Raw genomic sequence first — 224,005 nt, 5'->3', positions numbered from 1 at the left:
ACAAATCTTCCAAAAAAAAATTCAGACCAGATATGATTATCTGGAATACACTGCCTGAAAGGTGGCGGAAGCAGATTCAATTGTAACTTTTAAAAGGCAATTAGATAAATACCTTGAAAGGAAAAGCTTAAAGGTCTATGGGGAGCGGCGCTAATTGAATTGCTCTTTCAAAGAAGCATTTGCAAGATGGGCTGACTGGTGTATGCTGTATGATTCTATGCTGCCAATTGCTTAGCCAGATAAGCTTGTTTTGGGGGAGATTTTGCAGCTCACTTGTTACTTGCAATCTGACTTGAAAGTGAAGAAAAGCATTCACATTGCACCATTATAGCCATCTTTGCTAAACTTTAATAAGCCCCAACACGCTTTGATCACCATTACAGAAAACTTTCCTCACTGATAACTGGTTCTGCTTTATAATGATCCAAAGTGGTATTAGTTGAATTTGTCACTTTATTTATTTTATGTCCTGTGAATCTGATACCACTGAGGTGGTTCATTTTCTTTTATGGCGGTTCAGCTTCTTTAGTGTGTGCACCAGGCTGCTGCCTTTGAGACTTCTTTCTGACAAGACAAGAAGTAACTTCCATACCTGTCGGATCTTTGAAGTCACTTCAGATTCCTAAACCTTGAATCCAGCGCAATCGCTATCTTTAGCCATGTGCCTTCGATGTTTTCTTTATGTTTAGTTAATTCTCTAGTGAAAGAGTTCTTAAGCTGAACAACCTATCTTAGCTGGATCATCATCTGAGCCAGCCATAACTTTGCAATAAATGGCACAGTGTGAATAAAACACCGGGCTGAATTTTACATACCCCCCAAAGTCAGGGATCGTGGGGTGGGTGGCAGAAAATGCCTCCGGAAGAGGCCTGCCATGGATCTCGACATCGGGAAGGCCTGGCCCCATATTGCTGGCGGCGGCAAGGCCTCGCGGCGGTCCCCCTGCCACTCGATGATGGGAGCCCAATTTAAATATGTTAATTAATGTAAATAAATGAATTGATTACCATCACACTCCCGTCGTCTGTCCCAGAGCAATATTGGTGCCAGTGGCCGGTACTCCTGCGCCTTTGGATCCCTGCCCACAGATCCAAGGCGGAACACTGGTGAGGAGGGGAGAGCAGGTAAATTTTTCAGTGTGGGGGAGCAGTGTCAGAGTAATTTCATTGGTGGAGGGGATGGTGGGAAGGGGTAAAGTTTTGAAAGTTTATGAACTTTGTGGGGGGTGGGGAAGGTCAGGTGCACAAGATAAGTATTTTGGGGGGAGGGAGAGGGCAAGGAATTAAATCTATAGTTGTTGGGGGTGTATGGGAGATCAATTAATTAAATCTTTTAAAATCCATTCTTCAAATATTTAAACGTAACGATAGGGCTCAAAGCCCTTTTAAAATGGCATCAGTGTCTGCGCAAAGGCAGCTGATGCCATCGCCAGGGACAGGCTGCCCGCCCCCTCCAAGTCATCCGGGGGGCAGCCCGCCCCGGCCATTTAAATCAGCCGCCACTTTGAATATCATGGCAGCTCCACAATGTGCGGTCCGCGTGGGCGGTCCATCATTGTTTCTGTCTGCCGCTGATTTCGGCGGCAGGAATGTAAAATGCAGCCCACGGAGTGGGAAATTAACATTTTTTCCCCCAAGGAGCTCTGGGACGTACCTGCAGGGTTCTAATCGGACTTGCAACTTTTGGAATTTTTCAAATTCCGGAGGAGTAGGCTGCTTCCAAAGAGCTAATATGACTGTGAATCTATTTCTAAGCAGTCAGTGAATCATCTGCAACATGAACTTCATCTAATATAAATATCTTGTATGATATTTTGTTCATTTATGGATTGAAATATTTCTAGCTCTGGGCTATGTTTGAAATGGCCCACAAGTTTTCTACATTTTGCCAGTAAAATTTGGAATGGGGCTTCTTTGCTGGAGACTGTGTGAGCAAAGAATGTCTTCCGATGGCTAACAAATATGGTGGACAAGCAATGGCTAGCTATTAAAGAATTAGTACATAATTTGCAACAAATATGCATTCCTTTAAGGCACAAAAACCCCACAAAAACAGTGGTTTAACCCTGACTAACAAGGAGTTAAAGATAGTATTAGATCAAAGAAAGAGGCATATAATGTTGTCAAAAAGAGAAGTAAACCTGAGAATTGAGAGGATTTTAAAATTAAGAAAAGGACCTAGAAATTGAAAAGGAAAGAGAGGAGAGAATATAAAAGTAGACTAGCAAAAGACATTAAAACAGATTGTAAATGTTTCTATAGCTATGTAAATAGGAAGAAATTAGTGAAGGTAAATTGTATGTAACTAGTAAAATTGGTAAGGGGGAACCAGTGGATGTAGTGTATTGGTATTTTCAAAAAGTATTCGGTAAGATGCTACACAAGAGATTATTGTACAAAGGTAGGGTTCATGGGATTGGGAGTAATATATTAGCATGGATTGATTAATAGTCAGAAAACAGAGTGGGAACAAACTGGACATTTTTGGATTGACAGGCTGTAACTAGCAGGGCACCACAAGGTTCAGTACTTGGGCTTCAGTTAATTACAATTTATATTAATGGCTTAGATGAGGGCATTGAGTATAGTGTGACCAATTTTGTTGACGATACAAAGTTAGGTGGGTAAGTAAATGGTGAGGATGTAAATAGGTTACAGAAGGGTATAGACAGGTTGGGTGAATGGGCAATAACATGGCAGATGGAATACAATGTGGCGAAGTGTGAAATTATCCACTTTGGTAAGAAAAATAAAAAAGCTAAATATTTTTGAATGGTGAGAGACTTGGAGACTTTGGGGCGGCACAGTGGTGCAGTGGTTAGCACCGCAGCCTCACAGCTCCAGTGACCCGGGTTCAATTCTGGGTACTGCCTGTGTGGAGTTTGCAAGTTCTCCCTGTGTCTGCGTGGGTTTCCTCCGGGTACTCCGGTTTCCTCCCACAGCCAAACCACTTGCAGGTTGATAGGTAAACTGGCCATTATCAATTGCCCCTAGTATAGGTAGGTGGTAGGGGAATATAGGGACAGGTGAGGATGTGGTTGGGATCAGTGTAGGATTAGTATAAATGGGTGGTTAATGGTCGGCACAGACTCGGTGGGCCGAAGGGCCTGTTTCAGTGCTGTATCTCTAAATCAAAATAAATCAAATCAAATGTTTATATTCAGAGGGACATGTGTGTCCTGTACATGAATCTCAAAGTTGACATAGGTACAGGAAGCAATTAGGAAGGCAAATGGTATGTTAGCTTTTGTTACAAAGTATTTGCAGTAGAAGAGTAAAGAAGTCTTACTACAATTATTCAGGGCATTGTTGATGTACTGTGTGTAGTTTTGGACCTACCTAAGGAAGGACATACTTGCCTGAGAGGGAGTGCAACAAAGGTTTACTAGACTGGTTCCTGGGATAGAGAGATTGAGTGGGCTGGGCCTATATTCCCTGCAGTTTAGAAAAATGGAAGGTGATCTCATTGAAACAAATACATTTCTTAAAGGGCTTCACCGGTAGATGCTGAGAAAATGTCTCCCTTAGCTGGGAATCTAGAACACAGGTTCACAGTCTCAGAATAAGGGGTCAGCCATTTAGGACTGAAATGAGAAACTTCTTCACTCAGGGTTGTGAATCTTTGGAATGCTCTACCCTAGAGAACTGGATGCTCAGTCATTGAGTCTATTCAAGACGGAGGTTGTTGGATGTTTTTGGTACTAAGGGAATTAAGGGGTGTGGAGATAGTACGGGAATGTGGAATTCAGATAGAAGATCAGCCATGATCTTTTGAATGGAAGGGAAGTCTCGAAGGGCCAGATGGCCTACTCCAGCTCCTCTTTCTTATGCTCTTACAACTGAGAAAGATTGAGTCTCAGCCAGGAACTATGAATTTGAGGCTGCTGAACCATCACAAGGAAGGCAAATTCACGCAACCACCAACGCAGCACGAGCAAAGAACTGGCTGCAGCCACCAAGAAGAGAAATCCAGGTCAGGCAAGGAGCTGCCACAGTAAATGCAGGAAAGCTACCATATTGCAGAGTGATGCAGAGGCCTTTCCATGCATGCACAGAAAGAGAACAGCAAGACTAAGGTTAACTAGGGAAAATGTATTTGCACCCAAGGCCAGTTTAAAACATGCATGCTCTGGGAAAAGAGCAAAGACAAGACACCAAACTTGGAGGTGTAGCAGCCAGTGAGGATGATACGAATCAACTGTAACAAGACATAGGTGAGCAGAATGGGCAGACAAGTGGCATATGGAATGTAGTACAGAGAAATGTGAGGTGAAGTATTTCGGGATAGGGAGAAGCAACATAATCTAAATGGTACAGTTCTAAAGAGTGTACAGCGACAGTGGGACCTGGGGGGTTCATGTGCATAGATCTTTAAAGGTGGAAGGATGTATTGAGAAAGTAGTTAGCAAAGCATATGGTATCTTGGGCTTCATAAATAGAGGTATTGAGTACGAAAGCAGGGAAGTTATGTTGAACCTTTATAAAGTTCTAGTTAGGCCATAATTAGAGTGTTGCATCCAGTTCTGGTCACCATACTTTAGAAAGGATGTGAGGGTCCTTGAAAGGGTGCAGTGGAGAGTTACCAGAATAGTTCCAGGTATGAAGGATTTTAGCTACGAGGTTAGGTTGGAGAAGCTGGGGTTGTTCTCCTTGGAGCAAAGGAGATTGAGGGGAGTGTTGATAGTGGTGTACAAGAATCTGACAGGTTTGGATAGGGTAGACAAAAAAAAGCTGTTCCCATTAGCTGATGTACAAGGACTAGGGGACACAGATTTAAGGTTTTGGGCAAGAGATGCAGGGGAGATGTGAGGAAGAACTTTTTTTATGCAATGAGTGGTAATGACCTGGCACTCATTGTCTACAAGGGTGGTGGAAGCGGGGATGATGAATGATGTCATGAAGGTGATTTCATTATTAATTTTTTTTGAGGACTGGTGTTTAAAAGATTGTGAAAATTGGTTCATTTGAAAGACTGAGGAGATGCCTGAATTTGTTTTTTCTTTAAAAGGTTACTGGAAGGACACTTTTGATTTAAAAAGAACACTTACTGGAAGAGACAATGCAGTGCTAAAATCAACATAATGAAGCTTGCTGGCTATTGGTGTTTACTGAGATGTCACATGTCTAGGTTTATGGTTGTCAGAAGTTTTGGCTTTTTGATTTGGCTTGGACTGTTTGAAAGTTCAGTTGATGTGTAGCCTGCTAAGAGAGAAGCTACCCAACCCATCTTTTTTCCCCTGTTTTGGAAAATCTTCTGAGAATCCAGTGTGATAGCTGAAACCACTGATGCAGTAATTCTCCCAAAAAACCTGCAAGACTACTCCTCAATGTCTCCTGAACAGAACTGCTCCAGAGAGATCCTAGTGACAGCTGTCTACGTGTACCCAGACACCAGACCAAAGGCCATCTGGAACATTCCCTATCTTATCCCTTTTCTTCAAGAATTGACAATAACTTGGCCAAAGTATTTTTAAAAAGTTGATCTGTGCAGAGCCAGTTTTTTCATTTTTCTTTTTTTTCCTTGAACCGGTGTATGTGTGTGTTAGGTTATTTTAGAAGGGTATATGTTTATACTTTTCTATTTCAAACTGTGTGTTAATAAGTGGGATTCCCACAGGTGCAAGGGGTCATAGATTGCACCCATGTGGCCATTAAGGCTCTTGCCAGGCGACCAGCTGCATATGTAAACCGTAAGGGTTTCCACTCAATCAACGTACAGTTAGTATGTAATCACCGGAAATACTTAATGCAAATCTGTGCCCGCATTCCAGTCAGCTGCCATGACGCCTTCAGCCTGCGCCAGTCCCAGCTGGCACCGCTGTTCACTGGACTGGCTCAGATGGAGGGGTGGCTTCTTGGAGACAAGGGCTACCCCTTGTAGACATGGCTCCTGACACCAGTGAGAGACCACCACTGTGACCTTGGTCACAGACCTGAAAGTTAACTCTGCTTCTCTCTCCACAGATGCTGCCAGATATGCTGCCTATTTCCAGCACTTTCTGCTTTTCTGCCAAATTGCCAGCATCCACAATATTCTATGCTGAGGTAAGTATTTGCAGTTACTTCTGTCAAAGATTCACCAGTGGTTATTCTTGCTCCCAGTATGTGTGTCTCTGGTATTAGGAAGCATGGGCTGAATTCTATTTCTCCAAGCTTTAGCAGATTCTTTGGTTTGATAGCTATTAAATAATCCTTAATCCTAAACTTTGACTTCCACAATATAATCTAACGTACATATTTGGCAGCTGTCAGAAAGTAGGTGCTGCGGTGTTTTAAATAGCGCCCCAGCACCTGCTCCTCAGCTGAGCCAATGCCGATCATGGCGCCGAATGTCCCACGCCCCTGCCACGTAATTTGGTGGGGGGTGGTGGTGGCGGCACGTCCGTCAATGCTAATGAGCGGCCGCACTGAATATCACGGCGGCTCCGCAACAGGCAGTCCCCATCTTCAAAGCAGCTGCTCATAAAATTCAGCACATGGAGTCGTAACAGTACAGAAGGAGGCTATTTGTCCCATTGAGTCCATGCTGGCTCTCTAGAGCAATCCAATCAGTCCCATTCATGGCTCAATCCCTGTAGCCCTGTAAGTTTATTGCCCTCAAGTGCCTATCCCATTTCCTTTTGTATTCATTGTTATGACCGAGGTTGGAGGAATGCACTATCTTTCTCTAGTTCCAGTGCTCCACTGGTCACAACATATATTTAAATGTTTTACCCAGTTACCAATACAGCCAATTATATAATTTATCTATATTAGTTTCAGAATGAAAAAAAAATCTGCCAACCAGGTTTCTTTAAACAACAAAATTATTGATTTATTATAAAACAAGACTTATTCAACAACTGTTAAATACTGACTAGTTATGATCAAATTTAGTAAACTGAACAATAAATCTGTGTATCAACGTGTGCAGTATAATAGATATATGAATATAGTATTTGCATCTTCATTGTAGTAACACGTTAGATATTTTCATTTCAAAGCTGTGTAACCATTGCAAATATCTGTTTTGAAGCCTATTTATGAAGAAGCATATATGGTAGCAGAAGCAGTGAAGTTTATTATTGTATCTTCCTGTAGTTTTAAAAATATATATTGACTTTTATAGGAGAGGATTTGTGCTAAACTGAACAAAGTTCAACAGACATTCAATTTAAAGAAAGACTCATGCAGAGAAACTAATTAAACAGAGATACTATACAAGTCAATACCATTTTACAAAATATCAAAAGAGCAAAATAGGTCTTCGTGTAATGAAGATGATATTCAATCTTGTGGGAGATGCTGCATTTGATGTACTTCCCTAAATATTTTGTTACTGTAGAACTTTAGGATTTTTTGCTATATAGTTTAACTGCATAAACACATAAATGGTATAAGCAAAGTCACATTCTTCTAAGGACAAGACATGATCTTGTTGAAGGTACAATTGTTACTGTTCTCTAATTCACTCATGATCCAAGCAATCAAGGTGTGCACTATGTGAATGACTACAGTAATTTCAGATCTGAGAATATGTCCTCTGAGTCAATACAGGCCTGTTGACATTTGCAAGATGTGATCCACATCATCTTCCACACGATAATTTCTCCATCAGTACAGTTAAATTCTACTTTCACAGTTTTTTCTTTGTTCGGAACACAGCAACGGGAATCTGAGCATGTACCACAGAACGTTGGCCTATAATTTCTTCTACTTGTGCAGCCAGAGAGAGCAAATTTTTCAGGCTTGGTATGCTGGAATGTCTGTAGACACGTCTTGCCTTTCTAAAAGGAAAAAATGAAAAATGTAAAGCTTATTTGTGTGTTCGTTAATGAAAAAATAGTTTAGCCAGTTGTTACGAACAAGGTGGGAAGAATGCGCTATTCATTTTAGTTCCACTTCTCCTCAGGTCACAACATATATTTAAATTTTTTCCCACTTCCCAATACGGTCAATCATACACTCTATTTTTATCCCAGAATAAAACACAGCAACCAGGTTTCTTAACCAGTAATGTAGCAAAGCATTAACACAGATTGAAATATAAAAGTTCCCCTTTTGCCTTAGCCACACACACACACACACACACACACACACACACACACACACACACACACACACACACACACACACACACACACACACACACACACACACACACACACACACACGTTAACCGAAAAAATAAAGAGATTCCAGTACAAAAAAATGAAAAAAGAATACGTTGGTCAAAATACTTGCTAATTCTTGAAGAAAATAGAGAAGATATGAAAAGATGTTAGATGTCCTTTTTGGTTTGGCGCCCCAAATACATATAGACGGCTGTCAATGGGATCTTCCTAGAACAGTTCTTGTCAGGCGACGTTGAAGTTCAGCTTGGGCAGGATTTCCAGGAAAAATGCAGTAACAGGGGTTTCAGGCAGTTTCTTACACTTGCTTCTCAGCTTCTCAAGAGGTGGAAAACTGGCAGGCTTTTTCAAAGAGCTGGAACAGACTGAGCTGGGTGTTGCTCCCTTGGCAAGTCTTTCAAACCATTGTCCATATCCCAACTCACTGCCCAAAGCAAAACAAAAACCAATGTCACAAGAATCAAGTCTCCTGACTCCTATAAATCTTGACCTATCACTTATTTGTAAACATCTTTCCCCAAGTCAAAAAAAACCCCAGATGGGTAATTTATCTGAAAACAGGTGCCTTCCAGTACCTGTTTACAATCCAGACCTCTCAGTGCCCCTTGAAAAAAAAACGGACTCTTTTTCAGTTTTAAAAACAGATCATCAAAATTTACAAAAAAAATGGAAGCACTCATAACACAGTGAAGGATAGAAGACTCTAGTTATGCTATTTTACAAAATTACTCAAAATCAGACTTCCTTGCGTGTAATTTAGTTCCTTGCTCTAGTTTTACCATCCACACTTGCAGTATTGCCAATTTTGAAAGGGCAGCTGAAGGCAAGAAACTATTATGAAGAGGATTTTCTAATGTTTTGACAAGAATAGTCATCTAAACCTAGACCCCAAACATTCCACTCCTTGGCGTAGAATTCTGATGATGTTGAATTGGAGACACCAGATTTTGGAGAATTACTCAGTCTTTTCTTCTGCTCACTAGCCAATGTCCTGAATGCAGTTTAGAAATATGTATCATATTTAAGGATTTTAAAAAATCTTTTATTTTCTTCATTTATGGAAATTATTTGGGAATGAGCTGTGTTTAAATGTTTTTTTTTGAATAATGAATTTACAAAGGGTTTAAGAAAACTACAGCAGAAGACAATGAAGATGCATTAAAGCCAGATGAACCAGTTTGTGGAATGTCACAGCATACAGTCAACTTCAAACTGACACAATGTGAGACAATTATCTCATCCCCGGACCTTTAGCCAGGATGGCCCCCATTTGTTTTGAGAATAACAGGGATGTTCTCCTTAAACTGCAACCCAAAGAGATGGTAGAGGTAGCTGGTTTTATTGACCAGCCTATTGGTGCATCACTAGGGAAGAAACGAGGTGAGATTTGATTACATCTGTTATTTTGTATGGTCAGGTGCTGTCTCTAAATTAAAGCAACTTAATTATTTATATTTGGCACAGTATTCCAAAGATGTTTCAATTCCCACATTGAACAGAATGAAAAAGTGTATGGAAGGACACATGTAAAAAGAATGAACTTTTGTGCTGCATCATTCTATGGGATCTTTTTAAATATCTTATCTGAAGGTCAATACTTCTAACAATGCATCACTGAATTGTCAGCCCAAATTATGTGCTCTCGTCTCTGGAATGGAGCTTGACCTTCTAACTCGGAAGGTGGGAGGGTGGGGGGCGGGGGCGGGGGGGGGAAGCACTGCCAGTGAGCCGAGGCTGAAATCTTATCCAAATCAAATCACAAAGAGGTTCTATTGTTACATCCCTAGTATAAGTAGCTATTGGGTAGTGTGGGCACAATGGTGAGCATCAGGTGCTCGGGCAATTTACTGGAGTGAATATCAGCACTGTACTCTAAAGAATATCTAAGGCAGACTTGAAACTTGTAATAACTCATGGCAGCCATCTGGAATACAGATTTATACTGCTGATGGAGGCTATTCAAAATATGAAACAGCATATATGAATAGCAACAGTGACATTTAAAAGGTGCTCAAATCAAAAGAAATCGATCTTGAGTTAGCAGCGCTTTCAGCCAAAGAAAAACCAAAGGAGACAGAAGGCTGGATATTACCAGCCCTTTGGAGAAGGGCTGGGAGGTGGGAAGGGGGGTAAAATGGCAATGGAAGGCCTCGAGAGGGGAGCCTGACATATTCCTGGTGCCACAGCACATTACCAGTGGCGGGAACGTCAGCTGCGCTGCCGCCCACCAGGCAGGCAATTAAGTGTCCAATTAAGGGCCACCTCATGCCCCGTCAGCATTTTACCGCCACTGGGAAGGGCTGCTGTTGCATGGGGAGACCACCAGGTAAACACTGGCGGCCTCCCGTCGGGTTCCTAGGGGGCAGGGAGACCTTCCATTAAGGCCACTCCATGGCCTTCGGAGGGGCTTCCAGGCGGCAATGGCCACTCCCGCGCCTTTTTTAAAATTCTTTCTTGGGATGTGAGCATTGCTGGTAAGGCCAGCATTTGTTGCCCGTCCCTAATTGCCTTTGAGAAGATAGTGGTGAGCCACCTTCTTTAAGCGCTGTAGTCCATCTGGTGTAGGTGCACTCAGTGCCGTTAGGAAGGGAGTTCCAGGTTTTTGACCCAGCAACAGTAATGGAACGGAGATATAGTTCCAAGTCAAGATGGTGTGTCTTGGAGAGGAACATGCAGGTGGTGTTGTTCCCATGCGTCTGCTGCCCTTGTCCTAGGTGGTAGATGTCGTGGATTTGGAAGGTGCTGTTGAAGGAGGCTTGGCGAGTTTCTGCAGTGCTTCTTGTATATTGTACACACTGCTGCAACCATGCATTGGTGGTGGAGGGAGTGAATGTTTAAGGTGGTGGACTGCTTTGTTCTGGATGGTGTTGCGCTTCTTGAGTGTTGTTGGAGCTGCACTGATCCAGGCAAGTGGCAAGTGTTCCATCACACTCCTGACTTGTGCCTTGTAGATGGTGGACAGGCATTGGGGAGTCAGGAGGTGAGTTACTCGCTACAGAATTCCCAGCCTCTGACTTGCTCTTGCAACTATGGTATTTATATGGCTGGTCCAGTTAAGCTTTGGTCAATGGTAACCCCCTAGGATGTTGATGTTGACAGCGCCACCAATGAAAGGTTGCACACCCACGCCACCACCACCCCTCCCCCTCCCACCGCCAGTGCCGATCGCTGGGGCCTGCCTGCCACAGTGATTAAAACAACTTACTCTCTCTTCGAGGATTCCTCTGCATGGAGGTGCCCTGTCCTTCGTTCTGCAGCCTCAGCAGTGGCCACTTCTAATGGTGGCGCTACTGAGGCTACAGTTCTGCTTGCCCTCTGATTGGGCTGGCAGTTCTGGGCTGCAGTCCTCAATTGGCTAGCGGTTCTGTTGGCAGCCTCTTAATTAGCTGTTGCCAGTAAAATTCTGCCCAGTATCCTGCTGCCCTGCACTTTCAGTCCCGGCGGCAGGACCACTCACCTTCACAAAAAATTCAGCCGAGAGATTCAGCTAAGAGTGAGAGTTTCAATTTTAGCTTGAGTAATGTAGAAAGGCAAAACAGCAATGCAAATAGGAAGAACAAGAAAAATGCAACCTGCAGGGAGAGGGTATAATGCAAACCTGACGCGAATGTGTAACAGAAAGTGCCAACTTAAGGTTGACCAGAGGGGGAAAGAGCATTGCCATAATCTTGAAGAGGCAGAGAGAAACACTCATCTAGTTGCCTCATGCCACCCAACAAATGAACCACTCAGTTAACCAGCAACTCATCCCACCTGAAGCAAGATCAGAGATCTGAATATAGTGGAATCAGCGCCTGGAACTTCAGCAGGGATTCTCTCAATTATCCACTGTAACATTGACAGAAATTGGGAGAAATGGCTTAAGTAGCCATTTATGGGGAAGAACTTCTGTGGAAATTATACCCCAGGTTTTCTTAAATGGGGTGGATTAGCACACAAGGCGCACCACTACTTGATTCTTGTTATGCATTCTAGGAAGCCATGTAAGCTTGGAATGTATGCGACAGTCAGTAATGTGATGACCACCATCTCCTTTCTCAAGTGGGTGTTGAAAATCCCATCACTATTTGAAGAATAGCAGGGCGAGGGGATGTGGAGTAAGTTCTCCTAGTGTCCTTATCTTTGCTCAGTCATAGTAAATGGGCTGCAAGTAAAGGGGTTGCGAGACATTGTTTTCATGATAGTTATGGATGCCAGGTGAAGGAATACCATAATATAAAGTGCAATGTTGCTTGCATTAAGGGACTGCAGGCTGGAATATTTTGGCTATGCAGGTATCATCCAAGCCATTCAATGTTTTAATAGGGAATGATGTAGATAACAAGAGGGTGATAAACAAGAAGCTCAGGGTAGAGGAGATAGAATACAGTTCAGATTTGACCTCAGTGGTTCAGCATAAACATGAGCAGCTCGCTGAACGAGTTTAGGGTTCTATGGCTTCCTGGACCTAAAGAAAATCAATACTAAGTTGATTTCAGGTGGAGTGCCTGCTGGGTTGCTGTGTAGTTGCAGTTTGCTGAGAAAGTCACTCTGCTCAGAGTGCTGGAATGGACAATCCCCTAATAATTACAGCTATTTTGTTGTATTCTTTAGACTTCTTACTCCAGTTATTTTTGATTTCTCTGTTTCAGAATCCTCCTGTAGGTGAGTCCTAGGTCCTTGTGTCTTTGACAATGTGTATACCTGTCCTGATATCTTAATAAAGTAGTGCATCTTGGGTATCCTTTCCTGAACTTCCTCAACCGTTCTATGCCTCAGGAATCATCCATTTTCAAAAATTGTAGAATAATTACAGTCAACTTTGTTTTGACTTTAATTACAAAACAAATTTATTAACTGTGTCTATCCTGAGGCACAGTGTGGCTTTTGAGCAGAGAGATCCACCATGACATGCTGTTCTCCCTTCGCCAGCTACAGGAGAAATGCCGTGAACAACAGATGCCCCTCTACGTTGCTTTCATTGATCTCACCAAAGCCTTTGACTTCGTCGGCAGACGTGGTCTCTTCAGACTACTAGAAAAGATCGGATGTCCACCAAAGCTGCTAAGTATCATCACCTCATTCCATGACGATATGAAAGGCACAATTCAGCATAGCGGTGCCTCATCAGACCCCTTTCCTATCCTGAGTGGCGTGAAACAGGGCTGTGTTCTCGCACCTACACTGTTTGGGATCTTCTTCTCCCTGCTGCTCTCACATGTGTTCGAGTCTTCAGAAGAAGGAATTTTCCTCCACACAAGATCAGGTGGCAGGTTGTTCAACTTTGCCCGTCTAAGAGTGAAGACCAAAGTACGGAAAGTCCTCATCAGGGAACTCCTCTTTGCTGATGATGCTGCATTAACATCTCACACTGAAGAGTGTCTGCAGAGACTCACCAACAGGATTGCAGCTGCCTGCAACGAATTTGGCCTAACCATCAGCCTCAAGAAAACGAACATCATGGGACAGGACATCAGAAATGCTCCATCCATCAATATCAGTGACCACGCTCTGGAAGTGGTTCAAGAGTTCACCTACCTAGGCTCAACTATAACCAGTAACCTGTCTCTCGTTGCAGAAATCAACAAGCGCATGGGAAAGGCTTCCACTGCTATGTCCAGACTGGCCAAGAGAGTGTGGGAAAATGGCGCACTGACACAGAACACAAAAGTCCAAGTGTATCAAGCCTGTGTCCTCAGTACCTTGCTCTACGGCAGCGAGGCCTGGACAGCGTATGTCAGCCAAGAGCGACGCCTCAATTCATTCCATCTTCGCTGCCTCTGGAGAATCCTTGGCATCAGGTGGCAGGACCGTATCTCTAACTCAGAAGTCCTCGAGGTGGCCAACATCCTCAGCATATACACACTACTGAGCCAGTGGCGCTTGAGATGGCTTGGCCATGTGAGCCGCATGGAAGATGGCAGGATCCCCAGGACACATTGTACAGCGAGCTCGTCATTGGTATCAGACCCACGGGCCATCCATGTCTCCGCTTTAAAGACGTCTGCAAATGCGACATGAAGTCCTCTGACATTGATCACAAGTCGTGGGAGTCAGTTGCCAGCGATCGCCAGAGCTGGCAGGCAGCCATAAAGGCTGGGCTAAAGTGTGGCGAGTTGAAGAGACTTAGCAGTTGGCAGGAAAATAGACAGAAGCGCAAGGGGAGAGCCAACTGTGTAACAACCCCAACAACCAGTTTTATCTGTAGCACCTGTGGAAGAGTCTGTCACTCTAGAATTGACCTTTATAGCCACTCCAGGCGCTGCTTCACAAACCACTGACCGCCTCCAGACGCTTACCCATTGTCTCTCAAGACAAGGAGGCCAAAGAAGAAGAAGAAGAATAGCAATGAAAAAACTTTTTTACAGTAGTCGTTAAACTTTCCAATTCCTCATAGGGTAGGAAATAATAAATTGTTTGTAGCTCTGTGCCAAAACTATAAAGTATGTAAGAGCTAATGATTCTGTTTTTCTTTCACCAACTTCAGGAGTTATTAGATTAGATTAGAGATACAGCACTGAAACAGGCCCTTCGGCCCACCGAGTCTGTGCCGAACATCAACCACCCATTTATACTAATCCTACACTAATCCCATATTCCCAACAAACATCCCCACCTGTCCCTATATTTCCCTACCACCTACCTATACTGGTGACAATTTATAATGGCCAATTTACCTATCAACCTGCAAGTCTTTTGGCTTGTGGGAGGAAACCGGAGCACCCGGAGAAAACCCACGCAGACACAGGGAGAACTTGCAAACTCCACACAGGCAGTACCCGGAATCGAACCTGGGTCCCTGGAGCTGTGAGGCTGCGGTGCTAACCACTGCGCCACTGTGCCGCCCTTATGTTGATCCAAAGGAGAAAGATTGAGTGCCTTATTGAGTTAAAGATGTAATTGCCAGAAAACAAAACTCCCCACAGGGAGAAAAAAGAGCTGCACTTTGAAACAATTGAACTCCTTGGGATTGATTATCTTTAGTTTCTTCATACCTCTGGGACCATTGATAGGCCAGCAATGGACCCTACAACTGCCTAAAGGGGGAAAGCTGAGCAGAATTCCCAGGGTAACCGGGAACGTTCCAGAATTGCCCCCAAACCATTTCTGAGATGTGGGGTTGTGTGAGGAAGAAGAGCCTGCCTGTGTGGATAGGATTTCAACTGAGCTTCCAGGTTCTTTCACACATTTTGCACCCACCCCGTTTCTAAAAAATGCCCAATTTCTGCCCTCACTCAATCATCAATTTCAGGCCTATTATGTTTACCCTATTAACCCCATCTCTGACTACCAAATTGCCCAATGATATGTTCTTTACTGTGGTGCATCAATATATACCTCCATAGAATCAAACTAACTTTTTATCTCTCTCTTCCCACCCCCCCCCACCCCCTACCATCTCCCCCTCCCCAAAAAATAGTTGCTGATGTGGCTGGTAGATTCTGTTCATTGTGATTTACCTTCAAAGTTTTCAATAATCTTGTGTTGCAAGGTCGAATAAAGCACAGTCTACTTTCTCTCCCAAGTTCACATTTGCTGTTGTCATTTGTCACTCTGACTGAAATTCCTATGTCACAGGATTTTGAACATGAGCTCCATGGAGTTGTTTGAAGCATGCATTTCTTCCGCCATATTACTGGTCTTGCCTTATAAACTAGTAATATGAACAAACATAGGACTGAGACATGCCAATGCAGAAATTAATTTATCTTCAGATTCAAGTTTAAGGCCCATGGTATTAAAAGTGCAGTAATGGCATAGAAAGAGAGAGGGCTGAAGGATAGAAAGCAGTGAAGGATTACATGGATATTTCTCAGATTAGCAAGATGTAGCTGGTATTGCGCCTTTAGGATCTGCATATTTATAAAAGATTTAGGCATGAATATAGAGGAATTACTATCAAAAATTGCTGTTAACAGCAAATTACAGTGCATACAAACAGTGAGGAAGAAAAAGAAAAGATTACAGAATATAGTGAGACTAGGGTACAGGCAGATAGGTAGCAACTGCAGTGAAATAGTTTGGAAAATAAAGAATGGATACATATTAATCAATAGAATTTTCAATGGTTTTCAGGGACAGAAATCTAGGGGTGCAGATATAAAGATCTTTAAAAGCAAGATTGCTGAATAACTGAAAAAGGGTTAATGAGTTTTATATAAAAGAGAATTGAATACAAGAGTCATTTCGGTACAGCAGCAAGGCCAAAAATATTGCTAATATTTTCACATCATTTGGAAGTGTAAAAGCTTTGTGACACACAATGATCACATGGATGTAACCCAACCAACCAGTTATCAGAACCAGTGGGATAGCCCAGCATGCCATTTGCATAGCTTACAAAGTGTAATATGGAAATGTTTATACTGCCTCATACATACATATCTTTGCTTCTCTCAATTCTAAATAGAATAATATTACAGGTTTGTCAAGTTATAACGATGCTGTCCTTCTTATTTTTACTACATATATTACTACATACGAAACAGAACAGAAATTTGAACTATTGAAGTTTACAGCAGAGAAGGAAATCATTTGACCCAACATGTTTGGCCTTGCTGCTGTAGTGAATCATTAAAAAAAAATCAAAACTCCTTCCTGGACAGGGTAAATTCTCTTGATTATGTCATCCACATAATATTTAAACAAAGTTATTCAAAGAAAATAAATGTTGGTGTTCTAAACCCAGATTTCCAAAACCTCCGTTGCCTTACATAAATAAATGTAAGTTAAAAAAATAAGCAATCTGTGGTGTCACTGTTTAAAATTTATTTTTTCATACAGCCATCTCCTAACTCTCAATGTAAAAAATGGAAATGCTGAAAATTTCACATTCCTTAAATGTCAGAATCAACTATCTAAAGGCTGCATTATAAAATAATTCTATGCCAACATTACATGGTCTGTACTTGCTGCCAATTTTTATTTTTATTTATTTGGATTTTAATTCCTAGTTTGTCCATTTTGATTCTTTTCTTTCTTTCATATCCACAGATTTGCAGACTCGTTCACTATCAATGCTGCTCTGTGATTTTTTTGAGAGCACAACTGCCAAAAGCGGCCTACGAGTAATTCAGGCTGTTCTACCTTAAGTGGAGGCTTCTCCACCATTTTAGCTGGCTAACAACTGAACAAATCAATTACACATCGGTTGGATAAGTTGAAGTGTTATTCATTGACTTGGCTGAGTATGACCAATTGTGTTACTCCTTTGCAACTGCGGTAAACACATTATTTATATCTGCAATTATAAGACTGTGTGGATTTATTTAAATCACCTACCAGACATTACCCTATATGCTGCTGTCTGCTGATTCTTCCTTCCAGTCTTATCACAAGTGGACTTTTCACAGCAATATTCAGATCGCTTTATGGCCTTGGGATTTCTACATTGGCCAGTTGCCAATTTCTTTGTACAGGTGGGCGTACATCCAAATGCACCATTCACACATGTGCATTTATAGTGGCAGTGTGGCTGGAATGTCTGACCATGCCTATAATAGATACCATTTAACTCACACCCGACTCCAATAGTATCTAGAGAAAGCAAAGAGCAATTTCAGAAATTAAATATATGAAAGTAAATATATGAAATAGGTGTCAAAAGTAAAATTGTCACTCCTATTTTTTGTAAAACTAAACATAAGCATTTCACTACTGCCATAATTTATTGACTGTGCAAGGTTCTAAGCAACTGAATTTTAATTTCTGAGGTTTTGAAATTTATAGTAAATGGGTAGTGAACTACCATGTTGGGAGCGGGAGAGAGAATATTCTAGAAGTTGGCAAAATTTCTGCTCACTTTCTATCAGGCAAGAAATTGTAAATGTGGTAGAAAAAGTGTTTTGGCACAACTTTCACCAGTCTGATATATATTTGTGTGGAAACAATTTTTCACACACTGAAAATCCCCCAAATTGTTATTAATTGCAGCTGATTGGATATCTGGGAGTTCTCTCACTTGTCTGTTGTAATTCAACAGAAGAGTGTGGAGACTCGGACAAATGAAGTAAACATTTGCACTGTTTTATCAGGCTTTCCTTTGCCCTTCCACATAAATGGTCACCAGTAGGCAAAATTCATCCCCCTTCTTGGTTACATCTGGAAGTTGAAATTCTTGTGTTGTTACGGTGGATGATTAGGCAGGGAACTCGGGCAGAATTTCTCTTTTTAGATGCAATGGAAAATTTGCCATAAGTGCCCTTCCTGCCTGTGACTTGGAATAATGATCCCTAAAACTACAGGTTACTGATTTGTGGCTTTCATGGTAGATTAGCCAAAATTATCCTTTATAATAATTAAAACTGACAAATTCAGTCACTGCAAAATACTGGCCTGTGTATAACCAATCAATTATCAAGCTCTACTATTTGAAAGTATGGCACATTCACAGATCAATATCAAGTACAAAATAGCATAACAAATTGCGTTGAAACTAGTACTTTATATTTTTAAAGTACCCAATGCCTCGTGATTTTTCTTTGACCAGAATTATTAATAATCCAGAGTCATTCAGCATTCAAAATACGAGGCAGTAATCATGTTCAGGTGTTCAGATGATGTGAAAGACCTGAAAATGATGTCATTTGCACTTTGAGAAGAAATTACTCTCCTAAATTCACTGAAGTTATGTACAACCCAATGAGTTTTCTTTAGTGTTGTTTTGCTTGCTGTTAAAAATCTCACAAGTGTAGAATTAGAAGGGATTTTGATTTCATTAAGAAGTACAGAATGTATGATGTAGGCTGTGCAGTATAGCCCTCTTATTTTCAATAATTAGGCATAGAACTGTTCAGTTATTCAGTTGCTGTGACCACGATGAGCATAAAGACAATCACACATTTATGTTCTCCCAGCTGTCTGCCCGATATTCTTCCATTCAGCAATCCCAACATTTTAGGTTTTGCTATCCAGTTTTCCTTTACCCTGCCCCTTCCCCAGCTGATGATTACTCTGAGACCACTGATATTAGCTGATACTGACATGCCCTACCCATGTTATTTTGCTCACTATATTTCACACTTATTTGTACACAGGCTATTCTTTCTCACTATTTCAATTATTGGGTGGTTTGATCAAGTTAGTAAGACAAAGAGAGAAATTATGTTGAAAGAGGTGGAATACATAGTAAAGCAGAATGTGGTGTTGAAAAGCCTCAATGTTGGCAGAATTTCCCCTGATGTACCTAGAGTGGAGAACTTGAGGATGTTACAATGTAGAATGGGAAAGTACCTTACATTTCTGAGGATACCCTCCATTGTGTTGTGTGGGACTACCATTGTGCTAAAATTCAAAACAGGTCTGGCAGCTCAAAACTGGGCATGCATGAGGCGTTGTGGACCATCAGCAGCAGCAGAATTGTATTTAAACACAATCTGTAACCTCATGGCTTGGCATATGCGTCCACAAATAGCCCAATCCTCAATGATGGGGGAGCACAGCACATCAGTGCAAAAGAAAAGGCTGAAGCATTTGCAACCATCTTCAGCCAGACGTGCCAAGTGGATGATCCATCTCAGCCTCCTCCTGATGTTCCCAGCATCATAGATGCCAGTCTTCAGCCAATTCAATTCACTCCATGTGATATCATGGCTGAAGGCACTGGATACTGCAAAGACTATGGACCCTGACAACATTCCGGCAATAGTACCGAAGACTTGTGCTGCAGAACTAGCCGCCTCCCCTAGCCAAGCTGTTACAGTTCAGCTACAACGCTGGCATCTACCCGGTAATGTGAAAAATTGCCCAGGTATGTCCTGTACACAAAAAGCAGGACAAATCCAACCCGGCCAATTACCGCCCCATCAGTCTACTCTTGATCATCAGCAAAGCGATGGAAGGTGTCGTTGACAGTGCTGTCAAGTGCCACCTAAACAGTAATAACCTGCTCGCCGATGTTCATTTTGGGTTCCGCCAGGGCTACTTGGCTCCTGACCTCATTACAGCCTTAGTCCAAACATGGACAAAAGAGCTGAACTCAAGAGGTGAGATGAGAGACATTGCCCTGGATATCAAGACAGCATTTGACCGAGTATGACATCAAGGGCACTAGCCAAACTGAAGTCAATGGGAATCAAGGGGAAAACTCTCCACTGGTTGAAGTCATACCTAGCAGAAAGGAAAATGGTTTTGGTTGTTGGAGGCCAATCATCTCAGCCCCATGTTATTGCTGCAGGAGCTCCTCAGGGTAGTCTCCTAGGCCCAACCATCTTCAGCTGCTTCATCAATGACCTTCCCTCCATATAAGGTCAGAAGTGGGGATATTCTCTGATGATTGTATGATGTTCAGTATCATTTGAAACTCCTCAGATACTGAAGCAGTTCATGCCTGCTGGCAGCAAGACCTGGACAACAATCAGGCTTGGGCTGATAAGTGGCAAGTAGCATTTGTGCCACACAAGTGCCAGGCAATGACCATCTCTAATAAGGGAGAGTCGAACCAGCTCCCCTTGACATTCAATGGCATTACGATCGCTGGATTCCCCCCACTATCAACATCCTAGGGGTTACCATTGACCAGAAACTGAACTGCGGCAGCCATATAAATACCGTGGCTACAAGAACAGGTCAGAGGCTGGGAATTCTGTGGTAAGTAACCCACCTTCTGACTCCCCAAAGACTGTCCATCATCCATAAGGCACAGGTCAGGTTTGTGATGGAATACTCTCCCCTTGCTTGGATGAGTGCAGCTCCAACAACACTCAGGAAGCTTGATACCATCCAGGACAAAGCAGCCCGCTTGATTGGCATCCCATCCATCACCTTAAACATTCACTCCCACCACCACCGACACATAGTGGCAGCATATGTACCATATATAAGATGCATCCTTCGACAGCACCTCCCAAACCTGCAACCTCTTCCACCTAAAAGAACAAGGGCAGCAGAAGCATGGGAATACCACTGTGATGTCCTCAGGACTTGAGTGAGGTTTAGCCGAGTTTCGTATAAGGTATGAGGCAAAGACAGAGAGACAAGGTCTGCAGCAGCTGAACACAAATGCTCCTCCTTCTATTCTGTCTTAGTTTCACTTTCCTTTGTGTTCTACAGCAGCCTCTAGAGTACACAATGCACAATGCAATTGCTATTTCAAACACTACAACAATACATCTACCACCTGCAGGTTCCCCCCAAGTCACACACCATACTGACTTGAAAATATATTGCCGTTCCTTCACTGTCACTGGATCAAAATCCTGGAACTTTCTCCCCAACAGCACTATGGGTGTATCCACACCAGGTAGACTGCAGCAGTTCAAGAAGGCAGCTCACCACCACCTTCTGAACTTCTGATGAGTTCTTCTAACAAGTCACAGACCTGAAATGCTAATTCTGTTTTTCTCTCTCCACAGATGCTGCCAGACCTGCTGTGCATTTCCAGCACTTTCTGTTTTTATTTCAAATTTCCAGCATCTGCAGTATTTTGCTTTTATTACAAGGAATCAGGGCTTTGGCATTGTCTATCATGGATACATGTATTATGAGAGATGGTTTGGTCTTCGAACCACCCTCAAGAATGAAAGGGTGGAGATGGCAATGGCACTGTTTTTTTAACAGTACTTTTAGATGCTCAAAGTCTCAGGAACCTCCTGCCTCGTAATACTTGCAACATACAGGCAAACCATATTTTGGTCACCACTGTACCTTCGTTCTTATACTGGCTAACAGCAGCTCCTCACACCTGCTGAACTCTTAGATGCAGTAGTAGATTAGACATTAGGAGACACTTGTAAGGTGATCAAGTACATGACTGTGAATATCCGCTAATACATTTTCTTTGACGTGGATTGCTTCTGTCGGGAACAGTAGTTTCTATAATTCCCCCAATGGGTAATCCAGTACTTATGGACATAAACTTTCCTATCATGCTGCCAAGAGTGAGGCACATTAATTTTGTCATGAACATTGATTTTAAACTGTTACTGGAGTGAAGAAAGGACTTGTGAAACAGATCAGCCATGGTTGGAAAAGACATCTGCATCTTAACAGACTGTCATTGGAAGGACAAAGGACCATTCCCTGACACATTCAACCCACAATGGACCTTGATCACCAGTTATTGTGTGTAAGTAGAGCATTCCAGAGACTGCTAAAGTGATACAATCCAAGATGTCGTCAGACCAGTTAGGCACATGACTAACCTGCTTGGCAACCTGGGTTTTTCTGAATTGTACAAACAGTTTGAACTGAGAGTGTCTGTTTGCTCCTGGACTGAGAAGATCTCTCCTGTCTGTTCCCATCTTTTTCTCGCAAGCCTCTGAATCCACTGAACACACATGAACCCCAAAAGAGCAAAGTCTCCTGCAGCGAACAAGGTTTAGGAAGAATATTGGGCCCCAACGAAAAGCAAGATCTACCTGCAATCAAGGACTCTACATTGAGCTCTAAGAACTGTAACAAAAACTCTTCAGATATTGCCTCAAACCTTTCCACTTTATTTTTCTTCTGCTCTTTTCTGTCTATCTGCATGCGTGTATCACGCATGCATGCTAGCATGGGTGTGTCATGTATCTGTAGGCGTCAGCCAAATTAGAGCTTAAGTTCAAGTTTAATAAATTTCACTTTTCTTCTTTAAACCTAAGAAACCCTGTTTCTGCTGGTTTCTTTGCCTTATAATTGGAAAGCGGTGAACAAGGATTCACCAAGGGGGAGCAAAAAACACGGTGTGTTTAAAATTAAACCCTGTTATCGTAAGACCAGGTGAAGGCTGAGAAGGACCCCTAGACACCTTTCTTACCAGGTCGTAACATTCCCATTTCAAAAATTAAGGATAAATATTCTGTCTTTTTGCAGAATAGGCAAACACTTTAATGTACTACAGATGTGGCACCTTTGAAATACAGATATGCCATTCTTAAGGGTCTAACTATGTCTAAAGTAGACAGACTGTTTTTCTTTTTTAAACAGAAGTAACATTGACATAACCATTACATTCTGTTATAATGAGAGGGTGAATTAAAGGATTTTAATTCATTATGTTCATAAAACCATGAATAGAAAATTACTGTTAGGGTTTAACTTACATGCACATACTCCAAATTCATACTTAGGCCTATCACCAGAATAGTCACAGTACAAGTCCTTGTGAGGGTCACAGGTGTCAGCTTCAGTGCAAAGCTCCCCAAATTGTTTTGCACAGGTTTTGCAACATCCACAGCCATCAGTTACCAGACTTACTCCAGGTGGACATAAAGGTTTGCGTGAGCAGTTGCATGGCCATTGGCAAAATTGTCTGCGTTCAGGAGCTTCTTCAAATTCTGCTGTCTTTCTTCCAGTTTTCACAATGGCTTGTTGTACTTGACTCTGTTGTATCCTGCATAAGAACTTAGATACAGTTAAAAACCTTGAGGAACATGATCTTGTCTCAAAGATGTACTGTCACTATTGTGATGTCTTTTTAAGAATCGGATGGTAACAAAAATTTAACATTTACTTTAATGTCCACTTGTTTGCGCTAGTAATATCAATGCAAACTAGGTAGAATCAATCATACCATCACCTTCACAAATGCAATTAGGGATGGGCAACAAATGCTGGCCTCGCCAGCAATGCCCGCATCCCATGAAAGAATAAAAGAAATACAAGCGCATAAGATTGGGGAATTTAAAATGTAGGTGAGTTATGCCTAAAACCACTTACAGTCATGTTTTCTGCGATCTTTTATGCTGGTGTAAGATTCAATTTGCCCATATTAGGCCCTGCTCACAAACTGGCCTCGCTCTCCCTCCCGCCCCCAATCAAAATTTCGAGATTCCACCCCCAATTGCACTGGTCAGGGAAGGCTCTTCAAATTGCACTATGGTTGGAATTTTACGGTGGGCGGACAGGAGCCGGCCTCCTATGTAAATGTTGGTAGTGAATCCGCTTCCGCCTCGCCTGGGGATCCGTTCTGTATTTTACGGGTCGCCAGGCTTTAACTGTTCCAAAGCAGGACTTCCACCCATTTGAGGGAGGAAGTCCCGCCTCATTGAGCTGCCAGCCAATCAGCGGGCTGGCAGTTCTTAGTATCAGCAGCGCCACTGGGGTGGTGGCCACTGCTGGGACTGCAGCCCAGCTGAAGATCGAAGAAGCCATGGATCCGGGAGGAAAGCTAAGTTTTGGTTTCCTGGCCGGGGGTAATTGGTCGGGCCCCGGTGAGGCAAGGGTGGTCAGTTGGGGGGAAGGGAGGCGTGTTGGGTGCTGTGGGTGGTTGGGGTAGCGGGGGCGGCCCTCCATCGGGCACCCTGTGCCCGATGAGCAGGACCCCCACCCCCGGACGATCGGCAGCCGCCTGGTTTTCCCAGACGGCTTTTCCCAGCTCCAGGATGCCCGCTTGCCATGCGTAAAATCGGCGTGGAGGTGGGCAAAGGCCCTTAAGTGGCCGTTAAGTGGCGTAAAGGGCAGTGGAAGCGAAAGCGGGTTGGGGGAGCCTCCCGCTCCATTTTACGCCACCTCCCGCCACCATCCCGCTCATTGAGGTGGCGTAAAATTCTGGCCTATTTTTCTTTGGTGCACAGGCACTAATTGGCAAGTTTTAAAAATGTATTTTTCATTTGGGCGGCACAGTGGCGCAGTGGTTAGCACCGCAGCCTCACAGCTCCAGCGACCCGGGTTCAATTCTGGGTACTGCCTGTGTGGAGTTTGCAAGTTCTCCCTGTGTCTGCGTGGGTTTCCTCCGGGTGCTCTGGTTTCCTCCCACATGCCAAAAGACTTGCAGGTTGATAGGTAAATTGGCCATTAGCAATTGCCCCTAGTATAGGTAGGTGGTAGGGAAATATAGGGACAGGTGGGGATGTGGTAGGAATATGGAATTAGTGTAGGATTAGTATAAATGGGTGGTTGATGGTGGGCACAGACTCGGTGGGCCGAGTGCTGTATCTCTAAAACTAAATATGAAAAATATTTTATTTGCTAAGAAACTGATGTGCACCAATGAAGCTATTAAATGGTTCCGTAAAGTTTTAGTCCTATTCAGTGATTTGAAATCAGGTTACGCACAGGTGGAGGACTGCATACTCATTAAAAATGCTTTTTTTTGTGATAAACCCGTTTTCAGTTGTATTAATAAACCTGTATCAAGTTACCACTCATACTTTAATGGAAAAAAAACTATATTTTATGATCTTGTCCAATTGCACTGGTGCATTGAAGATTTTGTTTGTAAATATGAATTTTATCAAAAAAAATTAAAGGCAAAGGGCTGATGACATAGTCTATGGAACTTGGCCTATCTAGTGAATCCTTGTTTGGATGGTTTCCATTCATCTGAGAGAGGATTAATATTTCTTTTCAATTGTGAATGCCAATTGTGGTGCTGAAATAAATAAAGTTCAGTATTCTCCTTCCTGAGGCTTAATGGGGTAAACACACTCTGTTTTGTTGAGGATTTGTATAGAATCAAAAGCCCTGTGTTGAATTAACTAATGGTCAGTCAGGGTAGTGGTCAGAACACTCCAAGTGGCCAAAATATCCTTCTTATGGTGAGGAAACAAAAAAGATATGAAACCTACTGCTGCTTGTTCTTTTCGGGAGTCAGGACAATTTCCAAGTCCTGACCCTGCAGGGGTCTCCAGTGTGCCCTCCTGTATGATCGTCTAGCAGGCGGCCTCCAAATTGGCCATCTCCACATCTGTGTCCAATTAAGGATGGTGGGTGGGTTCCTGAGGCTGTAGGCCTAATCAGAGAGGCTGCAATTGGGGGATGGCTGGTAGCTCTACCAGGAGAGGAGGGCGCTGCATAAGCAGAAAGTAGCGAGTGAGGGTGCCTCAAAATGGAGGCACTCTCAGAAACGTGCATAAAATTTCAAAATGAAAGAAGGACGAAGCTAGTAGGCCCCTTGGAGTGAAGGGAAAACCCCTCCTGAGGAATCATTTGGGCCTTGGGTACAGCCTTTCCTACTTGTGGCCCCATCATCGGAGCACAGAGCCTCTGGTTCCAATGTCCATTCAGTCTGCTGCTGGGAGTCTGCTCCAACACCAGGAAGATCCCGGCAAAGTCCTCCCTGTTCACCTCATTAGGCCCTCAATTGATCATTATTGGCTACCCACCACATCTGGACGGGTAGCTGCTGCCATTATTCACCCGCCTCTGGCAAGATCGTCTACCTGACACCCTAATCTCCAAGTTTACACCTGGTCCCACCTTCAAACCTGCCTCCGCGGGACCAGCAAGATTCTACCAGTGATGTGCAGATGCATTCACTCAGCTTGGGGTCATTAAACATTTTCTGGCACTGCTTCCAGGTTCTGGGAGCCACATTCTGGGCATTGACCACTCTTACCACCTGTTCCCATTTCCTTTTGTTGGCTTCCTGCCCCCCGCTGGAAACATGGCCTCCTTTCTGGCCTCAACCTTTCTGCATAGTGTGTTCAGGGCAGTGTCACTAAAGTGGGGAGCCCTTTCCGTCCCCCGGTGTGCCATACCTTGTCCCTCAATGGTGAAATTCAATTATCCAGCAGCTTACAGTTCATTGCTGCAAATTGTCTTTTATAGAATCTGCGCCTTTAAAAAGGGAAGGCTGCCTGAAGCACGTGGTTTCTTCACAACGCTGCTTGATACCCTGCAGTGCAGAGGACATCAGCAGCAAAATGGAGTCTGGGGCTATGTAAGAGCCACTCATGACCACTTCACTATCAGGAGAATGAGGTGGATAGGCAAATTTTGTGTCCTACACATCTCATTTGCAACAGGTGTGGGAACATCATGAATTTTGGCCCTTATGCCCTCAAATCAGTGCAAATGAACTTCGTGCCCATAATGCATTAAGGGAAATATTTCAGGTTGAAAGTATTTTTGTGTTCCTTTTTAATGTTAAATTTTACCAGGCTTCAAAGTCACAAACTACCCATATATTATTTCAGTTTTCAATGTAATGTCCAATATTTCTATGGTTTTATTTCTATAAGCAAATTAATGAATGTTTTTAAGAAATTGGTACAGTTGGCTTCAGATAAGCAAATGCCCTATTCAAGCATAATTCTGATCCAACTAAAAATATTAAAATATACCAAGCCGCATTTTGTTCATTTCCAAATTTTGGAATCACTAAGTCAAAAATAACAGATAAATAGTAATTTCTTTTCCACGTATGTTACTCAGTTTCACTTCTTGCATTACCATATTGAATATAGTTATTGCACTGTCAAATTCCGCCTATGGATGTGTAATCAATTTGTGTAAACTATGTTTTCATAAAATTTTTCTGTCCTTTTACAATAAAATCCTGACTGACTGATAGGCTATGGTAAATTGGTTACTTTTAAATTTTGTTGTATGGAAATTATAATCAAAGCATAAAGTGTGTCAGTAAACCAGAATTAATCATCGACTTAATTTGGTTTTAGCTAAAAACAAAATGCTATCTTATCTAAAAATGCAAGGCATTCATACTTTTAATTTTTTTATATATTTGTTCATGGGATGTGAGTGTCACTGACAAAGCAAGCATTTATTGTCCATCCCTAATGGTACGGTGAGCCTTGAACTGCTGTAATCAATGTAAAATAGGTACATCCACAGTGCTGTTAGGAAGGGAGTTCAGGATTTTGACATGACGACAATGAAAGAGCTGCGATATTGTTCCATTTCCAAGTCAGGAATATGTGTGACTTAGAGGAGAACTTGCAGGTGGTGGTGTTCCCATGCATCTGCTGTCCTTGTCCTTCTAGGTGGTACAGACTGCAGATTTGGAAGGTGCTGTAGAAGGAGCCTTAGCGAGTTGCTGCAGTGCATCTTTTAGATGGTACACATGGGTGCCACTGTGCGTCGGTGGTGGAGGGAGCGAATGTTTAAGGTGGTGGATGGGGTGCCGATCAAGCAGGTTGCTTTGTCTTGGATGGTGTCGAGCTTCTTGAGTGTTGCTGGAGCTGCACCCATCTAGGCAAGTGGCAAGTATTCCATCATACTCCTGACTTGTGTGTTGTAGATGGAGACAGACTTTGGAAAATCAGGAGGTGAGTTACTCACCACAGAATTCCCAGACTCTCACCTGCTCTTGTAGCCACAGTATTTATGTGGCTGGCCTAGTTAAGTTTCTGGACTGGTAGGACGGGACGTACCCAGGGATGGTGATGGAGGAGTCTGGGTCATTGGCTGTGAGCTATGATTTGGTGGAATTGACAATGTCAGGCTGTTGCTTGACTAGTCTGTGGGACAGCTCTCCCAATTTTGGCACAAATCCCCAGATGTTATTGAGGAGGACTTTGCAATGTCCACTGGTCAGGGTGTGCCTTTGCCATTTCCAGTGCCTAAGTTGATGCCAGGTGGTTCATCCTGTTTTATTCTTATTTGAATTTTCTGTAGCAGTTTGATACAGCCATGTGGCTTGCTTGGCCATTTCGGAGTGCAATTAAGAATCAACCACATTGCTGTGAGTCTGGAGTCACATGTAGGCAGAGTGGGTAAGTATGGCCTTCCCTGAAGGACATCGGTGAACCGGATGTTTGTTTAATGACAGTCAGGTTTCATGATCATTGCTGAGAGTAACTTTTTATTCCAGATTGATTATTTAATTGAATTTAAATTCCCCCAGCTGCCATGGTGGGATTTGAACCCATGTCTCCAGAGCATTAGTGAAGGCCTCTAGATTACTAATCCAGTAACATAAACACTATGCTACAATTCCCTTTTATACTTAAATTAATTAAGAGTCATGTAATTCTGTTGATTTGCTATTATAAATATCCTTTCAGTATTGCTTGATGTTAAATTCACATGATAGTACTGAGTGAGAAATCCAAGAAATTATTTTCCATTTGCACAGTTAAAAGTAAGTGAATCTTTAGAAGCAACCAGCAAAATGAATTTGAGGTTAAAGATGAACGTCACCTGAGTTAACTTGCTCTACATTTGTAATTTTCTTATAAACACTCAAGGTGAAGTGTTCTGAACCATGTGCTATATTTTCACCACTAGGGGGACCATTTGATCTTACCATAACATTCTGTAAATTATTATGCCACATGGGGCTGTTGTGTGCCATATAGCTATCTTAAACGACTTTCCATTGAACTCTGGCTCATAAAAGCATAATAAATACTTGCTTTGTATGTGATCCAAAAGAACCTGGAAATTTTCTAACATAGCTATGGAGAACAAGTTGCCTATTATGATGGCACGGTTCCTGGAATATACTGCATAAAGGAAGTAATTACATCATCTCATCATGCTGGTGTAAAACATGGGCAAAGTCTTCTGAAACCCGACACCATCTGTGGGGCATCTCTGGTAGCTTATTGAAAAATTGCAAGCTCACCCATAATATTCCATTAAGTACCTTCTGTGTATGAGATAGCGTTGCCAATTCTGGTTGGAAGTATTCTTGGAAGTTTCATCATTTTGACCTCCTGCATTCAAATGCCACACCCAGTCAAATGGCCTTTTTACCCAGCTCCAATATTTTTATAACTAATAAACAAAAGTGTACAGAAGAAATGAAAAAAACACACCATTTTTAATGCTCCTGTGATTTCTCTCCTCAGTTACATCGCAGCACTGTCCAGGACAATTGACATCCTAGTGTGGGGTCCTATCAGTGGCTTTGGTCTCAGAACATTTCATCCACAATATTACAAATTTTGCGGTATATAGTTCAGAACAAATTGATGTGGTATTGTTTGGAAGTGAACAACAACATTTCTAAAGTATATAACCCCTTGATCATTGTCAACCAGAGAACTCAATTTGATATTGCTCAGCTGTTTGTGTCACCAATGAGTTACTTCAGGCCGATTCAAATTGCCAGCTTTCAATTTGATTTTATATCAGGAATTACAAAAGGTAATATGGATGAGGAAGGTTGTTTGGCCCGTCATAGTTCATTCATTCAGAAAGACAATACGTTGCCCCATTGCATCATCCAACTGTTTCTCAAATGATTCCAAAGTTTTCATCTCCACTACTCTGTCTGACAGTGCATTCTTTATGTGAACAGAATTTTCAGGTATCAGCCTGAAATTTGACTTTTATTAGCTCGAATCTATGTCCTCTTGATCCACTCTTGCAATTTATTTTGAAGTGTGTGGTTTGAAATGTGATGTGATTCAATTTAGTAGGAACAATATGCAGCGACAATATAGAATAAAGGGTACAATTCTAAAGGGGGTTCAGGAGCATAGGGACCTAGGTGTATATGTGCATAAGTCATTGAAGGTGGCAGGACAGGTTGAGAGAGAGGTTAATAAAGCATACAGTATCCTGGGCTTTATTAATAGGGGCATAGAGTACAAGAGCAAGGAGAAGTTATTTTGAACTTGTATAAAACACTAGGTTGGCCTCAGCTGGAGTAGTGCATCCAGTTCTGGGTGCTGCACTTGAGGAAAGATGTGAGGGCATTGGAGAGAGTACAGAAAAGATTCACGAGAATGGTTCCAGGGATGAGGAATTTCAGTTATGAAGATAGATTGGAGAAGTTAGGACTGTTTTCCTTGAAGAGAAGGCTGAGAAGTGATTTTATAGAGGTGTTCAAAATCATGAGGAGTCTGGACAGAGTAGATAGAGAGAAACTGTTCCCACTCGTGAAAGGATCGAGAATGAGAGGGCACAGATTTAAATTATTTGGTAAGAGAAGCAAAAGTGACATGAGGAAAAACTTTTTCACACAGTGAGTGATTAAAGTCTGGAATACGCTGCCTGAGAACGTGGTGGAGACAGGTTCAATTGAAGCATTCAAAACGGAATTAGACAGTTATATGAAAAGGAAGAATGTGCAGGATTATGGGGAGAAGGCAGGGGAATGGAACTGAGGGAGTTGCTCTTTCAGAGAGCCATTACAGATGCGATGAGTCAAATGGCCTCCTTCTGCACTGTAATAATTCTGTGATTTTAAGGTATGGTACTTGTTCCATACCATTTACTATCTCATATACTTCAATAAAATTGCTTCTCAGATGTTTCCTTCCAAGGTTGAAAATCCCAAGTTACTCCAGTCCTTTTTTTTTCATAAATCAGAGCTATCATATAAGGCATCAGCCTCCAGTGGTTAAATCAGTTGCTACATGTAGACTCAGGATTCAAGGTATGATCTGACCAGAGCATTATACAGTTTGATCATAATTTCTGCTGGCTTTATTGGTATGCAGTTTAACATCCTATTGGCTTTGCTGGTTGCTGCTCTGCATTGAGCCTACTAAAAGCCCTACAACACAATCAGGTCCAACACGCAAGAGTGTTTAGTCACCTTTTTCAAAACCAGATCCAAAGCAGAAGTATAAAACAGAAGGAGACAAAGAAAATCAAGTAAAAAAGTTATTTAAACTTAAAGTAAAGGTCAGAATAGGTATTCAAGCCATAATGTGAAAGACCAAACAAGAAAGAATAAAGAGAAGTGAAGACAAGCAAAGCAGAAACAAAGGCCTCCATTATAATTGGCAGCAAGGAGTGAGATTGGCTTGGTGGGATGAGCGCCATTGTCATGCTCGGCCCCCGCCTGCCAAGAATGAGGCACATTAATTTTGTCACTAATTTTAAACTGTTGTTGGAGCGAGGAAATGACTTGTTGAACAGATCAGCCGTGGCTGGAAAAGACATTTGCATATTAACCGACGGTGTCTGGAAGGACAAAGGACCATTCCCTGACACATTCAACCCACAATGGACCTTGTTCACCAGGTATTGTGTGTAAGAGGAGCATTTCAGAGACAGCTAAGGTGATACAATCCAAGACGTGGTCAGACCAGTTAGTCACATGACTAACCTTCTTGGCAACCTGGGGTTTTGTGAATTGTACAAACAGTTTGAACTGAGAGTGTCTGTTTGCTCCTGAACTGAGAAGATCTCTCCTGTCTGCTCCCTCACTAACATCTCTCTCTCACAAGCCTCTGAATCCACTGAAGACACATGAACCCCAAGAGAGAAAAGTCTCCTACAGCGAATAAGATTTAAGAAGAATACTGGGCCCCAACGAAAGCAAGATCTACCTACAATCAAGGACTCTACAGTGAGCTTGAAGAACCGTAAACAAAACTTCAGATATTGCCTCAAACTTTTCCACTTGATTATTTTTCTTCTGCTCTTTTCTGTCTCTAGTTGGATGTGTGTATCGCAGATGCATGCTAACATGGGCGTGTTGTGTATCCATAGGCGTCAACCGATTAGAGTTTAAATTTAAGTTTAATAAATTTCAACTTTTCTTCTTTAAACATGAGAAAACATGTTGTGCTGGTTTCTTTGCCTTATAATTGGAAAGCGGTGAACAAGGATTCACCAAGGGGGAGTTAAAAACATGGTGTGTTTAAAATTAAACCCTGTTACGGTAAAACCAGCTGAAAGCTGAGAGGGGCGCCTAGACACCTTTCCCACCTGGTTGTAACAGAAATTTGGGTGCTAGCATCCGGAATTGACCCGCAGACAAGCGAGAGAAATTAGAAGTGGGATGCCAAATTCTTCCCAAGCAAAAAGAGCAAGATTTCAATACAGGTTTTCTTGTAGTTGTGTGTACTTGAATACTAACATGCGTACAACTGAAGCTAGTAGCTCTCCAAGCCAGGATGAAGTAACTTGGGATAGGTTCAAAGCACTGTCTATGGAGGAGTTGAGAAAAATGGCTGAGCAGTGTGGAATCACTGTACATGGCAAGGCGAGGAAGTCTGAACTCCTCAGGCTAGTGGCCAACAACTTTTCCCTTGAATCTGAAGAAGTAGAAACAGGGTTAGAAGCAGACCCAGACAGGGTAGATTCAATGAGAAGGATGTAGAAGTATTTTTTGTGTCCTTTGAGAAACTGGCAAGGCAGCTAAAATGGCCAGCTGAGATCTGGCCTCTCTTGCTGCAAAGCAAGCTAACTGGAAAAGCCCATGATGTTTATTCCCTGTTGCCAGATGAGAGTTCATCAAATTATGAACTGACAAAAAGTGCTATCCTCGGGGCATATGAATTAGTACCCGAAGCCTATCAGCAAAAGTTTAGAACTCTCAAGAAGCAAGCTCATCAAACTTATCTGGAGTTTGAAGGAAGTAAGCAGCTGGCTTTTGACCAGTGGCTGAAGGCTCTTGAAGTACAGCTCAGCTGTGAGAATCTCAGAGAAGTTAGAGGAATTTAAACACTCTCTCCCACTGCCCATAAAGACAAATGTAGAGGAGCAGCGGATCCAGAGAGCCCGCCAAGCGGCCGTTCTGGCCAATGAGTTTGATTTAATTTATAAATCGGTTTCCCAGGGGAGAACCTTTCCAAATCACCCCCACAAATCCAAAAACGACAGAGGGTGGGAAAGTGATAGGAGCCTAAGCAGTCCTGGGAGAGAACAAAATGCAGGAGACACAGGGGATCTTCCTGCAGCCAAAAAAGGTGCAGTGAGCAAGAGTGAGAGCCGGAGACCTGTGTGCTTCCATTGTAATAAAGCAGGTCATCTAAAAACTGACTGCTGGAAACTAAAGGGAAAACCACTAGGATTAATCAGGGCACACCTGCTCAGTGAAGACAGGACCCTGATGGAAAGCACAGCGGAACAAACTGTGGCTTTAACTGCAGTAAGAGTGAGACCCAGGAAGCTTACGGCTGCAAGTGCAGGAGAACCTAATAGGATTCCTGAAGGTTATCAGGGTTTTGTGTTGGCAGGGAAAGTAACTCCATACCCTTCGAGTAGGGCAAGCAAGCCCATAGTGATTCTCAGAGACACAGGGGCCACTAGATCCCTTTTACTGGGAAAAGGCCCGACCTTTCCCCCAGAGAGTACAGTGAACACCAGAATGATGGTGAATAGTATTGGGGGGCAGTGTATGCCTGTACCTGGACACCGGGTGCACCTGGAGTGCGGCCTAGTTTCGGGACTAGTGACCGCAGGGATTGTCCCTAGTTTGCCTGTGGACAGGGTTGACCTGCTTCAGATATTGCCTCAAACTTTTCCACTTGATTATTTTTCTTCTGCTCTTTTCTGTCTCTATTTGCATGTGTATCGTGTATGCATGCTAGCCTAGGCGTGTCGTGTATCTGTAGGCGTCAACTGAATTAGAGTTTAAGTTTAGGATTAATAAATTTCAACTTTTCTTCTTTAAACTTAAGAAAGTTTGTTTGTGCTGATTTCTTTGTCTTGTAATTGGAAAATGGTGAACAAGGATTTACCAAGGTGGAGCTAAAAACAAGGTGTGTTTAAAATTAAACACTGTTACGGCATGACCAGGTGAAGGCTGAGAGGGACCCCTAGATACCTTTCTCACCTGGTCGTAACAGCTGTGCTCATGTGGATCATGCTTAAATTTGTAACTAGGCAGTTGTGGAATCATAGAGGAACAAATAAGCACTCTGTTCCATCAGTATGAACCAGTGGATAAATACATGTGCCAGAATGTAACGTGACCTGGCAGGACCGCAGTCTGGGAAGTGCAAGCGGGTGCCAAAGGCGTACCCGCTCTGGGCTCAACTGCTGCTGCAATCGAGTGCTAGGTACCAATTAGCGTCTCGCCAGCGGACTTCTGGAAAAAATAGGTGTGCACGGGCGGGAAACTCTGCATTGGCGGGGGCAGGGCAAGAGCCGGAAGAAGGTGCTGACAGCCATATAAGAGGACTATCAGCACCTTTAGTGGTTCTGAGAACACTGTATGCTTCTCAGAGGACGGTGGGAGGAGCAGGAGCTACATTGAGAACACATATAGCAGGCTGAGGGGAACAGGAGCATTCCTTTGACCATAAAGGGCGACCCACTGGACCTTCACAAATATAAACCTGAGACCTTGGGGGACCAGAACCCACTTGCAGCAATGGTACAGAGAATCAACCAGATGGCCCCATGGTTCACCGATGACTCCCAGCATGTCCTTCTCCAGGTGGCTGAGGCAAGGTATGAGGACTTCTTCCTACCAGACAGAAGGAGGAGACCTCCTCAGATCACCAGGAAGGTCTGGATGGAGGCTGCGGAGGAGGTCAGCAGCTGCGGGGTTGTGACGAGGACATGGATCCAGTGCAGCAAGCAGATCAACGACCTTCTCCATCTGCCAGGGTGAGTGGCATATCTCAGTCCTCGTTGCTTTGTACTCAGATGGCTTGGTATCCAGGTGTTGATGCTGCAAAGTAGAAGCCCTCCATCTGGAGTGAATGGCTGCAGCTCTGTCATGGGGCATATGTCGGGCACATCTGACCTGCACAAGGGTCCAGAAGTGTGCCAACCTTACACTTGAATGGCAATGGTCCCAGAGGCAGCATGCAGCAAGAGGGATGAGCATGTGGTCCTTCAAGTCAAGTAACTGAAATGACTGTCATGTGTCTCCACAGGAGGATGGCCCAGAATGCCCGTGAAAGGGCATGGACGGGTGGCAGTGTGCCAGTTGTTGCGATTCTCACTGCTATGGAGGAGGAGACAGTGCTAATTGCTGGTGAGGACAGAGGCTGGTCAGTTGCTGATGGTGAGGCCGGAGCACCTGGCCAGGAGGGTGAATTCCCCAGAGTGTGCGCATGTTGGGAGGGGGGCTTCAAACAGTGAAGGTTGTTTGTGCATTCAAACTCATGAACATGTGACTAGACTGCAGTCCTTCAGTCCAGAGTGTCGCATGGACCTGATCATTCTGGTTTCTACTGCAGGTAAATCACAGCTGCTGCCAGGCGACGTACCTGGGGGACATCCGACCACCTCTGAGGAGGAAGAGGGAACCTCAGAGGGTGCAGCGACACATCCTTTCCCCACACCAAGCACAAGCTGATGCAAACATATGAATATACAAATTAGGAGCAGGAGTAGGCCACTCGGCCCCTCGAGCCTGCTCCACCATTCAACAAGATCATGGTTGATCTGATTGTAACCTCAGCTCCACATCCCCGTCTACCCCTGATAACCTTTCACCTCCTTGCTTATCAAGAATCTATCTACCTCTGCCTTAAAAATATTTAAAGACTCTGCTTCCACTGCCTTTTGATGAAGAAAGTTCCAAAGACTCATAGCCCTCTGAGAGAAAAGAATTTCTCCTCATCTCTGTCTTAAATGGGTGACCCGTTATTTTTAAATAGTGACCCCTAGTTCTGGATTCTCCCACAAGGGGAAACATCCTTTCCACATCCACCCTGTCAAGACCCCTCAGGATCTTACATGTTTCAATCAAGTCGCCTCTAACTCTTCTAAACTCCAGCAAATACAAGCCTAGCCTATCCAACCTTTCCTCATAAGACAACCCTCCCATTCCAGGTATCAGTCTCATAAACCTTCTCTGAACTGCCTCCAATGCATTTACATCCTTCCTTAAATAAGGAGACCAATACTGTACACAGTACTCCAAATGTGGTCTCAACAATGCCCTGTATAACTGAAGCATAACCTCCCTACTTTTGTATTCAGTTCCCCTGACAATAAATGATAACATTCTATTAGCTTTCCTAATTGCGGGCTGTACCTGAATACTAATCTTTTGAGATTCATGCACTGGGACACCCTGGTCACTCTGCATCTCAGAACTTTGCAATCTCTCACCATTTAGATAATAAGCTTCTTTTTTATTCTTTCAGCCAAAGTGGACAATTTCACATTTTCCCACATTATACTCTATTTGCCAGATCTTTGCCTACTCACTTAACCTATCTATATCCCTTTGTAGCCTCTTTATGTCCTCTTCACAATTTACTTTCCTACCTATCTTTGTCTCATCAGCAAATTTAACAAACATACCTTCCGTCCCTTCATTCAAGTCATTTAAATAAATTGTAAAAAGTTGAGGCCCCAGCACTGATCCTTGTGGCACACCACTCGTTACATCTCGCCAACCAGAAAATGACCCATTTATGCCTACTCCCTGTTTCCTGTTAGCCAGCCAATCCTCTATCCATGCCAATATGTTACCCCCGACACCATGAGCTTTTAATTTCCGCAATAACCTTTGATGTGGTACCATATCAAATGCCTTTGGAAATCTAAGTACAATACATCCACTGGTTCCCATTTATCCACAACACATGTTACTTCTTCAAAGAACTCCAATAAATTGGTCAAACATGATTTCCCTTTCACAAAACTATGTTGACTCTGCCTGATTACCTTGAATTTTTCTAAGTGCCCTGCTATGACGTCTTTAATAATAGCTTCTAAGATTTTCCCTAAAACAGATGTTAAGCTAACTGGCCTGTAGTTTCCTGCTTTCTGTCTCCCTCCCTTTTTGAATAAAGGAGTGACATTTGCTATTTTCCAATCTAATGGAACCTTCCCTGAATCGAGGGAATTTTGAAAAATTAGAACCAATGCATCAACTATCTCACTAGCCACTAGCTCAGATACAGTCACCTCGGCTGGGCTAATAGCGCGTTCAGATTCGTGGTTACAACCTGGTTCTAGCATAGCACAAGTGCCAGACCAGCTGCTAGAGGCAGTATTGGCCAATGCCTCTGACATCTCGGGAGGACTGTGGGGGGCCAAACCAGTGCTGAGCCCCAGGCTGATGATGAGCCTCTGAGGACATCCATCCAGCGGGAGATGCTGCAGGTGCAGCCTGAGGTGTGTGGAGATCTGGCGGAGTTACCAGAGATTATGCATGCTCTGGCTCGGACTTCAGAAGAGTTCTTCAAAGCCATGAGTTCTGCACAGTCCCTGTCAGCTGAGCGACTGGCTTCCTCCATTGACAGATTGGTGACTGCAGTGGAGAGCCGGCTCCAGCAGGCTACCCAGTGCCTGCTGGAGATTCGCAGAGCCTTCCACACCATCGCAGTGTCAGTGAGCTCCATGCATTAGTGGCAACGCGAGAGAGGGACGAGGCATCTGGGGTCTCCTCCAGGTGATCATCGTTCCAAGGTCAGCAGGGAAGCGCAAATGTACCTCGTAATGGCAGAGGAGCAACAGCAGTCTGCATTTGGGGGCTCCTCTCAGGGCGCTCCTGATGCGGACAGCGGCTCCTTGGCCTCTCTACCAGTGACACCAGCACCTCAGAATGCCAGGATGACAGAGGGTGGTCCTGAGACTGCTCAGGGTCACCTCAACATGTCAGAGGACGCCTGCCACGGTCATCCTAAGCAATGGGGCAGCCTGATTAGCCACCTGCCTCTGCTATAGCTGGTGGTGAAGGTGAAGCGACACGTGTGAGCATTCTGAAATGATTTAAGAAATCACTGTAACTGAACTTAGGTTTCACTGGTGTGATTTTGATCTATGTTAATTATTGTGCAACTTTCCACAAACTTTATTAAAGTTCTCCTTTTGCTTATTTATGTCTCACGTAGCTGATGATGTATGAAGCAAGCTTTTTCTTCTACATGAGATGGAGACTTGGGGGAGGTGCACCAGTGGGCCATGGTGTGTTAGAGGGAAAGGTGGACCATAGCAGCTGTGATTGGAGCTTGCAGGTGAGTGCTTTTGGGATTCCAGCTGATGTAAATGCCTGAAGTTCAATTGACATGTCAGTCGCTGGCAGCCTGCATGGGTGATGAGCCTCTGTTCAGGAGAAACGCCTGAGTATTAGAGCCTCCCCAGCCTCCCTTGCACCAAACTGCTGCAAACCTTCAACTGCTTCCCCCGGACATCCAGCTGGCTGTGCCCCCTCCTCCTCCTCAAACCCTTCACCCTCCTCATCTGAGGATACCACATGCTGAACAATTTCCTCAGCATCCAGGGCCTCCCCTCTCTGCAATGCCAGGTTATGTAAGGCGCAGCAGACAACCACAATGCAAGATCCCCTTGCTGGCGAATACTGAAGGGCACCACCTTATTGATCCAGGCACCTAAATCTCATCTTCAGAAGACTGCTGGTCTGTTCAATGGAAGCTCTGGTCCTCGCATGGCTCACATTGTACTGTTCCTCTGCTTCATTCCGTGGGTTCCTCAGAGGTGGAATCAGCCATCTCTTCAGTGGGTAACCCCTGTCGCCAAGAATCCATCCTTGCAGGCACTCAAGGGAGTTGAAAAGCCTTGGGACCTGGGGGTTCCAGAAAATGAATGCGTCGTGACTGCTTCCTGGATAATGAGCACACACCTGCAATATACTTTTACAGTGGTCACAGACTAGTTGCACATTCATCGAGTGAAATTCCTTTTGATTAATGAAGGCCCCTGGCTGGCCTGCAGGAGCTCTGATGGCTACATGTGTACAGTCAATCACACCTTGGACCATGGGGAACCCAGCATTGGCACTGAAGCCTCTGGCTGTCTCGGCCTGACTGGCCGAATCAGTCTTGATGAACTGGTTGGCCCACCTGAATATGGCATCAGTTACGACCCTTATGCAGTGCTGTGCAGATGATTGTGAGATTTCACACATCTCCTGTAGAAGCCTGGAATGAGCCTGATGCATAGATGTTCAGAGCAACTGTGACCTTCAGAGCCACAGGCATTGGATGGCCACTCATGCAGTTGGAACTGACCTCTGCTGCCATTATCTCACACAGAGATGTGACAGGACAGGCACAGTCTTCTAAGGCACTGACATCTGCAGGAAGCTCAACCGCTGCCAGTACACCCTGCCTTTCCTTTCCTCACAGGTCTTTGCTGCCGGTGAACTCTGTGACCTTCTGCTCTTCCCTCATTACCAGGCTGCAGCTGACCAGCAGGTTGCTGATTTCCTTGGCCACTTGGCTGTCTGTCCCTCCTTGTGCCGTTCTCTTCGTCACTGGAGGACCTTCGTCCAGAGTGGACAATGCCCATGGCAGCAGCTTCCCAAAGATGTGTTGGGGACAGCTTTTTGCTGCCTGCTGTAGCACAGGCACTCACAACCCCCCTTCCCTACCCAGGATAAAGCACAGATGCTGTGGCCCTACCAGGAGTATTACTCACTCAAGTGAGCCCTGTGAGCCAGCAATATCAGCCCGGAGTTTGGAATTTACTGCTAAATGAAATACACAAAACAGAAAACTCCTGTACCTCTAACTCCTTCAGTGAGAGAGCGGTTGCCATTCATTTAAAGCTGCCTGGTCTGTAACCGCACCCACCACCCCCTCCCCCCCACCATGTGACCCTGAGAAAAGTGTCTAGGGATCTGTTACTATCTTCACCTGGTCTTATTGTAACGGTTTAATTTTCAACACACTATGTTTTGAACTCCCCCTTTGTGAATCCTTGTTCACAGTTCCCCAATTATAAGACAATGAAACCAATTCACACAGGTTTTCTGAGGTTTAAAGAAGAAAGATGAAATTTTATTAAAACTTAAACTTAAACTCTAATACAGTTAATGCCTATGGATATACGACGTGCCCAAGCTAGCATGCACCCGCGATATACACATGCAAATAGGGACAGAAAAGGGAAGAGGAAAATATAGTAGAGAGGGGTTTGAGGCAATATCAGAAGAGTTTCTTGTTTACTGTGATTCGAGCTCACTTGATTGTAGGTAGTCTTGCTGTTACATAGAAAATAGGAGCAGGAGTAGGCCATTCAGCCCTTCGAGCCTGCTCCACCATTCATTATGATCATGGCTGATCATCCTACTCTGTAACCTGTTCCCGCTTTCCCCCCATATTCTTTGATCCCTTTTGCCCCGAGTGCTATATCTAACTCCTTCTTGAAAACATACAATGTTTTGGCCTCAACTGCTTTCTGTGGTAGCGAATTCCACAGGCTCACCACTCTCTGGGTGAAGTAATTTCTCCTCATCTCAGTCCTGAAAGGTTTACCCTGTATCCTTAGAATATGACCCCTGGTTCTGGACTCCCCCACCATCGGGAACATCCTTCCTGCATCTACCCAGTCAAGTCCTGTTAGAATTTTATAGGTTTCTATGAGATCCCCCCTCACTCTTCAGAACTCCAGCAAATATAATCCTAACCGACTCAATCTCTCCTCATACGTCAGTCCTGCCATCCCAGGAATCAGTCTGGTAAACCTTTGCTGCAGTCCCTTTATAGCAAGAAGATCCTTCCTCAGATAAGGAGACCAAAACTGCACACAATATTCCAGGTGTGGCCTCACCAAGGCCCTATATAATTGCAGCAAGACATCTCTGCTCCTGTACTCAAATCCTCTCGCTATGAAGGCCAACATATCATTTGCCTTTTTTACCGCCTGTTGCACCTGCATGCTTACCTTCAGCGACTTCTGTATGAGAACACCCAGGTCTCGTTGCATATTCCCCTCTCTCAGTTTATAGCCATTCAGATAATAATCTGCCTTCCTGCTTTTGCTACTGAAGTGAATAACCTCACATTTATCCACATTATACTGCATCTGCCATGCATTTGCCCACTCACTCAACTTGTCCAAATCACCCTGAAGCCTCTCTGCATCCTCCTCACAACTCACCCTCCCACCAGTTTTGTGTCATCTGCAAATTTGGAGATATTACATTTAGTTCCCTCATCTAAATCATTAATGTATATTGTGAATAGCTGGGGTCCTAGCACCGATCCCTGCGGTACCCCACTAGTCACTGCCTGCCATTCGGAAAAGGACCCGTTTATTCCTACTCTTAGTTTCCTGTCTGCCAACCAATTTTCTATCCATCGCAATACACTAGCCCCCAATCCCATGTGCTTTAATTTTACATGCTAATCTCTTATGTGGGACTTTGTTGAAAGCCTTCTGAAAGTCCAAATAAACCACATCCACTGGCTCCCCCTCATCAACTCTACAAGTTGCATCCTCGAAGAATTCTAGTAGATTTGTCAAGCATTTCGTAAATTCATGCTGACTCTGTCCGATTCTACCACTGTTCTCCAAGTGCTCTGCTATAAAATCTTTGATAATGGACTCTAGAATTTTCCCCACTACTGACCTCAGGCTGACTGGTCTATAATTCCCTGTTTTCTCTCTACCTCCCTTTTTAAATAGTGGGATTACATTAGTTACCCTCCAATCTGTAGGAACTGTTCCAGAGTCTATAGAATCTTGGAAGATGACCACCAATGCATCCACTATTTCTAGGGCCACTTCCTTAAGTGCTCTGGGATGTAGATTATCAGGCCCTGGGGATTTATCGGCCTTCAATCTCATCAATTTCCCCAACACCATTTCTCTACGAATACTGATTTCCTTCAGTTCCTCCCTCTCACTAAACCTTGTGTTCCCCAACATTTCTGGTGTGATATTTGTGTCCTCCTTTGTAAAGACAGAACCAAAGTATGCATTTAGTTGGTCAGCCATTTCTTTGCTCCCCAAAATAAATTCCCCTGTTTCTGACTGTTCATCAGGGCCCAGTGTTCTTCTTAAACCTTGTTCACGTAGGAGACTTTTCTCTCTTTGAAGTTCACGTGTTTTCACAAGATTCAGTTCCATGGGAGAGAGATGGAGGCAGGCAGGACTGGAGAGGATGTTCTGTTCCAAACAGAAGCACATGGCTTTCTGAGTTCAAATCGTCTGTTGGAAGTTCAAATTCAAAACCTCCAACAGTCAGTCATGTGACTAAAACTGGACTGACCGCTTTTTCTGTGTATTGGGGAAGCAACGACAGGGCAATTTTAAGTTTTAATGTTCATGTGGCGAAATCATGTATGCCTCAGTCTTGGCAGGTGGGGGGGGGGGGGGGCTTGCCTGACACTCTTAAGTGGCCAATTAACTGCCACTTAAGGGCCTCCTCCCATCGCCGCAGGTATTTTACAGGAGAAGTGCCAGAGGATTGGAGGACAGCGAATGTGGTACCATTATTCAAGAAGGATAGCAGGGATAAGCCAGGTAATTACAGGCCAGTGAGTCTAACATCAGTGGTAGGGAAACTATTGGAAAAAATTCTGAGGGACAGGATTAATTTCCACTTGGAGAGGCAGGGATTAATCAGGGATAGTCAGCATGGCTTTGTCAGGGGGAGATCATGTCTAAAGGCACAGTGGCCCAGTGGTTAGCACAGCAGCCTTACAGCTTCAGGGACCCGGGTTCGATTTTGGGTACTGCCTGTGCGGAGTTTGCAAGTTCTCCCTGTGACCGCGTGGGTTTTCGCCGGGTGCTCCGGTCTCCTCCCACAGCCAAAGACTTGCAGGTGATAGGTAAATTGGCTGTTGTAAATTGCCCCTAGTGTAGGTAGGTGGTAGGGAATATGGGATTACTGTAGGGTTAGTATAAATGGGTGGTTGTTGGTCGGCACAGACTCAGTGGGCCGAAGGGCCTGTTTCAGTGCTGTATCTCTAAAATAAAATAAAACAAATTTGATTGAATTTTTCGAGGTGATGACTAGATGTGTAGATGAGGGTAAAGCAGTTGATGTAGTCTACATGGGCTTCAGTAAGGCTTTTGATAAGGTCCCACATGGGAGATTGGTGATCCAGGGCAATTTGGAAAATTGTGGCAGGAGGCAGAGGGTGATGGTCGAGGGTTTGTTTTTATGAGTGGAAGCCTGTGACCAGTGGTGTACTGCAGCGATCGGTGCTGGGACCCTTGCTCTTTGTAGTGTACACTAATGATTTAGACGTGAATATAGGAGGTATGATCAGTAAGCTCGCAGATGAGACGAAAATTGGTGGTTTCGTAAATAGTGAGGAGGAAAGCCTTAGATTACAGGACGATATAGATGGACTGGTAAGATGGGCAGAGCAGTGGCAAATGGAATTTAATCCTGAGAAGTGTGAGGTGATGCATTTTGGGAGGGCTAACAAGGCAAGGGAATATATAATGGATGGTAGGACCCTAGGAAGTACAGATGGACCTTGGTGCACTTGTCCATAGATCACTGAAGGCAGCAGTACAGGTAGATAAAGTGGTTAGTAAGGCATATGGAATACTTGCCTTTATTAGCCAAGGCATAGAATATAAGAGCAGGGAGGTTATGATGGAGCTGTATAAAACGCTAGTTATGCCACAGCTGGAGTACTGTGTACAGTTCTGGTCGTCACACTATCGGAAGGATGTGATTGCACTGGAGAGGGTGCAGAGGAGATTCACCAGGATGTTGCCTGGACTGGAGCATTTCAGCTATGAAGAGAGAATGGATAGGTTAGGGTTGTTTTCCTTAGAGCAGACAAGGCTAAGGGGGGACCTGATTGAGGTATACAAAATTATGAGGGGCTTGCTAGGATAGATAGGAAGAAACTTTTTCCCTTAGCAGAGGGGTCAATAACCAGGGGGCAGAGATTTAAGGTAGGAGGTTTAGAGGGGATTTGAGGAAAAAATGTTTTCACCCAGAGGGTGGTTGGAATCTGGAACACATTTCCAGGGTGGTAGAGGCAGGAACCCTCACAACATTTAAGAAGTATTTAGTTGAGCACTTGAAATGCCATAGCATACAAGGCTACAGGCCAAGTGCTCGAAAATGGGATTAGTATAGATAGGTGCTTGATGGTCAGCACAGATACGATGGGCTGAAGGGCCTGTTTCTGTGCTGTATAACTCTATTACTCTATGATTCTGTATAATTTGGATATCACACTAATCAAATACTCAAATATTTAATGTGAACTTAATTAAAAGGCAAATTGAGTATAATGTGGGAAAGTGTAAAGTTGTCCACTTGGCAGGAAGAATAAAAAAGAAGCATATAATCTGAATAGTAAGAGATTACAGAGCTGTGAGATGCAGAGGGATCTGGGTGTCCTAGTGCATGAATCGCAAAAGGTTAGTATGCGGGTACAGCAAGTAATTAGGAAAGCTAATAGAATGTCATCGTTTATCACGAGGGGAATTGAATACAAAAGTAGGGAGGTTATGCTTCAGCTCTACAGGGCATTGGTGAGACCACATGTGAAGTACTGTGTACAGTACTGTTCTCCTTATTTAAGCAACGATGTAAATACATTGGATGCAGTACAGAGAAGGTTTACGAGACTAATACCTGGAATGGGCGAGGTGCCTTATGAGGAAAGATTGGACAGGCTAGGCTTGTATCCATTGGAATTTAGAAGAGTAAGAGGTGGCTTGGTTGAAACATATAAGATCCTGAGAGGTCTTGACAGAGTGGATGTGGAAAGGATGTTTCCCCTTGTGGGAGAATCTAGAACTAGGGGTCACTGTTTAAAAATAGGGGGTCACCCATTTAAGACAGAGATGAGGAGAAATTTTTTCTCTCAGAGGGTCATGAGTCTTTAGAATTCTCTTCCTCAAAAGGCGGTGGAAGCAGAGTCTTTGAATATTTTTAAGGCAGAAGTAGACAAATTTGTGATAAGCAAGGGGGTGGAAGGTTATCAGGGGTAGGTGGAAATGTGGAATGATCAGTTTAGCCATGAACATAATGAATGGTGAGCAGACTCGAGGGGTCGAGTGGCCTACTCCTGCTCCTAATTTGTATGTTCGTATGAAACAAATTGTTATAATCTTTGTACATTTGCAATCCTGACTATTGTTTGGACATCTACCATCATATGTAAGAAATAACCTCAATAACAACAATTGGGACTCTGGGATGCTGTGCCAGTGAATAAAGTTCATAATATTATCCTCGCATCCCTATTTACATTCTAGTAAATAAGTATTTGTTAAATTTTGAATCTTGATTACTTACTGACACTACCAATATTATATATGTAATATATATAGATAGAGGACCCTAAATTTGATGATGCTGTAATGCCCTTCAGTGCCATTGGAATCAATGGGTATAGGTTATGCTTGTACTTCTTATTCTTACTGTCTCCAGAGATGGTGCTGTAACCTCCCTTGACCTGTTACAACAAATATGGCTAAAAGACATTGGGCAGCATTTTCCAGTCCACGTCTGTCAGTTGAAATGAATCGGTAGAAAATTATGAGCGACTGCACAGAGTGGAAAGGCCAAGTCATTATTTCCAGCAATTAACCATGACGAATGGCTCATCTCTGTTATCTGACATTAGCAAAAAGGTCAAATGTTAAAATGTATTCACAATTTTTGTATCTTTGTAGTAACAGTGAGATTTTGGGCTGAATTTTACGCTGCCCCAGCGGGTCGGATGGTGGCGTAAAATTGAGCGGGTGGCTCCGGGAGACCTTCCCACACCGCTCCCGCCTCTGGCCAACTTTATGGCGGTCAAGCGGGAGGGGAAAACGGCCCGCCCGTCCGAGGCCAATCAATGCCCTTAAGTGGCCACTTAACGGCCACTTAAGGGCCCTCGCCCATCTCCACGGGTATTTTACCCATGGCAAATGGGCATGCTGGGGACGTGAAAGGCCCCCCAGCGATAGCTGCCAGCATTTCCGTGTGCCGGGGGGTGGGGCCATGGCAGTCGGCACAGGGTGCCCGATTGAGGACACCCCCAACTTCCCAACCCATCCCTGGGATCCAAGACGCCCCCCCCCCCACCCTTGCCTCGCCGGCACGACCAATCCCTCCACCCACCCCGGCGAGGCAACCCCAACGTACCTTCTGTCCCGGTTCCATGGCATCCAACTCGGTCGGTTGGGCTGCAGTCCCAGCAGTGGCCACTGCTCCCGGTGGCGCTGCTGGGATTAAAAGCTGCTGGCCCGCTGATTGGCTGGCAGCTCACTGAGGCGGGACCACCTCCCTCAAACGGGTGGAAGTCCTGCCTTGAGACAAATAAAGCCTGGGGACCTATAGAATGGATCTCCGGGCTAGGCGGAAGCGGGTTTGCCACCAATTTTTATGTCGGTGGTGAAGTCCTGTCTGCCTACAGTAAAATCCAGCCCATTAACTTAGAAATTTATATCTGTTTCATTGCCATTTAAACAGTGCTTTCAAACCTCTGAAAATTACAAGAAACTTATCCAGTCTTATGCCTGATGAAATTGTGTAAATGCAAGATTGCTGAATAACAAAAACATGTTTTTGGTCTCTATCCCTCCATGTGTGACATAAATATCAGATAAATGGCTGGAGACTATTATCCTATCTTGTGATGCTAGAATTGATTCGAATTTAATCCCCACTCAATGTAATTTATTATTTAACTTAATCTTCCTGGATGTTGGAGTGTTTTGTGACTTGCATATGCATTTTTGCCAACTTTTTTGAGATAAAATTCAAGCATTTTTAAATGTTCAGCCTTGCTATTTAATTGGAGTGACACGTGTCTAAGTTAAGACTGATTTCCAAAAACAATTTACTTGTCCTTTTGCCCATTCTTGTCTAGTGTGAATCAATTATTCATATGTTCATATTATTCATATTACTCTTAATTAGAAATTATCATTAGAAATAAAATGTTACAAGTATTTCCCTTTGGCCAGTACTTGCATATATGTGAAAGGTTTTGAAAGTCCACAAAGGAATTTATCCCACATCTATCCATAGTTGATATGAGATGGATTTTCTATAACTTCTGCTTTTATTTGGCAGGGCAAATGATAATGTACCTCCCCAAAATAAATCCGTTTTTTTGTCAATAACTTGCTTTCAGGTATTTACAATTGTCAACCCACTTGCTCCTGCTTATTAATAATGCATCCCTCTATTCGCTCTGAGGACTTTGAAAACGTTTTCCTGCTGTGCCTGAAAACCACCAGATGCCATTCAATTTGAGGGATAGAGCTATCCCTAGATGGTTATTTTGGAGAGAACAGTGATTTCACCCAGGGCCTGATATTTGCAATTCTGAACCTTTCGTTCCAAAAATAAGCACCATCACCGAAAAAAAAAATGTTTTGAAGCTAAATGTTGAAAAAGCGTCAGTGTAATAGAGACTGTTGGGTTAGTGGGAAGATGTGAATAACTGCATGCGGAATCTGATCTCAAAAAATAATCTCTCTGCACTAATATGTCATTAAAAGGCTGACTTCGCAATACCAAGACACTAAAATGTGTTGAGATACTTTTTGTTTACAGGTACTTGGCCAGGCTGTTTTCTATACATACCCTGAAGCAAAATAAATGAACATTTGCTTTAAAAGTTCGTTTATAGAATAAGATTGGAAGACCAATATATGTGCAATTTTAAATTTATTTTTTTCAATTGGCTGATTTCCAAAACACAACTTCCTGGGAAATACAACATTTGCTTTCATTAGCTCAATGCCACTGTACATTCTACCTCACATATTGCTGCGAGGTGAAAGATTTTCATACTGAAAAGACCAGAAAATATCTGAAGCGTTTTGCACCGCTGGATCGATCTGGCTACTTTTTTCATCGTCCATTTGGTTGCAAGAAGAATATGAAAGTTACGTCTCTAAAAATTGTGCATATTTCTCGGTGGCATCCGTCAGCTTCATATCTGAATGCTTCTTATTATCACCAAAGCAGATTCTTTCGTGAACGAAACAATTGAGTTAGTGATATGTTTCAACCAATTAATTAAGCGCTTTTAACCACTGTAACCACATAGTAGATGGTTTTCAAAAACAAACTCCAATTTATGGGCAACATTTGAACAAAGGTATAAGGCAAAATATAAATGGAATTATTTCCAAAGTGTTCTTAATAATAGTCCAGTGTCGTAGTTTCAAAGCATGCAACTTTCAATATTCATTTTAGCAACCTTTGTAGTGACGGTGCAAACTAAAACACGAACTGTACGCTTATTTAAATAAACGTATAATTTACAATTATAGGATAAGACAACCGCCAACAGGAAACAAACGTTGAATAAAATGTTCAAAAGTCTTAACTTACCTGATAAGTACAAGTGAAAAGCAGGATGCAAAGGAAGAGAGTCTGCATGGTGTGAATTTAGAGCACGAGTTGGCAGGAGCTGAGGACAAGCTGTGCATAAGGCGTACCTCTGCCTTAAATCCACAAGCACCTCTGTTAGCTTTCATATTTCTTTTCAGCACTTCCCAATGACCTTCCTACAGTATTTCCCATTCAAAACATCTGTTCTGCCAACAGGCGTACTTTGGGCACACATTTTCCTTTTTGCGGTAACTTTAGGGATGCCATATAATTTAATTTAATACAGAATACTATGGATAAATGTTAATGTCATAACTTGATTATGCAAATATATATCTTAATCAAGACTAACTTATGTTTACATTCAACTCTTGTGAAGCGTTAAAGGTGCAATCAGACAAAAATTGGCACCAAGCCAAAGGAGAAGATATTAAGATGGGTGACTGAAAACTTAGTCAAAGAGGTAGGTTTTGAAGGATGGTCTTAAAGGAGAAGAGAGAGGCAGAGAGGTTGAGAGGGAATTCCAGAGATTAGGGCCTAGATGACTGAAGCCAATGATGAGGTGAAGGAAGTGGGGGATGGACAAAACTCCAAAGTTGGAGTAACACAGAGTTGTTGGAGGGCCGTTGGACTGGAGGAGTTTACAGAGATATGGAAATCTGAGGCTATGGAGGGATTTGAAGACGAGGCTGAGAGTTTTTAAATCAAGGCACTGGTGGACTGGGATCCAATGGTTTGGTTGAATGGAACTTGATGTGAGTTAGGGTATGGGCTACATAGTTTCAGCTGAGCTGAACTTTATGGAGCATGGAAGATGGGAATCTGACCAGGAGGGCATTGGTCTAGTCAATCCTGCTCTCAAGATCTCACCCTTTTACTACATGTAAGCATTGTAAAACTTGACATAATCTCTCAGACTCCCTCTAACTTGACATCATGTTTATTCTGTGCCTTATTTCCTAAGTTTTCCTACTTACCATACTACAAAGAAGGGTTCTAATAAAGTTAAATGTTAGTTTATAATAGCTAAATACAATCAATATCGACTCCTCATTAACTATTGTACTATTTTCAAGAAAAGCTGAGAGCCCTAAGCTTCGTGCCTTGTAACACACTTGTCACAAGTAGCAAATAGCAAAGCATAAAGAGTCCTACTGTTAATACTATGGCCTGTGTTTGTATCATAAACATGGAGTCCAGAGCCATGGGTGTTAGCTTACATTATATACAGTCTCTTGCCTAGCTGTTGTATTTCCAGCATTCTACAGCCATCTGCAACAGGTGGTGGTCCTTTCTATTCCAGTCTGCAGTACTGACTGCTGTACTGATACCCAACCATTCCCCTTCTTTAGTTCTAACCCACCTAATTATGATGGTGACATCCATGACCCAATCACACTGGTCACAAAAACAACATATTACATACAATAAGTTTCTCTACATCCTGTCCAAGTTGTGTCCTTCCATCATGCACGGACTTAAAAGATTCTCCAGCTCTCTTATTACCTGTATCCATCTTGTGGATAGTTGTTAAGTATTATTTTCCTAGCCTTTCAGCTGTCTCTCTGAACATTAATTTTACTCCCTTTAACCATTACCAGTATGTTTAATTTATCCTGATTGTTGCAAAGTCAGTTTCTCTGTGGAGTATGTGTCAATGCCTTGGTAATTTAAAATATTGTTTCACTCTTCCACTACTGGCCATAGTAACCATTTCATGTCATGCTGTTTGTCAAGTAGGTGAACGTGTCTAAGACCCATTCTTCAATGCATTTCACCATGCATTTTGCATGTTAGTTGCAACACATGTAACAAATCATAACTACATTCTTACACTAGTATCCCAGTATCATGTCACAATTCTCAGGTGATCTTATCAAAAGAGCAAAGGGGAGGGGGGTGGGGGGGAGGGGTGGCCGGGGGCAGTGGTGGTGTGGTGTCTGTCTGAGATCTTTGCGTATCTCCCCCTGCATGATCCTGATGTCTCGGGTAGTGGCCAGACTATCAAATGCAGCTCTCTTTAAAAACAAAACTCATAGGCAAGGATACAAATATCTCCAAGAGAAAGCTATTAAATTACCAGTCTTTTTTACACTTTCCTAACTTTCACGGGAAAGTTCTGGACTTCTTGGAAATTCCAGACGATATTAATCTTATGATTTGCATTCGAATTTCACCATTGTGCATCCTTAAAATTCCCTTATTAGCTCTTGTATCAGCCAGATTTAACTTTCAATTCCCATTAATTATAATGCTGTTTCATTTTAACCCTGGAGAAACTTTACTGTCCAATACTCATATCTTTAAAACAGAAATCAAGCATTCACATTTGATTCCAAGCATTACCATATTTTGTTTGTTCTTTATCTTAGCTTAAAAGTAAATTTATTTTAGATTCTTAAAAGTAACTTGCTAAATTACACTGGATGTTTTGCATCTCAAAATTAGCCTAAATTCAAATAAGTGTTGCTGGGGTGACAGGTGGACTGTTTTTTTTAGTTTTTCTAAATTTGATTATCCCCTTAAACTTCAAATAAATTCCCCTTTGAGTGCTTGAAATAACCACTCATATCAATTTAATTTTGTTAATCAATTACAATTTTTTATGCCCAAGCTTGGTGGTATTGCATGGTGCTTTACATTAAAGCCAGAAATGTTTGCACCTAGTTTAGATGTAACTTCTATCTCTCCCAATCTCAAGCACTTTGTCTCAGAAGATAACAAATAACAAAAGTTTTTGAAAAGGCAAAACCTTTGGTCCAAATTGTGACCATGCTGTGACATTGAAAATCTTGAATTCTTGAAGCTGCTGGACATCTTGTTGCACTTGCAGTTACCTGTGGCAAAAAACAAAAGACCCACTCTGCCCGGAGCTGGACGGGTTAATTCATCCAGACATATCTGACAATTAAGAAACTTAAAATTTCATAGTGCCCAATATATAAATTTTCAATCAGCAAACCAACAGTTGTGGTGAGCTAGGTTGCTGACAGAAAGGGTTAACTTCCCTGCTAGTTTTAAAAGGGGCAGAGCAAAGGTCTCAAATAGGCATGATATCATCCAAGTCTCTCTTTTTTAGACAAGACAACTCCGATTGTTTCCAAACCCTCCTTTTCTTCAAATTCCCTTTCCATCTTTTTTTTTTACAGTTTGGAGTTGAGAACACGGGACTGTTCTCGGCTCAAACTGTTTGTTTACATATTTCAATTAGCAGTTCATTCAACCTCAAAAATGTCCCCTTTTTTTTTGAAAATTGTATCCGGAGCAATATTCCCAGATGTTTATATTAACATGTTCGAGTTGTGACTCTGGCCAGCAATCGCAACTCGAGCTTTCATAACCTGAAACATTTATTAATTACACTTCCCTGTTAATCCTTGCTCATAACTCTCACTGTTGATGTTTTTTTTTTAAACTTAAAGTGCTGAAACCGCTACTGCAAAATCACAATTTCAAGAAGACAAATACATGAAAATTTGAAACACATAAAAAAATCATTCACACAAATCCTTTCATTCCACACACAAGCAGGAGCTCCCTTATGCTGCAGACTTTACATTCTCCATTCTCACAACGCACATTTTTGCTTTAAACACAACCTTAACAACTTGCAATATAAGTCAAACCAATACTTTATCAACTAAACACAAAGTAAAATAACACATGATTTTTTTTAAAAAGGCAGAAAGAGAAACAAATTACAAATTTGTTTTCCTTCTTCAGGTACCTTTCAAATTCCTGGCATCAAAAACTAAAGAAAAAGTACATTCTCACAAATAAACAAAAAGAAACACAAAAGAAAATCAACAGCAGTGTCAAGCATTCACAAATTACATGGCAGAGTTTTCACAGCCTGTAAACTTTTCACAGGCACAGGGAGATTAAAACAGAATTTTCTATTCTCCTTCATTTTGTCATAACTTAATTTATCCCTTTTCCCCACTTAAACCAACTTCCAATTCCTGATGAGTTCTGATGAAGGGTCACTGATCTGAAAATTAACTCTGCTTCTCTCTGCACAGATGCTACCAGACCTGTTGAGTATTTCCAGCATTTCTTGTTTTTATTCTAATTCCTAATGTTTAAGGCATTATCCATTCTGTACAGATTCAAAATCTCAAACTCATTCTCACCCAAATACATTATCACCGGCTTAAATTCTCTTCTCTTATCTGCGAGAGATGTGACAGCAGAATAAAATCCCAACACAAATTCCACATCTCTGTCGACTTACAATTCTCACATTTAACCTGCCATTTATCCTCATTTAAACTTTACATAATATTAAATTAACATAGGCACATTCAATAATTATACTTACTTAATTTCAAACAACTTAAAAATATTCCAGAGGATTCCAGGTTTGACTCCCAGCTGGATTCCTGTAATGGGGTCTCACAACTTCTATGAACATGAAACAATAGAAGGGGCTGAATTTTACCGGCCCCTTGATGCTGCTGGTTGTGGCGTGGGGGCCGGTAAAATGTTGCAGGGAGAGGCCTGCCACGACCGGCGACGTCAAGAAGGGCCCGCCGCATATTACCGGTGGCGAGGTGACCTCGATGCCCCGCCCCCCTGGCTGCCTGGCTGCGGGCCCTTCAGCTGCATATTTAAAGTGACAGTAATTATATTCAAGTGAACTTACCTGCTGTCCCACGCCAATGTTATGGCCTCCGTTCGGCCTTCATGTGCCTTCGGAGAGGGGAGAGTAATAAAAATTTGAGGGCGGGAGGGGTGGAGGAGTGGGGAAATCAATTTTTATTGGATGTGGGGATGGTGGGAAGGGGTTATAACCACATGTTATAAGTTTAGGGGATTAAGTTCAGGGAGGGAAAAATGAATGTTTTGGTCATTTCAGGCATTGAAATGACCATTGTGGTGGGATTGGGGAAGGGCCATCCACATATTTCTAATTGTTTTATAAAAATTTAACGTTGCTACCTGTTTAAAAATTTAAAGCGATTCTAAGGGCTCAAAGTCCTTTAAAAATGGCGCTGGCACCTATGCGATGGTGCTGGATGCTGTTGCCGGAGACTCTGAGGCCACCTCTGCACGTCATCGGGGGCTGGCACTCCACCCCCACTATTTAAATAAGCCCCCGCACAAAATATCAAAATGTGGGCACCCCGCCGAGTTCAAAGGGCACCACTGCAGAGCGCGGCACCTGAATAAAATTCAGCCCAAGAAGTAACAGACTCGCTTTCAACATTAAAGCTAGATTACAAAGTGTTAACAGAAAGTGCTGGAAATACTCAGCATGTCAGGCAGCATCTGTGGAGCGAGAAGCAGAGTTAATGTTTCAGGACTGTGATCTTACATCAGAACTGGCAAAGATTAGAAAAGAATTAGGTTTTAAGCAAGTGAGGGGGCGGGTGGGGTTGGGGTTTGTTGGTGGGGAAGAGAACAAAAGGGAAGGTGTGTGATAGGGCAGAGGGCAGGAAAGATTAAATAATCTTTGTCCTGGGACAAAGACAGAGTGTGTAAATGCTTGTGGTGAAAGACAAAGCATTAGTCCAGAGAGTGTTAATAGCAGAATAATGAGCAGCTCCAACTACATGAAAAACAGGCACACGGTTAAAAAAATTAAATTAAATTAAAAAAAGGTCAAGCATAGAGTCATCAAGTTTTACAACACAGAAACAAGCCCTTCGGCCCAACACGCCTGCGCCGACCATCAAACACCCGTCCTAACTAATCCCATTTCCCCACTCTTGGCCCATAGCATTGTATGTTATGGCATTTCAAGTGCTCATCTAAATACTTCTTGAATGTTGTGAGTGTTCCTGTCTCTACCACCTCTTCAGGCAGTGTGTTCCAGATTCCAACCACCCTCTGGGTGAAGAAATTCCTCCTCAACTCACCTCTAAACCTCCTGCCCCTTACCTTAAATCTATGCCCCTTAGTTATTGACCTCTCCGCTAAGGGCAAAAGTTTCTTCCTATCTATCCTATCAATGCCCCTCATAATTTTGTATACCTCAATCAGGTCCCCCCTCAGCCTTCTTCGCTCCAAGGAAAACAACTCCAGCCTATCCAGTCTCTCTTCATAACTGAAATGCTCCAGCCCAAGCAACATCCTGGTGAATCTGCTCTGCATGCTCTCCATTGCAATCACATCTTTCCTATAGTGTGGTGACCAGAACTGTACACAGTACTCCAGCTGTGGCCTAACCAGCATTTTATACAGCTCCATAACCTCTCTGTTCTTATATTTTATGCCTCGGCTAATAAAGGCAAGTATCCCACATGACATTCAATGGCATTACCATCACTGAATCCCCCACTATCAACATCTTAGGGGCTACCATTGACCAGAAACTGAACTGGAGTAGCCATATAAATACCATGGCTACAAGAGCAGGTCAGAGGCTAGGAATCCTGCGGCGAGTAACTCACCTCCTGGCTCCCCAAAGCCTGTCCACCATCTACAAGGCACAAGTCAGGAGTGTGATGGAATACTCTCCACTTGCTTGGATGGGTGTAGCTCCAACAACACTCAAGAAGCTCAACACCATCTAAAACAAAGCAGCCCGCTTGATTGGTACACCATGCAAAAACATTCACTCCCTCCACCACCGACGCACAGTGGCAGCAGTGTGTACCATCTACAAGATGCACTGCAGCAACGCACCAAGGCTCCTTAGACAGCACCTTCCAAATCTGTGACCTCTACCACCTCGAAGGACAAGAGCAGCAGATGCATGGGAACATCACCACCTGCAAGTTCCCGTCCAAGTCACACACCATCCTGACTTGGAACTATATCGCCGTTCCTTCACTGTCGCTGGGCAAAATCCTGGAACTCCCTTCCTAACAGCACTGTGGGTGTACCTACCTCACATGCACTGCAGCGGTTCAAGGCAGCTCACCACCACCTTCTCTAGGGCAATTAGGGATGGGTAATAAATGCTGGCATAGCCAGTGACGCCCACATCCCATGAATGAATACAAAAAAAATTCCTTCCTAACCACTTTATCAACCTGTGCTGCTGCCTTCAGTGATCTATGGACAAGCACCCCAAGGTCCCCCTGACCCTCTGTACTCCCTACGGTCCTACCATCCATTGTATATTTCATTGCCTTGTTAAACCTTCCAAAGTGCATCAGCTCACACTTCTCAGGATTAAACTCCATTTGCAATTGCTCTGCCCATCTTAGCAGCCCATCTATATCATCCTGCAATCTAAGGCTTTCCTCCTCACTATTTACGACACCACCAATTTTTGTGTTATCTGCGAACTTACTGATTATACCTCCTATATTCACGTCTAAATCATTAACGTACACTACAAACAGTACAGGTCCCAGCACCGATCCCTGCGGTACCCCACTGGTCACAGGCCTCCATTCACAAAAACAACCCTCGACCATCTCCCTCTGCCTCCTTCCCCTAAGCCAATTTTGAATCCAATTTGCCAAATTGCCCTGGATCCCATGGGCTTTTACTGTCTTAACCAATCTCCCATGCAGGACCTTATCAAAAGCCTTACTGAAGTCCATGTAGACTACATCAACTGCTTTACCCTCATCTACACCTCTAGTCACCTCCTCGAAAAATTCAATCAAATTTGTTAGACATGATCTCCCCCTGACAAAGCCATGCTGATGATCCCTGATTAATCCCTGCCTCTCCAAGTGGCGATTAATACTGTCTCTCAGAATTTTTTCCAATAATTTCCCTACCACTGATATTAGACTCACCGGCCTATAATTACCTGGTTTATCCCTGCTACCCTTCTTGAATAATGCTACCAATTCAGTCATGCTCTGATTTATTGAACTCAATGTTCAGTCTGCACCAGTGCAGAATTCCTATTCAAAAGATCAGCTGCTGCTCCTCGTGCTTTCTAGAATCATAGAATTATAGAACATTTAATGCTCAGAAAGAGGCCAGTTGGCCCATTGTATCTGTGCCGGCTGAAAAACGATCCACCAATTCTAATCCCACCTTCCAGCATTTGGTCCGTAGCCCTGCAGATTACAGCACTTGAGGTGTATATCCAGACTCCTTTGTAATGAGTTGTGGGTTTCTGCCTCAACTACCCTTTTAAGCAGTGAGTTCTAGAACCCCACCACCCTCTGGATGAAAAAGATTTTCCTGAATTTTCCTCTAACTTTTCTACCAATCACTTTAAATCTATGTCCCCTCGTCACTGACCTCTCCGCGAAGGTGAATAGACCCTTCACCTCCACTCTATCCAGACCCCTCAAACTTTTGTACATTTCAATCAGATCTCCTCTCAGCCTTCTCTGTTCCAAGAAGAACAGCCCCAGCCGATCCAATCTTTCCTCATAGCTGCATTTTCCCAGTCCCGGAAACATCCTCGTAAATCTCCTCTGTACCCTCTCTAGTGCAATTACATCCTTTCTGTAATGAGGTAAACAGAAATGCACACAGTACTCAAGCTGTGGCATAACCAATGAGTTATACAGTTCCAGCATAACCTCTCTGCTCTTATATTCTATACCTTGGCTAATAAAGGAAAGGATTCCATATGCCTTCCTAACCACATTATCGACCTGTCCTACTACCTTCAGGGATCTGTGGACATTCACTCCAAGGTCCCTCACTTCCTCTACACTTCTCAATATTTTCCCATTAATTGTGTATTCCTTTGCCTTGTTTGACCTGCCCAAATGCATCACCTCACACTTCTCCAGCTTGAATTCCATTTGCCACTTTTCTGCTCATCTGACCAAACCATCAATATCTTCCTACAGCCTACAACTATCCTTCTCACTATCTACCACATGGTCAATCTTTGTGTCGTCTGCAAACTTCTTGATCATGCCCCCTACATTTACATCTATATCGTTACTATATACCACAAAAAGCAGGGGACTCAGTACTGAGCCCTGCCAAACGCCACTGGAAACAGCCCTCCAGGCGCAAAAACACCTGTCAAGAGTTACCCTTTGTTTCCTGCCACTGAGCCAATTTTGTATCCACCTTGCTGCATTTCCCTGGATCCCATGGGATTTTTTTAAAACTAATCTGCCATGCGGGACATTGTCAAAAACCTTGCTAAAATCCATGTCGACCACATCAACTGCACTACCCTCATCTATCTTCCTTGTTACTTCTTCAAAAAATTCGATCAAGTTAGTCAAACAAGATCTTCCCTTAACAAATCCATGCTGATTATCCTTGATTAATCCATGCCTTTCTAAGTGACAGTTTATCCTATCTCTCAGAATAGATTCCAATAATTTGCCCACTACTGGGGTTAGACTGACTGGTCTGTAATTATTCGGTCTAAACCTCGCTCCCTTTTTAAACAGAGGTACAATGTTAGCAGTTCTCCAGTCCCCCGGCACCACACCTGTATCCAGTGAGGACTGGAAAATGATGTTGAGACCTTCTGCTATTTCCGCTCTTGCTTCTTTTAACAGCCCTAGGGTACATTTAATCTGGCCCTGGTGGTTTATCAACTTTCAGGGATGCTAATCCCATTAATACTTCCTCTCTCCCTATGTTTATCACATCCAATACTTCACACTTCTCCTCCTGAACTACAATATCCCTGGAGGAAGGGTGGGTTCAACTCATTGAAATGTTGGACAATCCAGTCTTTGAAGTGGAACTCTAGATGGAGGGATCCGTGTGTAAAGAAGGCCTTGATGGAAGCAGATAACCTTTGCCAGTTCTAATGAAAGGTCACAGACCTGAAACGTTAGCTCTGCTTCTCTCTCCACAGATGCTGCCTGACATGCTGAGTATTTCCAGCACTTTCTGTTTTTACTTCAGATCTCCAGCATCTGCAGTATTTTGCTTTTATTACAAAGCGTTAACGACTGCTAGCTCTACAGAACACAAGCTACATTGATAAGGACATTCAGTCGTGGAAGCCTCCAACATTTGTACAAACTCAAATAAAAGACACATTAACTTTCCTTTACTCACTTTAAAGTTCCTGCCTATGTATTATTTTCTCAGCCTCATCACTCCTGCACTGTCGTTGATATGCCATCAAACAAACTGCTTCCAACAAGGCCTGCTTTACACACGGATCCCTCCTTCCAGAGTTCCACCTCAAAGACTAGATTGTCCTACTTCTCAATGAGTTGAACCCACCCTTCTTCCAGGTGTAACTTATCCCTAAGATACCTCTCTATAGGCTCATCCATTTTCATCTTCAGGTTCCTGGCTGGCTCGCCAAAAATCTGCAGGGTGTGAGAGTCCCCTGTGGAGTCTCACTTAGTTCAGAGACATACTCTAGATGTAACAGGAATTTGTTAAAATAAATAATGTGTTAAAATAGTAATTTTATTGAGTAATTATTGAGTAATTATTAAACAATTATGAATTATAAAAAGGAAAGAAAGATAACTTTATTAAAAAGAAAGGAAGGAAAAGTATAGAAAGACAGAAAAACTGATAGTGCACTGCTATATCCCAAATTAGTCTGTTTACGACAGCTCTCTAAAATGGTACAGTGTTCCCCTTGAAACATGCACCACCAAGTTTCCAAAAAAATCTTGTAGCACACTGCTATAACACCAAATTAGTCTGTTCATGACAGTGCCCTAAAATGGTGCCATTCCCCCTTGGTGCATACATCACCAAGTCTCCGGAAAGCCTTGCACGGGTGTGGTCTCTCCGGTCAGTGACTCCGTCAACGCGTCCCTTCCTCCATAGTCTTCAGTGGTCGACTAGTCCACTCCAGCTGCAGCCCTGAATATTGGATGCTGTGCCCCTGTAAGTCCAACTTCTGGCTCCATTCCAGCTTCCCGAGGTTTCCATCCAGACTTTCTCAAAACAAAGGTCTGACGACCATAAGTCCTTATCAAATTCTTTTCACAGGCTCTATGAGGCCATTCAGGCTGTTGACACATCCTTTTATGATGCCTCTCACCAGCCATCAATTAGGTTATACTATTCATCAGTTAAACTCCATCTTCTGATACCACATCGTAGTGGACCACTCCATGTGCAAGGTCATTGTCCTGGCTTGCAGTTCAAGGGTCATCAAATACTGTAAGAACTGATTTCTGCTTCAAGAAGAGAATAGCAGTTGTTTAGACAAAACAACAGCTGTGCATGGCCTACCCTGACCAGCATGAAAAAAAGGAAAAGTTCTTGGGGCAAAACAAGTTCATACTATTGACTGCCATTGATTACATAATTGATTAATTACTTGACTTAACAAAGTACAATCACACTTAGTTTTAAATCAATGTTGACAAAGTAACCTTTAAAGTTCACAACAGGTTTAATGCAGGTTTTTTTAAAAATCAAAAGCAAAGCGAAAGCAATGCAGAAATAAAATGCAAAAACATACAAAAAGTAATGGCTGCAGGCCTCAGGTCTACAATTAACAAATTCATTATCGGAAAACAAAATCTGTACAAATTTAAAATCAAACTGCTTGAAAGTAACATTTCAAAATTGAACAATGTTGAAATAGTGCTTAAAAATAATCATATAAGATCTGCAAGGGGTGAAATTAGATAGTATTGCATCTGATTTCCAGGCCAAAAAAAAGATGCGAAGTGATCCAATTTAGGGGGCTGACCTCCCACTCTCGAATGGTGTTGGTAATATGTCCAACTCTATATTGATTTCAGTGATGTGCCATCCCTGGCAGCTGCCTAAAACAGGCGTCAGGCCCATTGAATGTGCTATTAAGGGACTCAATGCCTGATTTAGGACACAACCTGGAAATTGGTTTACGCTGAATGTTGCAAGTATTGCGTCTTCTGCTTTTAGATGTACCAGGTCTACATACAGCCTGTTCAACAGTGCTTAAAGAGACCACTGGAGGCTGCCAACAAGAAGGTACTTTAAACAAATACTTAATCTGAATGTAGAGTTGCAAGGAGCACGGATGTGTTCTTCACAGCTCTACGTTAAAACTGCGGACCTCTTCCAGCCGCCACTCACCAAATCCACCTCCCCCTGAGTTCTCAATTGCCTCCTCCCACCTCCCCCTGACTCATCTGAGACAGTTGGTCACCATTCCAGCCAGTTGAATTCACTCTTCCTGTGCCCGCCAATCTGGCTCTGGTACCACAACTGGTGCCTGCAGCTCCCCCATACAGTACTAATGAGATTGGCAGGCCAATTTGTCCTTGTCCTGCTGCTGGCATCATTAGGCATGGCAATGTGTGCTGAACCAAATTAGGCCCCAATTTGAGTATAATCCCATTTCTAGGCCTACATGTTCAAAAGACACTTTAAGAAGCTTACACCTGGACTTTCCTTGTGCATTCTCCTGACCTGTAACTTCAGTGAGAGATCATCAGAAACTGAGTTTACATTGTAGAGCAATTGTGCTGTTCAAAAACTCAAGGAAATTCCCACAGCTAGAGTTTTAGCAAGTATACAACAGAAGACATATAAGAGATAAAACTCTGATTTTGTGCTAGTATGCAGAGAGCATATATCGGAAATTCAACCACAAACTGCAGATGAAAATCATGTGTAGTGCTTGCTAGAATTTCTGATATGTGTTCTTGGCAAGTAAGGTTTCCTGCCAGGATCATGATGTTGGTCAAAACATTATGTGCAGTGCACGCTGGAATGTCAAATATGCCCTATTGGTGGGCAAGACTCCCTGCCAAAATGTGAACTCGGAAAATGAACCCTTTTAAGGTATACTACGGTAGTCAGAATGACTGTATTTGGAAATGAAAGGTTCTAGCCCATTTTATTTGGACTGTGGCTGGAATTTTACAGCCCCTAAATAAGCGGGCTGGAGGCAGGGGGGCATAAAATTGAGTGGGAGATGCTGTTCCTGACCCCCTCCCACCTCCACTGCAACTTCAAGTGGAGAGGCGGCAAGAAACGGCCCACCCACGCCAGGCCAATCATGGCCCTTAAGTGGCCCATGAACTGCCACTTAAGGGCCTCCTCCTGTATTTTACCCTCAGAAGCCAGACAGCAAAAACCTCAGGATCCCCGCCCGGTAAAACCTGGCAGCCTTATTTCCAGCTTGTTGTGGGGGCGGGTGGGGGGGGGGGGGTTCCTGATTGGGTACCCTGTGCCCCCCAGAGGGCTGTCCCCAAAGCCCCAACTGCCCTCAACGCACAAAACTCCCTTCACCCCCCTAACTGACCCCCCCACTGCCTCGCCAGAGCCCAGCTGATTGTCCCCGGTGAGGCCTAAAAACTTATTTGTCTTCCAGGGCCATCCTTCACCTTGTTTGCGATGGCTGGGTGTAGTCTCAGCAGTGGCCACCGCTCCTGGTGACGCTGCTGGGACTAAGTGCTGCCGGCCCGCTGATTGGCCAGCAGCTCCATTAGGCGGGATTCCGACCTCAAGGAGATGGAAGTCCTGTCCAAGACCAATTAAGGGCCTGGGGAGCGAAAAATCCTGGCCTGGCTTCCTAGGCCCAGTGGAGGCAGGCTCGCAACTGACTTTTTGGCCGGTGGGTGGGGCCTTCCACCCAATGAAAAATTCTGGCCTGTGAGTTTGTCAATTTGATAATGAAAAAAAACATAATCTGGTGATATAGCAGAGTGAAAGATGAATACACACAATCACTGGAATGGTAGAAACAAATTCAATCTCACAACTGTTACAATTGGATGAGGAAGGGGTCTCAGGCTCCCCTTTTGCCCCTTCTCTGGTTTGACCGCAATAGGGTTTATCCTTTTTTAATACAGTGATTTAACTTTCCACCTCAGTGAGTACTTTCTCCTGTTCCTCTAATTTAATTGCAAACAAACCAATCAGACAGATTTCTTGAGATTAACCAAGAAAGATGTAAATTTAGTAACCTTATCACTCTAAACCGGTAAAAATTACTAAAATATGCTCCGTATCCATGCCCACATTCACACAATAGCCACACACACATACAGATAGATTACAGAGGGAAAAACTGAGTTGGGAGGTTGGAGTAGAGTCTGTAATAAATGGAATTGAAATACAGTTCAGTAGTCTCAGTGTCTTTAGTTGAAATTGTAGTCCTGAAGTCCTCGTTGGGCCACATGCATGGTTGCAGACTTGCTTCTTTCCTAGTTGTTGGTGGTACGGATCTGTAGACTTGTCTTTACCAGCTGCTGCTCGAGGCTTCTCTGGATCCCTACTGGAGAGAGGGAGAAGGAGAGAGAGCTGTTGCCTTGCTCGCTTGCAGTTACAGTCTGCTTTCTCAGTCATAGCTCACAAACTCCCAGAGTCGCACAAGCAATCACATGATATAACCACCTTGTTGTGTTTAAGATTGTTCTGGAATTTTTTTGAAATTCAAGCTCTCCCCTCAGGCTGCCCAGTCATCCTTAGTGGTGGGGGGGGTTGTTGCTTTCAAAGTCAATGGGTGTCGATGGCCTATGACAACACCATTGATGAGGTTATCACAGGTAATTGAATCAGAGAGCACCCCATTGTTCTGGCTAGGCTGAGTCAATCATGTTTGTCTCCTGTCCTCTCTGTTGCTGATTCATGTGCAGATTGCTGTGGCCATATTGGTTGCTAGGTTTTTTGTTTAAAAAGTTATTTATATCAATTTCCAGTAAAAGTCTCAGGCAAAGTTCCACTCAAGGAAATTAATATTTTCCATTCGGCATGTGGGGTTTTCATAACACCTCTCTACCACACAGAATTAAACGCGGCAATGGGAGCATTTCATTATAGGAGTTAGAAAGAAAATATAGGAAAACACACATGCATTTTCCATTTGCCCTCATTCACTCGGAAACCTTAAAATTGTTGCAGCTTGTCTTTTTTTCTCTGCAGCAGCAGTGCTGATTTTATCTACCTTTTTCCCTTGAGGTTGGTCTGGGCTGGTTAGGTGTTGTCCAATGGTTTAAAGTTTCTTTAGTATCAGATTGTAGTAGGCTGGGGAGGGGCATCTTAATAAACATGTGGTTTTTGGGGAAGCTTGGTGTCTGCAAATTTCTATAATTGTCTAGTGTAAGTTCTCTTTCATGCACAAGCTTTAACCCCTCAGCTGCTGTTTCTGCAACACGTGGTTCTAACCCTTCAGGTTCCAGGACCTTGCTAATTTCTCTCCCTATGGTGTTATCGGGTGATAAATAGGTTTTAAGCCCCTGTGAGGTGTCTGAGATTTCCTCTGGGCCTTTGTCCTTGCTGGATTCTGAAGTGAGATTGCTGGATGCGATTAGCTTTGGGCTTGAACTCTGATCATGGGATTCTGCAGTGGGTAGATCCACCTAGACCTCATTTTTAGTGCTCTGGTGAGTCACACAAGTGCTGCTCACTTTAGAGCATTTTGATTTCCTTTTTCTCTTGACTGTGGGGAGGGTCTCTTTGCTAATTTTTCCCATGTCCTCTGGGACATTTCTACTCACAGGTATCTGTCTAGATTCCACTGCAGTCCCCTGTGGCACTTCGACTAGGTGACGCATCGCCCTCACTATTGTTTTACCCTTTTGGAGACTTTCTTTGGCCCTGCACGTTTCTATAAATGCTATTAGCAGCCTTGGTAAGGGGCTTCCTTGGCCGTCATTTATGCAGGAGGGTGTGGGGTCTAATATTCCCAAAATTTCGGGGTTGGCTGATCGGACAGTAGGAGGTTCCATTTGGGAATCCTCTTGGACTTCCTTTAATCTGTCCTCACGGTCCTTTTCGTCCACTTCCTCCCTAACTGCTTGCCAGACCTGTTCTTGTCTGCTCTCTTTTGTTCTCGGCAGAGGTTCCTCACAATTCACCAGCCCTCTGTTAGAGGGTTCCCCAAAAGCCGGTACAGGAATTAGGGGTGCAGATTTCACTACAGATTGAGGCTTCCTCACAACCTGGCACATGTGGCAAGCTTTACAGTACTCCACTACATCTTTGTGGAGTTTTGGCTAGTCAAACTGCTGTCTTATGTGGGCTTTGGTTTACCATGCACTGACATGTACAGCCATTGTAAACCCGTGGGCCATTCTTAATATTTCTCTACGGTACCTCAGGGGCACCACTAAATGATGAACCACTGTCCACTCTTTGTCCTCAGGTCTGTGAGGACAACTCCATTTCCTCATCAGCACCTCATTCTTTACCTAGTAGCAATCAGGGACACCTTCTGCTTCAATTTCAGTTTGGGCAATGTTAATACTGGGTCGGCTTGTTGAGGCTCAACTAGAGAAGATTGGTTTAACCCATCCCTTGGGTCCTCTAACTTCCCAAAGAAAGTTTCAGACAACCAGACAGTATTGGCCATGGCCCGAGTCACCACACAATCAGGGGAATTGCAGGGAACCGTCTCCTGCAACTGCCCCGTCTCTCTGACCTCCTTTGGTCTTTCTACCACTACTGGGGAAGCTACCATCCTCGCCTCCGCCAGATCATTACCTAGGAGCAGGTCAACCCCGTCTATAGGCAAACTAGGGACAATCCCCACGGTCATTGGTCCTGAAACTAGGTCACTCTCCAAGTCCACCCAGTGAAAAGGTACGGGTGTACACTGCCCTCCAATACCATTCACTGTCATTCTCGTATTTACTGCACTCTCTGGGGGAAAGGTCATGCCTTTTCCCAGCAGAAGGGATCTGGTGGCCGCTGTATCCCTGAGTGTGATGATGGGCTTGCCTGCCCCACTCGAGGGGTATGGAGTTACTCTCCCTTTGGACACAAAATCCCGATAACCTTCAGGGATCTTGTTAAATTTTCCTGCACCCATAGCAGTATGTTTCCTGGGTCTTACTGCTGTTGCAGTTAAAGCTACAGCCTGCTCTGCTGTGCTTTCCATCAGGGTCCCTTCCCCTGCACTGGTTGGGTGTGCCCTGATTTACCCTATCGGCTTTCCCCGTAGTTTCCAGGAGTCAGCTCTGAGGTGACCTGCCTTGTTACAGTGGAAACACACAGGTCTCTGGGTCTCTCTCCTGCTCTCAGCATCATCTTTTTTGGCTTGAGGATGGCCCCCTATGTGCCCCACTTTCCTTTCTTTCCCAGGACTGTTTAGGCTCCTATCACCCTCTCACCTCTTATCCTTTTCGGGGCTGTGGGGTGACTAGGGAAGGGTTTTCCTTGGGGTGCAGACTTATAAATGAGAGCAAACTCATCAGCCAAACTGCGGCTTGCCTCACCCTTTGAACTTTCTGTTCCTCCACATGGGTTTTTATGGAAAGGGGAAAAGAGTTTTTAAATTCCTCGAGAAGAATCACCTCTGTGAGGTTTTCATATGTGGGCTGTACTTTCAGGGCCCTTATCCACTGGTCAAAAGCCAGCTGCCTACTTCTTTCAAACTCCAAGTAAATTTGATCAGGCGGTTTCCGGAGGGTTTGGAATTTCTGGCGGTAAGCTTCGGCACTAGCTCATATGCCCCAAGGATAGCATTTTTATTCAATTCATAATTTAATGAACTTTTATCTGGAAACAGTGAATAAACCTTATGGGCTTTTCCTGGTAACTTGCTTTGTAGCAATAGTGTCCAGTTCTCGGCCGGCCATTTTAACTGTCTAGCAAGCTTTTCAAACATGACAAAAAATGCTTCCACATCTCCCTCATTGAACTTAGGGATCAATTGGGAGAACTTTAAGAGCTCAGCACATGATCCTCAGTTAAATGTAGTGTCCATACTGGCCATGCTTTCACCGGGGTTACCATGTCGCCCTCTAGCAAATTCAAGCTGCCTTAATTCCCTTTCCTCATGCTCCTTCTGGAAAGTTCTCTCTCTTTCCTTCTCTTCTTTCTGGAATTCCAATTTGAGTTTCCACTATTCCAATTGTAGTTTTGCTAACATTACCCTGTCTAAGTCTGTCTCCAACCCTGTCTCTGCATCTTAAGTTTCGATTAAAAATGGTTGGGCACAAGTCTTAGGATTTTGGATTTCTTAGCTTTTGCATGAAACGTAATCCCAGACTGTCCAGCTGCATTTCTCAACTCTTCCATTGATAGAGCCTTTAACTTATTCCAATTTACTTCATCCTGGCTTGGGAAGGTTCTGGCCTCGGATGCAGACGTGTTAGTATTCTAGCAACAAAAACTACAAAAAAAACTGTATTGAAGTTTTTTTTTGATAGGGATCAATTTGGTTTCCCACTTCTAATTTCTCGTTTGTCTGTGGGTACAATGCAGGACTAGAGCCCCCAAATTTCTGTTACAACCAGGTGAGGAAGGGGTCTCAGGTTCCCCTTTCATTCTTCCTCTGGTTTGACCACAACAGGGTGTATCCTTTTTTAAGTGAGCACTTGCTCCTGTTCCTCTAATTTAATTGCAAATAAACTAATCAGACAGATTTTCTTGAGTTTAATCAAGAAAGATGTAAGTTTATTAACCTTATCACTCTAAACCAGTTAAAATTACTAAAATATGCTTTGCATCCATGCCCACATTCGCACAAGAGCCACACAGACACAAATAGATTACAGAGGGAAAATCTGAATTGGGAGGTTGAGGTAGAGTCTGTAATAAATAGAATTGAAATATAGTTCAGTAGTCTCAGTGTTTTTAATTGAAATTGTAGTCCTGAAGTCCTTGCTGGGCCATGTGCACGGTTACAGACTTGCTTGTGTCCCCGTTGCTTGTTGCAAGGATCTGTAGACTTGGCTTCACCTGCTGCAGCGTGAGGCTTCTCTGGACCTCTACTGGACAGAGGGAGAAGGAGTGAGAGCTGTTCCCTTGTTCGCTTCCAGTTACAGTCTGCTTTCTCAGTCACAACTCATAAACCCCCAGAATTGCACAAGCAATCACATGATATGACCACCTCTTTGTGTTTAAGGTTCTTCTAGAATTTTCTTTGAAATTCAACGCACTCCCCTCAGGCTGCCCAGTCATCCTTGGTGGGGGTTTGGCTCTTTCAAAGTCAATGGGTGTTGATAGCTTATGATAACCCCATTGATGAGGTTATCTCAGGTAAGTGAGTCAGAGAGAACCCCAATGTTTTGGCTAGGCTGTCAATCATGTTTGTCTCTAGTTTGCTCTGTTGCTGATTCATGTGCAAATTTCCATGGCCATCTTGGTTGCTAGCTTTTCTGTTTAAAAAGTTATTTGTATCAATTTCCAGTAAAGGTCTCAGGCAAAGTTCCACTCGATGAAATTAATATTTTCCATTTGGCATATGGAGTTTTCATCACACGACACTGTTGCGTATCTCTGCCACACAGCTATGGGAAGTTACTGAACAGAGTCATGTTTCTGTTGCTGGTCACACTGTCAGCACATGCCCTGTTCTTTCTGCTGGCAGAACTTGGTGAATCCTTATCTTGTGGTTAGCTCTCTGTGATCATCCAGCATGTTGAAGCTAGCCAATAAAGCATTTTTAAAATTGGAGCCATCGGCTTCTATAGCAGTGGTGTGAGCATTCATGAGTGATATCCCACAATGCCCATGTTCTCCATTACTGATGCGATACAACAGATGCAATTTATGGGAAACTGGGATGCATACACCTGTTCATCTGAGACTGTGCGGTTCTGAATATTGGGCCCCACCTTACTCTTCAGCACAACTGATTTATTAAGATCAGGAGTTCCCAAACCACAGCCCATAGTCTGTACCTAAACCTTAGCCCAAGGATACCTGGCCCTTGAATGTCAGAAAATACATTTCCATTTGCACTTATATTTCTAATTAGTTTGGTATGGTTGAAGGTCAGGGGTCTTGATGGTTCCAAAGCACTGTTGCCTCATTGACATTTGAATCAAAATTCAAAACATCAATATCTGTTAGTATCCACAACTTGTGAGATCTACAAATTAATAGGAACATGGAATTAAATTTACATGAATCCTGAGGCTCCATGACATGTACTTGTATGGCTCACAAAGTCAAAATTGTTACCCTTCATGTTGATGATCCTGCTCAAACAGCAATGACCAATTATAAGCAGGCCCTGTGAGGTATAAATTCTTAGGAACTGCAGCAGAGGCAGGAACTGTGCTGGACTTCTGTGCAGCATATGCCTGGCCTTCAGAAACTACTACTATTTGCTCTTTTGCATTGTGTACTGTGACTCACATCCAGAATGTATGTAAACTATGCTGCTGTGTTTTTCAGAGATAGCAATAGTATTACAGGATGCTGTGATGTGCCAACTTGTTTGGGCACACTGTGTTTCCTCTCTCAATACTAAAAGCAGTAGAGAACAAAATGTCATTATTCCGTCATAAAGAACCACATTTAAGCAATGCTTTCATTATTGGCAGTCTACCGAGTCTATCTATTAAATGCCGCCTAGGTAATTTGATCTTATTACTTATCATCTTTCAGCATTAAAGAGTTACAATCTGGGAATTTTTTTTATTTGTATTTAGGCCAAATGCTTGTCACTGTATTGTTTTATGGGCTTATTGAAGCAGATTCCATAATGCCGTTCCAACTCCTGAAGGTCCTGAGCACACTCTTGCCACAAACTCCTCTCCTGGGATAGGGACTGGGCAGTGACCATTGTTATCTTTATGCTGGGTTGCTGGATATATTATATGTATCTGACTTATCTCAGAGCAATGCATATATCACACTTGTATTAAATCACCAACTGGTTTATTTACAGCACTTTAAAATATCTCTGCACTACAGGATCTCAGTACAATTTCTTCTCAGAACACTCTTTTGGTTTCAGTTTCAAATTCTTCAGCTCCACCCATAGGCTTAAGCAGTCTAGCACAGTGGACACAGATAAGTGCACAGACTAATACAATCAAACACTACACCCATCCATTCCTCAGGCTCTAACTTCTTCTGAGAAGGCCTCTAGTACTACTTTGTTGCATGTCATCCCTCAGTACCATTACTTGGTTAACATTTGCCCTGGCCTTCCAAATGCTATGCAATTGTTTAAATGCCTCTTGGCAGAATCACAGAATTGTTGCAGCGCAAAAGGAGGCTATTTGGCCCATCTTGTCTTCACTGGCTCTCCTACTGAGCATTTCACCTAGTGCCACTCCCCTGCCTTCTCCCCGTAACCCTGCACATTCTTCCTTTTCATATAACAGTCCAATTCCCTTTTGAATGCTTCAATTGAACCTGCCTCCACCACACTCTCAGGTAGTGCATTCCAGATTTTAACCACTTGCTATGTGAAAAAGTCTTTCCTCATGTCGCTTTTTCTTCTTTTGCCAATTACTTTAAATCTGTGCCCTCTCATTCTTGATCCTTTCACGAGTGAGAACAATTTCTCTCCATCTACTCTGTCCAGATCCGACATGATTTTGAATACTCCTATCAAAACACCTCTCAGCCTTCTCTTCTCCAAGGAAAACAGTCCCAAAGTCTCCAATCTATCTTCATAACTGAAGTTCCTCATCCCTGGAATCATTCTCGTGAATCTTTTCTGTGCCCTGTCTAATGCCTTCACATTCATCCAAAGCGTGGTGCCCAGAATTGGACGCAATACTCCAGCTGAAGCTGAACTAGTCTCTTATACAAGTTCAACATAAGCTCCTTGCTCTTGTACTCAATGCCCCTATTAATAAAGCCCAGGATACTGTATGCTTTATTGACCGCTCTCTCAACCTGTCCTGTCACCTTCAATGACTCAAGCACATATACACCCAGGTCCCTCTGCTCCTGCACCCCCCTTAGAATGTACCTTTTGTTTTATATTTTCTCTCCAAGTTCTTCCTAATTCTTAATTGGAGTTCACAGCTAAGTATTAGTCTTATTGTTTCTTATGCTTCATTGGCTTCACTGTATTTTTAAAGCGCATTATAGTGCACCCAATTAAATCAGTAATATTATGCTTCATCGCCTTCAAAAACCCAAATTGCCACAAAATTGAACTCTCAATACCAAACCATTGGCACTTTATAGTCTAAAATAGTTAAAATATTTTATCTGCTACACACAATATCTGAGAGAATTTTTAAGTCAATATAGTACTGAATAAGTTAAACTATCTTAAGACTAACAAATCTTCAAGGCTAAGTATCATATATGTTATGGGTCTAAAGGAGAGAAAAGGGACTGTCATATTTCATGCATTTCTGACCATTTTTGACAGAAAGGATTTGGGAAAAAGTTACTTTCAAACATGTTGTTTGAATGCATGATGCAATTACACAAGTTTAAACAAAGGCTCTGAGAAGGTAGGTGATTAAAATGCTAATGAGCTAAACATTGCTTGTTATTTCCCCATTAACAGTAAATAATAATTAATTAGCTCACCTCCGCAATTATGAAACACCTCACACCCTGTTGGGAAGCCTTTGGTCCCTTTTGGCTGTTAACAGAGGGGAATAAAAATTAAACTTTTTCTTCTTCAAATGAAATTCCCCAAAGACAGCCAGATCCAGCAACAATGGTGAGAAGGTTGGAATGCGTGGTTACAGAGGAATGAGTGCAGGATGCTTTGGCAGGTTACTTTGTAGGTTACATCAAGCAAGATGAGGCACTGATATGGGGGAACTAACTGAGGCTGAACCAGAGTGTTTGCAATCTTGGTGGCGTAGCTGACCCCGAGATCAGTTTCAGACCACATATCCATGCTATCACCAAGACTGCCTACTTGCATCTCGATAATATTGCCTGACTCTACCCCTGCCTTAGCTCATCTCTGCTGAAACTCTCACCATACCTTTGCTACCTCCAGACTTGAATAATTCAATGCTCTCCTGGCTGGCCTCCCATCTTCCATCCTTCATAAAATTAAGCTTATTTAAAACTCTGCTGCCCATATCCTAACTCATACTAAGTCCTGTTCATTCATCACCCTTGTGTTTGCTGACCTATATTGGCTTCCGGTCCAGCAACGCATCAATTTTAAAATTCTCATTCCCATTTTCAAATCAATCCATGCCCTCACCTCATCCTAGCTCTGTAATCTCTTACAGCCCTACAACCGTCTGAGATCTCTGTTCTCCTCCAATTCTGTATCTTGCATATCCCCTATTTTAAGCACTCCACTATTGATGGCTATGCTTTCAGCTGCGTAGGCCGTAAGCTCTGGAATTCCCTCCCTAAACCTCTCCGCTGCTCTATCTCTCTTTCCCATCTTTAAGACACTCCATAAAAGCAACCTCTTTGCCTGAGCTACTGATCATCTGTCCTGGTAGCCTGGATTTTCTAGTAGAAATGTTGGTGAAACTATCAGCATTTGCCATCATCTCTCCTCTGAAACTGACAGTGACTTCTGTAGTCCATACATGCATAGTTAAACATGGAAATCCAGAAGTTGCAGTCAGTGATTCTATGCTTCGCTATAGTGTGCACTGTTGAAGTACCCTCAGATTGCAATCAAGTAGAAATAAAAACAAAAAAAAACATAAGTAATAGGATCAGGAGTAGGCGATTCAGCCCCTCAATCCTGCTCCATCATTCAATACGATCATGGCTGATCTGATCGTGGACTCAGCTCCACTTTTGTGCCTGCCCCCCCATATCCCTTCACTCCCTTTTAGATCAAAAATATGTCTAACTCAGCCGTGAATTTCTTCAATGACCAGTATCTACTGATCTCTGGGGTAGAGAATTCCAAAGATTAACAACCCTCTGAGTGAACAAATTATTCCCCAACTCCATCTTAAATGGGAGACCCCTTATTCTGAAATCCTGCCCCCAGTTCTAGATTCCTCCACAAGGGGAAACACCCTCTCAACATCTACCCTGCCAAGCTCCCTCAGAATCTTGTGTTACAATAAGATCACTTCTAATTCTTCTAAACTCCAATGAGTATAGGCCCAACCTGCGCAATTTTTCCTCATAAGACAATCCCTTCATCCCAGGAATAAGCCTAGTGAATCTTCTCTCAACTGCCTCCAATGCAAGTATATCCCTCCTTAAATAAGACCAAAAATGTATGCAGTACTCTATTACCTCCAATACCATGAGTTCTTATCTTATGTAGTAGCTTTTTATGTGGCACCTTATCGAATGCCTATTGGAAATCCAAATACACTATCTCTACTGGTTCACCCTTATCCATCCTACTTGTTACATTCTCAAACAACACTAATAAATTAGTCAAACTGAATTTTCCTTTCATAAACCATGTTGACTCTGCTTGATTGTATTATGATTTTCTAAATGTCTGGCTACTATTCCATAAATGATGGATTCCAGAATTTTCCCTTGATAGATATTAGGCTAACTGGCCTATTGTTTCTGATTTTCTGTCTCCCTCCTTTCTTGAATAGGGGTGTTATATTTACGGTTTTCTAATCAGCTGGGAACTTTCCAGAATCTAGGGAAGTCTGGAAGATTACAACAAATGCATTCCCTATCTCTGCAGTCACTTCTTTTAAGACTCCAGGATGCAGGCCAACAGGTCCAGGGGACCAATTCTCATGAAAGGTCACTAATCTGAAATATTAACTCTGTTTCTCTCTCCACAGATGCTGCCAGACCTACTGAGTATTTCCAGCACTTTCTGTTTTTATTTCAGATTTCCAGCATCCACAATATTTTGCTTTTATTATATTGGTCCAGGAGAATTGTCTGCCTTTAGTCCCATTAGTTTTCCTACTATTCTTTCTTTACTGATAGTGATTGTTTAAGTTTCTCCCTCCTTATTCCCCCGATTTTCTACTATTATTGGGATGCTTTTAATGTCTTCTACTTTGAAGACAGATACAAAATATTTATTCAAAGTCTCTGCCATTTCCTTGTTTCCCAATATTAATTCCCCAGCCTCATTCTCTGAGGGTCAATGTTTACTTTAGCTACTCTCTTCTATTTTATATTCCTGTAGAAGCTCTTACTACCTGTTTTATTTAATATTTCTTGCTAGTTTACTTTTATATTCTAATTTCTCTCTCTTTATAATTTTTTTAGTCATCCTTTGCTTGTTTCTATGAATTTTCCCAATCTCTAGCCTACCACTAATCTTTGCAGCATTGTACAACTTTTCTTTCAATTTGATACCATTCTTAACTTCCTTAGTTAGCCACAGATGGTTCATCCTTCCCATAGAGTATTTCCTTCTCAACAGAAGGTATCTTTGTTGAGAGTTATGAAATATCTCCTTAATACCTGCCACTGCTTCTCTACCATCTTACGTTTTAACCTATTTTCCCAGTGACCTTTAGCTAACTCTGTCTCCATACCTTTGTAATTGCCTTTATTTAAGTTTAAGACACCAGTTTCAGACCCAAGTTTCTCACCTTCAAAATGAATGTGAAATTCTATCGTGTTACGATCACTCTTCCCAAGTGGATTCTTTAATATGAGATCATTAATTAATCCAGACTCAATACACATTACCAATTTATGTTATGACCAAATGAGGAAGGGGTCTCAGGCTCCCCTCTCACCCCTTTCCTCGTTTGGCCGTAATAGGGGTTAACTTTTAAACCCACAGTGCTTTAGTTTCACCTCAGTGAGTCCTTACTCACTGCTCTCTAATTGTAATCATAAAGGGACTAATCAGACAGGCTTTCTTAGGTTTAAAAAAGAAAGATGTAAGATTATTAACCTTCACACTCTAACTCAGTACAATTACTAGAAATACACAACGCAACAACACTAGCATGCATATGCGATAAACATACACACACACACAAATAGATACAGAAGGGAGTAAGAATAAAGTGGGGGGGGTGGAGTAGTAAATGGAATTCAGTTGCTGTCTTTGGTTTGGGTGTAAAGACCTTGATTGGAGTTAAGTCTTGCATTTCTCGTTGGGGCCCACTGCACACTTTCAAACTTGTTTTGCTGGTACTAGAAGGCTGAAGAAGTCCTCAAGCTGCTTCTGTGGGTCCCTGGAACTTTGCTGGAAAGAGAGACAGAGAGAGATGGGTGATTTCTTCCTGAAGTTCAATTGCAGTCTGCCCCAAACCTTTCTGTGAGGTACAATTTAATCAATTCCCAGGTTGGCCAGCAGGTTAATCATATGACCAGCTCTTTGTATGAAACAGCATCATCTGTGAGGGTTGTTGATTCTTCAAAGCTTACTAGACACACTCTGTGGGGGGTGGAGTGCTGGCTCTTACACAGACAATGGCTCTCAATGTCTTTTGATCATCACTGTTGCCCAGCCCAATCTTGCTAATTGATTCAGGGAACACTTCTATTGTCTCTCTATTCATCTGTCTCTCAGAATGCAAATGTGCAGCCATGTTTTCAGCCATTCAGCTCTGTGGTCTTTTTAAACAGGTTATGTTCAATGTCCAGTAAAAGTTCACATAGTGTTCCATATGATGAAATTGATATGTTTCCATTTGGCAGGTGTATTTTCATCACACAATCTATATAGCCTGTTTCCTGGTTGGTTCCACAACATATTGTTCTAAGAAACTGCCGCAAATGCACTCTAGGAACTCGTCCTCAAGGCTACCTTTTCCAATTTGATTTGTCCAATTTATATGAAGATTAAAATTGCCCACAATTATTGAAGTACTTTTCTTACAAGCCCCCATTATTTCTTGATTTATACTCTTTCCTACAGTGTAGCTACTATTAGGCAGTCGAGAAACTAATCCCACGAATGATTTCTTTCCCTTGCTATTTCTTATCTCCACCCAACTGATTCGACATCTTGATTTTCTGAGCCAAGATCATTTCTCACTACTGTACTGATCTCATCCTTTATTAACAAAGCTACACCACCTCCTTTTCCTTGCTTCCTATGCTTTCGAAATGTCAAATACCCTTGTATATTCAGTTCTCAGCTTTGATCATCTTGCAACCAAGTCTCTGTAATGGTTATCATATAACCATTTATTTCTACTTGTGCCATCAATTTACCTATGTTGTTATGAATGTAATGTGCATTCAGCTGAAGGGCCTTTAATTCTGTCTTTTTACCATTTTCCCCTACTTTGACCCTATTTACTGGTGCACTGTTACGTTTGTGTGCTCTGTCCCTTCCTGTCACACTCTGGTTATCATTACCCATATCGCTATCCTGCATTATTCCCTTCTCCTTTCTCTTAAACTTCCTTAATTTTCCTCACCTAAACCCTCTCACCCACTATTTAGTTTAAAGCCCTCTCACCAGCCCTAATTATTCGATTCACCAGGATGCTAGTCCCAGCTCAGTTCAAGTGAAGCCTGTCCCAATGGAACAGCTCCCTCTTTACCAGCTGGTGCCCCATGAATTGAAGCCCATTTCTCCCACACCAACCTTTGAGCCATGCATTCACCTTTGTGATTCTGCTTTTAATTTACCCCCTAGCTGCTCATACCCCCTGAGCAGAATCTTTCTCTTAGTCCTACTTATGTCGTTGGTACATACGTGGACCATGACAACTGGATCCTTCCCCTCCCACTCCAAGTTCCTCTCCTGTGAGGGGATGTCCTTAACCCTGGCACCAGGCAGGCAACACAACCTTCGGGACTCATGCTCTCAGCTACAGAGAACAGTATCTATCCCCCTAACTATACTGTCCCATAATAATACTACTACTTTCCTTTTCATTCCCCCCACTTGAATAGCCCCCTGCACCATGGTTCTGTGGTCAGTTTGCTGATCCTCCCTGCAGTCCCTACTCTCGTCCAAACAGGCTGCAAGATCCTTGTACCTGTTGGACAAGTGCAAGGGCTGAAGCTCCTCCAATGCTATTTTGTGGATCCTCATTTCTGCCTCACTCATCATCACACCCTCCTGTCCCTGACCATGGACCAAATCTGAAATACTTACCCGAAGGGTTCTGATTGCCTCCTGGAACAAAGTGTCCAGGGAACTTTCTCCCCTGCAACCCCAAGCATCACTGCTTCTGAAATTCAACACTGAGCTGAAGTTCCTCGAGCTGTAGGCACTTACTGCAGATGTGATTGCCGTGGATCACGCTGGTGACCACAATCTTTCACATGCTACAGCTACAACACATCACCTGCCCTGCCATCTCTATTGTATTTTATTTAAATAATTAGCATTTCCAGTTTTGAAATGTCACTCAACGATTATTTGTAGCTATATTAAGTAGTTGAACTCGTTAAGCTATAAATTTAATACAGTTCTTATATCTTCCCAGGTCAAGTTTAAACTACTGTCCTAATTTAGAGAAAATAAACCATAAAACTCACCAACAAATCACCTATCTGCTCACCTATATAATGCCTCTAGACCTCAGCTCTTAGGTCTCACTCCCTCTCTTAGACCACTTGTTTTTTAAAAGACCAGAACAGCGCCTCTTCCCTCCACTGTGCTGAATTCCCTCACTCACCAAATTCCAGAGTTAAGTCTTTTGTAGATGCACGCTCTGTCAAAGTGGACTCCGTGCTACTGAATCACTGAACTGATGAAAACTTTTCCTTTTGAATTAGTAGTCTCACTGTAAAAAACCCTTGAAAAACTTTCAGTTTGTTGAATGAGCTATGACTGGGTTTTTAGCAGCTTATTAAGTTCATAATTGTTGCTGAACAGCCTCCCTGAAAAACTAATTTTATATTTGTGGAATGTCAGATTTGTCAATTATGATTTTAAAAAAATCACATTTTTAAAATAAAAAATGTATAATTTTAAAGTTTGTTTAAAATATTTCATTTTCTATCTTAATCCAGTTGTGTGTCTCACGCATTTATTCCATTCTCTGTAAAGTTTTAATTAAAAGTGGAAAAGAATCAGTGCATTTTGCTTCCTGGTTTGCTGACTGAGAATACTTCAATGTGATTGGCTACTTACTCTGCTTGATGACATCACTGTCACTGGACACATGGACATCCCCGATAACTGGAACCAGAATTAAACTAACACAGGAAAGGGGAAATCCACAGCACAGAGATTGCCACTAACCATGAATTCCAGGCAAATATCTCCTTATATGGCTCAGTGTCAAATTTTGATAATGGCTTAGGATGTTTTACTACATTAAATACAAGTTGTTGTTATAGCATGCTCATTATTTTGTTATGCAGCACAAAGAAAAGTTGTACTGATTAAATTAAGTAATATTAAATTAAGATAAATTATTGGGTAGGCGGTAGCGTAGTGGTATTATCACTGGACTAGTAACCCAGAGACCCAGGGTATTTCTCTGGGGACATGGGTTCGAATCCCACCACAGCAGAAGGTGGAATTTGAATTTAATTAATAAATCTGGAATTAAAAGCTAGTCTAATGATGGCCATGAAACTATTGTCGATTGTTGTAAAAACCCATCTGGTTCACGAATGTCCTTTAGAGAAGGAAATCTGCTGTCCTTACCTGGTCTGGCCTACATGTAACTCCAGACCCACAGCAATGTGGTTAACTCTTACATGGCCTCTGAAAGGACGTAGCAAGCCACTCAGTTCTACCTAACCGCTATGAAGTCAATAAAAAGGAATGAAACCGGACGGATCACCCCGCATCGAACGGGGCACCGGAAACGACAATGGCAAACCCAGCCCTGTCGACTCTGCAAAGTCCTCCTTACTAACATCTGGGGGCTAGTGCCAAAATTGGGAGAGCTGTCCCACAGACGAGTCAAGCAACAGCCTGACATAGTCATACTCATGGAATCATACCTTACAGACAATGTCCCAGACACTGCAATCACTATCCCTGGGTATGTCCTGTCCCACCGGCAGGACAGACCCACCAGAGGTGGTGGCACAGTGGTATACAGTAGGGATGGAGTTGCTCTGGGAGTCCTCAACATCGACTCAGGACCCCATGAAGTCTCATGGCATCAGGTCAAACATGGGCAAGGTAACCTCCTATGGATTACCACCTACCGCCTTCCCTCAGCTGATGACTCAGTACTCCACTATGTTGAACACCACTTGGAGGAAGCACTGAGGGTGGCAAGGGCACAAAATGTAGTCTGGGTGGGGGACTTCAATGTCCATCACCAAGAATGGCTCGGTAGCACCACTACTGACCGAGCTGACCGGGTCCTAAAGGACATAGCTGCTAGACTGGGTCTGCGGCAGGTGGTGGGGGAACCAACACAAGGGAAAAACATACTTGACCTCGTCCTCACCAATCTGCCTGCCGCAGATGCTTCTGTCCATTGGTAGGAGTGACCACCGCACAGTCCTTGTGGAGACAAAGTCCCGCCTTCACATTGAGGATACCGTCCATCGTGTTGTGTGGCACTACCAGGATGTTGGAAGGCATTAGCTATGAGGAGAGGTTGGATAAACTCGGATTGTTTTCACTGGAACGACGGAGGTGGAGGCGTGACATGAAAGAGGTTTACAAAGTTATGAGCGGCATGGACAGAGTGGATAGTCAGAAGCTTTTTCCCAGGGTGGAAGAGTCAGTTACTAGGGAACATAGGTTTAAGGTGAGAGGGGCAAAGTTTAGAGGGGATGTGCGAGGTAAGTTCTTTACACAGAGGGTGGTGAGTGCCTGGAACTTGCTGCCGGGGGAGATGGTGGAAGCAGGTACGATAATGACATTTAAGAGGCATCTTGACAAATACATGAATAGGATGGGAATAGAGGGATACGGTCCCCAGAAGTGCAGAAGGTTTTAGTTTAGGCAGGCATCAAGATCGGCGCAGGCTTGGAGGGCCGAATGGCCTGTTCCTGTGCTGTACTGTTCTTTGTTCTTTGTTCTTTATCTCTGTGCCAAATGGGATAGATTTCGAACAGATCTAGCAATGCAAAACTGGGCATCCATGAGGCACTGTGGGCCATCAGCAGCAGCAGAATTGTACTCAACCACAATCTGTAACCTCATGGCCCGGCATATCCCTCACTCTACCATTACCATCAAGCCAGGAGACCAAACCTGGTTCAATGAAGAGCGCAGGAGGGCATGCCAGGAGCAGCACCAGGCAGACCTCAAAATGAGGTGTCAATCTGGTGAAGCTACAACACAGGACTACTTACATGCCAAACTGCGTAAGCAGCATACGATAGACAGAACTAAGCGATCCCATAACCAACGGATCAGAACTAAGCTCTGCAGTCCTGCCACATCCAGCCGTGAATGGTGGTGGACAATTAAACAATTAACTGGAGGAGATGGCTCCCCAAATATCCCCATCCTCAATGATGGGGGAGCCCAGCACATCAGTGCGAAAGATAAGGCTGAAGCATTTGCAACAATCTTTAGCCAGAAGTGCCCAGATGATGATCCATCTCGGTCTCCTCCTGAAGTCCCCAGCATCACAGATGCCAGACTTCAGTCAATTCGATTCACTCCGCGTGATATCAAGAAACGGCTGAAGGCACTGGATACTGCAAAAGCTATGGGCCCTGACAATATTCCGGCAGTAGTACTGAAGAACTGTGCTCCAGAACATGCCGCGCCCCTAGCCAAGCTGTTCCTTTCCAGCTACAACACTGGCACCTACCCTGCAACGTGGAAATTTGCCCAGATATGTCCTGTACACAAAAAGCAGGACAAATCCAACCCGGTCAAATTACCGCCCCATCAGCCTACTCTCAATCATCAGTAAAGTGATGGAAGGTGTCATCAACAGTGCCATCAAGCGGCACTTGCTTAGCAATAATCTGCTCAGTGACGCTCAGTTTGGGTTCCGCCAGGGACACTCAGCTCCTGACCTCATTACAGCCTTGGTTCAAACTTGGACAAAAGGGCTGAACTCAAGAGGTGAGGTGAGAGTGACTGCCCTTGACATCAAGACAGCATTTGTCGAGTATGGCATCAAGGAGCCCTAGCAAAACTGAGGTCAATGGGAATCAGGGGAAAAAATCTCCGCTGGCTGGAATCATACCTAGCGCAAAGGAAGATGGTTGTGTTTGTTGGAGGTCAATCATCTGAGCTCCAGGACATCGCTGCAGGAGTTCCTCAGGGTAGTGTCCTCGGTCCAACCATCTTCAGCTGCTTCATTCAATCATAAGGTCAGAAGTGGGGACGTTCGCAGATGATTGCACAATGTTCAGCACCATTTGTGACTCCTCAGATACTGAAGCAGTCCGTGTAGAAATGCAGCAAGACCTGGACAATATCCAGGCTTGGGCTGATAAGTGGCAAGTAACATTCGCGTCACACAAGTGCCAGGCAATGACCATCTCCACCAAGAGTTAATCTAACCATCTCCCCTTGACATTCAACAGCATTACCATCGCTGAATCCCCCACTATCAACATCCTAGGGGCTACCATTGACCAGAAACTGAACTGGAGTAGCCATATAAATACCGTGGCTACAAGTGCAGGTCAGAGGCTAGGAATCCTGCGGCGAGTAACTTACCTCCTGACTCCCCAAAGCCTGTCCACAAGGCACAAGTCAGGAGTCTGATGGGATACTCTCCACTTGCCTGGATGGGTGCAGCTCCAACAACACTCAAGAAGCTTGACACCATCCAGGACAAAGCTGCCCGCTTGACTGGCACCCCATCTACAAACATTCACTCCCTCCACCACCGATGCACAGTGGCAGCAGTGTGTACCATCTACAAGATGCACTGCAGCAATGCACCAAGGCTCCTTAGACAGCACCTACCAAACCCGCGACCTCTACCAACTAGAAGGACAAGGGCAGCAAATACATGGGAACACCACCACCTGCAAGTTGTCCTCCAAGTCACACACCATCCTGACTTGGAACTATATGTCTGTTCCTTCACTGTCGTTGGGTCAAAATCCTGGAACTCCCTTCCTAACAGCACTGTTGGTGTGCCTACCCCAAATGGACTGCAGCGGTTCAAAAAGGCAGCTCACCACCACCTTCTCAAGAGCAATTAGGGATGGGCAATAAATGCTGGCTTGGCCAGTGCCGCCCACATCCCATGAATGAATTTAAAAACAAAGTGAAGCTACTCTGTAAGTTCACGTGCCAGACTGAATTTTATTAGCGTGCTGCACTTTGCAGTGGTGCGCTTTGAAGTCGGCGACCTTCAGAAATGGATGTGCTGTCGCTGAGCACCCATGATATTTCGTGCAGGGGCTCATTAGCATCACGGCCATGTGCCCCCCTCCCCCAATATTATGTGACAGGAGGCGGGACATCTGGAACCATGATGGACGTTGGCCCAGCTGTGTAGCAGGTGCTGGGGCTTTATTTAAAGCACCTCAGCATCTGCTTGCTTACAGCTGCCAAATAAATACTTACCTCTCTATTGAAGAGTGGGGATGCTGGCAATCTGGCAGCAAAGCAGAAAGTGCTGGAGAAACTCAGCAGGCCTGACAGCATCTGTGGAAAGAGAAGCAGAGTTAACTTTCAGGTCTGTGACCACATACTCACTTTGCTTTGTCCCAGTGTCCTGTGCTGTTGAGAACCTCTTCTTCCACTCAAGTGTAACATTCTTTCTTGTAGGCTTGCTGCACCTGGGTGAAAAATCTTAGGTTTGCACATACCAGAACATGAGACTGAATTGTATCATAAAAAGCAAATACACTATCAAAAATAAAAGCATAATTTAAGAATATCTACATGCTATGGGATTTTAATTACCTGAATGTGAAAAGCCACAGACTAATATGCATTTGGAATCTGTATTTATTTCATTGCTGTTATGTGAAAAGACATGTAACTGGAATTCAAAGAACTTCTTAAAGAACCAGGAAAATATGTTTATATACTAGCTGCATTTCAAACCAGAAATATTACATCAATAATTATGACCAACTGTGCAGAAGCCAAGTGTACATGAACACGTGTTGATCTGTGATAGATGAGAAACCAGGACAACAGCACAGATTTCCTCACTAGTCCTGCATTAGTGTTCAAACACGTGCAACAAAAACCTTACAGCCAGAAGTTAGAGCAGTTACATTGTGGAATCACCTTTGCATTTAAAGGACCAGAGCAAAAGCCAAAGATGACAGAGGGGCACTCTAGGGTGGCCCCACTGTTCAGCGATCCCTCACTGCTCATTCACCTCCATCTGTGCGGGCAAGGTGGGAGGTCCTTTTCCCCAGCGATGGTAAGAAGAGGCCCTCCCACCTGACCATGGCAGGCTGGTGGAGGTGGCAGAGGAGGTAAGTAGCCATGGGGTCATCTGGCGTGAAAGGGTCCAATGCCGGAAGAGGATGAATGATCTGCTTTGCACAGCAAAACTAAGTTGCACTTTGTATCAAGGCCCCACTGAACCTGGATGTTCCCACACAGAGTGGCACATGTGCATCACTGCCATGTCAAAGACAGGGAGGTTGGGCAGGGATGAATGACATGACATGAATGGATGAAAGTATGACAGAACTCACCCTTATTTGCAGTTCACAACATGCACCTACATGAGTGGCTCACTCAGTAGTGCACACTGAGCCTTCCCCACCTTTGGACCCAGCACCCCTCTTGTTTCAAGTTTTGGGTTGTTGCCTTGCTTCCTTAATCTGTACCTCCTTGCTCCTCCTGGCAAAGAGAGCCCACAATGCATGTAAGGCAAGTCAGACTGTTGGAGGAGTGCCAGATATGCAGACAATAGCACAGGCTGAGGAGAAGGCCCTCGAACTGGCTGTGACACATGTGGATCATGCAGTCGGTGTCGTTGAGCTCAGTCTCAACAATGATCAGTGTGAAAATTATGCCGTTTAACACAATACTGTCAAAATCGTTACATGCTCACCATGAAGACGAACAATGTGCTCTTCTCATTGTATGTTGCAGGTTAATGCTTTGAATCGGCAATGGTGGCCCAGGACTCCTCCTGCACCTCAGAGGAAGAGAGATCCTCAGAAGACACAACGTCCCATGACACTCCCGCACCTTCCACCAATGCGGATACAGTCACCTCGGTGGGAATCCGGTCAGGCTTACAGTTGTCTTCACAAGCTGGTGAGAGCACTGCACACACGCCTGAGCAGCAGACTGAGGCTGAGACAGCCACGGCCCCTGACAGTCGGAGGGCTGTGAGTGTCCAGGCCCATGTTGAGCCCCAGGCTGCTGATGACCCTCTGTTGTTGACAGTACAGGGCATGCTGGAGCTGAAGCAGCAGTTGTGGCAACATCTGATGGGGATGCCAAAGGCCGTGCACAGCCTTGAGCAGATGATGGGGGGAGTCCAGGCCATGACAGCTGCCGTGTCCCAGGCATTTGAGCATATGGTCTCATATATGGACACGGCGGTGGCCCTCCTGGTGAGCCACATTCCATTAATACACGCTGACCTGAAATCCCTCACCGAGGCCATCAGATCCACCAATCAGTAGCAAATTGCAAGAGGGACCAGGGGCATGGAGACTGTCCCTGCCCCTGGTCCTTCCCGGGAGAGCAGAGAGGTTCAAACGAGCCTTGAGCTGGAGGAGGCAAGCCTGTCTGCCTGTCTGGGGTCCACCCTCACGGTGCATCCATTGTGGCTACTGGCCCCTCCGCCCCTCTGCCGGTGACTCAAGCTCCAGCAGCCACGAAGTCTGAAGAGAGTCCTGCACTGAAGCAGGATTCCTCCAGCCAGCCGCGGCCCTCCAGGCCTCATGCGCACAAAGGGCGACCGCCAAAGTCATCCACAGCCAAAGGGCAATCTGATCAGCAGCCTTCCTCCAGTCAGCCTGCTAGCGCAGAAGTGGCACCGCAAAGGAGCATCCGCAAGCATTTCCAAAAAAACCGTGACACAAATGGGTCTGCTCGGGTGACATAACAACGTAGAAAAGTCGAAATCAAATTCTTCTTCACTAACATGTGCATTGCTTTTACTGTGTAAATGAAGTGTGCCAGCTCGTACCGATCGTGTCTCCTCCCGTTACATCATTGGTCTTTCAGAACTGCCAATGTATGGAATAATGTCATTGCCATGCCGGCATTACTCATATTCGTCTCCATGGATGCAGTAACATGGAGAATGGCTCAGTCTGCTGCTGCCAGTAATGGTGGATGCAAAGATGTTGCAGATGCAGACTGCTGCACAACAGGTGAACAAAGGTGCTGTGTGGCTTACAGAGCACGTGGTGGTTGCTCTGGTGCGGAAAACCTTTCATCAATGAGGTGCTACCGTGCATCACTGGCTTACTGCTCGCCCTGCATATGGTGCTTGGATGCTCTCTGTCCTCCCATGCGTATTTCCTGCTGTAAGTCCTCATTGTCCAAGGATGAGTCCTACTCACATCTGTCCTCATCCTGCGAGGCCTCCCCACTATTGAGTGCATAGTTGTGCAGAGCACAGCAGACAGCAATAATACGAGCTACTCTTTCTGGCTCATACTGCAGGGCAACACCCGATCTATCCAGGCAGTGGAAGCGCATTTTCAGCATGCCGATCGCCTGCTCAGTGGTGGCTCTAGTAGCTCTGTGCCTGGCGTTGTATCTCTCCTCTGCAGCAGTGCTGGGGTGTCTCATTGGTATCAGGAGCCATGTCTGCAAGGGGTAGCCCTTGTCTCCAAGAAGCCACCCCTCCATCTGAGCCAGTTCATTGTGCAGCAGCACCAGCTGGGACTGGCGCAGGATAAAGGCGTCATGGCAGCTGCCTGGAAAACGGGCACAGAGTTGCATGAAGCATTTCCGGTGATCATATACAAGCTGCATGTTTATTGAGTGGAAGCCCTTATGGTTTACATATTCAGCTGGTCGCCCGGCGTGAGCCTTGATGGCCACATGGGTGTAATTTGTGGAAATCCCGCGATGGAGCCGAAACCGATGGCCTTCTGGGCCTGTCTTTCAGGATCCGTCCTGAAGCAGACATAGTCACTGGCCCTCCAATGCAGGTGACCTCCCTGATGCAGGGGTGCACTGCTGACTGTGTGACCGCACCTAGGTCTCCGGTGGGCCCCTGAAATGATGCAGAGGCATAAAAATTAAGAGCCACTGTCACTTTGAGGGCCACAGGCATCGAATGTCAGCCGAACCCCCCTGGGCTGCATGTCATCATTGAGCAGGGCACTAATATGTGTCACAGCCTCTCGCGACATCCGCAGTCGCCTCTGATACTGGCACTCTGACATCTGCAGGTATGTTATGCAGGACCTATAGATATGCAGCGATTTGTAGTGGCATGCTTTCCTTGGGGCCAGCTGCTGCTCACGACCAGAGGCCTCTGCGTGGGCTGCAACTGCCTGCTGGTTTTGCCTGCAGTGCACGAGAAACGGGAAAATGCATATAGGGTGAAACATTTCCATCACCAAGTTGCAATTAAACTCAGTTCCTTCATTTTTTCAAAGGTACCTAACAGTGCAGAGATTGATGTTGACTGGTACATCAGGTACTTACCTGGGAGTGGAGCAGCAGTCAGCAGACCTGGGAGGAGATGGCTCTGGAGAGGCAGCTATAAGTAAAGAGCGGGGCTTGAGGCCCTGACTTACCTGGGAGCGGAGCGGCAGTCAGCAGTCTCTCTCTCTCTCTTTGGCTGTGTCGGCGCACGCTGAGTTAAAAAAATTAATGACATCATGGGAAATCTGTAAGCTGATTGCCTGTAAATAGCTTTAAAAAAAATTAGAAAAAAAGTTATTTTCTTTTTGAACCCTCAAATAGATACCTTGTGAGTGGTAAGGCTGGTACCAGTAAGGTTTTAGTTAGTGTAATTTAATAATTAAGTAGAATTGTGCTATTTGGACAGAGAGTAAGGCTGTGGAGGTGTGTGTGGGATTTTACTGACTAAGGGAAGGAGGTGCTCTTTGGTCTCTTTCTTTTCTTTTTTGCTTTTTCAGCCTCCATGGTACAGGGGAAGAAGCTGATTGGCAAGTAATTGTCTATGTACCGAGAAGGGCAGCGGCAGCGGGAGATAAAAACTGGAGGCAGAGAGCCCCTTCTACCTGTCTCTACCTGTCAGAGCCGAGGTGTGACATCACAGGGAAGCAGGTAGGTGATTGGTGGGTCTTCCGTGTCTCTTTTTGGCCAAGTGGCTTAAATCAAGAGACGTTATTACAGCTGAAGAGCACAGTTAAGAAATTCACTTTTAAAATATTTAACATCCAAATGAATTAATTAAATAGAAGAGAGATGGCTGAGCAGGTGATGTGTTGTAGCTGTAGTATGTGGGAGCTGGTGGATGCTGGTGTGATCCACAGTGACCACATATGCAGCAAGTGTTGGCTGCTCGAGGACATTCAGCTCAGAGTTGATGAGCTGGAGTCCGAGCTGTGGACACTGTGATACATCAGGGAGGGGGAGAGTTACCTGGACACTGCGTTTCAGGAGAAAGTCACACCCCTAGATTAATTACATCAAATTTGGACCATGGTCAGGGACAGGAGGGTGTGACTGCGAGTGAGGCAGGTATGGGGATCCAGAATTTAGCTTTGGAGGAGCCTCAGTCACTGCCCTTATCCAATAGGTACGAGGTTCTTGCTCCTGGTGTGGGCGAGGGCACAGGCTGCAGGGTGGATGAGCGAACTGACCACAGCGCCGTGATTCAGAGCGCCATTCATGTGGGGAGAGAAAAGGGCAATGTAGTAGTAATAGGGGATAGCATAGTTAGGGGAATAGATACTGTTCTTTACAGCAAAGACAGGGAGTCCCGAAGGCTGTGTTGCCTAACTGGTGCCAAGGTTAAGGACATCTCTTCTGGACTGGAGAGGAACTTGGAGTGGGAGGGGAAGGATCCAGTTGTTGTGGTCCACGTAGGTACCAATGACATAGGTAGGACTAGGAAAGAGGTTCTGCTGAAGGACTATGAGCAGCTCAGGGCTAAATGAAAAAGCAGAACCACAAAGGTAATAATCTCCGTATCACTACCTGAACCACGTGCAAATTGGCATAGAGCAAACAAGATTAGAGAGGTAAACGCGTGGCTCAAAGATTGGTGTGGGAGAAATGGGTTCCGATTCATGGGTCACTGGCACCAGTACTGGGAAAGGAGAGAGCTGTTCCATTGGGACGGGCTCCATTTGAACCACGCTGGGACCAATGTCCTGGCGAGTCATATAACTAGGGTTGTAGATAGGGCTTTAAACTAATTCGTGGGGGGGAGGGTTCAATTGAAGGGAAGTTTAAAAAATCAAAAAGAAATGAGAGAGCAGAGGTGCAGGGTAGTGAAGAGGCAAACGGTAATCAAAGTGTGACAGGAAGGAGCAGAAAATATAAGCAGAAGAGTGCAGCAGAAATTAGAACCAGAATGAGTAATAATGGCAAAAAGTCAAAGCTTAAGACTCTATCTGAATGTACACAGCATTTGTAACAATATTGATGAGTTAACGGCTCAAATAGAAATGAATGAGTATGATTTGATAGCTGTTACAGAGACATGGTTGTAGGGTGACCAAGATTGGGAACTCAATATTCAACGGTATTCGGCATTCTGGAAAAATAAGCAAAAAGGAAAAGGAGGTGGGTAGCTTTGTTAATAAAGGAAGGGATCAGTGCGGTGCTGAGTAGTGATATAGGTGCAATAGATCGTGATGTGGAATCAGTTTGGGTGGAAATAAGGAACAGTAAGGAGAAGAAGTCACGGGTGGTGGGGCAGGCTTGAAGGGCCGACTGGCCTACTCCTGCTCCTATTTCTTGTGTTCTTTCATGCATTAACTATCTGGCATGGCTTGGCATCACATTGCCCATCTTAGCTCCCACTAAGAGTGGCACTGCATAACCACATAAAGATTGTACAAGCTGCATCTATTGACCCACCAGACATATAAGTTGTACAGGCCTACTGTTTCTGGCACTCTCCCCACATACAAGGTGAGTCGAGTGCCATTGCTCCTTCACTGAAAGAGGCAATCAATGGCACAGAGCTGCCAACTTTTACGGAGGGCGGAAGCGCAGTGGTTCCCAACAGGTCTGCAGACGTGCCCCCTGCAATACCATCCCCACTCCTACTTCCCTTTCAGTTTGCAGAGTTGAGACCCCGGTATATCCAGACTTACCTGCACTGTGAGCGAGTATTCCTACTTCTGATGTCCTGTCGGCTTTTAATATTTATCAATGGGACAGCACGTGACAGCCGTTCTATCTGCAAAGCATGCGTAAGTGTGGAGTGACAGGTGTGGGATGCATAATCAGGAAAGGTAAGTAGCGCTTTACATATGGTAGTTGGGATGCCACCGCCAAGCGGCGGGGGGGCCACTCCTAGGTATTGCCGCTGTCGAAAAATGCAGCGGGGCCTACTCAGCGAGCATCTCCTGGCAGAATTTTACAGGCCCCCCGCCATGGAGGGGCTGGTAAAATTCAGCCCGCTGTGTGTGAAATTAAGCAATGATTTGTATCTGGCTTCATCTTAACAAGTGCTTTTTTAGTCTGTCTTGGAAAAGTTTGGAGGAGCATGTGGAGTATGTGCAGGAAGATTACATTTTTTTACCTCCATTTTAGCATAGATATTTTTCATTATTGTTTCACATACAACACATAAGCTGCTTCCTAAACATATTTCAGTTATTGCCTAAGGATATTTTTTACCTACACTCACACTTCCCTTTAATAGTGCTAATGTTTAGTTCAGGTTGACAGCATAGGGGAAGACAAACAAAAAGCAATGCACTTAACAACTTAAAACAGATCTAGCTATTATGCAGGCTTAACAGCTGCATTGATCACATAGATGAAGGCTAGCTGACAAGAATAAATTTTTACGCAGGATCTGTGTTTTTGTTTATTCAAATCTATGTAGTTTACAGATTAGAAGTGTTACCTTCCCACATTTACTGTACTAAACTTGGATATATCAATAATTATAATGCTGTGGGATTTTGCCAGCACAGGCAGGATGAGTTGAATGACCTCCTTCTGTTATGTTAGATTCTATGACTCTATATTCATGGAAATTGAACAGTAAAATATCAATGCATTGTTCAAATATCTATTACAGCACTTTCAGAACAAAATGTGACAGGTGCTGTCTGGTTTTGCACCTGTATCTCTGGGTTAAATTAGAATTTATTCAGCATTGCAGTAAAACTGGTGCAAAAGCCTCATACAGTTGACCAGTTCTGTAGCTCCAATCTGACATTTTTGTCAGATTGACCTTGCTTATTGTGCACATTCCTTAACATGAGAAATATATTTTATTCTTTCTTTTGATGTGTGGCTGTGCTGTTCTCTTTTCATTTTTTACTTATTTCTCAAGGTGAAACTCATCCTGAGGTACAATATCACAGGTGCTTCCCAGGCTGAGATTAGATAACGCATCACAGGAATTGAACTGAGACCTTATTGGTCTGTGTAGTGCAGTACTGCATAGGGCATTGCAATTACCCACTAAGCTATCCATTCTCACTAGCTTCTGTTCTTTTGCCCATTTTCTGGCTCCTTATAACCAAGAAGGTAAGTCTGGGACTTCAAAGAGTCACAAAGCAGCTTATAACAGCTACCAAAAGAGATTATGAAAGGAAACTTGCAAGGGACATCAAAATCAATAAGAACAAATTTTATAGTTACATAAAGGGAAAATGGGTGGTCAAGAGCAATGTAGGCCCACTAAAAGCTGAAACTGGAGATATTGTCATTGATAATGGGGAAATGGCAGACATGTTGAACAATTATTTTGCCTCAGTATTTACAGTTGAAAAGGAGGATAAATTGCTAGGAAGTCCCGAAAAAATTAATAGCTGATAGGGGACAGGGACTAAATACAATTAACGTAAGTAAATCATCCGTAACAAGAAAATTGATGGAACTAAAGAGTGAGAAATCCCCAGGACCTGACGGTTTCCATCCGAGGGTGTTAAAGGAAGTAGGGGAGCACATTGTACATGCCCTAACTATAGTCTTTCAGAGTTCCCTAGATTCAGGAGTGGGCCCTCTGGATTGGAAAGTTGCACATGTCACTCCACTTTTTAAGAAGGGTGAAAGGGGGAACCAAGGAAATTACAGACCAGTTGGCCTGACATCTGTAGTGGGGAAGTTGCTGGAGTCTATAATCAAGGATAGGGTGACTGAACACCTAGAAACATTTCAGTTAATCAGGGACAGCCAGCATGGATTCATGACGGGAAGGTCATGCCTGACAAATCTCATTGAATCTTTTGAAGAGGTGACTAAGGTAGTGGACAGGGGAATGTCTATGGATGTTATTTATATGGACTTCCAGAAGGCATTTGATAAAGTCCCACATAAGAGACTGTTAACTAAGGTAGAAACTCATGGAGTTGAGGGCAAATTATTGACATGGTTAGAAAGTTGGTTGAGTGGTCGGCGACAGAGAGTGGGGATAATGGGTAAGTACTCCGATTGGCAGGATGTGGCTAGTGGTGTCCCGCAGGGATCTGTGTTGGGGCCTCAATTATTCACATTATTCATTAACGACTTGGATGATGGCATAGTAAGTCATATATCCAAATTTGCTGATGATACAAAGTTAGGCGGCATTGTAGACAGTCTAGATAATAGCATAAAATTGCATAGAGATATTGACAGACTAGGTGAGTGGGCAAAACTGTGGCAGATGGATTTCAATGCTGGCAAATGTGAGATTATCCATTTTGGACCAAAAAAGGATAGAGCGGGGTACTTTCTAAATGGGAAGAGGTTAAGTACAGTGGATGTCCAAAGAGACTTGGGGGTTCAGGTGCATAGATCTTTAAAATGCCACGAGCAAGTGCAGAAAATAATCAAAAAGGCTTATGGAATGCTAGCCTTTATATCTAGAGGACTGGAGTATAAAGACACAGAGGTTATGCTGCAGCTGTACAAAACCCTGGTTAGACCCCACGTGGAGTATTGTGAGCGGTTCTGGGCACCACACCTTAGGAAGGATATATAGGCCTTGGAGGGAGTGCAACGTAGGTTTACAAGAATGATACTTGGACTACAGGGGTTAAGTTACGAGGAGAGATTACACAAATTAGGCCTGTTTTCGCTAGAATTTAGAAGGTTGAGGGGTGATCTGATCGAAGTCTTCAAGATATTAACAGGAAAAGACAGGCTAGATAAAGATAAACTATTTCCACTGGTTGGAGATTGTAAAACTAGGGGGCATAGTCTAAAAACTAGGACCAGACCATTCAGGAGAGATGTTAGGAAGCACTTCCTCATGCAAAGGGTGGTCGAGGTTTGGAACTCGCTCCCACAAACAGCAGTTGAAGATAGAACAGTTGCTAATTTTAAATCTGAGATAGATTTTTGTTAAGATATTAAGGGATATGAGCCAAAGGCAGGTATATGGAGTTCGGCCGCGGATCAGCCATGATCTCATTGAATGGCGGGACAGGCTCGAGGGGCTGAAAGACCGACTCCTTTTCCTATCTTCCTATGTCCTATGTTCCTATGTTCCCTGAGGCCACTTCCAATGACAAATTGAAAGTGGGTTTACAAATGTGACCCAGAATGACTTAGCCATAATTTTCTCTTTCTGTGAGAAAATGCTTTACTTTTATATAAAATGTCACAGCAATAGGAAAGGTACAGCATGAATTTAGTAAGATGTTACCAGAGAGGAAAGATTCTATCTATAAAGAGAAACTTGAGAAGTTAGGAATTTTTTCAGTAAATCTGAAAACCTTAAGCAATGACCTGATAGCATTCTTCAAGATTAAGAAGATTTATGTCAAATTAAATCATGCTGGATTATTTCCACTGGTCAGCAAGATGGTAATAGAGAGGCACAAATTTAAGATAATTACGAAAGTATTCAAGGGAATTGGAAGGTTAGAATGTGGAGTTCTACACCACATATCTTCTTTCTTTATAATATCTTTCTTTAACAGGGAGTTAGGTAGATCTTTGTAAAGGGACATTAATGGGCATGGGGTAGGAGCAGGAAAGTGGGATTACATGAGGTTGGCTCATGTGGACTGAGTATAAAGCCATGAAATATTGTTGTTATTCAATCTCATCTTTTCTCCTCTTGAGTTCATTATTTGTGATTGAATTAAGTATGAAATCATCACAGTATTGTGACATAGCCTAAGTGTTCTATTTTAAGTACCCTGAAGCAACAACAACTTGCATTTATATATAGCACGTTTAATGAAGAAAAACCTCTCAAAACACTCACAGGAGCATAATCAGATAAAAAGTGACATTGAGCCAAAGAAGGAAATATTAGGACAAGTAACTAAAAGCTTGGTCAAAGAGGTAAGCTTTAAGGGGAGTCTTAAAGGAGGAGAACGAGGTAAACAAACAAAGGGAATTCCAAATTCCAAAGTTTGAAGCCGAGACAGCTGCCTAAGGTGAGGTAAAGGGAATGGGGGATGCACAGGAGTCCAGAGTTGGAGGAATGCAGACTCTTGGAAGGTTGTCGGGCTGGAGGAGGTTACAGAGCTAAGCAGAGATAAGGCCATGCAAGGATTTGAAAACGAGGTGAGAATTTTAAAATCAAGGTATTGATGGATCGAGAGGTGGTGCAGGTCAGAATATGGGTAACAGAATTTTGAATGATCTCAAGTTTTTGGAGCATGGAAGAAAGGAGGCTAGCCAGGAAAGTGTTGGAGTCCAGAAGTAATGGGTGAGGATTTCACCAGAAGATGGGCTGAGGTGGGATTGAAGGTGGGCAATGTTATGGAGGTGGCGGTAAGTGATCTTTTTGCTGGAGATGATATGGCTCACCTCAGGGTCAAATAGGACACCAAGGTTGCAAAAAGTCTGGTTCAGCCTGAGAGTCGTCAGTGAGGTGGATGGAATTAGAGATGTCGGAAAGAAGTTTCTGGTGGGGACTGAAGACAACGGCTTTGAACTTCCTAATATTTAATTGCAGGAAATCCAGGACTGGATGTCAGACAAGCAGTCTGCCAACAGAAACAGGAGAGTAGTTACGTCAGTTGGCAGTAGGTAAAATTGAGTGTCATCAGCGTAAATGTAGAACTGATGTTATGTCTTTGGATGATGTCACTCAAGAGCAGTGTGTAGATGAAGAAGAGGAGAGGGGTCAAAAATAGATCCTTGATTGACTTAATAGGTTCAGAGTGAGAAAAGAACACATTGCAGGGAATTATCTGGCTATGATTGGATAGGTGAACCAGGTGAGGGCAGTCCCACTCAGCTGGACAACAGAGGAGAGATTTTGGAGAAGAGTGGTATGGTCAACCATACCAAAGGCAGCAGAGGTCGAGAAGGCTGAGGAGGGTTGGTGCACTATTATGATGGTGCTTCAATATTTTTTGTTACGTTTTTTTTGAGGACATTGTTTTATGTGGGAAAACTGAAATGGATTCCATGGATGCTTTTTTCACTGGGGTCATCAGAAGGTCTTTTGGATTTGGTTTGTAAACAACCCTTTACTGGAAGTCACCTGTCTTCAGATATATACCCAACAAGGGTTTTTTGTAACATGGGGAAGATGTTTACAGAGAAGTCAGGTAAAGATTTATAGGGGTCATGAGGCATGACTCTTGAGATTGTTTTTGGTTTCCCTTTGGACAGTGGGGTTTGGACAGTGCTCTGAAAGAAGTTTAAGTACCAACCTGCCAAAGAAAAAAACCCAGATCAGCCTTTTTCCATCTCTTTGAAAAGCCTGCCAGCTTTTCCATCTCTTTGAGAAGCTCTTAGAAGTGAGTGTAAGAAATAGAGAAATTGATGCTGCATTCCTCCTGAAAAGCCTGCCAGAAATCCTTGTTGCTGCATTTCTTCTGGAAAGCTTGCCAAACTGATCCTCAACGTCCGGTATATCCAGACTTACCTGCACTGTGAGCGAGTACTCCTACTTCTGATGTCCTGTCAGCTTTTAATATTTATCAATGGGACAGCACGTGACAGCCGTTCTATCTGCAAAACATGCGTAAGTGTGGAGTGACAGGTGTGGGATGCATAATCAGGAAAGGTAAGTAGCGCTTTACATATGGTAGTTGGGATGCCACCGCCAAGCGGCGGGGGGGCCACTCCTAGGTATTGCCGCTGTCGAAAAATGCAGTGGGGCCTACTCAGCGAGCATCTCCTGGCAGAATTTTACAGGCCCCCGGTCATGGAGGGGCTGGTAAAATTCAGCCCGCTGTGTGTGAAATTAAGCAATGATTTGTATCTGGCATCATCTTAACAAGTGCTTTTTTAGTCTGTCTTGGAAAAGTTTGGAGGAGCATGTGGAGTATGTGCAGGAAGATTACATTTTTTTACCTCCATTTTAGCATAGATAGTTTTCATTATTGTTTCACATACAACACATAAGCTGCTTCCTAAACATATTTCAGTTATTGCCTAAGGATATTTTTTACCTACACTCACACTTCCCTTTAATAGTGCTAATGTTTAGTTCAGGTTGACAGCATAGGGGAAGACAAACAAAAAGCAATGCACTTAACAACTTAAAACAGATCTAGCTATTATGCAGGCTTAACAGCTGCATTGATCACATAGATGAAGGCTAGCTGACAAGAATAAATTTTTACGCAGGATCTGTGTTTTTGTTTATTCAAATCTATGTAGTTTACAGATTAGAAGTGTTACCTTCCCACATTTACTGTACTAAACTTGGATATATCAATAATTATAATGCTGTGGGATTTTGCCAGCACAGGCAGGATGAGTTGAATGACCTCCTTCTGTTATGTTAGATTCTATGACTCTATATTCATGGAAATTGAACAGTAAAATATCAATACATTGTTCAAATATCTATTACAGCACTTTCAGAACAAAATGTGACAGGTGCTGTCTGGTTTTGCACCTGTATCTCTGGGTTAAATTAGAATTTATTCAGCATTGCAGTAAAACTGGTGCAAAAGCCTCATACAGTTGACCAGTTCTGTAGCTCCAATCTGACATTTTTGTCAGATTGACCTTGCTTATTGTGCACATTCCTTAACATGAGAAATATATTTTATTCTTTCTTTTGATGTGTGGCTGTGCTGTTCTCTTTTCATTTTTTACTTATTTCTCAAGGTGAAACTCATCCTGAGGTACAATATCACAGGTGCTTCCCAGGCTGAGATTAGATAACGCATCACAGGAATTGAACTGAGACCTTATTGGTCTGTGGAGTGCAGTACTGCATAGGGCATTGCAATTACCCACTAAGCTATCCATTCTCACTAGCTTCTGTTCTTTTGCCCATTTTCTGGCTCCTTGTAACCAAGAAGGTAAGTCTGGGACTTCAAAGAGTCACAAAGCAGCTTATAACAGCTACCAAAAGAGATTATGAAAGGAAACTTGCAAGGGACATCAAAATCAATAAGAACAAATTTTATAGTTACATAAAGGGAAAATGGGTGGTCAAGAGCAATGTAGGCCCACTAAAAGCTGAAACTGGAGATATTGTCATTGATAATGGGGAAATGGCAGACATGTTGAACAATTATTTTGCCTCAGTATTTACAGTTGAAAAGGAGGATAAATTGCTAGGAAGTCCCGAAAAAATTAATAGCTGATAGGGGACAGGGACTAAATACAATTAACGTAAGTAAATCATCCGTAACAAGAAAATTGATGGAACTAAAGAGTGAGAAATCCCCAGGACCTGACGGTTTCCATCCGAGGGTGTTAAAGGAAGTAGGGGAGCACATTGTACATGCCCTAACTATAGTCTTTCAGAGTTCCCTAGATTCAGGAGTGGGCCCTCTGGATTGGAAAGTTGCACATGTCACTCCACTTTTTAAGAAGGGTGAAAGGGGGAACCAAGGAAATTACAGACCAGTTAGCCTGACATCTGTAGTGGGGAAGTTGCTGGAGTCTATAATTAAGGATAGGGTGACTGAACACCTAGAAACATTTCAGTTAATCAGGGACAGCCAGCATGGATTCATGACGGGAAGGTCATGCCTGACAAATCTCATTGAATCTTTTGAAGAGGTGACTAAGGTAGTGGACAGGGGAATGTCTATGGATGTTATTTATATGGACTTCCAGAAGGCATTTGATAAAGTCCCACATAAGAGACTGTTAACTAAGGTAGAAACTCATGGAGTTGAGGGCAAATTATTGACATGGTTAGAAAGTTGGTTGAGTGGTCGGCGACAGAGAGTGGGGATAATGGGTAAGTACTCCGATTGGCAGGATGTGACTAGTGGTGTCCTGCAGGGATCTGTGTTGGGGCCTCAATTATTCACATTATTCATTAACGACTTGGATGATGGCATAGTAAGTCATGTATCCAAATTTGCTGATGATACAAAGTTAGGCGGCATTGTAGACAGTCTAGATAATAACATAAAGTTACAAAGAGATATTGACAGACTAGGTGAGTGGGCAAAACTGTGGCAGATGGATTTCAATGCAGGCAAATGTGAGATTATCCATTTTGGACCAAAAAAGGATAGAGCGGGGTACTTTCTAAATGGGAAGAGGTTAAGTACAGTGGATGTCCAAAGAGACTTGGGGGTTCAGGTGCATAGATCTTTAAAATGCCACGAGCAAGTGCAGAAAATAATCAAAAAGGCTTATGGAATGCTAGCCTTTATATCTAGAGGACTGGAGTATAAAGACACAGAGGTTATGCTGCAGCTGTCCAAAACCCTGGTTAGACCCCACGTGGAGTACTGTGAGCGGTTCTGGGCACCACACCTTAGGAAGGATATATAGGCCTTGGAGGGAGTGCAACGTAGGTTTACAAGAATGATACTTGGACTACAGGGGTTAAGTTACGAGGAGAGATTACACAAATTAGGCCTGTTTTCGCTAGAATTTAGAAGGTTGAGGGGTGATCTGATCGAAGTCTTCAAGATATTAACAGGAAAAGACAGGCTAGATAAAGATAAACTATTTCCACTGGTTGGAGATTCTAAAAGTAGGGGGCATAGTCTAAAAATTAGGACCAGACCATTCAGGAGAGATGTTAGGAAGCACTTCCTCATGCAAAGGGTGGTCGAGGTTTGGAACTCGCTCCCACAAACAGCAGTTGAAGATAGAACAGTTGCTAATTTTAAATCTGAGATAGATTTTTGTTAAGATATTAAGGGATATGAGCCAAAGGCAGGTATATGGAGTTAGGCCGCGGATCAGCCATGATCTCATTGAATGGCGGGACAGACTCGAGGGGCTGAATGACCGACTCCTGTTCCTATCTTCCTATGTCCTATGTTCCTATGTTCCCTGAGGCCACTTCCAATGACAAATTGAAAGTGGGTTTACAAATGTGACCCAGAATGATTTAGCCATAATTTTCTCTTTCTGTGAGAAAATGCTTTACTTTTATATAAAATGTCACAGCAATAGGAAAGGTACAGCATGAATTTAGTAAGATGTTACCAGAGAGGAAAGATTCTATCTATAAAGAGAAACTTGAGAAGTTAGGGATTTTTTCAGTAAATCTGAAAACCTTAAGCAATGACCTGATAGCATTCTTCAAGATTAAGAAGATTTATGTCAAATTAAATCATGCTGGATTATTTCCACTGGTCAGCAAGATGGTAATAGAGAGGCACAAATTTAAGATAATTACGAAAGTATTCAAGGGAATTGGAAGGTTAGAATGTGGAGTTCTACACCACATATCTTCTTTCTTTATAATATCTTTCTTTAACAGGGAGTTAGGTAGATCTTTGTAAAGGGACATTAATGGGCATGGGGTAGGAGCAGGAAAGTGGGATTACATGAGGTTGGCTCATGTGGACTGAGTATAAAGCCATGAAATATTGTTGTTATTCAATCTCATCTTTTCTCCTCTTGAGTTCATTATTTGTGATTGAATTAAGTATGAAATCATCACAGTATTGTGACATAGCCTAAGTGTTCTATTTTAAGTACCCTGAAGCAACAACAACTTGCATTTATATATAGCACGTTTAATGAAGAAAAACCTCTCAAAACACTCACAGGAGCATAATCAGATAAAAAGTGACATTGAGCCAAAGAAGGAAATATTAGGACAAGTAACTAAAAGCTTGGTCAAAGAGGTAAGCTTTAAGGGGAGTCTTAAAGGAGGAGAACGAGGTAAACAAACAAAGGGAATTCCAAATTCCAAAGTTTGAAGCCGAGACAGCTGCCTAAGGTGAGGTAAAGGGAATGGGGGATGCACAGGAGTCCAGAGTTGGAGGAATGCAGACTCTTGGAAGGTTGTCGGGCTGGAGGAGGTTACAGAGCTAAGCAGAGATAAGGCCATGCAAGGATTTGAAAACGAGGTGAGAATTTTAAAATCAAGGTATTGATGGATCGAGAGGTGGTGCAGGTCAGAATATGGGTAAGAGAATTTTGAATGATCTCAAGTTTTTGGAGCATGGAAGAAAGGAGGCTAGCCAGGAAAGTGTTGGAGTCCAGAAGTAATGGGTGAGGATTTCACCAGAAGATGGGCTGAGGTGGGATTGAAGGTGGGCAATGTTATGGAGGTGGCGGTAAGTGATCTTTTTGCTGGAGATGATATGGCTCACCTCAGGGTCAAATAGGACACCAAGGTTGCAAAAAGTCTGGTTCAGCCTGAGAGTCGTCAGTGAGGTGGATGGAATTAGAGATGTCGGAAAGAAGTTTCTGGTGGGGACTGAAGACAACGGCTTTGAACTTCCTAATATTTAATTGCAGGAAATCCAGGACTGGATGTCAGACAAGCAGTCTGCCAACAGAAACAGGAGAGTAGTTACGTCAGTTGGCAGTAGGTAAAATTGAGTGTCATCAGCGTACATGTAGAACTGATGTTATGTCTTTGGATGATGTCACTCAAGAGCAGTGTGTAGATGAAGAAGAGGAGAGGGGTCAAGAATAGATCCTTGATTGACTTAATAGGTTCAGAGTGAGAAAAGAACACATTGCAGGGAATTATCTGGCTATGATTGGATAGGTGAACCAGGTGAGGGCAGTCCCACTCAGCTGGACATCAGAGGAGAGATTTTGGAGAAGAGTGGTGTGGTCAACCATACCAAAGGCAGCAGAGGTCGAGAAGGCTGAGGAGGGTTGGTGCACTATTATGATGGTGCTTCTATATTTTTTGTTACTTTTTTTTGAGGACATTGTTTTATGTGGGAAAACTGAAACGGATTCCATGGATGCTTTTTTCACTGGGGTCATCAGAAGGTCTTTTGGATTTGGTTTGTAAACAACCCTTTACTGGAAGTTACCTGTCTTCAGATATATACCCAACAAGGGTTTTTTTTAACATGGGGAAGATGTTTACAGAGAAGTGACAGGTCAAGATTTATAGGGGCCATGAGGCATGACTCTTGAGATTGTTTTTGGTTTCCCTTTGGACAGTGGGGTTTGGACAGTGCTCTGAAAGGAGTTTAAGTACCAACCTGCCAAAGAAAAAACCCCAGATCAGCCTTTTTTCATCTCTTTGAAAAGCCTGCCAGTTTTTCCATCTCTTTGAGAAGCTCTTAGAAGTGAGTGTAAGAAATAGAGAAATTGATGCTGCATTCCTCCTGAAAAGCCTGCCAGAAACCCCTGTTGCTGCATTTCTTCTGGAAAGCCTGCCAAACTGATCCTCAACGTCGCCAGCAAAGAACTGTTCTAGGAAGATCCCAGAAACATTCATTGGAGCGCCAAACCAAAAAAGTGACAACTGACGTTTTTCCATGTCTTCTGTTTTTTTCTTCAAGAATTAGAAAGTATTTGGCCAAAGTATTCTTTTTTGTCTTTTTTGTAACAGAGCTCTGAAAAGAAAATCTCTTTTTTTTGATTAACTGTGTGTGTGTGTGTGTGTGTGTGTGTGTGTGTGTGTGTGTGCGCGTGTGAGGGACTAAGGTAAAAGGGAACTTTCATATTTCACTCTGTGTGTTAATACTTTGCTTTGTTACCCGTTATGTCTTGTTTTAGAATAAACTGATATTTTTGTTGTTTATTAAAGAAACCTGGTTGGTGTATTTTATTTTGGGATAAAGAGTCGTCTATGATTGACTGTATCAGTAACTGGGTAAACATTTAAATATATGTTGTGACCTGTGGAGAAATGGAACTAGAAAAGACAGTGCACTCCTCCCGCCTTGGTCATAACAACACCTCGATCACAATCACAAAGGGTGCAAGTTCTCTTTGGACAGTTACATTTCAGTATTCAAGAAATATTAGAACTTTTAGTTTTGAAGAGCACTGTAGTGTTGGGGTAATAATTGTAAGTACTTATCTCCATATAAATCACACTTAGTTTTGCTATATACTATATATCCAAATTCATGTGTTTTTTTTTAAATGCATCTGGCACATGCCTGATAGGAAATGTTAGAGAGTGTTTGATGTGTTTGATTAATGTGGGAAAGTATATGCACACATACTGGGCATAAGTCACACTGTCTAACTCCAACTTCACATTCTTTAGAATACAACCAATCACAAAACACTAAAGCAGTCACAAACACAGGTGGCACACTGCATTGTCTCTCAAAATCGTCCATTCACAATATAGGAACAAATTCCATTCCTTAAAAATGTGGACACACTGTCCTTCATTGATAACTTTGCCCCTCATGTAGAGGAGTTTTGCCAGCCAAGTGGAGGCCGGTTTCAATGTGTGTGGTGTTATGACAAGGTGAGGAAGGTGTCTAGGGGTCTTTTGCTGTCTTCACCTGGTCTTATAGTAACAGGGTTTTATTTTTTAAACACACTGTGTTTTGAGCTCCCCCTTTGTGAAGCCTTGTTCACAGCTTTCCAATTATAAGGCAAAGAAATGAGCACACCAGGTTTTCGTTAGGTTTAAAGAAGAAAAGTGAAATTTACTAAACCTTAAACTTAAACTCTAATATGGTTAACACCTACGGATATACAATGCGCCCACACTAGCATGCACACGTGATACATACATGCAAATAGGGACAGAAAAGAGAAGAAAAATATAATGGAGAGATTTGAGGCAGTCTCTAAAAGGGGATTTCTTGTTACTGTTTCCGTGTTTCCAGCTCGCCGTAGAGTCCTTGATTGTAGACAGCTCTTACTTTTCCTTGGGACCCAGCATTCTTTTTAAACCTTGTTCACTGTAGGAAACTTTTCTCTCTTAGGGTTCATGTGTCTTCAATGGCTTCTGAAGCTGGTGAGAGCAAGATAAGAGCAGACCGGAGAGAGGTGTTCTCAGTCCAGGAGCTAACAGCCTTCTGATTTCAAATCTGTGGCAATTTCAAAAAAACAACAGGCAGCAAGCCATGTGGCTAAAACTGGTCTGACCACTTCTTCTGTGTATTGGGGAAGCAAAAGACTGGGTCCCTTTTGTTCCAACACTGTCTGTTACTATGCAAATGTCTTTCCAGTCAAGGGCTTGCAATTTTAAGTTTTAATGTTCATATGGCAAAATCATGTGTGCCTCAATCTTGGCAGGTGGGGAGTTTGCCTGACAGCAGAGAGTTAAATCCCTGAAATTGATGTTGGGTCGGGTTAGGAACATAGGAACAGTCCGCCATTCAGCCCGTTGAGCCTGCTTCGCCATTCAACTAGATCATGGCTGATCATCTACCTCAAAACCACATTCCCATGCTATCCCCATCTTGAACATGCTTGATGATTGAGCCTCCATAGCACCTCTGGGGTAGAGAATTCCACAGATTCACCACCCTCTGAGTAAAGAAATTGCTCCTCATCTCAGTCTTAAATGACCCACCCCTTATTCTGAGACTATGTCCCCTGGTTCCAGACTTACTAGCCAGGAAAAATATCCTATCCAAATCCACCCCGTCATGCCCTGTAAGAATTTTGTAAGTTTCAATGAGATCACCTCTCATTCTTCAAAATGCTAGAGAATACAGGCCCAGTTTCCTCAATCTCTCCTGATAAGACAATCCTGCCATCCCAGTGATTAGTCTGATGAACCTTCGTTGCACTCCCTCTATGGCAAGTATATCCTTCCTTAGATGAGGAGACCAAAACTGTACCCAATACTCTAGGTGAAGTATCACCAAGGCTCTATAAAATTGCAGCAGGACTTCTTCATTCCTGTACTCAAAACCCCTTGCAATGAAGACCAACATACCATTTGCTTTCTTAATTGCTTGCTGCACCTGCATGCTAGTTTTTAGTGACTCATGAACCAGGACACCCAGACCCCTTCGGACATCAACATTTCCCAACCTTTCACCATTTAACAAATACTTTGCATTTCTATTTTTTCTTTCTACCAAAGTGGATCACTTCACAGTTATTCAACTTATATTCTATCTGCCATGTTCTTGCTTATTCACTTAGCCTGCCCAAGTCCTCTTGAAGCTTCCGTGCATCCTTTTCAGAACTTACGTTCCTATCTAGTTTTGTGTCATCAGCAAATTTGGAAATATTACATTTGATCCCCACATTTTATATAGCTTGTGAACAGCTGTGGCCTCAGCACGAATCCTTGCAGTACCATACCTGTAACTGCCTGCCATCCTGACAATGACCCTTTTATTCCTACTCTGCTTTCTGTCTGTTAACCAATTCTCAATCCATAGCAATACATTACCCCCAATCCCATGTGCTCTAATTTTGTTTACTATTTTCCTGCATGGGACCTTATCAAAAGCCTTCTGAAAATCCAAATACACCATATCCACTAGTTTTCCTTTATGTATGCATCCTCTGAGTAAGATCCTCAGAAAATTCCAACAGGTTTGTCAAACATGATTTCGCTTTCATAAATCTGCCCAATCTTATCATTATTTTCGAAGTGTCTAGTTATCACATCAGCTGACATTAAACAACCCTCTTCTGGCTTTTCGCAGGGAGGGTTCCAAGGCCAGTGGGAAACCCAATTGGATTCTGTGGGAAACCAACTGAGCCAATTAAAAAGGCAATAGAGCCTTTTAAACCCTGGATTCATTTATTCCCAACCAGTGCATGGGTTCCATGCTGTGTCTGCACCTTGCCAAGTTGCAGAAGGCGTGTGCACAGGGCCATTATTGAGTGAAACTGACCTGATAACCACAATATAGACGCTGACAGGAGCAGTTCTTTCAGACTAAATTCACTGATTGCTTTGTAAGTATGTCCCAGGTATCCAGAGAGCTGCCATGACTCTTTCATTCTTTAGCAGTCTTAAGTTCCCAAGGCATTCTCTCCACCAGACAACCTTAGCGGTTGGCTCCTGGGAGACAAGGGATACCCACTCACTCAAGATCTGGCTCCTGTCCTCAGTGAGGAACACCAACACAGAGGCACAGGAAAGGTACAACAGGACTTTGGCTTGCTCGAAATACAGTTCTGCTGCCTTGACTGATCTGGAGGTTCCCTTCAATATGCCCAAGCAAGGGTCTGCAGGATTGTTGTGGTCTGCTGTGCCCTTCACAACATGGTGCTGTGGACAGGACAGGAGCTGGTGTAAGATGAAGGAGGAGAGTATCAGGTATTCTTGGAGGAGAAGGAGCATCATTATGTCCCGTTAGTGCCTGCAGGCACAGACCTGCTAGGCAGAGAAGCCTGTGATGCCCTCATCCAGGCATGCTTCACCTGTAAAGTGTGCTTGCAGAATTTGCTAGCTTTCTATCAATGCAAATGTCTGAGACATAATGGCATTCATGCTAGAGATGGAAGCCTCCATTTTTTGTGCAAGGGTGCACACTGCCTCTGGAAATTCAGACAGAAGCACACACATTTCCCTTTGCTGCTCCACAAGTACCCTTTTATTGGATGACCCCTGAGGCTCAGTGTCTGTATCCAGCTGAGCTAAGCTTGAAGTGTCCTGTGCCCTCTGACAGGAATTCTTCGCTGCTGTCCCTGTCTCCAGCACTTGCTCCTGCTCACATAGGAACATAGGAGCAGGAGTAGGCCATTCAGCCCATTGAACCTGCCCCACCATTCAGTACAATCATGGCTGATCTTCCACTTCAATGCCCTTTACCCACATTATCCTCCTATCCCCATATGTCGTTTGTACTTAGAAATCTGTCAATCTCTGCTTTAAACATACTCAATGACTGAGCTTCCACAGCTCTCTGGGGTAGAGAATTCCAAAGATTCACAACCGTCTGAGTAAAGAAATTTCCCCTCATCTCTGTCCGAAATGACTTCCCCCTTATTTTGAAATTGTGTCCCCTGGTTCCAGACTCCCCAACCAGGGGAAACATCTTAGCTGCATCTACCCTGTCTATCCCTTTAAGTATTTTGTAGGTTTCAAGGAGATCACCTCTCATTCTTCAAAACTCTAGAAAATACAGGCCCAGTTTCTCCAATCTCTCTTCATAGGACAGTCCCGCCATCCCAGGAACAAGTCTGGCGAACCTTTGTTGTACTCCCTCTATGGTATAATATCCTTCCTAAGATAAGGATACCAAAACTGCACACAGTACTCCAGGTGCGGTCTAACCAAGGTTCTATACAATTGAAGCAAGACTTCACTACTCCTGTACTCAAATCCCCTTGCGATAAAGGCTAAAATACCATTTGCCTTCTTAAGTGCTTGCTGCACCTGCATGTTAGCTTTAAGTGACTTATTGACAAAGACACCCAGGTCCCTTTGTACATCTACACTTTCTACTCTTATCACTTAAGAAATACTCTGCACATTTATTCCTCCTGCCAAAGTGGATAACCTCACATTTTTCCCCATTATATTCCATCTGTCACATTCTTGCCCACTCATTAAGTTTGTCCAATTCCCCTTGAAGCCTCTTTCCATCTTCCTTACAACACACATTTCCACCTAATTTTGTGTCATCCGCAAACTTGAAAATACTACATTTGATCCCCACATCCAAATCATTGATATATATTGTGAACAGTTGGGGCCCAAGCACTGATCCCTGTGGTACCCCACTAGTCACAACCTGCCAACGTGAGAATGACCCGTTTATTCCTTCATTCTGCTTTCTGCCCGTTATCCAATCCTTAATCCATGCCAGTGTATTACCTCCTATTGCATGTGCTTTAATTTTGCTAGCTAACCTCCTGTGGGAGAGTTTATCAAAAGCCTTCTGAAAATCCAAATATGCCACGTCCACCAATTCCCCTTTATCAATTCTGTTAGTAACATCCTCAAAAAACTCCAACAGGTTCATCAAATATGATTTCCCATTCATAAATCCATGTTGACTATCCCCAATCAGATCATTATTATCCGTGTCCATTTATCACATCCTTTAGAATAGATTCTAGTGATGTACTCCTCACCCTGTGCTACCCTTTCTATCTGAGATGCTGGATCAACTGAGGTGTGTGTATCTGCGCAGGTGGAGGGTGTGCAAGAGTCATGTGATGGTGCATCTTCAGAGTGCTAGTCCTCTGAGGACTCCTTGAACTCCTCCCTCATCTCCTCCATTGGCACTATCAATGCACCTGTGGAAGATGAAGACATGAGTTAGGGCCGAACGGAGGTGAAATAGGATTCCAAGTTACCATTGTGCTGACCATGACATTTAATGATTCAACATGAGTGACAGTTAAGTGCCAAGTGACAATTTTTCATCTAATGCTGTCACCAGGTCTCTAAGCCACCCCCATCCATCCATTGCTAACAGCCTGTACTACAGTCATCCTGTCAATCTTCAGGGCTTCTTCCTCCATCACAGTCAGGGTGGCCATGGCTGCAGCTCCACCCACAGTTTCCTGCCTCTCTCTGGAGCTGTGGGCTCTCCTCTCCAGCAATGAGAAAAGGCAGAGAGTTAGGAGTGTGAGAAGTGAACTTCTGGCTGAGGATGGACGGTGAACATTTGAGGAAGGTGACTGTGAGGAATAGGTGTGAGAGGGCAATAGAATGAGGGTGAGTGTGAATGTAGGTTGCTTATATGGAAATTTGAGGAGGAAGCTGGAAAGATAGGAATGTGTGTGACAGTACAGTATGTCGGTCAGGGGAGTGCTGTACAGGAGAATGCTGGGGAGGTGAGAGAGTGATGGTTGCCAGCTGAGAGTAACAGGACACTCACTTTGCCAGACCTTTTCGGCACTGGATTTAGGTTCTCAGCACCACACTTCAGCTGCTGAAGCCATGCATGCTTGGTGAAGAGGAAAAGGGCTTCTCTTTGTGTCTTCACTGCATCAATCATCACCTGAAGGGACAAGACTGAGATTTCGGGGGGTTCCACGTATTTCCTCCATTCTCCAGTTCTTCGCACCTTTCAACTGCTGTCCTGAATGCTGCAATCACTACTTCCACTGTAAGTACTGCCAGGGTCCTTTGAGGCACAGTGTGGCTTTCATGCAGAGAGATCGACCATTGACATGCTGTTCTTCCTTCGTCAGATACAGGAGAAATGCCGCGAACAACAGATGCCCCTCTACATTGCTTTCATTGATCTCACCAAAGCCTTTGACCTCGTCAGCAAACGTGGTCTCTTCAGACTACTAGAAAAGATCGGATGTCCACCAAAGCAACTAAGTATCATCACCTCATTCCATGACAATATGAAAGGCACAATTCAGCATAGCGGCACCTCATCAGACCCCTTTCCTATCCTGAGTGGCGTGAAACAGGGCTGTGTTCTTACACCCACACTGTTTGGGATTTTCTTCTCCCAGCTGCTCTCACATGCGTTCAAGTCTTCAAAAGAAGGAATTTTCCTCCACACAAGATCAGGGGGCAGGTTGTTCAAAATTGCCCGTCTAAGAGCGAAGTCCAAAGTACGGAAAGTCCTCATCAGGGAACTCCTCTTTGCTGACGATGCTGCATTAACATCTCACACTGAAGAGTGTCTGCTGAGTCTCATCGACAGGTTTGCAGCTGCCTGCAACAAATTTGGCCTAACCATCAGCCTCAAGAAAATGAACATCATGGGATAGGACGTCAGAAATGCTCCATCCATCAATATCGGCGACCACGCTCTGGAAGTGGTTCAAGAGTTCACCTACCTAGGCTCAACTATCACCAGTAACCAGTCTCTTGATGCAGAAATCAACAAACGCATGGGAAAGGCTTCCACTGCCATGTCCAGACCGGCCAAGAGAGTGTGGGAAAATGGCACACTGACATGGAACACAAAAGTCCGAGTGTATCAAGCCTGTGTCCTCAGTACCTTGCTCTATGGCAGCGAGGCCTGGACAATGTATGTCAGCCAAGTGCGATGTCTCAATTCATTCCATCTTCGCTGCCTCCGGAGAATCCTTGGCATCAGGTGGCAGGATCGTATCTCCAACACAGAAGTCCTTGAGGTGGCCAACATCCCCAGCTTATACACACTACTGAGTCAGCGGCGCTTGAGCTGGCTTGGCCATGTGAGCCACATGGAAGATGGCAGGATCCCCAAAGACACATTGTACAGCGAGCTCGCCACTGGTATCAGACCCACCGGCCGTCCATGTCTCCGCTTTAAAGACGTCTGCAAACGCGACATGAAGTCCTGTGACATTGATCACAAGTTGTGGGAGCCAATTGCCAGTGATCGCCAGAGCTGGCAGGCAGCCATAAAGGCGGGGTTAAAGTGTGGCAAGTCGAAGGGATTTAGCAGTTGGCAGGAAAAAAGACAGAAGCGCAAGGGGAGAGCCAACTGTGTAACAGCCCCGACAAACAATTATTTTTGCAGCACCTGTGGAAGAGTCTGTCACTCTAATATTGGCCTTCATAGCCACTCCAGGCGCTGCTCCACAAACCGCTGACCACCTCCAGGCGCTTACCCATTGTCTCTCGAGACAAGGAGGCCAAAGAAGAAGAAGACTGCCAGGGTCCTTTTAAACAGAGATTAAAATAAAAAATAAAAATAAAATAAAATAAAATTCTTCACTGTTTCTTTGGCCGGAAGTTTCCCAGCCCTTTGGAGGCAGGAGGGCATGGAAAATTGAAACTCCATGAGTCAGGTCATCTCCACAGTGTCTTCCTGCCTCCAAGCAGTTTTCCCAGTGGGAGGCTCCCACTGTAGCTACCTGCACAACAGTTGTGGGTAGATGATTAAGGCACTTAAAAGAGCAATTAAGGCTTAATTTTGGATAGAGTTGAAATTTTGTGAACAGTGCACGGGCCCCTGCTGTGATCGGAGCCTTGAAACTTCTAAGGCTGTTGAACAGCTCACCGACAATAAATGGCAAAGCTGCTCTCTGCCTATACTGCAGCCTTGCCATTGAGTTCTGAAATAGTGAAAATGGATATGATGTTCTCGGGACTGGAGTGAGGTTTAGCTGAGTTTAGTGAGGAATATGAAGCAAAGACTGAGACAGAGGCAACACGCTGTTGAACTTCATGGAGTCTTTATTCTGTTTTATTTTCACTTTCTTTTTCAGTTCCCTTTGCTGTCTCATGTGTGCATGGTAGCCTCAAGTGAACAATATGTACAATGCAATTCTCAAACCTCCCCTTCTTAGTAAATGAGAGACACAGCATGCTTCAATGGTTTGTTTCTAAAAGTGTAAACAATAAACTTAAACATAAATAGTTCACTTCGTAACATAGTCACTTCAGTGTGGTGGGCATGTTCTCTCATGAGTAGGATATCATCTGACATCATATGTAGTTTCTTTTGACTCATGTTCTTCATCTGAGGTGTCAATGTCTGAATTGGATTCAATGCTTGCGAGTGGTGTTTTCAGTGATTTGAAGAATGATGCGTTTCTTGTAATGATTTGTGAACTGCGCTTAGCAGTGATCATTGAACCTTTTGTGTTGGTCACAACAAATGGTTGGCTGCAATAAGGGTTTGTTTGTTTTCCAACATGACCATCATGTTTTACAAGTACTTTATCTTCTGGCTTTAGCGGTGTTGCTCTATATTTCATGTTTTGCTCTGCATTTCTTTTCATTCGATCCTTCTGTTCTGGATCACGTTCACGTACATGTTGATCATTCGCTCCGCAGGGTAGCTCAGGAAAATGTATGCGCTTAGGATATGCATAGATGAGTGTAGCTGGAGGTTTTCCAGTTGTCAAGTGAGGGGTCGCTCTGTAATTATGATGAAGATGATATAGTTCTTATTTCCATGACTTGTTCTCAGCTGTAGCCGTACGTATCACTTCTTTCAAGGTTTGCAAAATCTCTCAACTTCTCCATTAGCCCTTGGCCAATGGGGTGTGATTTTCCGATGAGTTAACCCTAGGTAGTTTGCGAATTTTCTCAACTCATCACTGTTGAATGGGTGTCTATTGTCAGTTCTTACCATTTGAGGGATTCCAAACAAGGCGAAGATCTGTTCAAGCTTTGGGATAACTTGCTTTGGTTGAAGTTGACGTAACTAATTCAAAAATTGGGAATCCGCTGTTGCGTCAGTGAGAACAAGCAGGTGTTCACCTGTAGGCAAATCTGTGGAGTCAATGCTAACTTCAGTCCATGGTCCTGGAGATAGTTTGGACATCTTGAGAGGATCATGAAAATTTGAGATTGTGGTTCCTTGACATGGAGTTTTTTGGTTTTGGCAATTCCCTGGTTTCTTCATGTGCTATATTGACAACACGCCCCCCTCAATGAGTGTGAAATGGTAATACTGTTGTTGTTTAATACAGATCAAATGTAATTGTAACAGTGAGCTCATTTTAAACATTATGAAGACCTTGGAGTGAGTGAACAATTTTGTTGTAGACGCTTTCTCAATCACGTCTTTCCAGTTTCATGATTCCACAACTGTCATAAATAGTTGCAATGCCTCATCTTGTTTTGCTGCTGCTTTGATGTCAGCTAGTTTTAGCACCGCATTTAGATTTACATAGTTAAGATGTTGTTCAGTAACCATTTCCTCACGACTATTAGGACCAATTCTTGGCAATGGATGTCGCAAAAGGTAGCCCGCTGGGTTCAGCTTGCTTGGCTGATACTCAACATGGAACTTATGCTCTTGTAGTTTGAATATCCAACATTCTATTCGGGTGGGTGGTTTGCTATGTGGATTGTTGAACAAGCTCACCAGTGGTCTAAGATCTGTTATTACTTTAAATTCGCCTCCATATAAGTAAAGATGAAAGTGTAAAATACCCCATGTGATTGAAAGCGCTTCCCTCTTTGTGGATAACGTTGCTCTACAGGCATTAGTGATCTGCTTGCCATCGCAATGATTGATGGGTTACCTGTCTTGTCTTTCTGTACAAGGACTGCACCTAAGCCAACCGGACTTGCATCCATGACTAGTTGGGTAGTTTTCTCAGGGTCAAAATAGGCATTTGTGCAACTTGCTGACAAATGTCGTTGATCTGGTATACTGCCTGCTTGTGTGATTTGGTCCATTCCCACTTGGTGGTCTCTTTTGTCAGACCGTGTAGGGGGGCAGATAGTGCAGCAAGACCAGGAATGAAACAACTACAGTACGTGATGAATCCTGGCAGACTCTAGACTTCTTGCATGCTTAGAGGATCTGCAGCATGTACAATGGCTTCCACTTTCCGTGGATCTGGTGATCCTCCTTCACCACTGAACACATGACTGGAGAATTCAATTCTGTTTTTATTAAACAAACACTTGTCTTTGTTCAAGGTGAGGTTACATTCTCTGAGACCTTTTAGGCAGTTCTGATGAAAGGTCACAGACCTGAAACATTAACTCTGTTTCTCTCTCCACATATACTGCCAAACCTGCTGAGTATTTCCAGCACTTTTTGTTTTTATTCCTGAAGTTTGTTGAATGTTTTGTCTTCAATGACATTGATAGACACTCCTGTATCTATGATAGCATCTATATCAGAGCAGCCAATGGTCACTGTCACACATGGCTATTTGCTGTGTCTGAGAACTCAAAAGTATGTTCAGGGTCATCTACCTCTACTTTGGCTACATTCTGTCACCTTATTCCTGTGGTATGCATACATGACACCCTTTTGTTGGCATTAGTCTTAGTTGTTGATTTTGCTGATGAGCGACAAACATGAACAAAGTGGTTGAGTTTTCCACAGGCTTTACACTGTTTACCAGCAGCAGAACACTTTGTCTGGTGTGGGTAAGAACCACCATAGCGGGATACATTCTTCGGATAAATCACAACTCTATGAAATGGTTGCTGTTGCTTTGCAGGTGGTTGCCTGGCACATGAATGACGAATAATGTTAATAGAAGTTGGATTTGGAATGTGGTCAATACTGTTAACAGCCTCAACTTCAGTAGCTCTGGATTCTGACAGCAATAGTGATCTTCGTAACTCCAACAGCTCTGACAGCTTTCTGTCTTTCTCAAGTGCCTTTTGGCATAGTTAACTGGAGAGATAGCCTTCAATTATTTGTGTTTTGATTTTCCATTCAACATGTTCAACATCATCAAATTGGTTGCTAGTTGCCTCAATCACATGCAATATTGGTCAATTGTCTCGTTTCCTTCTTGCTTAGTACATTAGAAGACAATGGTTTCATATATGGTGTTTTTCTTAGCTGTAAAATAGGTCGTCAGCACATTTTTTGATGAGTCGTAGTCATTTTGCTCAGGTGTAAGTATCTCAAAGATATCTTCTAATTCTTCACCTCCATATTGTAGCAGTAAGGCCTTTTTCCTTTTGTCATCTATGATTGCAAAACCTGCCATTGTGCCTCTGAAACATGCAGCCACTTTCGCCAATGAGGGGATACGGATGATGGCTCTGAATATACATCAAATGGTGGTAGGTTGGGCATAGACAATGTCATATTGATCAGCAATGCAGTAATAGTGTGTAATCAAGAATCTGGGATTGCATTCCTTTCAGAGGAAACTTCTTTGCAAAGATCCAAGATTATATATATATATTTTTTGATAGGATATTTATTTTGGAGAGATCAGTCTGTCCGTATACACTGTACAACTTCCTATGTGTCATTCTAACAAAGTCTCCAACTGAAAATGTTGTCTTCAGAAAAGCAGCCAAAAACCTTCCAAAAATTTCATACCTGAAAGCAATGTTTCCTATTTTGCACCATCCATTTTCTATTTACCTCATTGCCATTGTGAGTTCTCGGGACTGGAGTGAGGTTTAGCCAAGTTTAGTAAGAAAAATGAGGCATTGACTGAGACAGAGACAGCAAACTGTTGAACATAATGGTGCCTTCTTTATTCTGTTTTAATTTCACTTTCTCTATTAGCTCCCTCTGCAGGCTCATATGTGCATGGGAGCCGCAAGTGAACAATATGTACAATGCAATTCTCAAAACACTGGAATGGATATCTCCGATGACTATATTTTTCAGCTGCTCCATGGATGCTAATGGCAGCTACATGCCTCCCTGCCACTCCTTTATTCTGGCAATCAGCTGTGCTCTCACTGGTCGCACATTGAAGGTTGCCGGCTTTGAATAGAGTGTCCTGTGCTCCCACCTTTGGAGCTGACCCACTGTCCCTAATTGGTCAGCGGATGTGGAGGTTGCCTGTTAATTGACTGCCACTTGGAAGATCTTCCCTGCCAGCAGACCACTGACCCAAGTAGGGTTGGGACCTGGAGATGGTTCTGATGCCCAGAAGTTTTATAAATGCAGAAGATTCTGCCAATAAGGTGCATCATCCTGCCCGCCCTCACTGATTGGTCAGGGAATTAGGAGGCAGGATGATAATTACATTGCTCTGGGAAAGAGCAAGGCAAAGGCACACAAATTAGTTAATCAGGTTCTGCCCATGGTTTTTACCAATAATGATGGATTTAACGATCCAAGAGATGGCAAAATAATCAGATTACAGAGCAAAAAATAAGTACGAAGATGGAGAGAATAAAAAGTTAGAGGAGAAAAATAAATAATAGTTGGGAGAAAGGCAGGTTTCAGAAAGCAAAGTTGTATTAATGGCAAAACCAATGGTTGGCATCCTTTCATCTATGAAAGATGATTGGTACACAGTAAACAGTCCATTTTGGTGGGGTGTCTTTTCTTGGTGCACCTTTGTTGATGGCTGTGAAGTCCAATCCTTGAGAGGCAGGTTCTGCCACAAGTGCCGCACGTGAAGCTGCCAGGTGATGCTGTGAGTTGTTGTTTTTGACATTGGTGCTTATTGCCAAGCTGCTGTACCAACTGATTCCCAGGTGTGATAGTCAACATTTAGGACCTTCATGTCACACTTGCAAGCATCCTTGAAGCAGAGCTTAGGGCGCCCCACTGGTCATCTGGCCCTGACTACCTCACCATACAGAAGGTCCTTGGGTATGTGACCATCTTCTATCCTGTGGATGTGTCTGATCCAGTGAAGCTGCTCTGTTTGATTAGTGCCCACACATTTGGGAGCTCTGCTTTTGAGATGACTGCCGCATTTGTGATTTTGTCCTGCCAGGATATACCCATAATGCGCTGCAGACAATGAAGATGGAAATTATTGAGCTTCTTTTCCTGGTAGATGTAAGTTGCTCATTTTTCACAGCCATTCGGGAAGGTGCTAACAACACAGGCTTTATAAACCATCAGCTTGTTCCTAAGGGTCAGCTTGGTGTTATCCCATGCACGTTTCGCATGTCAGCCAAAGGTGGTAGCTGCTTTCCCTATGCGTGTATCCAGCTCTGCATCAAGGGACAGATTGTCACCATGGACCCAAGGTAGCAGAATTTGCTAACCACTTCCAGTGGGGTGTTATTTTAGAGTGATCAGGGGTGGAGATGCATGACCACTGTTTTCTTGACGCTGATTGTCAAGGAGAATAATTTACAGGCAAAGGACATACAGTCCATGAGTCTTTGTAGCTGAGTTTCTGTGTGAGCGACTAGCACAGCATCATCAGCCTAGAGGAGTTCTTTGATCAGCCTCACAGCTCCAGCGACCCAGGTTCAATTCTGGGTACTGCCTGTGTGGAGTTTGCAAGTTCTCCCTGTGTCTGCGTGAGTTTTCTCCGGGTGCTCCGGTTTCCTCCCACAAGCCAAAGGACTTGCAGGTTGGTAGGTAAATTGGCCATTCCTAGTATAGGTAGGTGGTAGGGAAATATAGGGGCAGGTGGGGATGTGGTAGCAATATGGGATTAGTGCAGGATTAGTATAAATGGGTGGTTGATGGTCGGCACAGACTCGGTGGGCCGAGGGGCCTGTTTCAGTGCTGTATCTCTAGAACTAAAACTAAAGGTTGTGATTTGTTTTTGTCTTTGCTTTCAGCTTGATAGATTGTAAATATTGCCGCCTGACCTAGTGTGCAAGTAGACTCCTTCCATATCTGCAAAGAAGGCCAATGTCATGAGTATGGAGAAGAAGATGCCAAACAGAGTGGGGGCTAGGACTATCTCACTCCATTCTTCACTCCAAAACCGTTGAACGTGGAGCCTTCAAACTGTACAGTGCAGTGCATGTTATCATGAAAAGAGCAGATGAGACTGAGGAGCTCTGGTATGCAGCCAATTTTAATAAATAATAGATGGAGGAAGGGCAGGTTTCAGAAATCAATGGCTTATCGTATTTTTTTTAAAGCCAGATGGATATGAGGGACATGTAATACGGACAAGTTGAAAAGTAGATATAAAATCGATGAGCAAGAAAGGAAATGAATTCTAAGTGTGTTGCTTGCTCTTTAATTTACCATCTGTGATAATCTCGTATCCGAACATTGTTCCCATGAACGACAATATTATTTTACCTTTTATCAATGTTTCCGTAGAAGTTTCAAAAAGTCAGTAATATGTTGATTTTTTTCTACGCCACTCACAAGGGTTCAGCTATCAACGGCCAGATATAAAAAGTATGATAAACACAAATCTGAATGGCACAATCAGAAATGATTGTTCCCTCCAGTTAATCATTAATATTTTTGGGGATCTGCTCTCCACATTTCCTTTAAATGATAAATAAGTGTGATTCATCACCAGGAGGTAACTGTGGGTTTAATTAACAAGGTTGAGGTAGCCACCTTCACAGTAAGAGCTCTTCAGATCAAATTCACCCATCTGCCAGTTATTGCAGACGTCGTTTTTGATATCTGCGTTGTGCAAACAAATAGGCGTGCTCGGAAAAGTTTAAATAGCTATTGTAACTGCGCACCCTGGGTTTATAGATTGTTAATCTCGGATCTAAAAATCGGGATGGTTTACCACACCACAGGAGTTTCAGTACAGCCATGGACTGTAATGATCTCAAACTGATGACTGGAAACAAAACCGAAGTGTTTTGCGACTGGGATACTGAGGATCAGATTGAAGAGTTTGTCACCGGATAATGTGAGGTACCAGAGATTGTCAATTATCCTACCTTTCCGAGAGATCATGAGTCTTTGATTTGATCTTAGCGACGCCCAATTACGGGGGAAAAGGACTCGGGCAATACATAACTCGCTCTAACGTTTGCCATGAAGATGCCCATGAAGAGGATGCCTGAAGCCCAGGGCTCATCCGTGCTTCACCTGCAGCCTCCGCACAAGCTAGCGGCTCGGATTCAGGACGAACCCTACATGACTCTGATCGGCAAACACTTGGCTTCGTTTTCGGAAGATTGTGGCGGCAGTGGAGAGCTGGGGAAGAATTCTGTGTCATTGCCTGGCTGTGGAGAGGAGGAGATTGGGGCTGACCTGGGCATTAAATCAGGTGAAATTCTGTCAGTCCTACCAACAGCTTGCTGCAAAGAATTACACTGTTATAGTACCTTCAAAAATTTGTTGGGGACGTGGTTATTTAGAGGCATTGGCATTATTCATACTTTGGGTCAAGTGCACAGGGTCTAAAGTCACAATTCCATTTAATTGAGTTTCTATCGCGATCACTATTAAAAATCAGCAGAAGAGGAGAAAGAAAGACTTAAAACTCAAAATATGTAATTTTTTTTTTGAAAACCAGTATCAATCTGAATGAGTGGGTTATTTAATTACTTAACGACACTAGTGTAATTGGCTGCAGTCATGGTAAAACCGTCAAAAAAGCGCTAATTGTACTTTAGGGTTTAAGGTTTTGAATAATATTACATAATAAAGGTGCAGAATCTTACTCTGGGGACTCATTTTGCTGTGTTTGAATAGAACCAACCTCAATAATAGAAACACAATTCTTATTGTTTTTGAAGCTAATAACATATAGACACAAAAGGTAACAAAGCCACGGCGATGAAGATAATCTGCTCTCTCCAGCAAACAGTGTAAAATAATTAAAACTTCTGTTCTCCACAAAACCAAAGAACCAAACTCTGAAATACAAATAGACGGGAAAACTCAAAAGCTTTTCTAAAATTAAACGAATGAAAAAAAAAGATGTAAATAGACTCCCGACGGACTGCGCCAAGAAGATCTTATTGTTTTCTGTTTCCACCAGAATCCGAAAATTGCAACGAAATCGCATCGTCTGAAGAAGAGGACGGGAACATTTCTGAAGAAAAGGTATTCTTAAACGAGAAACAGTGTCAGAAAAAAACGGTGACTCAGATTATCAAAGACAAGAAGAAGCAGACGCAGCTCACACTACAATGGTAAGGATGTGGCATTGGATTGAGCAGACTGTTGACACCAGAGCATTACTGGGTTAAACTCCCTCATGCGCCCCAGTTTCAGATTTGCAGATATGTAAAACAAAAATTCCGTGTGAGCGAAATCGCGATTTATTTTCTAAGTAGCAAATGAGCTTGATCACCTCTTTAATCCGTTATATTGCAGCCGAATTCGTTAAACGCCTAACAATCTGAAGTAATGGCCTCTTCTCGATCCCAGCACAACATCGCGTTTGAATTACTTGGCGCTTTGGGCATGGGGTAGCTTTGTCCCTAAGTGTGGTTAAAACTCCGAACTAACAGGTTCCTACTTTGTTAATGACTTCTTTGCCAGGTTGGAAGAAAACTACATCGTGTGTGAAGGGGTTTGTTTACCCAGGTGTATCCTCTATGCCCATTATTTAGATTTTTGTAGGAAAGAGAAATTGGAACCAGCCTGCGCAGCCACCTTCGGAAAGGTAAGACATGCTTATTGATCATTATTTATATCATCCAAGAATAAAATCAATGCTCGTTTTTAAAAGGAAACTTTTATTACTTATTCTATCACAACTAAACTTGAACTACGTCACCGTACCAGCCGACTCTCATCATCTAGTATGATCCTGATCTCGCCGAGTTGTACAATATGTTAAAGTAGACCCATAACTTTTAAAATTAAATAATTTATAAAAGGAAAATGAGCGAGCAATTTTTCCAAGTCTTTGGATAGAAGTCATGAAAAGATATAAATATATATATATATTTAATTCTTACTTCAAAAAAACCTTTTAGATCATTTTTTAAAATTTCAGACAATACGCCAGAAGTTTCCTCTCCTCACCACCAGAAGACTTGGAACAAGAGGACACTCAAAGTGAGTCAGTGAACTATCATTTTTCAGTGAGATCTGCTTGTTTCAGTTGCCAACGTGATCAACTTCATTTATTGTATAGACTTTGGACTCGTCAAACCGGGAAATGCTCTGGAAAGTTATCATCTGATTTATTAGCGGTAACTTTCTTCAGTTATTTTAACCGAGATGACATCTGTCTGTCTGATATTATCAGCTCCTGCTAAAACAAAACTATTTCCATTAAATCCTGCTGCTAGTGTCACAAACCTGTTTATCTTTCGCAGTTCCTTATGTGTCGATCGCAAAACATCCGCGAGGGGAAAGCGAATTGATGCAAGCAATCGATTTTAATGAATATAGTAGTAGCGTGTTTCCTTATTGGCTTGAAGCAAAAGTAACGTAGAAATCGTGTCTTGCAGATATCACTACTACGGAATTGGCATCAAAGAGAGCAGTGCATATTACCATTCGGTCTACTCTGGTAAAGGTTTGACAAGGTAAATTTATGTTATTTAATATCCTTTTCCCTCGTGGTTGAAAATGATTATTAGTGTAATCAGGAGCTGGCTTTATTAGTCAGCTGTGTGCTAACTTAAATTAAATTTGCCTAAGTGAAAGCTTACAGGATTAGTGCAATATCTGTGACATCAAAGTGCAATCCGCTTCTGGGCTTTAACAAACCTATTCTCAGATATTAGTGGAATTTTATATATGTGAATTACACTGAAGATCTAACATGAAGCTTTTAACTACTTTTGAGATCTTCTGCATTACTAAATGTGAATCTTGTTTGCTCAATTCTGGTGGCATGAATGAACGGCACTCCGGACAATTATGCTGCTATTTGATTATAGAATATACCTCACAGAAACAGGCCACTGGGATATACAGCACAGAAACAGGCCATTGGGCCCAACTGGTCTGTGTTGGTGTTTATACTCCACGTGAGCCCCTCCCAGCCTACTGCATCTACCCTATCTGAATAACTTTCTAAACATGTCTCCCATGTGTGTAAAAGCAAAATAATGCGGATGCTGGAACTCTGAAATGAGAACAGAAAGTGCCGGAAATACTCAGCAGGTCTGGCAGCATCTGTGGAGAGAGAACAGTTCTGATGAAGGGTCGCAGACCTGAAACGTTAACTCTGTTTCTCTCTTCACAGATGCTGCCAGACCTGCTGACTCTTTCCAGCACTTTCTGTTCTCATCTCGTGTGCATCTAGCTTCCCCTAATCACATCTATGCTATTTCCCTCAACTGCTCATGTAGTGGGGCATTTGGACTTAAAACTGGCAGTATAACTTGAGAGGCAGATTCACAATCTTAACCAGTGAGTTTACTGAAGCAAAAGATTCCACTTCGAGTAAATAATTGCACCTGTTGTATTATCTCTCTGGACTGATACAAATGAAGCTGAAGGGCTGGCATAAAGGTTTGAATGCAAAGCTTTAGTGGAGACTTGTTGCTTCAGCTTAAAGTGCTAACTGTGCAGGAGAATGGAATCATGATATTGCATCACTTCCTGTGATGACATACATAGTTGCATAAAAATATATTTAAAATGATTATATTTAACATACTAATAAATACACTACCATACCAGTACCCTCATCAGGCTTGCACAAGTATGAGTTTAACTCCTAGCTGATGCAAAATCACATTTTAAAAGTGCCATGTGCTTCACTGAGCTGACTGCACTTGCTGCAGGAAATGTGCAGCCTAGCACTGCTTTATACCCAGAGAGAAGTGAAGCTCCGGGCATGTGTGTGTTTAGATGCAATACTCCATTTCACATGCTGAACATTTTAATGTTAGTGAAGAACTGACAGCCCAGACACCTCTTTACTAATATTAAAAAGCAAAGGCCAGCAGATCAGTCAATTCTCTTGATGTTTAGCATTTATATATTTTACTTTCAAACTCTTTCTCTCTTTATCCCTCCTCAAGAAGATGTTCAATGTTTGGGGTGTGGTTCCAAAGTACTATTTACCATCTGAGATCTCACTCAAATGATCATTGTATGAGTCTGGACATTGAGTGCTACCAGCCTATTTTCCCATCTGAGTCTGCACATATGAGCCAGACCCTGTTCTGAGACATTCACAAATATGAACTTTTTACAAAAGCCGACTAGATTGTTAACAGGGGCACAGCTCTGGCTGATTTTTTCCATCCTTGACCATTTGTAGCATTCCTGCTTTCACCCTGCATAAGATCAACTAACTCAGCATAGTCCAGGAATTGAATGTGGGACTTTCTGATCTATTCAAATTTACCAACTAAACCAATGATGAAAGAAACATTTATATTAAGTTATAATGTTGTCCGTATGAAATTCAAGCAATACAAATTACCTCCTTGAGGTGGTTTTGTATCATTTATGAAAAATTTGAAGTGCTCTAAATTTTATGTCTTAACTGCAATACATCAGTTACTGTCTCCATGAGGACTGATTTACTTCAGTAGATAACTGATCCATAGGGCAGTTTATTATCTGAATGCTCTGTTTATTTACACCAATAACAACAAAATTAAAAGCTTGCATTTGTAATGCACATTTAATGTAGAAACATGCTGCAAAGTGTTTCACTGAATTCTAATATATCTTAATTGGAAATATTATATTTTAGGCACAAAATTATCAATACTTGAATTTCAGTGAACGGTTGAGAAATGTGGATCAACCTCAACACTGCCCTCCTTGACCTCCTCCTCCTCCTGTTCCTCCATCTCATTAACCTGCAATTTAAATTCAAGAACTAGTAATGCCATTTATATGTTTTTGGAGGATTTCCACAGTGACTTTTCTTAATGTAGTTTATTATGAAAAATGCAAAGCTATTGTAAAACATTGCAAAAAATAGAAGATAAGTCAGCAATATACAAAAAAAAATGAGTTTTGGGAAATTTTCAATGAGACAGTGAGAAAGATCCACCCCCTCATAAGAAATTCACCAAACGTTAATGAAACATAACACTTGAGGGCACCAACATAACACCTGTGTTTAAGCCATTTGAAAATGTCAGGTTTATAAAACTCATTTAATTGATCTTGAATAAAAGACATATAATTAGATTAATATTTTTCATTCTTCATAGGTTTTCAGGAAGCAAATTAAAAAGTGAGGTATGTATAATTCAAGCTATGTTAAGGGCCTTTGGATCTCTTTATTCTGAATCACCTGTAAATGGATAGTTATATCATTCTAAAGAAAAAAAATAAAGACAATAGTGACAGCATAAGACTTTCCATACAATTTACACTATTTTTTGGAAGCATAGTCTACAACCAGATATTTAAAGCTATTGATTTCACCATGCAGTAATTATTGAACTTGACAAAAGGCCAAAAAGCAAAGATTGTAAATAATGGATTTAAAACATGTGTGGCAGTGCTTAAGTAAATATTACACAATGTTAATGTGCAATGAAGTCTTAAAGATAAATAATTTTTTGTCAAAAATAAATGATTGCCACATTCTGCCTGTTATATGTTTTATATGTAGAATAGCAGATGGCAGGCAGTTGGGTGAGTTGGTGGGGAATTGTGCTTTATAGGCACATATGGTGTTCTATTAGCATGTTATAGTCCCATAACCATGGATGCATAAACAAACTTCAGAGCAAATAGGGAGTCCATATCTGTCTATATATTTCATGTCCAGTTATATTGTTATATATAAGATGTTTGTATTGTATATAGGAGGCAGCTTTATCATTTTCAATCATGGAAAGAAGGTCCAACACTATCAGGATGAGTTAATTATGCAGGGAGGGACTGTGAGTAATAATGTGTGTTTAATGTCACATATGCATTAGTATAATGTATTCTCGATATCCAGAAAAAATACAACAATGTAGAAGGATAGACTTTTCAGAAATGCAGGAGAATAAAGTTATTGACTGATATATTCTGTTATACAGATCTATTATAAATGCCACAAAACAAAGCAAACAAATAAAAATAGAAATGAAATTGAAATAGGAAAGTCAAAGATAAAGGTCAATGTGTTGGGCATTTCCAAGGGAGGACCCATCCATGGTTAACAAAACAAGTTAAAGATAGTATCAAATTTAAAGAAAAAGCATATAGTTGCACAAAGATGGGTGGCAGATCAGAAGATTGGGCAGAATATAAAAAGCAGCAAAGAATGACTAAAAGATTAATAAGGCGGGAAAAATTAGAGTACGAGAGAAAGCTAGCCAGGAATACAAAAATAAGAGTTTATGTAGATGGTTAAAAAAGAAGAATTAACAAAGTGAGCATTGATCCTATAGAAAGTAAGTCTGGGAAAGAATAATGGAAAATAAGGAGATGGCAGATAAATTGAACAGCTATTTTGCATTGGTCTTTACCTTAGAGGATACTAGTAACATCCCAGAAATAGCAGTAAATCAGGAAATGGAAGGGAGGGAGGAACTCAAGAAAATTACAATCACCAGGGAAGTAGTACTGAACAAATTGTTGGAGCTGCAGGCTGACAAGTCCTCGGGTCCTGATGGACTTCATCCTAGGGTCTTAAAAGAAGTGGCTAGTGAGACAGTTGATGCATTGGTTTTAGTTTTCCAAAATTCCCTGGATATGGGGAAGATTCCACTAGATTGGAAAATAGTGACTGTAACTCCTTTATTCAAAGGCAAGAAAGACAGAAAGAAGGAAATTACAAGCCAGTTAGCTTAACATCTGTCTTAGGGAAAATTTTAGAAGCTATTATTAAAGATGTTATAGCAAGGCACTTAGAAAAATTCAAGGGAAATCATGTTTAACCAATTTATTGGAGTTTTTTGAGGGAGTTACATGTGCTGTAGATGAAGGGGAATCGGTGGATGTACTGTATTTAGATTTCCAGAAGGCATTTGATAAGGTGCCACATCAAAGGTTATTGCAAGAAATAAAAGCTAATGGTGTAGGGGATAACATGTTGGCATGGATAGAAAATTGGCTAGCTAACAGGAAACAGGGAGTAGGCACAAATGGGTCATTTTCCGGTTGGCAAGATGGCAGGGATCTGTGTGGGCCCTCAACACATTACAATTTATATAAATGACTTGGATGAAGGGACTGAAGGTATGGTTGCTAAATTTGCTGATGACATAAAGATAGGTAGGAAAGTAAGTTGTGAAGAGGGCATAAGGAGACTACAAAGGGATATAGATAGGTTAAGTGAGTGGGCAAAGATCTGGCAAATGGAGTATAATGTGGGAAAATGTGAAATTGTCCATTTTGGCAGGAAGAATAAAAAAGAAGCATATTATCTAAATAGGTATTCAGGTACAGCAAGTAATTAGTAAAGCTAATAGAATGTTATCATTTATTGTGAGGAGAATTGAATACAAAAGTAGGGAGGTTATGCTTCAGTTATACAGGGCTGAGACCACATCTGGAGTACTGCTTACAGTATTGGTTTCCTTATTTAAGGAAGGATGTAAATGATTTGGAAGCAATTCAAAGAAGGTTTATGAGACTAATACCCGGAATGGACAGGTTGTCTTATGAGGACAGGTTGGATAGGCTAGGCTGTATCCGTTGGAGTTTAGAAGAGTAAGAGGTGACTTGATTGAAACATATAAGATCCTGAGGGGTCTTGACAGGATGGATGTGGAAAGGATGTTTCCCCTTGTGTAGAATCTAGAACTAGGGGTCATTGTTTAAAAATAAGGGGTCGCCCATTGAAGACAGAGATGAGGAAAAAAAATTTCTCTCAGAGGGTCGTGAGTCTTTGGAACTCTCTTCCTCAAAAGGCAGTGGAAGCAGAGTCTTTGAATATTCTTAAGGCAGCGGTAGATATTTTGTTGATAAGCAAGGGTGAATGGTTATTGGGGTAGGTGGGAATGTGGAGTTGAGGTTACAATCAGATCACCATGGTCTTATTGAATAGTGGAGCAGGCTCGAGGGGCCGAGTGGCCTACTCCTGCTCCTAATTCATATGTTCGTATGTATGTTCATATGTTCCAATACCTTAGTACTTCTGGGATTCACCAATCATACGATTGCTAATAAGTGATGATTTTTATATAATTAGAAAAGTGATTTTTAACCAGTTTTATAAAACACAATTGGCTGAGAGGTGTGTTTTATAAAAACTTGTTCCATAAAGCATTCTGCTCAACCAATCATATTGCACATGAACAAGTATTGTGCCTAAATTAATGGGGACAAAGGCGTATTTTTAACAATGCTGACATCATAGCGTGAAGACCCACCTAAACAGACAAAATTCCAAAGAAGATGATGTATATAACAGTGAGTATTAAATAATCAGTAACAACTGTACAAGGCAGCAACAGCACTTTCCTTTGTCTCTTTGTCTGTGTTTTCTCTTCACAAACTTTTTTGGGCTTTGCCTCATTTACTCAAATTTCCTCCCCTCCCTAATGGTGGTAGAAATCCCAACTCTGCCTTCCCATAGTCCAGCCCCTCACAATTGTTACATTAGGATAGTAGTCTGTAAATTTTTTCAGATCAATTTAACAATTCACATTTTCTGTCTCTTTTTTACTGGCACTGAATAGCATATAATTCAACCTTAGGCAATTTTACATAAACTAGCAAATCTTCCTTGGCAATGTTCATATTAAATCAGGGATTGTGCTGGTTTGTACATGCAGCTACAGCATATGTTATAATAAAATAATGGTCATGAAATTCTGACACCATTGAAACAGAAATAGAATGGAACTTCCAACTGCCTTCTGGTGGTAGTGCTGACTCTGTCACTAATTGTGTGGTCAGCTAATTAAATAGGCAGACCAATGAAAGCTGTGTAAAAGGAGCCTGCAATGCCTTAGGAGAATGTGCTAGGAGAAGGGAGCAGAGAATAGTGCAGAGACAGAAGTTAGGAGGTAGAGGGAAGGAAGGGTGTGAAGGCTGGAAGCCCTAGGGGCAGAAAGGAAGTGAGGGCATTGGGGACCAGAGAGAAGGATTTTGAGAGCTCACCAGTGAGCTCAAAAAATGGCAGCCCTGCAGGGCGCATGCCAAAGAGTCGCCGCAATCCCCCTCGCAGCGGCTCATTTAAATAGGCCTGCCCAGTCTCGTGGAGGGGGCGGGCTGTCTGTCTCCGGCAATGGGTTCAGCTGCCTGTGCACAGGGACTGGCGCCACTTTTAAAGGGCAGCCAGCCCTGCTGGCACATTTAAATTTTTAAAGAAGTAACCCCCAAAATTAAATAAATAAATTTCTCACGCCCCTTTCCCAAGCCTTCAATAACAATTGCATTAACTATTTGCCCTCCCCACCGCCGCCCCCCAAACACTTATCTTTTACATTTGACCTTCCCCCCCTCCCAAACTGCACAAAGTTTAAGGTTCAACCCTTCCCAATGCCCCCCCCCCCACACTGACAAACTTACCTCCTCCCCACTCCTCACCAGTGTGGCGGAGATTTGAAGCTGCAGGACTGCCGACCGCTGCACCGATGATCACAGCAGTACCCTCAAGATCACAGGTAAGTCTATTTAAATGTATTCATTTTATTGATTTCAATATGTTGTTTGTGGTCCCGTCACCCAGCAGCGGGGTGGCTGCCATGGAGTGGCGCCACTGCCGGGAGGATCGGGCTGGGCCCTCCAACGTTGAGGTCCGAGACAGGCCTCATCCAGAGCCATTTTCAGGCTCCCACCGCCATGGAACCCGACGCCTGGAGGAGAACAAAATCCATCCCAATGTCTTTAAAAAAATTTCCAATGAAAAGCAGTGATATTAAATCTGCTGCTTAAAGGGGAAATTAAACACTGGGCGTAGGAGGTGATCTAGACAAAAAGGATGGCAGCTATATCAAAGAAATAAGCAGCAAACTTCTGGAAACTGGACTTGTATATCCTCTTAATGGCGGTACAGAGCAGGAGGGATGGGTTGGCTGGAAGTCGGGTCCAGAGGTCTGCTAAGTCCCTCGTGCATGCTTTGTGGAGGGAGATAGCTGTGACACTTCGTTATGTCTCATTGGCTCCCCTCCAGGATTCCTTTTGCAGTGCAAGATGTTTAACAACTTCACCAGAGAGAACAAGATAAGGCACCTGTTCCCCTCTGACCCTTTTTTGAGTTTCTTTATACAAGTAGCACCCTTTCACTCAATTTCTTCATGATACCTGAAGAGTCAAAGTTGAAAGTGGGATCTGATACAGGTTGCTAAGGATGCAGAGAAGTCATCTCCTGGATCCTGAGCCTATGGAGTTGGATCTCTAGGATACTGCTCCAAAAAGGATGCTGGATGACATCACATTCACATGGAAGCACTGAGGAGCATCCACTGAGGTCCAGAAACATATATTCCTATAACAAGGTCCACTGTTAAGATTTTTCAGAAATTTATGAGACTTTTCGGCATTAATTTTTAACCCAATACAGGTAGGACAACTGAGAGTTGTGAATCAAGCAAGATTTATTAAGTAATTATGCAATACTTAACAAAGCACAGTAGTTAATCAACAATCAGCAGCTCTTGTTTTATGTGATGTTGGAGCACAGGTCATGCCTTCATTACCTTACATACGAACATACGAAACAGGAGCAGAAGTAGGCCATTCGGCCCTTCGAGCCTGCTCCACCATTCAATAAGATCATGGCTGATCTGTTGTGTCTCGAATTCCACACTCCTATCTACCCCCAATAACCTTTGATTCCCTTGCCTAACAAGAATAAATCTACCTCCACCTTAAAATTATTCAATGACCCCGCCTCCACCACCTGCTGAGGCAGAGAGTTCCAAAGTCGCTCAACCCTCTGAGAGAAAACATTTCTCCTCATCTCTGTCCTAAAAGGACAACCCCTAATTTTAAAACAGTGCCCCTAGTTCTGGACTCACCCACAAGAGGAAACAGCCTCTCCACATCCACCTTTTCAAGACCGTTCAGGACCTTATAAACTTCAATCAAGTCTCCCCTCACGCTTCTAAATTCCAGTGGAAACAAGCCCAGTCTGTCCAACCCTTCCTCGTAAGACAACCCGCTCATTCCAGGTATCAATCTAGTAAACCTCCTCTGAACTGCCTCCAACGCACTTACATCCTTCCTGAAATTAAGGAGACCTAAACTGCACACAGTATTCGAGATGTGGTCTCACCAATGCCCTGTATAACTGAGGCATAACAGCCTTACTTTTATTTTCAATTCCTCTCGTAATAAAGGATAGCATTCCATTAACCTTCTTTATTGCCTGCTGTACCTGCACACTAACCTTTTGTGACTTATGCACTAGAGCACCTAGATCCCTCTGCACTTCGGAATTCTGCAGTCGTTCCTCGTTTATGTAATACTCTGCTTTTTTATTCTTCCGGCCAAAGTGAACAACTTCACATTTTCCAACGTAATACTCATCTGCCAGATTTGTCGCCCACTCACTCAACATATCTGTATCGGTCTGCAACCTCTTTATGTCCTCTTCACAACATACTTTCTGACCTATCTTTGTGTCATCTGCAAATTTAGCAAGCATGCCATTGCTCCCCTCATCGAAGTCATTGGTATAAATTGTAAAAGGATGAGGCCCCTGCAGGACTCCACTCATCACATCCTGCCACTCAAAGAGTCATAGAGTTATACAGCACAGAAACAGGCCCTTTGACCCATTGTGTCCGTGCCGGCCGTCAAGCACCTAACTATTCTAATCCCATTTTCCAGCAATTGGCCCATAGCCTTGTATGCTATGGCATTTCAAGTGCTCATCTAAATACTTCTTAAATGTTGTGAGGGTTCCTGCCTCTACTGCCCCTTCAGGCAGTGTTTTCCAGATTCCAACCACCCTCAAATCCCCTCTAAACCTCCTGCCCCTTACCCTAAATCTTTGCCTCCTGGTTATTGACACCTTCGCTAAGGGAAAAAGTTTCTTCCTATCTACCCTATCTATGCCCCTCATAATTTTGTTTACCTCAATCAGGTCCCCCCTCAGCCTTCTCTGCTCTAAGGAAAACAACGCTAACCTATCCAGTCTCTCTTCATAGCTGAAATGCTCCTGTCCAGGCCACATCTTGGTGAATCTCCTCTGCACCCTCTCCAGTGCAATCACATCCTTCCTATAGTGTGGTGACCAAAACTGTACAGTACTCCAGCTGTAGGCTAACACGCGTTTTATACAGCTCCATCATAACCTCCCTGCTCTTATATTCTATGCTTTGGCTAATAAAGGCAAGTATCCCATATGCCTTACTAACCACCTTATCTACCTGTGCTGCTGCCTTCAGTGATCTATGGACCAGTACAACAAGGCCTCTCTTACCTTCTGTAGTTCGTAGGCTCCTACCATCCTTTGTATATTCCCTTGCCTTGTTAGTCCTCCCGAAATGCATTACCTCACACTTCTCAGGATTAAATTCCATTTGCCACTGCTCTGCCCATCTTATCAACCCATCTATATCGTCCTGTAATCTATGGCTTTCCTCCTCATTATTTACAACAACACCAATTTTTGTGTCATCTGCAAACTTACTGATCATACCTCCTATATTCATGTCTAAATCATTAATGTACACTACAAAGAGCAAGGGTCCCAGCACCAATCCCTATGGTGCACCACTGGTCACAGGCTTCCAATTGCAAAAACAACCCTCAACCATCACCCTCTGTCTCCTGCCACTAAGCCAATCTTGGATCCAATTTGCCAAGTTGCTCTGGATCCCATGGGCTCTTACCTTCGTAACCAATCTCCATGCAGGATATTGTCAAAAGCCTTACTGAAGTCCATGTAGACTTCATCAGCTGCTTTACCCTCATCTACACATTTAGTCACCTCCTCGAAAAATTCAGTCAAGTTTGTTAGGCATGATCTCCCCCTGACAAAGCCATGCTGACTATCCTTGATTAATCCCTGCCTCTCCATGGAGATTAATCTTGTCTCTCAGAATTTTTTCCGGTAGTTTCCCTACCACCGATGTTAGACTCACTGGCCTGTAATTACCTAGTTTATCCCTGCTACCCTTCTTGAATAATGGTACCACACTTCCTGTCCTTCGGTCCTCTGGCGCCTCTCCTGTGGCCAGAGAAGATTTGAAAATTTGTGTCAGAGCCCCTGCTATCTCCTCCCTTGCCTCACCTAACAGCCTGGGATACATCTCATCTGGGCCTGGGGATTTATCCACTTTTAAGCCTGCTAAAACCGTTAATACCTCCTCCCTTTCAATGCTAATTTGTTTGAGTATATCACAATCCCTCTCCGTGATCTCTTCACCTACATCGTCCTTCTCCATAGTGAACACAGATGAAAAGTAATCATTTAAAAGTTCGCCAGCGTCCTCCGACTCCACACACAGATTGCAACTTTGGTCCCTAATGGGCCCTACTCTTTCCCTGGTTATCCTCTTGTCCTTAATATACTTATAAAATGCCTTGGGATTTTCCTGTATTTTGTCCGCCAGTGTTTTTTCATGCCCTCTCTTCGCTCTCCTAATTACTTTTTTAAGTACCCCTCTGCACTTTCTATACTCCTGTAGGGACTCCACTGTTTTTAGCACTCTGAATCTGCCATAAGTCTTCTTTTTTTCCCTTATCCAATCCTCTATATCCCTTGTCATCCAGGGTTCCCTGGACTTGTTAGTCCTACCCTTCACCTTTACAGGAACATGTTGGCCCTGAACTCTCACTATTTCCTTTTTGAATGACTCCCGCTGGTCTGATGTAGACTTTCCTACAAGTAGCTTCTCCCAGTCCACTTTGGCCAGATCCTGTTTTATCATATTGAAATCAGCCTTCCCCCAATTCAGTACCTTGAATTCCGATCCATCTTTGTCCTTTTCCATAGCTACCTTAAATCTTAGAGTTATAGTCACTATCCTCGAAATGCTCCCCCAGTGACACTGCTCCCACTTGTCTGGCCTCATTCACCAGGATTAGGTCCAGTACCCGCCCCTTCTCTTGTAGGACTTTCAATGTGCTTGCTCGAAAAGCTCTCCTGTATGCACTTTAAGAATTCCACCCCCTTTGAGACTTTTGTACTAAGACTAACCCAGTTAATATTGGGGAAGTTGAAATCCCCTACTATTATTACCCTATTATTTTTACACCTCTCTGAGATTTGCCTACATATCTGCTCCTCTATCTCTCCCTGACTGTTTGGAGGCCTGTAGTACACTCCCAGCAAAGTGATTGTCCCCTTTTTGGTTTTAAGTTCTACCCATATGGCCTCATTTGAGGAACCTTCTAGATATCATCCCTCCTTACTGCAGTAATTGACTCCTTGATCAATAGTACAATGCCATCTCCTCTTTTACACCCCTCACCACCCCCCCTCCCCCCCCACAATCATGCCTGAAGATTTATATCCTGGTATATTGAGCTGCCAGTCCTGCCCTTCCCTCAACCATGTCTCTGTGATAGCAATAATATAATATTCCCATGTGTTAATCAATGCCGTCAATTCATCTGCCTTACTTGTAAGACTCCTTGCATTAAAATACGTGCAATCCAGCCTTGCATTATTTGCTTGTGCCTTAACAGGTCTATTTTCTCTGCTTTCCAGACTGACTTAATTTCTCCTCTATTTCTCTGTTTACCCTCCCCCTTCAGAATGTCCTGCAGCTGCTCCATGACATCCTTGACCCTAGCAGCAGGGAGGCAACACACCATCCTGGAGTCACGTTTGCGGCCACAGAAATGCCTATCTGTACCCCTTACAATAGAATCCCGTATCACTATAGCTCTCTCACTCTTTTTCCTCCCCTCCTGTGCACTCAGAAAAGGACCCATTTATGCATATTCTTCTCCTCCTCTTTAGTCTTCTTGTTTCATCTTGTTGCATCTCTTCAAACTGTGCTGCTCTGTGCCTCGAGGCAATTTCTTTTGCTATTGTTTCACCCGTTAGTGCAGGCTCTAGCCTCTGGCAATCATCCGACCTTCAGCTATGTTTGCATTTAAAAACATAAAAATTGATTACATCAGAAGTTACAAGAATATGTTCCTTTTAAAACAACTCATAGATGCTTCCTCACTGTTAAACAGCAACGCTTGGTGCTTTAACACCTCTCTCTGTCTGGCGCTGTTTTTGCAGACATGTCAGCAGCTATCTCCTGTCACCTCTGCTGTGGTTTTTCTTTTAGACTAACAGGGTGCATCTTGAGACATGACCTAATTAGTAACTAACAGAGTGCTTAGCCCAGCTTGACATTCTTAACTCTTTCCAGCCTTTGCTTTAAAACAGAATGCAGATAACAAAACCATGAGCACACTATGTTACACCACCTTGGGCTAAGGCACTCATGATACCTCAACACAGTCGACAGGTGTTCCTGGCCCTTGTTCAGTACCAGTCTAGGTTTAAGAACAACCAGAAATAGGAATAATGGTAATAAGAAGCATTTGCTGTAAGAATTAATTTGTCTGATAAAATCAATTTGTGATATGCATTCCAGTATTCTGAAGTAAGTCTGTTCTTTTCCTTGTGTGCTTGAGAGGATATTTAGAAGTTAGTTTGGAACAAGAGATAGAGTTCCTTCTATGTGTCATTACCTGAAAATTCCCAACAGTTCCAGGATTTTCCTCTGAAATTGCCGACAGATGTTGACTATGCCTGCCCATATTTGGGTGGATGCATTCAAGTTGGATATGAATCAAGATATACATCTTTTGACATACTTTCCTTCATTATCACCTTATTTACACTCAGCATTTGGAATGCTTTCACTTTCCAGAGTTGAAAATTGCTAAGGACAGGGATTTAAATTTTACATGGTCTGTAAGATAAGTGCAATTAAATGTTGGATGATAGATTGAACTCTACCAGCATGACAAATTTAAAATATTTTTTAAAAAATGGATACATACTTCATCTGCCCTGGAGGCAACTAGCCAAGGCCCATAGCAGCAACATTCTCCTCCCCTTCCACCACAACCCCCACCCCACCCAAGGCTACTGAGCCCAGCCAGAAATCCCACTGGGAACCCACCCAAATTAGTTAATGCAGGTAAATTCACCAGGGTCAGTATCAGGGACCAGAACCAGGTAAAAAGCCCAAAATTCTCAGTGGATTACTGCTAAGGCGGAAGATTTAGCCCTTGGTATGTGGCTGATTTTTATACACTGTTATGCTTTTTTTTTCTAATAAAGCTTCCAGCATTTCAGTCATCCATATTGTTGTTGCTCCCAGCTTGTTGGTCTTTGCTCCTAGTTTCCTCGGCCCCAAGCTCTGGAATTCCCTCCCATCACCTCTCTGCCTCGCCACCTCATTTTCCTCCTTAAGGCACTCATTAAACCTACCTCGTTGACCAAGCTTTTGGATCATCTAACCTAATATCTCCTTTTGTGGCTCAGTCTAATACTTTGTTTTATAATGCTCCTGTGAAGTGCCTTGAGTTGTTTCATTGCATTTAAAGGCACTATAAAAATATAAGTTTTATTTACCCATATATCTTGCACTATCTGTTTTACTGATGTATTTACCCCATTTCCATGCTCCTTGTGTTCTATCTTCCTGTTCATAATCTATTAATGTATCCAGTGTACCCTTGGGGAGGGAACTAAGATTCTCCCTGGTTGCTCTGTGTTAGTGACATTTTAAGAATACTTTTATGTTTTTGCTATGTTTACAATTTCAGTAAGAACAAATAATTTTTTTAGCACCTTATCACATCTCTCGGGATGCTCCAATTGCTTCACATACAATGAATTATTTTGAAGTACAATCTCATTTGGTGCCAGGTCCCAGAAACTACAATGAGATGAATGGTTACCAAGTTGGTTGAGGGAGGAATGTTAGCCAGGACTCCTTGCTATCTTTAAACAGTGTCTTGGGATCTTTCATGTCCATTGAAGCTGGCACACAGTTTATCCATTAGTTTTAAATCTTCTCTCTGGTTCTCTCTTCATTTCTCACCTTCATGAATTTTCAAGTGATTTATTTGAATATATTGATACATTGCTAAAGAAAATGATACATTGTACAATACATTGGTCTTTTCAGCTTTAGCTTCCTATGGGTAAATGTGGCATATTGTAGAATGCCAGCAACTTTGTTTTCTGGACATATTTGTTAATTATTAAAGGATTCATGGCTAATTAAGTAGATAATATTGCGATCATTATCATAATGTTAAATGGTCATTAGAAACAGGTGTTCCTAGACATAAAAGGGATTTAAAATATTTAAATATACAAATAAGAAAAGTGATGCAGAAATGTTCATAATGAAAATCCATTAACTTTATCCAAATTGTATTAATACTAGCTTTTCATCAACAACATGACTTAATGCAACTCACTTTATCAAAGCTTCAAACCCATTTACTCACATAATCACAATATGCTGTTCATGGTAACCAGGGCAGGGATACATTAAAAGTTGGATAAGCTGATATAATTGGACCTGACCATGATATTTGCATTACACTAAAATAAGAAATTAGTAAACCATTAGATTAATGTGCCAACAATTATGAATTACAACTTGATGCATCAAGTTCAGTTGTTTATCTAAATACTAGGTGAATCAAAACAGACTATCTGTACAAGTAAAACTATTGTTGTAGAATTTTAAAATAATTGCCTTTATTTGTGTAGTTAAATGTTGGTTTTAACTGGTAGCAATAATAAACTCTTCAGAATGTGGTTGTGTATTTAGAAACCTTGGTGCTGTCACATAACTAACTGAACATTTTTACTTTTATAGGGAGGCTTTACACGGAAGTATTCGCTCAGTTCAAAAACAGGAACCTTGCTCCCAGAGTTCCCCAATGCACAGCATCTTCTTCTTCAAGGGCCTATTTCAAAGGAGAAGGTAATATTCTTAAAGGAGATATGAATTTAAATTATTTCAGACACAAATATAGGACAGTAAAGAGCTATTATGAACAACCATGAGACTAAACTATTTATCACTCACTTTAAAAATATGCAAGACTGGGAGAACTGGATTGTATTGTATATTAGAACAGGGTGCTTTTTGCTCCAGGACCTTGGGTGCAAATAAGTGTTCTACTAGTTTTTAAAAATGCGCACATATATGCCTAGAAAATCAATCACACCTTTGCTCATTTTTCAGGCGCCTACTCTGTAAGTGAACTGCCCACCATATTCGGTCAGGCTGTTCCCTTGGTGTCCAGGGCATGCTCCAGAATCATTCAGAAAGCTGATTTTAATATTTAACTGAGGTATTCAAGCAGGCAGTAAAAAGGGTCTGTAACGGACTTGGCATATGATAAACATGACCAGAAACTCATGGTATGAACAGTCAGAAAGGTCCCTGCAGAAGCACTATTTAAAGGGCTCATCCCCTCCATATGGTTTACTTGTGGCTCCTTTCTTCAGTTACTGGTTAACTTAAAGGACTTTTTTTGTTGCTGGTCATTTTCTGTGTTTCACAAGTTAATTCTGATATCTGGGCACAACTTTGTGCTGGTGCTGCTTTTGTCTGCTTTGCAAACAGTTTATTCCAGTCATGGGTGGGCTTGTAGGTCTGCTTTTAGGGCAGGAGGAGGAAGGGCAGCAGTGAGGAAGATAGGGGGGGGGGGGGGAGAATTAATAGTTGGGAGAAGAGGGAGAAGGATTCCTCTGTGCAGGAGACCATACCCATAACAGGTAAGTGGAAAAATCAGCTTTTTTTCACCTTGGTTTACATTGACAATGTATAATCCATCAATTGGGAAGCAGTACTGAAGGTTGGTAGAACCAATTTTTCTCCCACTGTTGGCTGTGCATAAACTGAGAGTCAGAGTCATAGATCTTTTTGCTTAGTGTTTGTCCCTAAAGTAGTTGCACACAACAAATAAGCTGCTAAAATGCAGCTTTTAGAAACTTTTAAAAATTTTCCTCAAAGCGTCGTTCTGGGACATGATCTGCTGTTGTCTTTTATGTGAAGATTTATTTTCTTCAAGCCACTTTTTTTAAGCCACGGAGAAGGTTCTCCAATGTGAATATATTCATTGTTTTTATTGAGTATTCCCATCACTCCACTAATTTATTTGGAAATGAAGACTAGAGTAGAACTTGAGCTTTACTTCATTTAAATAAATTACATTGAGATTCATAATTGAGAACATATTTGGGAACTTAATGCAGTGTACTGTTGTGATGCATGTTGTAGGCTGCTGGCTTGCTTTAGCATGTGCCCGTTTATGTTCTGTAACCGTAGCTCCTACCCTAGAGTGGTCAATATCCAGGTGAAAGTATGAGGATTGATAACAATCAATAAGAATATAACAGCTGCCCCAAGACTGGATGCAATAAATTTTGTGTATTTGAGAGCATAAAGTTCAGCACCCCATGCCTGTTCCTGGAAAAACTATTTTGAATGATTGTAGTATTATTCCAAAGAAGAAATTAATCCCTTTTTCACAAGTTAAGAAGAAAACAGACCAGAAATGGAGATTACACTGGATCAATGCCTAATAAATTCAAATACATTCCTCTATCAGTTATTTTAAAGGACGATGTTAACCCATTTTATTTTGACTTATTTAATTCAGTACAAATACTTTTATTTCCATATTTAAAGTATAATAGCTCCAGGAAAAAAAAATTTTTGGTTTGAAAGACAATAAGCTCCAAAATACTGGAAAATGAACAAGACAAAGTGTCAAATCAAAATGATCTGGAGTATGTTCACTATTCTCTCTACAATATAAATCTCATAAGTTCACTTCTCATTCCCCTTGACTTCTTTGTGAATTTATCACTGATAATGTCATGCTAGGCCCCCACCTGCCAAGAATGAGGCACAGTAATTTTGTTATGAACATTGATTTTAAACTGTTACTGGAGTGAAGAAAGGACTAGTTAAACAGATCAGCCATGGCTGGAAAAGACATTTGCATATAAACAGACAGTTTTTGGAATGGCAAAGCGGCCATTCCCTGACACATTCAACTCACAATGGACTTTTGATCACCAGATGTTGAAGGTGGGGTAGCTTGCATTCCAGGTAGACTGAGAAGATGGCCGAATACACAAACGGACATGGTCAAACCAGCTAGTCACATGGCTAACCTGCTGGGCAACCTGAGTTTTATGAATTTGACAAACAGTTTGGGCAAAAAGTCTGTTTTCTCCTGGAATAAGAAGATCTCTCTCCTCTCTGCTCCCATCTCTATCTCACAAGCCTCTGAATCCACTGAAGACACATGAACCCCAAGAGAGAAAAGTCTCCTACAGTGAACAAGGTTTAAGAAGAATACTGGGCCCCCAACGAAAATCCAGATCTACCGACAACCAAGGACTCTACAGTGAGCTCGAAGAACTGTAACAAAAAACTTGTCAGATATTGGGCTGAATTTTACGCCGACCCAGTGGGTCGGTTGCTGGCACGGGGGTGACGTAAAATTGAGCAGGAGACTCCGGGAGGCCTACCCGCCCCGCTCCTGCCTCCGGTTGATTTTACGGCGGTCGGGTGGTGGTGGGGTGGGGGAACGGCCTGCCCGCCCGCCCAAGGCTAATCAAGGCCCTTAACTGGCCACTTAACGGCCACTTAAGGGCCCGCGCCCACCTCCACAGGTATTTTACCCGTGGCAAGTGGGTGTGCCGGGGACGTGAAAGGCCCAGCGATAGCTGCCGGCCTTTCCGCACCCCGGGGGAGAGCATGGCTGTCGAGTATAGGGTGCCCGATTGAGGGCCGCCACCCCCCCCCCCCACCTCCCAACCAACCTCCGGGACCCAAACGACCACTCCAGCCTCACCACTGAAGGATCGATCTGCCTGGTGAGGCATGCCAACTTACCTTCACTCCTGGATCCATCTGGTCGGCTGGGCTGCAGTCCCAGCAGTGGCCACCACTCCTGGTGGTGCTCCTGGGACTAAGAGTTGCCAGCCACTGATCGGCCGGCAGCTCACTGAGGCAGGACCTCCTCCCTCAAGCAGGTGGAAGTCCCGCCTTGGGACAATTAAAGGCCAGGGACCCGTAAAATGCATCGGCGAATTCCCGTCTGCCTAAGGTAAAATCCAGCCCATTGGCTCAAACCTTTCTACTTTACTTTTCCTCCGCTCTTTTCTGTCTCTATTTGCATGTGTGTATTGCGTATGCATGCTAGCGTGGGTGTGTTGTGTATTTGTAGGCGTCAACCGAATTAGCGTTTAAGTTTACATTTAGTAAATTTCAATTTTTCTTCTTTAAGTCTAAGGAAACCTGTTGTGCTGGTTTCTTTGCCTTATAACTGGAAAGCGGTGAACAAGGATTCACCAAGCGGGAGCTAAAAACACAGTGTGTTTAAAATTAAACTCTGTTACAGTAAGACCAGGTGAAGGCTGAAAGGGAACCCTAGACCTCTTTCTCACCTGGTTGTAACAGAAATTTGTGTGCTACCATCCAGGATTTTACCCACAGACAAATGAGAGAAATTGGAAGTGAGAAGCCAAATTGTTCCCAATAAAAAAAGAGGAAGATTTCAATACAGGCTTTCTTGTGGTTGTGTGTGCTTGAATACTAACATGTCTGCAACTGAAGCTAGTAACTCTCCAAGCCAGCATGAAGTAACTTGGGATAAGTTAAAAGCACTGTCTATGGAGGAGTTGCAGAAAATGGCTGAGCAGTGTGGTATCACTGTACCTGGCAAGGCTAGGAAGTCTGAACTCCTATGGCTAGTGGCCAACCATTTTTACCTTGAATCTGAAGAAGCAGAAATGGGGTTAGAAGCAGACAGGGTACTGTTAGCAAAGATACAATTGGAACAGAGGAAACTTGAATTTGGGGAGAGGGAGAGATAAAGAATATTCCGGAAGGAATACGAAGAGAGAGACTTGCAGTGGCTTGAGTTAACGAGGGGGCGACAGAGTAACCCCAGTGAAAGCATGGCCAATATGGAGGAGCATAATTCAGGGCTGGGAACAAAATTGTTAAAAGTAGCTCAACTAATTCCAAAGTTCAATGAAGAGGATGTAGAAGGATTTCTTGTGTCCTTTGAGAAACTGGCAAGGCAACTAAAATGGCCAGCTGAGACCTGGTCTCCCTTATTGCAAAGCAAACTAACCGGAAATCCCCATGAGGTTTATTCCCTGTTACCAGATGAGAGTTCATCAAATTATGAACTGGCCAAAAATGCTATCCTCGGGGCAAATGAATTAGTACCCAAAGCCTATCGCCAAAAGTTTAGAACCCTCAAGAGGCAAGCTAATCAATCTTATCTGGAGTTTGAAAGAAGTAATCAGCTGGCTTTTGACCAGTGGCTGAGGGCTGTTAAAGTACAGCTCAGCTATGAGAATCTCAGAGAAGTAATTCTGTTTGAAGAATTTAAACAATCTCTCCCACTCTCCATAAAGACCCATGTGGAGGAGCAGCGGCTCCAGGGAGCCCAGCAAGTGGCTGTTCTGGCCGATGAGTTTTCTTTAATTTATGTCGGTTTCCTAGGGGAGAACCTTTCCTAGTGACCCCCACAAATCCGAAAGGGACAAAGGGTGGGAAGGTGAAAGGAGCCCAAGCAGTCCTGGGAGAAAACGGAAAGAAGGCGACAAAGGGGGCCCTCCTGTAGCTAAAAAGAACTTTGTGTGAGCAAGATTGAGACCCGGAGACCTGTGTGCTTCCATTGTAATATAGCAGGGCATTTAAAAGCTGACTGCTGGAAAAGAAAGGGAAAACCAGTAGGGTTAATCAGGGCACACCTGCTCAGTGAAGACAGGACCCTGATGGAAAGCACAGCAGAACAAGCTGCAGCTTTAACTGCAGTAAGAGTGACACCCAGGAACTCTACCACTGAAAGTGCAAGAAAATGTAATAGGGTTATGAGGGTTTTGTGTCTGAAGCGAGAGTAACCCCATACCCCTCGAGAGGGGCAAGCAAGCCGATCGTGATTCTCAGGGACATGGGGCCACTAGGTCCCTTTTACTGGGAAAACCTTTCCCCCAGAGAGTGCAGTAAACACCAAATGGTGGTGAATGGTATTGGAGGGCAGTGTATGTCGGTACCAGTACACCGGGTGCACCTAGATTGCAACCTAGTTTCAGGACCGGTGACCATAGGGATTGTCCCTAGTTTGCCTGTGAACATGGTTGACCTCCTAGGTAGTGATCTGGCAGGGGTGAAGGTGGTAGCCCCCCCCCCCCCCACAGTAGTGAAAGAAAGACCGCAGGAGGTCAGAGAGACAGGGTCGTGGCGCGTGTCGGACCCCTGCAGTTTCCCTGAATGTGTAGCGGATCAGGCCATGATCAAACCAGCTCCCCCAAAGGAGACTGCATTGGCACCGCAGGCAGATGACCATGAGGTCTGCCTGTCCGAGACTTTATTTGGAAAGTTAGGAGACCCTGGGAATGAATTAAATGGATTTTTCCTAGCTGCGACTCAGAAAGCCGACCCAGTATTGTGAGGGTTAGCACAGGCTGCCCAGTCTGAAAGTGAAGCAGAGGGAGTCCCTGATTGCTACCATTTAAAGAATGAGGTACTGATGAGGAAATGGAGTTCTCCTCACAGACCTGAGAGCAAGGAGTGGGCAGTAGTTCACCAGTTCACCAGTGCCGTAGAGGTACCGGAGAGAAATATTAAGGAGGGTCCTTGAGACTACAGTGGTTGTACATGTCGGTATGCAAAAGACCAAAGCCTGCATAAGACTACAGTTTGACTGGCTAAAACTCCACAAAGATGTGGTGGAGTACTGCAGGAGTTGCCACATGTGCCAGGTTGAGGGGAAACCCCAATCTACAGTGAAACCTGCACCCCTAAGTCCTGTACTAGTGTTAGGAGAACCCTCCAGCAGATGTCTAGTGAACTGTAAGGGAGCCCCACCGAGAGAAAAAAGGGACAGGCAGGCACAAGGCTGCAAAAGGTTAGACAGAGAAGGGGAAAACGTGACCAAGAGGGCAGATTAAAGGAAGTCCGGGAGGAATCCCAGATGAAAACCCCTACTGTCTGGTCAGCCAACCCTGAAAAATGTGAAAAGTTAGACCCCACATCCTCCTCTGTAAAGGCAGACACTAGAAGCACCCCACCAGAGTTGCTAACAACATTTACAGGAGCCTGCAGAGACAAAGAGAGACCTCTAGGTGGCAGAGAAACAGTGAGAGTGATGCCTCACCTAGTCAAAGTTCCATAGTAATGTGCAGTAGAGTCTGCACAAATACCTGCAGGCAGTAATGTCCTCTGGAACAAAGGGGAGATTAGCAAAGAATCCTCCCCGCAGTCAGAAAAAAAGCGAACCACCCATCCACTGAAGCCAAAAGCCTTTGCGTGACTCAGCAAAGCACTGAAAGAGAGCTCAGGATAGACTCGCCCACTACTGACTCTTTTTTAAAAAAAAAATTACCTCAGCAGGAGCAAAGACCTTAGGCAGCCATGGAAATGGGCAAACGGAAGAGAAACTTCCCAAATAAAAAGAACCACATGTTTATTACGATGCCAAAAAGGGGACAATTAAAGCAACACTGGCACCAAGAGAAGACATAATGTAATAAGTCTAAGGATTTATGAATGAATGGGAATGAATGAGAGAAATGCATGGTTTTTTCTATATCTTACATTTTTCTCTCGACCCTTTTAATGAAATGTGCTTTTCTCAAAATGCATTTCATTCTGCTGGGTGTGGAGGGGTCATGCTCGGCCCCCACCTGCCAAAAATGAGGCACATTAATTTTGTCATGAACATTGATTTTAAACCTTTACTGTAGTGAAGAAAGTACTTGTTAAACAGATTAGCTGTGGCTGGAAAAGATAATGCATATTAACAGACTGTTTGGAAGGACAAAGCAGCCATTTTCTGACACATTCAACCCTCAATGGACATTTGATCACCAGATGTTGAAGGTGGGGGAGCTCGCATTCCAGGTTGACTGCTAAGATGGCCGAAAACACAAACGGACATGGTCAAACTAGCTAATCACATGACTAACCTGCTGGGCAACCTGAGTTTTTTGAATTTGTGCAAACAGTTTGGGCAGAATGTCTGTTTGCTCCTGGACTGAGAAGATCTCTCTCCTGTCTGCTCCCATCTCTTTCTCACAAGCCTCTGAATCCACTGAAGACACATGAACCCCAAGACAGAAAAGTCTCATACAGCAAACAAGGTTTAAGAAGAATACTGGGCCCCCCAACGAAAAGCAAGATCTACCTACAATCAAGGACTTTACAGTGATCTCGAAGAACCGTAGCAACAACTCTTCAGATATTGCCTCAAACCTTTCCACTTTATTTTTCTTCTGCTCTTTTCTGTCTCTATTTGCATGTGTTTATTGCCTATGCATGCTCGTGTGGGCACATCGTGTATCCGTAGGTGGCAACCAAATTAGAGTTTAAGTTTACATTTAATAAATTTCAACTTTTCTTCTTTAGCCCTAAGAAAGCCTGTTTGAGCTGGTTTCTTTGCCTTATAATTGGAAAGCGTTGAACAAGGATTCGCCAAGGGGGAGCTAAAAACACAATGTGTTTAAAATTAAACCCTGTTACAGTAAGACCAGGTGAAGGCTGAAAGGGAACCCTAGATCACTTTTTCACCTGGTCATAACAATACAACTACATTTTTATGGACTTTAACATTTCCCTCCCTATAATAAGATTGATCAAGTGTTGGGTATATCTGTAAGTAACATAATCACCTGCTCATGTCACACTGCAGTTACAGTGAAATCTTTCATCTTCACATGGTATAAGGCCTGTATTCAGGGCTAGTTTTAAGCTGTCAGCTTTTCTGAGACTATGAACAGCAGTTTGGTCCTGATATGGCGATGCAAACAGAGGCAGGCAGGCTCGGAATTTCCCAACACTGGCCGACGTGCCAGTTCCCCACACCCTCCCTACCCATGGCCATTTTCCTGGAGGCTAGATCAGTGTGAAATGGCTACCCTCCCACAAGTGGTGGGTAGCTTGTTAACTCAATTAAAAGACCAATTAAGGCTATTGATCAAAGGCTGACTGGAGCTTTCCAGTCAGTCTGCAGGTCCCCATGACATTTGGAACATGGCAGATACCTGGAAGCCTCCTCCCAGTGGCATATTGGGGGGCTGGCACTTCAGGATCACCTCTGAGGCTTCCTCCACAACCCCTGCAGCCGCTGTACACCATATGTTAAAGTGTTGAGAGGGCACCACAGGATGGAGGTGCTCTCTCTCTCCCTTACCTGCAACAGCAGGCTGCAGGTCCTTTAGTGCTGGAGGGCCTCTTATTGGCCTTCCAGCTTCAAGAGCCTAACCAGTGTCCTTAATTGGTCTTTGAGCATGCCCTCTGGCCACTAATTGGCACGCAAAAACTGCTGTCAGGTTACTGCTCCCTGCACATTGTGGGGTCGGGGCCCGCATTTGATGTCGACGTTGGGGTCCTGATCCCAAATGGAAAATCCTGCCCTATATCAGTTTTTGTTACTTTTCCAAGTTGTATTTAGCAGAATGTCAAAATATTTAATGTTCAGCAGCCTGTGCTGTAATGATAGCTCACTTGCAAGATACCGCTTTATATCTCATTTCTAAAAATTCTCAAATAATGTTCAGTCAATAATAGAAATCAGTATACTTTCTGGGGATTGCACATCTCTTTATAGCCTTGTTCCATCCTACTTCCGCACCCGCCTCCAGTTCTATATCTGTTCATGCCAGAGAATGGGAAAAGAAATAGAAAGAGTCTCACCCTCAAACTCTTCAAAGTACACAGGATACCAGTTTCATGGTCAGCATTTAATTCACACTGGTCCATATTTCCTATTTGCCTGCCTTTATTGTTCTTTATTGTGTGTGTGTGTTTTTTTCAACCCTTGGGTATCCTGAAATATTTCTAAATGGAGATTGTTGACTATAATGACTGAATTTTGTGTGTGAAAGCTTATTAGGCCCCAAGGAAGTGGTGTAGCTCATTTAATATTGTCATTTTGCAGTTTCAAATGTTTCAAAACAAAAGCTTCATATATTTTTACTTACACTGCATTGGGAATGTTTGCTCTAAATGGCACACCTGCAATGCCAAATGAAGGAGACTGATTTATTGAGGGAATCAACCTGAAACAATACTAATCAGATCACTCTTGACAGGAGTCTGTGGACATATCACTTAACCATTAACTGACCAGGTAGTGGTCTTGTTAAAGGGAGTCCTGGTGACTTAATGACAGGGGAGAGGGGAGGCAGGTTGATATTTGGGCTGGAGACTATGGACTGAATTTTTGGGCACCCCTGAGCTGGGGTGGACAAGGCTTGAAAATATGGGTGCTGGCTGGAGTGTCAGTTTCGAGATGCTGCTCCCGGTACTGGCAATGTTCATCAGGGCGTGGGGGAGCGTGTGACAGCGATCCTGCCCACCTCCCACTGTATCCAATTAAAGTACTTAGCAGCTCATTAAGAGTTTGTTTCAGGTGGAGGTGAAAATTGATGGTGGCATACAGGTTACATGCACTGTCCAGTCCTATTTGTCAGAACTTAATGCTGGTGAGGAAGGTTGGGTTGCTACCTTTACTTTTAGCCTGTTGTTTTTCTCTTTTTGGAGTTGGTGGACCTACTGTATTTTACCAGCATTTTCTGTTTTAATTTTAGGCCTAATCTGAGGGCTTGTTGTGTCTGCAATTCCTCCTATTTTGTCATCTGTTTCCTTGGATGGATTTCTCACAGCCTTACCATTCATGTTTTTGATTTTTAATGTCTCTAATGTATTTAATGTCTCTTTCTATTGTCTGAGGCCTTTTATTTCATCAGAAATCTGCTTTTCCTTTGAACAGGTTGCATGCTATTCAAGTGAAAATTCCTTTCTGTGCCTGAAACATTTGTTTGCTTTTTTTCTTTCCCCTTCCTTTTTTTGTGATTAGATTAAAATGCTTCCTTATCTTTCATCTATGAATGCTGAGAAAGGTCAGGTCAAAAATCATTGACCGGTCTCCTCTTCTCAGATGCTGACATGCTGTTTGTTTCCAGTATTTTCTATTTTTTTTTTGCTTCAAATTTCAGCCTTTGCAGATTTTGCTTTTTATTTGTATGTTAATAGGGCTGACCCAGAAATGACTCAACAATTAAAAACCCATACCGTGCCATTCAAACTCTTTTTTGAATTTACATGAGTAAATGGGATGCCTGGGTTTACTTGTATCTCTGTGCGATAAAATTGAATTAGTGTAGAAGTGGGAGATCACAGGCAAATGGTGAATGAAATATTGATTGTTGTATCTGTTTGTTTTCCTGTCATTTCTTATCCATATATTGGAGGATCTGCTTCTAAGTTGAACTGTAGTATTCTCAGCAATCTTTGAGGCTGAGTTGCTTGTCTTGCTGTTTTATCACTACCATTGGATGGAATCTGCATTCATCTGAAAACATTTGGAAGGGTAAATTCTCTGAATGTGATGAGGTACCTGGCCTGCTGTGAGCATGTAGTGGAAAACTACAGAGTGCATCCACAATTTTTCCGTATCCACTGGCAGCAAGTTAGTTATCTTACCATGGTTGAGGATTCAGAAAATACTTGTCCTCAAGAAATATTGGGGGAGATTTTCAACTTACTGCCTGAACTTTTAACTGGTGTTGTGAATTGTGCATTACAGGAACTGTCCGATTCTCATTCCCATTGATGAGTTGAAAATCTACTCCATTATATCTTCTACAAATTTGCAAGTTTTACACTTCATATTGGTTTTTAAACTCAGGTTATGCTAACTAGTAATAAATAACGACCTAATTGTTGTTAAATTGGAGTAGAGAACAAATGCATTATTTGCTCCTATTAATGGGGTCAATTTTAATTGCCTCCGTCCAGCATAGATGGACAACAGTGGTTTGAAAATGGCATCAGCTCATGTACAGCCTCGTTTACGCTAGCATCTTGGGCAGCGTCCTAAGGAGGGCAGCTGATGTGCTCTCTTCTTCACCATAAATTGCTGGGGTTTTTACACACTATTAATAATGGGTGCCATGAGCTCACCATTATTTTTCCAGCAATTTATGGGTCATTGCCTAATTCAGAGTTTGACTAATATCGAGCCACCGCAAGTTGACTTCCATAGTGTGTCTTTGCTTCTGACTCTGAGAACATTTGCTTTGTAAGGAGCAGACGGAATTTCCTATACATGCTAGGAAGACTTAGAAGCAGCTGAACGTTGGTGCAATCTACCCTGTCAGTGTCTTGAAATCAAAGTTTAAACTTTGATTGAGTCTAAATTGATACAGTAGTAATTCCAGACTGCCATCCTAATATAGTTTATGGTACTTTTTTCAGGTAGATACACTAATTATGATGTACAAAACACATTGTCAATGCATCCTGGATAATGCAATCAATGGAAACTTTGAAGAGGTGAGATTTCAAAAGATGTGGTCTGACTTTCTTTTTTGCATGCCTAAGAAAGATTAAAAGCAACCTGAATCCAAAAGTACAGTAAGTGTATTATGTCGGACTTGATTTTCAGATTCAGAACTTTCTATTACACTTTTGGCAAGGGATGCCTGACCATCTTCTTCCATTGCTGGAGAATCCTGTCATCATTGATATATTTTGTGTATGTGACTCCATACTCTACAAAGTGAGTACTGAATAAATATATCAGAAACAAATAAAAAATGTGACATTCTGTAAATGTGACCCAACTAACACCCTTGTTGCCCAAGAAGTTGTTGGAAACCTGACCTCTCTCTATCCATTCTTAGGCGTAAAGCTTCCACTTTAGGTGCAATTGGCAATCTGGTGGTGCAAATTGCATTGTTTTTGCAAAGTAAAGTTATGGTTCAAGTATCTGCGAACACTAATTTGCATAATTACAAATGTAAAATCTTCCATGAATCAGTGCAACGGTCAGCATAATTGAAAGCCATTTTTTCCCTTGCATTACAAAATATTCATTGTTGTGCTTAAGAGTGGTAACTTGGTGCAGTTTTATTATAACAGCTGAAAATGGGTTTATCATAAAAGGTAAGCATTTTAATAGGAATATCCAGTCTACCCTATGAACAACCCGATTTTAAATCACTGAAAGTTTAAAAAAAAATTGCACTGAAACGTTTTACTGGTTCCATTGTTGTACACTAATCAGCTTTACTAAATGAACTTTTTCAATATTAAACTTTTAAAACAAGCCTATTAGTGCTTTTGCACCTTTAAAAAAAAAACTTTGACAAAACAGCAAATTACTGCAGATGCCGGAAATCTGAAATAAAAACAGAAAATGCTAGAAATATTCAGCAGGTTGGGTAGCAACTGTGGAGTGAGAAATAAAGTTAACATTTTAGGTTATTTTATTTGTTTCTGGGATGTGGGCATCGCTGGCTAGCCCTAATTGCCCTTCAGAAGGTGGTGGTGAGCTGCCTTCCGAACCACTGCAGTCCTTAGGGTGTAGGTACACCCACAGTGCTGTTAGGAAGGGAGTTCCAGGATTTTAACCCAGCGATGGTGAAGGAATGGCGATATAGTTCCAAGTCCGGATGTTGTGGCTTGGAGGGGAACTTGCAGGTGGTTGTGTTCCCATGCATGTGATGCCCTTGTCCTTTTAAGTGGCAAAGGTCGTGGATTTGGAAGGTGCTGTCGAAGGAACCTTGGTGAGTTGGTGCAGTGCATCTTGTAGATCATACACATTGCTGCCACTGTGCATCGATGGTGGAAGGAGTAAATATTGAGGGTGGTGGATGGGGTGCCAATCAAGTGGGCTGCTTTGTCCTGGATGGTGTTGAGCTTCTTGAGTATTGTTGGAGCTGCACCCATCCAGGCAAGTGGAGAGTATTCCATCATACTCCTGACTTGTTCCTTGTAGATGGTGGACACTGCAGAATTCCCAGTCTCTGACCTGCTCTTGTAGTCACAGCATTTATATGGCTGGTCCAGTTCAGTTTCTGGTCAATGGTGACCCGCCCGGATGTTCATAGTGGGGAATTCAGCGATGGTAACGCCATTGAATGTCAAGGGGAGATGGTTAGATTCTGTCTCGTTTGAGAAGGTCATTGCCTGACACTTGTGTGGCGTGAATGTTACTTGCCACTAATCAGCCCAAGTTTGGACAGGTCTCGCTGCATTTCTACACTGACTGCTTCAGTATCTGAGGAGTCGTGAATGGTGCTGAACATTGTGCAATCATAAGTGAACATCCCCACTTCTGACCTTATGATCGAAGGCCAGTCATTGATGAAGCAGCTGAAGATGGTTGGGCCTAGGACACTGCCCTGAGGAACTCCTGCAGTGATGTCCTGGAGCTCAGTTGATTGACCTCCAACAACCACAACCATCTTCCTTTGTGCTAGGTATGACTCCAGTCAGTGGAGAGTTTTCCCCCTGATTCCCATTGACTCCATTTTTGCGAGGATTCCTTGATGCCATACTCTGTCAAATGCTGCCTTGATGTCAAGGGCAGTCAATCTCACCTCACCTCTTGAGTTCAACTCTTTTGTTCATATTTGGACCAAGTAATGAAGTCAGGAGCTGTGTGGCCCTGGCGGAACCCAACCTGAGCAGGTTATTGCTGAGCAAGTGCTGCTTGATAGCACTGTCCATGCCCCTTTCTATCACTTTGCCGATGATCGAGAGTAGACTGATAGGTTGGTAATTGGCCAGGTTGGATTTGTCCTGCTTTTTGTGCACAGGACGTACCTGGGCAATTTTCCCCATTGCCAGCTAGATATCAGGTCCGTGACCTTTCATCATAACTAAGTAAAGTTAGAAATGTAATAGGTTTTGAGCTAGTAAAAGTAGGGTAGAGGAACAAAATGGAAGGTCTGTGATAGGTTGTCGGGCAGGAGAGATTAAATGACAAAAGATTTCATGGTGCAAGGCCAAAGGGAGTGGGGCAAGTAAAGAAACAAAAGATATGTCTAGAGGAGATCTGAATGGAAGGATAGTAGCCTTCCAAAAGCAAAGTAAAGGAAACGAGAGAAAAAAGAAACATAAAACAAAATGGGAGCAGAAGTTATCATCTAAATTTGTTGAACTCTATGTTGAGTCCAGAAGGCTGCAAAGTGCCCAGTTGAAAGATGAGGTAGTGTTCATTGAGCTTGTTTTGAGCTTCATTGGAGTATTGTAGCAGGCCAAAAACAGAGAGGTCAGAGTGAGAATAAGGTAAGGAATTGAAATGGCAGGAGACAGAAAGCTCAGAGTCATGCTTGTGGACTGAACGGAGGTGTTCTGCAAAGCAGTCACCCAATCTACATTTGGTCTCCCCAGTGTAGAGAAGAGCTTAATTTGAAGAGCTTCTTGAACTGCAGCAAATGGGTGGAATCAGTGAAACTCGTAGAACGTTTACAGCACTGAAGGAGGCCATTCAGCCCATTGTGCAGCTCCTATAAAAGCTACTCAGCTAGACCCATTCCTTGATGATTTCCCCATAGTCCTGCAAATCTTTCTATTCACCTTCTTATCCAACTACCTTTTGAAAGCCATGATTGTTCCGAGCTACTTGCTGTGTAAAATATATCAAAAAAAAGATTTTTGTCCTCATGGCACCACTGGTTCTTTTGCCAATTACTGTAAATCAGTGTCCTATGGTTCTCAACCCTTCCACAAATAGGAACAGTTTCTCGCTACATACACTGTCCAGACATCTCATGATATTAAACACCTCTATAAAATCTCCTCTCAACCTTCTCTTCTCTAAGGAGAACTGCCCCAGTTTCACCAATCTATCCAGGTAACTCAAGTACGTTATTCCCTGGAACCATTTTTGTACATCTTTTTGTTACTCGGACCAATGCCTTCACACACTTCCTAAAGTGTAAGGTGCCTAAAGGCCGGCTCGGGTCTGCAAATGAAACTGGACCCGAGCCCGACAGAACCACATCTGACTTGAGCCCCAACCAGCCCGAGTCCTTTCATTTTTTTCCCACACCCGACCCGACCACCGGAATGTTCAGTTAACCTAGCTTCCATTTTTCACTTTTTAAGCTTGTGCAGATAAGCAACAAAGACTGTAACTGGACTTGAAAGGTTGTTTTAAAAAGTGCATTAAGATTGGAGCCATGTACCGGAAGTGGTGATAGTGTGTCTGACCCCGCCCAACCCGAACCTGACGTATGTCGGGTCCCATCAGGGTTCAGGTCGGGTAGCCATGCTCTAATGGTGCCCAAAATTGGACCCAATACTTGAACTGAGGCTAAACCTGTGTTTTATAAAAGTTCACCATAACTTCCTTGTATTTGTACTCTATGGGCTGAATTTTACCAGCCCTTTGACATTGGGGGTTGTGATGGGGGGGGGCCCGGAAAATTCTATCGGGAGAGACCCGCCATGACCCCCGACGTCAGGAAGGCTCCACTGCATTTTACTGGCGGCGGTGAGGCCTCTGTGCGGCCTGCGGGGCCTTCATTTTAATATACAAATGATATTACAATTAAAGAAAAATTACATACCGGATAGCGACGGCCATCACATGCCGGAAACCCCGCACTTTGGAACTCCGTTCCCTCGTGGCAATGAATCTCGACAGTACCCAAACTATCTCCTCTTTTAAATGCAGCCCACTGTTCAATTGCAGTTTTGCCTGTCAATCTTTGATTTTAATTTACTCAGGCCTGATCCGTTCTCACCCCATTTAAATTGGCTCTCCCACAATTAATTATTTTTACTCTGGATTGCTCTTTGTCCTTTTCCAAATCTAACCTAAACCTTATGATACAATGATCACTGTCCTCTAAATGTTCCCCTACTGATATTTGATCCACTTGTCCCACCTCATTCACCAGAACCAGATCCAGCAATGCCTCCTTCCTCATTGGACTGGAAATATACTGATGTAGAAAATTCTCCTGAACAGACTTTAGGAAATTTCTGCCCCTCTGGTCTTTACACTATTACTATCCCAGTCCATATTAGGATAATTAACGTCTCCCATAATAACTACTCGATAGTTTTTGCATCTCTCTGTAATTTCCTTGCAAATTAGTTCCTGTATATCCTACTAGTTGGAGGCCTATAGAATACACCAAGTAGTGTAATGGTACCTCCATTGTTTCATAGCTCTAGCTAAATAGATTCCATTTGTGGCCCCTCCAGGACATCCTCTCCCTCCAGCACTGAAATGGTATCTTTAATCTATAATGCCACCCCTCATCCCTTCTTTCCTTCCCTATCTTTCCTGAACATCTTGTATCCAGGAATATATAGTACCCAGTCTTGCCCTTTTTTGAGCCAGTTCTCTGTTAGTGCCACAACATCATACTCCCACATGGCTACCTGCAGCTGCAGCTCACCTACCTTATTTACCATGCTCTGTACATTCACATATATGCAGTGTGAACCTAATTTAGATCTTATTGCATTCCCCCTTGCTCTGATCCCACCTAATAACTAACTATTTCTTCCTAACTAGCGCTATCTCGGCCTCCTCCTGAAGTCAACAGCATCACAGATGCCAGTCTTCAGCCAATTCGATTCACTCTGCGTGATATCAAGAAACAACTGAAGGTACTGGATACTGCAAAGGCTCTGGGCCCTAACAATATTCCAGCAATAGTACTGAAGACCTGTGCTCCAGAACTTGCCAGGCCCCTAGCCAAGCTGTTTCAGTACAGCTACAACACTGGCAATGTGGAAAATTGCCCAGGAATGTCCTGTACACAAAAAGCAGGACAAGTCCAACCCAACCAATTACCACCCCATCAGTCCACTCTCAATCATCAGTAAAGTGATGGAAGGTGTTGTCAACAGTGCTATCAAGTGGCGCTTGCTCAGCAATAACCTGCTCACTGACACTCAGTTTACATTCCGTCAGGGCCAATCTGCTCCAGACCTCATTACAGCCGTGGTTCAAACATGGACAAAAGAGCTGAACTCAAGAGGCAGCATTTGACAGAGTATGGTGTCAAGGACCCCTAGCAAAACTGGAGTCAATGGGAATCCGGGGGAAAACTCCGCTGGTTGGAGTCATACCTAGCACAAAGGAAGATGGTTGTGGTTGTTGGAGGTCAATCATCTGAGCTCCAGGACATCTCTGCAGGAGTTTCTCAGGGTAGTGTCCTAAGCCCAACCATCTTCAGCTGCTTCATCAATGACCTTCAATCATACAGTCAGAAGTGGGGATGTTTGCTGATGATTGCACAATGTTCAGCACCATTCACAACTCCTCAGATACTGAAGCAGTCCATGTAGAAATGCAGCAAGACCTGGACAATATCCAGGCTTGAGCTGATAAGTGGCAAGTAACATTCACGCCACACAAGTGTCAGGCAACAACCATTTCAAACAAGAGAGATTCTAACCATCTCCCCTTGACATTTAATGGCATTACGATCGCTGAATCCCCCACTTTCAACATCCTAGGGGTAACCATTGGCCAGAAATGGAACTGGGGTAGTCATATAAACAAGAGCAGGTCAGAGGCTAGGGACCCTGCGGCGATTAACTCATCTCCTGACTCCCCAAAGTCTGTCCACCATCTGCAAGGCACAAGTCAGGAGTGCGCTGGAATACTCTCCACTTGCCTGGATGGGTGCAGCTCCAACAACACTCAGGAAGTCAACACCATCCAGGACAAAGCAGCCCGCTTGATTGGCACCCCATCCACAAACATTCACGCCCTCCACCACTGATGCACAGTGGCAGCAGTGTGTACCATCGACAAGATGCACTACAGCAACTCACCAAGGCTCCTTAGACAGCACCTTCCAAACCCACGACCTCTGCTACCTAGAAGAACAAGGGCAGCAGATGCATGGGAACACGATCACCTACAAGTTCCTCTTCAAGCCACACGCCATCCTGACTTGGAACTATATCGCCGTTCCTTCACTGTCGCTGGATCAAAATCCTGGAACTCCCTTCCTAATTGCACTGTGGGTGTACCTACCCCACATGGACTGCAGCGGTTCAAGATGGCAGCTTATCACAACCTTCTGAAGGGCAATTACAGATGGGCAATAAATGCTGGCTTAGCCAGTGACGCCCACATCCCAGGAATAAAAAAAATCTAACTCTCCCAATTCTTTTTGCACCTTGTTTTTCCTCTCCAATGTTAACCTTCTGGTTCTCATTCTCCTGCCATTGTTCTAATCTGGAGGTGTGGTCCATTTTGTGGGCAGGGCTGGTTTCCATTAAAAAGTTTTCTAAACCAGCATTAAAGGTCACCAACACTATTTATGCTTGACACAACTTGTGTTTAACGTTCACAATTTTTTATGCTGGTTTAGTCAATTTCAGACAAATTGCACAAGAAAAACCAACGTAAATTGGGGGCAACTCTAGGTCGTCATTTTTTTAAAGTAGTTAGTTTACATAAGATAAAAGTAAAATACTGCAGATGCTGGAAATCTGAAATAAAACAAAGTGCTGGAAAAACACTGCAGGCCTGGCTGCATCTGTGGAGAGAGAAACACAGTTAGCATTTCAGGTCAGCGGTCACAGACCTGAAATATTGGGCTGGATTTTAGCAGCCCGCGCAATAGGTGGCAGGTGGAAAAAAAATGCAGCGCGCATGCAAGGGGCCCACGTCGTGGAGCCGCCGTGATTCCAAATGCGGTGGCTCATTAGCGTGGCTGGGCAGCCGCTTACTATTTTTATTACAGCCAAGGAAGACTTCTCCATTACATATTAGATGTGCAGATAGAAATATAGGGCCCTCCAGAATTTAAATCCAAGGATTGGAATTTTTCAATTGATCCCTTGTTGGCTATTAATTCATATAATTGGGAGATATTTGATCCACGTTTGGTGATTTAAATTCACCTGCATTGTGTAAAATAAAAGGATTATATTCTTTAATATTTCCCCCAAGGTCCTAACAGATGTGCTGATTCCAGCAACAATGCAAGAAATGCCAGAAAGGTAAGAATACGTTCTTGATGGGAAAATAAATCTATAATAATAATACGCAGTTCTTGTCTATTCGCACTGTTCTGATTGGTTGGTGGATTGTTTTGGTGGGTGGAGCCTGGCACATGCGGAGGTACATGGGGCATGAGGAGGAACAGAGAACGTGACGCACATGAGACTGCCAACGGTTGGTGGTGGCGGGGGGGGCGCTGTTGGTGGAGGAAAATACAATGGATGGTAAAAAAAAACCAACAGCAAATTTACCCTGGCTGGAGGGATTGGGGAGGGGAATGGGGAATGTCATGGGAGAGGGATGAATTGTGGGGGGGGATCAGCACTGGGGGGTGTGAGAGCATGGGAGATATGGAATGGGGGATGGCATAGGAAGAAGGGGTGAGATGGAGGAATCGCATGGGGATGATAGATGAAAAAATGGGATGGGAAGGATGGAATGGCATGGGGTGGGATTTAAAGAAGTACTGTTGCAATAAAGATACTTATTTCACAGCAATTGTTTTGCAGGTCTCTGCTAATATAAAAATACATTATTTAAAGTAATTTTGGGATACCTAATGTGGACAATACAATTATATCTCAAATTTACAGTCTGAAGAGAATTCAATAAAATGTTTTATTTCTTAATGAAACTCATTTGTGAATTTCTAGGCAACTATCATCAGAATATCATTTGTCATATTGTGATGCAAGAAACGTCTTTTTATAAAACAATTTTTGCTGGATTTACAAATTGGAAAGCTATCTTTTAAATGGATTTTTTTGAAGAAATCTCTCATCATTTATCATACTCTGGCTGCTACTAGGGAACGTGGTTGATTACATTGTTTTATAGCAGTCAGAAAGAAGTATTACTCACATCAGAAGGTGCATGTACAAGCAAAGAAGGTTCAAGGTTATAATTACAGCAGCACTTTCAATGACAATAACTGCAGAAAAATGGATGAGAGATAATTTAAAGTGTAACATTCAGAGTTTTTGGGTATCCCAGTTTCTGCAATTTTTAATTTGCCTGAGTTAGTTTGTTTTCTATATTCGACACAGATTGCAGGATAATACACAAAGCTCTACCTAGGCTCAGCGTATCCTCTCTAATGTACAAAGTGTAATAGTATTGATGGTAGTGATACTAAGTACTGGAGCTCCTATAGAGGTTTAGCACACAGGTTGACACTCGTCATTTTTCAGATGAATTTCTAAAAACAAGGAGGCTGGATGGGGTTCACAGTCTCAGTTGAAGGTATAGAGGGTAACCCAAGATAGATGGCAGGGGCCATAGCAGAAACCAGTGCCATCCTCAGTGTCAATGTACAAGACTGATTTGACCCTAAGTAATGCCATCTGAAGAAAGTGGTGGTACTAGGAACATTTGCTTCTGCCCTGTAACAGAGAGGCCTTTAGACAAATCAATATGAATGATTTGACCACTGGACTTCAGGCATTTGGGGACCATTTGAACAGAATGATGGCAACTGGCTTCTGAGAGCTTTGGGCTACCATTTTTCAGGGTCTGTACAAAGTAACATGCCATCAGATATATCTTCCTGCTGAACAGTTGGCACTCAGATTCAGGAACCAGCACAAGTAGAGCGGTGAGCCTCCACCTTCATGATACCATCCTCTCTCCTGATTCTGCTTATGTTATCTTTCAGTTTGCCCTTTCGAGGTTGTGCTTATGTAATTGCCACAATACAGGACCAGGTTATTTACATCCTGTAATGGTGATACAACTTGCAGAAGAGTCCTCCTTCTACTCAGAAGCCCTGAGATGAGAGACCACTGTCTCAAGAGTTTTGTGATATTACAGCATAGTCAAGCATCACTGGTATCCCTGGCCCTTTGGTAGAGCACGAGAATAAGTGTAAAAACCACACACACAATGGTAATCACTTTCTGTAAATGTATTTGTACACAGCAAATCTACTCCATGATATCAAGTTCAGTGTTCTGATGTGTAATTGGATTTTTTTGCTTGTTGTATTTGAGAGGATGTTTGGAAGTCAATTTGTAATGGGACACAGCACTGCCTATCATTTCTTAGTGAATTATTGCCCAGCTGCTGATACCACACTCGGAAGTAATGTAGTCTGTAGCCTCTGGTGGAAGAGAATCTCCTTGCTATTCTCCTTTGTTGTAGCTTTATTCTAGGTGCCTCTTTTATTCCTCTTCCTCCTGCTCCTGTTTAGCTTCCATCATAAGAACATGTATGGAAATAACCATTGTTTATCTCATGGTAAACGCTCCAAAACAGAAGGTTTGAGTGTCTGAGACTTCTGAAATGCAAGTTGTTGAAATCTTTCTTGGTTGAAAAAGTATGTGTCTAATTACTTTGATCAAAGAAACTTATTGGCAAGGCATGTATGTAACTTACTCCTCTTCTCTACAAGCTTAAGTTAGGCAGACTTTGGGTGTAAATGGTCATATTTGTCAGCCAGCTCTCATTATCCTATCATTTGCAAACTCTCATCACTTTGCAGGTGGGCACATCTGCTGACTGTGGTAAAGATGATGCAGCAAGGCCAATATAAACATGCAAGCTATCCTGCACATTTGACAGACCCGAATAGCTCATGTGAGTTGATGGGCTGCTGTTCCCTTAAGTACCATCAGACAGAAGTGCAGTGCAATTTACCAAATATGATTTTGTTAGATAATTGGACAGAGGGTGACTTGAAATTGCTAGTGCTGGTTTTGTGACAAAACTACTCAAACATTTAAAGGAATTATGTGTTTGTGTATGCACATGATTTGCATTATAATAGATACATATAACTTCAAATCACAATCTGTTGGGTGTTAAAATTGTGTTTGGCACATCTTGGTGCTGTTCCTCTTGCTGCGAAGAAGGGTATTTGGAAATCAAGTATTTTGTGTATGCTGCTGTTTTTTGACATTCAACTTATAACAAAGTGAAGTGGTTCTTGTGCTTGAGTATTGTTACTTTCATAGAAAACCGTAGAAAACAAATTGGATCACACAAGAATTGTTATTTTAGAATAATATCAGTTAATAACTTTTGATACATAATTAGTTACAGCAAAGAGAATAATGGATTCATGCAGTTTTCTAAATATTTTGATCTGTAAGATCCAAAGAAACCTTTCTCCAAAAGATTTAGGACAATGCTTACAACCTACTAATTCCATTTATTTTTATTTTTCAGTTTGCTGGCAGATATCAGAAATTTTGCTAAGCATTGGGAGCACTGGATATCTTCTTCACTGGAAAATCTTCCAGATAACCTCTCTGAAAAGAAACTGCCCATTGCACAAAGATTTGTGTCTTCTCTAAAACGGCAAACTTCATTTTTACATCTTGCACAGGCAGGTGTTGAGCAACACAGAATATCTGAGTATCTTTTGCATTGTACTGTATTGGCAGATCTGTTAAATGTGTTTGTGTATTGTCCTTCTCAGATTGCCAGGCCTGCTTTATTTGACCAGACTGTTGTGAATTCAATGGCGGCTGACATTGAAAAAGTGGATCTCAACAGCATTAGCTCACAGGCCCTTCTCACAGTATCAGGTGGAACAGACCAAGACTTTGAACTGTATTCTGATTGTAAGTACCTGATACTTGGTCATGCTACATTTATCAATTTTAATTAGCGGCTACAGATTACAGCAGATAATATAGCAAAATGGATAAGTACACACATCAGAGAAACCTTGACTGAAGACAAACACAGGAGAGCATCCGTCATACAATAATTAAAATGTACATATGCACCTTTCAAGCGTGCTTTGAAGTAATGATTTACTTCGTAAATGTAGCTTGTTTTCAACATCGCTGCTTTTCATTGGCCTGTGTCTCCACTGTCACTGATCTGCACCTAAGATGACTGCCCCAATGAGCCCAGCACAACTAGGTAGTATGTTCTAGTATACTAGTAAAACACACCAGAGATTGGTGAGATTTAGACTCATTCCTGTAGTTTTGCATGTGGTGAGTCTCTCTCACTGCTGAGGCAGTGCAGCTTAAATCATTGTATGCTAACTCCTATTCAGATCCCCCAGCAGTCTGCTCAATAACAAAGGTTTGAGCAGGTCCTCAACCCAACCTCATGGTTGGGAAACTGTCAGTGAAGTAAACACCCCAAAGAGAGGAATATGAAGTACTGGCTTGATAAAGATACCTGGTTCAGAGTGATTTGGAGTGATTTGGAGGAATCATGTTGTACAACTTGGCCTGCACCTCTTCGTACTGGGCAAACTAAATCTTTTTTGTGGCTAGCCGATGAAAATGTTAGTGTTTGTAGATTTGAGTTTCAACAGCATTTCTCATGCGCATGAAGATGTGTCAAGGTTCTTCATGTTAAAGAGGAAAAAAGCAGTGGATTCCAAAAAGTAGGGAAAAGGCTCAAATGGAGAGGATTGCAGTGAGGATCAATGGCACTGCTGAAGGCAAGACTTTTCAGGAAACGTTTGAAAATAGAGGGAGATGGCAAGATGAAAGAGATAGGTAAGGATTTCTGGAGAGTAGGACATTAAAAATGAACCTCATGCTCCCAATATTCAGACAGAAAACAGATACAAAAAAGTCCAATTCAGGGGTCTAATTTTCTGTGTCTGATGATGTAAAGGAACAGCTGGCCGGCCTGAAGATCACCTCTCAACATGGAGAAGACTGAAGCCAGTTAGTCTGGAGATGGTAGTGGGAATGTTGCAACAGTCTTCCAGTTGGCCAGGGGTTGGAACCTGGGGCAACAAAGCCCCAGACTTTCTTTGCCAATCACGGGTTGAGGGGGCATTCCACTAAGGGGCATCCCGCTCAAGAGCGAGCTGTAATTCCTTTGGGGTTCCATGTGCAATTTGCATTTATTAAGGTTGGAGCCTCATTCGCTGCCAAATCAGTGGCATTAAGATCCCAGATTGGTGGGAAATGGAGCTGCTCCATTTGAACTACTACCCTAGCTCATTTCCCACCGATCAAGGAGAGTAAAAATTGCTCCTATAACATCACCAGACATAACTTCTAACTCAGTATGTTAGCATTGTTGTTTTTGTAGTTTATTTGATACTTTTAAATAACATTGGAAAATGATGACAAAAACCTGGAAACGCAAGGGAAATTGTGAGAGTCAAAAGTAGTCCTGTGGAACAACTGGATCTGGATTTTCAATCGAGTCGGGTTTGGGAAATGGGGGCTGGTTCTGGGTCCTGACTCCATATCGAATGCTTTAAGCAAGCCCACAGGGATTTTCAAATCTTCAACCAATTAAAGGCCAGGGAGCAGGTTCACTGTTCAATCAGGGACAGAGAGAAGGCTCCTGATTCTGGAGAGCCAATAGGAGGTCCTCCAGTACTCAGTGATTAGCAGCCCACTGCCCAAGGAGGATGGAGGGTTGGGGTGGGGAGGCCAAGTAAGTTTTTAAAAAAATGATTTTTACAGCTGCCACAGCTGCCCAGCCATGATCCTGAAAGGGCAACCCCTCCGGACGGGGCCCTCATGTGATCATTCGTTTCCTGAGCTCACCACGTGTCCAGGCCAGTGCAGGCTGTCTGCATTGCCGATTGGAAATTACAGTCAGTGTGGGAATGGGGTCCTAATGGGTCCCTTAATTGACAGGCAGCTGATCCGACCCTGAGTCGCCCTCATTCAAAATGGCTCAGGGTCAGGATCATGGCGGCAAACCAGCACAGAGGCCGGAAGTGCCAAATTGCACGCCTGTCTGCCTCTGAGCCGGATGCCAACTGTATTTAAAAATTCAGCCCCTGGTATGACATTGGTGTTATCACTCTGCCTTTAGAGTTATTGTAGATATTCTGCCAAATCTTGCGGGAAAAATAACTGCACGTTAGCAACACATTCCATTATTAATGCACAAATCAGCTAGGATGTTGAGGGGATTAAGAGATATGCTATGAGTTTAAATCTCCAGAACTTGATATAAAAACAGTAAATGCTGGAAATACTCACCTGCTGAGCATTTTGCTTTTGCTCCAGAGCTTAAAGGTCAATTTACACTGCTCCACTTTTTTGCTTTGCATAAATGGCCACCTGTTTTTTTAAGAATTTACCAGATGTGCACATTAATTACCCATTAAACTCGCTGCAGAAAGTTAGGGCTGGAACTTAACAGTGTAAAAAAACATTTTAATGAGGGCTGGATGATAATTAATGTAATGCCAATCAACCTGATTGGCGAGAAAAATAACAATTTAAACTGTTCAATCCCATTCCAGTATGTAGTAAATTGTTGTCAGAGAATTTAACATCAAATTTCAAATTTATTTTTTTGACTTTTTCCTTTCTGTTCCTGTTTTCACTCTCAATCCAATATTTCTTTCCCGCTCTTTCTTATCTTTTTGATTTTACTCTAATTCACCCTCCTTCTCCATCAATCTTCTCTTTCTTTCTCAATCCTTACATCTCCATTGTCCTTACTACATCATTATCAGCTCACTCTTCCCACAAACTATGCCTTGAAAACATTTTGAGCTGAAGGGTATAGGAAAAGTCAAACTAGTGTCCTATGCCCTGGTCCAGCAAGATCTGGCCCATATAATAGAACTATTTTATGTTTAAATAGTAGTCAGCTTGTATTTAATGAGAAGTTCTCTTGTGCTTTTGATCTTCTGTTGTTGTTTGAAAATGACTGCTCTTGAGTTTTCAAATAGTTAGAGCAATCTCATATTTTCCTTTTTTACATGCTAGATGACTCTATTACAGTGTTTCAAGAACTGAAGGACCTGTTGAAGAAAAATGCTACTGTGGAATCATTCATTGAATGGTTGGATATAATAGTAGAGCAAAGAGTCATCAAGGTATCTTTTAGCAGCCTATATTTGTATAAGAGTTTTTAAAAAAAACTTTCTTGCAATATTTATACTTTTGTCTGATATTGTGTCTTGTAATTTACTGTGATTTTTAAGCCAAGTAAACAAAATGGAAGGTCCCTTAAGAAGAGAGCCCAAGATTTTCTTTTGAGATGGAGCTTTTTTGGAGCCCGAGTCATGCATAACCTAACTCTCAACAATGCTTCAAGTTTTGGTAAGCTTTCACTTTTTCATTTTTTTATATCGTTCAATATTGGTAGGTACTTATATGTTACATTAGGATAAGACTGAGCAATAATGGATAGTGAGTCTCTGGGTCTATTCAGGAACTATGGGTATGATTCCATTCTTGGGCAGGAACACTGCTCGCAGTGTATATTGGTGAATCATGGGCATTGAGGGATCAGACATCTCTAGCTGAGAGTCTGGAAATACCAGTTCAAGAAATCACCCCTAATATCTTTTAACATCACAGTCATTTTATTCCCTTCACCCAGATTTATTAATGCCTGACCTTTCATACACTTTACAGGGTGGACCAACACAATCTGCAGCTTTAGTGACTGGTTGATGAACGTAACTCCAGAACATTTCAATAATCATGACGATTAGTGCTGCAACAGTAAACTATTAGATAATAATAAAAGCAAAAATCTGGAGAGCAAAATTCTCCCTGTTCATAATATTGGTGATAAATTCAGTGTGAGCAAAAAATAGAATTTACCATTTGGTAGCCATACAACTTTCTTGTCATATCAACTGTAGGAATTTCAGTCCCTTTCGTGTATCTAAATCTTCTTTCATAGATACTATTAGAGCAATATACACATTGCAGCACTAAAGTATGTTACTGGTTAATCACAGTAAGTGCTGGAAATACTCAATGGGTGAGAAAGCATCTATGGAGAGGAAAACCGAGGTAAGAGGCTGCAAAATTCAACTATGTGGTGCCACTGGGGTTGCTGCTATGGTAGCCGGAGGCCCTCAAAGTGGTGGGTGCAAAGTTTCTGGCCACTTCTGATGCAGCCCGCGTGGTGTGCCATGCTTGGAAAATGCACTTACACATAGTGTATTTTTGGGAAATTGCAGGCTAAGCACTCAATTTCCCATGATGTATTCCCGGTGAGTATTGCTCCCCACTGGGAATGCTAGATCACAGTTGAACTCACATTAGTTGCTTGAACGTGTTGTGGCCAACTTCATTCCTAAGTTTTACTATACAGTTTTCAAAATCTAAAGCTGAAATTATTTTGAATCAATGCCAAATATATAATATAATTGGGCTGTTTGAAGTGTTTTAATTTTACTTTTCCTCTATAAAACCCCATGATTGATATATTATGTTGCACTGAGTAAAGTTGTACACATTTATTGGCCAATATTACAAGTGTACTTTACTATTATTCAAGAAAGTGTCTTATATTTATTATAACTCAGAAATTTTGAAATAACAAAATGCGTAAGTATCTGCATAATCCTGCAGATGATTGAACAATGGCTGCCATTATAGTTGAGCCCAATTCTGTTCTCACTTAATATTTATCGAAGCACAGTTTCCATTAGAAAGGGTCAATAAGTAGTACTCAGGAGCAAGGATCCCGACTGACTCCTCCATTTCCGCATCCAGATGATATTTGTAGAGCTCAGTTGTTGGTCTGGCTGGATCAGCACCGACTGAATGTCAAAAATAGAGAGTTTGTTGGTCTGCACTCTGAGCCATTCTGGGTAGTTTCTGAACAGTCGATGCTCAGGCGAACATCAAGTCGAGCCATCATTGAAGAATAAAATAGACATTTTTCCTTGATTTCATTTCTCCTCATCACAGAATTAGTTCCTGACTCCCAGTCTGGGGACCTAAAATTGGAGAGATCAGATACTCAACTCACAAAGGTATTATGCTTATGCACATCACTACAAAGTGCTGTTTGTAATTCAACAGCTGTGAAAGAGTTCTTGATTCAGGCATAGACACTTCATCATCAGAACAGGTATCTAATGTCAGTTTAAAAAGAGGGGATAAAGGTTTTAAGAACAGAAAGTGCCACACAAACAAATCTTCAAAGTATAAATATGTACCTTCTTTGTTGCTGAGGTTTGCTACTTTCATCAGTGTTTTCTTTTCATGTAATTAATTGTTAAACAGTCTGCAGGGACAGTAAACAAAGTAAGAGGTAGGTGAACCTTAAAACAGATTAGGGTCAGAATTAAAAAACAGTGCCTTGTTTGAGATAGAAGGAGGTCATTTGCAGCCAAACAATGATTTTTATTTTCCTTGCTTCTTAAAGTGAGCAGATGGTCACTGAGATAACTTTGCTTCACTCCCTCTCCTCCTAGGTTCCTTTCATCTAATTCGAATGCTCTTAGATGAATACATTCTATTAGCCATGGAGACACAGTTCAACAATGACAAGGAGCAGGAGCTACAGAATCTGCTAGACAAATATATGAAAAATGCAGGTACTGTAAATAAAGCAGCCAAATAATTTCTTCTTTACGAAAACCTGAAATATTCCAGCCATGCTTTTATATTACTAAGAAATACAAGAATTAGGGTTACCTTACTTTACCAAGTCTATTGCAATGAGTTAAGATCAAGGCAGGGTCAGGTCTTATCATTGCTTGAGTTCTGAATTTTAATTATTGAATTTAAAATTAATTGAAAACCTTTAAAACTAATGCTTCCACATCATAAGACTCAGAAGTAAGTCTGGGGAAAAATTCTGTTTTTGGTAAACTCAAGATCTGTAGTGTATAGTTAAGTTTCCATACAGCCCACTTAGAAACTGAACTGTATACCTGTTCTGGCACTGTTTTGTATGGTGTTTCTTCTTATAGTGTAGAAGAGGTCAAGTCAGTAAACAGGTTAGCAAGATGAGATCACCAAAGCATTAATTTTCCATCTTTGAGGAAGAGCTGGGTAACACACTTGGTAGCAGCATGACTTCAGAACATTATCCCTTGAATATCTTACGAGAAATTCCCTTGGTTGCTCCAATCATTATTTTATAACTAAAATTCTGGAGGTCCCCAATTATTTCAATACCAGTGGCAAATGGCCTCACCAGTTGGGGTACATCAAGAATGCCAGTGTTCAGCCAAAAGCTGCAAACTATGATGTAAGTGGCTAGCACTGCAGCCTCACAGCTCCAGTGACCCAGGTTCAATTCTGTGTGCTGCCTGTGCAGAGTTTGCAAGTTCTCCCTGTGACTGCGTGGGTTTCTGCCGAGTGCTCCGGTTTCCTCCCACAGCCAAAGACTTGTAGGTTGATAGGTAAATTGGTCATTGTAAATTGCCCCTAGTGTAGGTAGGTGGTAGGAGAATTGTGGGGATGTGGTAGGGGATATGGGGTTAATGTAGGATTAGTATAAAATGGGTGGTTGATGGTTGGCACAGACTCGGTGGGCCGAAGGGCCTGTTTCCATGCTGTATCTCTAAATAAAAATAAAACTTATTAGTTTGGGTGGGTGTGATGCCAGCTCCGCTAGAGTAAACTTAGAATTACGCCAGCAATCCCTTTAAAAGAGATCACATTTAAATAAATTTTAAAGGATTCTTTTGGAGGGCTCTAGGCATGTGTTAGGGCCCAGTTTTATCATTTAGTGACCTGGTACATTTGGTTTCATGACATCAGTGGTGGCTGGTGACCTTTTTGACAGGTTAGGTACATGCTGTACATGGCCACATATGTAATGACAACATTGGATCTCCAGTCCCTAACTGTCCCGTTGTCATGTTTGAAAGGATAACAGTTATTGATGTCAATTTTAATGTTTTAACAAATGTAAAATGCTGCTATAATGAAGAAATAGTAACAAATAGGTAAATCTACAGTTGACTGAACAAGAAGGCAAATGCCAATCACAATGAAGAATGAAAGAAAAGTCTGTATTATAGACTTTTATTCCAGAGAAACATTTTTTGCTTTTGTTTAACAAAGCCAGTAGCATTTTAAAAATGTAGTGAATTCCAAAATAATATACTGGATAAAATAGTTTTTATCATTGCAAACATTGAGCCATGCACTCTGATTTATACATGCTACAAAACTTTCAGCAAATCTCATCTCGAGAGAGACGTTACACACTTCCTCCTTAGGCTGTTGATGAGCTTGCCTAATCAAGCTGTTGTTTCCATGGCAATAGGTTCCTCATGCATGCGCAATGGCCACAAAATTCGGCTCTGTAGCATTGCTGGAACCAATGCTACGGAAGCCGGAAGTCTACAAAATAGTGGGCACAGAGCTTCCTGCCACGCCTGGTTCTATCAAGATGACAACACAACATCCTATGCTTGGAAGGATGCTAGTGCAGGCATGCCATGTAAGTGCCAGAGCTGTGACTGTAGGCAGATCATGATGACAAACAGCCTCTCAGGCTGAGCTGACGCATGTTCTGCAAACTTGGACCACGCACGTCTATTGAATGCCCTGTGCTAACCACTTCAGTTAGGAGCATGGCCCCTCCTCTTAGTTAAAGAACCAGCCTGCCAAATTGCAGGTGAGTTGCTTTTGACTTACTTTTGCTCTTGTAAAGTTTGTAGAAGTACTGGAGTGCATTTTTAGTGGCATTCTGATAAATTGCAAGTTTTGGAAGGGAGTTTTGCTACATCCTGATTGTGGACAGGTCACAACTTCTCTGACCTCCCAGAAAGGCTGCTACAATTATGGGGGCTGGAGTTACAGTCCCTTTTGATCTGCAACATGACAGAGAGATGGAGCTGATGCTATAGCTAGAGGAAGCTCTGCATACAGGAAGGAGGACCAGGGACCTACCCACCAAGCATTACCAGGAAGTACTTCTCCTACCTCCACCTTAGCCAGAAGCAATGATTGACATGCCTCCAATTCAACAAGGAAGTGGTCGCTGAACTATGCCACATCCTTCAACAGGACCTGCATCTCTCATTGGGGTGTGGATGACGATGCCAGTAGCTGTCAAGGTCACAGTCACTCTGAACTTTTATGCAACTGGATCCTTCCAGGCAGGCGCAGGCAGCGTAGTCAACATTTTCCAGTTTGCTTTCTATCACTGAGAGGTGACAGAGGTCCTGTGTGTCAGGAGAGAGGAATTTGTCATCAACTTTCTAACCTGAGAGAAACAGGTGGAGTGAGCATGTAGCTTTGTCAGAGTAGAGATTCCCAATGGTACCGGGAGCCATTGACTGCATAAATGTGATTCTGCGCCTCCACATGTAAACAGGAACATGTACCCATAACTACAAAGGATTCCACTCCATTAGTGAGCAGTTGGTGTGTGAACACGACCAGACCATCATATTTCTGAATGTCCACTATCCTGGCAGCAGCCGTGATGCCTTCATCCTAACCAGTCTTCCATTTCCACTTATCTTAGAGCCACCACAATGAACCAGAGACTGGCTGCTTGCAGACCAGGGATAACCCCTGTACACATAGCTCATGACTCCCCTCTGCCAATGGACCATTTGAGGACATTGCACCTACAATGAAAGCTATGCTGCCACTAGGAACATTGTGGAGCAAACCATCAGTGTTCTCGTGATGGTTCTGCTGCCTGAACCAGTCAGGTGGAGCCCTACAAGACTCATTGGATTTTTGATGGTCTACTGCATCCTCCACAAGGTCACTATTGAGGGCACAGCCATTGCCACCAGGCAGATGGAGGCCACCTCGTAAGGAAGAGGAGACATCTGGGACCCGTTCACATCGGATGGGCTGTCTGCGATGCCTACTGAAACTCTACTTCCCTTAGGATGTCATCCCTTCACTACCATTGCCCTACTATTCCCCATCTTCCCATCCATCTGCAATGTCCCATCATAGTGTCCTCTTGGCCAAAATCCTGCAATACAAGCCACCAACAAAACCACTTAATTCAACAACACATCCACTAATACAGACAAAACTGAACTATTCACTCTTAGGCATCAAGGGAGTGCACTTCTTGTAGGTGTCTTTGTCTGGCCTAGTGCTCCTATGCAGTGCTACCCCAGTGGCTTTCAGTTGGGGAGACTGCAGGTGGCCTTTCAGGATGACCCTGAGCAGCTCTGGGCCCAGAGGTTTCAGCTTCGGACTGCACCACCTTGGCATGGACAGCAGGATTCTGGGATGTCTTGGCTGGCTGACTGAAAACAGCAAGGGCACTGGCAGAGTGACAGTGGTGGGAGCACGAGAGGGGACAGGTTTGTGCTCGATGGAGCCATTGACAATCCTCCAGGGCACTAATCCAATGGAGAGCAAAGAGCTGGACTGCTTTATGAGACTACAAGCCTCACTGAGATCTGCAGCCATGATATGAGCAGTCTGAGCCTGTGTGGCAGCAAGCATGGATCCCATGGTCTCCATTTGAGCTTTCACTGCAGCACTGTGATGTTGGGTGAGTACAGCCTTTGCTGCAGTGGAAGAAGAGACTGCGGCCACCAAATGCTGCATCACAGTTGGGTCTGCAAGCGCTGTCATGGAGTTGCCCACCAAGCTCTGCGAGTGGCCTTGCGTCATGTTGGAGTTGGCCTACTCCATGCCACTTGACAGTGACAGCAGGCTGTCTGACAGGCCTGCCAATGTACCAAGTATCGTGGTTTCCATGCTCATCAGCTTTCCCCCGTATGTTGCCCCATCTGAGTCCTCTGCAGCAGAGCTGATTTGCGACTCGCCCTCCAGGAAACTGGCAAAGGAACTATAGCCCTGGCCTGGCAGAGCCCATTCTTTCCCAGTGACTCACCACTTGCAGATACTGACTCTATGGCACCTTCTAAGCTACCCACTGTGCCAGTATCTGAGTTGGTGGCTGTGATTGTCAGATCAAGTGGCGTTGCCTCTTCTTCAGAGGTCTGTCCTTCTTCATGAGGCTGATCTTGGGTATCTGAAATCATAAAATCAGAAGGGAAGGGTTGGGGTGAAGCAAGCAGGCTGGGGTGGAAAGCAAGAGGTTCATGTTCACACCATCTTCAGCTTGCACTTCGTGCCATATGGCAGGATGATGGTGAAGTGGGAGTTGTGAAGGGCCATAACACAGGAATATACTGTCATCTGGAGTGTATCCAGCAGTGCCAAATGCAATAGCCTCTGTCATAGCCAGCCCCATGATGCTGACAATAGTCTCCTCCAACAGGCTTAGGTAATGCAGGCATGCCTGTCCCCCCTCCAGTTCCATCCTGCTTCCTGCAGTTGAAGTGATTTATGACTTTAACCCCTTATAGGGACCAAACCAAATTAGGAATGCATCCCTATGAATCTCCTTTTAATTAAGTTCAAACCAAGCAAACTCTTATAGGCACATATTTGGATCCAAAGAATTGAACTAGTTTTCCCTCAGAGAAAAAAAACTAACAGAGAATATTACCATCTTTCGGATAGCCTATTTTAAAATAATTATAGCTGTCATAAATATCCCCGATATTATAAGGGTCTAGAAAACTCTCTTCAATACGTATCTTTCCACTTAAAGAGACACAGAGAGGGGGTTCTTGTATACAGAATGCTACATGAGAAGATTTATTAACTTTTATATATTTATTAAAGAATTTAACATGCAATACACTTTCAAGTGGATAAGTATACTACAATATCAAAGATTACTAAGAGATGTAATACATAATCTTATTTCTAAAATAGAATCCAAAAGTTCAACCTTGACAATGTTACAGCAAAATATTTTAGAATATACATCAAAATTCAAAGTAAACTGTTAACTTAAATTCCTCAGCTAAGCTTCTTGCCTAACAAGACAAAACACTCAGTTAAGAGCAGAATTCTCCTATCGTGCAGTCAGCCGTTCTTACCATAGGTTGAGAAGTATTGGTGAGGAATTTCAATATTCCTGATTTTCTCATTCAAAACTCTCACATTTATATTGTTTCTAATCTATTGACTCATCTTTTGGATTGGAGGTGTTGGCTTTCTGTGCATGTTTTTCCTACTTTCGTTATCCATATATGGTAATATCATTACTTATTCCCAATTATGATAATATTATTAGCTACTTATTCCCAATTAATTATCTGCTGAGAATTCCCTTCTCATGAAGTTGTGAACTTTTATCTGGTGAAAATGTTTGTAGTGTTTTATAGTAACACTAAGAGTTAACTTTATAAATGTGTTTTATACTTAATCGATTTTTAATTAAATTAAATTTGTGCAGTAGGTTTTTCCTTTTTGGGTTAAATTGGGTTTATGTGGCATCTGTTTTTTGTAGGTAGCATTTCATTTTATGATTGATCATCTGTGATTGTTCTTTGATGGTACCTTGTACCATCTCTTTGAGTCAGTCTGTCTACATCATTAACATTATCAACTAATTAGGATTATAGTTGTCAGTACAGAGCATGTATAGCCTTTCTCAGTATGTTTTCAATGTAGCAGAAACCTTGGAATGGATTTTTTAACTCTGTCCTTAAAGGGAATTTCAGTGAGTCTTGAAAACTGACCATTTATTCAATCTTTAATTCTAAAAGGTATATTGTATTAATTATATCTAAATTCTACCTAATTCAGCCTATTGTACCTATATTTCATCACACGGTTATGGGCCACGTTGACCTGCAAGAGTGAGGGAAGAATGTCAATGAGTGTGTTTCAATGTGATGTGCCTGCCATAACTGAATAGCTGGAAGCATGTGACGTTTGTGTGAGGTTGGTGTGGGTCTTGCATCATTGGTGGGTGGGTGATGGTGAGGTGGAGCAGCTAAATATTAAATCTGAGTTCTTACTGCTAGGGACTGCTTATAGGTGAGTGATGGGAGTGTGGTGCATTGAACCACATGGTGTGGTGGCCAGGATATGTCCAGTGAAGGTGCATTCTCTGAGCTCGACCACCCATAAGGTCATTGAACTTCTTGCAGCACTCTGCCAGGTCCTTGGGCCCAGACTCTGGGAATTGACCTCCCTGCCATCTGCTTACATTATCTTCTGAGAGTGTTCCTTGAGGGCCTCTGCAGAAACATGCCTCTCCTGCGCCCTTTGACCTCCTGGACGAAGGTCTCCAGCTCCCATCTGAGAACCTGGGAGTGATTTCTCTTGGATATTGTTCCATTTAGTGTCCTTCTCCTTACAGTCACTTGCAGTACAAGTAGTCAGCAGTAGCTTCTGTGTAATGAGTGCAGCTCCCCTTTTAGAGGAGCAGGCTGCCTTTAAGAGTTGCAGGTTAGCTGAAACATGTACTAGCCATGGATGCTGCTGTGCCCCCTAATGAGTGTCCAGCCAGCCAGCAGTGTGGGTTGCATGTGAATGCGACAATCATTCAAATGAGGAGGCAGCATAAAGTTTGCATGTTGCCTGCCTCAACAGCCAATTCGATTCACTCTGCGTGATATCAAGGAACGACTGAAGGCACTGGATACTGCAAAGGGTATGGGTCCTGACAATATTCCAGCAATAGTACTGAAGACCTGTGCTCCAGAACTTGCTGCGCCCCTAGCCAAGCTGTTCCAGTACAGCTACAACACTGGCATCTACCCTGCAATGTGGAAAATTGCCAAGGTATGTCCTGTACACAAAAAGCAGGACAAATCCAACCCTGCCAATTACCGCCCCATCAGCCTACTCTCAATCATCAGTAAAGTGATGGAAGGTGTCATCAACAGTGCCATCAAGCGGCACTTGCTTAGCAATAACCGCTCAGTTACGCTCAGTTTGGGTTCAGCCAGAGCCATTCAGCTCCTGACCTCAATACATCCTTGGTTCAAACATGGACAAAAGAGCTGAACTCAAGGGGTGAGGTGAGAGTGACTGCTCTTGACATCAAGGCAGCATTTGACTGAGTATGGCATCAAGGACCCCTAGCAAAACTGATGTCAATGGGAATCGGGGGGAAAACACTCCGCTGGTTGGAGTCATGCCGAGCACAAAAGAAGATGGTTGTGGGTGTCGGAGGTCAATCATCGGAGCTCCAGGACATCACTGCAGGAGTTCCTCAGGGTAGTGTCCTGGGCCCAACCATCTTCAGCTGCTTCATCAATGACCTTCCTTTAATCATAAGGTCAGAAGTGGGGATGTTCAGCACCATTCGCAACTCCTCAGATACTGAAGCAGTCCGTGTAGAAATGCAGCAAGACCTGGACAATATCTGGGCTTGGGCTGATATGTGGCAAGTAACATTCGCACCACACAAGTGCCAGGCAATGACCATCTCCAACAAGAGAGAATCTAACCATCTCCCCTTGACATTCAATGGCATTACCATCACTGAATCCCCCACTATCAACATCCTAGGGGCTACCATTGACCAGAAACTGAACTGGAGTAGCCATTTAAATACCGTGGCTACAAGAGCAGGTCAGAGGCTAGGAATCCTGCGGCAAGTAACTCATCTCCTGACTCTCCAAAGCCTGTCCACCATCTTCAAGGCACAAGTCACGAGTGTGATGGAATACTCTCCACTTGCCTGGATGGGTGCAGCTCCAACAACACTCAAGAAACTCGACACCATCCAGGGCAAAGCAGCCCGCTTGAATGGCACCCCATCTACAAACATTCACTCCCTCCACCACCGACGCACAGTGGCAGCAGTGTGTACCATCTACAAGATGCACTGCAGCAATGCACCAAGGCTCCTTAGACAGCACCTTCCAAACCCGCAACCTCTAACAACTACAAGGACTAGGGCAGCAAATGCAAGTTCCCCTCCAAGTCACACACCATCCTGACTTGGAACTATATTGCCGTTCCTTCACTGTCACTGGGTCAAAATCCTGGAACTCCCTTCCTAACAGCACTGTGGGTGTACCTAACCCACATGGACTGCAGTGGTTCAAGAAAGCAGCTCACCACCACCTTCTGAAGGGCAATTAGGGATGGGCAATATATGCTGGCATGGCCAGTGACGCCCACATCCCGTGAATGAATAAAAAAAAATAGACATGGGCTAATTGCAAATTATGACACACCCACACTCAAAAACAGGAACAATCCAATTTTTGGCCCCACATTATTAGTTTGCACCCACAGTATTTTCCCTTATTTAGACTTTTTGTCTAATTTCACTCCACTGAAGTGTCTTGAGAAATTTTGTTATGTTAAAGGTGCTATTACACAGAATGTACAGAGCAGTACAGAAAGTCCTCATCAGGGAACTCCTCTTTGCTGACGATGCTGCATTAACATCCCACACAGAAGAATGTCTGCAGAGACTCATCAACAGGATTGCGGCTGCCTGCAACGAATTTGGCCTAACCATCAGCCTCAAGAAAGCGAACATCATGGGACAGGACGTCAGAAATGCTCCATCCATCAATATCGGTGACCATGCTCTGGAAGTGGTTCAAGCGTTCACCTACCTAGGCTCAACTATCACCAGTAACCTGTCTCTTGATGCAGAAATCAACAAGCGCATGGAAAAGGCATCTGCTGCTATGTCCAGACTGGCCAAGAGGGTGGGAAAATGGCGCACTGACACAGAACACAAAAGTCCGAGTGTTTCAAGCCTGTGTCCTCAGTATCTTGCTCTATGGCAGCGAGGCCTGGACAACATATGTCAGCCAAGTGCGACGTCTCAATTCATTCCATCTTCGCTGTCTCCGGAGAATCCTTGGCATCAGGTGGCAGGACCGTATCTCCAATGCAGGAGTCCTTGAGGCAGCCAACATCCCCAGCATATACGCCCTACTGAGCCAGCGGCGCTTGAGATGCCTTGGCCATGTGAGCCATTGAAGATGACAGAATCCCCAAGGACACTTTGTACAGCGAGCTCGTCACTGATATCAGACCCATTGGCCGTCCCTGTCTCCGCTTTAAAGACATCTGCAAACGCGACATGAAGTCCTGCGACATTGACCACAAGTCGTGGGAGTCAGTTGCCAGTGATCTCCAGAGCTAGCAGACAGCTATAAAGGTGGGGCTAAAGAGAGATTTAGCAGTTGGCAGGAAAAGAGACAGAAGTATGAGGAGAGAGCCAACTGTGTAACAGCCCTGAAAACCAATTTTATCTGTCACTCCAGAATTAGCCTTTATAGCCACTCCCGGCGCTGCTCCACAAACTACTGACCACCACTAGGTGCTTACCCATTGTCTCTCGAGACAAGGAGGCCAAAGAGGAAGAAGAAACAACACAGAAACAGGAAATTCAAGTCAATGCCTGTATTTATACACCACACAAGCCTCCTTCCACTCCTTTTTATTTAACCCTATCAGCATAATCTACTATTTCTTTCTCCTTTTATGTATTTATCTAGCTTTCACTTAAATACATCTTTTCTATTCACCTCAAGTACTCCTTGAGCGAGTAAGTCGAACAACTCCTGATTTAAACTAGAGTAGTAATTGATTAATGTTCTATTACATTCATACTTTATTATTAATGAAAATGTTAAAAATTCAAATCTAGAGTAAGAAGTAAAGAAAAAAAAACTTGAAATACGTAATCAAAACTTCATCCTGTTTCTTTTCTGGGCTGAATTCAAAAGCAGTCCCAGAAGTGAAAAGGTAGTACCAATAGCTATTGAAAGCAAGGTGATTAGTTTTTATTTCCATGCTGCTCATACTCCAGTTGTAGTCTAACATCTTGAGGAGCAATGAATCAGAACATCCTTTTTACAGTTGCTGCAGAATACTCATTCTAGACTTCATCTGTGATCACTGTAATATTAAGAGACCTTGCTGAGGATGTTTATTTGGGGAAAAAATATGCAAAGTAGTCCTGCAAAAAAAAAAAGTAACCGTACAAAAATAAATCAGACAGGTTTTGGATTTTATTTTTATTAGATATTCATTTCTTAGATTTATATCAACCACAGTAAATTGTGAAATTGTGCAGCTTTCCCCTAATAAATTGTTGACTGTTTTCTTGCCTGATGCTTCCAGGAGGATAGGAATGCAGGAGGAATGTTCCGCATTTTCTGCATGGTTGCCAGACCCAGCTTTTCTTTGATAAAATTAATATTCTGTTTCTCAGATCACAAATACAAATATAAAATCAGAAACTGATAATGCTTTAGCAAAATGGGCACCCAAATATATATGCTCCAAACCTTTACAGAAATTCCTAAATTCTAGTTCCTTGCTGCCCAATGTCATAAAACTTTATGACAGGAAGAATCCTGACTTGTTTCTTTTTAAACTTATGACAAGTTGAATAGAAGAGAGCAAATAATGTTCAGAAATAGCATTCAGAATCAGGCAACAAAATGAAAAGGTAATTGGTATAAGTAAAAGGAGGATTGCAATAATAGAAGCTTTGACTTTGGAGCATCTACCAACCTATATTAATAAAAATTGCAACGTAAGTGATAGAGATTATGAAAGGGACAAATACACCTCCCTCTGTCTAAGTTTGTGGCTGTTACAAGGCACCAAAAATTGTAAGGCAAGCATTGGCATGGTGCACAGAGAGCAGAACGTCTGGAATTTCATACTTGCACAGCAATCTGCCCTGGATTTTACATTGTGCCTGTTCTGGGTGTTATGGACAGGGAGGAGATGGTGTGGATAACTTCCACTTTTTAACTCTCAACTGACCATAGACAGTGTTTTTAAAAATATTGTTTTAGTCTCTGAGTGTTTTAGTGGTCAAATAAACAGACAAACAACGGGTCTTCTCATAGGATTAAAATACAGATGAATTATTTATTAAACAGTACCTGAAAATATTTGCAACTTCAGCCACTCATACATGCATGCACACACAAGAAGTAGAGATTAGAGGATTGCATGCAATTAAGTCCGATTAGTTGTAAAAAGAGTTCACTTTGAAGCCATCTTGGTTTTCCGGGAGGAATTTTATTTTAACGGTGGTATAGGCCCGGTGTTCCTTTTCTTGGTTCGCTGAAGTATTGTAGGCTCCTCTTGTTAAGAATCAGTCAAAGTCAGTGGTGAGAATCCTGTTATGATTTCTCAGGTGGAGAGTTTTCAAGGTCACCTTTCAGTTTCTGCTTCTGTGGTTTAAAGATCGTACAGGCAGGTTGTTCTTGGCTGGAATAGATTTCTTGCTTCCTTGCTGGCTGACTTTCTGGTTCTGTCTTTTAGAGAGTTTTTTTTTTAAAGAAGAAACCTAATCAGGCTTGGTGTCAGTCAGGTGACCATAGTTGCTCTCCCCTGATGTGTTCATACAATGTCTTTGAGCATGTGGTCATTGTTACACAATGGGGTTTGAATGTTGCTTATCTTGATAAAGTGGTGTTATGTCCCACCTATTATTTTGGCTTTGAATCTGGAGTCTTTCTGTCTGTGAAACCCTTTGTCAACCCAATTCATTTATTTTATTTATTTATTTATTTATTTAGAGATACAGCACTGAAACAGGCCCTTTGGCCCACCGAGTCTGTTCCGACCATCAACCACCCATTTATACTAATCCTACACTAATTCCATATTCCTACCACATCCCCACCTGTCCCTATATTTCCCTACCACCTACCTATACTAGGGGCAATTTATAATGGCCAATTTACCTATCGACCTTAAATTCTTAAAGCTCGGAGCCATTTTGGATTAAATGGGCTATTTAAAATTTTAATCTGCCTTCCCTCGGACTAGTCCAAATGTGATAATAGGTTTAGTCTCCAACAGTCACTATGTATATTTGCAGCACAGGAGAGGTCACCTGACCCCTTAGTCAGTCTTGTCTGCAGTAAAAATGTGTCCATTTTTGGAGGTTAGTTCATCAGTTCATTTTTACAGTTCATAATTGCTTTAGTTCATAACTGTTCCTTGCATGAGTGTGACACCTCCCCGCAAAAAGGAAAATAAATGAAATTTCTTGGTATTTCTTCTTTTTTGAGAAAGACAGGAAAGTAAGATCTACATGCATTCATCACATGCATTCTTCAGGTTTACTGTCATTAGTCTTTCACAGTTTCTTTGTAAATAGTGTTTAAGTTGGGGACTAATATGTGAATTCCAGCTGCTTTGACTGGGCTCAATTATTGGATTTCTTTAGGGACTTGAGCCAATTTATTGTGGCTGAGTCAATTCGAGTGTTTTATAGGTGGGGCCTCTCCTACATCTACATCGCGAATGGTTAAAAGAGGTATGACCCGATTTGTCTAAAGTTGTGAGAAATATCATCTAAACTTTCAGTGTTGTGCTGTGTTCTTGAGTCTTCATTAAATAATAACTGCAGGCTTTATATGCAAATTCAACACAAACACTATTTATTATCTTACTGATCTACATTGCATGATCTCAGGTCCAGGTCTTTTACTCGCTGCTGTGTTTGTTCTGTGATACATGACATAGTCTTTAAATCGGACAGGTTATCGATGATGTCTCGATGATCTTCTCTGTGGGTCTTGCAGTATCAATCTCGGCTGTGGTTGATTTGGCTGAACCGCTTCTTGAGTTGTCGCAGGTGTGAAGTCATCTTCGTCCCTTTCTTCTGGAATTGTTATAACTTCGACTCTTTTGAAGAAGGTTACATTTCTCTTCACAATGTAGTTTTCTATCTTTGCTATGATCACGTTTCTTTTCTCTGAACTACAGTAAGCACTCTTGGGTCAAATAGTGAGCCAATTTTTGATGTTTTCTCTTGCCGAACCAAGACTTTGTCTCTTCCTTTTTATCTTGCTATCTTTTGCATGCTTTTGTGGGTCTGCATGCATCTTTATTCTCTATTTTTGAGTGGTCTCTATCCCTCAAGCTTTTTGAGTGCGTGTAGGGTTGGGTAAGCATGAATTGTGGCAGTGGATTCTTCCTCGTGTCTTCTTTCATCAGGTAGTTCTGTCCTCTGCTGCTGTTGATTGTGATCAACTTCAATTCGCTGGCAGTTCTGAAACTTAGCAGATTTCCCTTTCTTGAGTCTACAACATGGAACTCAGTCTGACATGTGGACCCATGGGAGGATTTGAGAGTAATTTGTATCATCCCTGGGACCGGTAGAAGGATACCTGATCCATAGGAGAAGATTTTAGATATTGGCTTGTTCAATTGCCGTTTCCATTTTCTCTAATGCATGGAATGTCGGGGCATCCGTTATGTTGACTGATGCTCCTAAGTCAATTATTGCAGAGATTGTTGCATTGTTGCATTGTCTATGAACAGATCACACATGGGCAGGCATCAGTACTTGTGACTGTGAGCAACAAAAATCTTCTCTTGTGCTGCGAAGATGTAATCTTCTGACATTCAATGCTATTAATGTCTTCTACAGGCTTCAGTGGCATACTCTTGTGAAATGTTCTATTTTTCAGCAGGCTTTATACTTTCCTCTCGTAGGACAAATTTTGTAGTGAGAATATGCACCACCACAATGATAACATGTTCCAACGTGCAGTGATTGTGACCTTTGTCTTGGTCTTCCTTGGTATGCCTTGGACCTTTCTCTGGGTTTCCTCTGTGTTCTTGTGTTTGGTATGTTTCTCTGGTGAAACCTTCTTGTGGCATTTACAGAGTCTGGTGTTGATCTTGACCTGGCCTCAGGAGATTCCTGTCTTATGTAATTTGCCTCTTTCCCTTTTAAGACTTTGGCTTGTTTTTTGCTGGCTTCTAGCATTCTGCCAATATTGAGTAATCTTTGCAAGTTTAACAATTCACTCTCTCTCAGAACTTGCCATCTTACATAAAAGCAAAATACTGCAGATGCTAGAAATCTAAAATAAGAACAGAAAGTGCTGGAAATACTTAAGTCAGGCAGCATCTGTGGACAGAGAAGCAGAGTTAACGTTGCAGGTCTGTGACCTTTCAACCATTCTGATGAATGGCGATCGACCTGAAAAGTCAATGATATCTTTGATACATTCACAGACACTAGAACCGACAATTATGATGCAGAGAAGAATTTCCTAACAAGATGTTTTCAACCAAGGGCAAATCCTCACTACGCAATTTATATCTTCAGGCAAGCAAAACAAGATAAGTGAGAGACCCTTGAGCACTGCATGATGAGACTCAGAAGTCTCAGCCAGAATTGCAACTTTACAGATGTGGAGAAAGAAATTATTTCCCAGATTATTAAGACCTGCTACTCACCAAGACTAAGAAGGCAAGCTGAAATAAAAACAGCAAGTGCTGGAAATACTCAGCATGTCAGGCAGCATCTGTGGAGAGAGAAGCAGAGTTAACGTTGCAGGTCTGTGACCTTTCAACCATTCTGATGAATGGCGATCGACCTGAAAAGTTAACTCTGCTTCTCTCTCCACAGATGCTGCCTGACATGCTGAGTATTTCCAGCACTTGCTGTTTTTATTTCAGCTTGCCTTCTTAGTCTTGGTGAGTAGCAGGTCTTAATAATCTGGGAAATAATTTCTTTCTCCACATCTGTAAAGTTGCAATTCTGGCTGAGACTTCTGAGTCTCATCATGCAGTGCTCAGTTTTGCTTGCCTGAAGATATAAATTGCGTAGTGATGATTTGCCCTTGGTTGAAAACATCTTGTTAGGAAATTCTTCTCTGCATCATAATTGTCGGTTCTAGTGTCTGTGAATGTATCAAAGATATCATTGACTTTTGGCCCAGCAGAGTGTAGGAGTGTATTGATAGAGTGCCACCATTAGGCATTTGAATCTTGCTAGCCATTTGTTCCAGTGTACCCCTGAGCTGCTCGCTGTCTCTTTAAAGGCTGGAAAGACTGGCAATTGATGAGCAGACATGGTGATTTCTTTTTTAAAAATCTGGAATCCTCCATGCAAGTCTTCTGTATGGTCCTGAGTTGTCTGTGTTTTTTTTTTAGCCTCGCCAGAAAATGTAGCATTGTGCTGTGTTCTTAAGTCTTCATTTTAAATGATAATCACAAGCTTTATATTCAGATTCAACAAAAACACTATCTATTATCTTACTTATCTACATTGCATGATCTCAGGTTCAGGTCTTTTCCTCAGTGATGTCTGTTCTCTGTCTGTAAGCCATGTGTTTAGTATGTCTCTAAAAACGGTGTCTCCTCCTTATGTATGATGTCATCAGCAGCCTGGTCTCTTAAAGGTGAAGTCACCACAACACTACATTACAAGACTGATAGCTGTATTCTCAGAGGTGCCAAATTTCAGATGAGACTTTAAATCAATGACTGTTTGCTCAGGTGAATGTAACAGACCTAATTATTCTAACCAGAGGAAAGGGTTGGCCCAATGTCCTGGTCAATATTCCTTCCTATACCAATTATTTGGTTATTCATTCATTCTCTGTTTCTGGGACTTTGCTGTCTGCAAATTGGTGTGTTTACCTACATAACATAACCTCAAAATTAACTGTTGTAAAGAGCTTTGAGATGTCCTGATGATATTTTAGAATTTGTGTGGCATCTTTTCTTTGGAAAATGTGTTGATCGCTTTGTAAACAACAAGGTCCAACAAATAGCAAATAAGTAAATGAAATACCAGGTAAGCAGTTTTTGCATATGAACATATGAATTAGGAGCAGGAGTAGGCCACTCGGCCCCTCGTGCCTGCTCCGCCATTCAATAAGTTCATGGCTGAACTGATTACTCCACATTTCACATGCCCCTTGCTTATCAAGAAAATATTTACCTCTGCCTTAAAAATATTCAAAGACTCTACTTCCACTGCCTTTTGAGGAAGAGAATTCCAAAGACTCACGACCCTCTGAGAGAGAAACAAATTCTCCTCAACTCTGTCTTAAATGGGTGACCCCTTATTTTTAAACAGTGACACCTAGTTCGAGATCCTCCCACAAGGGGAAACATCCTTTCCACATCCACCCTGTCAAGATCACTCAGGATCTTATATGTTTCAATCAAGTCGCCTCTTACTCTTCTAAATTCCAGCGGATACATGCCTTGCCTGTCCAATCTTTCCTTGTAAGACAGGCCACCCATTCCAGGTATTAGTCTAGTAAACCTTCTCTGTACTGCTTCCAATGCATTTCCATCCTTCCTTAAATAAGGAGACCAGTACTATATATAGTACTCCAGATGTGGTCTCAACAATGCCCTGTATAGCTGAAGCATAACCTCCCTACTTTTGCATTCAATTCCCCTCGCGATAAACGATAACATTCTATTAACTTTCCTAATTATGTGCTGTACCTGCATAGTAACCTTTCGTGATTCAGCACTAGAACACCCAGATCCCTCTGCAACTCAGAGCTCGGCAATCTCTCACCATTTAGATAATATGCTCCTTTTTTATTCTTTCCACTTTTCCACATTATACTCCATTTGCCAGGTCTTTGCCCACTCACAACCTATCTATATCCCTTTGTAGCCTCCTTATGTCCTCTTCACAAGTTGTTTTCCTACCTATCTTTGTGGCATCAGCAAATTTAACAACCATACCTTCGGTCCCTTCATCTAAGTCATTTATATAAATTGTAAAAAGTTGAGGCCCTGTGGCACACCACTCATTACATCTTGCCAACCAGAAAATGACCCATTTATGCCTACTCGGTTTCCTGTTAGTTAACCAATCTTCTATCCATGCCAATATGTTACCCCCTACACCATGAGCTTTTATTTTTTTAAATAACCTTTGATGTAGCACCATATTAAATGCCTTCTGGAAATCTAAGTACAATATATCCGCAGCACATGTAACTCCCTCAAAGAACTCCAATAATTTGGTTAAACATGATTTCCCTTTCGCAAAACCATTTTGACTCTGCCTGATTACCTTGAATTTTTCTAAATGCCCTGCTATAATGTCTTGAATAATAGCTTCTAACATTTTCCCTCAGACAGATGTTAAGCTAACTGGCCTGTAGTTTCCTGCTTTCTGTCTCCCTCCCTTTTTGAATAAGGGAGTTACATTCGCTATTTTCCAATCTAAAGGAACCTTCTCCGAATCTAGGGAATTTTGAAGGTATTGGTAGAAGAAATGTTATTAGGCAGCAGAAGAACTCTCTGCTCTTATTTAAATAGTGATATGGAACATTTTGCATTATCTGAGCAGGAATACAGGGCCTCAGTTTATGGTCTTATCCAAAAGGCTCCGCCATTGGCAATTAAGCACAGCTTTGGTACCAAACTGATGTGTCAACCTAGATTATTTGCCCAAGTCCATACTGGACATTTATCCTACAAACTTCTGGTGCAGAGTTGCGAGAGCTATTACTGAGCCAAACCCACAGTTTAGTTGTGTGAAGGAATGCTACTAGAGTTGACCAGCTAAAACCACACATCTTATCAGCACAATGCACTAATAACTTTCCTTCTGCTTCTCCAGCCAAAATCACCTTACAAATTAGGGCATTAGCTTGCAGAGTTAGCTATTGCCATATAGGAAGAATGCTGGCTTCACTCACAGGTCATCCCTTTTAGGTTTCCTTACAGAGCCAGGTTGACTGCTAAGTCAGAAGTACTTTGCTTAAGTATCTACCTGGTTCGGAATTCAGGTTAGTGAGTCTGCCATGCAGGGTTGATTCCATTCCAATCTGTTGGAATATCTTTTTGAAGCTATCTTGACTGCAGAGTGGCCTGGCTTATCCCTAGCAGGATATTAATGAGTTGATTATCAAGAAATTAATAAGAATAGGTTTTGGCCCTTCCAAGATCCCAGCAGGATCAGGAACTTCTCATGAGCAGAATGGTAAGCAACATAACTCCCCATATATAATATGACTACATTGCAGCTATCCTCTTCACCACAGCATGAGCACACATCACACCTGACTGAACTGTGGTTCCATCAGTTTCAGGTACAGAACTGCACTGTAGATAGCAAACCCTGAATACATCAACATATTTACCCATACCTGTCCTCCAAGTAATGCCTTTCTGAAGTTGTTTTCACAATTCTCAGAAATTCCTCATTAGCTATACAATGGAAACCCACTTCCAGTATGGTGGGTGGGCAGTGCTTTTGCAGGGGATAACCCGAAAGCAGTTAGATTTTTGGATGAAATACAATTATAGTAAAATTACCTTGTATCCAATGTAAAAATAAGATATACTGTACTGTAATTGTGGTGTCATGCATAGTAAGAAAACTCAGTCTTACAGTTAACTAGGTTCTAAATTTTATCTAGAAACTTTCTGGAATGATCTAAACACTTCTCATTATTTTTGTTCTAATTCATGATATTTTCTTTGTTTTCTCTTTTCTATAACTGACATAAGTAAACAATTTTCTTGATGGCAACTCTGCAGTATGATTAAGTGGTCGCTCCTATTTCATGGTATTATTGTGTTTTTCTTTTTACCTTTACAGATGCGAGTAAAGCAACATTCACAGCATCCCCAAGCTCCTGTTTTCTTGCAAACCGTAATAAAAGCACATTGCTTTCTAATGATGCCATGGTAAAAAATGAATCTTTGACAGAGCAACCATATACATCTGTACCAGCAAGCCAACACAACTTAGCTAACAGTGTGACTCCATTCCCAAATGCTGAAAATGATGTTCTTCAAATGGCAGGTAAGAAAGTAGCCCTTTAATTTTACCAACACAGCATTGTCATTTATATTAGACTTCTTGATAACTGATACACTGTGATCTGCATTTGAACCAGTTTCTGTGGTTACTTCCAAATGACCCACCTAAAATACCCATTCCAAAACCAAGTACAAATAAAAAGGGGAAAAAATCCAACGGTAGAAATCTGAAATGAAGGCAAAAAAATCTTTACAGATGCACTTAGACCTGCTGTACATCTCCAGCAATTTCTGTTCTGTTCTTTTGAAAACATACTTTGATATCTCTGAATGACAGAATTATCAAGGAATGTTGCTCTATTATCCAAATTCTTTCTTATCTTTTCACTTGAAAATCAATTCTGTACCCAAACTAGACCAGTAGGTATTGAAAGTCGCTCAACCTATTAACTAGAAACTACTTCATCAACAACTTGTATTTATATAGTGTCTTCAACATATTAAAACATCCCAAGGTGCTACACAGGAACATTATAAAGCAAAATTTGAGATTCAGCTACATAAGGCATATTAGATCAGATGGCCAAAAGCTTGGTCAAAGGTGTAGGTTTTAAGGAGTGTCTTAAAGTAGGAAAGAAAGGTGGAGAGCCGGGGAGGTGTAGGGAGGGTATTCCAGAGCTTAGGGCCTAGACAACTGAAGGCAAGGACACCAATGATGGAGCAATTAAAATTGGGGGTGTTCAAGAAGCCAGAGTTAGAGAAGTGCAGATATCTCGGAGGGTTGTGGAGCTGGAAGAGATTGAAGAGATAGGGAGGGGAGAGGTCATGGAGGGATTTGAAAACAAGGTGAGAATTTTAAATTCAAGGTGTTGCTCAATCGGGAGCCAATGTAAATCAGTGAGCAATGATGCAGTGGGTGAATAGAACTTAGTGCGATCAGGACGAAAGCAGTCTCTCTGACTGCTCTTGCTCACTATCTGTCTGACTGGAGCAACAACTTGTTTGATGGGTTTGGCTAGATTTTTGGAAAGAAAATCTAGAAGAGCTCCTTAAGCTCCATTGAAATAAGTAATGATTTCTTTCCAGCTCTTTGTGTACAAATCATTTCCTGCATTTACTACTTATTCAATTCACTTTTTATGATAGGACAAGGATTACTATCTTATCTGGCCACATGCAAATAATTCTTTGTCTTGATTAAGGAGTAAATGCCATTCAGAACTTTCTCTTCTTCAACATGTCTTTCCACCTTCCCCTTCAATGGCAGAAATGATTGCTTCAGTTTATTTCATGGAGAGACTAATTGTATTATTTTCTGGCTAGTTAAATGGAATTATGTTATATTTTAGTCATCACCAGACTTTTTTTTAGCACCAAAGACCATTCCTGTAAATATACGTCATTACTTATGAACAAGAGTTGCCCAAAGATTGAACAAATATCCTTGTCATTACAATTAGCTGTTGAATTGAGATAAGCCCTCTTGTGTTCTCCTTGTTTTTGGATAGCAGATGAATGAACACTCAGACTACATGGCTGAAGTTTAATGCCCATGGCCGGGAGCAGGCGAGAAAGTTGGGGGGGTGGGTGCGGGGGTGGGAGGCAGAGGGTGCTGTTCCTGTCGCCTACCCGCCCCCACCGCTATTTTATCAGAGGTGGGGGAGGTGGCAGATGGCAGGTAACCCCCACCTTAGACCAATTGAGGCTCTTAACGGCTTTAGTCGGGGCTTCTGCTGCTCTGAGGAAAGATGTCCTGCCTCCAAGAGCTGCCAGCCAATCAGAGGGCTTCAACTTTAGTTAACATTACCTTATGCGGGACTTTATCAAATGCCTTCTGGAAGTCTACATAAATAATGGGTAGAATAAAATTCCGGAGATGGGGTGGGGCAAACAAAATGGCAGGGGGCACCGCTCCTGACATTGCCCAGGCCCATGCAATTTTGTGCAGGCTGGGGAAGGCCAAGAACAGTCTTCCTGTCCCAGGCCAATTGAGGCCCTTAAGTGGCCCTTCCCACCTCCATCTCAATTTTATTGAAAGTGGAGGGGGTCAGTGCTATGGGGAGACGTCATCAGGTAGAACCTGACAGCCTCCTAGCGAGGTCGGGGATCCTTCATCTGGGGACACTGCAGGGTCCCCGAATGGCCCCTTGACCCTGTGGCGATTACCAATGCCCCCCTCCCCGTGAAGTGTCCCACCCCCCACTCCATCTCCGGGGCCTGCCTGAATGGCCCCGGCGACCTTTATCTCACTCACCTGTTCCGGAGTCTTTATCAATCTTCTCTTTTTGTACTGCAGGGCCTCCTGCAGTACCGGCAGTGGCCATTGCTCCCAGTGGTACTGCTGGTACTACAAAGTTGCTGGCCTTCTAATTAGCCGGCAGCTCTGGAGGTGGGCGCTTATTCCTTAAAGGGACAGTGTCTCCGATGGTGGGAAATTAATTGCCTGCTCACCATTAAATGGCTTCATGGATTTGACGTAGGGCTGAGGCGAGGTCTCCCTTGCCTTCCGGCCTGCTGCTGGGACCCCCGTCATCAGAGTAAAATGCAGCCCAACATCTATAGACATTCACCTGTCCACAATTTTAGTCACCTCATTCAACAAACTCAATCACACATGACCTATGCGTTACGATCCATGCTGGCTCTCTCTAATCAGCTGAAATTTTTCATTGTGTTCAATCACTCTCCCTTAAATATAGACTCTTAATAGTTTTCTGACAACAGATGTTAGCCTAACTGGTCTATGATTACATGATTTTCCTCTCTCTCCTTTCTGAAATAGTGGAGTGACATGTGCAATTATCCAATCTAAAGGAATGGTTCCCAAATCAAGAGAACTTTGGAATGTTACAGTTAGGGCATCTGCAATGTTCTCACTTACTTTTGAAACTCAGGGATGGAAACCATCTGGCCCTGAGGATTTGTCACTCTTTCATGCTATTGTTTTCTGCATTACTGTTGTTCTGTTTATGTTAATGTTGGTGAGTCTCCAATCCTTGGATAACCTATTCCTCCACTATAAATACCGATGTACACTGTGCTTGATAGTGTCCAGCAGCACTTGAGCTCCAGTTGGCAACATACTCACAAGGAATGAGGGGCCAGCCCTGCTCACATTTCACACAACTTCCCCACTGGCATAGAATTTGTCCTGTTGTGTTCAAGGTTTATTAGGGCAAAGCCTTATAATGCAACTGGAGAGCCTGAATAGCACTCCAAGTCATTTAGTGCCCACATAAAATGGACATTTTCACTGAGGTCTCTTCCCACATGTAGGATCTTTGCTCTTCATAGGGCCTCATTCATTAGCGTATGCTGCCAGAATCTGCCAATTATTTTTTCACCAATTTTACTTGTTATTGTGTAATTGAATTTGCTGCTTAGATGCTTTGCAATTATTAAATCAGTTACGCTTCTTCAGGCTACACTGCGCCTAGCTGCTGTACCCGTTGTTCCAAAAATATTTCCTACTGTACAGCCTGAATAGCACCCTGAGCATCCTCTCTGCAGTTTCAGATTTTGGAGAATTCAGATAAGAACATTGGAATTGCTAGACAAAAGACCAAGTTCCATATAGTTTACCTTCAAACATCCTGGTAATTAGATGATACAATGATAATGTTGTTGTTGACTAATTGTGGCATAATCAGGGACATGGTAATGCTAATTTGGTTTAAAGCAAGATGAGAGATATGAAAGGAAAGTATTTGAGATGTTAATTAAACTCAAGGAGGTCAAAGTGGTTAGGCAGCCTGGAAAAAAGGGACATGGATATAAGATTAAATATAGCAGAATTAGGATACAGGACAGCAGAAATTTTTTTTTTACACAGGGTTTGCGAGACTGTGGAATGCATTACCAGATTTAATGATTGAAGCAGAGACCACATCCGCATTTAAGCATAAGAGCATAAAGTAGATAGGTAGTCAGTTGTGGGAAAATGGAAGAAAGACAGGGAACAAGACAGGCACATGGGATAAAGACCACTGTTACACTAACTATGGCAGCATATACTGATAATGCAGCCTCATTATTTTCTCTCAAATCACTGATTGGAAAAGCAAGTGCCCCACAAATCGGTCACGGGAGATATATTCAGCCTTACCTGCAAGAATCCATACTGTTGGCTGGGTCTCATAAAAACAAGGCTTATATCAATTCCTTATGTGGTTAGCATCGACAAATATATTAAAGTGTATTAAAACTGTTATACATTGACTAAAATGTACTTTAATCATATTACCACACCCTGAAGTAGAAATTGCACAAGAGTTTACACATGGCGGATATATTTTGATAAACATGATGCAAACAATAGTCAGGATTATATTTACAACCTTCGAATGAATTTTCTATGTCCACGTACAAAGCTTTTGTCAGGGTCAAAAGCAATTATTTTTACAGTCATCACTAGTTATCAGTTCTTATGACAATACTAAGCTCTGCCTCACTTTACTGACACTGTAACCATTTAATACCTGAGAGTTAGGTTTTGGGTATAGCATTTGCAGAAATAACTTTCTGATTGTAAGACATTTCTTCCATTAAAGAATGCAGGGGAACTGCTATAAGAATACTTCAGTTGCCATCCTGGTTGTTTACAGGACAAAATCTTGTGTAGGATATTGAAACAACATAATATTTTCTTCCTTGTATTGACTCCTCATCACTCCACATAACTAGGACTAAATCTTGAGTGTTTAGAAATCAGATGTACTTGGCATTGCATTAATTAATGAATTCTGAGAAGAATAGGGAAATAAAGCCTTTTCAAAGATGCACCTTAATGTCAAATAAAAAGAACAGCAATTCTTAGTATTTTTGATAAGATTTTTTCTAATTTCATTGACAGTGGCAAACTGATGCATAATCCAATCAATAATAGCATGTACATTGTGTTTAAGAGATGCTATATTACTAAAGTAGGTCTGGAGAAGCCATACAGGTTCCAAATAATGCAAGTGTGACAAACCACAATGGCAAAAACACACCACTTTTATTAAAGCAAATTACACTACACTCAGGTCAAGTACAAGGTTATCCATGTCCCACTTATGAATTTTCTGCCCATTTCCCAGGTATCAAGAAGCTGAAGCTCCATCTATGCAGAGGCACTAAATCTGTGAAAAATATCCAATTTGGTCTGAAACTTGTGACTATAAGACCAACTCCCTTTTATTCTTTTTCTGGCTGGAGCAAAAATTATTTCTAAAATTCACTCAGAATATACTGATTTTTGGGGGGTTTTACAGCAGAATTTTCCAAAAAAAATTTAAGTAACTAACAGAATTTTCATTTTAATTCAACCACTATACTCATCCTTTAAATTTATGAAGAATCACAGGATCCTAAAATAATTACAGATAAGGAAGGTCATTTGGCTATTTTAGTTCCTCCATTCAGAGTGACCCTAAATTTCCCCATTTGGAGTATTCATTGTTTTTAAGAAATGATTCTAGGATTTTTGCATCTTACCTAGGAGGATAAAATCTTTACTGAAGAGATGCGATGCTTATACATTTCTTTTAACTGTTAGCATCCCATTGAATTCTATTGTGCAGAAAGACAATGAGCATGGAAACATATTAGTGACAGGTATGGCTGAGTTTACATCTGAACTGGCAGTTCTGCCAGACAAAGAGAAATTCAGGGATAAATGTTTAGGTTGTGGAGTCCACTGTGCTAGATCAAGAAACTATAAATGCCAATTTTGTCCTTTTTCTGTTTGCAGATCCGATGGAACTTTCTCACAATAACAGTCATGTGATCACCCCACCTCTGTCTCCTACTTTGAGCAACAGAGGAAGTGTAATCAACCAAGGACCAATGGCTGTAAGGTCTCAGAATGGCAGCTCAGCATTATCTGTCCACACGCACTGTCACTCATACCCAGACTCCCTCTACCAGACATTGCCCCAGCCCAATCAAAACTACTATGGCACTAGCTCCAATTATCAAACCATGTTCAGGAATCAGACACATGCCTCTTCTGCAGTCTACCACCACAGACCGGATCCCAGTCGTTTCACTCCTTTCAATGAACAACCTATTTCAAGGGACTATTTCAGCAGTAGCTGTGCCGTGTCACCCTATACCTCCAGACCACCATCTAATTTTGGGACATCTTCAAATCCACAGGAAGCACATAACATGCAGTTGCTGAATGCAGGCACCTTTAACTTTTTGGGGAATTCAGTTGCATGTCAAGGAGCATCATTTCCTTCCACTGGCTCTAATGGTAAATATCAACAGATAAAGTCAATAGCATCTATTCATGTAGACAGCTTCTTTCCTTCAGAGAAAACCTGTGGTTGTAAATATGTGTAAGGGAAGTCATATTCAACTTTTGATCAAGAATGGATTTGAACACAAACATCCAAGCTGAAAAATTAAGACCTGTGGAGCTGAAATTATTGGACATCTATCATTTTTAATCTATACCTGAAGGATTAGTTGAGGATTAGGGGTAACAGAAGTAAAAACTTGGATTCATATTCAGTATATTGGTCACATTTTGAGATGGGGAGTTATAAAACTTGCTACTAGCTTCAAGTTTGTTCCAGTCCCAATTTTTTTTAAGGCCTCAGTGATTTCTCTGCCAATCATTTAAATACATCTGCCCAGTGCAGGTTTTGTTCTGTGGTGACCACTTTCTCTAGTTTGTAATACAGATTGTGAGCATAACTTCCTCAACTCGTGAAAGACATTTCTGCTGGCAGTTAAGCTAAGTCTAGTCAGCCTGTAGTGAGCCCCCTGCCGATACTGGTCCAAGTACTGAGGAAATACAGGGAATTCAGATAAATTTATTAATTGATCCCATTGACCGCGTGATCGAGCTCAGCAGTAATATTCAAGTCAACACCTTTGTTAGCTATCAGCTAATATAAAACATGTAAAATAGGAACAGAAAATGCTAGAAATCCAAATTATCTCTGTGAACATCTGAAAGGGAAAAGACAGTGGGATGGATTTTGTGTAGCAGGCGGGGCTCCTGATGACAGGCCAAAAAGGTGGGGTAAACCCTTAAAGACGGGGATCCAGCATCATGAGCTTCTGGCCAATCAGAGGGCAGGCTGCTCAGCAGTATCGGCAGAGGCACTGGGAGCCATGGCCACTGCCTGTACTGCAGAGACCTCAAACACAGGCCCAGCGCTGGAAGTCCGGACAAGAGATAGGTGAGGCGGGGTTGCCAGGGCCAGTCTGGAAGGCCCAGGTGAGGGGGAGTGGGGTGAGGGCGGGTGGGTGGTGTGGCCGTGGTCCAGGGGTAGGGGTGTCCCAGTGGGTAAACTGGTTCCCAGTGGGGATCCTCCATGGCCACAGATTGTCACTATTTAAAAATAAGGGGTCGCCCATTTAAGACCGAGATGAGGAGAAATCTTTTTGCTGAGGGTTGTGAGTCTTTGGAACTCTTTTCCTCAAAAGGCAATCGAAGCAGAGTCTTTAAATATTTTTAAGGCAGAGGTAAATAGGTTCTTGATAAGCAAGGGGGTGAAAGGTTATCGGGGGTAGGCGGGAATGTGGAATCGAGGTTACAATCAGATCAGCCATGATCTTATTGAATGGTGGAGCAGGCCTGAGGGGCAAAGGGGCCAAGTGGCCTCTTTCTGCTCCTGATTCCTACCTACGTATGTATGTTCGTATTTGGACTTAGTGAGTAATTTTCTGACTTCAGGCTCCCAGAGATAAAAACAATGGTTGGAAAATTGCGCACAGTGCAAGCTAGCATTTGCAACATATGCTCATTTTGGTAAGTCTCCCCATCAGCAGCACAGCCAAAAAATTATCCTTTTAGTCTTTTCTTATTTTTAATATGTGCATCATTCATCTATAAATAAATCTGATGCAACAGTCTTAATATCTACACAAAGGTCTGGCAGTGTTAGGTGACATCAGGATATGATGGGAATTTCTCGTGTTCTCCAGTAAACATTTTATCACAGTTAAGGTTAATTGTTAAATCTGCCCACATTAATACAAAGGTGTCAGGGAATAACGATGCAGATTTTGGTTCTGATAGATTCATTGCTTAAGGAAACTGCAGCCTCGCAAAAAAATGTTGCTAAATAGCCTGAACTGTAATATTGGCCAGGATTTTATGGGCCTCCCTGAGGGAGACTCAGAGGCAGGGGAGCATGGCGTATTGTGACGGGTAAAGTGGGGGGAGGAGGATCCGTCACTAAGCAATTTTCCCGGGGGCGGGATAGGCCAACAATGGCCTTCCCGCCCACAGGCCAAATTACGCCATTAAATGGCCTATTAGCAATCAATTAAGGGCCTCCTCCCACCACTGCTGGGATCTTACCAGTGGCAGGGGGTGGGGCAACCACCCTGCGGGCTTGGGGGGTAGGGGTGGAGTCCCACAAGGGGCAACGTCCTTTCCCATCCACCCTGTCAAGATCCCTCAGGATCTTACATGTTTCAATCAAGTCGCCTCCTACTCTTCTAATCTCAAGCGGATATAAGCCTAGTCTGTCAAACCTTTCCTCATAATACAACCCATCCATTCCAGGTTTAGTCTAGTAAACCTTCTCTGAACTGCTTCCAATGCATTTACATCCTTAAATAAGGAGACCAATACTATACACAGTACTCCAGATGTGGTCTCGCCAATGCCCTGTATAACTGAAGCATAACCTCCCTACTTTTGTATTCAATTTCCCTTGCAATAAATGATAACATTCTATTAGCTTGCCTAATACTTGCTGAATCTGCATGCAAACCTTTCGCGAGTCAGGCACTAGCCAGGATACTCAGATCCTTCTGCAACTCAGAGCTCGACAATCTCTCACCATTTAGATAATATGCTTTTTTATTCTTCCTGCCAAAATGGACAATTTCACATTTTCCCACATTATGCTCCATTTGCCAGATCTTTGCCCACTCACTTAAACTATCTATATCCCCTTGTAGCCTCCTTAAGTCCTCTTCACAACTTATTTTCCTACCTATCTTTGTGTCATCAGCAAATTTAGCAACCATCCCTTTGGTCCCTTCATCCAAAAGTTGAGGCCCCAGCACTGATCCCTGCGGCACACTACTTGTTACATCTTGCCAACAGAAAATGACCCATTTATACCTACTGTCTGTTTCCTGTTAGCTAGCCAATCTTCTATCCATGCCAATATGTTACCTCCTACACCATGAGCTTTTAAGTTTCACAATAACCTTTGATGTAGCACCTTATCAAATGTCTTCTGGAAATCTAAGTATAGTTTAGTTTAGTTTAGAGATACAGCACTGTTTCCCCTTTATCCACAGCACATGTTACTTCTTCAAAGAACTCCAATGAATTGGTTAAACATGATTTTCCTTTCACAAAGCCATGTTGGCTCTGCCTGATTACCTTGAATTTTTCTAAATGCCATGTTATAACATCTTTAATAATAGGTTCTACCATTTACCCCAAGACAGATGTTTAGCTAACTGACCTGTAGTTTCCTGCTTTCTGTCTTCCTCCCTTTTTGAATAAAGGAGTTACATTCGATATTTTCCAATTTAATGGAACCTTCCCTGAATCTAGGGAATTTTGGAAAATTAAAACCAATGCATCAACTACCTTACTAGCCACTTCTTTTAGAACCCAAGATTGAAGTCCATCAGGACCTGGGGACTTGTCAGCCCGCAGCTCAAACAATTTTCTCAGTACCAGCATCATTTGAAACAAAACAGATGAATTGATTGTACTTATTTATTTCTATTGCACTATCTGATAGCTATTATAGAGACATGGCTGCAGGATGACTTAGATTGGGACGTGAATATTGAAGGGTACATGACATTTAGGAAGAACAGGAAACTAGGAAAAGGTAGAGTGGTGGCTCTGTTAATTAATGATGGCATTAGCACATTAGAGAGGGATGACCTAAGTTCAGGAAACCAGGATGTAGAAGCAGTTTGGGTAGAGACGAGAAATGATAAAGGCAAGAAGTCACTCATGGGAGTGGTGTACAGGCCCCCTAACAGTAACCACAAGGTAGGACAGAGTATAAAGGAAGAAATAATGGGAACTTGTCAGAAAGGTACAGTGATACTCTTGGGGGATTTTAAGCCTACATATAGACTGGAACAATCAGATGGGCAAAGGTAGCCTAAATGAAGAGTTCAAAGAATGTTTTCTGGATAGTTTCTGAGAACAGCATGTCCTGGAGCCAACCAGAGAGCAGGCTATACTAGACCTGGTATTGTGCAATGAGATAGGATTAAATGATGACCTCATAGTGAAGGCACCCCTAGGAAGCAGCGATCATAATGTGATTGAATTTTACATTCAGTTTGAGGGAGAGAAGAATGGGTCCAAGCCTAGTATTTTAAACTTAAATAATGGCAATTATGAGGGCATGAAACCAGAGCTTGTTAAAATGAACTGGCAAATTAGGTTATGGATAGGTCAATGGAGATGCAGTGGCAGACATTTAAGGGGATATTTCAGAATACACAGTATTGATACATTCCAGTGAGAAAGAAAAATTCCAAGGGGAGGACCCACTATCTGTGGTTAACAAAAAAAGTTAAAGATGGGGGAGAGAGACTGCCTGTAGAGCTGGTTCATATTACTAAGGGCTGGGTGTGCCAGTAAAAGATTACATAACATTTTATGGGCTGGTACCTGCAATTGGCTGCCATAGGACAACTGGCCTATTGAATAATTGTTGGCCTGACTTCTATCAAGATGAAACCCTGCAACCTTACATTGCATCGGAGCATCTGAGGCAGCACTGGCAGCAATTTGGGCAGCTGATGTCATTCTGTCAGTCTTGCCTTTTTTAATGATGCTTACACTGAAAAGAGGCAGTTGGAAGAAAGGCCTACCTCCACTTCAGGCAGAAATTTAAATGCTGGAAAGGTGGTAGAAAGCTGGCATATATGCATTTGATACGAAGCTTTACTTCACTTTCCCAGTGCTCTAGATGTACGCAAATTGTTGAGGACTCTTGGGACCCAATGTTTATTCATTGTCTCTGTTTCTTTTTAAATTGCAGGATACTATGGCAACAATAACTATCCAGAGTCCCACAGACTGGGGTCCATGATTGACCAACATGTATCTGTTATTAGTAGTGTTAGCAGCATTCGTTCAGTAGCTGGTTACAATGACATCCATGATCCGCTCAACATTCTGGATGACAGTGGAAGGAAACAGGCAGGATCATTCTATGCAGATTCATCACCATTAGTCTGTCGAGCTCCTATAGGTGAGTTGATGAAATAAGGATCATACATTAAACCATTTCTGTGTTTCTATTCACAATAAGCATTTATAATCATCTATGTATAAATATTGGCCCAAAAAACCCTGGGCTGTAAACCTGAGAGTTACAGTAAGATTGTGTCTTCCAGAGCTCTCCCGGTTGAGCCAACTGGAAAATCCAGTGCCTGCCCACCAGTGGGGGTAGGAGACCTGATCAGGCCTCCTCCAGCCCCAAAACAACTTCTCTTTGGCCCACTGTGTAAGCTGACTTGTCAAAATACATATTTTTAAAATTCCCTTTTTTCAGGCTGTTTTACCTAAACTGGTCTCCTCTTCTCTGCCCCTTCCTGCTTGGGGCCCAGTTCTGCAAATCATAAGCTGGGACACCTCAGCATGGATTTCTGTAAAGAAGGTCATGTTTAACCAACCTTTTTAAATGCATACACAGTCTGTTCTTGGGTAGCCTCTCAGGACTGAAGGTGATTTGCTTCTACTCCAGTTCAGTGAGTTCTAACATGGCTAATGAGTCACAGAATCATAGAATTGTTACAGCGCAGAAGGAGACCATTTGGTCCATTGTGTCTGCACCAACTCTCTGAACGAGCAATTCACCTAGTGCCATTCGACCATACCATACGAATTAGGAGCAGAAGTAGGCCATTCCGCCCGTCGAGTCTGCTCCATCTTTTAATAAGATCATGGCTGATCTGTTTTTGTCTCGAATTTCACACTCCCATCTACCCCTGATAATCTTTGATTCCCTTGCCTAACAAGAATTTATCTCCCTCTGCTTTAAAAATATTTAATGACCCCGCCTCCACCACCTTCTGACGCAGAGAATTCCAAAGTCGCACGACCTTCTGAGACAAATAATTTTTCCTGGTCTCTGTCCTAAAAGGGCAATCCCCAATTTTCAAACAGTGCCCCTTAGTTTTGGACTCACCCACAAGAGGAAACATCCTTTCCACATTCACCTTGTCAAGACCGTTCAGGATCTTATATACTTCCCCCGCCTTCTCCCTGTAACCCTGCACATTCTTCCTTTTCAGATAACAGTCTAATTCCCTTTTGAATACTTCAATTGAACATGTCTATACCGCACTGTCAGGCAGCACATTCCAGACCTTAACCACTTGATGTGTGAAAAAGTTTTTCCTTATGTCTCTTTTGCTTCTCTTAACCATTACTTTAAATCTGTTCCCTCTTGTTCTCAATCCTTTCACAAGTGGGAACAGTTTCTCTCTACTCTGTCAACACCCCTCATGATTTTGAATACCTCTATCAAATCACCTCTCAACCTTTTCTTCTCCAAGGCAAACAGTCCTAACTTCTCCAGTCTATCTTCATAACTGAAATTCCTCATCCCTGGAACCATTTTCTGTACACTCTCCAATGCCCTCACATATTTCCGAAAGTCCGGCGCCTAGAACTGGACACAGTACTCCAGCTAATGCTGAGCTAGTGTCTTATGCCAGATCAACATAACCTCCCTGCTCTTTTACTCTCTGCCCCTATTAATAACACCCAGGATACTGTATGCTTTATTAAACAATCTCTCAACCTGTCCTGCCACCTTCAATGACTTACGCACATGTACACCCAGGTCTCTCTGCTCTTGCACCCCTTTTAGAATTGTACCCTTTATTTACGAACATACGAATTAGGAGCAGGAGTAGGCCACTCAGCCCTTCAAGTCTGCTCCGCCATTCAATAAGTTCATGGATGAACTGATTGCTCCACATTTCCACCTACCCCTGATAACCTTCCACCCCCTTGCTTATCAAGAATCTATGTACCTCTGCCTTAAAAATATTCAAAGACTCTGCTTCCACTGCCTTTTTGAAGAAGAGGATTCCAAAGACTCACAACCCTCTCTATGTTCTTCCTACCAAAATGAATGACTTCACATTTCTCTGCATTGAACTTCATCTGCCACCTATCTGCCCATTCCATCAACTTGTCTACATCCTTTTGAAGTTCTACACTATCCTCTTCACAGTTCATGATGCTTCAAAGTTTCGTATCATCTGCCAATTTTGAAATTGTGCCCTGTACACCAAGGTCTAGGTCATTAATATATATCAGGAAAAGCAAGGGTCCCAACACTGACCCCTAGGGAACTCCACTACAAACCTTCCTCCCGCCCGAAAAACATCCATTAACCACTACTCTTTGTTTCCTGTCACTCAGCCAATTTCGTATCCGTGTTGCTACTGTCCCTTTTATTCCGTGAGCTATAGCTTTGCTTACAAGTCTATTGTCTGGCACTGTATCAAACGCCTTTTGAAAGTCCATGTACACCACATCAACTGTATTCCCCTCATCAACCCTCTCTGTTGCCTCCTCAAAAAACTCCAGCAAGTTAGTTAAACATGATTTTCTCTTAGAAAATCCATGCTGGTTTTCTTTAATTAACCCGCATTTGTCCATGTGACTATTAATTTTGTCCATAATTACTTTTTCTAGAAGTTTCCTCACCACCGAACTTAAACTGACTGGCCTGTAGTTGCTGGGCTTATCTTTACACCATTTTTTGAACAAGAGTGTAAGGTTTGCAATTCTCCAGTCCTCTAGCATCACCCCCGAGTCTAGGGAAGACTGAAAATTATGGCCAGTGCCTCCCCGATTTCCACCCTCACTTTCCTCAGTATCCTTGGATGCATCTCATCTGGTCCTGGTGTTTTATTCACTTTCAGTACAGACAACCTATCTTATATATCTCTTTATCAATTTTAAATCCTTCTAGTGTTTGAATTACCTCCTCTTTCACCATTGTCTGGGTTGCATCTTCCTTGATAAAGACAGATGCAAAGTATTCATTTAGTACTTCAGCTATGCCCTCTGCTTCCATGTGTAAATCCCCTTTATGGTCTGATGCGCAAACCACAGACTCTACAATATGTAGGGCAGGGGGTGTTTGAAGAGTTGGATAGGCAAGTTACTTTCTCCTTCCGCTGCCTGGACTTAGCTTTCGTGTGCTCTCATCGAAATCTCACAAGGTGCTCAGTACCTTCCTGAATGCACCTTCTCTACTTTGAGTGGTCGAGGAACAGGGACTCCCATGCGTCGATCGGTATGTTGGATTGCTTCAGGGATGCCTTGAGAACATCCCTAAAGCATTTCCTCTGTCCTCCTGGGAGTCTTTTGACGCAGCGAAGCTCAGAGTAGAGCAATTGCTTCAGGAGCCTGGTGACAGGCATGTGAATGTCGTGGCCCATCCAGTGAAACTGGTTTTGGGTAATTAGCACCTCAATGCTGGAAATGTTGACTTGGGAGAGGATGCTGACATTAGACTGCCTATCCTGCCAATGAATGCGATAGATTTTGCGAAGACTGTGTTGGTGGTATTTCCGTAGTGCCTTAAGGTGCCTGCTATAGATTGTCCAAATCTTCGAAGCATTTTGGAGCACAGGGATCACTGCTGCACAGTACAGCATGACCTTAGTCACACAATACAATACATACACACACTGGAACAGGCTCTGATCACCTCCTTTCATGACTATGCTAAATATCTGGTACTAGGGCAGGGTCACCTAGTCTGTTTTGAAACAGCAGGCACCTGTTCCACTATTAGGTACTTCTTGCGCACCTGCCAGGAAAAGCAACACAGGAAAGCTACTTTGAGTCACCAGGGCAAAATGTCTGTATGCTGTCCCATCATTTCCTTTTATAGGAAGGCCAGCAGTACTCATTTTGCTGATGTTCAATGAGTGGTAAAGGCCTGTATACCCAGGTAAGCGCCACCTGTGCCACTCAACCTGTAAGTGGCACACATCTTGGTATACAGGTCACTAGGTAGTAGAGGCTGCAATTGAGGAAATTCCTGGTGTAGAAAGTGCCTCTCCCTGACCCTACCTCATCCCGCAATGTCATCAAGCAAACTTATAGCGGGCAGAGGTTCTGCGTAATCAAACCCCATCAGAACTTAGCAACTTGGGCTGTGACCCAGTATATCCATGTTTCACCTGATTATCCTAGGGCAAGGCTATACTCCAGGCTGATCTACATCAGAAATGTGCCTCTGACCCCATAGCACTTTGTAGCCAAAACATCCATGCAACAATCTAATAGCTGTTAAACGATAATGGGCTCAACAGATTAAACTTATTTTGAGCTGCTGCAAAGTGTTGATTGCGTTTTTTGTGGTCTTCACACAAAAACTGCACTCTAGACTTGTTCATGTCATCAACTAGAGCACCACAATGCAAGATTTCAATTGTGTTACAACGTGGGTTCATTTTTAATGTGGGTGCCTGAGGTGGGGGGACTTTCCTCACTGTGTCTGGGAACTGTTTAGTTCCTAGGCGAGAAGTAGAGGAAAAAGGGGTGAAAACCTGTGGCATTCTGCCTCCAGGGGTTGCCCTGGAGTTTTGTGGTTTCCTTTGAGGCACCTATCTGAAATTGTGTGAGGAAAATGAGACGGGAGGCAGGAAGAGGGGACAGAGTCCATATGCTTGGTACTTCTTTGCAATGAGGCAGGAGAGGCCTAACTGTACCTCCCACCTCATTTTCCAACCGCAATACTGGTGGGCACCAATTAAAGGTTGAGCAGCAGAAATAGGTTTCGGATTTGAGGATGTGAGTGAGGCCTGGGGGAGTACTTCTAACCCATTCACAAGATAGGTGTGTTCCTTCTCAAGGGGCAGCAGGAACTGTTGGTGGCAAAATTGCAGAGCAGGTTTGAAAGGCCTGCAACAGCAGCTGGATTTCCATGCTCGATTCTGGACACAAGGCCCTGAAAATGGGCAGGCCTACACCTAATGCGCATCAGGACAATTTCAATAGCCTGAGCATGCAAGTACATGCCTGATTCTGTCAGTTCAGAAGGAGTGCATGTTCTTATTCATTGCAATCATTGTGTTCTGGGCTGTTCTGAATCTGCTTTTGTGAAAATTATTTGAATGTTGAGATTTTGAACTAAATCTAGTGCCATTTCTTTTTGAATGGTGCTGAATATGGTGAAAAACAAGCATAATTTAACCTGGATGTAGTACACAGAACATTCCCTGGATTCTGAAGTGGACATCCTGATACAAAAACTGTTTAGCAATAGCAAGTAAACTTATTTTTGGTATCTTATACCTGACAAAGAAAAGGAAGTTGGGGGAAAAAAGTAGTTGCTGAGCTAAATGCTGCTTCCATGTCTCAACTACAACTTGCATTCATATAGCACCTTTAACGTTGAAAAAGTCAAAAGATCATTGGAAGACTTCCAGAAATTATTTCCATAAACAAACTAATGATCAAATGGTACTTGAAGGCAAAATGAGGTAATTTACTCCTATCCAAATGATCCCTCTGGATGAAGAATAAAACTCACAGCTGATCCTTCAAATGCTGATCCATGGTTTAGGAGGAGGACTTGTAATCCCGATTTGGACAGACATGATGGTAAGTTCTCTCTGTTAATGCATTCAACCAAAATATATACTCATGATATTTTGAGACTTGATTCAGTTTTGTTCTTTTAAATGCAGTTTAGTCGACATGGTAATTTCAAAAATTATGGCAAATATGCACATACGCATGGAATGAGAAGAGTCGGTTTATCCAATCAAGATCACAACTTGCATAGCTACAAATATTCCCTAACTTGCTTAATTTACTCAGAACAACATCAATAACCACCACTAAAACTTTCAAGATGGGTTTGAATCTTCTGACTCAGAAGACAATTGAGCAACAGAAAACTTCAGAATATAAATCTAGCATTAAAACTACATTTTTTAACCCTGACCAAATTAATGTCTTTTAATGTTTGATAAAGTCATATCTTATATCTCATATCTTTGGCCTCCTTATCTCGAGCGACAATGGGTAAGCGCCTGGAGGTGGTCAGTGGTGTGTGGAGCAGCGCCTGGAGTGAAATCAGTAAATAAAGACATGAATTAATAATTGATGTATGTTGGCAAAATGCATTCTTATCTGAAGGTAGATTCTAAGATGGGCCGAATGGCTTCCTTCTGGACTCTAGTTTTGTAACAGCAGCAGTATTTGTAGAAATCCAGGAAATGTTGCAATGTGGCTATTTAATGCAAGTCTGCTCCTCTTGTGGTTGATCCTTGTCTTCTCATTGCATCCCCCAGTCCTTTATTCCTCCAAAAACATAATTATTTCATGAACTTGTTATGCTATTATATCCTTCCATAGATTTTATATTTCTATGATGCTTTGCATTAAACAATTCTGCCTAAATTCTCTACTTACTCTGATTGTTCATATTATGATATGAATTTTTACTGGGATTCTCCAGATCCTCTACCATAACTTTGGCAGAAGATTCACAGATACCCTGGTGCAACTGCCTGAACAGCACATACGTCTTTTCTCTGTGGTTTCTGCAGATCTTCCACCAAAGTTACAGCGTACAGCAGACAATCAGGAGAACCTGTAGAAATTGAACCCCCCCCTCTCCAACCCCCAGTTTTTAAATCCTTTTTTAGTGCTAATGATTTACAAACACAACCTAAACATTTAAAATAGATTCCTTTCAGATTCCAGATTATTACTATGATGAGAAAATCTTTCTTTATGAACTGCAAATATGAGAATGAATAATGTCCTTTTCATCCTCTCATAGATGGCCACCTCTGTACCAGGAACCTTAAGGGTTCAATGGTAAGCAGTGCTCCAATGTCTTCAGTGATACAAAGCATTAGCCAATGAAGGGTGAGTCACAAGAACCAGACCCTCTTCAAGAGGAGGATCTGGAAAAGAAGAAAGAACAGGGCATTACTATCAACACTATGTTTGATCACTGTGTTTGATTGGGTTGGGTCTTTATATAAGTCCCTTTAACATTCAAATCATTTATCCCTTGCTTCTAAAAAATCCTACACATTCAGAGCTAAATAAATTTGCAGAATCAAGTCACTTTTGCTTTCTGAAGCTTCAGGACTCTATTCAGATAGGATTGGAAATGTTACATGTGAGTGGACATTCATGTTGCCACTACAGACAACATTTAGTTCCATTTCACTTAGCCTGCTAAGATTTAAAACTTGTTTCAAGGATTGCAAGGCTAAAGGGGACAGAGAGATCATCTGCTTAGGCTGATGATCCAACTCGACTCCCTTCAAATGAATAAATGGGTTGTCATCCAAGAAAGAGTTGCCATTAATTTCTCACCTTTACTACAAGCCTCTGGTATTCTCCATTCTCTGCCTGTAAGGTGTTGAAAAGAAGGCATAATGACGGGATTGGGCACCCAATATCATTAAAATTGCTAAACATCTAAAATAAATAAAATTGTAGTAGTTCAAAATAACTATGTAAAGACAATAAATAAAATATTTTGCTTATGTCTCAAAAAGACTCTTGCATTTTTGCTGTGTACTTAGTATCCATTTCAAAGTATTCTTAGATGACTAATTGCCTAAAGAGGAAATATACTGATCTAAAAATATTTGGTGCAAAATATATTGTATGGAATGTAAAAGAATTCTACAAGTACTACAGAAAATCAGAGTGAATAGAAGGAGCCAATAGGATCTCTATTTAAGAATGGTGCATGTTTTATTTGTTCATGGGATGTGGGCATCGCTGGCAATGCCAGCATTTATTGCCCATCCCTAATTTCTCTTGAGAAGGTGGTGGTGAGTTGCCTTCTTGAACCACTGCACTCCTTGGGATGTAGGTACACCCACAGTTCTGTTAAGAAGGGAGTTCCAGGATTTTGACCCAGCGACAGTGAAGGAACGGCAGCATAGTTCCAAATCAGGATGGTGTGTGGCTTGGAGGGGAACATGCAGGTGGTGATGTTCCCATGCATCTGCTGCCCTTGTTCTTCTAGATGGTAGAGGTTGCGGGATTGGAAGATGCTGTCTAAGGAGCCTTGGTGCATTGCTGCAGTGCATCTTGTAGATGGTGCACACTGCTGCCACGGTGGAGGGAGTGAATGTTTAAGATGGTGGATGGGTTGCTGATCAAGATTTGTCCTGGATGCTGTCGAGCATCTTGTGTTGTTGGAGCTGCACTCATCCAGGCAAGTGGAGAGTATTCCAGTAGACTCCTGATTTTTGCCTTGCAGAGGGTGGACAGGCTTTGGGGAGTCAGGAGGTAAGTTATTCATTGCAGAATTGCCAGCCTCTGATCTCCTTTTGTAGCCGCAGTATTTATGTGGTCAATGGTAACCCCCAGGATGATGATGGTGGGGGGATTCAATGATGGTAATGCTGTTGAATGTCAGGGGGAGAGGGTTAGATTCTCTCTTTTTGGAGATGGTCATTGCCTAGCACTTATGTGGTGCAAATTTTAATTGCGACTTATCAGCCTAAGCCTGAATGTTCTCCAGGCCTTGCTACAAGCAGAATCAATCCATGGTGTGAGGTGATAGGGAGAGCAGCCAACTCGGTAGAATTTGTTAAATATAAAAAAGGGAAAGATGGCAGTAAAACGTAAGGGAGACAGGAAGAGCATCTATCGGCAGCCCAAGCTAACTGCAGTAGGTGTGGCTGAGAGAGTCACACGTGGAAAAATGGTCCCGCCAAAGAGGCCGAATGCCGTTCGTGCAGGAAGAGGGGCCACTTCTCGGCGGTGTGCCATAGCAAAAATCCGGTAAAGAACATACAGAAAGGGAATTCTGTAAAAATTGGAAAGATCCACGAAGTGGAGGATATCCATGATGTTGAGATACCTTTTTGGGAGCGATCCAGGAACCAAGTGGGAGTTGCTGGAGTGCAGACATTCTTGTAGAGGGAAACAGGACACATTTTGAATTGGATACTGGAGCAGCAGTTTTGGTTCTTTCCAATGCCAAACCATGGTTAGAGAAGAACATTCTTTAGTCATCAGGCAAGAGGTTATACAGTCTAGGAGGTAGAGAACTAGAGTTATAGATGAACTGAAAGCAACCCTCAAATACCAGAAAAAAGAAATCACAGAAACACCCTGCATTTGATTTTGTTCCCAGCCCAACGTTGGGTTCCGTGGCAGCTGCTGCCGCTCCAGTTCTCTGACCCCCACCAGGGACGTGAGATTGCCAGACCCGATCTTCCCGGTCAAGTAAGGGCCTCTCGCAGCCGCTGCAGGGGGGCTCCCATTGCGCGTGGACGATGCCTTGGAAAATGAGGTACCCTCCCTGTGGGGTGATCCCTCCTTCGTGGGCAAATTGTGGCCAGTGGAGTACCCCAATCCCCCACCCCAGGAGCCCCTGCCCCCGGACCGAACACCCACCGCTCCCCCTCGCCGGGTCTTTCCAGACCGGGCCAGGCGACCCTGCCTCAGCTAGCTCAGGTCTGGGGTTCCAACACTGGGCCTGGATCCAAGGCCTCTGCAGTACCAGCAGTGGCCACCGGCAGGGGATCCCGCCTCCTTAAACTTTGACCCCAAAAGACCGGAGGATCACTACAGGAGTCAGAAAAATTCAGAGACAGGGTTTGTTCCATCTTTTTGGCCTGGTGCCAGTAGCCCTGCCTCCTGCATAAAATCCAGCCCCAGGTGATCCAAAATCAAAGTTGTTCACTTTTGAACGGGAAAGCCTGCACTGACTTGCATGTAAGAGTGGATGAACTGGAAAATGGAGGTCTGCCCAGAAGTTTTACAGCTGAATTCCCAAAGCTGTTCACAGGACTAGGGAAGCTGAAGACAGTAGACCATATAACTCTACAGCAAGAAGCAAAGCCAGTGTGCCTGTTTACACCCAGAAAAGCTCCTTAACCACTCTTGCCAAAGGTAAAGAAAGAAATTGACTCTATAGTGAAGCAAGAAGTTATTTCACCTGTGACAGAGCCTACAAGCTGGTGTTCAGGTATGGTCCCAGTACAAAAACCAAATGGATCGATTAGAATCTGTGTTAATCTCACACAGCTAAACAAAGCCGTGGAACGTGAAGTCCATCCAATGTCATCTCTAGATGAGAGCTTGGCTAAATTGGGGAAGAGCTCAATCTTAATGAAGCTGGATGCAAACAGTGATTTTTGGCAACTAACCCTCAATGAAGAGTCTAAATTGCTCACAACCTTCATGACCCCATTTGGAAATTTTTGTTTGAATAGACTACCCTTTGGTATCACATCAGTGCCTGAAATCTTCCAAAGGACAATGTCAAGTATTCTAGAAAGGACTAGATGGAGATGAATATGGATGATGTCCTGATCCATGGATCCACTCAGACAGAACATGACACTAGAGTGAGAGCAGTGCTGCAACACGTAGCGAAAGCAGGACTTACTCTCAATAACAAATGTGAGTTCTCCCAGCCGACTGTCAAATGTCTTGGACATATTGTAGATGGATCTGGTGTGAGAGTTGATCCACAGAAAACAAGAACAATCAAGGAGTTTCCAGCTCTTGGGAATGTGACTGAGCTACAGAGATTTATGAGACTGGTGAGCCAAGTTGGAAAGTTTCTGCCCAGCCAAGCTGTTTTCAATGAGCCACTGTCAATTGTTAAGATAGGACAATACATGGTGTTGGGAAGAAGCACAACAAAGATCTTTTGAAAAAATCAAAAATATTCTGATATCACTTGATGTGTTTAGCTCACTCTGACCCAGCGCTAGACATATCATGGCTGCAGATGCATGTTCTACAGGACTGGGAGCTGCACTGTTTCAGATACTGACAGATGGAAAGCGCAGACCAGTTTACTATGCATCCCGTTCACTGACAGGGACTGAACAGAGATATGCAGTGATAGAGAAAGACGCATTAGTGGCTACATGGGCTTGTGAAAATTTTGCAGATTACGTAATTTGCCTTCACTTCAAGATACAGATAGACCACAAACCATTGTTAACTCACTTAAATGCAAAAGAATTAGCAAAGATGCTTCCATGAGTACAAAGATTCAGACTGAGTATGATGCAGTTTGATGCAAAACAGAATACGTTCCGGGAAAGCAGCAAATCACAGTTGATGCTTTGTCTCGTATCCCAGGGGCAAGACAGGAACAAGGTGATGTATCCCTTATTGTCGAGGTAGAAACCTTTGTATCGACAACAACCACAACTGAACCAGCCACAACTCAGAGACTGAATGAAATCAAAGATGTACAGAAATCTGATGAAGAATGTCCTCAGGTCAGAGAGTACTACGTCAAAGGATGGCCAACATACATTCCACACAATCCTATGGACAGAGAGGATGTCTCCGTGTAGTTGATGACTTACTCATCTATGATGAGCGATTGGTCATTTCGAGAGTTCTGAAATCAGACATACTACAAAAACTGCACCAGGAAAATTGGGCATCAAAATGTCAAGCCACAGCAAGAAATTCTGTTTGGTGGCCAGGTCTGTCAAAATCACTATGCGAGATAATATCAGGATGCATTACTTGCGCTGTTCATCATTAGGAGACAAGAGAACCACTGATGTCATCTTCCTTTTCATCAAGACCATGGGAATGTCTTGGGATGGATCTTTTTGAATACAGAGGTAAAATATTCTTGATTGTAGTAGACTATTACTCAAGATGGAAAGAAGTCAAGCAACTGCAGGTCAAACTTCTGAAGTGGTGATTTTATATCGTTGAAGGAGATATTTGCAATGCACAAAATCCCAGACCATGTAAATTTCAGGCAATGGACCACAGTTTGCCAAAGAATACTTCAAAGAGTTCACAGTATCATATGGATTTGTTCAAACCACCAGCTCACCAAGTTACTCTCAAGCCAATGGTGAAGCTGAAAGTGGAGTGTGTACAGTGAAAGCATTGCTGAAGAAGAATGAGGATGTTCGACTTGCACATCTGAGCTATCGTTCAACCCCACTCCAAAATGGGTTAGTGCCATGTGAACTCCTAATGGGGAGAAGACTGAAAACCCAACGATCTGCTCTCTCACACACGCATTCATGCCACAAGAAAAAGTTGAAGACTTGGAAAAAGTGAGGGAGAGAGAGTATAGAGATCATTCGAATCAGAGATGGAACCATGACAGACATCATAAAGGATGAAACCTACCAAACATCCAACCAGGAGAGCCAGTTTAGATCAGAGACCAAAATCAGTATGGAGATGTGATAGAGCAGACACCACATCCAAGCTCCTACATTGTCCAAACAGCATGGTATGGTGAGATGAAATAGACATGCTTTGGTGGCCATGCACAAGCAGCCTCTCTTCCAGGGAAATCAGATATCTTCAAAATCTAATGGACCAGAGATGCTGCATTCATCCACCGATCCAGACGTCAACCTGAATGATGAACCTGAGTCATTTACTAATTCCACTCTTGTACATCAGAGTCAGAGAGACTACTCAGAGGACTCAAAACCTCAATTCCCTTCTAAGGAAAAAAGGACTAGTTATGGTAGACTTGTAAAATCGCCATAGTGATTGTGTAAAAAATGGAAGTCAGAGACTTGGGGAGAGATTTAGTATAATGTGGTGTGCTGGACATTGGGTTGTTACTGGGTTAAATATGCTGATCATGATGTGGAATCATGAATAGGAAGTGATGTAATGCCACATGTGTGGAATCCTCATCTACAGGCTTGGAAGATGTAAACCATAGCAGCAAGACGCGTTTAATAAAGCTCCCTTTTCTTTAAACCCATCTAACTCTTCAGATAGTCTGTACTAGGCTAACAGTAAACAGAATATGACAGAATTCAGCTCTTTTTTGTCAGTGTTTTGACCAAGGCTATCATAACATCTGGAGCCAGGTGGCCCTGGCGGAACCCAAACTGAGCATCAGTGAGCAGTTATTGCTGAGTAAATGCTGCTTGATAGCACTGGTGATGACACCTTCCATCACTTTGCTGATTATTGAGAGTAGGGTGATGGGGTGGTAATTGGCTGGATTGGATTTGTCTTGCATTTTGTAGGCAGGAAATACCTGGAAATTTTCCACATTGTCTGATAGATGCCAGTGTTGTAGCTCTAATGGAATAGCTTAGCTAGGGGTGTGGCTAGTTCTGGAGCACGGGTTTTCAGCACTACAGCCGGGATGTTTTCAAGGCCCATAGCCTTTGCTGTATCCAGTGCCTTCAGTCATTTCTTGATGTCACACGGAGTGAATTGAATTGGCTGAAGACTGGAATCTGTTATGCAGGAGGAGGATGAGATGGATCGTTTACTCAATACTTCTATCTGAAGATGGTAACAAATGCTTCAGTCTTGTCTTTGCACTGACATGCTGGGCTCCATCATCATTGTCGATGGGGTTATTTGTGGAGCCTCCTCCTCCGATTTAATTGACCATTCACTATTGGATGTGACAGGACTGCAGAGCTTTGATCTGATCTATTGGTTGAGGGATTGCTTAGCCCTGTAGCATGCTGCTTCTGCTGTTTAGCATGTGTGTAGTTCTGTGTTGTAGCTTCACCAGGTTGACACCTAATTTTTAGGTCTACCTTGTGCTGCTTCTGGCATGTTCTCCTACACTCCTCATTGAATCAGGGTAGGTCCCCTAGCTTCATGATAATGGCAGAGTGAAGGATATGCCAGGCTGAGAAGAAGGGTCACTGACCCGAAATGTTAACTCTGCTTCTCTTTCCACAGATGCTGCCAGACCTGCTGAGTGGTTCCAGCATTTCTTGTTTTTATTTCAGATTTCCAGCATCCGCAGTATTTTGCTTTTATTTGAGATTACAGATGGTGGTTGAATACAATTCTGCTGCTGTGATGGTGCACAGTGTATCATGGATGCCCAGTTTTGAGCTGTTAGATCTGTTCTGAATCTATCCCATTTAGCACAGTGGTAGGACCACACAACACGAGGAAGGGTGTCCTCAATGTAAAGATGGGACTTCGTCTCCACAAGGACTGTGCGTGGGTCACTCCTACCAGTAGTGTCATGGAAAGATACATCTGTGACAGTTAGATTAGTGAGAACCAAGGTCAAGTAAGATTTTCCTTCTTGTTTCTCTCACCACCTGCTGTAGGCTCAGTCTGGCAGATATGTCCTTCAGGACTCCGCCAGCTTGATCAGTAGTAGTGCGACTGAGCCAATCTTGGTGATGGACATTGAAGTACCTCACCCAAAGCACATTCTGTGCCTTTGATACCCTCAGTGCTTCTTCCAAGTGGTATTCAACATAGAGGAACACTGATTCATCAACTAAGGGAGGGTGGTAGGTGGTAATCAGCAGGAGGTTTCCTTGCATGTGTTTGGCTTGATGTTATGAGACTTCATGAGGACAGAGTCAATGTTGAGGACTCCCAGAACCACTCTCTGCTGACTGTATACCACCTCCCAGGGCCACTCTCTGCTGCCTGTATACCACTATACCACCTCTGCTGGGTCTGACCTGCCAGTTGAACAGGACATAAGCAGGGATGGTGATGGAAGAGTCTGGGACATTCGCTGTAATGTATGATTTGGTGAGTATGACTGTCAGGCTGTTGCTTGACTAGTCTGTGGGACAGCTCTCCCAATTTTATCACAATCCCAAGATGTTAAAAGAGGAGGACTTTGCAATGCCGACTGAGCAGGGCTTGCCTTTGTCGTTTCCAGTGCCTAGATCGATTGCTGTGTGGTCTGTCCGGTTTCATTGCTATTCAACTTTTCTGTCATGGATTGATACAAATGAATGGCTCGGTAGACCATTTCAGTGAACAATTAAGAGTCAACCACATTGGTGATGGATATTGAAGTACCCCACCCAGAGTACATTCTGTACCTTTGCTACCCTCTGTGGGTCTGGAGTCACATGTAGGCCAGACTGGTTCAGGACATTAGTGAACCAGATGGGTTTTTACAACAATCTGCTATTTCATGATCATTACTGAGACTAGCTTTTTATTTCAGGTTTATTAATTAGTTGAGTTTAAATTTCCCCTGCTGTCCTTCTGGGATTTGCACTCCTGTCTCTGTAGCATTAGTACGAGCCTCTGGATTACCAGTCCATTGTTATTACCACTATGCTCCCATTCCGGATGAATTTGAATTAGATTGGTCCTTATTAGTAGTCATTGATAATTAAATTATAGCAATTTTGGGATATTACTCAGGAACTGGATGTCATGGATATCATTTTGGATATCTCTGGTTACTTTGTTCATAAGGTCAAGATTTGGCCCATGGTCAGGGACAGGAGGGTATGACTGCGAGTGAGGCAGTTATGGGGATCCAGAAGGTAGCTCTGGAGGAGCCTCAGCCCTTGCACTTTTCCAAAGGGTTTGGGTTCTTGCAGGCTCTGTGGACAAGAGCAGGGAATGCAGGGAGGATGAGCAAACTGACCACAGCACTATAGTGCAGGGGCCATTCAAGTGGAGGGAATGAAAATTAATGTAGCTGTGGTAGGGGAGAGTATAGTTAGGGGGATAGCTACTGTTCTCTGCAGCTGAGAGCATGAGTCCCATAGGTTGTGTTGCCTGCTTGGTGCCAGGGTTAAGGACATCTCCTCGGAGTTGGAGAGGAACTTGGAGAAGGATCCAGTTTTCGTGGTCCACATGGGTACCAATGATATAGGTAGGACTTAAGAAAGGGGCTCTGCTGAAGGAGCATGAGCAGCTGGGGGCTAAATTGAAAAGCAGAACCATAGACGTAATAATCTCTGGATTATTATCTGAGCCACTAGCAAATAGGAATAGGATGAATACAGTTAGAGAGTTGAATGTGTGGCTCAAAGATTTATGTGGGAGAAATGGGTTTCAATTCATGGGGCACTGGCACCAGCATGGGGGTAAGAAGGAGCAATACCATTGGCAAGGCCTTCACCTGAACTATACTGAGATGAGTGTCCTGGTGAATCATATAACTGGGGGTGTAGAGAGGGATTTAAACTAAATTGTGGGGGAGAAGGTTCACATGAGGGGAGATTTGGAAAATTAATGAGAACTAGCAAGAAAATAGTGCAGGGTAGCAATATGAGTAATGATAACCAGAGTGTGACAGGAAGGGACAGAGCGTACAAACATAACAGTGCACCAGCAAATAAGGTCAGAGTAGGGAAAAATGGTAAAAAGACAGAATTAAAGGCTCTTTATCTGAATGCATGCAGGATTCATAGCAAGATGAATGAATTGATGGCACAAATAGAAATAAATGATTTATGATATGATGACCATTACAGAAATATGGCTGCAAGGTGACCAAGCTGGGAACTGAATATTCAAGGGTATTTGACATTTTGGAAGGATAGGAAGAAAGGAAAAGGAGGTGGGGTAGTTCTATTAATAAAGGATGAAATGATCTTTGCTCAGAAGGTCAAGATGTAAATCAGTTTGGGTGGAGATAAGAGATAGCAAGGGAAAGAAGTCACTGGTGGGTTTAGTTTATAGGCCCCCCCTAAAAGTAGCTACACTCTAGGACAGAGTATAATTCAAGAAATAATGGGGGCTTGTAAGAAATGTACTGCAATAATCGTGGGTGATTTTAATCTTCATGTCGATTGGACGAATCAAATTGGCAATGGTAGCTGAAGGATGAGTTCATAGAGTATATTCAGGACAGTTTCTTAGACCAAATGTTCTGGAACCAACCAGACAGCCAGCTGTTTTAAAACCTGGTAATATGTAATGAGACAGAATTAATTAATGACCTCATTGTAAAGGATCCTTTAAGCAAGAGTGATCATAACATGATAGGGGGAATTTCACACTCAGTTTGAGTTTAAGCGATTTCGGTCTGAAACTAGTGACCTAAACTTAAATAAAGGCAATTACAAGGGTATGAAGACAGGTTGGCTAAAATGCACTGGGAAAATAGGTTAAAAAGTAAGATGGTAGAGAAGCAATGGCAGACATTTAAGGAGATATTTCACAGCTCTCTAAAGATATATTCCATTGAGAAAGAAAGATCCTGAGAAGGAGGCACCATTCTGTGGCTAACTAGGGAAGTTAAGGATGGTATCAAATTAAAAGAAAAGGCATACAATGTTGTGAAGTTTAGTGGCTGGCCAGAAGATTCAGAAAATTTTAGAAATGAACAAAGGATAGCTTAAAAAAATGGAAAATTTGAATATGAGAGAAAACTAGCAAGAAATATAAAAACAGACAGTAAAATCTTCTGCAAATATATAAAAAGGGAGAGTGTAGTTAAGGTAAGTGTTGGTCCCTTAGAGGATAAGACTGGGGAATTAATAATGGGAAGCAAGGAAATGGCAGAGACATTGAACAAGTATTTTGTATCTGTCTTTATGTTCTTAAGACACTAAAAGCATTCCAAGAATAGTAGAAAATCAAGAGGCAAAAGAGAGGGAGGGACTTTATCACGAGAGGAAAAAAGTAATAGGAAAACTAATGGGACTAAAGGCTGACAAGTTCCCTAAATCTGATGGCCTGCATTCTCGGGACTTAAAAAAAAGTGGCTGCAGAAAATATTTTTTTTTAATTTATTCATGGGTTGTGGACATCACCTGCAAGGCCAACATTTGTTGCCCATCCCTAATTGCCCTTGAACTGAGTTGTTTGCTCGGCCCTTTCAGAGAGCAGTTAAGAGTCAACCACATTGCTGTGGGTCTGGAGTTGCATGTAGGCCAGACCAGGTAAGGACAGTAGATTTACTTCCCTAAAGGACATTAGTGAACCGGATGGGTTCTTGTAACAATCAATGATAGTTTCATGGCACCATTACCAAGACTAGCTTTCATTTCCAGATGTTTTAAATTAATTAATTGATTGAATTTAAATTCCATCAGCTGTGGTGGAATTTGAACCCATGTCCCCAGGACTTTAGCCTGGGCCTCTGGATTACTACTCCAGTGACATTACCACAACACCACCGTCTCCCTATGGCTGCAGTGATAATGGATGCATTGGTTGTAATCTTCCAAAATTCCTTAGATCCTGGAAAGGTCCTGGTAGATTGGAAAACTGCAAATGTAACACCTTTATTCAAGAAAAGATGGAGACAGAAAGGAGGAAACTATGAGCTGAATTTTGTTCTGCACTTGGAGGCGGGGACAGAGGCGGGGTGGGGGCAAACAAAATGACAGGGGGGTGATGTCGTTCTGGGCCCCTACCGCTTTGTTAGGGTTGGGGAAGGTCGAGGATGGCCTTCCTGCCCCAGGCCAATTAAGACCCTTGAGTGGCCAATTAATGGTCACGTAGGGGCCTCTTCCTACCTCCACCTCAATTTTGCTGAAGACAGAGTAGCCCACAGCTGCAGGGACAGGCCACTAAGTAAAGCCTGGTGGGCTAGTAGGGTTAGGGACCTTCCTTCCTTTGGGGGTAATCCAGGGCCCCCATCTTCACATTGAGGATACGCTTCACCGTGTTGTGGGTACTATCGCCATGCTAAATGGGATAGATTTTGAACAGTTCTAGCAATGCAAAACTGGGCATCCATGAGGCACTGTGGGCTATCAGCAGCAGCAGAATTGTACTCAACCACAACCTGTAACCTCAGGCCTGGCATATCCCCTACTCTACCATTACCATCAAGCCAGGGGCTCAACCCTGGTTCAATGAAGTGTGCAGGAGGACATGGCAGGAGCAGTACCAGGCATACCTCAAAATGAGGTATGAACCTGCTGAAGATACAACCCAGGACTACTTGTGTGCGAAACAACGTAAGCAGCATGCGATAGAGCTAAGCGATCGCACAACCAACGGATTAGATCTAAGCTCTGCAGTCCTGCCACATCCAGTCGTGAATGGTGGTGGACAACTAACAGGAGGAGGAGGCTCCACAAATATCCCCATTCTCAACTAAAAGCAAAATACTGCAGATGCTGGAAATCTGAAATAAAAACAAGAAATACTCAGCAGATCTGGCAGCATCTGTGGAGAGAGAAGCAGAGTTAACGTTTCAGGTCAGTGACCCTTCATCAGAACTGGCATATGTTAGAAATGTAATAGGTTTTAAGCAAGTAAAGTGGGGTGGGGCAAGAGATAACAGAAGGCAAGGTTTTGATAGGACAGAGGGTCACAGAGAATAACTGGCCAGAAGGTTATGGAGCAAAAGCAAGTGGTATGTTAATGGTGTGGTGAAAGACAAAGCGTTAGTGCAGAGAGGGTATTAATTGACAGAAAAATGAACAGCCCTGGCCCAAAGCACAAACATGAAAAAAAGTGGGTAGGCACATGGTAAAAAAATGATGAAACAAACTAAAATAAAATAAACAAATAAAAAATAAATAATAAAGAAAAAATAACTAAAAATAAAAAGGGGAGGCCCGTCATGCTCTGAAATTATTGAACTCGATGTTCAGTCTGGCAGGCTGTAGCGTGCCTAATGGTAAATGGGTCATTTTCAGTTTGAAAAACTGTTAACTAGTGGAGTGCCACAGGGATTAGTGCTGGGGCCTCAACTATTTACAATCTACAGTAATGACTTGAATGAAGGGACCAAGTGTATTGTAGCCAAATTTGTGGAAGATGCAAAGATAGGTAGGAATGTAAGTTGTGAGGAGGACACAGAGTCTGCAAAGGGATATATAGATAGGTTACGTGAGTGGGCAAAAATTTGCAGAGGGAGTATAATGTGGGAAAATGTGAGGTTTTCCACTTTGCCAGGAACAATAGAAAAACAGAATATTATTTACATGGAGAGAGACTGTAGAATGCTGTGGTACAGAGGGATCTGGGTGTCCTTGTACATGAATCACAAATGCAAGTACAGCAAGTAATTAGGAAGGCAAATGGCATGTTGGCCTTTATTGCAAGGGGGATAGAGTATAAAAGTAGGGAATTCTTGCTACAACTGTACAGGGCATTGGTGAGACCATACCTAGAGTATTACATACAGTATTGGTCTCCTTACTTAAGGAGGGATATACTTGCATTAGAAGCAGTTCAGAGAATGTTTCACTAGGCTGATTTCTGGGACAAAGGGGTTTTCCTGTGAGGAAAGGTTGAGCAGGTTGAGCCTATACTCACTGGAGTTTAGAAAAATGAAAGGTGATCTTATTGAAACATATAAAATTCTAAGGGGGCTTGACAGGGTAGATGCCGAGAGAATGTTTCCCCTTGTGGAGGAATCTAGAACTAGGAGGGCACCATTTCAAAATAAGGGGTCTGCCATTTAAGATGGAAATGAGGAGGAATTTCTTCTCTGAGAGTTGTTAATATTTGGAATTCTGTACCCCAAGGAGCAGTGGAGGCTGGGTCATTGAATATATTCAAGGCTGAGTTAGACAGATTTTTGATCTACAAGGGAGTCGAGGGATAAGGGGGCCGACAGGAGAGTGGTGTTAAGCCACAATCAGATCAACCATGATCTTATCAAATGGCAGAGCAGGCTTGAGGGGTTGAATGGCCGATTCCTGCTCCTATTTCTTCTGATCATCTTATGATAAAGCCTAATAAGCAAATGGCAGAATCGAGTGACAAATCTGTCAAAACACCTGCTAAAAACACTGATATAGCCCTCTACTATACTGAAGTAGATGTAACCCTATACTGTACTGAAAGAAGTCAAAGATTCCCATATCAGATATGGACCCTCACTCCTGACTGATCACTACATCAGTACATTATGTCAATATTGGAAGGCAATTGTCACAACACCAGATGATCACCAAGGATGGATGCTCAGACATAACATCAGAGTAAACAGACCAAAATGTATCCGATCTAAACAACCAGAAGGTATCTGCATCTTAAAATATGGCACAGATAGTAAGTTACTTCAGATATTTTACTTTATCTGTCTGGTTGAATTTCTACTATAATTCCTCAGATAATGAAGATGTGGCAACCTTCTGTTGAGTCTACTGTAGTGTAACTATTGATCATTTGAGGCACCAAAATGCATATTCAGATTATCAGTTGTCTGTCAGATTTTATAGTTTGTGGATATGAAAATCTGAGAATGACCACTAGATGCAATGATATCAGAAATTATTTCTTTAGAAAGGGGTTTATACTTTAATCTGCTACAGCTTGCAAGCAGAAGAAATCTTTGCCAGTGGGAGAATGATGAGTTTCACCAAAGGCATTGGCATTTCAGGCTTTCAGATTGTAATCAATGTCATCTGAAACATACAAACATAGAGCTATCATTTGGAAGGGTGAATACAAAAGGATTAACATAATAAATTTACTAAACATTTAGATTGTTCTTCATAAACAATAACTTGCGATTTATTCTCTTCCAACTGTTCCAAACATAGGATACCATCTCTCCTAGACAATTCCAAATTTCTTATTTTACCTTCTGTCCTGAAAACCAGCTATGCATTCATGCTATCTTCCTCATTCAGAACAGATCCAACCTCCACCAGTGTAGTTAATGTAACTCTCCACAAGAGTCATACTTGAGTGTTTGGCGAAAAACTCATGACAGATGTTCTTCCTTTTTGCAGGTGACTTTTATTAGACAGGTGAAACTCACCATGCACTTCACTTCCGGAAAAAGTTACTCAATTGAACCTGGTTCACGTAGCTGAGATCCAGTGCTCCAGTATTATCACACTTAACTCACGATAGTATCTCCAAACTAAAAGATACAAGGGTAAAACTTCTATGAGCCGTTAAACCTGCAGTGTAGTGAGGCTTCCACCCACTGCCCCACTACTGCCACTGGAAGCTATAGGCCACTCAGACCAAAGGCAAAAGATTTTCCAAGTTGCATAATTAGTCTCCAAAGCTGGAACATAGTCATCTCATCCTTCTATTCATGCAACTTAACTGGCCAGACTACAGTGAGAAAAGTCAGAGAAAAGTCTGACTTTAGTGCTGATGGGGCCCACATATAGATCAGAATGGTATTTATAGCTTCTCTCTGCAGACATGAGCATTGCTAGGCTTGTTAGTGGCTAATTTTCTGGGATTTCTGGGAGTGTCCCCAGGCATGTCCCCAAACTGCAGGCAGGATTGAAATTGCTGGTGGATATCTGGTGGAACCAGGTTCTACACCAACTTTTGGTTCCTCTGCCAAGCATACTCCAGGACTTCAGTGTACGAAAGAGTAAAATTTCCACCTTACTTACAAAGTGAAAATATTGCACTAAAGGTGGTGCCTGTTTAACTGTATGAGTTAATTTTCTAATTTTGTTAAGATTTTAAAACAAATGTTTGTCCAATTTTATGCTTAATGTGCAAGGATTCTAAAAATGACTAATTATAAATCAATAAATGTTTCAGGAAATTAATTTGATGTTTTATTATTCAAATACAATCAATGTAAAGATAAAGACATTTATCAATGTTTAATGTCAAACAAATGAGAACTATCATATGTTGTAGAAGAGTAATAAAATAGAAAGTATGCTTGATTACTTCATCTTTAGTAATTAGATGGATTTGATACATCTCACCCATAATAATCATACTGGTAGGTTTGCTGGGGTAGTGGGTGGGGCAGAGGGAGAGGGAAGAAGTGGCGGATTGAGGTAAAAAAAAATTGGGTTAAGGTTGGATAAAATAAGGTGGAGGGCGGTTGCTAAGGGCAATCCAGGCGATTTTTTTTTTATTGGTTACCAGGTTATTCCATTGAACACCTATTCCAAATGGATGCTGTGCAACTACAGTGCAGGCCAGGCACTCCAGTTGCATCATGGATAGGCTTTGTAATTTAAGCATTTTTCATAGCCCTAAAGAGCCATGTATTAATAGGGATGAAAGGATTTGGTCATGCTGACCTAATTAGGCAAATTAATGGCCTCAGGCCTCCATGTCCAATAATATGGAAAGTGGATGCACTATTGTGTTATTGATCCCTGCATTTCATCATTTAACAGATCTTAATCAGAATTTGATAGTATAATCACAATCTACTGGTTAATAAACAGCGAAGGCTGTTATTTAATTTTCATTTTATTGCTATCAGTTTAGGAAATATATTCACAAAGCACTAAATTTTTATTCTGATGATTTTATCATTTAGTCAATGGTAGATGTATTAAAGTGCAATTTAATTATTTATGGTGTCTTTTGTCGATTTAATAATTATTTGTATTCTTAAGCTACTTAACTGGCTGAATTAAAGATAATTAGATTCATCCACTGTTAGAAATTATTACTTTAGGAGCTACAGAGTGGGGCTGAAGAACCAAATCCTGAAACCAAAATTAGTTGCCTTGGATAGATTGTCCTTCTGATACATTTGCCAGTGTTTTCCCATCTAATTATCTTCCCTATGATAATATCATTATTGGGTGGTCTAATTTATGCCATGAAGCGGAGGTAAGAGCTGTTAACATTTTTGGTACACAACAAAGCACTAAATTCTGACTTGAGGTCAACAATGTGAGTCACTGAAGCTCGACTGAAATAAATTACAGACATCTAATTTTCTGTCTGCAGGCAATTATTTTGCTTTAGAGTAAGTACAATTTTTGTAATTGTCTATGACTTGCAAGATATTTGGTGATAGTCCAATTACAAATATATTTGAAGCAGGACTGTCCATCAACAGACCAATATTCAAATTATTAGTTTAAAAAAATGTTTTAGTTATAAATTTCTCTAATTTGATCTTTTCCTCTCAAGAAGGTAGTGACTCTTGCTAGATATCACTTCCTGTCTGCCCTCTGCTTTCTTGCCTGAGTGATCATTCTTCATGAATGCAAACGTGAAGTATAACAATAACTACAGAAAGTGCTGGAAATACTCAGCAGATGTGGCAGCATCTGTGGAGAGAGAAACAAAGTTAACGTTTCAGGTTGATGACCTTTCATCAGAACGGTTCTGATGAAAGGTTCCAGACCTGAAACGTTAACTCTGTTTCTCTCTCCATAGATGCTGCCAGACCAGCTGAGTATTTCCCGCACTTGCTATTTTTATTTCAGATTTCTAGCATCCACAGTATTTTGCTTTTACTATGAAGCATCAACAGGTGATCTGACCATAGGAACAGCTCAGCAAAGCCATATTCTGTTCTGACCCAATGTCCACCGAAATGGATATTCCAGAAAGGATCACACGATAGCATCAAGAAGCAGAAATTCCTTAGCCAGATGCACTGTCAAATTGTAGTGGCTCTACTGCTGCTCTGGCACACACAGAAACTATTTATCTTCAAGTGGCGTACTGCTATTCTTAATGCTATTGTGCACTGAATTTTCTAGCCCTTTGGAAATGGGCTGGGTGGCGGCAAGGCTGGTAATAAGGGAGGGGAGCCCCACGTCTTCCCGCTGCCATGGCATATTACCAGCAACAGGAACCTCAGCAGTGCAGCTAACTACCTGGCAGCCAATTGACCCCCTTAAATGCCCAATTAAGGGCCACCTCCCACTCCTGCTGGTATTTTCCCAATCCAGGAGATTCTGTAGCTGTGTGGGGAGACTGCCAGGTAAATACTGAGGGCCTCCCATTGGGTTCCCAGGAGGCTCTCCTTAATGGCTTCTCCATGGCCCATGGAGGGGCCCCCCAGCAGCAATGGCCGCCCCTGTGGCTACGATGCCGTTTAACGCGATCACACACCCTGTTCTTTAAAGTTTAACTTACCTGATCTTCGAGGTTGCATGGAGGTGCCCTCCCTGTCTTGCAGTCTCAGCAGTGGCCACCGCCCGCAGTGGTGCTGCTGAGCTGCAGGCCCAGTGATTGCGCTGGCAGCTCTGGGAGGCAGGCCACCATCCTCAATTGGATGGCGATCCCGGTGGCAGTCTGCTAATTGGCTACTGCCATAAAATGCCACCCCAGGGTCCCGCCACCCACCACATGGGGTTGGCTCTGACTTTCAGACTGGGTGAAGGACTTCATCGATCCTGGAAAAGTTCAGCCCTATGTTACAAAAGATGATTTTACCTATTGACTCCAGATACTTTGCATTTATAGTTACCTTAATCAACTGTCAGCCACTGAGTGTATGAAGTGCAATTATTTCTCAGACAACAAGCAATACTCTGTACAGGAGTTTATTTCCTGGATGTAGTGATATTATTTTACCTTTTTTCTTGTTGATTACAACCTGTATCCAGTCTCATAAACTTTTTAATGGGGTTAGCTGTTCTTTCTCATTGCTGTTGTCCTTTTATAACATCAAAGACCTGCTAATCTGTGTTATACCTCTTTTTGCTTTGTGTACCTTCTTTCATTTGCCAGTAGCCGTTATGAAGGATTCCATTATGAACAAATTTTCAAGCTTAACTGAGATTTCCTGCACCAATAAAAACAAAAGGCTGTGCAGAAGTGATTACTTAGTCTGGTTGCATTTTATTAATAAAAATATATTTTGTGTATTGAATCCTTAAGTGTCAAATTTTATTGTTCATGGCAGTCCTGAACAGCATCATATAAATGAAGAGTCATTAACCTTGCAGCTAAGCTTTACGTGTACTGCAAACTGAGAGTCAGTCTACTGCACTTCAAACAAGTCCATTCCAGAAAGCTTGTTTGATGTAGTTTGTATCATATCAGTGTACTTGCATGATATAATAATGGCCCATAACCTCCAGTTGAAATAATGTCATATTTAGTTACTGGTAATTGTCATTTTCTCTGTTAAAAAATTAAATTACTCAATATCATAAATGAAAAATCTAAATGGGAATTTAGTGCAAAAATTCAAGATAATTTGAAATAAACCACTTCAGGATGAATAGTAGACTGTAGACCACTTTTCAAAGAAAGTATGTTATAACATGTTAAGCATATATTTTTACAGTTCTAAATAAAGTATAGGCTTTGAGAAGGAATTACTTTCTTGAATCTGCACCACAGCATGCTGTTAAATTATAGTCCTTTTTTTTTACAGCTTCACATATGCAAAGTGTGATTTCTTCATCTTCTTCCCAATGCATGTACAGCAACAACTCAGGTGAATATAATTCTCAGGATACAATAGATGCCCACAGACAACCTGGGGAGGTGACGAACATGGTATCATCTCTACCCCCAATCAACACAGTTTTCATGGGGACCACAGCTGGAGGAACATAAAGTGTTCGACTAAGCATTCAAAGTTTTAAACTCCTATCAAATATGCAATGATTCTTAAAGAAATCCACATTAGTGGGATCATCTGAACAATATTTCAGGAGTTTTACTCCAGTGAGTAAATCCAAGAACTGTGGGGATGTCTTCATTGCACACTTTATTACTTGCCAAACAGAAAATGGCATCATAAAGTGGAGTGTACCAATGGTAAACTTTACCAATGTCAAGAATAAAGATCGTTGCTTAGGGGATAACTTAATGTTTATTTCTGAAAATAAATAGCAAATTATACAGATATTAATTTTGAAATAGTAAGATTGTAAAATTGAGATTATAATTATTTATAATTATCTGTTATATGCTGCAATCATTTCTGTGTCTAATTATTAGTTAATGACACAATATTGCTTGTTATTTGATATTCATTTGATTTTGTGTATTTATTCCATCTAGAATACTACTGGTTATTTTCTGTAAAGTTCAATTTTGCCTTCCTTTTGGTTTCAATGACTTTACTTTCTTTCAGCATATTTATGCACTGATACATTAAGAAGAATCTCAGTAAATGAAGTTGCCATTGAGTTTATTTCATTGGGTTAGAATTTCCGACAACAGCAACATCGGCAATGTATGCTATAAATGTTGCCATTTTGCATGCCAATCTTGCTGTTGCTAACTTAGTCCAAAGTTTCCTGGCTTTCCTGGAAATATGTGGAAACTGCTAGATGTGGATGTGAGGCTTACAGCATTGGTAAGTGTGCGAGGTAATGGTGGAGCAGCTGACTGTTAGGCATGGTTGCTGAAGGTTGCTGATTGGTGAGTGACAGCGGTGTGATGCATTGAGTGTGTAAAGTTGGTGGTGCAGTGGATGGAAATGGCATTTAAAGATGAATTCACTGATCTTGACTACTCATGTAAGGTCAATGAACTTTTTGTGGCACTGAAGCCATGTCCTTAGGGTCACACTCCTTAAATTGATCTCTGAGGCAATCAGCTCCCATTCCCTTTGCAGTGTGTGTCTGGAGGGCCTCCTGGCCCCTTGTGGAAACATGACCTCTCTCTCCCCCATTCCACCCCCTGGACTAAGGCCTCCAGAGCTGCATCAGAGAACCTGAGAGCCTTCTTTCTGCCGCTCCTTTGGTACTCATATTCTTTCTCTGAAACACCTTTTGATACAATACAACCAGCTATTTCAAACTGAATGTATCTCCCCTCTAAGAGGTGTCAGCTGTCTTTAAGAAATGCCAGCTAGCAGTGTCTTATGCTAGCCATGCATTCACCTGGACTGCCTGCTGAGCATGCAGCCAGTCAGCAGAGCATTTAGCACTTGGATGCATGCCACTATCATTGAGCAGGCAGCACAAAGTTTGCACGCTGTCTGCATCACCTCAACTGGGCACAGAGTAATCGCACATCACAATTCCTTCCCCGGAAAACAGGGACTATCCAATTTCTAAACCCTTGAATTTGATTTTGCTTCTGGCTAGTGACAAACTGTTATTACCTTGCAGGTACATGAATGCAGAGTGAGTGATTGTCCATTTTCATGTGCTGAGGAATTGTTCTGATAATGTCTGATAAATCCTTAAAGATAGATTTATCTGCTGCTTCACGGTGTCTCAGTCGAATGCCCCATTTATTGTGTGGATATGTGCTGGTAAAACCATTGAAGTGCTTGATTATAAATGTTGTCCTCCATTTATGGGGCACTGCACCTGAGCAGCTGCTGTCCACATTTTGGAGATACAAAGAGGAGTGCTGCCTCAGCTATCAGAGCGCCATAGACACAAAAACATGTACATATATATCAGGAGCATAAAAACCACAGCTCTGTCCAAGCGGAGTAACTGAAACCCTTTTGCAACTCGCTCTACAGGTAAAAAAGCTGTTAAGAAAAGAAAACTTTGCATTTACATACTGCCGTTTGTGATCTCAGGATGTCCCAAAGCACTTTATAGCCTATGATGATGCTGAGGAGGTTATTGCATCAAATAAAAATGTTAGTACTTCCTGCTAAACAGATGTTACCTTACAATCATTTTTAATTATTTTTCTTATTTGCTTCAACAAATTCCCCAATAGCTCGTGGGCTTGCACAGGAACCAATTCTTAAAATGATCTTCCACAGGAATTTACTTTGGATTGGGTGGCACATAAAAATAGGGACAGGAGAAGGAATGAAATAAGAAAAGTCAATTCTTTCAAAAGAACATGCATCATCTACCTCTTACGTTCACACTGTGTCAGTTCCAGTACAAAAGCTGGACCTATACAACATGAAATATGCTCACCTTCCCTAATGGTGTGGGTCAGCTCTGCTTGGATGGGTAGAGTTGTATTGGAACCAAAGTTAAATGCATGTGTGGAGGGCAAGTTTCACAGATTGAGTGTTCTACTTCAATCCAAAGAATGGATAATGGCAAATATATAAGTAAAACAGTGCTGTTCAAAGCATTCTTAACTTTTGCTGGTGGGAACAATATTCTTTCACCCAGGCTAGGATGCATCTCTGGACTTTTGCTCATCCACACAAAATGACTTGCATCAGTTCTGAACTCAGTTTTAGACTTGACTCTTCCTCTGATCTCCTGGCTGGTCTCCCATCTTCCACCTTCCATAAACTTGAGCTGATCCTTGCTCACACCAAATCCCTTTCACCCATCATCCCTGTGCTTGCTTACCCACATCGGCTCCCGATCCTGAACCGCCTTGAATTTCAAATTCTCATTCTTGTTTACAAAGCTCTCTGCGTCCTTGCCCTTCCCTATCTCTGTAATCTCCTGCAACCCTACAGAACTCTGAGATTTCTGCACTCCTTCAAATCCAGTAGATCCCTGATTTTAATCACACGACAATTGGCAATTGTTCTTTCAGCTTCTAAAGCCTTAAGCTCTGGAATTCCATCCCTAAACCTCTTTGCCTCTCGACCTCTCTCTCCTTCTTTAAGATGCTCCTTAAAATCCACCTCTTTGAGCAAACCTTTGGTTACCTATTTCCTTCTGTGGCTCTGTGCCAAATTTTAATTCATAATGCTTCTGTGAAGCACCTTGAGATGTTTCACTACATTAAAGGTGCTATATAATTGCAAGTTGTCATTTTTAGGAACTGTAGGCTTACAGCACAGGGCAACCCATAATTTGACAAACATTGGCAATCTCAGTCTCAGAGGTGAGCAGGTTCAGACTGATACAGTGAGAGGCACGCTATTGAGGTCAAGCCTCACTGCTGAGGAAGGAGCCTAAAAAGTAACTCGGTCTGATCTTGATCTTGTAAACTGATGTATACGGCGGTAGACCCGCCCATTACAGAATCCATCCAATTTGAATTGATTTTAATAGAAATGATGGCAGCTGCTACAACAGACAGGTGATCTGCTCCAACATTTACTGCCCAGGTGGTGTAAACCAAAATTGGCCCTGGGAGCGTCAAGGTGAGAGAATATCAAAATGAGAATCATCGTTAGCAGTACATACCGCAAGGAGCAACTACTCCATGCAGCCATATCGGCCACGAAATTGGACTCTGTGGTGCCACTGCTGCCGGTGCTATGGAAGCCCAAAACTGCAAAAATGTCCGTCCACTTCCAGCGCAGCCTACATGGTGCCCTGACTTTAAAGGCGATAGCGTGGGCATATCATGTGTGCACGGAAGCACGTTCATCTTTATTCTCCTGTACACTGGCCCATCAATGTCTTCATCTGAGTGCCCAGCAACAGAATCCATAGGCAACATTGCCCTCCAGTGAGCTGGCACATGCGCAACTCATTTCCCTTGGCCTGGCTACTGCCCACTCATCCTGATGACTCATCACATGCTGATGCTGACTCTATACTACTCTCTAAAGTTCGCAGTGTCAGTATCTGAGCTGGGAGCTGTGAGTGTCAAGTTAAGGTGCATCTTCATTGGAGGTCTGGTGCAGCTCTCACCCTCATGAAGCTATAGTGGTTGGCCATGCATTTGTTCTTGGGTGTCTGAAAGCAGAAATGCCGAAGGAGTGAGGGAAGGGGGATGGGGTGAAAAGAAAGAGGTGCATCAGTATCTTGTACTTCATGCCAGAGAGCAGGATGAGGGTGAGATGGAATTTCAGAAGGTTGCAGGGCAGGGACATCCTGAATGATCTGGGTGATGCCGGATGCAACGGCCTCAGTCACAGCTGGCCCCAAAAAGTCAATGCAGGCGTACCTGTCCAACATCGGTTCTCTGTGGCTTCCTGCAGTTCTGGGCAAACTTGTCTTGCAAGAGAGAGGAAACAATGTTAGTGAGTGTGTTGCAATATCTTTGCTTAATGTGCCTGCCATAGATGAATAGCTGGAGGTATGGTTAGGGTAAGGCTGGCAATACTGCTAAGTGTGTGAAGGTGAGTTGGAACATCTAAATATTAGGCATGATTCCTGATTACTGGTGGGTGAGTGATGGGGCTGTGGTGCACTGAGCAGCGTGAGAGGTTGGTGGTTCAGTGGGTAGAAGATGTCCTTTGAAGCTGCATTCACTGACCTTGACCACTCAGCATTAGGCCATTGAATTTTTTCCAGCACTGCAGCCAGACCCTCAGGGCCAGACTCTAGGAATTGACTTCCTCGGCCATTTAATTCAAATGCTTTCTCAGGGTGTGCTTTGAGAGTCTCCCGACCACCTGTGAAAACATGGGCTTTGAGTTTCAAATCGGGGCCAGGAATCCAATGCCAGGATAATTTCCAGGTCCTGATTCCACGCTGCATCTGCGCTCACATGACGCAATCTTCAAATGTTAATGCCCGAACTGTGCGTGAGGCGAGCTCAGTGCCGAATTAGTGGTGCCGAACTCTGTGAGGAAATGGGAGATGCCTGTTGGAGCGGGAGCCTCAAAGGCAGACAGCAGCCATGATGGGGCCTGCTGCTGCCTTGCACAGAGAGAAGGCAGGAACTCGGAGGGCCAGAAGCCTCAGTGCTCAGAGAACTGGCCAAACAACGAGGCAAGCAGTACTGTGCCTGATTTTGCTGTGAAACCTCTGATGGAAATAACTTTTTTCAGCTTTAGAAAATAACTTTGCAGCTCCCCACATTAAACCCTCTGACATTCAATGACATTATGATCATTGAATCCCCCACTAGCAACATCCTGGGGGTTACCATTGACCAGAAACTGAACTGGACCAGCCATATAAATGCCGTGACTACAAGAGCAAATCAGAGGCTAGGAATCCTGCGGTGACTAACTCACCTCCTAACTCCCCAAAGCTTGTCCAAATCAGGAGTGTGATTTCCACTTTCCACTTGCCTGGATGGGTGCAGCTCCAACAACACTCAAGAAGCTCAACACCATCCAGGACAAAGCAGCTCGCTTGATTGGTACCCCATCCAAAAACATTCACTCCCTCCACTACCGACGCACAGTGGCAGCAGTGTGTACCATCTACAAGATGCACTGCAGCAACTCACCAAGGCTCCTTAGACAGCACCTTCCAAACCCGCGCCCTCTACCACCTAGAAGGACAAGGGCAGCAAATGCATGGGAACACCACCATCTGCAAGTTCCCCTCCAAGCCACACACCATCCTGACTTGGAACTATATTGCCATTCCTTCACTGTCGCTGAGTTAAAATCCTGGAACTCCCTTCCTAATTGCACTGTGGGTGTAACTACCCCACATGGGCTGCAGCAGTTCAAGAAGGCAGCTCACCACCACCTTCTCAAGGGCAATTAGGGATGGGCAATAAATGCTGGTCAAGCCAGCGATGCCCACATCCCATGAATGTATAAAAAACAATCAGACAGCTGTGCACTAGACTGTTCTGGTTCAGCAATTTCCAATTTGAAAATTGCCTCCTGGCCCTCCCTGGCTCATTAACAAGCTCCTTAAGGAGCTTAATGGGCCATTAATTGGAGATAAGCAGCTTCCAAGTCACTCTCCCCAACTCCCCGTCCTCCCTTTGAAAATTGCATTGTGCTCTGGAGCCATCAGCATGCAGTGATGACCTCCAGGAATACAATTTTCAATGTGCGCCTGCATCCCTGCTCACCTCTTCCTACAATTGACCTTCATCATTAAGACCTCCAGACCCGCATCCAAAACCCTGGGTGCCCTTTTTCTGGCCTATTGCTCCATTTGCTGTCCTTTATTTTCCAGCCAAGCCTTCCTACACCTGTTGCAGAATCTCCTGTTGCATAAATTCAGCTCCGCTTTAAGAGGGGCAGGCTGACTTTAACAGGTGCAGGCTGGCTGTGTATCGTGCTTGCCATGCACACTGCTGGGCTCGCTGTTGAGCATGCAACCAGTCAACAGCATGCTTTGTGCTGGACTACACACTACAATCATGTTGATGAGCAGGCAGCACAAAGTTTGTGTGCTGCTGCCTCAATAAGACTGGGCACAGGTATGCAAGCATTGCAATCTCTGTGCCCGAAAATGGACCTTATTGAATTTTCCCCCATTTTTTCCAGTTTATGCAATGTCCATGATAATCAAACACAAGTCATTCTTTTCAAGTAGTTTTATCTGCAGAGAACTCACATTAATTATATTTTATAGCTCAAAAGAAAATATTTTCTGACTTCATGCAGGGACCCTATCAACATTTACAAATAGGTTGGCTAGGCGGTTGAAAGAAAAGGAAATAAAGCGGGCATTAGGAATACTGCTTGTATGGAGGGTAAACAACAACATGGGCTGCTTGGGTCGAATTTTCCATATTTCCATGTTTCCATGTTCCAATTTCTCTTTAACTCTATGTTGTTCTCTCCTGCACACATTTCTTGTGGGGCTTCTCAACCATGACACTGTTGTGACCAGGTGAGGTAGGGGTCTCAGGCTCCCCTCTTGCCCCTTCCCTGGTTTGGCTGTAACAGCATTTTTCTTTTAAAACACAGTGATTTTAGCTTACCACATCAGTGAATCTTTGCTCACTACTCTCTAATTGTAATTACAAAAGAACCAGACAGGTTTTCTTAGGTTTAAACAAGAAAGGTGTAGGTTTATTAGCCTATCACTCTATCGCAGTTAAAATTACTAAAATACGAGATGCAACCATGCTCGCATGCACACAAGATAAACATGCACACAAATAGATACAAAGAGGGAGAAAGAATTAGGCTGGGGGGTGGTGGTGGTGGTGGGTGTTGAAGGAGAGTTGGCAATAAATGAAATTCAGTTACTGTCTTTTGTTTTTGCTGTAATGTCCTTGATTGAAGGTAAGAGTTCTCACTGGGGCCCAGTGCACAATTTTAAGCTTGCTTCTCTGGTACCAGAAGGCCGAAGAGAGGTTTCACTTGTCTTCTTTGTGGTCGCCTGTAAAGTTCTGTAGTCTTGAGGCTTAAGCTGCAAATGTGGGTTCTCTGGGACTTTGCTGGAGAGAGAGACAGGAGAGAGGTGCTTTCTTCTTGGAGTTCAGTTGCAGACTGTTACCTTTCTGTGAGGCACAATTGAAACAGTCCCCAGTCTGGCCAGCAGGTAGGTCATATGACCATCCCTTTGTGTGAAACAGCAGCTTCTGGGAGTGTTGTTGATTTCAAAACTTTCCAGACACACTCGGTGGGTTGCGAAGTTCTGGCTCTTACACAGACAAAGAATGTTGATTATCATGATTGCCCAGACCAATCTTGTTAATTGAATCAGTGAGCACTCCCATTGTCTCTCTATTTAGCTGTCTCTTAGAATACCAAAGTGCAACCGTGTTTTCAGCTGGTCAGCTCTGTTGGTTTTTTAAACAAGTTATGTGCAATGTCCAGTAAAAAAAGTTTCATTAGTGTTCCATATGACAAAATTAATATGTTTCCATCTGGCAGGTATGATTTCCGTCACATCGCCTCGCTAAATGAAATGCAACATTAGGGGATAATTTTGTTACAAGTTAGAAGGAAGAGAAAATACAAGAAAGCATTCATGCCTTTCTCTCATTCATTCTCATTCATTCAGGAATTTTAAAAAATGGTTTCAGCCTGTCTTTTCTTTGTAGCAGTGCTGCTTTAAATTTCCCCTTTTCCTTGAGGTGAGTCTAAGATAGTTCTGTGTCAAACAAGCCCCCCACCTGCCAAGAATGAGGAAAATTAATTTTGCCACATCGTTGATTTTAAACTATTGTTGGTGAAGAAAGAATTTGCTTTAAAAAACAGTTGGTGACTTTGGCTGGAGAGAGACATTACCATAGCAGACAGTACTTCAAAGGACAAAGGAGCTATTCCCTGCTCCAATTTAATCCACAATGGACTTTTG

At 42.7% G+C, this 224,005-nt stretch overlaps 2 protein-coding genes across 2 annotated transcripts; one reads left to right on the top strand and one right to left on the bottom strand.

The window, feature by feature from the left end:
* Nucleotides 1-6,899: 6,899 nt before the first annotated feature.
* Nucleotides 6,900-37,366, bottom strand: ccn6 (cellular communication network factor 6). Its single transcript, XM_068028573.1, has 6 exons — nt 37,234-37,366; nt 29,001-29,199; nt 23,113-23,402; nt 17,372-17,626; nt 15,550-15,743; nt 6,900-7,765 (listed from the first exon to the last, which is right to left on the bottom strand). The coding sequence occupies exons 1-6, from the start codon at nt 37,364-37,366 to the stop codon at nt 7,490-7,492; spliced, it is 1,347 nt and encodes a 448-aa protein (XP_067884674.1). The 3' UTR covers nt 6,900-7,489.
* Nucleotides 37,367-114,542: 77,176 nt separating this feature from the next.
* On the top strand, nt 114,543-215,819 carry rfx6 (regulatory factor X, 6). Its single transcript, XM_068018374.1, has 19 exons — nt 114,543-114,777; nt 115,495-115,648; nt 116,001-116,124; nt 116,461-116,522; nt 116,921-116,998; nt 119,600-119,627; nt 132,086-132,193; nt 143,510-143,587; nt 143,700-143,813; nt 150,975-151,024; nt 154,191-154,350; nt 154,444-154,588; nt 157,685-157,794; nt 157,903-158,020; nt 160,141-160,263; nt 178,809-179,015; nt 184,704-185,210; nt 189,952-190,164; nt 215,635-215,819. The coding sequence occupies exons 1-19, from the start codon at nt 114,543-114,545 to the stop codon at nt 215,817-215,819; spliced, it is 2,799 nt and encodes a 932-aa protein (XP_067874475.1).
* The last annotated feature ends 8,186 nt before the right edge of the window (nt 215,820-224,005 follow it).

The sequence above is a fragment of the Heterodontus francisci genome, chromosome 3 (genome assembly GCF_036365525.1).
Source record: "Heterodontus francisci isolate sHetFra1 chromosome 3, sHetFra1.hap1, whole genome shotgun sequence".
Lineage (NCBI taxonomy): Eukaryota > Metazoa > Chordata > Chondrichthyes > Heterodontiformes > Heterodontidae > Heterodontus > Heterodontus francisci.
This window is presented reverse-complemented; position numbering and strand designations above follow the sequence as displayed.

Coding starts and splice junctions, on each gene's coding strand:
- ccn6 (XM_068028573.1), bottom strand. CDS start 37,366: ATGTCAGAGGCATTGGCCAATACTGCCTCTAGCAGCTGGTCTGGCACT. Junction 23,403..29,000: donor ATAATTTACAGAATGTTATG/GTAAGATCAAAT, acceptor GTTCTTATGCAG/GATACAACAGAGTCAAGTAC. Junction 7,766..15,549: donor GATTATTGAAAACTTTGAAG/GTAAATCACAAT, acceptor TTTTCCTTTTAG/AAAGGCAAGACGTGTCTACA.
- rfx6 (XM_068018374.1), top strand. CDS start 114,543: ATGAAGATGCCCATGAAGAGGATGCCTGAAGCCCAGGGCTCATCCGTG. Junction 151,025..154,190: donor ATGCAAGAAATGCCAGAAAG/GTAAGAATACGT, acceptor TTTATTTTTCAG/TTTGCTGGCAGATATCAGAA. Junction 179,016..184,703: donor TGATGTTCTTCAAATGGCAG/GTAAGAAAGTAG, acceptor TTCTGTTTGCAG/ATCCGATGGAACTTTCTCAC.